This window comes from Ahaetulla prasina, chromosome 4, assembly GCF_028640845.1.
Source record: "Ahaetulla prasina isolate Xishuangbanna chromosome 4, ASM2864084v1, whole genome shotgun sequence".
NCBI lineage: Eukaryota > Metazoa > Chordata > Lepidosauria > Squamata > Colubridae > Ahaetulla > Ahaetulla prasina.
The window spans coordinates 130,998,037-131,222,624 of record NC_080542.1 but is presented as its reverse complement, the minus strand read 5'-3'; the positions used below and the strand labels follow the sequence as shown (position 1 = coordinate 131,222,624).

The following is a 224,588-nucleotide window of genomic DNA, read 5'->3' as shown; positions in this document are numbered from 1 at the left end:
CTATTGTTAACATTTAAAACATCTCTCCTCCCACCCTTGCATTTCAATCCTGTTTTCTCATCCATCTCTTCAGCTGCTAGGTTAAAAACCAACTCTCCTACAAACCAACTCACACATCATTTGTCAGTAAGCATGCTTCATTTTACGATTTAAAAAGTTTCCTTTTCTACATCACTTGATCAAAATAGTTCCTGAAGAAGCTTCTTGGATGAGAAGCGAAAGGTCTTCAAAGAAAAAACAGAAAGTTCAGTTGCCTCTTGAAAAAGCACCTTTGGGACATCTTGAAGTGCACTTTTGCATAGCAAAATCATAGATGGAGATGTTGTGTAAAGGATGCTGGGTGGAAGTCTGAGAGATCTGGTCCAACTTTCTACAGAATCAGAGATAGGGAACTATAAGAAAGGAGGTGGAATGGAAAAATGAAAAAAGATTATGTCACCTACTTTCATTGACATGTATTTGAACCAAACTCATCAATATCATAAGGCTTATAAGTAGTTATATTAAACCACTCTGACTTACTGGCTTCCGGTTCTGAGACATATAGCACTGGCCAGCTTTAGAATAGAACAGAATAGAATAGAATTATTTATTGGCCAAGTGTGATTGGATACACAAGGAATTTGTCTTGATGCATATGCTCTCAGTGTACATAAAAAGACAAGATACGTTCATAAAGAATCCTAAGGTACAACATTGAATGATAGTCATAGGGTACAAATAAGCAATTAGGAAACAATCAATATCAATATAAATCATAAGGATACAAGCAACAAAGTTTTCTGAGTTGGCGCAGAAAGAACATTCTTTGTTGTGCTTTTTTGATGATGTTTTTGATGTTAGCTGTCCATTTTAGATCTTGTAATATGGTAGAACCTAGTAATTTGAAGGTCTCTACTGTTGATACTGTATTGTTTAGTATTGTAAGAGGTGGAAGTATGGAAGGGTTTCTCCTAAAGTCTACCATCATTTCTACGGTTTTGAGTGTGTTCAGTTCCAGATTGTTCCAGTCGCACCACAAGGCTAGTTGTTTAACCTCCCGTCTCTATGCAGATTTATCATTGTTTCGAATAAGACCGATCACTGTTGTGTCTGTCATCTATGAACTTCAATAGTTTAACAGATGGATCGTTAGAGATGCAGTCATCGGTATACAGAGAGAATATAGAAAAATTATGAACAACTCACTCCTCAGTGCACTCAAACCTTCCTCATTTATCAGCCGGAAGACTGAAATCCTGGAAGGCCCCACTGGCACTTAACACAACATCTGCTCAACAACTTTAACACTGATTCCCAATGGAAAGCCAAATGGGTTGCTTAACATCCAGGCATAGGAAGATATATAAATGACCACTCAGAAAGGTGCCAGGCTCTGAACTATCATGTCAGCAATGGACAAAACTGAATAAGATTTGCACCTCACATGGAGTCTTCTGGGATTCAATGTATAAATGGGGCACAGTATCTTCCCCTCAGTGTGACTGCAGGGTCCCATGTCAAACCCATTGTGAGGAGCTGTAAGCTGAGGACATATATCGGTCCAGTATCTAATTTTTTTTTCATATAAACGATACCGTGCATCAATGGCTAGAAGGCCTAAACATTGGTATCTGAATATACTGTATAGAAGCAAAGAATCACGAAGCCGAAAGCACCAGCCAGAAGATGATGAGTGAGACCTCGTCGAAACATCAGCAAGATACTTTCAACCTTACATGGGAGAAGACCTGAATATGCCAAGACCTACATACCTATACCCATGAAAACCTACAAAAACATATATATACATATATATACATATACATATACATATACATATACATATACATGTAGGTCTTTGGTTATTCGGGTTTTCTCCCGCGTAAAATTGGAAGTGTCTTGGTGACATTTCGACGAAGTCTCATTCGTCATCTTCAGGCTTCAGCTTCGTGCTTCTGGGAGCAATGTGTGACTGCAGCTGTTTCTTCCTTTTTAACTGCTAGTGGGGTTTGAACTGATTGGGTGGAAGCTTGGCTGTGCTCTGATTGGATCGGGGGGGGGGATTTTGTGCTCTGATTGGCTGGGGTTGTGTCCTGTTTGGGTGGGGGCTTGGTTGTGCTTAGATTAGTCTGAGTTGCAGGGGGATTTGAGCTGGTGAGCTGCATTGCTGTTGTTTGGCTTCGTGGTCGTGGTCGTGCTACATCTTCATAGTGGGTGTCAGTCTGCTGCATGTATGGATTGGAGGGGTTTGAAATGGCTAATGTTGCAGCTGTAGTCTGGCTTCTGGTCCTTGGTCATGCTTCATGATCAGTGTGGGTTTAGGTCTGCTTTCTGAGTGGATGTGTGGTGGTGACATCCTGTGTGGACCTCGTGAGTGTGGGTCTGGTGTCATTCCTCGTGTTAGGGACTCATTTGTCAACAAGGGCGGGTTTCCAAATGGCTGGTAGGCGGGAGGTATCATCTCGTTTGTTCATGCTGTGTGGCCGTTTTTCTATCTCGATGGCTTCTCTGATTATTCTGTTGTTAAAGTGTTCAGTTTTGGCGATAGTTCTGGTCTTTTTAAAGTCAATATCATGTCCTGTGGCTTTAAGGTGTTGGACCAGGGAAGAAGTTGGTTCCTCTTTTTTGAATGAGTTCTTGTGTTCTTCAATGCGTGCACTTATTCTTCTGTTGGGTTGTCCAATGTATGTGGTAGGGCAGGCGGTGCATGGGATTTCATATACTCCTTGATTTTCTAACTCAATTTTGTCTTTGGGGTTTCTTAGGATGGTGGATATTTTTCGGTTTGTGCAGAATGCTGTCTTGATGTTATGTTTGTGGAGGATCTTGCTGATTCTATTCTGTCTATATATATATGTCTTTGGTTATTCGGGTTTTCTCCCACGTAAAATTGGAAGTGTCTTGGCGATGTTTCGACAAAGTCTCATTCGTCATCTTCAGGCTTCAGCTTCATGCTTTTGGGAGCAAGCTGAAGCACGAAGCTGAAGCCTGAAGATGACGAATGAGACTTCGTCGAAACGTCGCCAAGACACTTCCAATTTTACGTGGGAGAAAACCCGAATAACCAAAGACCTATATACAAACACCCGCGAAAATCTCAGAAAACATATATATATCCGCAGGGCCGCCCTGGAAACAGCAAAGGACTGGCCTGCGATACCTCTGCGCGCGGCCCCTCCAAACTCCGTTTTTGCTGGCAGAGGGCTGCAAGAGGCCGTCGCAGCTGAAAACAGGTGTCGAGCTGGCCATGGCCATGGCTTCCGAAGATCAAACACAACCCTGATTCTGACCTCAATGAAATCGAGTTAAGACATCCCTGAACTAAGTAAATAAATCTCACCTACTTAATTAAATGGCATCGACTCAGATTATGTACAGTAAAGCCTATCGTAGGTCTGTCACACATCCTTAAAATAATCAGGGGGGCACATTTCTGCCACTTCAGCCACTGAGGAAGGTTTAGTTTTGGTCCTTGGAAATTTAATATTAGCAATTAATTCTACGTTTCTCCATAGTAGACCTACATAACAGATTAATTTATTGGGAGCTGAGGTTCTTTGATTCCCATTAAGAATGGGGTTTATAACACAGCTCTTTGAGTCCTCTACCCTTCTAGTGCTAATTCTAACTGAGAGATTGCATTTTATTAATTCATTTCTTGTAAAATAAGTTTTGAGATTGGTACATATGAATGAGGTTTTTTTTAAAAAATGCTATTTAAAATAATGACAAAAAACGAGAGAGAGAGAGAGAGAGAGAGAGAGAGAGAAAGAAAGAAAGAAAGAAAGAAAGAAAGAAAGAAAGAAAGAAAGAGGGAGGAAGGAAGGAAGGAAGGAAGGAAGGAAGGAAGGAAGGAAGGAACTGTCTATATATATGTCTTTGGTTATTCGGGTTTTCTCCCGTAAAATTGAAGTGTCTTGGCGATGTTTGACAAAGTCTCATTCGTCATCTTCAGGCTTCAGCTTCGTGTTTCTGGGAGCAATGTGTGACTGCAGCTGTTTCTTCCTTTTTAACTGCTAGTGGGGTTTGAACTGATTGGGTGGAAGCTTGGCTGTGCTCTGATTGGATGGGGGGGGTTTTGTGCTCTGATTGGCTGGGGTTGTGTCCTGTTTGGGTGGGGGCTTGGTTGTGCTTAGATTAGTCTGAGTTGCAGGGGGATTTGAGCTGGTGAGCTGCATTGCTGTTGTTTGGCTTCGTGTTCGTGGTCGTGCTACATCTTCATAGTGGGTGTCAGTCTGCTGCATGTATGGATTGGAGGGGTTTGAAATGGCTAATGTTGCAGCTGTGGTCTGGCTTCTGGTCCTTGGTCATGCTTCATGATCAGTGTGGGTTTGGGTCTGCTTTCTGGGTGGATGTGTGGTGGTGACATCCTGTGTGGACCTCGTGAGTGTGGGTCTGGTGTCATTCCTCGTGTTAGGGACTCATTTGTCAATAAGGCGGGTTTCAAATGGCTGGTAGGCGGAGGTATCATCTCGTTTGTTCATGCTGTGTGGGCGTTTTTCTATCTCGATGGCTTCTCTGATTATTCTGTTGTTAAAGTGTTCAGTTTTGGCGATAGTTCTGGTCTTTTTAAAGTCAATATCATGTCCTGTGGCTTTAAGGTGTTGGACCAGGGAAGAAGTTGGTTCCTCTTTTTTGAATGAGTTCTTGTGTTCTTCAATGCGTGCACTTATTCTTCTGTTGGTTTGTCCAATGTATGTGATAGGGCAGGCGGTGCATGGGATTTCATATACTCCTTGATTTTCTAACTCAATTTTGTCTTTGGGGTTTCTTAGGATGGTGGATATTTTTCGGTTTGTGCAGAATGCTGTCTTGATGTTAAGTTTGTGGAGGATCTTGCTGATTCTATTCTGTCTATATATATATGTCTTTGGTTATTCGGGTTTTCTCCCACGTAAAATTGGAAGTGTCTTGGCGATGTTTCGACAAAGTCTCATTCGTCATCTTCAGGCTTCAGCTTCATGCTTTTGGGAGCAAGCTGAAGCACGAAGCTGAAGCCTGAAGATGACGAATGAGACTTCGTCGAAACGTCGCCAAGACACTTCCAATTTTACGTGGGAGAAAACCCGAATAACCAAAGACCTATATACAAACACCCGCAAAAATCTCAGAAAACATATATATATCCGCAGGGCCGCCCTGGAAACAGCAAAGGACTGGCCTGCGATACCTCTGCGCGCGGCCCCTCCAAACTCCGTTTGCAAGAGGCCGTCGCAGCTGAAAACAGGTGTTGAGCTGGCCATGGCCATGGCTTTCGAAGATCAAACACAACCCTGATTCTGCCCTCAATGAAATCGAGTTAAGACATCCCTGAACTAAGTAAATAAATCTCACCTACTTAATTAAATGGCATCGACTCAGATTACGTACAGTAAAGCCTATCGTAGGTCTGTCACACATCCTTAAAATAATCAGGGGGGCACATTTCTGCCACTTCAGCCACTGAGGAAGGTTTAGTTTTGGTCCTTGGAAATTTAATATTAGCAATTAATTCTACGTTTCTCCATAGTAGACCTACATAACAGATTAATTTATTGGGAGCTGAGGTTCTTTGATTCCCATTAAGAATGGGGTTTATAACACAGCTCTTTGAGTCCTCTACCCTTCTAGTGCTAATTCTAACTGAGAGATTGCATTTTATTAATTCATTTCTTGTAAAATAAGTTTTGAGATTGGTACATATGAATGAGGTTTTTTTTAAAAAATGCTATTTAAAATAATGACAAAAAACGAGAGAGAGAGAGAGAGAGAGAGAGAGAAAGAAAGAAAGAAAGAAAGAAAGAAAGAAAGAAAGAAAGAAAGAAAGAGGAAGGAAGGAAGGAAGGAAGGAAGGAAGGAAGGAAGGAAGGAAGGAAGGAAGGAAGGAAAAGAAATATAGTCGAAGAAAAAAAGACACAGGAAGTGCTTTAAAAAGAAAAAGTTGTGGGGGGAGGGAGACAACAAAGGAAAAAGATATATAATTTAGCAGTGACAATAGACAGCTGCTTTCCAACACAGTTCAAGGAAAGTAGACTGAGACAGTAGATAAGGAAGCAGCCAAGGATCAAGGAGACTTTTGGACAGTCACTGTCTCAGACCAAACTTCTTAGGTTTTTGATTAAGGTAAAAATTGGAGAAGGTAGTCCTATGTTTGCCACTCTGGAATAATGGTAGGGTACAAATCAGGAGGAGGAGGAAGACCCGGGATAAAGCAGATAAACAGGTAATCCTCAATTTACAAGCATTCATTGTAATTGTCTGAAGTTACAATGGCACTGAAAAAAGTGACTTATGACTATTTTTCACACTTACAACCATTCAGACACTTGGCAACTTGTTCATATTTACGACAATTGCAGTGCCCCGGGGTCATGTGATCACGTTTTGTGATGCTCTGACAAGCAATGAGGAAGGCAGAGTCACTTAACAACCAGGTTATTAACTTAACTGCAATGATTCACTCAACAACTGTGGCAAGACAGAACGTAAACTGGGACAAAACTCACTTAACAAATGTTTCATTTAGCAACATAAATTTTGGGCTCAATTGTGGTCATACTTTGAGGACTACCTGTATATATTTCTAATACGTTTATATAACATTTTAACCTGCTGCACTTTGTATAAACGAATCTCATATTTAGTTACATTTGTCCAATCAAAGTCTACATCTATAGGCAATATGCTTTTGGGTAAAAGGGCAATACAAAAATGTAGAAGTTAAAGCATTATCCTATTGTCTTGGCCAGGAGTGTCCAGTCCTGGAAACTTTTAAGACCTGTGGACTTCAACTGGCCGGGGAATTTTGGGAGTTAAAGGAGTTGGACTGGTCTAAGCAACACAGAAACCTCTAATTCTTTATTCCATTTTAACACGTTCTAAACCAGCAGTCCCCAACAGTTCCAGCTTGGCGGCCTGCCCCAGCATGCGTGCGTGCATGCGTGTTTGTGTGTGTGTGTGTGTGTGTGTGTGTGTGTGAATGGCAGGGTGCTTGCACTCGCACACTCATGCACAAAGTTCCAGCGACATGAGTAGAGGAGGCTAGAGCAGAGGGTGCTTGCACTCATGCGTGAAGCTCCACTCTTGCTTGATTATTCTTAATAACAAATAGAATAGAATAGGGACGCGGTAGTTCAGGGGCTAGGACGTTGAGCTTGTCGATCGAAAGGTCGGCAGCTCAGCGGTTCGAATCCCTAGTGCTGCCGTGTAACGGGGTGAGCTCCCGTTACTTGTCCCAGCTTCTGCCAACCTAGCAGTTTCGAAAGCACGTAAAAATGCAAGTAAAAAAAATAGGGACCACCTTTCATGGGAAGGTAACAGCATTCCGTGCGCCTTTGGCATTGAGTCATGCCAGCCACATGACCACGGAGACATCTTTGGACAGCGCTGGCTCTTCGGCTTTGAAATGGAGATGAGCACCGTCCCCTAGAGTCGGGAACAACTAGCACATATGTGCAAGGGGAACCTTTACCTTTACCTTAGAGTAGAGTAGAGTAGAGTAGAGTAGAGTAGAGTAGAGTAGAGTAGAGTAGAGTAGAGTAGAATAGAATAGAATAGAACAGAACAGAACAGAACAGAACAGAATTCTTTATTGGCTATGTGTGATTGGACACAGAAGGAATTTGTCTTTTGTGCATATGCTCTCAGTGTACATAAAAATACATTCATCAAGAATTGTAAGATACAATATTTAGTGATAGTCATAGGATACTAAATAAGCAATCAAATCATACTAGGATACTAAATAAGCAATCAAATCATACTAGGAAACTAAATAAAACAATATAAATCGTAAAAATACAAGCAACATGGTTATAGTCATAAGTGGGAGGAGATAGGTAATAGGAAGGATGAGAAGAATAATAGTAATACAATCTTAGTAAATAATTTGACAGTGTTGTGGGAATTAGTTGTTTAGGAGACTGATGGCATTTGGGGAAAAACTCTAATTGAGCTAGTTGTTTCTTGTTCTAATCTATTTGCTGAGACTGCTATTCAAATCTTTGTATCAACCTTAACAAAATTGGATGATAACTAACTAGCACGCTTGAATCTAATCTTTTCCTGCTTTCAGTATAACTGTAATATAAGCCTGATTAAATTCCCTTATCAAATATTTCTTAATATACTTGACAATTCTGGCACCAAAAGATCTATACGTGTTTATGCTGCTTGATGGAAAGCCCAACTAGTCCTTGCCAATATAGCAATGGTATAAATGAGTTTAATTAACAAACTTAATACATATTATGAGACAACATGACCCAACAAAATATAGGTAAGAACATAAAGATGAGAAAAATTAGGGAAGGAAAGGACCATGATGTAGGCCAATGTTATGCAACTTGACAACTTTTAAGATGTATGTACTTCAATTCCCAGAATTCTTAAGCAATGGTCTAGAGTAGACACTGGGGAAATGGGACTACAATTACAGCAGGAAACAACCAAATGCAGAGATTTTTAAACCCCATTATTTTCATTGCATTCAGCAAGAGAGTGAAAAGAGTCCACTACATTAAAAAATCACATTTGGAAATCACATAATAATTTTGTTTTGTTCTGCTCAAGAAAGATTAAGTAAAGAAGAACCAGAGTGGTAGTGGTGAAGGCATCAGGCAAGAAACAAGGAGACTGTGAGTTCTAGTCCTGCCTTAGGCAAGAAAGCTGCCTGGGAGACTTTGAGCCAGTCACACACTCTCTCTCTCTCTTTCTCTCTCTCTCAGCCCAACCCACCTCATAAGGTTGTTGTTATTGTGAAGAAAATAGGAGCAGGGACCATTAGATATGTTTCCTGTCTTAAATTATGTACAAAAATAATAAAGGAGAGATCTAAAGAAATCACTTAACTCTGGCATTTAGGAAATACTCTTTTATTTCTTCTTCGCATATAAGAAAACAGGGCACCTAACTCATTTTTTTTTCATCCGTTTTTCTGCAATCGGGCCGGTTTAAGGGGCGTGCATAAGAGCACAAACGTGCCTACCGTTCCTGTCCTATTGTTTTCTTTCATTATATCCAATTAATATAGTTATTGCATGCTTATGCTTATATATATATATATGCTTATATATTATATAGTTTCTTTCATGCTTATGCTTATATATACTGTTGTGACAAAATAAATAAATAAATAAAATAAAATAAATAAATATAAAGTCCTGAATGTGAAGGTAAAATGAAGGGTGAAAACGACGCTTTTAAAAAGGGGGAGAAACCTGCTAGGGTCCCTTATAGTTAGAAGACAACGGAAGAAGACTTAATTATACTGCAGCTTACTCCCGTGCATCTTTACTCAAAAGTTGGGTGGAGGTGCGTCCCTTTGTACTAGCAGGCAGCTTTACAACCAGTCGGTAAAGGAAAACCCGCTAGAAGAACTTAAAATCGGGCGGAGAGAAAGCAAGCGCCGCGAAGAGAAATTGGCGCCACGTTGTTCTTTTAAAGGGCCGAGATTAACAGAAAACTTTTTTTTCCCATTTCTTCCCCGCTTCCTTTCCCCCGCCCCCCGCCCCCCAATACACGCGCGCTCGGGCGCACGAAACCCGCCCAGCCGCCAAAGAAAGGCAGCCTCACCTCCACTTCACCTGCCCTCCCCCGCCCCACCACCCTCCCGGCTCCGCAGCGGAGCGCCAGTTCCCGCGACGGCAATAATTACGGTCCCAGCGTGAGCTCCATGCAAGCGCTAAACGAAACAGCAGATCAATTAAGAAATAAACACTCTATTGAAAAAACCAAGACAACCCCCTGGGACGGCCTAACAGGCGCGAATAGGCTTCCTCGCATTCTTGCCAGACCTTTCTTGCTCTTTCTCCTCCTCCTTCTCTCTTCACCCACCCCTCTCCGCCCGTTTAAGGTAGCTTGAGATGCGCGCCAAGCCGGCAACCCGAGTCGGAGGTTCGCGGAATCGCGAGTCACAAGGTTGGCCAAAGGTTGAGAAACAACCAAAACAATGTTCAGTCCTTGCTAGCCACTTCGCGCGCCCTACGATGGCTAGTTCAGTTTCGGCATTCGCTGATTGTATTATGTAGGAATGTATGATCCGAAGCTATTTTCTCTGTGAATGCCGTACACTGGAGGATAGTGTCCCCGGTGCCATTAAGAGTTTATTTTTCAATATAACATTTAGCAACTATTTGAACTATTAGTACATCCTATCATAGGATGTACTAATCCAAATTTTGATTAAACATCATTTGGCAAAGCCACAATTGGTTAGATTTCCACTACACTCTTAAATCCTAAAACATAAGTTTAAAGGTAAAGGTTCCACTCGCACTTATGTGCTAGTCATTCCCGACTCTAGGGGGCAGTGCTCATCTCCATTTCAAAGCCAAAGAGCCACTGCTGTCCGAAAAGGTTTCCGTGGTCATGTGGCCAGCATGACTAAACGACAAAGGTGCACGGAAGCTGTTACTTTACCACCAAAGGTAGATCCTATTTTTCTACTTGCATTTTTTACGTGCTTTCGAACTGCTAGGTTGGCAGAAGCTGGGACAAGTAACTGGAGCTCGCCCCGTTACATGGCACTAGAGATTCACACCGCTGAACTGCCGACCTTTTGATCAACAAGCTCAGCATCTTAGCCGCTGAGCCACCACATCCCTTTTACCATCAATTCATAAACCATAGTTCATCTGGCTTCATGTTAAACCAGTGTTTATCAACCTCGGCAACTTTTACGAGGTAAGGACCTCAACTCCCAGTTTTGGATGGGAGTTGATGTATACACGCCTTAAAACTTGCCAAGATAGAGAAACATTATGCTAAACCCAAACCAAGCTATGGTCTAGAACAGGGGCCTCCAACCTTGGCAACTTTAAGCTTGGAGGACTTCAACTCCCAAAGCTGGCTGGGGAATTCTGGGAGTTGAAGTCCTCCAAGCTTAAAGTTGCCAAGGTTGGAGAGCCCTGGTCTAGAATATATGAAGCCAGTTTTTATGGTTAGTAGTATTGAAGTTATGCAAAGCGCATGCACGAAGCAAACCGGTGGTAAAACCAGTTAGAACCCACCACAGTGCCAAGGTTGAAAAACACTGCTTTAAATCAGGATTATTATTTTCCATCCATTTCTACCTTTACCAAGCTAAAACATACAGATCTCCTGTGATCGTTCTTCCTAGGACTTGATTTTCAGATCTTTGGTCATAATGGTTGTTGTCTTCCAAACTTGCTCGAGTTTCTTTAGGTCTCTTTTTTTAAAGTGTCCCTCCCGGTACTGCAGACAGTAATCCCTGTGCAAAGTACAATAGGACTGGCCACCATCTGGCCACCACACCATAAGGGGCATGCATAAGCGCACAAACGTGCCTACCATTCCTGTCCTATTGCTTTTCTTTTCTTCTTCCTATATATATATAAAGAAAACCCGAATAACCAAAGACCTACATACAAACACCCGCGAAAACCTCAGAAAACATATATATATATATGTTTTCTGAGGTTTTCGTAGACAATAACCAAAGACCTACATACAAATACCCGCGAAAACCTCAGAAAACATATATATATGTTTTATATATATATATATATACCCGAACAACCAAAGACCTATATATATATATATATATATATATATATATATATATATATATATATATATATATATATATATATATATATATATGTATATATATATATGTATATATATACATATTTGTTTTCTGAGGTTTTCACGGGTGTTTGTATGTAGGTCTTTGGTTATTCGGGTTTTCTCCCGCGTAAAATTGGAAGTGTCTTGGCGACGTTTCGACGAAGTCTCATTCGTCATCTTCAGGCTTCAGCTGAAGACACCCCCAGCCAATCAGAGCACAAAAAAACCCACATCCAATCAGAGCACAGCCAAGCTCCCACCCAATCAGTTCAAACCCCCACTAGCAGTTAAAAAGGAAGAAACAGCTGCAATCACACATTGCTCCCAGAAGCACGAAGCTGAAGCCTGAAGATGACGAATGAGACTTCGTCGAAACGTCGCCAAGACACTTCCAATTTTACGCGGGAGAAAACCCGAATAACCAATTCATGAACAAACGAGATGATACCTCCCGCCTACCAGCCATTTGGAAACCTGCCCTTATTGACAAACGTGTCCCTAACACGAGGAATGACACCAGACCCACACTCACGAGGTCCACACAGGATGTCACCACCACACATCCACCCAGAAAGCACACCCAAACCCACACTGATCAGGAAGCACGACCAAGGACCAGAAGCCAGACCGCAGCTGCAACATTAGCCATTTCAAACCCCTCCAATCCATACATGCAGCAGACTGACACCCACTACGAAGATGTAGCACGACCACGAACACGAAGCCAAACAGCAGCAGTGCAGCTCACCAGCTCAGATCCCCCTGCAACTCAGTCTAATTTGAGCACAACCAAGCCCCCACCCAAACAGGACACACCCCAGCCAATCAGAGCACAAAAACCCCATCCAATCAGAGCACAGCCAAGCTCCCACCCAATCAGTTCAAACCCCACTAGCAGTTAAAAGGAAGAAACAGCTGCAATCACACATTGCTCCCAGAAGCACGGTTGAAGCCTGAAGATGACGAATGAGACTTCAAACGTTGCCAAGACACTTCCAATTTTACGGAGAAAACCCGAATAACCAAAGACCTACATACAAACACCCGCGAAAACCTCAGAAAACAAATATATATATTTATATATATATATATTGTATATATATATATATATATATATATATATATGTATATATGTATATATGTATATATGTATATATGTATATATGTATATATATATGCTTATACCTCCTAATATTCACTCATACATATGTTTATATACTATATAATATTTTTGTATGATACTTACATATATTGTTGTGACAAAATAAATAAATAAAATAAAATAAAATCTGTAAGTTGAATATAATGATTCTATAAATGTATAGCAGTATTTAGCTACAGTATCATACCACTTGCTTACATTTAACATATGGTCCATTAGTTCTCCTTTTAACACTCCATTTTTATATTTATGCATTTGATTTATCCTACTTAGATGCAATAAATTTACATTGTTGCCACTGATCACTGTCTACTAGTTCAATACTCGACTGATTAGAACATTTTGAATTATGATTTGTCCTTCTAAGACATTGATTGGCCAACCTGGGGGGAAAAAATCCATCCTCTTAAGCCATGGGTGTCAAACTCGCATCATCACTTTGTTGTCACGTGATGTATCGTGACTTTTCCCCCCTTTGCTAAAATGGGGGTGGGCGTGGCCAGCACATGACGCATCCAATCTGTAAATCACCAGTTTGACACCTCTACTTTAAGCCATCCATTAAGAAGTTATGGGACGAATATCCTTTCAGCTGTTCATCCAATTGCAATTCCAAGGAACTACCATTCCATCTTGTTTTCCAGAAACCTCTCCAGATGTTTTACCAAATATGAATGTGCATTATGTTCCTTGTGTTTACTAAATTAGACAGCCAATACAGTATAGTGATTAAAGTATTGGATTAAGATCAGAGGGACTCAAATCGAAGAGCATCTTCTAGGTGAATTTGGGCCTTGGTTGCTGTGGGGAAAAACTAGAAGAGGGGACGCTCTAAAGCATCCGTAAAGAAAGACAAGTATAAATCTCAGCAAATAAATGAACAAACAAACAGATTGTAATAAAAAGTAAATAAAATTGGACCAATGCAGCTAGTCTTTTGACTTACCTGGCTCCTAGTAATGAAAGCATTTTCTTTTCAGAGTGCCTTCAGACCTACCGCTTCACATTCTGTTAATTGCTCAATATAAATTAACCTTGTTTGTAGTTTCCTCTATTTTTTTTTATATAGGATTGTGTTCATTTTTCTCCAGATTATGGGCAGTGTACCATTTTTCATAGATAGTACACTCATTTTTCGAAAATTACAGTCAAAAAGTTGTCTGATGGCTTCAGCCAACTTCTTCAAAAGTGGGGGGGGTCCTTGTTTGTGGTAATTTCCCATAGAAATACTAATTAGGTCTGGCCTTGATTAAGCTTTCTGAGAGCAGCTAAGATCAATTACTCTTCATTCCATTCCATTCCATTGTTATATCTGATGTTGGATTTAATGTATGAATCTGACTCAATTTATCAAAATGATCATGGTTCCCAGTGAGAAGAAACTAGATGAGGACACACACACACACACTGAGTTGGAAGGGACCTTGTAGGTCATCTAGTCCAACCCTCTACCCAAGCAGGAGAGGTTGCTTGTTTTCTTGCAGACATTTCATTACCCAAACTAGGTAACTAGTGACCAGCATTGATGATGTTACCTAGTTTGGGTAATGAAACATTTGCAAAAAAACAAGCAAGCTAGCTCAGAGAGCAACAAGGACCCCTCATTTCAACCCTGAGCTACAAATATTTTTCCCTTATTCTTCAAAAGTCTTTTGCTATAATTTGTCCATTCCCAGAAACTTAAACTGATCAAAGATAGCAAAGATGGATTCTTTCTATAGTCTTATTAGTCCTGAACTATATTTCCTACTTTTCCTCAATTATATTAAGACTCTGTATCTGTTCTCAGGGCAAATTTGTTAGTTTGCTTTGTCCAATAGCATATGCAATAATCTTTTAGCCCTGCAAAGTTCAATATAAACATGAACCATATGAATAGAACATACCTCTTAGATTTCATGTCACCTTTAATTCAAAATTTGCACACACACACCCATAAACCAAATTATCTGCCAGACTGGCTAAACTCTCTAATCCACATTAAGGCTCAAAAGTTGGTGTGATCAGTTTTCTTCCTGTGTTGATTGGAAATGACAACCAAGATCCTCATTATTGAGCTTAGCATCTTTAAGAAATGCATTAACAGGCTCCCGTAAAACAAGCAATAGTTTGTCTGGCACAGATGAGAATGGAGATGTTGAATTGCTCCTATGTAGTTGTGAAAAAGGCAATGTTAACTACTCAGATTATATCCAAAGGTGCCTAATATTTTGCTTACCTAGTAGTTTATGCTGTCCAAGCAGAAGGAAAGATGGTTGTACCTCCAGGTGATACAATAGGAAGGCTCTAAAGTTCTCCCAATTTGAGAAGGGAAGACTGAATTCTTACATAGAAAAAAATAAGGGAAAAGTTTAATTCTTTAAAGCTTTAACTTTCATTAAAGTAATGAAGCTCACGATCCACAAGCCAATCTTCCCTTACCATGCAATCCCCTTTTTATTTACTTATTTCCACTTTTATTATTTTTATAAAAATAATTCAAAGTGGCCACTATATCTAATATTCCAACCCTGTGAGGGAAGTTGAGCTGAAAATAAGTGATTGGCCCAAAGTCACTCAGCCTTCCTTCATGGCTACCGTGGGACTAGAATCCATAGTTTCACATCACTCAGCTGACTATCATGGCTAAGGTGTGATTAGAATTCATAGTTTCCTGGGGATTGGCCCAAAATCACTCAGCCTTCCTTCATGGCTACCGTGGGACTAGAATCCATAGTTTCTTGATGATTGGCCTAACATCACTTAGGTAGCTATCATGGCTAAGGTGGGACTAGAATTCATGACCTGGGCATTGGGCCAAAGTCATCCAGCCAGCTTTCAAGCTTATGGGTGATTAGAAAAACTCAAAATCTCCTGACTTCTAGCCTTAGTCCCTTAACCACTAAACCACACTGCCATTTCTTCTATTTTAATTCAAATCCTGTTGGAATTACTTGCCATCCATCTCATGAATGGTTGATTTGATACAGCATTGTGAATAAAAATGTGGGTTGCTTTCCTGCAATGTGGTGGTTGTGTGGCATAGGCATATCTATTTCAATTGAGTAAATTGGGATACAATGTGCTACATAAATAAAGTCAATGTATGCATTGCATAGGACCAATGGGCAGCCATTATTTTTCATCAGTGCATGAATACTTTATCATTTTGAAGAGCCGTTGCACATAGAATTGCGTATTTCTTTAAGTAAACATTGTAAATAGACTTGTAAGCTTTGTGTAAGCCTGTTAGTTCCAACCACAGTTATCATGTGCTTAACTTTAGTTGGCTACTTTAACCAAAATTTCAGGAAAATGGATGTATTAACAATGCAATCTTATGCCTCTTAAGTCCCACTGAGTTTAGCTGGTTTTATAAAGTATATAGAACTACAACAGGTTTTTCTTTTTAAATTACTCCCTGCTTGTCGGCCTTAATTTTTTAACACACAGTCTGTTTTTATCCTTGCTCATGTCTTCTTCTCAACACATGCCCAAACATCCCCCAATTAAATGTGATTAATAACTGATAAATATAATGCATATATTTAAATTTTCATCACCCTTCCAGCTAATATACACTGCCTTATACACTGTAAGCCGCCTATATATATATATATATATAGCACATTTCCAAATGCCAAATCTGAAACCAGATGAAGTTTTGTTTTTGCTTTAATGGATTTCCCAACTTAACTTTCCGGTGGGAAGAATGTTGACTCCTTTTGACCCAGATGAAGTTAAATGCATTGGTACCCAGTTCTCCAACCTTGGCAACTTTTTAAGACTTGTGGACTCCAATTCCCAGATTCCCACCTTGGCATCTCCAGCCTTGGCAACTTTTAAAGACTTGTGACTTGAAGTCCACAAGTTTTATAGCTGTCAAGTTTGGAAACTCCTGCTTTGGGAGAGCAGCAAGTTGGAGAAAATTATTGAAGTGCCCATGTTCTTTCTCCCCCTCTCTTGAGACTAGGAGTAAAACCTTCGACAGCAACAGCTGGAGAAAGGAACATTATAGATCCTGGCCATGAAGTCAGAGCCAAAGCAGACCGGAGGATCCAGTTACAGCCTGACTAGATGAGGCAGCTGTCAGATGCAAAGTTCACTATAGAGCCAGACTGGAAGCAAGACCATGGCATTGGAGCAGGCAAAGCAGAACTTTAATTTCTCATTTTATTAAGCCCTTGTCTCAACCCACAAATTTGTACAAGAAGCAAGCTACATAACCATCTTTGCATGCTCAAACCCCAGCCGGGCAGATGGATGGAGAATTGGCAGCTATGCAGCTTACTTTGTGCATTTACGGTGTGATTTATACAGGTCTTCTCGGGAGTAGAAGAATCATCATAACTGGAGGAACATGCAGCGTGCTTGATCTCAGCTTCTATCATTCTCACTAGCAAAGCCACTGTGGCGATGGGACTTAAATCTTGTATATTGTAGATTTCATGAATTTTTAGGAAGGCTGCTGTGTAAATTGCGGTCTTAAACCAAGTGGAGATAAGTGCTATTCAGATAAATGGGATTGCTACCTTCTTAATGAGCTTAGGGGGGGGGAGAGAGAATGAGATTGATGGCATTATATTATGACAAGTACAATTAGTCCTGTTTATTTTGATCGAGACTTCCACCAGATACCAGAGCTTATTAAAACATACCAATCAACAAGATCTCTCATAACTACCTCAAACCCCACTGATTTCAATGAGCATATTTCAGATATGAAGACCTCTGCACCAAACACCCAAGGTCTTTTGGGGTACCTAAATGTCTATCACACAAGAAATGAGATTTACCTTATTTAATGTAGTTACAGTATCTTAGGCAGATTCTTGCCCAGGTTTCCGAAGCGGCTTCTGAGCAACTTAGTGAAATTATTTATGACTAGAAAAATGGAAGAGCAGCTTTTTGTGAATTATTCTGAACTCCAGTTCTGGAAACGGGGGAATCCCCTGCGGCATTAAAATCATGGTTTATTTGTCCCCCCCCCAAATCTGTTGCCTTACAGATGTTTGGAATTTCCAAAATCAGGTGTGCTGGACTGAAATTTAGGGGAAACTCCCTATTAAGAGAGGCTGTGCAAAAGAGTTTCCAGAAAAGGTGACGCTGAGCAACTTGAAAGGAAATGTGGGGGGGGAGAGGAAATGTTGTCATTAAAACAATATGCCTCACATCTTACATCCAATCATAATTGTTTGGGGCTTTGTGGGAATTGGGGTGGCAGGCATACGTATGTTAACATTTTTAGATTAATATTGTAAGATGGTTTTCTTGGGAATCAGGCAGCCTTAAAAGCCAATTTAATAAATAAATAACTGCTTTCTGGGTTTGTTTGTTTTTTGTTTTTGTTTTTTTTGTTTTTGTTTTGATCCAGCCTATCCCAAAAATCTCAAATATTCAGGAAGAAAATAGAGGAGGGAGGGAAAAGAGAAACGGGAGGGAGAATTGGGGGGGGCGCTTGGTTTAATGATATGCGTAGAAACGTTTATGGAGATTGTCAGTCATCCAGGTAATGGTTGTGAAGTTAAACTTTACAAAAGGTCTTCGCACTCGGGGCAGAATTAACTGATTAAATTAACTCTCGGGAGCCCAGATGTCATACGCCTTTATTCGTTTACTTGAGAATTTACCTGCCCAAGTGTCAAGTAAGCCATTTACACCTGAGGAGTTAAAGAAAAACAAAAAACCCCACGCACGGACACGCATACCACGCCGTCAATCTTTTAAAGGGCCAGAAGCGATCGGCTTGCGGCCAATCCTGAGGCTGGGACCGATCCACCTTAAACTAAAGGGCTTAGTCGAGGTCCAGGATCTCCGCCCGGAGCCCTCGTGATAGGTAGCTGGGACAGGCGGGGCGGGGCCTGACTGCCTCTGCTTTAAATAGCCCGAGAGCGCATCCACCGCTGCTGGAGCCGAAGAGAATCAGAAGTTGGTCGAGTGGGGACTGCGGCGCTGCTGCTGTTGTTGCTGTTTACCGAGCTTCTCAGGTGGCATCGCTTCTCCAGCGCGCCACAAGCGGGTCTTCCGGAACTCGCCTCGAAGGGCAGCTGAGCCTTTCTCGGGGCGCTTTCACCGAACCGGTCTGGCGGGAGCGACCGAGGGGCTGCGTCTTCAGGGGGGTCTCTCAGCCATCTTCGACACCGCGCTGCTGAAGGAAAGTTGAGAAGACCCAGCTAGAGACCGACAAGCCGCGTCTCTCATCCCAGCTCGGCGGCGGGGAGAAAGAGATGAGCTTCAGGAAGCCGGGAGCCTAGCCGCCCAGTGCAATTGGAGCCGACGCCGACGCCACTTCGTTCAGTCACCCTCCCCGGGTCGGAGGGCGGACTTACTTCGCCGAGCATGGAGCCTCGCTCTTACCTGTTGACCGTCGCTTTTCTGCCGCTCTTCCTGTCTGCCTGGTCGCCGCTGCAAAGGCAACCTAGCTGCGCCGCCGCGGCCGCAGCAGCAGCGGCGGCAGCGGCAGCAGCAGCCGGCTCTTCGTCCGCCAAGGAGCTGTCCTGCCAGGACATCACCGTGCCTCTGTGCAAAGGTATCGGCTACAACTACACTTACATGCCCAACCAGTTCAACCACGATACGCAGGACGAGGCGGGCCTGGAAGTCCACCAGTTCTGGCCCCTGGTGGAGATCCAGTGTTCGGCGGACCTGCGCTTTTTTCTGTGCAGCATGTACACGCCCATCTGTCTGGAGAACTACAAGAAGCCGCTGCCGCCCTGCCGCAGCGTGTGCGAGCGGGCCAAGGCCGGTTGCGCGCCCCTCATGCGCCAGTACGGCTTCGCCTGGCCGGACCGCATGCGCTGCGACCGCCTGCCCGAACAAGGCAACCAGGACATGCTTTGTATGGACTACAACCACACCGACCTCGCCACCGCCGCGCCGCAGCCGCAGCCCAAGCCGCCGCACCGAAAGCCGGCGGGAGGCGGGACAGGGAGAGGTTCCGGGGCTGTGGTGCCGCCACCGTCCGCCGCGGACCCCCCACTCCGCAAGAGCCGTCCTCCAACCCCCTGCGAGCCGGGCTGCCAGTGCCGGGCGCCGATGGTGTCGGTGTCCAGCGAACGTCACCCGCTTTACAACCGGGTCAAGACGGGCCAGATCGCCAACTGCGCCCTGCCGTGCCACAACCCTTACTTCAGCCCGGACGAGCGCGCGTTCACCGCCTTCTGGATCGGCCTGTGGTCCATCCTGTGCTTCATCTCCACCTTCGCCACCGTCTCCACCTTCCTGATCGACATGGAGCGCTTCAAGTACCCGGAGCGGCCCATCATCTTCCTGGCCGCCTGCTACCTCTTCGTCTCGCTGGGCTATTTGGTGCGCTTGGTCGCTGGCCACGAAAAAGTGGCTTGCAGCGGCGGAGCGGCGGCGGCTGCAGCTGCAGCGGGAGCAGGACCGGCGGGCCCCGCTGGAGGCGCTGCGGGGGCGGCCGCTGCAGCCGTGGGCGGCCGCGGAGCTGCCGGCGGAGCTGCGGAGCTACAGCCCGACTTGGCGGTGGCTGAGCACGTGCGGTATGAGAGCACGGGCCCGGCTCTGTGCACCATCGTCTTCCTTTTGGTCTACTTCTTTGGCATGGCCAGCTCCATCTGGTGGGTTATCCTGTCCCTCACCTGGTTCCTGGCGGCAGGTATGAAGTGGGGCAACGAGGCCATTGCGAGTTACGCTCAGTACTTCCATCTCGCAGCTTGGTTACTTCCCAGCATCAAGTCCATTGCGGTGCTGGCTCTCAGTTCTGTGGATGGAGATCCTGTGGCTGGAATCTGCTACGTGGGTAACCAGAGCCTGGAGAACCTGCGAGGCTTTGTGCTGGCCCCTTTGCTCATCTACCTGGCCATCGGTTCCATGTTCCTGCTGGCTGGGTTTGTCTCCCTCTTCCGCATCCGGAGTGTCATCAAGCAGCAAGGAGGGCCCACCAAGACACACAAGCTGGAGAAGCTCATGATCCGTCTGGGCCTTTTCACCGTGCTCTACACAGTGCCTGCCGCCAGCGTGGTGGCTTGCCTTTTCTACGAGCAGCATAATCGCCCCCATTGGGAAGCCACTCACAACTGTCCCTGCCTGCGGGACCAAGAGCCTGACCAAGCCCGCCGGCCAGATTACGCGGTTTTTATGCTGAAGTACTTCATGTGCCTGGTGGTTGGCATCACCTCGGGAGTTTGGGTCTGGTCTGGAAAGACGCTGGAGTCCTGGAAGGCACTCTGCACCCGCTGCTGCTGGGCCAGCAAAGGGACCGCAGTTGCTGTGGTGGGGAGTATTGGAGCCAGGGGGGGAGGTACCGGCATAGGGTCTGCTGCCGCTGTGGGAGGACTGGGGGGTGGAGGGGGGTCTATGTACAGTGATGTCAGCACTGGTTTGACTTGGAGGTCTGGCACTGCCAGTTCAGTTTCCTATCCCAAACAAATGCCTTTGTCCCAGGTGTGAAATCTGGCGTTGGAAAGGAGGAATGCTGCCCATCTCTCTTTAAGAAGAAGCTTCTCAAGGAGCGCAGGACAGTTCCAGAGGCCCCTGTTGCCAGCTCATTGTCCTCAGCCTCTTCCTCCATTCCTTGTTAGTCAATCCTTCCATGTCGAAGCTGCATGTTTCTGTGTTGTTGGTATAAGAATTTTCTGAAGACAAGAATTGCCTTATTTGTCTTCAGCCAGCACAAGCCCTTTGACCCAGTAGGACTTCTCTGCTTTCTCTCAGTCCCTCAAAAGTCCTGACACAATGTGAAGGGATGTTGACCTGCAGGGTTGGAGGAGTCCCTCAAGAATTCCCCCTTCCCCCCCCCCTTTTTTTTTAATGCCAACAACCACAAAAACTGGCAGATGCCTTAAAATCATGTGCTCAAATAATGTCTTAACTGTACACCCCCCCAGTAAATACGGGTTTATTATGTTAAAGGATGTATTTATATAATTATTGGTACCTTGTACAAAACATGTAAAATATGTATATATTCCAAATGCTATACAGTCTGTAAATTTCTTTTGTTTAAAGAAAAAAAAATTTAGAGGCTTGCCACCATTGCTCTTGCCTAAGAGCGAAAGTTTGAGTATTCTATTTTGTCAATAAAATCATGTCAAATGATTTGCTTGGGAGGGGCAATGCCCCCTTGTTGCTGTCCTAGTTATTCTTAATTCTTGACTTTTATTTAAAAAAATACTGAGGTACCCTTACAATACTGCTTAAATAAAAGCACTAACATATCTCAGTAGAATCAACAGAAGCATTTTCAGAATTCGATCATCAGTGTCCAGCTATCAACGTTTTTGGCTGTTGGTGATGTTGGCTGAAAAAAGGTGGTTGCTGGAATCTAAAAATACATAGTCAAGAATTCTTGACCCCTTTGAAATTAACTGGACAGAGGGGTCTTTGGTGCTGTCTGGGCTTGGTTGTTTTCTTACAGATGTTCCATTACCCAAACTGGGTTACATCATTAGTGCTCATTTCAACACTGATCTACCAATATTCTCCTTCATTGGTAACTGAACAGAGTCCAGAAGAAGTTATAAAGCAATGGCTTTTGATCACATCATAGAGCAAAGTGGACAGGACTACAGCTCTCAAGGTGTAAATTCTAAGTGGTGGGTTGATTAGTAATTAATCAAGTCAATGTCACCCTTAGCAGCCACATTTTCTCCATGATGGTCTGCCTATAATCTGGACCTGCAACCTAGGCTGGTTTCTCCATACATAGTGGAACGTGCTAGAATTCCCAGTTAGCAACTTGATTGGGAATGAAGCTTATTTGGGGTGAAAGCTTTGGGGTCTTCTTGATCAGGAACTCTTGCTTTATCTTGCAATAATCAGTATAATAGCATTTCTGTCCCACAAGTTTATTGTGATGTCTGCCAGTGTGGGAGAATTGTGTGTTATCCTATCTATGGGTTGCTTGCGCTTGCTGTTGAGCAGGCCAAAGATGAGAAAAGTTGTTTTTATGATGGAAAAATAAGCTGGGAACTATGGGGGCTTTTATTTATGGATTCTGTAGATGTGTTTATAGGGATCACATGGTTTTCCATGGACATCAAATGATCTGGGAAATGAAGGTGTGTCCGTCCCCCCTCATCAAGGCAAGCATTCACTGATTGAAGTGGGAAGTTGTAGAATTAACTGACTGCTTTACAACAACAAATGAACTTTTTACCTGTCTATCCCAATAACTCAGAGCATCTCTTTTAAACAGAACTAAATGAATAAGGTTTACTCTATAGGGATCTTAGCTCCTTTAGAGACAATTTTTTAAAAAAAACCACCAAACTTTGATCTCTTGTCTGTAAATGTCTTGTATAGCGGGTTTGGGGGGGTTTCTTTCTTTAGAAAATTCTTTCTACTGCCCAGTTTCTCTTGTTAGACCAATTTGCCACCATGGAGCTTCAAAAGTTCTTCAATTAAAAGAATGTAAGGCTTTTTTAAAAGAGGATGGGTGGGAGACTTGTAACAGTTAGTGAATCCAGAGGAAAATAACAGCCTTTTAACCAGCTTTTCCTACCTTTGTTAATCAGACTAAAGACATGTAGGGCCAAGGTTAGAGTATTATGGGGAAGGGTGGGATGAGAGAGAAATTTCTAAATGCTCTACAGGTGGCCCATGGTCTACTTAGAATTGCTCCTGTTTAAAGCATTTTTTGCAGACCAATTATATTTCTGAATTCTTCACTCACACTAGCTGGTGCTTCATGGACAAAGCTGCTACCAACCAGGGCTTTTGTTTTGTTTCTGTTTTGCTTTGCTTAAATAAGCTTTTAAGGTTCTGAGGTCCTGCCATTCTTCTCTCTCACTCTCTGTACACATACATTTTAAACCCTAGTTTGATGTGCAGAAAGCTTGCATTTTGGGTTGGTTTGAATGCATAGTGGTTGCTGTGGGGGGGTGGGAAGCAAGCTAGGTGAGCAGTTTACAGATACAGGCAGACTCTTGTTAGCTCTTCAGGACCTGGGCTGCCAGTTTTCTTAGTGGTAGAATCAGAAATTGGATAAAGGGGTACATTGAGCAGTAGAGATTACAGAGAAGGGGAACTTGCCAATCTCAAGATGCCTACTGAACTTCAAAAACTTCTGAAACTGTTTCCCATGACTCTTAGCCATCATGGCAATGATGAGGAGTGTTGGCATTTAAATCTGTAAAGTCTGGAAACCAGCATTTCTCCATCTCTACTCTAAATTAGGCTATCAGTGAAGGGGGTAATTCTAGCGCTCTTAACATCAAGAGGTGGCCAGTTTTACTGTTTAAAGCTAAACAGAGTTGGGCTTGGTATTTCTATATCAAGGATGCAGATTAAAAGCTACCTAGAATTTGAGATAGGTGACCATAAAAATTGAACAAACAAATGGGAAGTAAATAATTATAATTATTGCTAAGAAATGACATATCCATTAATGTATTGAGAGTCGGCAACTTAAGGATGGCCCTTTTCCTCCTCTAGAACTTGGAACGAAATAAACCTAAGAAGCTTTAAAATTGTGAATTATTATTTTTTGTCGCACACGCACCCACATAAATAAACATTTTTAAAAAAACAACCTGCAGTACTGCAGGAGAACTCAAGTGGGAAGTTAACTTCCTCTTTCTCTGCTTTTCAAGATGACTTATTGTGTTTGTTTCCTTTTATCTCTTTTGTGATTTCAGCTGTTGAAGCCGGACAAAACCTGCTCCAATAAAATTCACAGAATCAGCAAAAGACAAGTCAGATGGCGGAGAGACTGTTTTGACTTGTCAAGAGAATAATTAGCCCTAGAGGATATGTTTTACAGCAAATTAGAACTACTTTGCCAAAAAATATTTTCAATATTTTTAGTGCACAATGTAGAATTACATAAGAGGCACAGATCCTAGAAAATAACATTTTTGGACAAATCCTGAAAAGTTCACAAATGTGGTTCTTAGGATGGCTGTTGTGTTTATGTTTGTTTATGTTATGTTTATGTTATATTTATCCTTCTTTCTTCATGTAGACAAATAATGCAAATGAAACAGGAAGAATTATCAAAGTGTAATAAATTAATGATAATAAAGCAATAAAATTAATATCTCAAAAAAAGGTTGCTCAAAAGAAACTGGGCTGGTTCATTAGGAACAGAAGGTTCAAATAACAGTTAAAGCAGATAACTTAAAAATCCAGTATATGGGCAATATGCATACTAATTGTGGGAAAAGGCATTTTGAAATGTTAGGGATGACTGCCACCTACTGGCCAAAAGGTAAATTAACAATTTTAAGCAATCTAGACTTCCTTTCCACCTTGCATTCTAATAAGTTTGATTTTACTAATTAAAAGTATATATTCTTATTTTGATTGGAGTATTAAATACGTTTGGCTTAGAGATTGAGCATTTCAGGGACTACTGTACTTAAACATCTCCATATAGAAACAAGTGTCTGGACTTTTTATTTTTCTGCAAGAGGAATTTTCTGCATTTGTTAGTGAAGGAGGATGACAAGTATCTAGTAGCAGATAATCTCTTGTGATTATCTTGGTGTATTTTGCTATGTCTAGGTGCTAAACCTCACCAGGGATTCTCAACGTCCACATTTGCAAGCTGTATTGGTATTAATTTTATATCAGACTCTCTAGGGAAGGTTTTGTATCTTAATGGGATTAAGCAGTTCTGTGCTTTATACATACAGTAGAGTTTCTATGTAAATTAAAGGATTTGTATCGTACAATCTGCCTCATATTTCTTTGACTTCAACTCCAATATCTCAGTTAAACAGGCCAAGATATTCCGGCAGAAAGGTATATGAATTATGAGCCAATTCATATGGAGGACCTCTATAGAGGACCTTCAGGAGAAGTGTGGGGAGTTTAGTGTTCCAGATGTTGCTGAGTTCACAATGTCCCTCAGTAGTGGCTGGATCTCCTAAGAGATGAAGTTCAGCAGCATCTGGAGGGCTACAGGTTCCCTACTCTTCATTTAAGGCTGCAACTCAAGTAAAATGACTTCTAAAACCATAGGAGAATTTTGACATTGTACTGCTTGATATTAAGATCAGAATGGTGTAGAGTAGTGGCTAAAGTACCAGGGTAGAAACTGGGAGATGGTGAGTTCTAGTCCCATCTTAGGCAAAAAGCTAGTGGGTGACCCTGGATCAGGATTTTTTTTTTCAGTCCTAGGAAGATAAAGGCAATGGCCAACCACTTCCGAAAAATCTTGCAAAGAAAACACTTATCCAGGCCATTGTAGGTGGGAATATACTGATTCAAAAGTGTACACACACACACACACACACACACACACACACACACACACACACACAGTTGAACTAATACCTCACATTCCTCAAATAGCAAATATTGAATAGCTCATTATACTTTTCAGCTTGCTGGGTTTTGTACCTATATATCTTCTCTAAAGATTAAAATAGAGTGCCTACCATCTTTTCATCTTCAAACTTCAAAGGACACTTCTTGATAAAAATGTGCTAGAGAGAGAGAGAGAGAGAGAGAGACAAAAACTGCAGATGTTCTTCCCAAGAGTGTTTTCCCTTCTGCTGAATGAAGAATTTGTTTATTGACAATTTGGCTCAGTTGCCAGCATTTATTGGCCTTGAATGTATGCCTTAAATTCCAATAGGACAGACTTACTAATGAAGACCTTATTTTTAAGTAGGGACAATTGCAAATAGAAACAATGCAGCCATATGCTTGTCTTGAACGTGGGAAATTTCTCCATGTTTATGATTTTTTAAAAATGCAGTGTTTTCCTTTAATTCATTTGTAAAACATCACATCTACACTTGGATATTCCACCGAATGTATAAACATTGGCAGGTCGCAGTTTAAAATTTAAAAATTCATACATACCATGTATATTTAGTAAAAATTACAGATAGCAGCTTTATGAACTAATACCATTCATATATTTCTTTTTATCCTCCCAAATCAATAACATTTTGATTCCAGGATGAATGACACTCAGACAACTTATAATCCAGAAAGTTCTTAATTCCTTGCCAGTGTTTCTCTCTCTCTCTCTCTCTCTCTCTCTCTCTCTCTCTCTCCCCCCCTCCCCCTCCTGCTGTATGTGTGTGTGTGTGTGTGTCTTTCTCTATCTGTGTCTTCTCCAGAAGTTACACTTTGGTTCTCATAAATCAATAGAACAGAACAGAACAGAACAGAACAGAACAGAACAGAACAGAACAGAATAGAATAGAATAGAATAGAATAGAATAGAATTTTTTATTGGCCAAGTGTGATTGGACACACAAGGAATTTGTCAGTACATATGCTCTCAGTGTACACAGAAGAAATGTTACGTTCATCAAGGTACAACACTTACAAAACTTAATGATAGTCATAGGCTACAAATAAGCAATCGGGAAACAATATCAGTATAGATCATAAGGATAAAAGCAAAATTACAATCATATAGTCATAAGTGGAAAGAGATGGGTGATGGGAATGATGAAAAGATTAATAGTAGTGCAGACTTAGTGAATAGTTTGACAGTGTTGAGGGAATTATTTGTTTAGCTGAGTGATGGCTTTCGGGGAAAATATCAGAAGATCTGTACCACAATGGAAGAAAACCAGGTTAGGGAAGACTTCTGTAACAATCTGTAACATCTATAAAGCAAGTGTTTGAAAATGGCATCATATTGCCGCTAGATGGCCTCATCTCCCTACAAGTTAACCATCACTTCAGCATTTTCTCAGTAGACATCACTGTAGGTTTCCAAGATCCCTTTAGACCAGTGATTCTCAACCTTTATAGTGCTGCGACCCCTTTAATACAATTCCCCACGATGTGGCGACCCCCAACCGTAAAATTATTTTTGTTTTGAATTTATCATGCCTGAAGCCATATTGGCTAGCGATCTGAACTGCTTGCGATTGCCTTGAGGACGGAGGCATTAAAGTGGAGACTCCTCCCCTATTAAGTTTATTGCGCCTGAAGCCAGATTAGGCTAGCGATTGGGAGTGATTGCAGCTGGTTTGAGAGGGAGACATCAGAGCAAAGATTTCTCTCTTTTTTAATTGATCACACCTGAAGCCGAATTCAGCTAGCAATTTAAAGAGCCTGCAGCTGGCTTGTGGAGTCAACCATTGGAGCACGATTCTTCAACTCGCAAGTATACTTCCCAAATTTCCGATGGTCTTAGGCGACCCCTGGCAAATCGTCATTTGACCCCCAACGGGGTCCCGACCCACAGGTCTTCTTTAGACCTTCATAAATTGACCACAGTCGCAAATGTGGAGCAGATGGGAATGGAATACCTTAAGCAGAATCTGATCAAACTAGTTTTCAAGATAAGAGTCATCATCTTAGGATAGTGATGGAGAGACAGAGACAGAGACAGAGAGTCCAAACAGCAACCCGAAACCCAACTATTTATGGCAAAGTGCCAACACAGCAGTTTAACTTGAATGCTGAGATTTACCTAAAATATTGATAAACAAGGCAGAGTTCAGCTAATTGTTTTTTTCTGCTTTTGAAATATTACATTTAGCAACAATAAAAAAACTTGTAATATCATTTCTCTCTTTCCCTCCCTCTCTCTTTCATCCTCCTCTTCCCCCTCTCTCTCTCCCTCCCTCCCACTCTCCCTCTTTCTCTCTCTCTCTCTTTTTCCCTCCCTCTCTCTCTTTTCCCTCTCTCTACTTCCCTCTCTCTTCCCTCCCTCTCTCTCTTTCTCTCTGTATCTCTCTTTCCTCCTCTCTTCCCCTCTCCCCTCCATCTCTTTTCTCCCCTCCTCCTCTCTCTCTCTTTCTCTCTTCTCCTTCCTCCCCTCCTCTCTTCCCTCTCTTCCCCTCTCCCTCCCTTCACTCTCTTCCCACTCTCTTCCCCTTTCTCTCCCTCCCTCACTCTATTCCTCTTGAGCTTTCTCTTTGTATCTCTCTTTCCATCCCTCTCTCTTTCTCTCTCTTTTCCTCTGCCTCTCTCTCTTCCACTCTCTTCCCCTTCTCCCCTCCTCCCCACTCTCTTTCTCTTTGTATCTCTCTTTTCCTTCCCACTCTTTCTCTCTGTTTCTCTCTTCCCTCCACCTTTCTCTATTCCTCTCTTCCCCCTCCTCTCCCTCCTCTCTCTTTCTCTCTATATCTCAATTTCCTCCCTCTCTCCACTTTCTTCCCGTCTCCTCCTCCCTCTCTCCCTCTTGCTCTTTCTCTCTGAATCTCTCTTTCCTCTCTCTCTTTCTCTCTGTATTTCCTTTCCTCCCTCTCTCCACTCTCTTCCCTCCCCTCCCACCCTCCCTCTCTCTCCTCTTGCTCTTTCTGAATCTCTCTTTCCTCCCTCTCTCTTTCTCTCTATATCTCCCTTGCCCTCCCCCTCTCTCTCCACTCTCTTCCCCTCTCTCTCTGTCACTCACTCTCTCCATCTCACTCTTTCTCTCTGTATCTCCCCCTCCCTCCCCCTCTCCCTCCCACTCTTCCTCCCCTCCCCCTCCTCTCTCCCTCTTGCTCTTTCTCTCTGAATCTCTCTTCCTCCTCTCTCTTCTCTCTGTATCTCCCTTGCCTCCCTCTCTCCTCTCTTCCCTCTCTCTCTGTCGCTCACTCTCTCCATCTCACTCTTTCTCTCTGTCTCCTTTCCCTCCCCTCTCCCTCCCACTCTCTTCCCCTCTCCTTCCTCTCTCTCTCCTCTCGCTCTTTCTCTTTGTCTCTCTTCCTCCTCTCTCTTTCTCTCTCTGTCTCTCTTTCCTCCGCCTTTCTCTATTCCCACTCTCTTCCCCTTCTCTCCCTCCCTCTCTCTTTCTCTGTATCTCTTCCCTCTGCCTCTCTCTCTTCTCACTCTCTTCTCCTTCTCCCTCCCTCCTCTCTCTTTCTCTCTGTATCTCCATTTCCTCCCCACTCTCCCCACTCTCTTCCCTCTCTCCCTCCCTCTCTCCCTCTCGCTCTTTCTCTTCCTCTCTCTCCCCTCCGTCTCTCTTTCTCTTTGTATCTCTCTTTCCTTCCTCTTTCTTTCTCTATGTCTCTCTTCCTCCGCCTTTCTCTATTCCACTCTCTTCCGCCCTCCTCTCCTTCCTCTCTTTCTCTCTATATCTCAATTTCCTCCCTCTCTCCACTCTCTTCCCGTCTCCTCCTCCCTCTCTCCCTCTTGCTCTTTCTCTCTGAATCTCTCTTTCCTCCTCTCTTTCTCTCTGTATCTCCCTTGCCTCCCTCTCTCCACTCTCTTCCCTCTCTTTCTCTCTGAATCTCTCTTTCCTCCTCTCTCTTTCTCTCTGTATTTCCTTTCCCTCCCCTCCTCTCCACTCTCTTCCCCTCTCTCTCCTTCCTCTCTCTCTCCCTCTCGCTCTTTCTCTTTGTATCTCTCTTTCCCTCCCTCTCTCTTTCTCTCTGTATCTCTCTTTTCCTCCGCCTTTCTCTATTCCCACTCTCTTCCCCCTCCTCTCCCTTCCTCTCTCTTTCTCTCTATATCTCAATTTCCCTCCCCCTCTCTCTCCACTCTCTTCCCGTCTCCCTCCCTCCCTCTCTCCCTCTTGCTCTTTCTCTCTGAATCTCTCTTTCCCTCCCTCTCTCTTTCTCTCTGTATCTCCCTTGCCCTCCCCCTCTCTCTCCACTCTCTTCCCCTCTCTTTCTCTCTGAATCTCTCTTTCCCTCCCTCTCTCTTTCTCTCTGTATTTCCCTTTCCCTCCCTCCTCTCTCCACTCTCTTCCCCTCCCCCTCCCTCTCTTCCTCTCTTCCCTCTCTCCTCCCTCTCCCTCTCTTCCTCTCTTCCCTTTCTCTCCCTCCTCACTCTCTTCCTCTTGAGCTTTCTCTTTGTATCTCTCTTTCCATCCCTCTCTCTTTCTCTCTCTTTTCCTCTGCCTCTCTCTCTTCCACTCTCTTCCCCTTCTCCCTCCCCTCCCCACTCTCTTTCTCTTTGTATCTCTCTTTTCCTTCCCCCTCTTTCTCTCTGTTTCTCTCTTTCCCTCCACCTTTCTCTATTCCTCTCTTCCCCTCCTCTCCCTCCTCTCTCTTTCTCTATATCTCAATTTCCTCCCTCTCTCTCTCACTCTCTTCCGTCTCCTCCCTCCTCTCTCCCTCTTGCTCTTTCTCTCTGAATCTCTCTTTCCTCCTCTCTCTTCTCTCTGTATTTCCTTTCCTCCCCTCTCTCCACTCTCTTCCCTCCCCTCCCACCCTCCCTCTCTCCTCTTGCTCTTTCTGAATCTCTCTTTCCTCCTCTCTCTTTCTCTCTATATCTCCTTGCCTCCCCTCTCTCTCACTCTCTTCCCTCTCTCTGTCGCTCCTCTCTCCATCTCACTCTTTCTCTCTGTATCTCCCTCTCCCTACCCTCTCCTCCCCTCTCTTCCCTCCTCTCCCCTCTCCTCTCTCCCTCTTGCTCTTTCTCTCTGAATCTCTCTTTCCCTCCTCTCTCTTTCTCTCTGTATCTCCCTTGCCCTCCCCCTCTCTCTCCACTCTCTTCCCCTCTCTCTCTGTCGCTCACTCTCTCCATCTCATTCTTTCTCTCTGTATCTCCCTTTCCCTCCCCCTCTCCCTCTCTTCCCCTCTCTCTCCATTCCTCTCCCTCTCGCTCTTTCTCTTTGTATCTCTCTTTCCCTCCCTCTCTCTTTCTCTCTGTATCTCTCTTTTCCTCCGCCTTTCTCTATTCCCACTCTCTTCCCCCTTCTCTCCCTCCCTCTCTCTTTCTCTCTGTATCTCTCTTTCCCTCTGCCTCTCTCTCTTCTCACTCTCTTCCCCCTTCTCCCCCTCCCTCCCTCTCTCTTTCTCTCTGTATCTCCATTTCCCTCCCCCACTCTCTCCCCACTCTCTTCCCCTCTCTCCCTCCCTCTCTCTCTCCCTCTCGCTCTTTCTCTTCCCACTCTCTCCCCCTCCGTCTCTCTTTCTCTTTGTATCTCTCTTTCCCTTCCTCTTTCTTTCTCTCTATGTCTCTCTTTCCCTCCGCCTTTCTCTATTCCCACTCTCTTCCGCCCTCCTCTCCCTTCCTCTCTCTTTCTCTCTATATCTCAATTTCCCTCCCCCTCTCTCTCCACTCTCTTCCCGTCTCCCTCCCTCTCTCCCTCTTGCTCTTTCTCTCTGAATCTCTCTTTCCTCCTCTCTTTCTCTCTGTATCTCCCTTGCCCTCCCCTCTCTCCACTCTCTTCCCTCTCTTTCTCTCTGAATCTCTCTTTCCTCCTCTCTCTTTCTCTCTGTATTTCCTTTCCCTCCCCTCCTCCTCTCTCTTCCCTCTCTCTCCTTCTCTCTCTCTCCCTCTCGCTCTTTCTCTTTGTATCTCTCTTTCCTCCTCTCTCTTTCTCTCTGTATCTCTCTTTCCTCCGCCTTTCTCTATTCCACTCTCTTCCGCCCTCCTCTCCCTTCCTCTCTCTTTCTCTCTATATCTCAATTTCCCTCCCCCTCTCTCTCCACTCTCTTCCCGTCTCCCTCCCTCCCTCTCTCCCTCTTGCTCTTTCTCTCTGAATCTCTCTTTCCCTCCCTCTCTCTTTCTCTCTGTATCTCCCTTGCCCTCCCCCTCTCTCTCCACTCTCTTCCCCTCTCTTTCTCTCTGAATCTCTCTTTCCCTCCCTCTCTCTTTCTCTCTGTATTTCCCTTTCCCTCCCCCCTCTCTCCACTCTCTTCCCCTCCCCCTCCCGCCCTCCCTCTCTCCCTCTTGCTCTTTCTCTCTGAATCTCTCTTTCCCTCCTCTCTCTTTCTCTCTGTATCTCCCTTGCCCTCCCCCTCTCTCTCCACTCTCTTCCCCTCTCTCTCTGTCGCTCACTCTCTCCATCTCACTCTTTCACTCTTTCTCCCTTTCCCTCCCCCTTTCCCTCCCCACTCTCTTCCCCTCTCTCTCCCTTTCTCTCTCTCTCCCTCTCGCTCTTTCTCTTTGTATCTCTCTTTCCTCCTCTCTCTTTCTCTTTCTCTCTTCCTCTCTTCCCCTTCTCTCCTCCTCTCTCTTTCTCTCTGTACCTCTCTTTCCTCTGCCTCTTTCTCTTCTCACTCTCTTCCCCCTTCTCCCCCTCCCTCCCGCTCTCTTTCTCTCTGTATCTCCCTTGCCCTCCCCCACTCTCTCCCCACTCTCTTCCCCTCTCTCCCTCCCTCTCTCTCTCCCTCTCGCTCTTTCTCTTCCCACTCTCTCCCCCTCCATCTCTCTTTCTCTTTGTATCTCTCTTTCCTCCCTCTTTCTCTCTCTCTGTCTCTCTTTCCCTCCGCCTTTCTCTATTCCACTCTCTTCCCCTTCTCTCCTCCTCTCTCTTCTCTCTGTATCTCTCTTTCCTCTGCCTCTCTCTCTTCTCCTCTCTTCCCCTTCTCCCTCCCCTCCCTCTCTCTTTCTCTCTGTATCTCCCTTGCCTCCCCACTCTCCCCACTCTCTTCCCGTCTCCTCCTCCCTCTCTCCCTCTTGCTCTTTCTCTCTGAATCTCTTTCCCTCCCTCTCTCTTTCTCTCTGTATCTCCATTTCCTCCCCACTCTCTCCCACTATCTTCCCTCTCTCCCTCCTCTCTCTCTCCCTCTCGCTCTTTCTCTTCCCACTCTCTCCCCTCCGTCTCTCTTTCTCTGTATCTCTCTTTCCTCCCCTCTTTCTTTCTATGTCTCTCTTTCCTCCGCCTTTCTCTATTCCTCTCTTCCCTCCTCTCCTTCCTCTCTCTTCTCTCTATATCTCAATTTCCCTCCCCTCTCTCCACTCTCTTCCCCTCTCTTCCTCCTCTCTCCCTCTTGCTCTTTCTCTCTGAATCTCTCTTTCCTCCTCTCTCTTTCTCTCTGTATCTCCCTTGCCTCCCCTCTCTCTCTCTCTCTTCCCTCTCTTTCTCTCTGAATCTCTCTTTCCTCCTCTCTCTTTCTCTCTGTATTTCCTTTCCCTCCCCTCTCCACTCTCTTCCCTCCCCTCCGCCCTCCTCTCTCCTCTTGCTCTTTCTCTGAATCTCTCTTTCCCTCCTCTCTTTCTCTCTGTATCTCCTTGCCTCCCCTCTCTCTCCTCTCTTCCCCTCTCTCTCCTTCCTCTCTCTCCTCTCGCTCTTTCTCTTTGTATCTCTCTTTCCTCCTCTCTCTTTCTCTCTGTGTCTCTCTTTCCCTCCTCTCTCTCTTCCCTCTCTTCCCCTCCTCTCCTTCCTCTCTCTTTCTCTCTGTATCTCAATTTCCCTCCCCTCTCTCCACTCTCTTCCCTCTCCTCCTCTCTCCTCCCCTCTCTTCCTCTCTCTCTCTGAATCTCTCTTTCCTCCTCTCTCTTTCTCTCTGTATCTCCCTTGCCTCCCCCTCTCTCTCCACTCTCTTCCCCTCTCTTTCTCTCTGAATCTCTCTTTCCCTCCCTCTCTCTTTCTCTCTGTATTTCCCTTTCCCTCCCCTCTCTCACTCTCTTCCCTCCCCCTCCCTCCTCCCTCTCTCTCCTCTTGCTCTTTCTCTCTGAATCTCTCTTTCCCTCCTCTCTCTTTCTCTCTGTATCTCCCTTGCCTCCCCTCTCTCTCCTCTCTTCCCCTCTCTCTGTCTCCTTTCCTCCCTCTCCTCTTTCTCTCTGTATCTCCCTTTCCCTCCCCCTCTTCCTCCCCACTCTCTTCCCCTCTCTCTCCATTCCTCTCCCTCTCGCTCTTTCTCTTTGTATCTCTCTTTCCCTCCCTCTCTCTTTCTCTCTGTATCTCTCTTTTCCTCCGCCTTTCTCTATTCCCACTCTCTTCCCTCTCTCCCTCCTCTCTCTTTCTCTCTGTCTCTCTTTCCCTCTGCCTCTCTCTTCTCTCTCTCTCCTCTCGCTCTTTCTCTTTGTATCTCTTTCCTCCTCTCTCTTTCTCTCTGTGTCTCTCTTTCCTCCGCCTTTCTCTATTCCTCTCTTCCCCTCCTCTCCTTCCTCTCTCTTTCTCTCTATCTCAATTTCCCTCCCCTCTCTCACTCTCTTCCCGTCTCCTCCTCCTCTCTCCCTCTTGCTCTTTCTCTCTGAATCTCTCTTTCCCTCCTCTCTTTCTCTCTGTATCTCCTTGCCTCCCCTCTCTCTCCACTCTCTTCCCTCTCTCTTTCTCTCTGAATCTCTCTTTCCTCCTCTCTCTTTCTCTCTGTATTTCCTTTCCTCCCCTCTCCACTCTCTTCCCTCCCCTCCGCCCTCCTCTCTCCTCTTGCTCTTCTCTCTGAATCTCTCTTTCCCTCCCTCTCTTTCTCTCTGTATCTCCCTTGCCTCCCCTCTCTTTCTCTCTGTATTTCCTTTCCCTCCCCTCTCTCTCTCTTCCCCTCCCTCCTCTCTCCCTCTCTCTCCTCTTGCTCTTTCTCTCTGAATCTCTCTTTCCTCCTCTCTCTCTCTCTGTATCTCCCTTCCCTCCCCTCTCTCTCCACTCTCTTCCCTCTCTCTCTGTCTCTTTCCTCCTCTCTCTCTGTATCTCCTTTCCCTCCCCTCTCTCTCCCTCTCTTCCCCTCCCTCTCCTCCTCTCTCCTCTTGCTCTTTCTCTCTCTGTATCTCTCTTTCCCTCCCTCTCTTTCTCTGTCTCTCTCTTCCTCCTCCTCCTCTCTTTCCTCTCTCTTCCTCTCTCTCTCCCTCTCTCTGTATCTCTTTCCTCTGCCTCTCTCTCTTCTCCTCTCTCTTCCCCTTCTCCCTCCTCCCTCTCTCTTTCTCTCTGTATCTCCATTTCCCTCCCCACTCTCTCCCACTCTCTTCCCTCTCTCCTCCTCTCTCTCTCCCTCTCGCTCTTTCTCTTTCCACTCTCTCCCCCTCCGTCTCTCTTTCTCTTTGTATCTCTCTTTCCCTTCCTCTTTCTTTTTCTCTATGTCTCTCTTTCCTCCGCCTTTCTCTATTCCTCTCTTCCCCTCCTCTCCTTCCTCTCTCTTTATCTCTATATCTCAATTTCCCTCCCCTCTCTCTCCACTCTCTTCCGTCTCCTCCCTCTCCTCTCTCCCTCTTGCTCTTTCTCTGAATCTCTTTCCTCCTCTCTCTCTGTATCTCCTTGCCTCCCCTCTCTCCACTCTCTTCCCTCTCTTTCTCTCTGAATCTCTCTTTCCCTCCTCTCTCTTTCTCTCTGTGTCTCTCTTTCCTCCCCTCTCCACTCTCTTCCCTCCCCTCCGCCCTCCCTCTCTCCCTCTTGCTCTTTCTCTCTGAATCTCTCTTTCCTCTCTCTCTTTCTCTCTGTCTCCTTTCCTCCCCTCTCTCCACTCTCTTCCCTCTCTCTCTGTCGCTCCTCTCTCCATCTCACTCTTTCTCTCTTTCTCCTTTCCTCCCTCTCTTTCCCTCCCCTCTCTCTCCACTCTCTTCCCTCTCTCTCTGTCGCTCCTCTCTCCATCTCACTCTTTCTCTCTGTATCTCCTTTCCCTCCCCTCTTCCTCCCCACTCTCTTCCCTCTCTCTCCATTCCTCTCCTCTCGCTCTTTCTCTTTGTATCTCTTTCCTCCCTCTCTTTCTCTCTGTATCTCTCTTTCCTCCGCCTTTCTCTATTCCCACTCTCTTCCCCTTCTCTCCTCCTCTCTCTTTCTCTCTGTATCTCTTTCCCTCTGCCTCTCTCTCTTCTCACTCTCTTCCCCTTCTCCCTCCCCTCCTCTCTCTTTCTCTCTGTATCTCAATTTCCCTCCCCACTCTCTCCCCACTCTCTTCCCCTCTCTCCCTCCCTCTCTCTCTCCCTCTCGCTCTTTCTCTTTCCACTCTCTCCCCCTCCGTCTCTCTTTCTCTTTGTATCTCTCTTTCCCTTCCTCTTTCTTTTTCTCTATGTCTCTCTTTCCCTCCGCCTTTCTCTATTCCCACTCTCTTCCGCCCTCCTCTCCCTTCCTCTCTCTTTCTCTCTATATCTCAATTTCCCTCCCCCCCTCTCTCCACTCTCTTCCCCTCTCTCTCTGTCGCTCACTCTCTCCATCTCACTCTTTCTCTCTGTATCTCCCTTTCCCTCCCCCTCTTCCTCCCCACTCTCTTCCCCTCTCTCTCCATTCCTCTCCCTCTCGCTCTTTCTCTTTGTATCTCTCTTTCCCTCTCTTTCTCTCTGTATCTCTCTTTTCCTCCGCCTTTCTCTATTCCCACTCTCTTCCCCTTCTCTCCTCCCTCTCTTTCTCTCTGTGTCTCTCTTTCCTCTGCCTCTTTCTCTCTCACTCTCTTCCCCTTCTCCCTCCTCTCTCTTTCTCTCTGTATCTCCTTGCCCTCCCCACTCTCTCCCCACTCTCTTCCCCTCTCCTCTCTCTCTCCTCTCGCTCTTTCTCTTCCCACTCTCTCCCCCTCCATCTCTCTTTCTCTTTGTATCTCTCTTTCCCTTCCTCTTTCTTTCTCTCTATGTCTCTCTTTCCCTAGCCTTTCTCTATTCCCACTCTCTTCCCCCTTCTCTCCCTCCCTCTCTCTTTCTCTCTGTATCTCTCTTTCCCTCTGCCTCTCTCTCTTCTCACTCTCTTCCCCCTTCTCCCCCTCCCTCCCTCTCTCTTTCTCTCTGTATCTCCCTTGCCCTCCCCCACTCTCTCCCCACTCTCTTCCCGTCTCCCTCCCTCCCTCTCTCCCTCTTGCTCTTTCTCTCTGAATCTCTCTTTCCCTCCCTCTCTCTTTCTCTCTGTATCTCCATTTCCCTCCCCCACTCTCTCCCCACTATCTTCCCCTCTCTCCCTCCCTCTCTCTCTCCCTCTCGCTCTTTCTCTTCCCACTCTCTCCCCCTCCGTCTCTCTTTCTCTTTGTATCTCTCTTTCCCTTGCTCTTTCTTTCTATGTCTCTCTTTCCCTCCGCCTTTCTCTATTCCCTCTCTTCTCTCTCCTCCTCTCCTTCCTCTCTCTTTCTCTCTATATCTCAATTTCCCTCCCTCTCTCCACTCTCTTCCCGTCTCCTCCTCCTCTCTCCCTCTTGCTCTTTCTCTGAATCTCTCTTTCCCTCCCTCTCTCTTTCTCTCTGTATCTCCTTGCCTCCCTCTCTCTCCACTCTCTTCCCTCTCTTTCTCTTTGTATCTCTCTTTCCCTCCCTCTCTCTTTCTCTCTGTATTTCCCTTTCCCTCCCCCCTCTCTCCACTCTCTTCCCCTCCCCCTCCCGCCCTCCCTCTCTCCCTCTTGCTCTTTCTCTCTGAATCTCTCTTTCTCTCCTCTCTCTTTCTCTCTGTATCTCCCTTGCCCTCCCCCTCTCTCTCCACTCTCTTCCCCTCTCTCTCCTTCCTCTCTCTCTCCCTCTCGCTCTTTCTCTTTGTATCTCTCTTTCCCTCCCTCTCTCTTTCTCTCTGTGTCTCTCTTTCCCTCCGCCTTTCTCTATTCCCACTCTCTTCCCCCCCTCCTCTCCCTTCCTCTCTCTTTCTCTCTATATCTCAATTTCCTCCTCTCTCTCCTCTCTTCCGTCTCCTCCTCCTCTCTCCTCTTGCTCTTTCTCTCTGAATCTCTCTTTCCTCCTCTCTCTTTCTCTCTGTATCTCCCTTCCTCTCTCCTCTCTTCCCTCTCTTTCTCTCTGAATCTCTCTTTCCCTCCTCTCTCTTTCTCTCTGTATTTCCTTTCCTCCCCTCTCTCCTCTCTTCCCTCCCCTCCCGCCCTCCTCTCTCCCTCTTGCTCTTTCTCTCTGAATCTCTCTTTCCCTCCTCTCTCTTTCTCTCTGTATCTCCCTTGCCCTCCCCCTCTCTCTCCACTCTCTTCCCCTCTCTCTCTGTCGCTCACTCTCTCCATCTCACTCTTTCTCTCTTTCTCCCTTTCCCTCCCCCTTTCCCTCCCCACTCTCTTCCCCTCTCTCTCCCTTCCTCTCTCTCTCCCTCTCGCTCTTTCTCTTTGTATCTCTCTTTCCCTCCCTCTCTCTTTCTCTCTGTATCTCTCTTTTCCTCCGCCTTTCTCTATTCCCACTCTTCCCCTTCTCTCCCTCCCTCTCTCTTTCTCTCTGTATCTCTCTTTCCCTCTGCCTCTCTCTTCTCACTCTCTTCCCCTTCTCCCTCCCTCCCTCTCTTTCTCTCTTCTCTCTGTATTTCCTTTCCCTCCCCACTCTCTCCCCACTCTCTTCCCTCTCTCCTCCTCTCTCTCTCCTCTCGCTTTCTCTTCCCTCTCTCTCCTCTCTCTCTTTCTCTTTGTATCTCTCTTTTCCTTCCTCTTTCTTTCTCTCTATGTCTCTCTTTCCTCCGCCTCTCTCTTCCTCTCTTCCTCCCTCTCCTCCTCTCTCTTTCTCTCTATATCTCAATTTCCTCCCCCTCTTTCTCCACTCTCTTCCCGTCTCCCTCCCTCCCTCTCTCCTCTTGCTCTTTCTCTCTGAATCTCTCTTTCCTCCTCTCTCTTTCTCTCTGTATCTCCATTGCCCTCCCTCTCTCCACTCTCTTCCCTCTCTTTCTCTCTGAATCTCTCTTTCCCTCCTCTCTCTTTCTCTCTGTATTTCCCTTTCCCTCCCCCCTCTCTCCACTCTCTTCCCCTCCCCCTCCCGCCCTCCCTCTCTCCCTCTTGCTCTTTCTCTCTGAATCTCTCTTTCCCTCCTCTCTTTCTCTCTGTATCTCCCTTGCCTCCTCTCTCTCCACTCTCTTCCCCTCTCTCTCCTTCCTCTCTCTCTCCCTCTCGCTCTTTCTCTTTGTATCTCTCTTTTCCTCCCTCTCTCTCTCTCTCTGTGTCTCTCTCTCCCTCCGCCTCTCTCTATTCCCACTCTCTTCCCCCCCTCCTCTCCCTTCCTCTCTCTTTCTCTCTATATCTCAATTTCCCTCCCCCTCTCTCTCCACTCTCTTCCCGTCTCCCTCCCTCCCTCTCTCCCTCTTGCTCTTTCTCTCTGAATCTCTCTTTCCCTCCCTCTCTCTTTCTCTGTATCTCCCTTGCCTCCCTCTCTCTCCACACTCTTCCCTCTCTTTCTCTCTGAATCTCTTTCCCTCCTCTCTCTTTCTCTGTATTTCCTTTCCCTCCCTCTCTCCTCTCTTCCCTCCTCCTCTCCCTCCCTCTCTCCCTCTTGCTTTTCTCTCTGAATCTCTCTTTCCCTCCTCTCTCTTTCTCTCTGTATCTCCTTGCCCTCCCTCTCTCCACTCTCTTCCCTCTCTCTCTGTCGCTCACTCTCTCCATCTCACTCTTTCTCTCTGTATCTCCTTTCCTCCCCTCTCCTCCCCACTCTCTTTCTCTCTCCTTCCTCTCTCTCCTCTCGCTCTTTCTCTTTGTATCTCTCTTTCCTCCTCTCTCTTTCTCTCTGTATCTCTTTCCTCCCTCTCTCTCTTCCCACTCTCTTCCCCTTCTCTCCCTCCCTCTCTCTTTCTCTCTGTATCTCTCTTTCCTCTGCCTCTCTCTTCTCACTCTCTTCCCCTTCTCCCTCCCTCCTCTCTCTTTCTCTCTGTATCTCCATTTCCCTCCCCACTCTCTCCCACTCTCTTCCCTCTCCCTCCTCTCTCTCTCCTCTCGCTCTTTCTCTTCCCTCTCTCCCCTCCGTCTCTCTTTCTCTTTGTCTCTCTTTCCTTCCTCTCTCTTTCTCTCTGTGTCTCTCTTTCCCTCCGCCTTTCTCTATTCCCACTCTCTTCCCCCCCTCCTCTCCCTTCCTCTCTCTTTCTCTCTATATCTCAATTTCCCTCCCCCTCTCTCTCCACTCTCTTCCCGTCTCCCTCCCTCCCTCTCTCCCTCTTGCTCTTTCTCTCTGAATCTCTCTTCCTCTCTCTTTCTCTGTATCTCCCTTGCCCTCCCTCTCTCTCCCTCTCTCCTCTCTTTCTCTCTGAATCTCTCTTTCCTCCTCTCTCTCTTTCTCTCTGTCTCTCTCTCCTCTCTTCCCTCCCCTCTCCTCCCTCCTCTCTCTCCTCTTGCTCTTCTCTCTGAATCTCTCTTTCCCTCCTCTCTCTTTCTCTCTGTATCTCCCTTGCCCTCGCCCTCTCTCTCCACTCTCTTCCCCTCTCTCTCTGTCACTCACTCTCTCCATCTCACTCTTTCTCTCTGTATCTCCCTTTCCCTCCCCTCTCCTCCCCACTCTCTTCCCTCTCTCTCCTTCCTCTCTCTCCCTCTCGCTCTTTCTCTTTGTATCTCTCTTTCCTCCCTCTCTTTCTCTCTGTATCTCTCTTTCCTCCGCCTTTCTCTATTCCTCTCTTCCCCTTCTCTCCCTCCCTCTCTCTTTCTCTCTGTATCTCTCTTTCCCTCTGCTCTCTCTTCTCACTCTCTTCCCCTTCTCCCTCCCTCCTCTCTCTTTCTCTCTGTATCTCCTTTCCCTCCCCACTCTCTCCCCACTCTCTTCCCCTCTCCTCTCTCTCTCCCTCTCGCTCTTTCTCTTCCCACTCTCTCCCCCTCCGTCTCTCTTTCTCTTTGTATCTCTCTTTCCCTTCCTCTTTCTTTCTCTCTATGTCTCTCTTTCCCTCCGCCTTTCTCTATTCCCACTCTCTTCCGCCCTCCTCTCCCTTCCTCTCTCTCTGTATCTCCATTTCCTCCCTCTCTCTCTCACTCTCTTCCCGTCTCCCTCCTCCTCTCTCCCTCTTGCTCTTTCTCTCTGAATCTCTCTTTCCTCCTCTCTCTTCTCTCTGTATCTCCTTGCCTCCCTCTCTCCTCCTCTCTTCCCTCTCTTTCTCTCTGAATCTCTCTTCCTCCCTCTCTCTTTCTCTGTATTTCCTTTCCTCCCTCTCTCTCCACTCTCTTCCCCTCCCCTCCGCCTCCTCTCTCCCTCTTGCTCTTTCTCTCTGAATCTCTCTTTCCTCCTCTCTTTCTCTCTGTATCTCCCTTGCCCTCCCCCTCTCTCTCCACTCTCTTCCCCTCTCTCTCTGTCGCTCACTCTCTCCATCTCATTCTTTCTCTCTGTATCTCCCTTTCCCTCCCCCTCTCCCTCCCCACTCTCTTCCCTCTCTCTCCTTCCTCTCTCTCCCTCTCGCTCTTTCTCTTTGTATCTCTTTCCTCTGCCTCTCTCTCTTCCCTCTCTTCCCCTCCTCTCCCTCCCTCCCCTCTTTCTCCCTGTATCTCCATTTCCTCCCTCTCTCTCTCTCTTCCCTCTCTCTCCCTCCCTCCTCTCTCCCCTAGCTCTTTCTCTTTGTATCTCTTTCGTCCCTCTTTCTTTCTCTCTGTATCTCCCTTTCCCTCCCCTTCTCTCTCTTCCCACTCTCTCTCCCTCCCTCTCTCTTTTCCTCTTTCTTTCCTTCCCTCTCTCTCTCCCTCTCTTTTTCCCTCCCTCTCTTTCTGTCTTTTTCTCTGTCTCTCTCTTTTCCTCCCACTTCCCCCTCTCTCTCCCTCCCTCGTTCTTCCTCCTCTTTCTCTCTGTATGTCTCTTTCCCTCCGTCCCTCCCTCTCTCCCCACTCTCTTTCCTCCTCCCTCTCCTCTCTTTCCCTCCCTCTCTCTTTTCTTTCCCTTCTCTCTCTCTTCCCTCTCTTCCCTCCTCCTCTCTCTTCCCTCTCTTTCTTTCTCTCTGTATCTGTTTTTCCCTCCCTCTCCCTCTTTCTCTCTGTATCTCTCTCTTTCCCCTCTCTCTTTCTCTCCCTTTCCCTCCCTCTGTCTCTCTGTTTCTCTCTCTCTTTTCCCTCCCTCTCTTTCCCTCCCTCCTTCATTCTTTCTTAGTGACGCTAAAGAGTCCTCCTCGCCTTCTCTCCTTTCTATTGCTGTGCTGAGGGCTGAAAATTTGCCTAATTTTTGCCACAAAAGGCCTAATCCTAATGTGAACCTTGGGGGGGAAGCCTTAAATGCACATGATCCGAGCAATCCTGCCACAGGAAAAGAACACACCAAGGGGACCAAGTACAGAGTGAGGAGGTGGGCATTTCTGCAGAGATAGAGAGCTGTGTGCAAGATCCTTCTAGTCTGGTCTTACACACACACACACACACACACACACACACACACACACACACACTCATTCTTTGCAATTAGGTCTCATCAACGCACAGGTTATTTGCTTGTGTATCTGTGTAATTTTTGAAAGAAGGCAGGTAAATGACAACTACCAGAGGGAATCAGGGGTGGGAAAAGTGAAAGGCCATGGAGGGTTTTTTGAAATAGAAGGAAAGGAGCGCAAATGCCCCCCACACACACACCGGCTGTCTATCAACTGAAACCAGAGTTGCGAAATGAAACCGTATCCACCACTCAGAGCCCTGCTCTGCCTATCATCTGTTTTGGTGTGTGTCCAGCAGCATTTCGTCTGTACCGGGGTGACGGCCCATGTGCCCACAGAGAGAGCTCTGCCTGCTACTTCTGGCATGCGTGCCATAGGTTCTTCACCAGGGATCTAGGATGTTGGTTATTCCTGCCAGCTTAGTTCCCCTTCTATTCCCTCATCTAAGTCATTTGGGCCATATTACTAGCTTTCCAGAACCCCATGCATCCTATGAGCTGCAAGTTGGAAATGCCTGCTCTACATAGTCATCTATATTTTTGTAGTCCAAATCTTGTCATCTATATTTTTTGTAACCCAAATCTATTATTGTACATTTAATCATCCTCTGTCTCTATTGTATTGAAGTTTGTAAACAATAATCTCCAAACTTTAATATAGGTTTGGGATCGGACATATAATCTTAGATAGTCAGATCGTATATCTTTAGTCCACACTGGCCAGTAACTGAGGTCCAATACACCAGGGGTATAGGATGTGGGGCTAAGACCTAGGACCCCCAAGACTATCCTTAACCAGCAAACTTTCTGGATTGTTTTGGGCCAGTTGTTAGCTCTCAGCTCAAGCTATACTGTAGGGTGGTTGATGGGAACATCAGAGGTAGCAATGCTACCTTCAACTCTGGAAAGAAAAGTGGGCTCTGAGTCAAGTAGGAATAAATAACAGGAGTTGATTAGCTTGTGCAATGAACCAAAAGAAAAAGCAATGTAACAAAACAAAAAAAAAGCAAGGTTCAAAAAGTGTTAAAACCGTGACAGTGTAACACCAGCTATGTCCAAAAAGCACCACAAGGGGGAGACATACTCCTGTACAACCATTTTCTTTAACTAAACCTTCTGGATGTAGTCTTCATTCCCACAGAGAAGGGCTGGAGCTCAGAATAATGGGATTTGTGGTCATATGCTATCCGCAGGTTAAAGGAGACCAAATATGGATTAATCCTAAATTTGCCTTAGGGCAGGGATAGTCAACCTTTTTATACCTATCGCCCACTTTTGTGTCTCTGTTAGAAGTAAAATTTTCTAACCACCCACCGGATCCACAGTAATGCGCCGTGTATTGTCATCTGTGCATGCCTCTCGCACATCGTGGATTGGGTTGGGGGGAGAGCGTCAGCTACCAGCTCTGCTTGTCTGTTACAGCTGTGGGGGGGGGAGTGGGGGGAGATGTACAAGCTATTCTGGGACGAGGCTTTTTTGTTTGCGGTCGCACCATTTAGTTTCACTTACGTAACATGAACTAAACTTATGCGCAGGCGATAAAAATAGTATATTTTCAGAAATTTAAATTGTCACGGGGAATTTTATGAAAACCTAATGAAAAATTTTATGAAAACCTAATGAAAATGTTTTTAAATAATGCTATGAATTTTTTTTTTAAAGTCAATTAATTAAAAAAAAAAGGAAAGTGCTTCAGTATCAGACAAAACCTCTACTGCCCACCATGAAAGCTGGAATGCCCACTAGTGGGTGGTAGGGACCAGGTTGACTACCATTGCCTTAGGGGCACATCTGTACATAAGAAGGAAGCATCAAGAGCCCAGGTGGCACAGTGGTTAAAATGCAGGGCAGGTAGTCCTCAACTTACAACAGTTCATTTAGTGACCATTTGAAGTTACAACAGCACAGAAAAAAAGTTACTTCACACTTTTTGTGCTGACCATTGCAGCATCCCCATGGTTACATGATTTGCATTTGGATACTTGACCACTAATTCACTTTTATGACAGTTGCAATGTCCCGGGATCATGTGATCATCTTTTGCAACCTTCTGACAAGTGAAGTCAATGAGGAGACCAGATTCACTTAACAACCATGTTACTAATTTAACAACGGCAGTGATTCACTTAACAAACATGGCAAGAAAAGGCATAAAATGGAGCAAAATTATCACTTAACAAATTTCTTACTTAGCAACATAACTTCTGGGCTCCATTGTGCTCGTACATTGAGGATTACTGCACTGCAGGCTACTTCTGCCGACTGCCGACTGCCAGCAGTTCGATTCTCACCAGTCAAGGTTGACTCAGCCTTCCATCTTAAGGCCAGTAAAATGAGGACCCAAATTGTTGGGGGCAAGAGGCTGGCTCTGTAAACTGCTTAGAGAGGGCTGTAAAGCACTGTGAAGCGGCATGTAAGTCTAAGTGCTAGTGCTATCAATTCTGGTTATGTATATTTTGCTGTTAACTCTTTCAGGGGGAGGGGTATCTTCTTTCCCTTGCTAAATAACTTTCTGTCTTTCCTAGTGTTGCTAAAGAAAAAGATGGAATAGAGGTGATAATGGCATAAAATATCCCATCAATTTGAGCTGGATTGCAAAAGAATGAAGGAAGCTCCATCTCAACCCTAGTATGCCCTCTGCTGGCAAAAAAAATATAACAAGCTACTAGATATTCTACAGTGGTTTTTTTTAGTGTTTATTAAGAATTTCTTCAGATGATGAAACAAAAATTGAAATAAGTAAAAGTAAAGAGAGAGGAGAACTTGCAAGAAATAAAAAAGAGGGAAAGAAAACAACTTCAGGAATATGTGAATGACTTCTGTCCTTCTTTTCAATGGATAATTAAAACCTTATTACTATCTCTTAGGTATTACAGAAACTTCAGCCCAGTGGTGAAATCCAAACTTTTTTACTACCGGTTCTGTGGGCGTGGCTTGGTGGGTGGGGTGTGGCTTTATGGGCATGACAGGGGAAGGATACTGCAAAATCTCCATTCCCACCCCACTCTAGGGGAAGGATATTGCAAAATCCCCATTCCCTCCCCATTCCTGGGGGAAGGATATTGCAAAATCTCCATTCCCACCCCACTCTGGGGCCAGCCAGAGGTGGTATTTGCCAGTTCTCCGACCTGTTCAAAATTTCCGCTACCGGTTCTCCAGAACCTGTCAGAAGCTGCTGAATTTCACCCCTGGTTCAGCCCCTCATTTAATCCACGCTTTTCTTAGTATTTTGGACATCTTTCAACCTCAACATATATAGAAATATTAACAGTAGAAATTTTATACTATATTGTTAATGGTAATAATGGGGACGGGAGTGAGGGAAATCACCCACGGAGGCTAGCATTTGCAGAAGCATATTTATCTTTACCGACTTTGCACTGAAGGCCATTGTCTTTTTTCCAAGGATGTTTAAAATATGCAAACAACCTCTTTAGTAAGTCAGACTCAGCCCGCCCACTGCAAAGAGATAACATTGCACAGGGTGGTCTCAGTCCTTCATGAAATTAGAAAAAGCTAGTTATTTAATAAAGGTTTTCTGAAGGACATAACAAGAGTTCCAAAAAAATTTTTTTCAAAGTCCTCTCAATGTGTGGTTAAGAACAAAATGCAGCACATCCACAACTGATGATGGAGTTCCAGGATCAGCATCAAGATTTTTCTGACTCTCTCATTTTTTATTTCTATTGCCTTCCATTACCACCATCCAGTGTTCAATAGGGCAGTAGAAGTAGGGCTGGAGAAAGAGATGCATTAAATTTGGGCCAGCTTATTGTAAGTCGAATGCCTGCTAAAATTGCCTGGTTTTCAGATCTTCTTTCCTTGGCAAATAAATCTGGATTTCCCCTGGTTTAAGTATCCCCTGGAGGGGTTACTTACATCACAAGCATGGTCCAAAAAGTCAAGATGACATTCACAATAGGGCTAAGATCCTTAAATGTTGCATCCGCGTAATATTCATTCATTTATAAAATTTATAAAATTTATTGGCTGCCCATCTTACCATAGGGTAATTCTGGGTGGCTTACATTCATAAAAACATAACACGTTAACGTACATGTTAACACATAAATAAACTAAAAGCAAACGTTAAAATCTAAGGACCTGTGGAGGATAATATTCTCCAAAGCACTTGAGAACGTGACAAATAGTAACAGCTGGAAGATTATTAGGGGCAGATCCAACCTAGAGTTAAAAAGAAATTTCCTGATAGTGAGAACAATTAATAAATGGAATGGCTTACCACTGGAAGAAATGTATGTATGCTCCTTTACTGGAGCTTGTCAATATAAGAGACTGGACAGCCATTTGTCTAGCATGATATAGGACCATGGTGCTTAGATCTGGCCCCCAAGGCTACCCTGGAAACACCGAAGGACTGGCCCTTGGTGCATCTGCCAGTGAAAACAAAGTTCATGAGAGCTGCAGGTGCCCCTCCCAAGCTCTACTTTTGCTGGGTTGCAATAGCAACATGAAATGAAATTAAGAGGACTCAGATTCACTGAACTGAAGTCAGTTCAGTACAGAGATCCGAAGAAAAATACTGATTCTAGTAACGAAAGAGGTAAATGGTACCGAGATGTCAAAAGAAAAAAAAAGATTTCCATTGATATCTTTTAAATAATTTGAAATATTAAGTACCCCATTTATAAAGCGAACGCTAAATAGCATGCAGACAATTTGAACCTGGCTGAGGATATTGTTAAGATGTTTATTAAGTAAAATTCCAGTGTATTCCAGTGTAGTTTCAACCACACTTTTCACAACTCTTACATGTATCTTTATCTTCCTGGTCATTCTTGAAGAGAATGGGTTACGTGTAAACTTTTAAAGATTTAAAATATGGGGGTGGGGAGTTATTCCTTTCTTTTTCTCAAGGTTAAAGTGTTTTTGAAATGTTTATATTCCCCATTTCATAGGTGCACATATTCTAATGATTTAATGAATGCGAACGAAGGGATATCGGTCCCCTTTTTAAAAATAGCTATTTTGCACACTCACACAACACTTACCAATTTATGGATTTATAATTAATTCTATGTAATTAACCTGACCAATATGTTCGTGAGTTTTAGACCAGTGTTTGTAAATGCTCAGAAACCTCTGTTTAATTTTTACTAGCCCGGACATGCACAAAACCAACTATTGCAAATCTCTCTAGGAATAGACGTCTATATGTCAAAAGACATGTGGACGTGTGTCATTTGTAATGTCCTTGTTACATTTCCCCTCAAATGCTGGTTCTTCCCCCCCCCCCCACCTCCCATTCCGTGATAGAATTGTTTGAAGATACCTGCATGAAAACTTTTGTCTGTTTTAGAGGCCCTAAACTTTTGGAATTCTAAATCACAGCTAAGTGTGATAGATGCAACTTGATTCCTCACCTCAACCTTTCATTTTCATCACCCAAGGGAAGGCAAGACTTCCTTTATTCACCTCCTTACCTTTTGAGCTTTTCCAAAAATCAGATGCCTCTACTAGATAGGCAAATCTTCTTAAACAAAGGATATGAAGGTGTGCTGAGAAATAATAACATAGCTTTTCATTGAGGAAGACTCCTTGATTATTATCCCCACCCAACCCTCTTTTTTGTTTTTCCTTAGAGAGAGAGAGAGAGAGACACTCTGAAAATTTTTGAAAATTTTATTAATTTTTTTGTAAATGGTTATACATTATGTTGACTTGACAATGATATTAGTACAGGACTAATTGATATTAAAGATATTCTATTGATTAAACAGCTTTGAGCATTAGACAGAATAAAAAGAAAGAAATAGTTGTACAGTATGGATTACAATTTATAATATTGATCACAAGAATATAGAGATTAACAATAATGATTTTAAAAAAAAATCCTCCAGAGTTTTTTTTTGAGCAATAAAGATCTTAAACTTGCCCTTCAATGCTTTGCATTGAAATCTCTATTGTAATGTTTTATATGTGATATAGATATGAACACACACACACATACACAAATACATGTGCGTGTGAATCAAAAGAAAAAACACAATAAGCAAAAACAATTTAATCTATATGGAGGTCAAAGTATTATAATAAAAGTTTCAAACTTGAGTATTGAAGTCTGTATTGTAATGTTTTAACTATAGATATACTTTATAGACATGCACATACAAAGATGTGCATGTTAATATAAGGAAAAATATATCATAAGCATGCAATAATTATAAAAAGGGGGAAGGAAAGGAAAAAAGGAAAAGAACTGGTGGGTTTCTAACATTCCCCTTTATCCATATCTGCTAATGTACCAAATTGTTGATTTTAAGCCTCCTTAGATGGCAAACTGTGATTGTATTTGCCATGCAACATACATATATTGCTGCATATTCTCCAAGTTTAAGTTCCTAGTTAGATATGGCCAGAATTTTATTTGTTCCGGTGTTGAGCAAAACGTACTTTTGTTGCTGTAAGCAAATATCTCATTATGTTATAAAGTTTCTAATGTTTTGTCATGTAAATACCATAATTTTTCCCATTATTGTGTGGCAACTGTTTCTTTAAAACGTTGCATTTATTTTGTCAAAAAATTTTTGGGACTATTCTACCTTATTCTTTATCCTATCTAAATAAAAAAATTATATAAGTGCTCCAAGAGAGGGTGTTGGTTTCAAAAGTCAAGTTAGTTCCGTTATTTACCTCTCCACCTTCCTGAGCTTTTCGGGTGGGGGGGATCAATTGCCTATACTGGATGGGACAATCTTCTTTTAAAAAAAAAACTAGTCTGAAGGGAAAGGCTAGCTGGCTGGCTGGAGTAAGGTGAAATTTATACCTCTTTAAGGTGAATAGGTTGAAGAGCACTGTCTAAGAGAGGAAATGTTTATGGTCATCCAGCTCCTTTTTTTTCTATATAGTGAAACTTCGTAAATATGCAAGAGTTAAATACTGAAAAAAGTTATATGGTTTGTAATGCATGCATAGTTTTCTCTCAGCTCAATGCAGACTTAAGAGTAGATTTAAAATTCAAACTCCTTTGGACAATTCCTTTCCTTTCTATATCTTGTCATGGGGATACTTGTAGGATCCTCAGTGTCATCAAAGCTGAACATATCTCTGCTTCCTCCCCCCCTATGGCGAGTGCTGCATATCTTTGTCTGGCTAGTTGCACGCATCTTATCTCTTATCTCTTTTACAACCAAAATCAGATCAAGAACGCCAAGAAATATGGAGAAAGTACTGACAACCCACAGTAAGATCATCACGGCAGATTTTTCAGTGGTTCTAGGGACGAAGCAGGTTATATCGCTTGGACAAATTTCCTCAGTACAGTTAAAGAATTTCTCAACATAGAAACCAAACAAATGGTAGCTACTAATCGCAAAGCCAAATTCTATCATTACTCTCATGAGCAATTGAACGAAATATGCACGGGAAAAATCAGGGATTGCCAATTCATGGGCCCCGCAAGTGACCTTGCTTTTTGTTTGCGCACTGAAAGATGCTTCGGTAACTCTGAGGCCAAGAGATGTTTTGATCTGCTTGCAATAAGTGCAAGAGAGACCATAGACCTCCACAACTTGATTGACCACATTGTGCAAGATGCAGATGACAAACACTGCAAAAGGAAGCAGGACAGACAAAAACTCAAACAACCAGAAACGAACTTGAGAGACTGCTGTAAAAGCATCGAAGCACATGCTTGAACATCCTGGCTGGTTGGTGTTGCAGACAAAAGCGGCCAATTCATCTTGATAGAGAGGGTACGCCCCGAGCGCTATCAGCATCAGTTTCATCAGGATCATGTAGCTTACCCAAATCTTCCCTGAAAAGGAAGAAGAAGGGCGAGATAAGACAAATAAAATCCATCATTAAAACCCCTGCACATTGATTAGCCTGGTTGAGAATAATTTCTAATCAGTAGCCGTATTACGTTTGATAATATTAGATAAAACTTCTCATCAATTGCATTGCTGAGTGGGTCTATGACAATTTACCATGGCCAACTTACCACGGCCAGCTGATCACTTGCCATGGCCAACTTGATGTAGCCAACTCATCACTGCCAAATTCACTGCAAGACAAGGGTTACACTAATATCAAAGAAATGGTGGCATAGAAACATTAAAGAAAGAATGCAAAAGGAGGGACAAAATGAAATGTGAATTAAAATTAAAATAATTTTAAATTTATTTTGAATAATTAAATTGTGCTGTTAAATTGCCCTGCAGTGAGTTGCACAGTAACCTGTGACAGGTTAGCCATGGCAAGTTGTCCCATGGTCAGCTGGCTGCCGTGAATTGCCCATGGTGAGTTGTTCCATTCCGTTGCTGAGCTGAAGAACAGAATAAATAGTTAAAGTAATCAGGGCATACTCATAAAAGCATATTTCACATTGTATAACATCACAAAAGAGGTACAAGAAAATTCTAAGTTTATAGAATAGACGGGGTAGTAAACAGATAAATACCAGAAGAAAGTCATAATAGATTCCTTCTATATTTTTTTCCAACTTCAAAAAGTTTTGTTTTTTCATTCTCAATTATTTCAAGAGCAAATGCAGAGAATAATATAGAACTAATAATGTTTTTTTTTCAAGTTTTGCCATAAAATACAGTACGGGATCCACAGGCTAAAGTGATCGTGAATTTACCAGGGACAAATTGAAGCCAATTGATAGAATAGAGAAATAGGTGAAATAATATAAATCTAGATTGTTGAGTCTGCCAAAAGAGAAGAGAAAGAAGCAGACACCATACAAGGTCACAATACACAAATGTTTCAGTCATATTATGAGCACAGTCTCATTTTTTAAAGACAGCTGGACAATATTTGATATTGAGGCTAGCCCTGCTGTTCAAGGACAAGGACACAAAGGTGGGTGTCCCCTCCTTTTGCCTGATGCCTTATAATTTTTCTCTTCCATTGCTCTTGCTAAACACTAGTTCTGATCATATTTATTTGTAACTAGTTATGTTTAATTATTCCCTAACAGAATAATATTAGTGCCCTGAAATGCCTTCACCAAATTACTCTTGCTACTGTCTTTGCAGGCATTAAATAAAAGTTCTGCTCAAAAAGACAAACACACTTTGCAGCTTCACTTCCACACTATTCATTTATGAGCCTGTTTTGGGGGAAAAATGTGTGTAAATTCTGGTTTTTGTGCCTGAAGATTTCATTTCAGGTTGGTTGTCTGGAGGCCAACTCCCTCCCCACAATATTAAACGAAGTTTCCCAGAATGAAAATAATTAAAACCCAACTCTAAAATGCAAATTTATAAATACTTACCTATAATGGTCACATTAGAATTGATGACTATGAAGGAAAAGCTAAACGCACTCCAGTATTTCATATCTGTAGCCATGTAATCTATTTTTTTTTCTCTACAAGGAGAATGAATTGCAGCAATCTAAGTGAAAAGAGAGAGAAGAAACATGAGAAAGGAGGGGAAAAAATCTAAAGGTGGCTTTTAAGAGGAATAGTGAAAACAAAAGTGGCAGAGAATTGAAATTTCTTTAGGAAATATAATTCTTCCTTACAGAGAGCAGAATTTTTTAAAATCTGGAAATAAAAAAAAATTGCAATAATCTCAGGCCTGTTTTTAAAGAAACTTCTGCAAAAAAAGAAAAAGAAGAAAAAGAAAAAGAACCAAAAAATAGATGAAATTGAAGAAGGAAACAAAAGCTAAACATTTAGCAGATTACTTACTAGGAGAAATTTCTCTTCCTAAATGATGCGAGTCGAAACCTGTAGTCAGTCAGCCAGAGAGGTTTGTCTATCTTCTCCGCTTTTAATTTCAGGATGAGCTGATAGCTGGAAAGGTCTCGCTCCTTCTGAGGCAGAAAATCTCAGCAACAAGTAGAAAAGAGAGAAAGCCAATTGTTCCTCCCACCGTGGAAGGAAACAGATGTCGTAGTTATCTGTTGTTTTCAGAGAGAAAAAAATGCACTATATGTAAACAATTTTTAATAAACCATAGATAGTCATTATTTGGGGATGATCTAATTTGATATAGGAGAGGCAATTCTCCTGGGAAAGGGGATTTTTTTAAAATTTCTTTATTGCAAGCCTTTTTTTTTTTCCTGCTCAAGCGTTCTCCCAAGACCTCCATCGAAGTCTCTGGAGTTATTCTTTCCCTAAAGTTTCGTTACAAAACCTTAAAATGTGCCTTGGCCAAGGCCATTCCATCAACAGCCTAAGAGCAACAGGATGAACAATAGGAAACAAATGAATGCAATGAAGTCAAGTACCATATGGTTAGCACAGATATTTGATGGAAAATTTTATTTGCAAAGTAGATAGTTTGGGTCTCTTCTTGTCCAGGTGCCAATTTGCACAGAGGTCTTGTCCAGAAGAACACCAACATAAGGTTTTCCTCTGCATTCATCTCAATTGCCTCTTTGCCTGTGCATACTTTAAAAAAATCTTTTTCTGAGTTTAATTGACTCACATCTTAGCAAATTCTGCATGTAGAGGTAACAAAGATGGAGTGCTTTCAGACAGAGTGTCTATTCCTAATTTTTTAATTTTTTTTTAGAAATAAGTCTCGCATTTGAATATTCTATAGCCCTAGTAAGACCACACCTAGAGTACCGCATCCAGTTTTGGTCACCATACTATAAAAAGATGTTGAGATTCTAGAAAAAGTGCAGAGAAGAGTAACCAGGATTATTAGGGGACTGGAGGCTAAAACATATGAAAAACGTTTACATGAACTGGGCATGGCTAGTCTAGTGAAGAGAAGGACCGGGGGAGACATGATAGCAGTGTTCTAATACTTGAAGGACTGCCACAGAGAGGAGGGGGTCAAGCTATTTTCCAAAGCACCCGAAGGCCAGACAAAGAATAATGGATGGAAACTGACCAAGGAGAGATTCAATCTAGAAATAAGGACGAATTTTCTTTTCTTTTCTTTTTTTAACTTTTATTTGAACACATTAAAACATAAGACAAACATACAACATTTACATATATATCACTATTTCTTATCAGCTATTCCTTTGGTCCTTTCTTCCTGTATATACATATTTTAATCCTACCTTATTTTACTTTTATGATCTATCTTCCTTTATTTCATCTACATTCTACCCTATTATTCAGTTTTCTTATCTTTCCTATTTTCTAACCATTCATACCATCTGCACCAGACCTTATAATATTCTGTATCTTCTTTTTCTTTGACTTATTTTGTGAGTTTATCCATCTCAGCACATTCTAGAATTTTCTTAATTAAATCTTCCTCTGTTGGTGGGTTCTCTTTTTCCTAATTTTGCGCCTATGCTATATGTGCTACCGTTAATAAGTGTAGTATTAAATATTGTGTATCATTTGTGTAGTTTTATGTTGGGATCCCTAATAAGAATTGTTCTGGTTCTCCCTTTACTGGTTTCTGTATTATCTTTTCTAACCACTTTTTAATTTTAGCCCAAAATTGTTTTGCCACTGGGCATGTCCACCAGAGATGGTAATATGTTCCGTAGTTACTCTTACACGTCCAACACTTTGGTGAGTTACTAGGGAATATCTTTGCTATTCTAGCTGGCGGAAGATGCCATCTATGAAACATTTTCATCTGGTTTTCCTTGTATGCTGTTGATATAGTCAATTTCATATTTGTTCTCCACATCTTTTCCCACTTCTCTAATTCTACTGTGTGGTTGAAGTTTCTTGCCCGTTTAATCATAGTTTCCTTCACTATTTCCTCTTCCATTTTATACTGTAACAGGAAATTATATGTTTTACTGATTAATTTTTGGTCCTTCTCATATATTATTTTATCCAATTCATTTGAGGAGGAATTTTCTGACAGTGAGATCGATCAACCAATGGAACAGCTTGCCTTCGGAAGTTGTGGGAGCTTCATCACTTGAGACTTTTAAGAAAAGATTGGACTGCCATCTGTCAGAAATGGTGTTGGGTCTACTGCTTGAGCAGGGGGTTGGACTAGATGACCTATAAGGTCCTTTCTAATTCTGTTAATCCTTCAGGAATATGTAGGGTCTCAGAGATGGCATTTTCAGAGACAGCATTTCTTCTAGGAAATAATGAGTATCTCACCTGTAGAAAATGCACCCAGGAAGGATTAATTTAGTTGGCCTTTTAGTTAGTTGGCCTTTTATTTAGAAGGCTGATTAATGGGCTTTTTCTAAATATTTATCCTGATATCACTTTTCTTTTTAAGCTTCCAACCAATAGCATCTTGATTTCAGATAAATGAATGATACTGCTTCCTTCTCAGATGAATTTTATGTATTTTGACTATCTTTCTTTTTTAAAAAATATTTATTAAGAATTTTTGCATAGTATGGGAGACAAACTGAAACTAAAGAGAGGGGAAATTGCAAGAAACAAAAAGGAGTGAAAAAAATTAAACTCAAGGAATATGTGAATGACTTGCTTTTCAATAGATAATTACATTCTAGTTATTTTTTGTCCTTTTTAGATATTACACAACTCCCCTCACCTCCTCAATTAACCCAACTCTTTCTTCAGGTGCTATTTTGACCCAACTTTCAACTTTCAATTAATCTATTAAAATTTCCTAAATTATTAATTTACCTTCTGCATATTTTCAGAAAAACAGGGTATAGAACTATTAAAACTAGGAGCAATAATACTGGGGAGGGCGGGACGGAATCGCCCACGAAGGCTAGCATTTGGGGAAGCACGTTTATCTTTATGGACTTTGCACTGAAGGCCACTGTTTTTTTCCAAGGATGTTTAAAATATGAAAACAACCCTTTTGCTCAGTCGGGCCACCCCAAAGAGATAAGATTGCTCAGGGCGGTCTCAACTTGAGTACAAAGCTAAGTATTTAAAAAAAGTTCACTTGCAGAGGTAACCAGTATTCCAAATGAAAAATAAAAGTATTCTCAAGATGAGGGTTGAGTATGCAGCATATCTGCTGATGGATTTTTCCTTGTAATATACAGAAATATTCTGACTCCTTCATTTTGTATGTCTTTAGGCTCCCATTGCCACAAGACAGCCTTCAATAGGACAGTAGAAGTAGGGTTAGGGTTTGTAATAGACACATTAAATTTGGGTCAGCTTCTTGTAGATCAAGTGCCTGTGAAAATTGCATGGTTTTCAGATCTCCTTTCCTTGGCAAATAAATCTGTTTTTCCCTTGTGAATTGGAGAGGTTACAACAGAGGTATAGTCGAAAATTGGCAAGATGGCAGTGACAATAGTGTAATTAAAACTCCAGCCATTTTTTTATGTTAATGATGTGGATATCCCAGAATAATGCATGATTACAGTTTCTTTAATTGGATGAGACTGTCAATTTAAATCAAGAGTTTCACCCAAAATATTTAGAATTGAATAGAGCTGGAAGGGACCTTCCAGACAGACTAGAAATAAAAGTTAAAATAAACAAAAAATAATAATAGTAAGAGAACACCTATCTAATCTTGATGAATACAGATCAATGGGACCTGATGGATTACATCCCAGAGTTTTAAAGAAGCTGGCAGATGTCATCTCAGAACCACTGCCCCACATTTTTCAAAAATCCTGGAGCACCGGGGAACTATCAGAGGACTAGAAAAAACTGATGGAGTTCCCATCTTAATAATAATAATAATTAAAAAAAACCAGGAAACTACAGACCAATCAACCTAAGATCAATACCTGGGAAGATCTGGGAAAATATAATTAAAAAACAGATTGCCAACATCTAGAATAACTAGCAGTCAGCACGGATTTGTTAAAAACAGTTCATGCGAAACCAATCTTATTTCATTGTTCAACATAGTAGACTAAATTAATAGACCAGTGAAATATTGTAGACATAATATACTTAGACTTCAGCAAGGCATTTGACACAGTAGACCACAATCTACTTCTTGATAAGCTAGAAAAAAGTGGAATAGATAGCTTCACCACCAGATGGATTTGAACTGGCTGACAAACCGTACTCAATGAGTAGTCCTTAATGGGTCTAAGTTTACATGGAGAGAAGTAAGCAGTGGGGTGCCACAAGGCTCTGTCTTAGGTCCAGTACTCTTCAATATCTTCCCTAAATGACTTAGATGAGGGAATAGAAGGGGAACTCACCAAATTTGCAGATGATACTAAGCTGGCAGGAATAACTAACACTCTAGAAGATAGGCTCAAGATCCAATTGGATCTTGACAGACTTGAACGTTGGGCCCTATCTAACAAAATGAAATTCAATGTAGAGAAAAGTAAAGTCTTACACTTAGGTGAGAAAAACCAGAACCACAGATATAAACTGGGGGAAACCAAGCTTAATAGCAGTGACTGTGAGAGGGATCTTGGAGTCTTAGTGGACAACCAGCTAAATATGAGCCAGCAGTGTGCAGCGGCAGCTAAAAAAGCCAACGCTATCCTAAATTGTATTAACAGAGGGATACAATTAAGATCAAGTGAGGAACTAATACCACTCTATAAAGCCCTAGTAAGACCACATCTAGAGTACTACATCCAGTTTTGGTCACCACACTATAAAAAATATGTTGAGACTCTAGAAAGAGTGCAGAGAAGAGCAACCAGGATAATTAGGGGGCTGGAGACTAAAACAAACAAAGAATGGTTGCAGGAACTGGGCATGGCTAGTCTAGTGAAGAGAAGGACCAGGGGGCACATGATAGCAGTTTTCCAATATTTGAGGGGCTGCCACAGAGAGGAGAGGGTCAAGCTATTTTCCCAGGCACCTGAAGGCCAAACAAGGAATAATGGATGGAAACTGAACAAGGAGAGACTCAACCAGAAAGAAGGAAAAACTTTCTGACAGTGAGAACAATCAACCAATGGGACAGCTTGCCTTTGGAAGTTGTGGGAGTTTCATCACCTGAGACTTTCAAGAAGAGATTGGACTACCATTTATCAGAAATGGTGTACGGTCTCCTGCTTGGGCGGGGTGGGGGTTGGAATAGATGACCTACAAGGTCTCTTCCAACTCTGTTAATCAGTTAATCTGTTAAATCTTTGGTTATACAGATAGTCCTTACTTACCACTTCTTTCTTTAGTCTTCAAAGTTACTATGGCACAATAGAAGCAGATGTGCACTTGGGCCACTAAATTTGTGGTAATCCGAGCATTTGTTCAGTGATCACATGTCAGCAGTGACTGTGGTTTTGAAGGTGCAGGAAAAGAAGTTTCACCAATTTGGGTTGTGCCAATAGTTGCACATTTATGATGGCCACAGCATCCCACACTCATGATCCCCATTTGTGACCTTCCCAGCTACTTCTGACAAACAAAATCAGTCGGTATACTGGCAGGAAAGTCCTAGTCCAGCCCTCTGCTCAAGCAGGAGAATGTATACTATTTCAGATAAGTGGCTGTCTAGATTCTTCTTAAAAACCTCCAGTGATGGAGCGCCCACAACTTCTGGAGAGAAGCTGTTCCATTGGTTAATTGTCCTCACTGTTAGGAAGTTTCTCCTTAATTCCAGGTTGCCTCTCTCTTTGGTTAATTTCCAACCATTGTTTCTTGTCCAGCCCTCTTGTGCTTTGTAGAATAATTTGATCACCTCTTCTTTGTGGCAGCCCCTCAAATACTAGAATACTGCTATCATGTTGCCCCTAATTCTTCTTTTCTTTAGACTAGCAAACCCAAATCCTGCAGCCATTCTTCATATGTTTTAGTCTCCAGGCCTTTGATCATCTTAGTTGCTCTTCTCTGAACCTTTTCCAAGGTCTCAACACCTTTTTTGTAGTATGGTGACCAAAATTGATTGCAGTATTCCAGGTGTGATCTTACTAGAGTTTTATAAAGTGGTACTAATACTTCATGTGATCTTGATACTATGCCTCTGTTTATACAACCCGGGATTGTATTAGCTTTTTTGGCTGCTGCTGCACACTGCTGGCTCATACTCAAATGATCATCCACTAGGACTCCAAAGTTCTTCTCACAGTTACTGGACAAGAAAGGAGATTGCAGGATTTTGATTCTGCACTATTTGCAAGAGAGACCAACAAGGATTTAAGGATGCAACGTGAATATTTCTACACCATAATGTGAGAACTCAGTCTATCAGAGAGTATGTTCAGTCTATCGGAGAGAAAGATGGAGGATGACACAACAGCAGTCTTTCAGCAGTTGAGGGACCATCATAGAGAAGTGGGGGTCAGCTATTCTCCAAAGCAGGGGTCTCCAACCATGGCAACTTTAAGACTTGTGGACTTTAACCCCCAGAATTCCTCAGCCAGCTTTGCTGAGGAATTCTGGGAGTTGAAGTCCACAAGTCTTAAAGTTGCCAAGGTTGGAGACCCCTGTTCCAAAGCACCTGAGGACAGGACAAGAACAAACAGATGGAAGATTATTAAGGACAGATCCAACTTAGAATTAAGGAGAAATTTCCTGATACTGAGAACAATTAATAAATGGAATGGCTTACCACTGGAAGAAATATATGCTCCTTTACTGGAGCTTGTCAGTCTAAGAGACCGGACAGACATTTGTCCAGAACAATATAGACTCTCCTGCTCGAGCAGGTGGACGGACTAGAAGACCTCCAAGGTCCCTTCCAACTCTCTTATTGTATGATTGTTCTAACTTTAACTTGCCATATTATTGCTGTTGTTCAGCAAAACAGAAAAATGCAAACACTGAACTGAAGGGACAAACATATAAAATGCTGAGCTTCCTTAATATCCTGTGTGTGAGAGAGACGGAGGGAGGGAGGGAAGGAGGGTGGGAGGAAGGGAAGAAAGAAGATAGCTGTGGCCCCTAATCAAAGCCTGAACATTGTTCAGATAGTCCTTGACTTGTGAGCACAGTTAAGTCCAAAATTACTGTTAATAAGTGAGGGGGCAGCTGTTAAATAAATTATGCCCTATTTTGCAGCCTTTCTTGCCTCAGTTGCTAATTGAATCACGGCAGTTGTTCAGCAAAACAGGAAAATACAAACACTGAACTGAAGGGGCAAAAATATAAATTTTTAAATAAATATATAATGCTGAGCTTCCTTAATATCCTGTGGTGTGTGTGTGTGTGTGTGTGTGCGCGCGCGCATGTGTAAAAAGGTCAGCTATGATCACCTAACCAAAAGTCATACGTATGTATGTGCAAATATATGTACAGAACCCATCTCTGCATTGAAAAGGACAGGACTGCAATCACATAGGATCTGTTTTGATTGTTCCCTTCCTCAAATATGCCTCTGTTCTGGTAGATGTGTCAGCATCTAGTAGTATCCAGTATATTGATCAGCTTTCATCGCAATAAAAAATGTAAAGAACTGAAAGCTGAAAACCGAGGCAATGTGAAGTTTCCAGCCCCTATTAAGGAAACAGCCAGGAATGCAGTTGAACTTTTAGTGTTGAAAAGATCCTTGCATACAGGCTGTGAAATTCTGTGAAACACTGAGAGGGCTGTCGTATTCCAATTCATATCGCCACTGAAAGGCTGGTGTTTGACTTTTAGTTAATTCTGACTTTTATTGAATTCTGAGCTACTTCTCGCACTGCAGCTGTCCTGGATCTGCATTTTTTTTCCAACCAGCAAGCTGTTCCAATTCCTCTAAAGAGCAGAATTTCTTTCTGTCGGCTAACACCAGCCTTTCAGTAGTGATAGGAAATGGACCCAGGTTTACTTAACAGAGACTAAGAGTATGGGAGATGGAGACGAGAAGGAAAATATTGCATGGGGTTGACCCCAAAGACAGAAGTAAAGGATATTGATTTGGTTTAAATAAGGTTGAAATATTAAGTACTCCATTTATAGAGCCATACTAAATAGCATGCAGAATATTGGAACATGGTTGAGTAAATCATTACGATGTTCATTATTTAAAACTTCAGTGAGAACTTCATTGAGTTTCTTTTCACATCTCTTATGGTATCCAGCTGCATCACACATTTATTTCCCTGGTCATTCTTGGGGAGACCCAGAAACGACTGCCTTCTAAAGATGAAAAATGGTGGGAAAATCGTGGGGCTTTTTTTGTCCCCGAGATTAAGATATATTTGAAATATTTATATTCCATATTTCATATGTGCCCGTATTTTAATGATTTAATGAATGCAAATGAAGGACTATCGTTTCCCTTTTTAAAAATAGCTATTTTGCCAATGGTAAAACTCTCACACGACGCTTACCAATTTATGGATTTATAATGAATTCTTCGTAATTAACCTTACCAATATTTTTATGAGTTTTAGACCAGTGTTTGTAAATCATGATGCTGAGAAACCTCTGTTTAGTTTTTATTAGCCCAGACAGGCACAAAACCAACTACTGCAAATCTTTCCAGAAATAGCTGTCTCTGTTAAAAATCATTTGTTACATTTCCCTTCAGATGCTGATTCCGGCCCCCCCATGATAGAACTGTTTGAAGATACCTGTGTGAAAGCTTTTGTCTGATTTAGAGGTCTAAACATTTGGACCTACAGTATATCACAACCCCAGGTTAAGCAGGATAGATGCAATTTGGTTCCTCGCCTAAACTTTTTCTTTTCATCGCCCATGGGAAGAAAAGACTTCCTTTATCCACCTCTCTACTTTTGGGAGATTTTCCAAAAATCAGTTGCTTCTACTGGACAGGCAAATCTTCTTAAACAAAGCATCTGAAAGTGCAGAGAAATAATAACATAGGTGTCCTTGAGGAAGACTCCTTGATCGCTGTCCTCACCCAAACCCCTTCTTTGTTTTTCCCTAGAGAAAGAAACACTCCGAAAAATTTTGCAAGTTTTATTGTTTTTTTTTTGTGTGTGTAAATGGTAATACATTATATTGACTTGATGCAATGATATTAGTACAGAATTAAAGAATGAAGTAGTTGTACAGTATGGATTACAATTTATGATATTGATGTTACAAGGAGTACAACAATAACAACAATAAAAAAACACCCAACCAGAGCATTTATTGAATAATAAAAGCTCCTAACCTTGAGCTAGTTGTTTAGTATTGAAGTCATTATTGTAATGTTTTATATGTACTATGGATATAGAGATACATACATGTAGATGTATGTGTACATTAATAAAAACAAAAGTATGATAAGCAAAAGCAATTTAATCTATCTGCAGATTGCAGATTGCATCACAGTATTCGTTCTGCAATTAAGATTTCAAACCTAAATTGAGCATTAAGTCTAAATTGTAATGTTTTATATGTAGATATAAATGTGGATATTAACAAGTGTGCATGTTAATAAAAGAAAAAAAAGTGATAATCAAAAGCAACTTAATCTGCCTTCAGGTTGTATCAAACTATTTGTTGTGTGTTAAAAGTTTCAGACTATATGAACAGATATAGATGCAAGCATTTATATCTGTGCATATTAAAAAAATATGGTAAGCAATTAAAATACCAAAAAGTAATCTTCAAAAGGGGAAATTTAATAGAAAAAGAACTAAAGGGTTTCTAATTTATCTCTTTTGTAGATCTGCTAATTTTGATTTTAGATAGCAGACTATGATGATATTTGCCACACAGCATGTTATATTGTATTCTGGCAACTGTTCTTACTTAAATTTGCTTAAACTTCCTTTATGTTAATCTGCCATTGCTGCATGTTCTCCAAATTGCTCCAAATTGCTCTAAGGGAAGGTTTTGGTTTCAAAGTCAAGACTTTCATTATTTACCACTCCACCCTTATGAGCTTTTTCAAAAATCAGTTGCTGATATCTTCTTTTTTTAAAAAAAATAGTTTGAAGGAGACTAAGGAGGCTGGCTAGAGAAATGTGAAGTGTATACCTCTTTAAGTGCCTAGGTTGAAGAATATTGTCTAAAAGAAGGAAGGGGTTATGATCACCCAGCTCCTTTTCCTCTATTCAGTGAACCTTTGTAAATGCAAGAGTTAAATGCTGCAAGAAGTTATATATGGTTTATAAATGAAAGGATAATGCATGCATGATTTTCTCAGCTCAGTGCAGATTTAGGATTTTAGCAGGTGAGATCTTTTGCAGGGTGCCGTTCCTTTTTGTAGGTTTTCTTGGGAGGATTGCTAAAATTCTCAGTGGCGACGCTTCCCAGCTCAAACACATCTCCTCTTGGTCTTGGTTCTCGGTGCGGGCGGCTCCTGCTTATCTCCACTGTGTTGGCTGCACATCTTTTATTCCTGCAACTTTTTATAGCCACAAACAGGTCAACCAGGCCAAGAATTAAGGAGAAACAACTGACAATCCACAGCAAGATAATCATGGCAGATTTTTCAGATGACCTAGGGATAAAGCAGGTTATTTTACCAGGGCAAGGTTCCTCGAGACAACTGTAAAATTTCTCAACAAAGAAACCAAACAAACAATAACTGCTAATTCTGAAACTAACTTCTATCATTAACCTCACAAAAAGCTGGATCGCATAGGCCCATGAGAAATCGGGAATTGATAATTCGTGGGCAGCGCAAGAGATTCTGCTCTTTTCTGCATCATTGAAGATTGTTTCTGCACCTCTGAAGATAGTGGATATTTTAGTCTGTCTGCAATAAGTGCAAGGGTAAGAATAGATCTTCACCACTTGCTTGACCACACCATGCAAAATAAACATAACGAACACTGCCATAGGGATCATGACAGACACAAACTCAAAGAACCAGAAGCGAACTTGAGAGACTGTAATAATAGCATCATAGCACATGCTTGAGCATCCTGGCTCTTCGGTGTTGCAGACGAGAGCGGTCAGTTCATCATCATAGACAGGGAATGCCCCAAACAAGATCACCATCAGTCTCATCAGGATCATGTAGGTTAACCAAATCTTTCCTGGAAAGAAAGAAAATAGGGCGAGATGAAACCAATTTAAAAAAGTCCAACCAATCACTAATATCCGGCCATTGACTAGTCTGGTTGATTGTAATTTCTAACAGTAATCATACTTTAATCCTATGCATGTAATCCTATACACTGCTTATCAATTGCATTGGTAAGCTGTAGAAATGGTCAAATTTCAGACTCATAAAAATGAGTCTCTTTTTTCGCAGTGCATGCTGCATCATACATTTTGGCCCACTTGGGAATACCCATGTCTATAAAATGGAAGCTACATAAATTATTACAATAAATAACTTGATCTTCAACGCATACATCTAGTCCCTTTTTCAAACCTTTTAAGTAAAATGGCTAGCATGCTGAACAGCTTGTGGACTCTCCACGTGTTACCCGAAGGGTCTAATATGAGAAATAACTGCTTAGCCGCTTCAAATACCACCAAGAAAATAAACCACATTCTTCTGAGGTAACCTGTTCACTTAACTGCTTACATTGTTAGGGAATTTATTTTAATGTTTAGCTGCACTCAATATTCATTACAATTTCCACCCAATGTTCTAGTCCCATTTATCAGAGTAATAGGATGTAAAGTTCTTCTCAGTTAATCTTCAAAGATTGCTATATTATATGTTCACTTACTATTCTGTTTTCTAACTGAACGCATTCAACTGGCTTAGCTATTTTCTTACAAGATTTGGTTTTCAAGTCATTTATAAACCTGGTTGTCCTCATCTATTTATACACCTCATATATCAATATATTTATTTATATATCGCACAGATTTTGGATATATTTTGTATTAGTCAGCTCCATCAGTTGTATGCATTGAGGGAACAAGTATGCCCGTCCATCTTTTCAAAATCTTTCATTAATTAATTTCACTACATGTCCCAGATTCAAATTTTGTATCAAAGAAGGACAAAAAGTATATCCAGAGTCCAATCTGGCAGATCTTCTGGGCTCAGAAGCTAAGCAGGGTTAAACTGGGTTTGTACTTGGATGAGAGACACAAAGGAAATTCTAAATTTATAGACTAGACTGGGTAGTAAACAGATAAATATCGGAAGACTAGATTCCTTCTGTTTTCCATGGATGTGTTTATAAAGCTGCCAGGAATCAAGCTCAATTCAAAAGACGCTACATACTCAATGGCCATTATGCATATTTTATATATTTTCATTGTTTCCCACAGGAACATAAAATCCAAGCTTTTCCCTCTTTTTCTTCAATATCAAATGGTATATTGTAAATATTGTAAGTATATTGTTAGAAAGTTTCTTTATTTCAATCTTAATATTATTCTAGCAAATCTTAGCTTTCGGGAATAAATGCTGAGTATAATATAGTATTGACAAGGTGCTTTTTGAGCTTTGCCATAAATCATATGACTGATGTGATCTATCCGTTACAGTGATCATAGATTAAAAGAGAATCGAATCGGGAAATAAGTTAAATAATATAAATCTAAACTATTGAGTCTGCCAATAGATAAGGGAAATAAAAAAGCAGACAATATATACAGCAGCAATACCTGAACATTTCAATGACTGCTTTTGTGAAAACAGTCTCATTTTTTAAGACTGCCGGACAATGCTTGATTTTAAGGATATCGCTGCTGGACAAGGACACAAAGATGGATGTGTCTTCCTTTTGCCTGAGTCTTCCAATTTTTTTCTTCCATTGCTCTTGCCAAAACTAAATTTATTAATTATATATTATTTTGGGGAAAATTGTTGATAATTAAGTGCCTTAGGAAGCGTTCTGATCATTTTCATTTGTATTTGTGTCTAATTATTACTTAACAGAATAATATTAGTTTTTCTTGCGAGACTAATTCACTCATTTTCTTTTACTATAAAAGTTTGGCTCAAAACTTTTTGGCGCTTTCCTTCCACACCAGTTATTTATGATCCCATTTTTAGGGAAACGTGTCTGGTTCTCAAACCCTTCCCACAATGTTGAATGAAGTTTCCCAAAATGAAACCAATTAAATCTCAAATGCAAATTTCTAAATACTTACCTACAAGGGTTACATTATAATTGAGAACAACGAAGAAAAAGCCAAATGCGTTCCAATATTTCATAATTAAAGTCATTTTTCTCAGCACTATTTTCTATAGGAAGAATGAAGTGCAGCAATCTAAAGGAGAAGAGGGAGAAGAAACATTAAAAATAAAACTCTAAAAACTCTGGCTTTTATGAGGAATAATGACCTAAAGTAAGCAAAACTGGCAGAGAAATGAAACTTCTTTGGGAAATATAACTCTTCCTTATAAGGAGCACAATTTGTTAAAATCTGAAAATCAAGCAAACAACACTGATAAACTTTTGCCAAAACAAAAACAAACAAAAAAATAGATGAAATTGAAGAACAAAATAAAAGCAAGACTTTTAGCAGTTATATTACTTACCAAGAGAAATTTCTTTTCCTAAGTAAAGCAAGTCCAAACTTCTAAACTACCAACCAGAGATGCTTTAAATTTGTCTATCTACTCACCTTTTACTTTTCAGGATGAGTCTCTTTCTGGGAGCTCTTTCTCTTTCTCTCTCTTTCAGAGGAATAAGGTCAGCAACGAATTGTCCAGCCTAAAAAATACTGAAAGCAAATTGTCTCCTCCCACTATTCAAGGAAACATCTGCCACAGTTATCTGTTGTATCTAGACCAAAAAAAAAAAAAATCCACTGTCTATGCACGCATTTTAATAAACCACTGATAGTCATTATTTCGAGGTGATTCAATTTGATATGGAAGAGCTTGACCTTGCCAAGGAAAGAGAATTATCTATTCCCCCCCCCCTCCAGCAAGCCTTTTTTTTTCCTGCTCAAGCTTTTTCCAAGAGCTCCGTTCTAAAGCTCAGTAACAAAACAGTAAGGCTATACCTTTCCATCAATAGCATTAGAGCAACAAGAGAACAAGAGAAAATGAATGGCAATGAAGTCAAGTACCATATGGTTAGATATTTGATGGAAAACTTTATTTCCAATGTAGATAGTTTGGTTGGGTCCCTTCTTGTCCAAGCGCCAATTTGCACATAGCAATGCAATATATAGAAGAGTGCTCCTATGTTACCTATATACCATATACCATATACCATTTATATATGTCACATACATATATAAATACTCAGTGGAGTTTTTGTTTTCCCCATAATATAAAGGGAAACATTATGAGTGGCTTCAGAAGCACTGTTTTGACACAAGCACTGCCTTGTTAATTTTTATATTGTTACAAGGACAGCAACATGACCTCTCTGGGGCAGCCTGCATCTACTTGATGTCCTCCAACAATATTAACCTTCCACTCCTATCGCTTCCATTAATTGACGTCCACAGATATGACTACCTTGTTGGTGAAGGCTACTCTGAAGCACTTAGGGAAATTAAAATGTTCTTTCTCAAGATCACTGGGATCATTGCATAATTCCTATTGATAATTCCTTTTTAACAGGATCTGTCTTTCAATTCAATAACTGGGAATTCCACAACTTCTTTATTACCCCTAGATTTACTTATACAGCAGGATGCCATAGGCAGAAAAAGAGACCTGAGTAACAGCAGGCAGATTTTATAGTGTTCATTATTTAGTCGTTGCCTATGTTAAAAAAGTAAGGATTCATCAGCAAAGTCTCCTCAATTTGCTTTCCTTCCATTGAAGGGGCCCTAGGCAAGCACCATACTTGGTGCCAATTTCACCAAATTTTATTTCTTTACAATTTGGATAGAGATGGGAAAAACAATCTCATGGAAGATCTTCATTTGATTTTTCACAAGGTTGATATTCTCCTGACTAAAGCATACAACAAAGGAGTAAATAGCTTTAGGGGTATCTGCAGAACATAGACCAAGTCAATTAGAAACCAGCAAGTTGCTAACTCTTTGAAGACTTTTCCTCCAAGTCATATGAAATTGGTCTTCTGGGGAAACCTCCAACTTTCACTGGTTCACCATGTTTCTGTTTACCGCATTGGTAGGCCAGCAAAGTGATGGTGGCTCCATTATGAGGAGATCACCTCAAGAACAAGCAGTCTCAAAGAGGAACAAGAAGGCTGTATAGAGGAGACCTAAGAAGCACGAGAAAGATACAGTAGATGTTTAGAAAAGCTGAGCTGCTTTTCACAGTAAAGAAGATGATCATTTTCGGATCATTTTTAATCTGAGTAAAATTGAATTATGTAGAATTCTTAGTATTTTAGCTTATTATGTAATAAAAAATGTAGAAGGCTTTGGAAACAGCTAATTCTGTTTGAGAAGGGACACAGTGGCTCAGTGGCTAAGACACTGAGCTTGTCGATCGAAAGGCGGCAGTTCAGCGGTTCGAATCCCCAGTGCCATGTAACGGGGTGAACTTCCGTTACTTAACCCAGCTTCTGCCAACCTAGCAGTTCGAAAGCACATAAAAAATGCCAGTAGTAAAATAGGAACCACCTTTGGTGGAAAAGTAATAGTATTCCATGTGTCTTTGCCATTTAGTCATACCAGCCACATGACCATGGAGACGTCTTCAGACAGCTTTGGCTTTGAAACGGAGATGAGCACCACCCCCTAGAATTGGGAACGACTAGCACATATGTGTGGGGGGAACTTTTACCTTTACCTTAGTTCTGTTTGAAAATTCTTTATGCACTACAAATGCTATGGCTTTTACTTTTTCTTCTATTAAATTCACCGTAATTCTCTAACATTCTCACTTCCTGTTCTGGCTTGTACTTTAGCCATCAATGGAAGACTCGGACCTGTGGATTTTAAAGAAAAAATGAAATATTAAATACTTTCAATTTGCACATAATTAGCTATGATAATTAAAGAGATCTTAAAATTGAACTGACAATATCATAATGGCATTAGGTGAGCCTAACTTGGAAGGCTGCTCCACAATTCCAATGGGCTTCTGAAAACTGATTTAAAACATATTCAGCAGTGATGGGTTGTTCCCGGTTCAGACCGCTTCTATAGAACCAATAGTAAAACCAGCGGGGGGCTCTGCCCACCAACCTGGATGTCATCATAGGCGATCTGTGCATGCGTGAAACAAGCGCGCACATGCGATCCCGTTGCGAACTGGTAGTAAAGATAAGTAGAACCCACCCCTGATATTCAGATATAAGAATTAGAGTTTTCTTGAGAACTTTGGCCAGTGTTTCATTTCAATTTCTTAATCACTTGTGCAATTGAACACAGAGTCAGAAATTTAGCAAGCACATTCTTCTCAGCAGTCACCAAAGCAGGCTTTGAAAGAACCCTAGAATTATTCAAAGATGATCAACATTAACACTGCATTTAGACCAGTATAAATATAATAGTAAATGTACTAAACAGGAATAAGTATACAATAACATCTTCCCCAAATGCAATGATCTGTAAAGTTATTTCAACAATAAAGAAATCAAAGGTAATTATGATCAAGATAAGAATCATGAATTATTTATTTAGAAAATTTATCCCAACTCACTCACGGAGACTCTGTGAGGCTTACAGAAATAAAACCCCAAATAAACCATTTGACAGGCTCTATATTACCTTGGGGTTCATCGGCCCAGTGGCAAACCATGTCTTCAAATTTTTTAAAAGAGTACCAAGGTGGGAGCTAATCTTATCTTCACAGGGATGGCTCCTTTCCTGGTCCACATATAACATATTCATATGTTACTTACATTGCTTAAATTATGATTTTAATAAAATGTTAGTAGAATGGAATAAGGAATTTGTGATTTCTATTAGATTAGTAAGTAGTACGGGTAAAAGATAAAAAATCCTGTTTCTTCAAATAAACAATAACCAATTTTTAATATTAATTATATGTTCTTTTATCAGAAGTTTTACTATTTTAATGCAGTTAGGGAAACTGACAAAATTTAGGATGCAGTTCCCAGCATTAAACAAACTTCAACTGAAAGTTAAGATACCTATTTCTATAAATTTCCCTAATAATCATGTAGTAGTTTATAATAAAGAATAAAAGCTAAATGAACTCTAGCACCCCATATTCCAATTTAGTTTTTGGAAACCAAGAATACATATATAACTGCTCAAAAAAATAAAGGGAACACTTAAACAACACAATGTAACTCCAAGTCAATCATACTTCTGTGAAATCAAACTGTCCACTTAGGTAGCAATACTGATTGACAATCAATTCCACATGCTTGCGCACATGGAATAGACAACAGGTGGAAAGCATAGGCAGTTAGCAAGACATCCACAGTAAAGGAGTGGTTCTGCAGGTGGTGACTACAGACCACTTCTCAGTTCCTATGCTTTCTGGCTGATGGTTTGGTCACTTTTGAATGCTGGCGGTGCTGTCACTCTAGTGGTAGCATGAGACAGAGTCTACAACCCACACAAGAAGCTCAGGTAGTGCAGTTCATCCAGAATGGCACATCAATGCGAGCTGTGGCAAGAAGGTTTGCTGTGACTGTCAGCGTAGTGTCCAGAGCATGGAGGCACTACCAGGAGACAGGCCAGTACGTCAGGAGACGTGGAGGAGGCCGTAGGAGGGCAACAACCCAGCAGCAGGACCGCTACATCCGCCTTTGTGCAAGAAGAGACAGGAGAAGCACTGCCAGAGCCCTGCAAAATGACCTCCAGTGGGCCACAAATGTGCATGTGGCTGCTCAAACAGTTAGAAACAGACTCCATGAGGGTGGTATGAGGGCCTGATGTCTACAGGTGGGGGTTGTGCTTATAGCCCAAGACCGTGTAGGACATTTGGCATGGGGTGGGTTCTAAATATTTTTACTACTGGTTCTGTGGACATGGCTTATTTTGTGGGCGTGGCTTGATGGTCATGTGACAGTGGTTGTGGCTTGATGGGTAGGCGTGGCCAACTCAATGTCTCTCATGTCAAGGGGTACCTCGACAGGCCCCTCCCCTCCCAGCCATTCCTTGTCACACCCAGCCTCAACTTATCTATAATTCTGCAAAAATGTTGTTCACCTTTTTTCAACTTTATTATCTACATACTATAGATTGGGGTCTCCAAACTTGGCCACTTTAAGACTTACGGACTTCAACTCCCAGAATTCCTCAGCCAGCTTTGCTGTCTTAAAGTCTTAAAGTGGCCAAGGTTGGAGATCTCTGCTATAGATACACTTTCATGGACCACTGAAAGGAGGAAATGGCTCACATGCTTTTCCCAAGAGGGTGATAGGCAACAGTCTTTTAAGGGGCTGCTAGAAAGAAGGGAGGGGGAGTATTTTCCAGAGCACCAGAAGGTAAAACAAGAAGCAATGGATGGAAACTCAACAAAGAGAGAAGCAACCTAAAACTAAGGACAAACTTCCTGAAAGTGTGAACCTATATAGGTTTCAGTCATAATTTCACATATAAAATAGCCATTCATGTAATACAACCTGCACATTGTTCAAAACAATCATTAGTATTATGGCGATGTTTGACAGCAAGCCTAAAATCCCCATTCCCTCTCCACTCCAGAGGAAGGTTACTTCAAAATCCCCATTTCCTCCCCACCCCACTAATCTGTTCTGGGAAGGAATCAAACTCCCCCCTCTTCATTTCCCAAATAAAATATCCCAGATATTTAAGGAATAATCAAGTTGCTAGTAAGGAACCTGCCTGGAATTCCACATTCCTGCCAGCTGCATAAAGGAAACTTTGTAAGCAGAGATCATAGAAAGTTCGACTCCATTTACAAGCAGGCAAAAAATTCATTCAAGACAGGATACTTCACAATGGAAATCGCTCAAACCTTTTTAAAACACAAAGCCCATGTTGCACAAACCCCAAAACTTCAAAAACATTGAATCATATAAGAATTCCTCCTCTTATCCAATTTGTTGTTCAGCTGACCGAGAAAGGAGTTTCTAGCCGCTCTGTCAATTTAAAACGACAGCATTCCCCCCCTTCTCCTTTGCCAAGCGATCTCCTGGCTGAGAAGTGAGCCGATCAGTTGGGAGGCTTCTTGGCTTCTCAATTTAAAGGGACAGTGTCTTGTTTTTTTTTCTCTTCTTTGACAAGTGAGTCTTGATTTTTTCCTTCTAGCCGATCAGCTGGGAGTCGGGAGACAGCAATAGATTGGGGGCGGGGCCAGGCAGAATTTTTACTACCGGTTCTCCGAACTACTCAAAATGTTTACTACTGGTTCTTGCGAACTGGGGAGAACTGGTAGCAACCCACTACTGGTTTGGCATTTGCCAGAGAACACCAAGATTGGCAACTTCGCCACTGGCACCCTGTGCTCTTCACAGATGAAAGCAGGTTCACACTGAGACATGTGACAGACATGACAGGGTCTAGAGACGCCGTGGAGAATGTTCTGCTGCCTGCAACATCCTCCAGCATGATCGGTTTGGCAGGGGGTCAGTAATGGTGTGGGGTGGCATTTCTTTAGGGGGCCACACAGCCCTCCATGTGCTCACCAGAAATAGCCTGACTGCCATTAGGTACCAGGATGAGATCCTCAGACCCCTTGTGAGACCATATGCTGGTGCGATTGGCCCTGGGTTCCTCCTAATGTGAGACAATGCTAGACTTTATGTGGCTGGAGTGTGTCAGCAGTTCCTGCAAGACAAAGGAATTGATGCTATGGACTGGCCCACCTGTTCCCCAGACCTGAATCCAATTGAGCACATCTGGGACATCATGTCTCGCTCCATCACCAACGCCATGTTGTACCACAGACTGTCCAGGAGTTGCTTTAGTCCAGGTGTAGGAGGAGATCCCTCAGGAGACCATCCGCCACCTCATCAGGAGCATGCCCAGGCGTTGTAGGGAGGTCATACAGGCACATGGAGACCACACGTACTACTGAGCCTCATTTTGACTTTTTTTTTAATTTTGTCACAACAGTATATACAATCATCAACATAAACAATAATTCATCATGAGAGAAAAGGTATATATAAGTAAAAGTATAAGTAAAAGTATGCATATAATACTATAATGAAGAGAACAATAGGACAGGAACGGTAGGCACTATTGTGCTTTTATGCACGCCCCTTAGGAATGGGGTGAGGTCAATAGTAGACAGTTTTTGGTTGAAGATTTTGGGGTTTGGAGTAGAGACTATAGAGTCAGGTAGTGAGTTCCAAGCGTTAACAACTCTGTTACAAAAGTCATATTTTCTGCAATCAAGTTTGAAGCGGTTGACATTAAGTTTAAATCTATTGTTTGCTCTTGTATTGTTGCGATTGAAGCTGAAGTAGTCTTTTACAGGAAGGATATTACAATAGATGATTCTGTGTGTAAACACAGATCATGTCGGAGTCGGTGGAGTTTTAAGTTTTTTAAATGCAGGATTTCAAGCCTGGTGGTATAAGGTATTTTGTTGTTTTCGGAGGAGTGAAGAACTCTTCTAGTAAAATATTTCTGGATGCGTTCAATAGTATTAATGTCAGAGATGTGGTAAGGGTTCCAGACGGATGAGCTGTATTCAAGAATAGGTCCGGCAAATGTTTTGTATGCTTTGGTTAGTAGTGTAGAGTTTTTGGAAAAGACTTGTTTTAAGGACATTACATCAAAGTTGGCCTGTAGTATTGTTGTCCACTTTAGTTTTGAGTGTAATTCCAAATCTAGACCTCCATGGGTTGCTCAATTTGATTTCCATTGATAATTTTTGTGTGATTGTGTTGTCAGCACATTCAACTACTGTACATTGTGTTGTTTAAGTGTTCCCTTTATTTTTTTGAGCAGCTTATATATATTAAAAAGCATGTGAAAACAAAACAGGAGTTCTTTAAATCTAGGCCAGGTAAAGAAAATAAAATTATAGAACATATAGAAATGGCTTGGTTTAGGAAATATAAATCTGCATTAGAACTCTAATAGACCAGGAAATTATATAAAACATTTGGAAAGATAAGTGTTTGCATGAACTTCGGTAGAATGATAAGACTGAGAAACTATGAAAGACCGTACTTTAGAATTTGGAGGAGCTGCACGTTAACTTTATCCATTCAATTAAACAAATATTCTGGGTTGGTATCTAAAATATCAGAACTGAAAAATCTCTATGTTCTTCTGCCAGGTAATTTTTATATTTAAGAGAAAAGCTTACTTTTTAGTAGCAATAGTTTTCAATTCTCCGAATAACTGTAGATTTGGCAGCAAATCAGTCCGAGCTACAAAATGGTAAAAGGAATTTTTTCTCCCAGTTAATAGAAGTAAACAAATGTCTTATGTCTTTGGTGAAGCAGCCGAAGAAAAACCAAATATAAGACATCAAGTCATTTCAAAAAACAGACCGTGGCTTTTGTTTAGTAGGAAATGTTTTTAAAGAGGATGGTATAAAGTTAAGAAGCAACAATTTAACAGAAAATACAGTAGCAATTTAGTACTTTTCCCTGTAAGCGAGTTTTCCTGCTTGTTTTCTTTTCATCCCCAGTGAATATATTCTTCTGAAATAGAAAAAAAAGAGAGAAAATAATGTCATTTCACACCTTTCTCCGTTTGACTGATATGAATTAAGAATCACTCAACAGTGAAATGGGTGGCATATAATTTTTCATTCTAGCATATGTTGAAGTTGCTATACAGTATTATCATGATGTTAACAAGGACATGCCATAGCTAACAGGACAGTTTTACTTAAATTTTAAGATGTATGGACATCAACTCCCCAAATTCCACATGTTATACTACAATAAAGAAGGGTTTTCTTTTAGCTTCTTCTCTGGTAATATTGAACTACAAACTAGGGCATACAAAACTTTTGCCAGACTAATTCTTGAATAGAGCTCATTTGTCTGGAACTTGTATTGCATATTGGACATTAATACAATCAAACGAGTCCGGAAATATTTCACGAGAAGTGTCCTCCACTCCTCTACTCACAACAAAATACCTTATGCCACCAGACTCGAAATTTTGGGCTTAGACAACTTAGAACTTCGCCATACTTCGGTCTGACCTAAGCATAGTACATAAAATCATCTGCTACAATGTCCTACCAGCCAATGAATACTTCAGCTTCAACCAAAACAATACAAGAGTAGTGGTGAAATCCAAATTTTTTTACTACCGGTTCTGTGGGCATGGTGTGAAAGTAACCTTTTTTTTTATAATTCTGAAAGATTGTGTATTCATACTTGTGAGAATGTGTGATTGTTTGGTTAAAGTAAAGGTAAAGGTTCCCCTCACACATATGTGCTAGTCGTTTCCGACTCTAGATAGTTTGGTTATGCGACATCAAATCAATGTTAGTTTTTTAGCGACTGTTCTTTAGTGACTTTAGCAGTCTTTCTCCATAATAATCTGTCCTCAGCTTAGCCTTTTAGGATTCAGTGGTGCATTCCTTGACATTGTAATTAAGTGATTCATCCTGCTCCTTGCTGTCCTCTTCTCTTTCCTTCCTTCCTCCCAGATTATGACCCTCCCATGGGAATTGCATCTTCATATAATGCATCAAAAATATTAGACAGCAGAGAATTTTTGTAGCTCAGAGTTGAATTGTAGGTTCCTTGAGCTTGTTTGCTTTCTTACAGATATTTCATTACCAAACTAGGTAATAACACTGCACTGCAGAGGTGGGTTTCAGCAGATTCTGACCAGTTTTGGAGAATCGGTAAGAGAAATTTTGAGTAGTTTGGAGAACCGGTAGTAAAAATTCTGACTGGCCCCGCCCCCATCTATTCTCTGCCTCCCAAATCCCAGCTGATGGGGAGGAAATGTGGATTTTGCAATAACCTTCCCCTGGATTGGGGAGGGAATGGAGATTTTACAGTATCCTTCCCCTGCCACGCCCACCAAGCCATGTCACACCCACCAAGCCACACCCACAGAACCGGTAGTAAAAAAAATTGAAACCCACCACTGCTGCACTGATGAAATTACCTGGTTTGGTAATGAAACGTCTGCAAGTAAACAAACAAGCTCAAGGAGCACTTTGGATCCCAGAAAAAGGTTAGAGTTTGAACCTCTTCATTAGTGCCTTAAGTGAAAAGTATGAATTGGTATGTTCAATAATTCATTTGCTTTTCTCGCTAACCATAATATAGTATTCTCAAGTCTTTTCCAACACCCAAGTTTTTTGTCTTTCTTGGTTGTTTTCTTGCAGACGATTCATTACCCAAATTAGGTAGCATCATCAGTTTCAACACTGAACTACGAATATTCTCCTCTATCAAACTGCAAAATCTGTGACATTATTACGCAAGTTTTTTTTAAAAAAAGGTGATTTCTAACTGATTCATCCCCTCAAATGAATCAGAATTACTGACATGATATATCTCAAAAAAAAAGAAACTATTGCTTGCTGTGTATTTGCCACTCGGACTTTAATGATTATTGAGAGAAGATGAACAGATATAAGCACAAGCTAAACAGTTCTAAAAATGACATTGTTAATGCAATTTTTCGTTCTGAAAATAAATATGCCACTGCTGGGGGGGGAAAAAAAACACACTGGCATGCTTGCAGTGACTTCTCAACCTTTAAGCAAAATCCCACTCGTATAGACCGTGCATATTCCAAAGGAAGAACCAACATATCCTGGGGAAACATTTTCCCAATCTTTCTGCAAATGTGACCAGAGTGGTTTTAAAATCAAGACAAGTGGTTAAAAAGAATAATTCTTTGTCTAAACACTAAACACACTTCCTTTGCACTTTGTGCGTGGTTCTGGCAAAGTAGAATTGAATAATACTTTCCATTTTGCAAGTAGCTTTTTAGGGTTAGGAATTAAATTATACTGTCAAAAAAAAAGGAGCAAATTCCTTTTTCTGGTATATTATAATTCACTTGTACATAATCTTTGCTTGAAAGAGAAAAACAAAATGAAAATATAGAAATCAATTCTGCATTTGGATCCTATTTTCTTGTTTGGGTTGACCCCCCCCTTTTTTTTTTAATAGAGGAGGACACGTTGAGCCTCATTCCTGAGGATCGTAAAATCTGTGTGTATAGATAGTCCTCAACTTACAACAATAATTGAGACCAGAATTTCCATTGCTAAGCAAGCCAATTGTTTAGTGAGTCCTGCCCAATTGTATGACCTTTTCTGCCATAGTCATTAAGCAAATCTGCTTCCCCCATTGATTTTGCTTGCTGGAAGCTATCTGGGAAGTTTGCAAATGGAAATCACATGACAATGGGATGCTACAACCATCATATATACATACTGGTTGACAAGTGCCTGAATCTTAATCATGTGACAATAGAGTTAGCTGTAATGGCCGAAACTGCTAGGAGGTGGTCTAGAGGTGGGTTTCAGCAGGTTCTGACCAGTTCTGGAGAACTGGTAGCGGAAATCTTGAATAGTTCGGATAACAGGTAAGAAAAATTATGACTGGCCCCACCCCCAACTGTTCTCTGCCTCCCGAGTCCCAGCTGATCGGGAGGAAATGGGATTTTGCAGTATCCTTCCCCTGGATTGGGGAGGGAATGGAGATTTTACAGTATCCTTCCCCTGCCACGCCCAAGCCACACCCACCAAGCCATGCCATGCCCACCAAGCCACACCCACAGAACCAGTAGTAACAAAATTTGAAACCCACCACTGGACTGGTTGTAAGTTATTTTTTTCCAGTGCCACTGTAACTTCAAATGGCACTAAATGAATGGATGTAAGTCAAGGACTATCTCTATTCCAATCCAGATATTAATATGTACATACAAGAACTTAATAATGAAAGGAGACTTTCCATTCTCCATGACTTTTGGCTGGTGACCATGAAACAAATGAGGAAACCCATATATAAACCTCAGAAAACACACACATATATATATACAGTATATATATGTGTGTGTGTGTGTGTGTGTGTGTATGTATATATATGTATATCAATGAAATTCAACAAGCAACAAACAAATATTTCTTTATTAAATTGAGATCAGTATTGCCCAAAATTATGTCTCAATAGCAGAACTGAAAAGGGAACAAAAAAAAATTAGATTGTTTCAGTACATTTTGCCATATAATTCAGTCTGCACTTATTTGTTTTTTTTGCAAACTTTCGAATCATTTCTGTTTCAAGGTCGAAGACAGAAGATACTATAAAGCACTAAAGATTTTAAGATGTCTGGTTGAACTTACTTTCGGTTTACGGTATTTCAAGGTTTAAACTAGCTTCCACATCCTGGTGTTCTCCTCATGCTTTATATCTTTTGGCTTGGAGTTGAAGGCCAATATCTCTACATCAATGATTGTCAATCTTGACAACTTTCAGATGTCTGGACTTCAGACTTCTTAAAATTTCCAAGGATGAGAAACACTGATATAGAGAATACCGCAGATAAAACATTTCACGTAAAGTGTAAACTTTGTTAAATGATAAATTAGCTTTCGGAAATCAACAGCTGCAAAAAGCTTTCTTTCAGGTACCAAATAACTTGAACTAAAGATCTTTACAGACCCTTGTGACTCTAGAGAAGAAGGCCAATATCCTCTTCAAATTTTCACCCTCCTATTAGCATAGAGGTTTTCTGGATTCAAAATTGAGACTCTGTATGGAACAAGGCATACTATCCCACGATTACAGTATATATGGAGGAATACAATAGACACACCCTTCCCCCTATTTGTAACTCTAATCAGGTGAGAACACACAGAACAGGATTTTCAGTGGGAACATTTTATTTTCAGTGGGAGTTGCAACTAGGACCTTTTCTTCATGCAAAAGCCATAATGGCAGCACAGTAATATCATAAAAGGAGGAACTATGATTGCAATGGATCATAAGGTAAAGGTTCCCCTTGCACATACATGCTAGTCATTCCCAACTCTAGGGGGCGGTGCTCATTAGTTTCAAAGCTGAAGAGCCAGCGCTGTCCGAAGATGTCTCCGCAGTCATGTGGCAGGCATGACTAAACACCAGAGGTGCACAGAACGCTGTTACCTTCCCACCAAAGGTGGTTCCTATTTTTCTACTTGCATTTTTTATGTGCTTTTGAACTGTTAGGTTGGCAGAAGCTGGGACAAGTAACGGGAGCTCACCCCATTATGCGGCACTAGGGATTCGAACCACTGAACTGCCAACCTTTCGATCGACAAGCTCAGTGTGTTAACCACTGAGCTATAGCATCCCTTGCAATGCAATGGACCATACCATGATACAAAAGTGAACACAAATATTTTACCTTTTAATTTTTTCCCTATTATTTTCCATTTTCTCCTTTAAAACAATGAATTTAAGCAATATTTCATCCAGGAAGGAGCAAATGTACCACTTAAATTCCATAAAACTAAAGGTAAAGGTTCCCCTTGCATATATGTGCTAGTCATTCCCGACTCTAGGAAGCGGTGCTCATCTCCGTTTCAAAGCCAAAAAGCCAGCATTGGCCGAAGACGTCTCCATGGTTATGACTAGATGCTAAAGGCGCACGGAACGCAGTTACCTTCCCATCAGACGTGGTCCCTATTTTTCTATTTGCATTTTTTATGTGCTTTCGAACTGCTAGATTGGCAGAAGCTGGGACAAGTAACAGGAGCTCATCCCATTATGTGGCACTAGGGATTCAAACCAATGAATTGCCGACTTTTCGATCCACAAGATCAACATCTTAGCTACTGAGCCATCGTGTCCCTTAAATTCTATAGCATTTGATAAATAGATACCAAACAACAGAAATAGTGAACCTAGTGTCACAAATAATCTTTACAAGTTTCTGGAGTAGCTGTTTTATCCCATTCCAAAACCTCATTTAATATTGAAGTATACTCTTTTAAAGCTCTTCTTTCAACTAATGAATTCCAGTTAATTGGAATGGTGGCGTAATGATGACACTTTTAATTTTATGGTCCATGAGATTTTTCCCCCCCAATTACTATATTGGTTCCTGGTTTTCTATACCCATTCAGATTTTTTGGATTTTGAGTACTCAGAACTATCACAGATAGATTGAGTATCAGAGGTCTTTCTCTCCAGAGTAGAATAATGAACTGAGGGCTTGTCATAACTTGCAAATGAATGAGAACTATGATGGGATTTGAACTCTTGGGATTTAAAAGCCAAAGGTTCTTTGACAAAGTAGGACTGGTGCTCATGTCTTGATTGCTCAGATGGATTCTCCCGCTGTTTAGCTTCATTGAAGAGCAGATCTTGATTGGAAGATTCATTACATAGCTTATTATGGTTACTGTTGAGATGAGAGCCAATTGTCTGCTGAAGGGTCATTGTAGATGGAAAAGGACAGTCTTCTGTAGCAAGCAAGCATTTCACACCACCGTCAGGGGTGGCCATGCTTCCATGTTGAATGTTGCCTGGATTTATATCCTGCTGCAGGTCAGGGCTATTTTCCTCTTCTGCGTTGAACTTTTGCAACAGAAGCTTATTTCTACGATTTCTTACCCCATTGGTCCGCAAAGCAAAGATTAGGTCAACAAGACTAAGAAGAAAGGAGAAGCCACCAATTCCCCAAATGAAAAGCATCATGATGGTTTTTTCAGTTGGTCTGGAAATGTAGCAATCAACAAAACTCGTGCAAGGAAAGCGGTCACAGGAAAAACGCTTCGGAACAAAAAATCCAAAGAGATAGTAATGACCAGTTCCAAAGCCAGCCTCTAGCAATATTCTCACAATAAGATGAATTATATAAGCCCTGGAAAAATCCAGGGCAGCCATTTCATTTCTCCTGCCAATTTTTCTCTTTTTTGCTAAACTTTTGAAGTTCTTTGAAATTTTGCAGCCAGAGAAAGTCTTAATTTCTTTGTACTGAGAATAAGGGGAGGAAGCAGCCTTTACAATGTGTCTGACGACACCGTGTAATATATAGACACCAAAAATAACATAAGGAAGGAGGACGGACACACTCTGAATCAACCAGAACCGAAAGTGCGATACTGGAGCAAAGAGATCATAACATACATTGGAGCACCCTGGTTGCAGTGTATTGCAGATGAAGCGTTCTTGCTCATCTTGATAGAGAGGATAGGCTGCTAAAAATATCACCATAAATCTCAGGAAGATCACAACTGCTAACCAAATCTTTCCTAGAAAAGAAGAACAAAAAACAGAGGGATTGTCAACAACAGAGTGGCAGATATCCTATATGCTAAAGATATGGTACAAAAATATCAAAGACATGTGAATATCTCCAAGACAAAGTTTGAAAAATTGATAGTTATCAAGCCCATAGAAAGAATATTGGAGAGATATTTAAGGCAGGATTTTGGTACATGCTCTTATCTTAAGCTTCTCTGGTTTCTGAACTACTAACGTTTAATTGCTGGATGGAAGGAACAGACGAAAATGTTTATTGTCATAAACTATGCACGGCATAGCTCATAGTTTCATTCAGCTACGCAAGCCCCTTCATCATGACAAGAAGGGATTATTGGACATACATTTTTAAAAATGAAAAAAATGTGAAGTTTATACAATGTGGAACCAAAGGTACTTTTTTCTAAAAGCAAACTGTTTTATTCTTTGAAAATAGAATTCATAGCTTCTCATCCAAGAAACTTCTTCAGTTCCTGGATGTTCAGTTCTTGAAAGTGAAAGGTTTTCAAAGAAAAAAATCCAAAAAAGCTCAGTTGCCTTTTAGAGAAAAGAAAAAAACCACCTTTGGGACAACCATGACCTGGATGTTTGAGAACCTCCATAGCCATTCAGTGAGGAACATTTATCATTCCCGCTCAATGGTAAAACAAGTTTGTGATTACCTTAGAAACGTCCCATACATGAATAAGAAGAGTCATGTTTAATTGCCATTGAAACTATATCTCACCTTGTACTATACTGCATCTCCTATAAGGGACTCCCAGACTCAATTTATAACACATTAACCTAATAAAATATGTAGGAAATACTGATCATTTTTACATATAGGTACTGTTTTCAGATTAGTATGAAGTAGTTTTTCTCAACATGGCCAGCTTCTGCAACGCAATATGTAAAATTAAGCAAACACTGTTAAACCACTACCATTCGCAGTATGTTTTATTATTATTATTTTAATGCTTTTATTTGCTGGTCTGTGATTGTAATAACAATAGATGATTGACTGATTGATTGTAGATAGAATATTTGGGTTTTAAATGTACTTGTCATTTTTTTTTAAAAATTAAGGCATTAACTACAGTAGTAGATTGCCAGATCTATAAAGAAAATAATGACTATGGTGGAAAAATGGCCACTCATTTATTTAGATAACTTACATATTAAATCATTACTCTGTACCATTCATATTCTGTTAACATAGGTTTAAACAAGCTATCATGCATGACTTAAGACCCTGTCCTTCAGACAACTTCACTGTAACAATGGCTAGTTACTTATCCTTTAAATAGCTAAACACAAATACATACCATACAAATAATGTGGTCTTATGTACTCACCTATAATCGTCTCATTGTAGCTTAGAGCAATGATGAGAAAACTGAATGCATTTGAATACTCCATGCTAAAACTTGATTGCCCAATTATTGAACCTACAACAAAAATCTCTGCATTCTCAAAACCTACAGAAATCTAAATAGAGAGAGCAAAATAAGAAGAACTGAAAAGATGGCCGGAGAATGGAATGAAACACAACTTCACAGAGTGGAGCCAGCCTTCTTTAGAAAACATAGCTAAAGACATTTGTTGCTCTCACCTCTGCCCCAACAACTGCAAAAAGACAAAAGGCAACAGGGATTATCCTGGCTATTGTCAGCTTTCCTTACCCTCTTGGGGGCATTCCAGGTTCCTAAAATTACTGGGATAGTTGAGCGATGAAAGATAAATTGAGAGAAGAAATAATAGAACAAGGCCTTGTTTTGCCCGGGCGATAGAAATGAGTATCACAAGGAAAGAGGATATAGCAACACCAGCTGCCAGGGCTCCTGATGATATTGTCTCTGTAGTGGCCAATGTCTTTGAAACAGATATGAAAGGCAATTCCCTAAAGCCAGTGGGATTAAGCAGTGAGACACAGAATTCATGGGTGTCCCAACATATTTCTTTTTCCATAATGGCTTCTTCTCTTCCCAACAAAAAGCTCTAAACTTGATGATGCTTGACCTATCCAGCATTAGGAACGCACAAAACATTATGGATTTGAAATATTTTGAGCTTGAAACACTCTGCTTCAATTTTTCTGACCCTTCCAGAAGTATTTCAAGCTCAAGTTCTCAGTAAAAAAAGACTTCATGTTGCTTGAAGCACAGAACATCTCCAGTATGATCAGAATGACTGATCGGAATTCAAGCCAAAATATTTTGAAATAAAAAAATTGGATCACCTGACTGAACATTTCAAATGTTGGGTAACCCAAACTTTAGGAACAAAGAGGAGGGTTTTAATTTCTCTAACTTCTGATTGACTGTAGTGATTGACTTATGACCAGTCACTTAGCAGCCATTCAATGTTACAAGGGAACCTCTAAAGGTACTTATGATCTACTTCCAAAGATCAGCACCCTGCTGTAGTTATGTGGCTTCATTTCAGATGCACAACAACTAGCCCACATTTAGTCATCTGCAGAACCCCATATTCATATAAGTACAATTTATGATCTTTTTAATGATTTTTCCCAAAGGTGCTTTTTCAAACTGGACTTTGTTTTTCTTTGGCATTAAGCCTCTCATTCAAGGAAAATCTTCTTCAGAACCGAGGAAGCTTGTTGGTTGAGAAATGAAATGTTTTCATAGAAAAATAAAGAATTCCCAGTTGCCTTTTTTGGGGGTGGAAAAACCCACCTTTAGAACAACCATGACTTGGATGACTGAGAATCTCCATAGATTTTTGCTGATTTGCTGATGCACAATTTATTCACATTGAATAAAGGCAGAAGTAAAGTAAGAGTGTTTTATACATTTGAAACCTTCTGCAATATTAAAATGAGGGAAATTCAATGCATATGGGACTTAACTTTGTGAAGAAACTGTTTGATGTGTTTTTTAGTTCTGGATTTGAGAGATAGAAGGATGGAATTCTGACAGTGGTACCAAGATCCTCAGGGTTTTGGTTTGGTTTCTTTTTTTGCCAGAAAGCCAAACACTGAAAGATGAAGGTAAAGAGTCAGGATACCCAAAACAAATCAGCTTGCCATAAAATTGTTTTTCCTTGAACCGTCTTTCCTACGTATATAGATGAGAACTGTGCCTGCACAGAAACTCTGCTTTTGGCTCAAAGAATTCAAAACAGTATCCACTCATATTAAAGACTGAAAGAAGAGAAAACACAATATAAGATAAGTTTGTTCCAGATATGAGTGTTATGTCTTTCTCATTCAGTGGGAGTAAACCTGAGTATTTAATACTTAGTAAATTTATGTTTTGAAATGACCAACAAGAATGAAAAACTGTGGCTAGCAGTTATCCTTTCCCAGAAAACAAATTGTACTTCTTATCTAAAAATATGCAAGGCAGTAGAATTCTACTTTTTATAAAGTTTAACAGGCCTTTGAAATAAAGTTTGTGTGCATTATTTGGGCATTTTTCTTCTGTTTCCTTATTTCAGTTATTTTTCTTATTCCTTATTTTCATTTTAATAAGAATATTTTCACTTCCTTAATGAAATTGGTACCCTCTAAGTGGCATGACTGAAGCAACACTAGGCTCTTCACAAATATAAGGCTTACTGTATAATTGTCTGTAATGAACATCTGTTAATGGTATGTAGAAATGACCTCGGGAACATAGGCCACGACTGCATAGTGGATGGAGCAAGACGCTCAGGAGCGACCCTCTCTAAATTGTAATAATAATAATAACAGAGTTGGAAGGGACCTTGGAGGTCTTCTAGTCCAACCCCCTACCCACACAGGAAACCCTACACCATTTCAGACAAATGGTTATCCTATATTTTCTTAAAAATTTTCAGTGTTGGAGCATTCACTACTTCTGCAGGCAAGTTGTTCCACTGATTAATTGTTCTGTCAGGAAATTTCTCCTTAACTCTAAGTTGCTTCTCTCCTTGATTAGTTTTCACCCATTGTTTCTTGTCTTGCCTTCAGGTGCTTTGGAGAATAGTTTGACTCCCTCTTCTTTGTGGCAACCCCTGAGATATTGGAACACTGCTATCATGTCTCCCCTAGTCCTTCTTTTCATTAAACATACCCAATTCCTGCAACCATTCTTCATGTTTTAGTCTCCAGTCCCCTAATCATCTTTGTTGCTTTTCTCTGCTCTCTTTCTAGAGTCTCGACATCTTTTTTACATCATGGCGACCAAAACTGAATGCAATATTCCAAGTGTGGCCTTACCAAGGCATTATAAAGTGGAATTAACACTTCATGTGTTCTTGATTCTATCCCTCTGTTTATGCAGCCCAGAACTGTGTTGGCTTTTTCGCAGCTGCTGCACACTGCTGTCTCATATCTAAATGGTTGTCCACTAGGACTCCAAGATCCCTCTCACAGTTACTACTATTGAGTAACTGTTGAGTAATACTATTATTATCAGGTCATAAAGGTAAGAGCAGGAGAATAAATTTTCAGGGTTGTGTTTTCCCCCCCGTTTTTCAAGGTTCTGTTAATGTAGCTTTGCAATAAAGTGGAATTGCTTTACTGGTCTGGTCTGCATCTCACAAAAAAAGTGAAGTTCCTGTACATTGTTTTGAGTCTTAGCTGGCAACTTTTCCTAAGAATTCTTGATTTTAAAATCCAGAGATTCAACCCTTCTCCTACGTCCCACTCCTCAGCCTTTCACCTACCCATCTCTACTCCATCTTGACTGCCGAGGAAGAAATATCTATGGTAGAAAAGAAATGGAGAGAATCTGTGCCTCTCTATGTCTTAGATTACATTGTCATTTATTTGCCCAAAGGTATATTGTTTGCCAAGACTCAGAGCCAGCCTGATATGAACCTGTATGTTTCAACCTATGGGAATTTTATTCTGTTATCCAATGATTTCTACCATTTCTCCTTAGTATCCAGGTACAGTTGTATGATATATTTTTTTGTAGCCATAAAGTTGCTACTGAGCAATACCTTGTGACATGATTTTTTTGCCCACAAGCTCTTAATATGCAGAAAGCTCAACACACACAATTGGTTATGCCATTAGTATCTATTCCACAAAGAACATCTGCAGAATTTTTTTATTAGCCATATGTATAATTAGCCATATGTATAAATCTACCGTAATTCATTAATATTAATGAATTAATTAATATTAATTCATAATAATGAATTAATGAGTTAAAGAATGGTTTAATTTGGGAATGTGGGAAACAGAATTTTATCAGAACAGTGTAATAAGCCTTTTTGGAAAAACATGGGTTTTTTTTGCAATTTTTGGCAATGCAAAAAATAAATACTGCAACTGATTTACAGATCTATTCTTATAAAAGATAAATGTTTCCCCATCCAGTCACAGTGCTCATCTCCTTTTTATTAGCTAAGGGACCCAGCATTGATCAAAATCATTTCTGTGGTCATGTGGCCAGCATGACAATACATCAAAGCGCATGGAACACTGTTCATATCTGAAGGCCCAACAAAAAAGATGGAATTCAGGTTTTCCCAGATGTGCCAATATGTTATCTTTAATAAAATGGAACTTTGAGGAAACCCAAGCCTCGGAATTTTCTTTCGTTGGGGGTGTGACTTGGATACCTGACAATCTTCCAATCTGCATAGTAAATTATTACCGGTTCTGTGGGCATGGCTTGGTGGGGTGTGTGCAATGTGACTAGGTGGGCGTGACCAACTTTGTTTTTTACTCTTAAAAGCATTTTTTCTACAACCTCTTCCGCTGAAAGCATTTTTTAACTTTTAAAAGCATTTTGCCTTTAAAAGAAAAAAAAAGCTTCTGATGATCAGGCAACTCAGCTGGGATTGTCAGAGGAGCCTTTTAAAAGCATTTTTTCTACCACCACTTCAGCCGAAGAAGTTGTTAAAAAAATGCTTTTAAAAGCCTCTGACGATTCCAGCTGAGCCGCATGAGCATCAGAGGCTTTCTTTTTTAAATTTTAAAAGCATCTTTTCAGCCAAAAGTTTTTACTTTTAAAAGTAAAAAACAAAACCTCTGATGATTGTGCAGCTCTGCTGGGCATGGGGGAGGGGCAGGGATTTTTGCTACTGGTTCTCCCAATTACCCGCCGCCATCGCTACCGGATCGGGCAATCTGGTCCAAACTGGGAGCATTTCAACCCTGGCCAAGTAAAACAGAGTTATTATTCTTATAAGAATTATATTTTGAAAGCATTTTTAAAAGTGACGCAGCTTAAAATAACGTAATATTAATAATGAGAAAACACCATATTTAACAGATTTCCTTTTTTTTAATTTGTAGTGCAAGAAACATAACCAAGTTAAATCACAGAATCAGTACTAGTTGAAGAATGTGGAAAATTCTCCTATACAGAGGTAGAATCCAGTGCACAAAGCTAAAACAATATCCAACAGTCTAAACAAGACTGAGCAAGGTTTTATGGAATCCACTTGAAATCTTAAGTATCAGACTGTATGTACATACATACAATAAACAGACTATACAATCTTTAAGGTTGTTTAATAAACTTCACAAAATTAGAATAAATTCATTGAAAACTTTACATAAAACAAACTTTTTCTCTTTCTGTCATGCTTTCTCTAAATCCACCTCAATATTTTTTTTTGCTGAAAAAAAAATGTTCTGCAAAATCTCAATAAAGCAATTGTTTTTAGCCATGTAGATCTAGTCCACTTCAATTTAAAGGTGGAAATTCTTTTCTCTCACTTTGCTATTTTCCTGAAATTAAAAGACACTTTTAAAAAAACCCATTTAAAAAAAAGAGAGCAAAGAGTCCTTAACTTAAAGCTCCTTGATTCCAGGCCTTTAAGGGCAGGAATGTGTTCCTTCGTTCCAAAATTAAGCCACATGAATGTATTCTTTCATGAAAATACGGGTATTATGTTGCCTACAACTACCTGTGATCATGGTTTTAAGGCTTAATGGGATCCATATCAATATGCTTGTCTCCTTGTGCTGCTACCGAAACTAATGGAAATAATTCTGGAATATAGTGATAGATGTTTAGCCTAAACAAGATCCTTTATTAAATGCCTGGAAGCTATGAAGTGCAAGGGAGAGTAAGGAGATGCAGGAAGGAAAATTCTTGGTGAAATATGCTTTCTCTGTTTTGCTGAAGCAATACACAAAAAGCAAAACCAACATCATCAAAACATCCCTTGACAAGTGAATCCCAGAAGTCATGATACTGAAGCTGGTTTTGGCTGATTGCTTGGTTTTCTGTATGGCACCTTTCTCACATGTGCAAACTCAATTATTTGTATAGAGCACAAGTACCGTAGATATACGGTATTTGATTTGCTTATCCCATTAAAAGATAGGAAGGATGAAAAACCAGTTTTAAAAAATAATCAACAAAGCAATACAATTTTCTTCACAGTTTGCATTTCGTTTAAATTCCTATAAGCACCTACACTGAAAAAAAACACCTCATCTTTATTCCAAAATCTAATCTGTGATAAAACACTTGTTTTCATTATACACACACACTCTCATGCCCCCGCATGTATTATGCATGTATGGATGTGCATGTGTAACACATACACATATAATTCTTCTCTTTTCTTTTCTTTTTTCTTCTTCTATGGATCCTCAAACAAAAAACTTTTTTTTAGTTTTTTTTTTCTCTTTTATATATAAACAGATTGATTTCCATTTAAAGTAAACATATAAAAAACTTTCAAGGCTATTGCTTGCAACATTAAACCAGGAAGTGAAGAAAATCAACTATTTGGGCCATACAAAAGAAGATTCTTACTCTCACTCTTTCGTTGCATTTCTCTCCCTTGACTCTATCTAATCTCTAAACGTTTAAAAATTAAAAAAAAAAATCTTGCAAAAGAACTATTCTATCTAAAGCAATGTCTGAATGTTGGCCCAAGCTTCACTGTCACCTGAATCCTTTTAACATCTCTGTCTTTACAGTAAGAAAAAATAAACCCATCTGAAAAAAGGTAGGAAGGAAGGCACATGCAACTACATATAATACAAAGCACCAGTACTGAAAATGCACCTCATGGGCAACATCATGACACCGGTTGCTATAAATTAAAAAAGGAGAGAGAGAAAGAGAGAGGAAAATAAAATTATGATCAATCACCTGATCTTATATACTTTGGGTTCAGCACTGTCAATCAATCAGTTTCCCCAAAAATATAGTAAAAGCACACAAGAAACAACAATATCCATAAGAATTAAGAGGCAAAAGGCTAATTAAACAGCTTATGAACAAAAGCACATCAAAAGTGTAGGGGAAAAAGGAACAGGATCTCTAATCAGAGGCTCATGTTGTGCTACCACAGGCACTGCCTTCTCCATGGTTGTTACAGAAGAGAAAGCAAACTCAATCAAAAAACAAAAAAGAATGTGAAACCACTAGAAGATATTGAAGAGGGTCTCAAAATATGTCCAACGTCTTTCTTACAACCTTCTTTTGTGACATTGGTTTTCATGCCGTTATTTCTGTTAAGGGCCTTTATTCTTCCTCCTCCTCTTTAATGATCTTGTATTGGTTTCTGAGGTTTCATCCTCGCTAAGCAGGATATTTTGCAGAAATATTTTTTCAATATTTGCATTTGCCTTCTCCCCATTAAAAACAGAGGAGTCGTAATAAACAACAAAACAAATTTTCTTTCGAAGTTCTTTTTAACGAGTCCCTATAGTTATTCTTGTGTGCTACACAAAAGGGGAGGCACTGTAAAGGCAGATCTAAAAATAAGAAGAAAAAAACCCAGAAAAAATAAATCACCAAAACCAACCCTCCCACCCAAAGTTGATGATAGAAACAGTACTTCTAGAGTCTTGTATCACAGACTTCACTGTTAGGAGATAACCGCAGGAGACCATCGAACTACAGACAGATTGTCTGAACTGACTGCCCGTTTCTTTGCAGATTTCCTGAATTCCTTATATTTATCTTCACACAAGCGAGAAATGGCCTGTAAGAGAATGGAGAATGAGCATACACAATTACTTGATTTGGCAAAACCTCCAGATTCAGAGTAGGTCCTCCACCATTATGACATATCCCAGCATGTGCCAAGATAGTGGTATTTGATGCAGAATATATTCTTATAACACAAATGCATGGGATCCAGTAGCTAAAATATTGAACCAGGACCTGGATCACATTCCAGTTAAGGCAGATGTTTGGATAACTTTGGGCCATTCATCATTTTCTAGCCCAACTTACTCCCAATTTACTCCACAGGATCAAGAAGAAGCAGAAGATGGAATGCTATGGATGCTCCCATAGAAGTGATAGGACATAAATCTATCAAAGAAATCTATCTTTCCTTTCTCCAGGTCTTGAAAAAGCTGAGAAAACCCCACCCTCTTCACCGTACTGCCGAAACACATAATGGTTGTTTGGTTTAAACAGTGGTGAAATCCAATTTTTTTTTTTACTACCAGTTCTGTGGGCATGGCTTGGTGGGCATGGTGTGGCTTGGTGGGCATGGCAAGGGAAGGATATTGCAAAATCTCCATTCCCACCCCACTCTAGGGCCACCCAGATGTGGTATTTGCCGGTTCTCCAAACTACTCAAAATTTCCGCTACCAGTTCTCCAAACTGCTCAAAATTTCTGCTACCGGTTCTCCAGAACCTGTCAGAACCTACTGGATTTCACCCCTAGTTTAAACTTTATAGAATTTCTTTTAAACAGTCCATTTGGAAACCAAGACATGAATGAATCAATAAATTATTCCCAGTATACTCTGCAGAAATCTCTACATGGTTTGGGAAATGAGTAGAGAATAATGGGTAGTATTTTTAACTCTCAAGGTAGCAAATTGGCATCAATCAATACTTTCTGGTGATAACAAATGAAGTTATAATTTGATGCATTTGGGAATTGGTGTAAAATAAAAGGAGGACTTATTGTATTGTTCAAAAGGCGAGATGATAAACTCTCACCTCGAGTTTATATGCTCTTTCCCTGCCGAGAGGTTCTAGAGGAAAACTCAGGTTGTTTGCTTCTGCTAAGGAGCGCAAATCAAAATAATACTTAGCATAAACACTTGAGGGAACATTGATGTTGAACTGCAACAACTCAAGAAATTGGCGTTCCAATTCATTCCTGAGAAATAAAGAAAAGTACAAAATTTACAGTACAAAAATAAAAGTACAAAATTTTTATTTGCCACAACTCATAAGAGGCTGAACTGAGTGAAGCAAAAACAAATAAAATGTAACAGGTTTTTTTTATAGCAAACTCTTTCAAAGTTAAGCTTTCTTCACTTTGTGCTTATCTTCCTTATATGTTTAAATGAAAAAGATGTTCTTTCCTAATCATTAACTATATAATATGATGGAATATTGCACTCTTCACTAGAAACATACCTATCCTATTCTTACTTATGGTTTGCAGGAATTGACAAGTTTTTGCCTGTTTATTTATCAGAATAGAATAGAATTTTTTATTAGCCAAGTGTGATTGGACACACAAGGAATGTGTCTTGGTGCATATGCTCTCAGTATACATAAAAGAAAAGATACGTTCATCAAGAATCATAAGGTACAAACACTTAATGATAGTCATAGGCTACAAATAAGCAATCAAGAAATAATCAATATCAATATAAATCGTAAGGATACGAGCAACAAAGTTACAGTCATACAGTCGTAAGTGGAAGGAGATGGGTGATGGGAACAAGGAGAAGATTAATAGTAGTGCAGATTTACTAAATAGTAATGCAGATTTACTAAATAGTTTGACAGTGTTGAAGGAATTATTTGTTTAGCAGAGTGATGGCATTCAAACTGTTCTTGTGTCTAGTTGTTCTGGTGTGCAGTGCTCTATAGAGTCGTTTTGAGGGTAGGAGTTGAAACAGTTTATGTCCAGGATGCGAGGGGTCTGTAAATATTTTCACAGCCCTCTTTTTGACTCATGCAGTATACAAGCCCTCAATGGAAGGACCAGTATACTGCAATACATTAGAAATGTTAGACATAGACTAAGTTAGTTAAATTTATTTCATTATGACCTAAACCTTAATTCATTTATCCAACAGAATCTAGGTTCAGCTAATTTGGTTGGATCTAACATTGTTTATCTTATGTATTTATATTTACAAGTTGCCCTCAATTTATGACAATTCAATTAATTACCATTCAAAGTTACCACACTGAAAATAGTGACTTATGTCTAGTCTTCACATTTACAACCAGCGCAGCATCTCCATGGTCACATGATCAAAATTATTGTGCTTGGGAACTGGCATATATTTCATCCTAGGATCATGTGATCATCATTCACAACTTTTCCAGACAGCTTCCAACAAGCAAAGTCAATGGGGAAAGTTTGATTTGCTAAATGACTATGTGATTTACCTAACAACTGATCTGTTCTACTCTATTCTGCTCTGTTCTGTTCTGTTCCGACCCATCTCATTCATATTCCATTCCATTCATATTCTATTCCATTCATTCCATTGAATTCATGAAAATTTTAATCTCTTGTTCCCCAATGTTCTTTGTTCCCAAACTGAATTGCCTTTTATTAGTCATACTGCTCTGTATGTCTAGAGGTTATTTTATTTCTAATATTGTAAGCCACTCAGAGTTATTCCAAAATGACATGGGCGGCAAAGAGATTTAATAAATAAATAAATTTCTCAGCCTCTTCAAAAACTTTCTCATTGTATCTGTTATCAAACAAATAAGCAAAGATGGGACAGAACAATAAACTCACATGTCTTCAACTGTGATATCTTTCAGGATCTGACAGTAGTCCACATTCCACACAGCTTGGTCATCCCAAACTTTGGATGCAAGTAGAATTGCGCCAAGCACAATTCTTTTCCAGTTTGATGGACAAATATCTATCTCTGCATAAGTTAGCAATCTTTCAAGATATACCTGAAAAGACATATGAAAGTAAGAGTTCATACATTTCTCTAGCTGAATAGAAATAAAAGGGGGAGGAAATCCAATTATACCCTCTTACCTGAGTGATCTTTAAATGGTAAATTGTTTCCAATTGTACAACCAGTTCATAATATGCCACAGTTCATTAACAACATACACTTAGATTCAACTGTAACCTATAGTTTTCACTGCAGATTTCTGTAAATATTTCAGACTTGGTGTAATAAACAATATTTAAAAATAACCAGCATGATAACTACTTTAAAAGCTTTTCTAGTACAAGTTTACCATGGATGATGTACTGAAGTAGCCTTGATTATTCACTGATCTGCAAACTCCTACATAGAAAACATCTGAAAATCAGCAAAGATGTTAATGCAATCAACATTTAAGAGTAGAAGGCAATATGGGGTGGGGTGGAGAAATCTAACAATGCAATTTTAAAAAGCAGCTGAATTGCATCACAAGGATAGTGATTCTGTAATGTACAAAATGGGCAAGGTTTTATGCCATGATGCTGTAACTCTGCTTTCATCAATCTTCTTCTCTTTGCCTCTCCACAGATTATGTTGTTTCACCACTGCCATTCCCTACAGCTGAAGGCTTTCATTCTGCCATGCCAATGCCCAAGAAGTAATTGTACTGCATAAGCTGACAGCAACAAGAATTGTATATGCACAAAAGTGGAAAGACGTACTGATTCCCACAATGGAAGAGTGGATGAAAAAGTGATGGAGTTTTCCAAGCTGGTGAAATTGACTTATTTTAATTAAAGAAAAGAATTTATCTAGTTTTGTTTCTACCTGGAAATCACTGCTGGATTTTTTTGCTCAAAACTGGGGGGGGTATTCTCAGGTTTGATTAGTCATTGGGTCTTCAGATGATCTAGATCAGGTGCCTCCAATCTTAAGACCTGTAGACTTCAACTCCCAGAATTTCTCAGTAAGTCAGGCTGGCTGAGGAATTCCGGGAGTTGAATTCCACAAATCTTAAAGTTGCCAAGGTTGGCGAATCTTGATCTAGATCAGACCTGTCAAAATGGCAGCCCACTGGCCGGATACGGCCCAGGCAAGCCATACCCACCTTGATTCACAAAGGCAAAAAACATCGCAATAGAGCCCGCGATGCTTTTACGTTTGACACCCCTGATCTAGATGTATGGCTAATAGTGTGCAATATGCCTATGAACTGAATTTACTTGAAACTTGAATTTACTCGTTGAAAATACCTAGACAGCATGAAATCTGAAGGAGGGCAGGAAATACTTAAGCGAAGGTACAATATTGCTGCAAGATGTGAAACAGACCAATTTTTGGTAGTGTCTGGAGCAGAGGTGTCAAACTCGCAACGACATGTCATTGTCACATTACATAATGCAACTTTTCTTCCCTTTGTTAAACTGGGTGTGGGTGTGGCCAGTGAGTGACACATCTGGGCCATGGGTTGTGACTTTGACACCTTTGGTCTAGAGCAGATCTAGGGGGAATATGATTATTGAAGAAAAGAAAATTAGCAAAAAAGAGGGTAAAAGTAGAATGACTACTAGAAGAGAATGTACAAGCCTACATGAAAAGTATAATAGAGCACAGACTTATCTCCCAATATAATGGATAGAAAGTGGCAGTTTTGAATAGCTTTAGAAAATTTACATAGATTATGCAGGGGTGAAATCTAAATTTTTTTGCTACCAGTTCTGTGGGCGTAGCTTGGGGTGCCTGGCTTGGTGGGGGGGTCATGTGACTGGCTGGGCGTGGCTATGTGACTGGGGGATCAAAAGACAGAAACTCACTAACAATGTCCTGCTGGAGCAAGGGTTGGACTAGATGACAGGTCTCCAACCTTGGCCACTGTGGACTTCAACTCCCAGAGTTGAAGTCCACAAGTCTTAAAGTGACCAAGGTTGGAGACTAGATGACCTCCAGGTCCCTTCCAGCCCTGGATTACACTCTGAACCTGCATCTAGTGCCAGGTTTGTATCCCTTCCTTCCTCTCCTCCTTCCTTCCTTCCTTGCCTTCCTCCCTCCTTTCTCTCTCTCTCAAAAATGACCCCCCCACACCCCATTTTTCCTCCCAGCCTACCTGAAGCCTGCTAGCCACACCCAAAAATGGGGGGGGAGTCCATTTTTCCTCCCAGCAGGCTTCAGGTTTCAGGCAGCCTGCTGGGAGGAAAAACGGACTCCCCTCGTTTTTTGGCTAGCACCCAGCTGAGCCGCGCGATCATCAGAGGTGTTTTTTTTTTAACTTTTAAAAGCTTTTTTTTTGGCAGAAGAAAATGTGCTTTTAAAAGTAAAAAACAACAACAACCCTCTGATGATTGCGTGGCTCAGCTGGGGCGGGGGGGGGAGGGCAGAGATGTTTGCTACCGGTTCTCCAAACTACCTGCCGCCATTGCTACTGGATTGGGTGATTCGGTGAGAACTGGGAGCATTTCACCCCAGAGATTATGCTTATTTATGAGCCGCGGCGGTGCAGTGGTTAGAGTGCAGTACTGCAGGCTACTTCAACTGACTGCCGGCTGACTGCAATTTGGCAGTTCAAATCTCACCAGGCTCAAGGTTGACTCAGCCTTCCATCCTTCCGAGGTGGGTAAAACGGGGACCCAAATTGTTGGGGGCAAGAGGCTGATTCTGTTAACTGCTTAGCGAGGGCTGTAAAAGCACTGTGAAGCGGTAGATAAGTTTAAGGACTATTGCGATTGCTATGACTGTCTTTTTCTCATAATATTAAAACCAAATTTAATTGTAAGAATTTAATGAAAATCATAGATAGTCACTCATCATGCTGTCCTTTCTCTGATCTTTTTTTGCTATCTTTTCAAGCAAATTATAAGCTCACTGACCATTTCAGCTATAAAAAATTCTGCTGGATTTAACAGAGGGTTATGCAAAGGCAGTTCTGAATTGCAGAAATACCATTTTAACTTCATTAGCTAGAAAGGGATTAACATCTAATTCATTTTAATAATTAAATTATAAATTTCCATCAGTTTCTACTACTTACCATGAATTTAAAGCAAGTCAGAACAATCCTCATTGGAATAAATGAGGAAAAATGCATGAGAAACTTGATGCCTTAGTCTAGAAAACCACCTTTTGAAAATACTCTAATTTAATGCTAACTTTGTAATAGGTAGAGGGCTATTATGTGTATGCTAAACAATTCCAATAATTTACAAACACAGCCACAGATAGCAGGATTTAAATATACAATAAAGGTAAAGGTTCCCCTCACACATACGTGCTAGTTGTTCCCGACTCTAGCGGGCGGTGCTCATCTCCGTTTTAAAGCCAAAGAGCCAGCGCTCTCCGAAGACGTCTCCGTGTGTCATGTGTCCAGCATGACTCAATGCCAAAGGAGCATGGAATGCTGTTACCTTCCCACCAAAGGTGGTCCCTATTTTTCTACTTGCATTTTGTTACATGTTTTCAAAGTGCTAGGTTGGCAGAAGCTGGGACAAGTAACGGGAGCTCACCCCGTTACGCGGCACTAGGGATTCGAACCACTGAACTGCTGACCTTTCGACCGACAAGCTCAGCGTCTTACCCACTGAACCACCACATCCCATTCAAATATACAATAGTGGGAATTTATTCTGAAGTGAGAAGAGCCATCTCTGGTTTGGCTCTTCTTGGATTACCTACATGCAATCAGATACACTTTTTCTGTTCATTTAAAGTTTGAGATGGAAGGGAATAGCCTGAAGAGGAATGGAAAATAGCCTTACTTCTGCAAATTCAGTTCTTTCATAAACATTATCCCCAAAGACGGTGCTCTTTTCTGCAATAAGTTGCCAAATGTTTCAAAACTATTTCAGTCGCAATGGAATATAACAGGAAACTCCTATCCTAGATTCAACCTTTTAAACCTCAGACTCCTACATGGGCCAGTTATTCCAGCAGTCCTTCAAATAAATATCAGTTGTTGTTAATGTCCTTGAAAGTTGTCCAATACTGTTTGCTGGAAGCCATGCTGATGTATACGCAAGTTCAGAAATATAGAGTTTCAACCTATAACATCTTTTGGATCCTGCGTATTGAAAACCCACTCCCATTTGTATAATATCAATCAAAAGGCAGTAACAATACCACTTTGCAGAATCAAGAGATAATCTAAACCAGGGTGGTTTTAAGCAGACTGCTTTACTATATACAATGGTGGTTACAATTCTCTTTCGGAGAGAAATGGGATTTTTTTACAGCCTCTGCCAAACAGGGAGTTGTTATCTTTTAAGGCCAGTATTTCACCACTGAATTATGGTTCTCAACAAAAATCAAGGCTGAAGGGAAAATAATGAAGTAAAATATTTTTTTAATGGTAACATCTGTTGTGTGTGGAAGTTCCCTAACTCACTGAAAAATAAATCTATGACCTTTCTAACTATTCCTCCTATGGTTTATGTATCTATTTTGTTTTATTTATTTTAAATTTCGGTCAAATAGAAGATGGCAAAAACAGTATTTTTCATCCCCCATTCAGGGGTGAAATCCAGTAGGTTCTGACAGGTTCTGGAGAACTGGTAGCAGAAATTTTGAGTAGTTCGGAGAACCAGTAGAGGAAATTTTGAGTAGTTGGGAGAACCGGAAAATACAGCTTCTGGCTGGTCCCAGAGTGGGTGGGAATGGAGATTTTGCATCCCCTGCCACGCCCACCAAGCCACACCACACCCACAGAACCAGTAGTAAAAAAAATTGAATTTCACTACTGCCCCCCATTCCTTTATTCTTCAAACACCCCTGTAATAAGATTAGGGTTAGAATTTGAGTTGTTTAAGTAATTTCTGTATGATGCATCTATATGCAATATTCTATATTCCATTTTGAGATTACAATATTTAGTACATCAAGTCAATGACGTGAATTAATATCGTAAAAACAATTAAACTTCAAAAACAAAATGAAAATCAAAATAAAATAGTACATAAAATTGTGACCTGCCCAGAATCCCTCTATGAGGGAAATGGGCGGATTCTAAATTAGATAAATAGTTAATAAATAAAAATATATAAAACATGGCATCAAGATAAAATCTAGATAGCTGTCTAAAACAGCTTCTGTGAAAAGAAGACTAAAAGTTAAAAAACATATAATCCAAATATGTACTAAAGAGTACATGGACCAGTGTGGTCAGATTAGACTTCCCCAAGAAGAGGCACCATTGACAAATCGGGAATATACAGTATCACAGAAGTGAGTATACCCCCTCACATTTTGTAAATATTTAAATATAGCTTTTCATGTGACAACAGTGAAGAAATGACACTTGGCTACAACGTTAAGTAGTGAATATACAACTTGTATTACAGTGTAAATGTACTGTGCCCTCAAAATAATGCAACACACAGCCACTAATGTCTAAACTGGTGGCAACAAAAGTGAGTACGCCCCTAAGTGATAATGTCCAAATGGGACCCAAGTAGCTGTTTCCCTACCCTGGTATCATGTGACTCATTAGTAATACAAGTTCTCAGGTGTATTTAAGATATACTTAAATATTTACAAAAGGTGAGGGGGTGTACTCACTTCTGTGATATACTGTATGATTTAAAGCTTACTATTGTACAGTTCTCAAGACATAGTAGGGTCAAAAAGCATCCACAAAATATGCACTTGTTCGTTCATGGGAAGAAATCAGGAGTGAAATGCTAATGGTTCGGACTGGATCATGTGATCTGGTAGTGATCGTAGCTGCTGGTTCAGCGATCCGGTAGCGATGGCGGAGCAAAGTTCCGCCCACACACCCGGTGTCACTACTTCCTGGTTCTAACCAGGAAGTAATGTGTTTTTTACCTTCTGTGCATGCGCAGAAAGTTTTGCGCATGCGCAGGTCTGTGAACACATGTGACACGCATGTGGGTGCATGCACTTCCAAACCAGTAAGGAAGGTAAGTAGATTTCAACTCTGGAAGAAATGTACCACTCTGAAGGCAGCAACAGCCCCTACTGGTTGGCCACATATCTTCCCAGGCCATCAACCTCTCTGAATTCTCTGAATTAAACTGTCACTTAATCTGCAATCTAGTCCAAGCAAGAACCAATTACAAAGCTTGGCAACTTTGATGATGATGGAAAAGAGAAGTAGAATGGAGGTGACATCTAGTTTCATAGCTTCTGAGAAACATTTCTCGTGATTTGTAAAACTGTTGATTCAACATCTTTACAAACCAAAGGGAACTCTTAACATAGGAACAGAACCAAGGCAAGATATCATCTCTAACTTTAATTCTCTAATGTGATCCACAAGAATGGTATGGTTGCTTTTATCCAAAATTGCTATGATATCACCAAGAAAAAGGAAGCATTCCCTATTCCCTCTTCTTGAGAATTTATCTATCCAGAACAATAAATGTGGTCTTCATGTTATGATCCAGACCCAGATCCAGATCAAAATAGATCTAGAAAATCAAGTGTTTGGATTTGTTATTTTAATTAAAGGGGAGGGGGCACTCTGTTAAAGGTTAGCAAAAGCCCAAAGGAGACATGATGCTTGTCACACAGTTTGAAAGAGCAGCTGTTTTTCTTTTTTAATAGAAGACATGAAGATAGAGAATGTAAGCTAGATTGGAGCCATTGATTTAACCTTTTGCGACCCCAGTTATCTCAACAAAAATGAAATCTCCTCATAAATAGTAACTGCAAATGTGGAATGGGGATCTAGTTTCAACGATTTCACGTTCCTTTTTCTTATGTGCCATCGTTCCAATCTGCTCTCTTTTTCCTAGCTACTTTATTTAAAGAAGTGCTATAACGATGAAATACACCTCCAAATGCTCCAAAGCTTACCAGTTATTGAGCTTGCCTGTTAGAAAAAGTATTTTGGAAATAACTTGTGTAAATCATATAACATGTTTCCCAAACTTCCTTAAAAATAAAATTATTATTTAACTTGAGAACCTTCAAAACCAATTATTTCTCCAGAAAGGAGGAAAGGAAAGGTTTGTTTAAATGCTACAGGGAAAAATATGAAATTTAAGAATTGAACTACAATGCTATATTGCAAAAATCAAATAAACTCAGATATCATTATTACAGTCTTTGACAAGTCTTTATAATAAAAAAAAACCAGAAACAGTTTAATGCAACAATTAATTATCAGGAGAAAAACAATAAAGTCAGTAAAATAAAATAACATATATACTTAAAAGCTTTGTACAACTGTATGACTTAATATTAAGATATTTGGCCATCTGGTATATGAGAATAAAGTCAGAATCCCTTAAAATTAATAAACAAAATTTATCAGTATGGCCCACAGATTATTGGGGAGATCAGGGCAAATATTGCACTTAATATAGATAGCAAAATAAAACAGGGTTAAAAAGATTTTGGACTGTGAATCTCAGAAAGAAAGATAGCTGAAAATATTTAGTCTGCAGTTGATAGGTGAATATTTAGGAAAAGTAAGAACTGTTGAATCTACCCACCAAAACCCCTCTGTGGGGTAGTTTGGCTGTTTTAAAAATTTGATAAATAAATAAAAAGACAAGGAAAATAGTGAGCAAATGTTAAGTATATTCACAGTACTGTATATGAAAGCTAAAAGTATCTGTAAGTATTTATATGTATCTTGCCTCACCTGCAACATCTATTTTATACATGAAGTCATGGGTAGGTGAATCTGATATGTGATCTTAACTCCAAATATAAATCTTAAACTGAGGATCTAAAATTAGTTGTGTTTTAAGGATTTCAACTATGATCTTTTGTATACTCACCAGGGTGACAATAGCACATTCGGCAGTTAGCTGAGCAGCACTGAACAACGTCCGAACAAAGCGATAAATCTGCTTTTGTTCAGGTTCATGTTTGTCATAATCGGGTGGCACTTCGGATTTCTGGGGAAATAATATTATTTTAAAAAATGAGAATATGTTACACATAATTTGGAAAGAAGTGGCAGATGTAAAGGGCAGAGAAGTAGCAGAACCCATATTGTAAATTCCAAATTTTTGTTACTGTCCTTATGTCAGTGAGTTTTACCGAAAGGGGGTGGAGATTTTCATCAAAAATATCTAGGAGCATTGTTCCATCTACGTCCCTAGAAGAGGGGAAAGAAAAGAAAAGAATCAATGGTAATTTTACTGAACAAACAGAAATGGAAAGAAACACTTCTTGAAGTCCTATAAAAATAGCTGATCTAGAATACTATATTGAAAAGTAGACTTTCTACATTTGTCCATGGAAAACTACTGGGGGTATGCCAGGACTGGAAAAGAATGAATCAGTCCTCACTTATGTACCAAGCTATTTAGACGTGAAGGACATTTGCAAAAACAAAAATATAGATAGAGTTAAGCTCTCCAGATGCTACAGCCTGTCAAGCAAAGAAATATGGCACTTAGTTAAACTCACTCTACAACAGAATACAAGAAAGGGTAAAATCTCTTTATTCAAAAAATGAAAGTTGTTTTGAAATTTTAAAATAAAATTTAATAAAATAAAATGAAAGAGTGAGTCTCAAGGACATCTTACTGACCAGACAGGGGAAAAACAGTACAGCTTTTCCTTTCTTTCTTTCAATTCAATGGTGGGTTTTTTAAATAGATTGGTATATACCCTTTTTTGGAATCCAAAGCTATTTCCAACCCAATCCTATGACCCTAAAGAAGCTTGGAACCATCACTGAATGCATCGTTTTGCTTTACTTACATATTGTCTCCCCTATCAAACCAAGGGATGGGAGGGATGGAGGATAGGAACAAGAATGCACTTTAAAGAATAATTTATCAAAAAAGCACTAAAGCACTTTAAACTTTCTGCCATCCATTGCTTTCATTATATGCCAATGTAAGTAGAAATACTAAAATATAATTATGGGGTCAGTTGCCACACAGGAGCGCTTTATTCTATCCGACAGAATAATTGCTTAGCAGGAGTGGTTGCCTTTATAAACTGCTGGTGAGCTTTGTTCAATCAGCATGTAGCTGATGATCACAGCAGGAAGAATGGAAGGTAAATTAGACTTTTGGTTGACCATAGATGATCTCTCTTACATGGGTAGATCGTTACTGATTAGGGAATGTTACAATACTTGCAAGGTAACAGTAGAGGGCACATTTACATCAGTCTGCGACAAGGATAATCAGATTCAGAAAACTTCTGCTCGTTTTTTTGAAAATACTAGTCTTCTCTGTTGACTACTCATGTTCAATTTTTCTCCCAAGTCCTCAAAATTACGGTCACAGCACCCGTCTTTAGGTCGTATTTTGTACCCTACGTAAGTACCCTACGTAAGTACAAAAGGTACTGTAGGGTACAAAATACCCTACAGTAAATGGGGGCAGAAGAATCTTGAAAGGAGAGGAAGATTATAGGGAGTGTAAGTGTATCTTCTGTCCACCCTCCACGGATGCTAGTTCAGTAACATTTATGTTTGCAGAGGTACAAATGTTGGACAAAACTTCCACTTGGAAGATGGGATTCAAGTGAATTTAAAAAGGTACTCCTTTGAAATGAGATCAGTGGGAAGTCCATATAATTTCATGGCAGAAGGACAGAAGCGACTTGGAGAACTAAAGGATTTTAGAGGTCTATGTTTTCCCACAGCTGCCAGTTACGGTATGTCTGCCATCAACTATGAGCATCAATGTCTACAAACAATACCTAAGCTGCCTAGTAGGCGCCACAATCTACTTGATATCTTTTAACAAATTAAATGGATAAGTGTAATCTAAGGTGGTTAAAAAAGTGGTCAAGACAAACAACAAAAGAAACAGGAAGTCTTCCAGCAGGATCCATCCTAACGGTCTGTCGGTCTGTCTGTCTGTCTGTCTGTCTGTCTGTCTGTCTGTCTGTCTGTCTATCTATCTATCTATCTATCTATCTATCTATCTATCATCTATCATCTATCTATTTTATTTATTTATTTTGTCAATCATATATAAGATAACAGGTAAAAGTATAAATGTAATTTGGATACATGAAAAGAGTAAGTAAAAGGGAGTATTAGGACAGGGACGGTAGGCACGCCGGTGCACTTAGACACGCCCCTTATAGACCTCTTAGGAATGGGGTGAGGTCAACAGTAGACAGTTTAAGCTTAAAGTTTTGGGGGTTTGGGGAAGAAACAACAGAGTCAGGTAGTGCATTCCAGGCATTGACCACTCTGTTACTGAAGTCACATTTTCTGCAATCGAGTTTGGAGCGGTTTACCTTGAGTTTGTATCTATTATTTGCTTGTGGTTGAAGCTGAAGTAGTCATTGACAGGTAGGACATTGTGGTAGATAATTTTATGTATTATGCTTAGGTCAGACTGAAGTTGGCGTAGTTTAAAATTTGGAGTCTGGTGGCATAAGGTTTTTTATTGTGGGTAGAGGAGTAGAGGACTAGAAGAGGTAACCTCAAGCAATTTGTTTTTTGCTCAGTTGATGTTTGGTGACTCTGTCCACCAATCCCACAATTAATTATCGGGGGAGGGGGGGAGGGAAATAGCAAAGGCAATAAAATAAAATGGCACATCTAATTAAAATTATATTAGAGGGAGCTATATATTAGAGGGAGCTCCTTGTGGCTCCCATATAACACCCCTCCTGCGTAATCTGCACTGGCTCCCAGTGGTCTTCCGGTTCACTTCAAGGTACTTGTTATCACCTTTAAAGCGCTCCATGGCTTAGGGCCAGGATATTTACGGGACCGCCTACTGCCACCATTAGCCTCTCACCGACCAGTGCGCTCTCACAGAGAGGGCCTCCTTCGGATACCGTCAGCTAAACAATGTCGGCTGGCGACCTCCAGGGGGAGAGCCTTCTCTGTGGGGGCTCCTACCCTCTGGAACGAGCTCCCTCTGGGGCTTCGTCAACTCCCCGACCTCAGGTCCTTCCGCCGCGAGCTGAAGACGTTGCTGTTTCGAAGAGCAGGACTAGCGTGAACGTAGTTTTAAATTGGGTTTTAAATCAGGGATTTTAAACGGGGTTTTAAATTTGTATTTAAAAGTTTTAGGCCATCAATTGAATTAATTTTCTATTCTTTTTGCTGTTTTATATGTATTATATATTTTCTGTTGTTTTATTGGTTGTGAACCACCCTGAGTCCTTCGGGAGATGGGCGGTATACAAATATAATAAATAAATAAATAAATAAATAAATAAATAAATAAATAAATAAATAAATAAATAAATAAATAAATAATAAATAAATAAATAAATAAAAGCTTTGCACAACTGTATGTGCATGTGTCAATATTCCAAATCTGATCACCAGTACTCATCAACATCAGAGAGATCTATGCATCTTAAGACTTACTATACAAATGGCAAAATGTGAATAAGAACGTTGGTTTTGAAGGATATCCATATAATTTACTGTTAGAGTCTTGTCTATGTCTCCTTTGCACTTCTGTATTCTATCTACTGATTTTGTCAAGATTCTTTAAAATAAAATAAAAGTTACAATAAAAAACTATACAAGGAAGCATGAAGGTTCCTTATTTTGGGATTTGGGATTATGGAACTAAATGGACATGATCCATTATGTGGGTGTTTCCTCAACACTGACCATCACTGGTCACCCAGAACAGGGGTCTCCAACCTTAGCAACTTTAAGACTTGTGGACTTCAACTCCCAGAATTGAAGTTGAAGTTGAAGTCCACAAGTCTTAAAGTTGCCAAGGTTGGAGACCCTGACCCAAAACACCCCTGTGTGGGAAGAATGTGTGTTTCAGTTCTGATTACAACACATCCAAGGCTACATATGCAATAGCACTGAATATTCACATAAAGTGTCCCTGCTTTGCAAACTTTCTTATAAGGCAGTGAAATTTTTAAAAAAAGGAAAAAACAATGAATTGAACTATTTTCCAATTCAAATTTACCTGTTTTTGATATGGTAGTATATTGCAAGAGCTACACTGTAAAAGAAAATGCAGAGTTAGTGTCTTAATACATATTGAATATCTTGCATCTTAACATTATGTTTTATAACTAAGTCAAATTTCTAATGGGCCCTTCAACCATTTTTAAAAAAATCAAAAGAGAGAATGTAGATCAATAAAAGCAACAAAAAAGGATAAGCTGTCGCAAACTGTACTGAATGCATCAACTATGCAGGCCAAGATAAAGGCGTTTTATTGCCTGAAAACCCAGTAATTTTTGTTAGCATAGGTGACTATATAAATTTGATTAAATAAACAAACAAAAATTGTTTTAAATGGATATTTTCTTCCCTCACTCCAAGTATAGATGACTGGATTGACAACTGCATTTTAGTTTAATGTTGATAATATTACAAGATACGGCAACAAGCATAGGGAGCAAGGAAGTTAGGTACAGGTAGCCCTCAACTTACGACCACAATTGACCTCCAAATTTATGTTGCTAAGTAAGAAACAAAACTCACTTAAGTGAGTTTTGCCCCATTTTACAACTCTTCTTGCCACAGTTGTTAAGTGAATGACTGCAATTGTTACATTGGTAACACTGTTGTTAAGTGAATCTGGCCTTTCCACTGACTTTGCTTGATCGCAAAAGGAAAATCATATAACCCCGGGACACTGCAACCGTCATAAATATGAGACAGTTGTCAAGCATTCCAACTGTAAATCACATGACTATGGGGATGCGGTCATAAGTATGAAAAACGGTCATCAGTCACTTTTTCCAGTGTCGTCGTTACTTTGAACAGTCACTAAGTGAACTGTTGTAAGTTGAGGACAACCTGTAGCTGACTTTATGAGTTGTTGTGCTGATAAAACAGGTAGTATTCAGGCTATTATTATATCTATAAAAAATTAGGCCAATTGTACCTATAAAATAAAGAGTTTTAAAGGAAGAATTTAAAGGAGAGATGGACATTGAGAGCACATAAAAATGTAAGAATTTTTAAGAAGCATATTTGGCAAAAGAGTTGCCACAATTATCTGTAGCTCTGCAGCTTAAACGCAGGTGAATAGATTATAAAAACGAATAGAGTAAGCTTTGAGGATGCAAAAAGGACCCAAAAATGAAAACAAGAAATGAAACAAAGTGAAGCAATAGTAGATTGTTTTGCAGAAAACTAAACAATTTCAGGAGAGAAATAGAAATGACAAAACAACAAGATCTGAAAGTGGGGAAGCTCTAAAAATAAAGGAATTAATAGATAAAGGAAAAACATTTTATCAGAAGAGCTTTACAAAATAATCATAATTCTATGATGTATAAATTAAGGCAGGGGTGAAATCTACAAATTTTCTCTACTGGTTCTGTGGGCGTGGCTTGGTGGCCAGATGACTGGGTGAGTGTGGCCAATAACAATAAATAATAAAAATAATAAACCAAGTATACAAAACAATAAGAGGTACCAAAAATCAACTTTCACACTTTACACGCACACAACACAACGTAACACCAACACAACTGACTCACACCCAATGTAAAAGCAACTGCACTTCACCCAAAATGGCCCCTGCAACAAACAGGAACCTCAGCCACAAAAAGCTCAAAAACCAACTTTCACACTTTACACACACACACACAACACAACTGACTCACACACACACACAAAATGCCACATACAGCTTTGTGAGATTTTGTGTGTTTGTGTAGTTAAGGGTGAAACACTACAGAAACACACCAAATCTCAGAAAGCTGCACAAATATTTTATTTTATTATTTTATTTTATTTATATTTTTTAGATCTCTAAGGTCTCCAACCTTAGTATCTTTAAGGTTTGTGGACTTCAATTTATTTATTTATTTATTTATTTTATTTATTTATTTTGTCACACAGTATATATAAGCATAAGTATGAAATATTCCCAAAGTTCCTCAGCCAGCAAAGCAGGCAGATTCAGTTGCTCACTGAGGAGATGGATTTTAGGCAGGCAGATTCAGTTGCTAGCTGATGCAACTGATGTAAAGCATGGCTTTGCCAGCCCGAAAGGAATAGCAGTAAGGTAAGTGGGGAGGGGGCAATTAGGTGGGCATGGGCTGTTGTAAGAGGTTGTTAAAAATGATTTTAAAAGCCTGATCAGGCAACTCATCTGGGATCGCCAGAGGAAAAAAAGATTTTAAAAGCTCCTCTGACGATCCCAGCTGAAGTTTCCTTATTGCAGCCCAGGACCTCTTAAAATAATTGTTTTAACAAGCTCTTCGGCTGAAGAGCTTGTAGCAAACATGTTTTTTAAGGTTCTAGTGATGAGGAACTCAGCTGGGATCGCCAGAGGAGCCTTTGAAAATCTTTTTTTTAAAAAAAAGAGTTTAAAGGATTCTGACAATCCCAGCTGAGCCGTGGGATCATCAAAGGCTTTTTTTTTTACTTTTAAAGGCATTTTTTCAGCTGAAGAAAAACTGCTTTTAAAAGAAAAGAAAAAAACCCTCTGATGGTGGTGCGGCTCAGCAGGGGCAGGGGGCGGGGCCAGGGATTTTTGCTACAGGTTCTCTGAACCATCAGCTGCCATCGCTACCGGATCGGGCGAGCCGGTCTGAACCGGAAGCATTTCACCCCTGAATTAAGGCAATAGAATGTTTCAGTTATATTATAATTTGTCTTTCATGGGGTTTCAAAAATCATTGGAAGAAATATCTGAAAATTCATACCATTTTTTAGAAAAGCAATATATTTAAAATCTGAATGCTAAAAAGCTGTGAGACACAACTGTGCAAAATAAAAAAATATAGAGAACGCTACTCTGATTTTGCGGTTTTTGGCTTGGTGTTTGGTATTTGCAACCACATAAAGATTAAAACTTTGAGCCAATTATCAAAGCTTTGACTGCTATTGGTGATATCTGTGCCACACACAAGCACAACTAAAAATGATGGGAACTATTCCTTGATGGTACATCTGTATCCATCAAGGCACTCTTAACGACCTTCAACCCTGCAATAAAAAAAGGAAGCGGTTATCAAAACAACCAGGCAGTTCCAAAAGTATCTCAGCATTTGAAAATTAAAAAAAAAAGACCAAAAAAATGCATCAGAAGAAACTACAGTAAGTAGAACCTTAGATCCATCCAAGGACACAAAAATTGTTTTGTATATTGTTAATTAAAAGAAAAAATATATTGCAGCTGTGGCAGTAACAAACAGGAAGGAAGTCAAGAAGAAAATATGTCTGAACTTATTTAACAGACATCCAAATGCTGTCTTCCCTAAAACAGTTGCCAATTTTAAAATTATATATTTTAAAACTTCAGCTGCAACTTTACCACAATAGGCAAACTTTCAAGAAGAAAACTTCTCTAATTTAAGCTATAAGGATGTGTAGCAACATATTTAGGGCCCTCTATATCCTTAATTACATTTGAAACTGAAGGAGAAGTGAGGAAAAATGTATTTTTCCCAAGTCTCAATCCTAACCATTTCACTCATTTCCAGTGCATGAAATCTGCAGCTATACCCCAGAATATTTCTGCAACCACTTACACATAACCTTAAAAATTCTAATTTGGACCAGAATTTCCGTTATTAAGCAATGTGGTTACAAAGGATGGTATCATGTGACAGTATCGCTACACGATGGTGCACTGGCAATCCCCACTTTGGTCCTTAAATGAATCCGGTCATTAGGTGAGGATCCACTTCAATCCAAGCCATTCCTGGCTTGGATTGTCCTAGTTCCAAGTTTTAGTAAGGTAAGGAAATTCTTCCTCTTCAATTCCCCCATTTAATTACATTCCTGCTATTTCTGCCCTTTTGGTGGGTCTGCATTCCACCACTTCTGCCACCCTGCACTCTGCTGCCCTCCACTTGGGTGGCTATGCTGGGTCCATCTTACCTTCACCATTTTCTTCCCTCCACTGTTGACAATGTCCCTGGCTTTTCAGAAGGCAGCTGCTGGTCATTCCAGAAGCCATGCCTATCTTTGTCTAAGGCAGATGGAAAAGTCATGGAGTTTAGGGTAGCCAAAAAGGCAGAGAGGATAATGGTAAAGGCAGGAAGAAGAATTGAAGTGTCCATGTGGATGTAAATGCGGGTGGACTGCCAAGTACCCAAATTTTGATTATGTGACTGTGGGCATGCCTCAATGCCATAACTCCATGGACTCTGTCATGAGTACTATTCATTTGGCATTGTCATAATTTTATGTATGACAATCCATATTAGGTGTTCCATTTTCTAGAATGCTATTGCTGGAAACAATATTCAGAAACAATGCAAAGTTCTCTCTCTCTCTCTCTCTGTGTAATTTTTTTTTCCAGCAATGGAATGCTGTTGTACCTACCATTTAATTGTATACTTGAGGTTGGGCTGACTGACTGTACTGTCATCCAGAAAAATAGTAGAACAGGAACTGTATTTCCTTCTCAATTGACCAGGAGGATGCTAGGAAAAAAAAAGAAAGAATATTAAAATAAAAAAAACCAGTACCATTAATGTAATGCCAACGTCATTTCTTCCTAGAAAACAATAATTCAATAAATAGCTTCTCTCGGTCTCCAGCAGATGCCTGGATATATTCAAGTCAATATAACCTGGCAAAAATCAAGAGAGAATAACACAGTAGTTACACTTTCTTTGCTCTTTGTACAGATCAAAAGATTATTTGCAATATTATCAGTCTGTGCTCCAAAGTTGTCACGTGCTGTATCGCAGCTTTCCCCCCCTTTGCTAAAATGGGGTTTGGCGTGACACATCTGGCCCACTGGCCGCAAGTTTGACACCCCTGCAATAAGGCATGTTTAAGCCAATTTTAATGTAATGTGCCATCTTAACCATTACATGAAATTTGGCCCATTACATTTTTTAGGACACAGCTTTCTACTTTGCCAATTACAGAATCATAAGGAACATGTTTTACTTCAACCCTGCCTAAGGCCGTATTCTCTAATCATAGCACATAATCAGCTGCTGAACAACATTTGCTTGGAAACCTCCAGTGATGGAACTTCCATGACTTTTAAGAGATAGGATTAATACTGGTAATTTTCAGATCCAATATTTCATGTTTAGATCTTTCTCTTTTGGCAGCTGGAGCACATTGCTGGCTCATGCTTAATTGAACAATATACCTAGGGGCTATGAGATTGGGGGAAGATGGCATAGATTTGCTATTCACTTGATTCCATGAGACACTACGCAATGTCAGCACCCTTCAGCTTGCTTTTCCCCTTTCTAAAAATTGCTAAAAGTTAAAGAAATCTGGAATATTGACACAAGTAATCTACAACTTGCAAACAGTTCATTTAGTGACTGTTCAAAGTTACAGGGGCTCTGAAAAAGTGACTTATGACCGTTGCCGTTATAAGGGTCACATGATCAAAATCTGACTGCTTGGCAACCGACTCACATTTATGACGGTTGCAGTGTCTTGGGGTTAAGTGATCACCTTTTGCGATCAAGCAAAGTCAATGGAGAAGCCGGATTCACTTAACATCTGGGTTACTAACTTAATAACTTCAATGATTCACTTATCAAATGTGGCAAGAAAAGTTGTAAAATGGAGCAAAACTCACTTAACATATTTCTCACTTAGCAACAGGAATTTTGGGCTCAATTTGTGGTCCTATATTGAGGACTACCTGTACAATCATAGAATAGTGTGAAAATATTGTAATCCCCCTACTGCTAAAGATGGAAATGACTTCTGTTTCTCCATGTATTACTTATGAACATATCGCAAAGATATTCCTCCACAAAAGAATCTGACCCTAAATTTCATCAAAATAATAGTAATAAAACACACAAAAGTTGAGACCATATGCAGTTCATCTTATACTTAATTGAGCCAATATTCTATTCAAATAGTCATCATTTTAGATAGTTAAGAACTTTCCCCACTAATCCAGATTCTAGTCTATTCTCTTTCAGGGAAATTCACTGGGAAGATTTGGGTCAGCCTTTCCCTTTTGCTTAATCTATCTCACAAGGTTTTTGTGATGCAGATAAATAAAAGGAGATTCTTTAAGCTCTTGGAGAAAAGGTGGGAACCAATTGAATAAAAGATAAATAATAATAGTGTAATAATCAGTCTCATATCCTAATATAAAAGCACTTGAAATAGTCTGATATGTAAACAGTAACACTCAGTCAATCAGTGGTGAGGAAATCTTTTTTTTTTTATTTGTCAAGCATATATAAGATTACAGATATAAGTATAAACATGATTATGAATACATGAAATGGGTACGAATAAATGGGGACATTAGGACAGGGATGGTAGGCACGTTGATGTGCTTAAGCACGCCCCTTACAGACCTCTTAGGAATGGGGTGAGGTCAACAGTAGACAGTCTAAGGCTAAAGTTGTGGGGGTTTGGGGATGAAACCACAGAGTCAGGTAGTGCATTCCAGGCCTTGGCCACTCTGTTACTGAAGTCGCATTTTCTGCAATCGAGTTAGGAGCAGTTTATCTTAAGTTTGTAGCTATTGTATATTGTTGTGGTTGAAGCTGAAGTAGTCATTGATAGATAGGACATTATAGCAGATAATTTTATATACTACACTTAGGTCAGACTGAAGGCTGTTCTAAATTGCCTAAGCCCAAAATTTCAAGTCTGGTGACATAAGGTATTCTGTTGCAAGCCAAGGAGTGGAGGACTCTTCTCGTGAAATATCTCTGGACTCGCTCAATTGTATTAATGTCCGATATGCAATGCGGTTTCCAGACAGATGAGTTGTATTCAGAATTGGTCTAGCAAACGTTTTGTATGCTCTAGTTAGCAGTACAGTATTACCAGAGAAGAAGCTACACAAGATTAGGTTAAGAACTCTTAGTGCCTTTTTGGCAATGTTGTTACAGTGGGCTCTGGCACTTAGATCATTAGATATGAGTACTCCAAGGTCCTTGAGAGAGTAGGGATCATCCATAAGGTCGTATCCACCCAGCTTGTATTTTGTGTTCTGATTTTTTTTGCCATTGTGTAAAACAGAGCATTTGTTGGTTGAGATTTGGAGTTGCCAATTGCTTGGAATATAGTGTTTATATATATTTGTTTGAAATATAGTGGAATATAGGAGTTTTCTATGGATTCAATAATACTTTTCTGATAGCTAGGCATTTATTTATTTTATTTATTTTATTTGCATTTATATCCCGCCCTTCTCCGAAGACTCAGGGCGGCTTACACTATGTCAGGCAATAGTCTTCATCCAATTGTATCTATATACAAAGTCAACTTATTGCCCCCCAACAATCTGGGTCCTCATTTTACCTACCTTATAAAGGATGGAAGGCTGAGTCAACCTTGGCATAGGATTCCAGTCTCAATCAATTTCAGTTCTTGCCAAAAGTTATGACTAACTTCATAGGATTTAGTACCAAAATGTTAATCTAACCCTAAGGTTAGAAGAATAGCACAATACCTAATCTCACGCCAAAACCAAAACTGGTTCTAAAATGGAACCAATAAAAAGCTGTTTTTCATTGGTTCTTGTAAATAAGGTTTCATAGGACAGAGAATACACAATCAGTTTTTTAAATTTTCTGTGTGTGATGATCAGATCCTGACTAATAAAGATTTAGAACAGGGGTGTCAAACTCGCATCGTTACATGACGTCTCGTGACTTTTTTCCCTTCGCTAAACCAGGCGTGGGTGTGACCAGAGTGTGATGTATCCTGCCTGCAGGCTGTGAGTTTGATAACCCTGATTTAGAAGATGGTTATGGATACTCCTTCCTCAAGACACATTATACCTAGTTGTCTAGAGAAGGCTCTGAGCTTTGGAAAGAAGGTAGGAAAAAGAAGGAGAGGAAGAACAGCAGCAAGCCGGCACAAACTTTGTGGCATATAATTTATCCATCAATCAGCAAGAATTGGGTATGTCTAGTTTAATGAAAAGAAGGACTAGGGGTGATATGACAGCAGTCTTCCAATATCTAAGGATCTGCCACAAAAAAGAGTGGGTCAAGCTATTCTCCAAAGCATCCAAAGGCAGAACAAGAAGCAATGGATGGGAACTAATCAAGATGGAACTAACTTAGAACTAAGGAGAAATTTCCTGACAGTTAGAACAATTAATCGATGGAATGACAGAAGTTGTGGGTGCTCCAACCCTGGAGGTTTTTAAGCAGAGATTGGACAACGATTTGTCTGAAATGGTATAGGGTTTCCTGTTTGATCAGGGGTTGGACTAGAAGTCCTCCAATGTCCCTTCCAACTCTGTTATTCTGTTCAATTCACCCAGAATCTATGGAGATTCTCAATCATCCAGGTCATGGTAGTCCAATGGTGTTATTTCCAAAAGGCAACTGGACTTCCTTGGGTTTTTTTCCACTTTGCTTCTTATTCAAAAAACTTCTTTAGTTCTCTTGGATGAGAAGCAAAAATTTTTCAAAGAAAAATAAAATCCAGTTGCCTTTTGGAAAAAGAACCTTCGGGACTACCATGACCTGGATGATTGAGAATCTCCATAGAGACCCAGCTGCAAGCTCTTCTGTTATCAGTGAAAAAAACTCCTTCTGACTGGATTTCAGGAAGTCTCCTAGAAAAAAACAAAGTCTCTTGTGTAATGAATCAGAGGATAAATTCATTTCACATGGGAAATAGTTCATCTGTTAAAATGCTGGTAACCTCTTCCCTTGGATCTCAATAAATCTTTCTTAAAAATGTGAGAATGTTACTTGAAAAGATTTTGGTTAAAATAAGCTGCCAAAAGACCTACAGCTATGAATGAATCAAAATTTGGGAAATGAAATCAAAGGAAATGATTTCTTGCGGTCTTCAGGAGGAATGTTATATTTGTCTTAGAATAGTACTTTCTTCTCCCAAACTTTATATTTTTAACACAGTTTAGGAAAAACACAGGTTTAACGTAAAATTAAGGCCTGTATAAAACATTTTTTTTAAAAAAAGACATAGTATTTCATCCCTTGCACAATAGGACTTCACCCACCTAATACATCTAAATGGTGCCAAAATTTGAGCACCGGTTATGCTTTTCACATTTCCTTCTAAAAGTTGCATTTGAAAGAACAAGAAAAAGCAGGATTGGAATAGTAACAGCAGAACCAGCTTGCTTTGCCTGCAGCAAACTGCTGAAGGAATGCATCATCTGAAGCTCTTAAGCCATATGTGTGGTAGCCCTTGACTATGTAGAAACCAAAAAGGAGTTGATACTTTCTTGTTATTTTCAGCTGAAACTGAAGAGCTACACTATAACAAGCTACACTATAAACCTTAACACAAGCAACCCTAAAATCCAAAAATAATACCGATTCTCTCCATGTACACGGACCCTGTCTCATTCATTTTGCATCATGTCCTGTGGACTGCCCTTGTTTTCTGGAAGATGGTACTTGCAACCCCTATTGTGTCAATCCTGCCTAAACTTTGTTGGGAAATTATGGATATTAAATTGACTGCAATTTGATTTGATTTCTATCCTGCCTTTTTCTACCGTAGCAGGCTGAAGTCTCATGCTTAGCACACCCCGTAGCAGTTTTCCTCAGAACAGCCACCTGGGAAGTCACTGAAAGAGAGTGGGTGACCCCCCAAATCATCTAATAGTCTTCCACAGCTGAAGTTGGAATTGAACCTGAATCTCCCAATTCTGATCCAAAAACTGAGAAAGGATAGGGAAATAATATAAGAAGAAAATCATGCAATGCTTATTTAAAATCAAATTATTTCAGACTCCAAACCCCAGCGTTTTATTACCTTGATCACTTTCGCCAGCTGTTATGTGTTACTGAAGTTCAATGGTATCAGCAAATCAAATCTCCCTATCAATTTTCCTGAGATTGTTTCGGGGAAAATCACGCCAGCTGTTAATTTGGAAGGTCAACATGCAACTGCTCCATATTAGAAAAGGATTGAGATGATTATCTCCCATGGCAATGAAGGCCTTACTCAGGGACAACCCAAGAAGATCCGAAATTCAAGATTTTATTACCTTGACTATGAGCACACTGACCGTTGAGCAGCTGTTGTGTGCTATTGAAATTCAATGGCATGTTCAGCGAAACAAATCTTCCTATCCGATTTTCCCGAGATAGCTTTGGGGATGATCACGCAAGCCGTTAATGTCAACCCTGAAGCCATTTTGGAGAGTCTTCAGGGCCGCCGCAGCAAGGCCAGTTGGAGCTGTGGGAGTTGGAGTGGGGAAATAGGGATAGCCAGGGACTCTTAGATAAAATAAATTTCTTTCTGCTGGGAACCAAGAATGTTCTTACCAGGTGCTCTAGAGGCTTGGACTGAAACCAACTGGAGTTGGGACTGGGAACTGCTTGGACCATGTGAGGGACGTGTGGACTGGGAAGAAAGAATTTTGATTTTTAATTTGGGTGGGGAAAACCTCGGGCCCCTATGACATGCCTAATAAATTTGGGTTTTGAGGAGCACCTTGGTCTCTGAGTTTTGATGGCATTGGGTCTGTTACTTGAAACCCTGACAGTTAATTTGGAAGGTCAACATCCAATGGTTCCATAGAAGAAAGATCGAGAATGGTTAGCCGTTACGGGAATGAAGGCCTTACTCAGGGTCATTTCAAGGAGATTCAAACTTCAGGATGTCGTTACCTTGACCTTACAGCATAACTAGCTTTGGCCAGCTGTTGTCGATTATTGAAGTTCAGTAGTATCAGCAAAACATATCTCCCTATCTGGTTTTCCTCCCATCCGGTTTTGGGGACGATGCATCATGCAAGCTGTTATTTTGGAAGTCAATATGCAACATTTCCATATTAGGAGAGGATCTTAAATGGCTATGAAGTCCTTACTGAGGCCAACCCAAGATGATCCAAATTTCATTACCTTGACCAAATGGGGGAGACCAGCTTTGGCCAGCTGTTGTGTATTATTGAAATGCAATAGTGTTAGCAAAACAAATCTCTCTTATCCAGATTTTCTGAGATTGTTTTGGGGTTGATGTTAGCATTACATAAGCTGATTATTTTGCAAGGTCAACATGCATTTTTTCCATATTAGGAAAAGACCAGGAATGGTTAACTCCCATGGAAATGAAGGCTATACTCAAGGCCAATCCAAGAAAATATACTAACTATACAAAGGAAAAGACTCGATGTCTCATCTGGAAAGATCTTCGGGATTGACACAATTCTGTTACCATGTTGGGATTTTAACTGACATTTGGAATGGGGAAATAGCCTATCTATGGACATCATAGATCCTGAATATTCTCATACTGGATATGGACCTACATTTGTTCCTTCATGGTCTGATAACCAACAGGCAAAAACAAATACAAAAATCCTCACCAGTAACAGAATACTTATTAAGTATTATAGTGAAGGCCATCCAACAAACACTGACTTATACGGGGGTGTCAGGCCTGGAAGCCATCTTTTTCGTTGGATCTTCAGGCCTGCCACATTTACTACTGTGGAAAACTAGGAGAAGGGATTGTATGGAGCCAGGGTGATACATATATATAGTCATAATAACATTCCTTTCTCAGAAAGTCAAGGACATCTTGCCCTGCATCTGGATGGCTGGAATTAGGAGGCATCTCCAGTTGGGACGGCGCATGGATTGGACCATGTGATGGACAAGTGGGTATTAGGCAGGGACTTGAACTTCCTTTTGGGTGGAAAAACCTGGAAGCTCTCAGATTCGAGTTTTCCCAGATGTGCCAAAATGACATCTCTAAAAAAAATGGAACTTTGAGGAAATTCAAACTAACTTTCATTGAGGGTGGTACTTGGAACCCTGACCAGGGTGTGTGTGCATGGGACAGAACCCTGTAATTTTTGAAAGTATTTAAAACACAGTGTGAAATTTACAGAGCATTATAACTGTAATGTATTACTGTAAGTTTTGGCGGGAGTTTTAGGCGGGAAATATCTCGTTTCTGATTGGATGCAGCCTCAGGCTGAAGTGTATATAAGGAGAGGTTTTTCTCCAGAGTTTTGCTGGGTCACACTATATTAAAGAGCTGTTGTCACTAACCTGGTCTCCTGCCTCGTCAATACCCAAACTTAACATTGGCGACGAAGGTGGGATCTTGAGGCAGAGCACCAGAACAGAGCTGAACTCACTACGAGAATCAAACCCAGCAAGGTGACGGCGAATGCAGCGATGACCGGCTACACGCCACCCACTCCGTTTGACCCTGCCCAGGAGACATGGGGAATATATATGACCCGTTTCGAAAGTTTCCTGGAGGCAAACGAGCTACAGGGAGTCTCCGACAACCGCAAACGGGCTTACTTCATAAGCCACTGTGGGTCCGCAGTCATCGCCGTCGCAGAAGCTCTAGCGGAGCCAACACCGCTACACTCCGTATCGTGGCAGACCCTTCAGACCCTCCTGAAGAATCACTACGCACCAGCCCCGTCCAAATACGCTCGACGGTACGAGTTTGGGGAGCGAGGCAACAAGAAGGCGAGTCTATCAGCGACTACATGGCAGCCCTGAGACAAGCCTCCAAGCATTGCGAGTACCGCGATCTGGACGAAGAGCTGCTGGAACAACTTATACGGGGGGTCAGAGACATCCGTTTGAGGAGACGGTTGCTAGCCAAGAGCAACCTGACATTGGCAAACGCCTGGACGGCCAGAGCCCATGAGATGTCCAACCATGCAGCAGACACCTTACAAAGCGACTCACGCCGATGGCGGGCGCAAAGCCGAGCACAGTCCACCACGAAGAAACCTATCGTGAGTCAACCAGCGAAGAGGAGGAAGAAGTCCACTACACCGGAAAATCGACAAGGAAGACCCGGAGGAATGCGGAAGTTGCGGGGCGACATCAGCGCCAAAGATGTAAGTTCAGGGACGCCATTTGCCGGCGGTGTGAAAGGAAGGGCACCTGGCTCAAGTCTGCCGAGCACCCCAACCTTCCGCCGAAAATTCAAATCGGCCAATCAGAGCGGCTCTGAGTCAGAGATGCAAACCCCACATTCCCGCCGAATTTCAAACCAGCCAATCAGAGCGAGATCGGCGAGGCGACCAGCGATTGGCCAGGAAAGAAAGAGCGCAAGTCAAACCGAATGACTGTTACCATAGACCACGCAGCTACCCGCATCGAAGAAAAGATCTTCACAAACCCGACAATTGAAGGCGCATCGTGCCGACTGGAAGTAGACACAGGATCAGCTATCACAATCATGTCCTGGGACACTTTTGTGAAAGCCTTGCCGACATCGCAAAGCGCAAGCTACAGAAACAACGGCTCCGGGTGCAGGATTACCAGGGCAACCGCATCCCTGTTCGAGGGACAACGACCGTCGAGGTCAAGTACGGGACATACGAAAAGACCCTGCCCATCACGTTAGTCGAGGAACCTTGCCAAGCTTGCTGGGGCTAGACTGGTTCAGGCGTTGGGAATGGGGTGACTGGCGTCCACCGGAGCGGATGCAACCTGCAAACGCCCTAATGGAGGAATTCGCAGACGATTCGAGGACCGTTTAGGCAAGTACAAGGGGACCCCTATCTCCTTCAATTTAGACCCCAAATAGCTCCCATTAGGTTAAAGGCAAGGAGGGTTCCTTTGCACTCAAACCTAAAATCGACAAAGAGTTAGATAAATTAGTCAGCCAGGGATACTAGTGCCAGTTGACCATGCCAAATGGGAGACGCCAATCGTCACCCTATAAAACCAGACGGGTCCATAAGAATTTGCGCTGATTACAAGGCTACCTTGAACAAAGCATTGCAAAAGAGCGCCTACCCAGTTCCAGTAGTGCAACACTTATTGCACTCACTAGGCACGGACAAGTTTTCGCCAAATTAGACTTGGCACAAGCGTACCAACAGCTACCCGTAGATGCTAGCACAGCTGAAGCCCAGACCATTGTAACGCACCGGGTGCCTTTAAGTGCACCCGTTACAGTTCGGGTGAGTGTGGCCCGGGCTATTCCAAAATTTGATGGAGCGGCTCCTACAAGGGTTACCGGAGTCGTACCCTATTTCGATGATGTGTTGGTATCAGGGAAGATTTAAGAGAACTGGGAAGCGATTAAGGAAAGTTTTGGCCATTTTAGGTCGGCAGGATTAAAAGTCAAAGCAAGCAAGTGTCAGATAGGGGTCGAATCTGTTGAATTTTGGGCTATAGAATAGACAAAAAGGATTCACCCCACTGAGAGCAAAGTCAAGGCGATAAAGAGAGCCCCAGCACCCAAAAACAAGACAGAACTCCAGGCTTTCCTGGGTCTGGTAAACTTTACGCCGTGTTTTTAAAAGACAAGGCAACCGTTGCTGAACCGCTGCATAAATTGCTTGGAAAAACACTGCTTGGTCGTGGGGAAGTCAGAGAATAGGGCATTTGAGGCAGTAAAAGTTTGCTATCAAGCGATAGCCTGTTAATACAATACAACAACAGACTGCCGTTAGTATTGGTTTGTGATGCGTCCCCTATGGAGTAGGAGCTGTACTTAGCCACAGACTCCCAAACGGCACTGAAGCCCCTATAGCGTTCTATTCACGAACGATGTCCCGGCTGAGAGGAATTACAGCCAGCTAGATAGGGAGGCTCTAATAGTGTCAGGGTGAAAAATTTCACGAATACGTTTTTGGGAGAGACTTTGAAATTGTCACTGATCACAGACCGCTATTGGGGTTACTGGCTGGCGACCGCCCAACGCCAGTAGCACTCTCACCTAGACTGACCAGATGGACTATTTTTTTGACCGCATACTCCTACAAGCTGCAGCATCGGCCTGGAAAGGAGCTGGGGCATGCGGGCGCATTGAGCAGATGCCCATTGCCAGGGGAAATCGGGGACCCCACCCCGGGCACACCCGTTCTACTAATTGACTCTTTGGACTCTGGCCAGTCACATCGCAGGAAGTGGCTCGGCCTCCTACCGGGACGTTGTTTTAAGGACTGTAATCAGTTGGGTTCAAAGGGATGGCCGCTGCCCGGGCGACGTTTCAAGGAATTTGTAAAGAAAAAGGGAATTGTCTGTACAAGGGGTGCCTGCTCTGGGGGATAGGGTGGTAGTCCAGAGAAACTGAGAAATAGTTCTGGAACTCCGGCATGAGGGTCACCCAGGAATTGTGAGGATGAAGGGTTTGGCTAGGAGCTATGTCTGGTGGCCCCTAATGGACAGGGAAATCAGTGACAGGGTTGGCCGATGCCAAGTATGTCAGGAATCCAGACCACTACCACCTACGGCCCCAGTTTTGGAGTGGGAGAAACCCCAAGGCCCTTGGTCCCGCATACACATTGATTTTGCCGGCCCCTTCCACGGCCAAACATTTCTAATTGTGGTGGATGCATTCTCCAAATGGCTGGAGATCATCCTAATGAAATCCACAACCGCGGGAGCTGTCATCTCAGCACTAAAACACCTTTTCGCCACGCACGGGCTACCGGACACCCTCGTGTCCGATAACGGCCCACAGTTCACCGCAGCATTATTTGAAGGGTACCTGGCTGAAGAGGGCATCCGACATGCCCTCTCAGCGCCGTTCCACCCTGCGTCGAACGGCCTTGCTGAACGTTTTGTCCGGAGTGCGAAAGAAGCGCTATCACGAAGCGGCCCCGGCGATTGGCAGGCACAAATCGACGCATTCCTAACCGTCCAACACAGGACCCCCTGTGTGGCCACCGGCCGCAGCCCAGCCGAGCTATTAATGGGGCGGAAGCTACGGTGCCCGCTAGACCGGCTACACCCGAACTACGTACAGGACGGGTTCAAAACAAAACCAGATAGAATCCGAGAGTTAAACATAGGAGACTCGGTGTGGGCACATAATTACAGCGACGGCCCTAACTGGAAGAGGGGGATAGTCATAGACAAAACGGGCCCCAAATCTTATCTAGTGGAACTAGACGATGGCAGAATCTGGAGGCGCCACATAGATCAATTAAGAAACAGATTGAGCGATAAGGCAGAATTAGGCGAGAACAGCCCTGACTATGATTTAATTAACCCCACAGCTGACCGGAGCCAAGAACAAACAGAAAGCGTAAGCAAAGAACCAAACAGAGACTTATCTGAGTCAGGCGAGGTCCAGCGACACCCTCCGGTCCCTCTAGAGGACAGCAGGTCCGAGCCGGCGAATAATCCAGGGCCGGATGGCCGGGAGGAGGAGCTCAGAGGAACGAAAAGTCCCTCCGCAAGCTCGACTCAACTCCAGAAAGTGAACTGCGAGGTCCGGGAGAGTCAGGAGACGCCCACGTACCTGCAGGACTACGAGAGAAGTAATATGCAAATATTGGCAAAGTGCCTTCTGGGAGGGAAGGAGTGTAATGTATTACTGTAATGCAATAGTGTTAGCAAAACAAATCTCTCTTATCCAGATTTTCTGAGATTGTTTTGGGGTTGATGTTAGCATTACATAAGCTGATTATTTTGCAAGGTCAACATGCATTTTTTCCATATTAGGAAAAGACCAGGAATGGTTAACTCCCATGGAAATGAAGGCTATACTCAAGGCCAATCCAAGAAAATATACTAACTATACAAAGGAAAAGACTCGATGTCTCATCTGGAAAGATCTTCGGGATTGACACAATTCTGTTACCATGTTGGGATTTTAACTGACATTTGGAATGGGGAAATAGCCTATCTATGGACATCATAGATCCTGAATATTCTCATACTGGATATGGACCTACATTTGTTCCTTCATGGTCTGATAACCAACAGGCAAAAACAAATACAAAAATCCTCACCAGTAACAGAATACTTATTAAGTATTATAGTGAAGGCCATCCAACAAACACTGACTTATACGGGGGTGTCAGGCCTGGAAGCCATCTTTTTCGTTGGATCTTCAGGCCTGCCACATTTACTACTGTGGAAAACTAGGAGAAGGGATTGTATGGAGCCAGGGTGATACATATATATAGTCATAATAACATTCCTTTCTCAGAAAGTCAAGGACATCTTGCCCTGCATCTGGATGGCTGGAATTAGGAGGCATCTCCAGTTGGGACGGCGCATGGATTGGACCATGTGATGGACAAGTGGGTATTAGGCAGGGACTTGAACTTCCTTTTGGGTGGAAAAACCTGGAAGCTCTCAGATTCGAGTTTTCCCAGATGTGCCAAAATGACATCTCTAAAAAAAATGGAACTTTGAGGAAATTCAAACTAACTTTCATTGAGGGTGGTACTTGGAACCCTGACCAGGGTGTGTGTGCATGGGACAGAACCCTGTAATTTTTGAAAGTATTTAAAACACAGTGTGAAATTTACAGAGCATTATAACAAACTTATATCTATCGTGTTTCCCCGAAAATAAGATCCTGTCTTATATTTTTTTGAACCCCGAAATAAGAGCTTGGCCTTATTTTCAAAGAGATCTTATTATTTTGGGGCACGTGGAGCAAGATGAGGCTCCTTTTGCCATCTTATCTGATTTCCAGTTCTGTCTCCCTAACCCTAACCAGAGGAAATGGCAAAGACCAGCTGTGCATGTGTTTAAATATATTCAGGGAAGGCTTATTTTCAGGGGCTGGGCTTATTTCAGTGCATGCGCTCAAAAGCCTGATTGATCTTATTATCCAGGGAGGTCTTATTTTCAAGGAAACAAGGTATTAGCCCCCAAATTTTGATTACCTTTGGAATGCATTAATGTCTCTTTTTCAGGCACCGAAGATCATACAAATTCTGCTACACTGCATTCTTGGTTGATTTTCTGACAAGTAAGGGTTTAAAGTCCATATTATATAACTGACCTAATCTACGTAATTGCTTCATATGTCATTTGAATAATTATATAAATGATTTATATAACTTTGATGATGTAAAAAACCAATTATATAATGACACAAATAACATTAAATTTCAAATCACTTTGGAAGGAGCAAGCTTTGTCCACTGTTTACATATGAAGTCTTAAATATAATTTAGTTCCTCTTATTCAAAGTCTACATAATGAAGGTTTGGAGATCAACATGTTTTACTGTATATTTTAAACATGCTACTTAGCTAAACATTTTTTTCACTTACATGGTTTATGTAGAGACTCTTCCGTTTTTCTCTCACTGTAAAAACAGAAAATGTATGAAAGTTATATAATCTGAGGTAAATTAATTTTTGTACCAACTATTGTTTAAAAAGTTATAACCTTTGTAAAAATGGATAACCAAAGAAGCCTTTTCTAACTTTGAGCTCATATTTACTCTTACAGAATGAATACACAATCGAGATGTGTAAATTTTTTAAAAAGTTATATTAATATGCTGAAATGATTCTGATTTCATGTTTCGGTTATTTAATTTCATTGAAACATTCAAGGACAAAAATATTTTGATACACTCAAATAGCACAAATGCATAAATCATGTTTTAAAATATTTTTTAAATGCTTAAAATATTTATAGTATATATAGAACTTCCTTTCGATTTTATGTTTCCCATCAGCTTAGTTTAAAACATTTACTGTCTATAGAACTTGATCTTGATTTTAAACAACACTGTCTTATTTCAGATACAAAATTTCAGAATCAAAACTTTTTAGATGCAGGGCTTTTGATATCAAAATCAAAGCATAAATTCCATCCATGTTACTTTAGGCACCAAGCTACAATAATATTTCATTCCTTCATGCTCTTTGTCTTTCAACTGATTCTCGTAGTTTTGGAATGCTGCCAGAACATTCAATAGCTAATGGAAGAGGTGTCACATATTTTCTGAGTTTTTGCATATGCATGAGTTTTCTTTGCACCAAAATCTTCAGACAAATCTCACTTCTCATTGCTCACTGCCTTTAGAAAACTAACAAACCAACTGTCCTTTCCTGAAAGTTTGGGTAATACCTCTACATGTGACCAGGTTACAATGAACTGCATATTGAAGAAGCATCCAAAGGTGAATTCAAACAAGAATAATTCTGGGAATTAGAAGTTTCAAGTTAAGGAAATATTTCTATTCTTTGTGAAGTTCTACATTACTTTGTGTTGAAACATCTCCATTATCTGCTAGTAAATTTCCAACTCTAAATTAAGTTGTTAACTATGGAGCATAAAGCTACTAAAGGAGTTTGCAGGAACCAGGACTTATGCATGCATGTTGGTGAGACTCCAACCCAATCATTCTTAACTTCTGAATGCTCCAAATGGATTATGTATATGTGAAATCACAGATCACTATTCAAAATGCTACTATTCCAGATAAGAACAAGCAGTCCTCATTTAGCGACCATAGTTGGGACCACTAGCTATGTCATTAAGCAAAGCAGTCACTAAGTGGGAAATCATGTGACTGCAACCATGCTTTCCTTTTCTCCAGTCCTGCACTTTTTGGAACATTCATCCTGACACTGGAACAGCTGCTAGACTAATCGGTTTCACACCTTCAGCTTCTTTCCCTCCTAATCATTTTCCTGCTGTTTGAATGCTCCCTCTGGTGCTGGAATAATTAGCAAAAAGGAAATTAATTCATTGAAGGGGAAGGGATTACAGGCACACAATAGGGAAAACATATCTGGAATACAGTGGCACCAGCAGCCCCCAGCATGAGTCATATGCAAATAGCCCAGTGTATTCTCCATTGCGTGGCTGATTACTCTTTTATAATCCCTTTCTCTCCAATCTGTTCACTCTGCAGGGAGGGAGGAATGGGTTAGCACAGGAGAGATTGCCTATAGCGATTTTTTTTCTTCCCAACCCCACTTGTGTAAGCAATCTCTCTGTTTAGGGCATATTCCTTTCAATGTGTATTTCCTATTGCATGCCTGCTTACTGTCTTGTAATGCTTCCTCTCCAATCTCTCCACTCTGCAAGGGAGGGGGTAAGTAAACAAAAACAAATGGGTACTTACTCTAATGGCAAACATATGATTTAGGTTTCAATGGGGACATGAAAGGAGCCACCAACTGGGCTTTCACTGGGCAGTGGTGATGTGGCCGATTAATCTTTTCAACCTGGAAGGTCTTTGTACTTCCAACATGACAACGACAACAGTACCAACTGTACAGGATAGTGGGTACCAATTGTAATGGCACTGTGACTAAGAGTGCTACAAATGTCATAATGTGTACATTGGTCATAAATTTTTTTAGCACTGTTGCAACTTCAACAGTTGCTGAACAAGGCAGTCACTAAGCAAGGACTACCTGTAACAACTTATTTCATTCAGATGCTACCAAATTTTCTTAGTCTCCATTTCTTTTAGTGTCACTGAACCTATTCACATCTCTTTCATTTAGATAATCATTTTTCCAATAGTTCTTCAAGGTTTTGAACCAAAAGTTTTTTTCTGCAATGTCCCTTAATTCTTCAAATATAAAAATATTGATTTACCACTTATTATACACACAGAACATGCTACTTCCCTGTTCAAACACATGTAATGATTTCCTAATATTTAAAAAAAATGCTTACATGCCTTCAATAAATCCTAGAATACAAGAACAGCAGACTATAGCAAGCTCTTTGTTGAAATGAACGTTGGACTTAACTGAACATTCATTCAAAGTGCGCTACGTAAGAGTCCAAGCAATGGGCATTAACCTTGTCTTATTGGCCAGAGACTGAGTTGAATTTGTTTAACCGCACCTCTTCTTCCTAGCTGGGCTCCAGTTTATTAATGAAGACAAGTCCCTGAGAGGCAAAATCTGTAAGGAACAATCACCCGCAACTGTGCCCTGGGCCCCAAGTGAACTAGGGAGGAGTTGGACTCTCACACAGCACACATAGAACAAACGTTCAGGTAATTCCAATGTTCATTCTCCTGTGTGCTGCTTAGAAAGTCCAAGCAATGGGATATTCCCAAGCTAACTAACTCTTGGGTGGGGAACTGATGGGTCCAGGGCACCCTCCAGTGGAAGAACCTGTTGCAGAACCTGTCTGCCGAATGCTGCCTTCACTGAGGCAAACTTATCAAGCTTGTAGTTCCTGACGAAGGGTGAGAGTGAAGCCCAGGTCGCTGCCCTGCAGATTTCTAAGATAGAGGCCTGTGTGGCCCAAGCCGCTGTGGTGGCAGCACTCCGGGTCGAATGTGCTGTAATGCAGCCTGGCTATGGCCTGGCCTGATGATCATAGGCCAAAGCGATGCCGGCCTTGATCCAGCAGCATTGTGGAAGAAGAGACTTTCGAGCCCATGGACTCCTAAGTTGGAGCAGTCACTTAGTCCAACAGTAGGTTCAGTAGCTGGCCCCTCGAAGGGACGTTTGACTTGTGTCTTGTGGTGCAATCACGAAAGGACTGTCTGTCCAGTGATCAATCTGTACCTTGGGCATACGTCCTTTAGTAGGCTGAAGCCTGGAATCTGGTGTCTGGAAGCCTGGAAAGGTAGACCATCTGTATGAGTGCTTGAAGACATGGGGAAGAGATTTCCATTTGTCTCTGCCTTCCATTAAAATAGGGTCTAATACCTCACGGAAGAGGTTGTCTCCCTTAAAGGTGGCCGACACTAGCCGCCATTTAGTTTTCATATCGGCTTGCCAATGTCTCAGCCACAAAAGGCATCTGGTATTGACACTGGACGCTAGGGCTCTTGAGGCAAATTTTGCCAAATTGAGAGTTGCATTGGCAGTGTATTCAGCTGCAACTATCAGCTATAATGTCTTGCTGCAGCTGAGTGTCCTAGGTGAAACAGGAACTACATTTGATGAAGCCAAATTAATGACATCCGTGTGAAGAAGGATGCTGCCATGGCTGATCGAATTGCCCAGACTGCCACCTGGTGGGTCTTACAAACAGAAAGATCTGCCCTTCCGCTGAATCTGATGGAAGGATGGCGGAAATGGCAAGGGTAGCCAGAAGAGCGTCCACAGTTGGAATTTGTAAGAGCTCCTCAAGAGTCTGCTCCATTGTATACAGTTTCTTATCCATCCTGCTAGGGGTAGAAATTGGTCCAGGCTGAATCCACTGTCTTTGGATATCAGTAAAGAAATTGGGGGATGGAATAACTTCTTGCTCCGAGACAGGGTCGGTGAAAAGAAGGATGTTGGGATCTGGAGGGTCCGTGAATCCTTCCAAGTGCCCACTAAGTGCCCCCATGTTGGCTGTTGTTTTTGCCTTAAACAACAGGGTTTTAAATAAGTCATGGCAGAACTGCCCAGTGGTAGCTGGTTTATTGGGTGTGAAGCCCTCATCTTCAGAGAGATTGTAGTCTGCCATGTCCTCCTTGTCCATAGCTGACAAATCACTGTTGTGAGGGTAGAGGAGAATGAGACTCCTAGAGATATTCTCTATCGATTGGACTTGAAGGATGAAGAGCCTGTTGACAGGGCTCAGACAACTATGATTGGCCCAATAGACCTCTTTTATAGAGGGCTGCATCAATTCCCTTTGAAATGGTGTGTGTGATCATATCATAGATTTCCTGTGTCATGAGAGGCTTCTGGCCCTCCTCTGGGTGGAACTCTGCCGCAATAGAAGTGAAGGTGGCTGAAGGGTGGGAAGACCTATGGAGGGAGTCTGATCCCGTTCCTAAGGTGATGGTACCGGATTGAAATTCACTGGATCGTGAGTGGGGATGAGGCCTCCCTTTGCCCATCGCCATGTTAGGGGATAATAAAACTGATCTGATTGATGATCTTGGAGCAAAACCTCTCCTTGTAATGTAGAACCAGGCCCTGCACTGCTGCCTGGAGTGGGAGACTGCCTGTTGACATCTGCCCACCTTTGGGCCTTGGCAAAATGTTTTTCCAAGGCCCGTTGTCGCCTCCTGGCCTCCTTCTCTGAGGCCGATGAAATAGACCTGAAAGCAGAGGCTTTGGATCAGGTGACAGGGCCTTTGGAAGCTGACCTCCCTCTCTTGGTGGCTGGAGCCTCAGAGCTCAATTGCCCAAGGGAGGATGACATAGATTCGCTAGAATGAGAGCATCTGCGCTCTGCCATTTTGAAGGTCCGAGACCTGTATGCAGATCTAGTATAGGCTTTAGAATGGCACACCACCCACTTGTGTCTTTCTGCTGCTATAATAAAGCCTCCCTGACAACAAATAGAAAGGCTCCAATGAATCAGCTATAGTTTTCCTCGCTGTGCCAAGCTGACAAAATAGCTTGAAAGTGCAATTAATTGCAGCGACAGGGTGAGGCAATATGGCGCGAAGCCGACATCACAGCCCCAAAGCACTTTTACGCTGTTTCAGCTAAGAGAAACATGAACCGGCACCATGGTCACAATGCTCTATCCCTGCATGCACAGAGCGGACACCACAGCTCTATAGCGCTCTCCTGGCTGCCAACTCACATAGACCGAAGCCTTGGTCAGACTCCACATGGCATGCCAACTTGCTGGGGAAAAGAGCCGTTGCAATCTTGATAAGCGGCTCAGCTGAGCAGCGCTCAGCTGGGACACCGCTGAAACGCTGCCACTTTACAATAAGTCCAAAAGGTAAAGAAATCTATCTGTGCTGATGATTAGCAAATTCCAAGCAATGAAGAATCGAAAAGTAAGGCTTTCAATTGACTCCTATTTGTGACCGTTGCAATGTCCTGTGATCCTGGGAGCCCCTTTTGTGACTTTCTGACAAGCAAAGTCAATGGGGAAGCCAGATTCACTTAAAAACCGTGTCACTAACTTATCAACTGCAATGATTCATTTAACAAGTCTTGCAAAAAAGGTTGTAAAATGGGACAAAATTCCCTTAGCAAGTGACTCAACTGACAGCAGAAATTTTGGGTTCAATTGTAGTCATAAGTAAGGATTAGGACTATCTGTATTAGCATAATTTTTAAGTTTCAAAGAAAAAAATTTGGAAAAGGGCTCTGAATTTTCTCCTCAGTGGCATGCAAGTGATTCAATATATCATTTACTATCTCAAAGGTGCTTTTTGCAAGCGGCAACTGGACTTTGTGGTTTTTCTTTGATGATGCTTCGCTTCTCATCCAAGAAGCTTCTCCAGCTCTGACTGGATGATGGGGAATGGAAGGATTTATACGCCTGGCAGACAGCTGGTCATTTGCATTCTTGCAGTCCAGCTGTCTGCAAGGAGTATAAATCCTTCCATTCCCCACCATCCAGTCAGAGTTGAAGAAGCTTCTTGGACGAGAAGTGAAATGTCTCCAAAGAAAAGTTTAACAAAAAGAAGGACTAGGGGAGACATGATAGCTGTGTTCCAATATCTTAGGGGCTGCCACAAAGAAGAGGGAGTCAGGCTGTTCACCAAAGCACCTGAGGGTAGAACAAGAAGCAATGGGTGGAAACTGGTCAAAGAAAGAAGCAACTTAGAACTAAGGAGAAATTTCCTGACAGTTAGAACAATTAATAAGTGGAACGACTTGCCTTCAGAAGTTGTGAATGCTCCAACACAGCATTTTAAGAAAATGTTGGATAACCATCTGACTGAGATGGTATAGGGTTTCCTGCCTGGGCAGGGGGTTGGACTAGAAGGCCTCCAAGGTCCCTTCCAACTCTGATGTTATGTTATGTTATGTTATGTTAAAAACCAGAAAGCCCAGTTGAAAAAAAGCACCTTTGGAACAACCATGATCTGGATGGCTGAGAATATCCATAGATAGATCATTTACTACTTAGCAATGCATTATACATCATGGCTATGCTGGAACACATTAAGAGACGAGTTTCACAATTTAAAATTATTTTGAATTGTGTAGCATAGGAATTTAGCAGCCTGAAAGAAACAAGGATCAAGATTGTACTCCACAGTGTAATTCATTTCAATAAAAAGTGAGAAATTACTTTCTTTGCTGACATGGAAATAAACTACATGACAATACGACTGATCAAAATGTAAATTTCTTTCATATCTATCTCTGTTACTATAACTATTACTATGTCATCTTCCATCAAATTAGGCTATGTGTTTTTACTATGTCTCACTACTGTTGATAGTTATAATCTTCTGGAGTTTCATGAACAATTTAATATTTTCACAGTATACAAACTAATCCTGGCTAATCAGAAGTCATGTTGAGAATATAACAATATTATGACACTAGAATAAAGGGCAAAAACACTCAACACAATAATCTTTAAAGAGTCATTGGAATACTCTGTTATCGTAACTTCTAAACTATGCTAATTTATTTGCTCGGACTGATATGAGCTTTATTTTGTCTCCACCTAGAGTGAGAATAATTTTATAAACACAGAGCTCTATCTAACTGGCTACATAAAGCTAAACAAAGCTGTGATGCTCTAGCCCTTTTCTTCAAATAGAAATTTTCTGACCCCAAGTGGTGCAACTAAATATATAAACCACACCACAGAAATTCATAATGCAATAGTTCTTGCATTAGCACAGGAGATGTTGAGGGAAATGGTGAGCCTGTGGATCCCAGCAGACCTCAGCATTTGGCCATGGGAGCTGAAATCACCACTGCCAATTTTATTTCTTGACGTTTATTGGACTTCTGCTGTCCAAATCACAGCGATGCTGAGCAGCATATGCAATTAATGTAGTATTGATAGTAAAATATATATTTTATACAGGTAGCCCTCGACTTACAACAGTTCATTTAGCGACTGTTCAAAGTTACAATAGCCCTGAAAAAAGTGACTTTTGACCATTTTTTACACTTATGATCATTGCAGCATCCCTGTGATCATGTGAACTGATTCATATTTATGATGGTTGCAGTGTCCTGGGGTCATGTGATCACCTTTGCAAACTTCTGACAAGAAACCTCAATGGGGAAAACCAGATTTACTGAACATCCATGCTACTAACTTAATAACTGCAATGATTCACTTAACAATTGTGGCAAGAAAGTTCATAAAACGGGGCATAACTCTCTTCATCACAAAAATGTTGGGCTCAGCTGCAGTCGTAAGTCAAGTCAAAACCTGTATGTTTTCCAACTTTTCTGTCCCAACATTTGAAACTTTGAGATGAGAAAGTTGATACAGCAGACTTAACAGCTTTGCACTGAATATCACTACTACTCTTCACCATCGTCTTATCTCCATATGAAGGAGTTAAAAGTAATGAGGAGTCTAGAGATCTGCATGGGACGTGGTGGCTCAGTGGGTAAGAGATGCTGAGTTTGTCGATCGAAAGGTCGGCAGTTCAGCGGTTCGAATCCCTAGTGCTGCGTAATGGGGTGAGCTCCTGTTACTTGTCCCAGCTTCTGCCAACCTAGCAATTTCGAAAGCACATAAAAAATGCAAGTAGAAAAACAGGGACCACCTTTGGTGAGAAGGTAACAGCGTTCCGTGCACCTTTGGCATTGAGTCATGCCGACCACATGATCATGGAGACGTCTTCAGAGAGCGCTGGCTCTTTGGCTTTGAAACGGAGATGAACACCACCCCCTAGAGTTGGGAACGACTAGCACATATGTGTGAGGGTAACCTTTACCTTTACCTAGAGATCTGCAGCCCCTTGGAAAAGTATCTGCAACCAATGTGTTATGACCCAGGGTTGGCGCTCAAGCAACATGTGCTAGGCGGAAGCTTGACAACTTTTATTCAACCATCATCCCCCACCATTCCCCACAATCCAGCAATTCCCAGTCCATTCTTCAAGACCTCTGCCCCCAGGTTACCCTTACAGTCCAAGAGCAAGGCTTGAACACCCACGCCCGCACAAGCTTCATGCAACTTCCCTGTAATGAAAGTCTACAGGAGCAGCACTGCTCCGGGGGCAAGACAGGCTTCCAAACTTGGCAAAGTTCACAACAAATGTCAAAGCAAAGGATCAAACCTCACTCTACACAAGCAAGGATTCTGGAGCAAAGTTCTTCTTGGAGCTGTGGAGGGTGTTGCCGCAAAATACACCCTCCCCATGGCTTCTCCTTCAATGCTAGGTGATCCTTGGAAGGGCTCCCTCTTCCTGAGTAGTCAGGTTGCCCTGCGCTGACTGCCTCCCTGCCTACTCTTCGGAAGCCCAAGGGAGCCGGAACTGCCTCATCCTCACCCCTGGGTCATTCCTCATGCATCCTCCCCCTCCATCAGCCCCAGCTCCATCTCCTCCTCCACCGGGGACTCCAGTGGGGCCATGATACAATGTTTCTATTCTTTGGATTTCCTATGAAGTCCACCTTAATGGTTGTTGTTTTTTTGTTTTTGTTTTTGTACAGACTGAAGAGAGCAGCTTGCTCTTCACTTCATATGCAGTGTTAGACATTCAGGAAAGAGAAAGACTGCTTTTTGCTAGAAGACGAACATAATTTTCACCTAAGTTTTTTCTGAGAGCCTAGGACACGGTGTCCAGGCAAGGCAATCTAAGCAGGAACAAGATCTCCTGCTTTTCCCTCAAAGATTTTCTTTCAAGGAGGATGGTTTTGAACATCTTTTCTTTATTTAGCTAAGTCTCTTTCAGCCTTAATTTGGGAGTGCTTCCTACCTAAGAATGGCAGGAAGCAAAAAAGCTGCCAAATTTCAGCCATTGTCATTGGCGTGGAGATTACGGTAGTAAGAAAACAAAGCTTAGAACCTACATGTTAAACCTCAAATAATTGATTCCTCTGTTAAACCATGACAGTCTGGAAGAGGAAAGGGCAACTCAGCACATAACTATCAATATTTCTTGCACATTTTTCAAAGAAAACATGGTTGCAATTTGTTGCCTACAACCATTTGTGGGAGGAAAAAATATTGCATCAACTTAGGAGTAAGTGAATCCTCTTCTTCTGATTACATCAAGTTGCACTCTAAAGCGAACACTATTAATTTCCTGGTAAGGCAAAAGCGCAGACTAATAAATGATTACGTTCAACTCTGCTGATCAATTAATCTGGAAGTGTGTCTGTATTTTCCTTTTAAAGAGTGCAGCACTCAAGAGAAATGACAGCAGTCTTCGACCTCAGCCTAAATTTATTTTGGCGAGACACTCAACTAACACAAGGATTAAACATCCTTGCTGCAGAAATGCTTTCCAAAATTCTTGGAATTGAGTAATTCTTGCCTGTTCTTAGAATAAAATATTTGTAATAGGAAAGACAGGGCTCCAGGTTTATTTCCTCACTCTTCTGAAGGAAATAGGAAGGAATATATGTAAAAATAGATGTATTAAATTGTGGAAAGCTTTAACATGCCTATCTTTGTAAAAAAAAAAAAAAAAACAATAACAAGAAGAAGCTGAACATTGTGCTATTGAATTCTCTTGGAAAGAATTTTACAGTATTTGGAAATTAAATGAAAACAAAGGATGGGAGCCCATGCACCTCCCAAACCTGGGTTACCCATTATTAATTTAGAACAATTAACTCAAGGCACAAATGACCAGGCTCAAATTATCCTTCTTATGAGAAAACCTAAGTCTCTGGAGAAGGCCCCAGTGTTAGGAAGGGTAGAAGTAAAGAGAATAAGAGGATAACTAACTCAAGATGGATAGACTCAGTTTCAATGAAGTTGGGTACAGCATTGGAAGACCATGCTAGGAAAGAATTACCACGGAGAAAATTTATCCATAGGGTTGCCAACAGCTAACAATGACTTGATGGCGCATAATCATCAGTCCAGAACAGGAATTGTGTTGTATCTAGATTTTTTTTTTTTAAAAAAAAATCATTGATTAGTCAGTTTCAGTCTTCTCTCATTAGCGACTTGTAGGAGATAGGTTGAGGGACGAACTATTCATAAAATGAAATATATGCCTCCATTCAACATTTACGGATTTTGTTGTTACTGTTTTTAAGTAATAGCTGTGTGATATAAGGTTGAAGCACACCCAAGGATTTCATGTTTCAAGCAGTTTTGGAAAAAATCCTTCCATCTCCAAGTATTTGCTGCTTGACATGGGACAGAAGCCGATATTGTTGTCGCTAGCAACTTTTCTTCCATGCCAAAAAGCAGTGAGAACCTGGGGAGAAGATTCATCTTGCTGATATTCTTAACAGCACAGGATGAAACCTTTTCAAAAATACTGTCTGTTCTTGTTTCTGGCTTTGCATCCATTCCACCTCACAGATAACTAACTAAACAAGATTTCTTTTTCGATAAAAAGATATTTAGTTTATATAGTGCACAGTATGGTATTGACAAATATATACAAAACTTTTTTTAAAAAATAAGTGACTAACGATACACAGACAAAATACTGCTAAACTCTTAATTGCATAGATAATTTATACACAATGATTTGTAATTCACTTAGTACAGCAGACTATCATATTTTTGGATTTTGGTTCTAATAAAATTTATTACAGATTTGAATTAAGTATATGTAACAACATAATATTTTAAGAAATGTAATGGCTCTTATCTCACAATAGAATGTGATTCTGGGTTAATCAGTTTTTATTTATTTTATTTATTTATTTGTTGAGTACGTATTAGATAATATATATAAGCATGAATTGAATACATAAAATGAATACAATTAAAGGGAACATTAGGACAGGGTCGATAGGCATGGTGGTGGTCTTATGCATGCCCCTTAGAGACCTCTTAATAATGGAGTGAGGTCAGGGGTGAAATGTAAAATTTGTTACTACCGGTTCTGTGGGCATGGCTTGGTGGGGGGTGTTAATATGACTGGGTGGGCGTGGCCAACTTTTTAAAAAAACTTTTAAAAGCATTTTTTCTACAACCTCTTCGGCCGAAAAAAAAATGCTTTTAAAAGCCTGTGCTGATCAGGCAACTCAGCTGAAATTGCCAGAGGAGCCTTTTAAAAGCTTTTTTTTTTTACAATCTCTTCGGCTGAAGAGGCTGTTAAAAAAATGCTTTTAAAGAGTTCTGATGATCCCAGCCGAGCCGCGCAATCATCAGAGGCTTTTTACTTTTAAAAGCATTTTTTCGGCCGAAGAAAAAATGCTTTTAAAAGTTTTAAAAAAAACCCTCTGATAATTGCGCGGGTCAGCTGGGGCAGGGATTTTTGCTACCGTTCTCCGAACCACCTGCCACCATCGCTACCGGATCAGGCAATCCGGTCTGAACTGGGAGCATTTCACACCTGATTGAAGTCAACAGTAGCCAGTCTAAGGTTAAAATTTGGGGGGTTTTGGGATGAAACCACAGAGTCAGGTAGTGCATTCCAGGCATTGACCACTCTGTTGCTGAAGTCATATTTTCTGCAATCGAGTTTCGTGTAGTTTACCCTAAAGTAAGTAACTTAAAGTACTTAAAAGTACCTTTTACTTTTGTGTTGTTGTTTTTTTGTGCTTTCAAGCCATTGTTGACTCATGGCAACTGCCTAGACTAGTTCCTGCAGTTTTATTGGCAAGATTTCAGAAGTGGTTTGCCATTGTAAGGCACAGGTCTATAAAACACTATGAAACCGTATATTAGTCTGCTAAGAATGATTGGCCAAAGGTCATCCAGCTGGCTTTATGCCAAAGACAGCACTAATATTCACAGGGTGATGCCTTAACCACTATACCTAACTGGCTTTCTGTGTTAATCAGTTACAAAACAGTAATAGATAAACTGGGGACTTGCCTATTTAAGTATATCAACTATTCTAATCAACAGCCCTTTTCTCCATTCTGATATAGCAGTCAAAAATTTTGAACGACAGCAGATGCGTGAGGAATATTCACTTTCCAATTCAATTAAATGACAATAATTCATGCAAAGTCTCTCACCATAAACATGTGTAAGATGTACAAAATAGTAGACATATTCATATCTCAGTCAAAATGAGAAATATGTTAAGTTAATTTAAATATGTTAAGTCAATTCTAAATGCATTGTTGAGCTTAAATGGACTCCAGAGGATGGTAGAGGACAGGAAGGCCTGGAGTAACATTGTCCATGGGGTCGCAATGGGTTGGACACGACTTCACAACTAACAACAACAAATAATGCATTGTGCCTTAAGCTTTGGAAAATTTAGCCCCTACTTCAGCAGATACTTAAAATGATTACCTTGACATGTCAACAATGAAATTAGAGGAAAATGAAGTACTGTATACAAAACACAAATAGCAAATAGCTGTCCTATTTATGAAACAATGATTTAAATAATACTACCGATAGTCTTACATTGGGAAGTAAGTCAATATAGCATAACTTTACAATACTCTTTCTTTTCTTCACAGAATTTTATAGCTCAGGTATTTCAGATATTTAAAAAGGGCAACAACGATGTTGAAGTATTTCCCCATTAAGATTTGAATATTATAATTTCTAAAATTAGACCAATATTATTATTTTAGACCTTGAACAATTTGTTAATGCTGGAAACACAATATGAGCCAACAGCACCTTGGTTTAAAAAAACAAAACATCATCATCATTAATGAGACTTATATGACCACCAAAGTGAAAATACTAATATTAAAAACTCAGTAAAAATGAGCCATCAAAAAGCAAAAAAATAGGAAAAGATATAGATACTCCTCTATAGGAGAATACCTATAATGTAATTTCAGTAACACTTCATCAATCAACATGATTTACAAAGCATAAAATTTGGGTTTTCAGTAACATTCTAAAACAGAAAAGGAATAGAATAGGGTTGGGATTTCAAGTGGCTTTGTCCTCTCTAAAAATACAGACTTAAAATTATTTTTTGTTAAAGAAGAATGGGTATCCTTGGCTCCTAATTTCTACATAATCTTAAAATGGCTCAGAGGAGTATAAACTATGAACAACATTACAGTTCAGTTATTCAGTTCTAGGCTTTCGTCCAATTGTAGTTTATAGATGGTTACTTACCATCAGTTTGAGATTTACTGAGGAATATTGTGCTGGCTCGTGGATGGTCCGATGGGTTGAATTCCATGTTTTGATCTTAAAAAAAATGTGAGAAAAAATGAAACATTAGGAGTGACTTATCAGGAGTAAATGTAGTGTTTCATTGTACAACTAATGCTAATCCATTGTAAAGCAACCTTCCTAGACCCCAAATTATTGCTTTGTACCATCAATTCTCCAATTTATTCCCTTTAAAGCAGAGACTGTTAACCAATCGGTTCCACGGACTCCTTTTAGAGTCTGCTGAAAACTACAGACCCCTTCATGGAAAAAATGTGTCTAACTGCATAAAATAAAATACACAGATATAGATTATATTATAAAAGAAATCTAACATAGTATAATGAAATGCAGTTATCAAAATACTAAAGAATACCAGCTATGCAATATAGTAGTATATGTGGTTCTTTATTAATCCCTTATTTCAATTACAAGAAATTTTAATTAAGTTCTAAATTTCAATTAAGGGCTCACTGGAGAAGTGCCTAATGCTGGGAAAGATTGAGGGCAAAAGAAGAAGGGGACGACAGAGAATGAGGTGGCTGGAGCTTAAATGGACTCCAGAGGATGGTAGAGGACAGGAAGAGCTGGAGAAACATTGTCCATGGGGTCGCGATGGGTCAGACACGACTTCGTAACTAACAACAACAACAAATTTCAATTGAAGAGTAGAAAAAATAAAAGGTATTTTTCCTGTCAAAGTTCATAGACCTCCTGAAGACTATTCCTGGAGCAGAAGTGGGTTTTAGCAGGTTCTGACCAGTTCTGCAGAACCGGTAGCAGAAAATTTGAGTAATTCGGAGAACTGGTAAATACCACCTCTGACTGGCCCCATCCCATCTATTCTCTGCTTCCCGAGTCCCAGCTGATCGGGAGGAAATGGGGATTTTGCAGTATTTTTCCTCTGGGATGGGGTGGGAATGTAGGTTTTACAGCATCCTTCCCCTGCCATGCTCATCAAGCCATGTCCACCAATTCATGCCACGCCCACCAAGCTACACTCACAGAACTGGTAGTAAAAAAAATTTGAAACCCACCACTGCCCTGGATCCCACAATGGATTCCTAGCTAAAGGCCTCTGATTTATAGCAAGACTCTATTTCAGATATAATTGTTCCCTGCAATAATAATTACAGTGGCTCTGCTTACACAGATTTATCCTAATGTGGAAACTATTGATATAACGACATCATCCTCTGCCAGCTTTTACAGATTTAATTTTAGGAGATAGAATTAATGGTTGGCAAGCTCTGTTAAAAGGAGCCGACATAACACAATTAAGGATGCTGGATAAATAAAACCTGAAATCACATCACAAATGAAATACATAGCTGGTTGGATCACATTAATGTTTGTAAAAAAAGGTAGAGTGGGGATATCCTTTACACCAAACTTCTTGAAGAAAAGACAAACATACTAGAATAAACTTGCAAAAGGATCTTCCCCTAGTTGTCTGTAGTGTGTAAAAATAGCCTCCAGCAAACTCTAATGCTTTTTCAAGGCATACAAACAAGGCTTTTAAAAAAATCAAATAAATGGGCCCTCAAAGTCTGTGGTCTTTATGCAAGACAGTTCCATTGCTGCTACTAACAGAAGAGGGGGTGGCGTCAGGACAAAAACTGATTATCCCTTATTTTTCTCTCATTTTCCACCCTTCACGCTCCTTATTCCTGCCCCTTCCTAAATTCTAGAATTCTTGAGAGTCTTTGGTTTGAGTCAGGAAGCAACTTGCACAAGGAGAAGATCTGCCACAAGGGGGCCAATGGCTTCGGTGAAAATTGAAAACGAAAGCTGAGGATACTTTTCTGCTTAGCTTAAGCATCCAATTACAACAGGATGAAGCCAGAAGGCTGCGATAGTCATCTTTAGCGTTGGCCCATCCCATGGTCGGATGTGAAGAGTAGACAGAAAACAAGAAGGGGAGGAAAAATAGAGGAACAAAATCCTCTAAACTTCTCATTTTCATTTCAAGTTGAAAAGGTTTCTCGAGATACTGAAATTTGACTCTCTCCAATCTAGGTTTTGCTGCCAACTGGCAGAAAGCATTATGATGGGATTGCTTACCCCTATTAATCTCAGCTCTGACTTCCCTAGAAAATGCCACTGATAACACTCTTTGCTGCCAAATGTCAAGAAACATCCACAGTTTTTAGTCCCCTTATTTGAATATGAGACAGACATCTGCCCACTAATAATAATAACAACAACAACAACAACAACAACAACAATAATAATAATAATAATAATAATAATAATAATAATAATAATAATAATAATAATAATAATAATAATAATAATGTTTTAATTTGTATACCGCCCTTCTCCCGAAGGACTCAGGGCGGTGAACAGGCAAATAAAATACAGACAGAAACATACACCATAATTAAAATAACTCTTAAAAAACTGATTCAAATATGCCGAAAATTTAAAATAACATTACACTCCATACAAATTACAAAAGTTAAAACCCACAATTAAAATTTAAAATTTAAAATCAGGCCAGTCCAGCCATATGAAACAAATAGGTTTTAAGTTCGTGGCGAAAGGTCCTAAGGTCAGGTAGTTGTCAGAGCCCGAGTGGAAGCTCGTTCCACAGGGTAGGAGCCCCCACAGAGAAGACCCTCCCCCTGGGGGCCGCCAGTCGACATTGTTTGGCTGACGGCACCCTGAGGAGTCCCTCTCTGTGGGAACGCACCGGACGCTGGGAGATAGAGGCCGGCAGTAGGCGGTCCCGTAAGTAATCCGGTCCTAAGCCATGGAGCGCTTTAAAGGTGGTAACCAATACCTTGAAGCGTACCCGGAAAACAACAGGTAGCCAGTGCAGTCTGTGCAGGATAAGTGTTACGTGGGAGCTCCGAACCGCTCCCTCAATAACCCGCGCAGCCGCATTCTGGACTAGCTGAAGTCTCCGGGTGCTCTTCAAGGGGAGCCCCATGTAGAGAGCATTGCAGTAGTCCAGACAAGAGGTAACAAGAGCATGAGTGACCGTGCATAGGGCATCCCGGTCCAGGAAGGGGCGCAACTGGCGAATCAGGCGAACCTGATAAAAAGCTCTCCTGGAGACGGTCGCCAAATGATCTTCAAAGCACAACCGATCATCCAGGAGCACGCCCAAGTTGCGAACCTTCTCCATCGGGGCCAACAACTTGCCCCCGATGGACAGCCGCATCTGCAGCTGACTGTACCGAGGTGCCGGCATCCACAGCCACTCCGTCTTGGAGGGATTAAGTTTGAGCCTGTTTCTCCCCATCCAGACCCGTACAGCTTCCAAACACCGGGACAGTACTTCGACAGCTTCGCTGGGGTGGCCCGGGGTGGAAAAGTACAGCTGAGTATCATCAGCGTACAGTTGGTATCTCACCCCAAAGCCACTGATGATCTCACCCAGCAGCTTCATATAGATGTTGAACAGGAGGGGTGAGAGAATCGACCCTGCGGCACCCCACACATGAGGCACCTCGGAGTCGATCTCTGCCCCCCTGTCAACACCGTCTGCGTCCGGTCAGCGAGGTAGGAGGAGAACCACCGATAAACGGTGCCTCCCACTCCCAACCCCTCCAACCGGCGCAGCAGGATACCATGGTCGATGGTATCGAAAGCCGCTGAGAGATCTAATAGGACCAGGGCAGAGGAATAACCCCTATCCCTGGCCCTCCAGAGATCATCCACCAGCGCGACCAAAGCTGTCTCCGTACTGTATCCGGGCCGAAAGCCGGACTGGAACGGGTCTAGATAGACAGATTCCTCCAGGTACTGGGGTAGCTGACATGCCACCACACTCTCTACAACCTTCGCCGTAAAGCGAAGATTGGAGACTGGCCGGTAATTCCCTAAAACAGCTGGGTCCAGGGAAGGCTTCTTGAGGAGGGGTCTCACCACCGCCTCTTTCAAGGCAGCGGGAAAGACCCCCTCCCACAAAGAAGCATTTGCAATCCCCTGGAGCCAGCCTCGTGTCACCTCCTGTGTAGCCAGTACTAACCAGGAGGGGCACGGATCCAGTAAACATTGGTGGCGTTCAGCCTACCCAGCAACCTGTCCATGTCCTCGGGAGTCACAGGGTCAAAGTTATCCCAAACCACCTCAACAAGACGGGTCTCGGAACTCTCGTCTGTATCTACCCAATTTTGATCCAACCCGTCCTGAAGCTGAACGATTTTATCGTATAGATAACCGTTAAACTCCTCGGCACGCCCTTGTAGGGGGTCCTCCCGCCCCTCCTGTTGAAGGAGAGAACGGGTCACCCGAAACAGGGCGGCCGGGCGGTTATCCGCCGACGCAATGAGGGAGGAAACGTAGGAATGTTTCGCATCCCTCAGTGCCACTAGGTAGGTCCTGCTATAGGACCTAACTAGTGTCCGGTCAGCCTCAGAACGGCTGGATCTCCAGACACTCTCTAGGCGTCTTCTCCGGCGTTTCATCTCCCTCAGCTCCTTGGAGAACCAAGGAGCTGGTTGAGACCGACGCCGGGTCAGAGGCCGCAAAGGCACGACACGGTCCAAAGCTCCAGCTGCGGCCTGTTCCCAGGCCGTGACCAGCTCTTCAGTCGTGCCGTGGGCCAGATTCTCGGGAAGCTGCCCAAGCTCCGTCAGGAACCTCTCAGGGTCCATCAGGCGCCTGGGACGGAACCAATGCATTGGTTCCATCTCCCTGCGGCAGTGGGTAGCGGTCTGAAAGTCCAGACGAAGGAGAAAATGATCTGACCATGACAAAGGATCGATAACTAAATCTTTTAAAATCAGATCATTCAACCACTGGCCAGAGATAAAAACCAAGTCCAGGGTGCCTTCCCCAATGTGAGTAGGGCCATCAATTAACTGAGTCAGGTCCATGGTCATCATGGAAGCCATGAACTCCCGAGCGGTCGAGGATGCCGTGCCAGTTGATGGCAAGTTGAAATCCCCCATGACCAATAGTCTAGGGGTCTCAACTGCCAACCCAGCTAGCAACTCCAACAGCTCGGGCAGGGTTGTTGTCACGCAGCAAGGAGCCTAACATACAAGATTTCCCTATAACAACTTTATCATTAAGATGTGTGGACTGCCACAATTTTTCTGGCTGGAGAGTTCTGGGAGTTGAGGTCCAAACATCTTAATGTGGTTGAGGAACACTGTTGTAGACATTCATACATGCATAATCACACTCTCATAAGCAGCAACAAAATCTAACACAGTCACATATGATACAGAGGTAGGTTTCAGCAGGTTCTGACCAGTTCTGGAGAACCAGTAATGGAAATTTTGAGTAGTTTAGAGAACCGGTACTAAAAATTCTGCATGGCCCTGCCCCCATCTGTTCTCTGCCTCCCAAGTCTAAGCTGATCGGGAGGAAATGAGGATTTTGCAATAATCTTCCACTGGATTGGGGAGGGAATGGAGATTTTACAGTATCCTTCCCCTGGAGTGGGGTGGGAATGGAGATTTTACAGTATCCTTCACCTGCCATGCCCACTATTATTTATTTATTTATTTATTTATTTATTTATTTATTTATTTATTTATTATTTATTTATTTATTTATTTATTCAAATTTTTATACCGCCCTATCTCCCAAAGGACTCAGGGCGGTGTACAGCCATATAAAAACATAAGAATAATACAAATAAAAACAACAATTAAAAAACTTATTAATTAGGCCGAAATTAAAATATCACTAAAATAGTATAAAACCCCATTAAAACTAAATTTAAAACTAAAAACCCTAGGCTAGCCCTGCGCAAATAAATAGATGTGACTTAAGCTCGCGGCAGAAGGTTCGGAGGTCGGGAAGTTGGCGCAACCCTGGGGGAAGCTCGTTCCAGAGGGTGGGAGCCGCCACAGAGAAAGCCCTTCCTCTGGGTGTCGCCAGTCGGCACTGCCTGGCGGACGGCACCCTAAGGAGTCCCTCTCTGTGAGAGCGTACGGGTCGTACGCTCACCAAGCCACGCCCACCAAGCCATGCCCACCAAGCCACACTCACACAATCGGTAGTAAAAAATTTTTGAAACCCACCATTGATATGATAACATAAGAGAAGAAAATTATTATTATTATTAAGGTTGGTTGCATAGGCAGCCAGATGTTTAGACCGGATTAGGCATTTTTTTCCACCTATCCTATTATTACAAAAGTTACGAGTGGCACAAAGAGTCATGGAAAGACTACATGCTTGGCATTACAAGACAAGAAAGAAAAAAAGACCTGCACATGGATTAGAGAACAAACAAAACTATACAATATCATGAAGACAGGAAAAGAATTGCAATGGAAATGGGCTTATCACATAGAAAGAACTGATGGCAGGTGGACCATGGCAGTCATAGCATGGATCCCACTTGATAAAAAGCATCCATGAAAGAAACCTAAAACAAGATGGATCAACAATATCAGCAAATATTGCGGGCCCTATTGGCAAAAGAAAGCTCAGGACCATATTGGATGTAAACATGCAGAAGAGGCCTTCATCCTGCAGTGCATAGACAATGGCTAAAATGGCGAAGAGGATGAGGATAATGATAATGATGATGATCTTATTATTATATGTTTACAATAACATGAAGTCACAGCTGCCAGTTCTTTAACTGATAGTGAACTTTGTACGCATTAAGTTCTTCCCAAGAACCTAGGATGTCATCTATCAGTGTAGAAAATGTGAGGATCCAAGCAGTGTGGTCTTCTGCAATTGTCAGATGGAAATTTTGCCAATGCACAGATTGTCCTGGTTGCAAACAGGTTTACAGGAGCAAGTGGTGGTTTTATCCCAAAGACCTATAAGGCTGCCTTCTCCAATCAGAATCAATCTGTCCAACTGTCTAGGACATGAGTGTCCAAACTTGTCAACTTTAAGACTTGTGGACTTTAACTCCCAGAATTCTGGGAGTTGAAGTCCACAAGTCTTAAAGTTGACAAGTTTGGACACCCCTGGTCTAGGAGAAACTGTGAAGTCCAGTTTTCATGAGATTACAATGTACAGGAATCATTTGGGGAAGGAAAATGCCTTCTAGAAGTTAATTTAATGGAAAATTGTTCCTGAGGGCATTTGAAGGCCCTTCTAGCCATTCCGGTCAGAGGGTTGGTTGAACCTTTGACGTATTGTTAATATATTGTTGATAGACCGCTCCTAAATTGTTCTTCTCTGCCTTTCTGTTCTTGCTATGTATGTACATCTATTTTTTAAAATTTATTGTTATATTACTTTAATAGTGTTTGCCATCCAGAATCAGCTTGACAAGATGGATAGCAGTGTAAATAGATAAATAAACCAAATAGAATCAACCCATCAAGTGGCTTACGTGCTGCTATGTTGTTTTAATTGTTGTTCTGTGTTTTATCTTTCTACTAGTGGTGTTTTAATGTTTATATTATATGGTTTTATTGCTGTAAATCTTGGGAGACTTGGAGTAGTTGGCAAAATACAAATGGAACAAATAAATTAAAAAACTAAATAAATAAGAAATTATTTTAGCTCATTAATACATAGGAAAACTCACAAAAACAATGGAGGCCAGGTATCCTAGCAACTAGTGGCTTCTGAGGAATTCTCTAGGCTTTCCTAGCTATGCAATCAGAAATTTAATATTAGTTTCATTAAAAAAAAAGAATAAACCATCTGTCCATCTATCTATCCGTCTACTTGTCTCACAAAATATATGGAAACAGCTTTGAAAAATGACAAGAATACATATACTCATTTTTAGGAGAAATTTGCATTCAGATCCTGTAACCAATGCTACATTCTAAATTTGGGGAACAGCATGAGTATGTGGTAGCAGGAAAGTTCTTAGGCTCCCCAGTACAGATGAAAGTCAGTTACACTGACATTTTAAGTTTCTTTACATAAAGGGGTACATACGAGGGGTGATTTTCTTATATCTGAGTTGAGATCATGTTCTTGCTCCATCTACCATATGCTACACAATCTTGCTATGTCTACCATATTCCATAGCTCTTGTGCCCCGATTCAACTTCTTGCTTCTATAGTCTTGGCGTTATCCATGTCAGCAACTTTGGACTGATGGAATTCAGGGGTGGGTTTCAAATTTTTTTACTACCGGTTCTGTGGGTGTGGCTTGGTGGGCATGGCACAGGAAGGATACTGTAAAATCTCCATTACCTCCCCACTCCAGGGGAAGGTTACTGTAAAATCCCCATTAATTGGGAGGCAGAAAATAGATGGGGGCAGGGCCAGTCAGAATTTTTACTACCGGTTCTCTGAACAACTCATAATTTCTGCTACCAGTTCTCCAGAACTGGTCAGAACCTGCTGAAACCCACTCTGATGTAGTTGCCTTAACAGACAATAATAAAGGGATCAAGGTGGTGTTCCACTATGTCATTCTGGGCAAAAGGAGGTACCTGTAGAAAGACAAGAATCTTTTTTTGCTAGGAGATTTAGAGACCAAACGTGAAGGTCAGATAATAATTCTACTAACTATAAATACTTTTATGATTAGCTTGACAGTTCATTTTATCAGTGAAACAACTCAGCATCCCTAGCCTCAACTTAATATGCATGGCACGAAAAACCTGTTCCTATTATGCTTTACACTAGAAAGAATCCATATCATTTTTTCCAGGTACAATACAGTATCCTGGATTTCTACAGTCCAACCAATATTAGCTATAAATATATAATCTGCTGCTCAGTCTTCTTTGTGGCAATCAACAATCTATTCTTAAACCATATTTCCCAGGAGAAGTAAACAAAGTACTTCAACAACGGTAGCTGTTAAACCTTTATTATGTATCTTGTTACAGAACATTCCTGACTAAATAGAGCTGTCAAGAGTTCCATTTGGGAGTTCTTTATAAAATATTCCTTCCCTGAGTTGTCCTTCCTTAATGCCATTGTCACAGTCACAACTGTTTGTCTCTCTCTGCACCATCACCCATTCCACGAGTCTTTACCCAGCAGGAGAGGACAATGCAAACAGTCTTGTTTCTATCATACATATAATAAGGACACAGCTCTTTAACCGGCATAAATACATGAGTCTTAGCAGAAGCAAGATAGCTATACTGTATAGAATTCCTTAGTCCTTAATCCTAACATTGCAGTATTGATCTAAATAGGGCTTCCCATTAAACCTGATAGAAATTCAGTAGAATAACACTGCCCCATGAAAGGGTGACTTCTATTTTGCTGAAAATCTTCAAACAGGTTAGATCAGGAGTCTCCAATGTTGCCAACTTTAAATATGGAGGACTCCAACTCCCAGAATTGAAGTTGAAGTCCGCCAGGCTTAAAGTTGCCAAGGTTGGAGACCCCTGGGTTAGATGGTCTTCTATCAGAAATGATCAAATGGACTACATACTCTGCAGGGGTTTAGAGTAGGTGATTATGAAGGTCACTTCCAACTCTATGCTTAATTATATAGGAAATGATATTTCATGAATCCATCCACAATGGAATTCTGATGGAACATGTTGAAAATCTAGTGATTTCATATAATCCTAAATAAGCCATGGATACATGGTACCGTTTCTTTCCAGCACTGATTGGCTAAATGTTGCCTCCTAATTTCCTTTCTTTCTGAAAAAAAAGGAAAGGAGGAGAAAAATAAAAATACACCGTAAGGAGCTTAACAATAGACAAAAGTGTAAAAGAAATTAGCTTCTTTCCCAAGCTCTAGAAAAATAATTTCATTGGGTTAGATCTTCATGGGTCAGATCCAGCTTTCATCCATTCCTACTCATAATCTTCCTTCTGGCTTGCAACAATTCACTCTGAACTTGAACTGGCCATTGAATAATTTAATTGGGTAATTATTTAACTGCTGGCCATCTCTACAGGTATACTCAACTTGTAACCATTCATTTAGTGATTGTTTGGAGTTACGACAACACTGAAAAAGGTGACTTTTGACTGTTTTTCACACTTAGGACTACTGTGGCATCCCCATGGTCATGTGATCAAAATTCGGATGTTTGGCAACTGGTTCATATTTATGATGGCTGCAGTCTCCCAGGACGATTTGTTTTGTTGTTTTTTTGCAACCTTCTGACAAGCAAGTCATTAGGGAAGGCGGATTCACTTAACAACCATGTTACTAAATGTCTCTGAAGATTCTCAATCATCCAGGTTATGGTTGTCCCAAAGGTGTTCAAAAAGCAACTGCACTTTCTTGGTTTTTTTCCTTGAATTTCCCACCATTCAGCTAGAACTGAACAAGCTTCTTAGATGAGAAGCAAAATGTTGTGAAGAAAAAAACCAAGAACCAAAAAAACAAGAAAGTCCAGTTGCCTTTTGAACATCACCTTTAGGACAACTATGTTACTAATTTAACAACTGCAGTGGTTCACATAACAATTATGGCAAGAAAGGTCGTAAAATAAGCAAAGCTCAGTTAACAACTGTCTCATTTAGCAACAGATATTTTGGAATCAAATTGTGGTCATAAGTCAAGGATCACGTGTACAGATCATGGTTCCTTGTCTTCTTTTTAATGTTTCCCATCAAAATGTTTACTGTTGAAGGAAGCAATTGATTAACATTATTCTCCACATCAAAGCAACAAGGGAATGAAGCTACTTAAGAAAGCAAACAACTTCAGAACTGGTTTTCTTGAAAAAGAGTGAAAAGATCCGATCCTTTAAAAAAAAAATCCTTACTTACCCTTGATTGATTACCTTTCTAACCTTGTATACCAACATTTTGGGCTTTTTCTCCAAAGATTTCCTAACCATGGAGAGAACAGACCAAACTGTATTTTGAATAGTATTGTATAGTAGTTTTCAAAACTGTATTGAATATTATAGTATCCTGTTTCCCAGAAGTGCTAATCAAATGCTCTGGGGGCAATACCAAGCACAAAAGAAAAACAATAGATCTTTTTTCTATTATTTCTCAACAATTCCCAGGAGTTTTCCCTCTGATCCCTTAGTAATTCACACAATTTGTTTTATCATTCATGTAAAAACACTATTCCCTGCTCTGACTTTTGAATAAAGCATATTTCTTACAAATATACAAAATGTATGCATCTGATGGAAATGGCCACTGTGGGGCCAACTTTATTTATTTATGCTCATGTGCATATATAGATAGATAAATCATTTAAATTACTTTCAACAAAAACAATGAGAAAAAGAGAAATACAAGTGGTGCTCGACGTACGACCACAGTTGAGCCCAAAATTTATATTGCTAAGTGAAACATTTGTTAAGTGAGTTTTAAGCAATGGTGAAATCTGAATTTTTTTATTATCGGTTGGTTCTGTGGGTGTGGCTTGGGGGGCGTGGCAGGGGAAGGATATTGCGAAATCTCTTTTCCAACCCCATTCCAGGGGAAGGATATTGCAAAATCTCCATTCCCAGCCCACTCTGGGGCCAGCCAGAGGTAGAATTTGCCAGTTCTCCAAACTCCTCAAAATTTCCGTTACCGGTTCTCCAGAACCTATCAGAGCCTGCTGGATTTCATTCCTGGTTTTACCCATTTTATGACCTTTCTTGTCACAGTTGTTAAGTGAATTACTAGACTCAAGTTGTTAAGTGAATCTGGCTTCTCCATTGACTTTGCTCGTCAGAAAGTCACAAAAGGGGATCACATGAGCCCAGGACACTGTAATTGTCAGTTGCCAAGCATCTGAAGTTTGATCACTTCGGAGTATAAGATGTACCTTTTTCCCACCTAAAAGGGGGTGAAAATTTGGGTGCATCTTATACACCGAATGTAGCCCTGCCCACTCACTGACCCTTACCCTTTAGCCTCTGCCTCCCAGCAGTTTACCTCCTTGCAGCAAGCAGCAAAAAGAAACCGCCCATTTCAGCTTCAGTACAGCCTTATTAGCACAAGTGGATTGTCCCTTGGATCAAGCTGTTTCCGGCTGCAGGGATTGCCATTGCCTATTGCTGCACGGGCCTCTGCTGCTTGCTGCAAGGAGGTAAATTGCTGGGAGCAGATTTTTTTTTCTTATGCTAATCAAGCTATGCTGAAAATGAAAATGAAAGTAAAGCAGGTTTGCTGTTTGCTACAAGGAGGCAAAATTGCTGGGAGGCAGAGGCAGATTTCTTTTTCTTGTTTTCCTCACCAAAAAAGATAGGTGCGTCTTGTCGTCCAGAGCGTCTTATACTCCAAAAAATACAGTATATGTTTTCTCATATTTTTCCTCTAAAAGAAAGGGGATATTAATTTCCCACAGAACCAAGAACACCATGACAACCATTCTAAGCGAACTGGAAATGCCACCTTTTCAAGAATATACTCTTTAAAACAGCAGTCACCAACTGGTCATCCATAGACCACTGGCAGTCCATGATAAAATTTTGGTGATCCACAGAAAAATTATTTGCATTTTTTTATATTGCACTAAATCAGGGTCCTCCAACTATGGCCCCTGGGCTGGATACATGCAATGAACATTTGTGTTGCTGCAGAGAGTCTCCCCCTTCAGGGTCTTTTTGTGCAGGAGGGAGGGAGGCAGAAATTCCAACTTGGGGTCTGCTCCAGCCTTCTGGTATGGGGCTTTAGGCGAAAGCTGGAAAGAAGTGTCACTGGTGGAAAGGAGCCGGAGGGTCTTGTTCCAGTGGGACTGCATGATGGCCTGGAACTGACTGACCATCTCAGCCCACTGTACCTGGCCTTGCACTCCTGCAGGTCTTCCCTCTGCTTGGAAAGCCTATGTTCATAGTCCTCAGTGAGGTGCTTCTGCTGAGCCTCTTTCTCGGTCAGATCCAATTTGAATTGAGCCAGCTGTTTTGCCAACTCTTTCTCATGGTGGCTGCTTAGCTCCAACAACTGCTTCCTGTTGGGGCCCTAAGGAGCCCAGGTGGGGAGGCAAGGAGTGGCTGGCACAGGAGGGGCGAGTAGAAGCCAGCAAGGCGCTCCTCGATGTGAGTGACATCGAGTTGGCCATGCCCATCCAGTCACATCTCCACCTAGCCACGCCCACCCAGCCAGTCATTAGGCAGATCGTATTAGTGGTCTGTGGGATTTAAAATTATGAATTTAGTGGTCCCTGAGGTCCGAAAGGTTGGGGACCCCTGCTTTAAAACATTCATGTGAAAATGAAAAACAAAACAAAACCAACAACCAATATTTCCTTATTAAGTTGAAATTTTACAGCACCCCCAATATCCATCCAATAGAAAAAGCTTAGTATTCAGTTAACTTTTCAAAATAGGAAGGAATTAGCTTTATGGGCGCTGAACAGTCCAAAGATGACAAAGGCAAGTGAAAATCACATCATGTCATTCCTGAAGAACACACAACTTTAACTGAATGACATTAAATTACCGGATATAAATCATGCTGCCCTCAGTTATTATCCTCGTAATTTCAATTTTTTAAAAAACATACATTAAAAGAGCAAATTAAACAGGCAGAATTATACAGGGGACTAAAAAAAAAAAAAAAGCCAAAGGAAAGGGTTTTGTTTTTTTAAATTATTGGAATAGCAATGAGTATTACAAGTACCCATATGTGTTTACAATATAAAGAAGATATTAAGCTACTAATACACACACATAGAGAAGTCTATGGAGATTCTCTGTCATCCCGGTCATGGTTGTCCCAAAGGTGCTTTTTCAAGAGACAACTGGACTTTCTATTATTGTATTTCTTTCAGTGTTATTTCTTTAGTTGTTTCTTGACAAAGAATCTTTGTGACATAGACAGATAGATACCCCAAAATACACTAAATATGAATCATTTATGTCTTTGATGTCCTGATACCATACAACAGGAGAAAGTGTTATTTGGGGGAAGAATGCTACATGTTAATTTTGTTTAGCTTTTAAAAAAAGGTCAATCCTAGCTCTGAAAATAATTACATTTGTCCCTTCTCATGAGTAGCAGTAGCAGAAGCAGGATAAAGAGGCAAAAATCTATTTAGAATCAGCCAGTCTGTCACATAGCCATTTCTTTTATTATAAACCAACTAACCTAGGTCTGTCATAAAAATATGTAGCTCACAAAAATGGTGAAACCAGCCTTACCTTTCTATTGGTCTCAAACATTATTTTTCTTCAACTACACAAACTTTAATTCCTGAAAGTTTAAGTCTATTTTTTGTGTATATTTTTGAGTCAACCAAGAAAGGAAATATTTGATTAGGAATATGATCCATGTATTAGCCATAGCTAAGGATATCTAATAAGGGCTTTGTTCAGATCATTTTGAATCCTGTCAACCCCTTCTTGACCCCTCCTCAAGAAGCCTTCCCTGGACCCAGCTATTTTGGGAAATTATTGTCCAGTCTCCAACCTTCGCTTTGTGGCGAAGGTTGTAGAGAGTGTGGTTGCATGGCAGCTTCCCCAGTACCTGGATGAAGCTGTCTATCTATACCCGTTCCAGTCCGGCTTCCGGTCCGGACATAGTACGGAGACAGCTTTGGTCGCATTGGTAGATGACCTCTGGAGGGCCAGGGATAGGGGTTGCTCCTCTGCCCTGGTCCTATTAGATCTCTCAGCGGCCTTTGATACCATCGACTATGGTATCTTGCTGCACCGGTTGGAGAGCTTGGGAGTGGGAGGCACCGTTTATCGGTGGTTCTCCTCCTATCTCTCCGACCGGTCACAGACGGTGTTGACAGGGGGGCAGAGGTCGACCGCGAGGCGCCTTACTTGTGGGGTGCCTCAGGGGTCGATTCTCTCGCCCCTCCTGTTCAAAATCTACATGAAGCCGCTGGGTGAGGTCATTAGTGGTTTCGGGGTGAGTTACCATCTGTACGCTGACGATACGCAGCTGTACTTCTCCACCCCGGACCACCCCAACGAAGCTGTCGAAGTGCTATCCCGGTGTCTGGAAGTTGTACGGGTCTGGATGGGGAGAAACAGACTCAAGCTCAATCCCTCCAAGACGGAGTGGCTGTGGATGCCAGCACCCCGGTACAGTCAGCTGCAGCCGCGGCTGACTGTGGGGGGCGAGTTGTTGGCCCCAATGGAAAGGGTGCGCAACTTGGGCATCCTCTTGGATGGGCGGCTGTCGTTTGACGATCACTTGGCGGCCATCTCCAAGAGGGCTTTTTACCAAGTACGCTTGGTTCGCCAGTTGCGCCCCTCCTTGACCGGGATGCCTTATGCACGGTCACTCATACTCTTGTCACTTCCCGTTTGGATTATTGCAATGCTCTCTATATGGGGCTGCCCTTGAAGTGCACCCGGAGGCTGCAGCTAGTCCAGAATGCAGCTGTGCAGGTAATAGTGGGAGCAACCCGTTGCTCCCATGTAACACCAATCCTGCGCAGTTTGCACTGGCTTCCTGTGGTCTTTTGGGTGCGCTTTAAGATTTTGGTTACCACCTTTAAAGCGCTCCATGGCTTAGGGCCCGGGTACTTACGGGACCGCCTGCTGTTACCCTATGCCTCCCACCGACCCGTATGCTCTCACAGAGAGGGCCTTCTCAGGGTGCTGTCCGCCAGACAATGTCGGCTGGCGGCCCCCAGGGGCAGGGCCTTCTCTGTGGGAGCTCCTACGCTTTGGAACGAACTTCCCCCTGGTTTACGTCAAGTGCCTGATCTTCGGACTTTTCGCCGTGAGCTGAAAACACATCTATTTATTCAAGCGGGACTGGCCTAATTAAATTTTAATCTGGGGTTATTTATATTTTTAGGGTTTTTTAAACTATTTTAAATGTTTTAAGTTTTTTAAATTTTTGGCCATTTTGTAATATGTTTGTTTTAGTCTTGTTTTAATTTATATATTGCGCTTTTTATTTGGCTGTACACCGCCCTGAGTCCTTCAGGAGAAGGGCGGTATAAAAATCGAATAAATAAATAAATAAATAAATAAACAGAAAACAATTAAGATTTAATCCAAGATTTCAAGTGCAAACCAACTGTTTTGTTTATATGAAGCATATTTTACTATTTTTTTCTGGAGAATCTAAAAAATGTGCTTAGTAAATAACTTTAATAAAGAACTAGACAACCTGTGATCCCTTGGGACATCATTTCAGAGATTAATTCTTTACCAGATTCCTCAATGTCTTCAACAATAGCAGAACTTCTAAGGTACTCGAAAAGTTCTTAAAAATTCAGGGAGATATTTAGAGTTGCCTTGAAAGTAGCCCATATTTAACTGGATAGCACAGTGAAATATCAGGTGTTGACCACAGGAAATGTTTTATGTTTTATGATAATTTTATATTATTGATTTTAAACCATAGCGCAGGGGTGTCAAACTCACGTCACACGTTTCAGATAAGCCACGCACTGGCCACCCCACCCCCAATTTAACAAAGGGAGGAAAGTTGCGATATGTCACAGGATGACAATATGTCATTGCGAGTTTGACACCCCTGCCATAGCATGTTTTATAAAATTTGCCAAACACAGGAATCATGGGTTCTATGTTTTGGATACATTCTGTAAATTAGCCTATAACTCAGTGGTAGTCAACCTGGTCCTTACCGCCCACTAGTGGGCGTTCCAGCTTTCATGGTGGGCAGTAGGGGTTTTGTCCAATACTGAAGCACTTTCCTTTTTTTTTTATTTAATTGACTTTTTAAAAAAATTTCATAGCATTATTTAAAAACATTTTCATTAGGTTTTCATAAAATTCCCCATGACAATTTAAATTTCTGAAAATATACTATTTGTATTGCCCACACGTAAGTTTAGTTCACGTTACCTAAGTGAGACTAAATGGCGCTATAGTGCTACCGCAGACAAAAGAGCCTCGTCCCAGAATAGCTTGCGCATCTCCTCCCACACCACCCAGCTGTAACAGACAAGCAGAGCTGGTAGTTGGCACCCTCCCCCCCAAAACCCAATCCACGATGCGCAAGAGGCGTAGTCAGACAATACACAGTACATTACTGTGGAACCAGTGGGTGGTTAGAAAATTTTACTACTAACAGAGATACAAAAGTGGGCGATAGGTATAAAAAGGTTGACTAACCCTGCTATAACTAGTCAACCTAGTACCTTGGTTGAAAACAGTTTTTTTGCACTTTTTGACCCAGTTATGGATGGAGAGTTTTAGTAGTATATATGTAATTTACTATTGTTCCAAATATATTATCATTTATTTATTTTTTTTTATTTATTTTATTTGTCATAACAGCATACATAAGCATAAGCATGAAGTAACTATACAACATAAAAGCATATATATGAGTATAAGCATGTAATAACTATATAAATTGGATATAATGAAAGGAAACAGTAGGACAGGAATGGTAGGCATGTTTGTACCCTTATAGACCTCTTAGGAAAGGGGTGAGGTCAATAGTAGACAGTTTTTGGTTAAAGCTTTGGGGACTTTGAGAAGAGACCACAGAGTCTGGTAGTGTGTTCCAAGCATTAATAACTCTGTTACAGAAGTCATATTTTCTGCAATCAAGATTGAAGCGGTTGACATTAAGTTTAAATCTATTGCTTGCTCTTATATTGTTGTGATTGAAGCTGAAGTAATCCTCAACAGCAGCGATTCTCAACCTGTGGGTCGGGACTCCTTTGGGGGTCGAATGACGATTTGCCAGGGGTCGCCTAAGACCATCAGAAATATGGGAAGTATACTTGTAAGTTGAAGAATCACACTCCAATGGTTGACTTCACAAGCCAGCTGCAGGCTCTTCAAATTGCTAGCCGAATTCAGCTTCAGGCGTGATCAATTAAAAAAGAGAGAAATCTTTGTTCTGATGTCTCCCTCTCAAGCCAGTTTCAATCACTCCCAATCGCTAGCCTGGCTTCAGGCGCAATAAACTTAATAGGGGAGGAGTCTCCGCTTTAATGCCTCCGTCCTCAAGGCAATCGCAAGCAGTTCAGATCGCTAGCCAATATGGCTTCAGGCGTGATAAATTCAAAACGAAAATAATTTTACGGTTGGGGGTCGCCACATCGTGGGGAATTGTATTAAAGGGGTCACCACATCATGGGGAATTGTATTAAAGGGGTTGCAGCACTATAAAGGTTGAAAACCACTGCTCAACAGGAAGGACATTGCAACAGATGATTCTATGAGTTAAACATAGGTCCTGTCAAAGGTGGCAGAGTTCTAAGATTTCTAAACCCAGGATTTCAAGTTTGGTGGCATAAGGTATTTTGTTGTATTCAGAGGAATGGAGAACTCTTCTTGTAAAATATTTCTGGACACGTTCAATTGTATTTATGTTTGAAATGTGGTATGGGTTCCAGACAGGCGAGCTGAATTCAAGAATTGGTCTAGCAAATGTTTTGTATGCTCTGGTTAGTAGTGTAGTGTTTCTGGAGAAGAAGCTACATAAGATTAGGTTTACAACTCTTAATGCCTTTTTTGTGATGTAGTTGCAGTGGGCTTTGGCACTTAGGTCATTGGATATGAAGACTCCAAGGTCTTTGACAGGGTGGGGGTCATCTGTAAGATAATGTCCGTTGAGTTTGTATTTAGTGTTTAGATTCTTTTTTCCAATGTGTAAGACTGAGCATTTGCTGGTTGAGATTTGGAGTTGCCAAATCATGATACTTATTAGGCTGCCATATAATAAAAAGACTTTCTCCAAAACATTACCATCAACTTTCTACAGCAGCTGAACAATTGCATGGAATTTCTACTTAAGAGAACTCTTCTCTTCATAAACATACCTAAATAATTTATTACATGCATTTTTATGTAAAGCAGATAATACAATAATCTCCAGCAAGAAAGAAAAGAGAGCAAAGTCTTTTCAGGATTCTTCCTGTACAAATCTTTAGGAATCATTAAACAGATTTTGCAGGCACATAGTTCATTCACACACACACTGAAGGCCTTTTCCTACATTTCTTTTGAAGTATTCTTCTAAATATATACCCTACAAATATGACAAACATATATTTATGAGCATATAGTGCCTATGGGAACATTTATCAAATAGCAAACAAGAGCCTTGTTTGGATTTTCTGCTTCCTGTCTAAACCATCCCAGAAGGGCAGACCGGTCATAAGAATACTGCCCTACCCTGTCCATTTACACCTTATTACAGTGATGTCAAACTCAATTTCATTGAGGGCCGCATCAGGACTGTGTTTGACGTTGGGGAGGAGGAAGTGGGCATGGCCAGTTCGACATCACTCATGTCAGGGGCACCTGTGGTGGCCCACGCAGGACTGTGTGGGGAGGGATCCATTTTTGCTAGTAGTTTGATTTGTTAGCACTCTGCCAGGAAAAACAGAGCTTGGGAGGGGGCTGCATATGGCCCTCCCTGAGCTCTGTTTTCACTGGCAGTGTTATGTATCTTTAAATATTTAGGCGGGAAACAAGCACGTTGCTGATTGGTTGAAGCCGTCGGTTAAACAGTATATAAAGGGTTGTTTTTCCCCAGCCAGGTTGCTGGGTTCACCATATATTAAAGAGCTGTTGTCACTACCCTGGTCTCCAGCCTCGTTACTTCCCGAATTTAACACTGGCGACGAAGGTGGGATCTCGAGGCTAAGGAGCACCAGAACCGAGCTGAAGCACGAAAGAACCGAACCCAGCAAACACAGGGCAGAAAAGCGGAGATGGCCAGTTACACTCCGCCCGCACCGTTTGACCCGGCTAGAGAGAAATGGGGAACGTATATGACCCGTTTCGAAAGCTTTCTAGAAGCCAACGAACTGCAAGGAGTTCCAGACAACCGCAAAAGGGCATACTTCTTGAGCCACTGCGGTCCCGAGGTCATCGACATCGCGGAAGCCCTGGCGGAGCCAACGCCGATACAATCGGTATCGTGGCAAACTCTGCAAACCCTGCTAAAAAACCATTTCGCGCCAACGCCGTCCAAATACGTGCGGCGTTTTGAATTTGGAGAGCGCCGACAGCTAGAAGGCGAATCCATCGGCGACTACATGGCTGCCCTGCGGAAAGCCTCCAAAGACTGTGGGTACCGAGACCTGGACGAGGTGCTGCTGGAGCAACTCATCAGGGGGGTCCGAGACATGCGTTTGCGGAGGCGACTGCTATCGAAAAGCAATCTGACGCTGGCAAATGCCCTGGACGAAGCCCGAGCGCATGAAATGTCCACCCAAGCGGCGGAGACACTGCAAAAGCCTCTCACACCAAAGGCGAGCACAAAGTCAACCCCGGTGCACCAAGAAGAGATCCAGACCGAATCCGACGGTGAGGATGAGGAAGGGTCTGCCGAACCGAGACGCGGCAAAGAGGACCGGGACGAATGCGGAAGTTGCGGAGGTCAACACCAGCGCCAACGCTGCAAGTTTAAGGACGCAACATGGGAGCGGTGCGAGAAGAAAGGGCACCTAGCTCAAGTCTGTCGAGCTCCCCAACCTTCCCGCCGAAAATTCAAATCGGCCAATCAGAGCGCGGGATCGGCAAGGCGACCCGCGATTGGCTCAAACAAAAAAGGCGCGGATTCGAACCAGACGACTGTGGTCATAGGCCGCGCCTCAACCCGAGTGGAGAAGAAGATCTTCACCAAACCCAAAATAGAAGGAGTACGATGCCGACTGGTGGACACCGGGTCAGCGCTCACAAACATGTCCTGGGACACTTTGGCGAAGTCACTGCCATCAGTCGCGGCGCCACCTGCAAACACAACGCTACGAATCCACGACTACCAGGGAATCGAATCCCTGTTCGAGGACCACCTCCGTCCGAGTCAGTACAGACCACACAAGAAGACCCTGCCCATCACGATCGTCGAAGGGACCCTGCCTAGTTTGTTGGGACTAGACTGGTTTCGTGCACTGGGCATGGGGTGACTGGCATCTACAGAAGTGACTGTAACCTGAAAGACATACTCATGAACGAGTTCAAGATGTCTTCAAGGACTGCCTGGGCAAGTACAAGGGGACCCCTATTTCCTTCAACTTAGACCCCAGGTAGCTCCCATTAGGTTAAAGGCAAGGAGAGTCCTTTGCCCTTAAACCTAAAATTGACAAGGAGCTAGATAAGCTCATAAATCAGGGGATTTTGGTGCCAGTCGATCACGCAAAGTGGGAGACGTCAATCGTCACCCCAGTAAAACCAGATGGGTCAATTAGAATCTGCGCTGACTACAAGGCGACGCTAAACAAAGCCTTACAGAAAAGCGCTTACCCAGTTCCGTGGTGCAACACTTGCTGCACTCTTTGGGGCAAGGGCAAGTCTTTGCAAAGTTAGACTTGGCTCAAGCCTACCAACAACTGCCCGTGAGCGCCAACACAGCCAAGCCCAAACGATTGTAACTCACAGGGGCCTTCAAGTGTACCCGATTACAATTTGGGGTGAGTGTGGCACCGGGCTGTTCCAAAATTTGATGGAACGTCTTCTCCAAGGGCTCCCAGGGTAGTTCCTACTTGATGATGTACTGATATCAGCGAAACGTAGAGGAATTGGGGGAGCGTTTGAGAAAAGTTCTGGGCATTTTCCGGTCAGCCGGACTAAAGGTTAAAGTGAACAAATGCCAGATAGGGGTAGAATCCGTCGAATTCTTGGGCTACTGAATAGACAAGAAAGGAATTCACCCCACTGAGAGCAAGGTCAAGGCAATCAGAAAGGCTCCAGCGCCCAAAAACAAAACAGAGCTACAGGCATTCCTAGGGCTAGTGAATTTTTACACGGTCTTTTTAAAAAACAAAGCGACCGTTGCTGAACCGCTGCATAAGCTTCTAGGGAAAAATACTGCTTGGTCTTGGGGGAAGTCGGAAAGTAGGGCTTCAAGCAGTAAAAACCTGCTCTCGAGCGACAGCCTGCTCATCCAGTACCATAGCTCATTGCCACTAGTGCTGGTTTATATGCCTCCTTACGGGTGGGAGCTGTACTCAGCCACAGACTGCCAAACGGCACAGAAGCCCCTATAGCCTTCTACTCCAGAACGATGTCCTCCCCAGAGAGGAACTATAGCCAGTTAGATAAGGAAGCGCTAGCAATTGTGTCGGGGTGAAAAAATTTCATGAATATGTTTTTGGGCGAGACTTTGAAATTGTGACTGACCACAGACCGCTGTTAGGAATACTGGCTGGCGACCGCCCAACGCCTGTGGCACTTTCGCCACGATTGACTCGATGGACTATTTTCTTAGCCGCTTATTCTTACAAGCTGCAGCATCGACCAGGAAAAGAAGTGGGGCATGCGGACGCTGCTAAGCAGATGCCCACTACCAGGGGCGATCAAGATCCCACTCGGGACGCCCATCCTGCTGATTGACTCTTGACTCTGGCCCAGTCACATCTAAGGAAGTGGCTCGGGCATCATACCGGGACATTATGTTAAGGACTGTACTCGGTTGGGTACAAAGAGGGTGGCCCGCTGCGCCGGGCGAACGGTTTAAGGAATTTGTAAAAAAACGTAATGAGCTCTCGGCTCAAGGGGGGTGCCTGTTATGGGGTGATCGTGTGGTAATCCCGGATAAATTAAGGGGAAAGGTATTGGACCTCCTCCACGAGGGTCACCCAGGGATCGTAAGGATGAAGGGGCTAGCAAGAAGCTATGTGTGGTGGCCACTCATGGACTCAGAGATTGCTGAGAGGGTAGGGAAATGCCAGGCTTGCCAAGAGTCCAGACTCTACCCCCAACGGCCCCAGTCAGGGAATGGGAAAAACCCCAAGGGCCCTGGTCAAGAATCCACATTGATTTTGCTGGCCCTTTCCACGGCCAAACCTTCCTTGTGGTTGTTGATGCATTCTCTAAATGGTTGGAGATCATACTCATGAAATCCACCACGGCCGAGGCAGTAATCGCAGCCCTGCGCCACCTATTCGCAACCCACGGGTTGCCGGACACTCTGGTGTCCGACAACGGCCCACAATTCACGGCAGCCCAGTTTGAGGAATACTTGGCAGAGGAGGGCATCCGACATGCCCTCTCTGCGCCTTTCCACCCTGCGTCGAATGGCCTTGCAGAGCGTTCCGTCCGGAGCGCTAAGGAGGCATTGTCCAGGCTCAAGCCAGGTGACTGGCAAACAAAGATAGATTTCTTTCTGGCCGTTCAGCACAGAACCCCAAGCACTGCTACAGGCAGAAGCCCAGCCGAATTATTGATGGGACGGAAACTCCGTGCCCACTTGACGCTTGAATCCCATTACACACCAGAGGGTTACAAGGGGAACTAGAAAAACGAGAGAAATGGGCATAGGCGACCGAGTGTGGGCCCGCAACTATGGGGACGGCCCAAGTTGGCTCGCAGGGCAAATCATAAAAGCAACCGGTCCAAAGTCATACTTAGTCGAGTTACAAGACAACCGAGTATGGAGGCGCCACATAGACCAGATAAGGAAACGAATAGCTGAACAACCCGAGCTAGCTGAGACAGACAATGACCACTCCTTATTTGAATCCACAGCTGACCATAACCCGGGGGAGGCGCAAGACTTAGCTGAGGTCCCGGAGGTCCAGCGACGCCATCAGGTTCCCGATGGAAACAGCAGGAAAACTCAAAAAGTAATCCAAGGCCGGAGGCCAAGAAAAAGAGACTGCCAGTAATCCAGGGCCCGATGGCCTAGAGAAAGAGCTGGGAGGAGAAAGAAGCCCCTCCGACCAGCTCAAAACACCACCCAGGACTGAACCGCGCAGGTCCGAAAGAATTAGGAGACGCCCAGGTTATTTGCGTGACTACGTCGAAAAATAACATGTAAATAATATGTAAATAGTGGTAAAGTGTTTCTGGGAGGGGAGGAGTGTTATGTATCTTTAAATATTTAGGCGGGAAACAAGCACGTTGCTGATTGGTTGAAGCCGCCGGTTAAACAGTATATAAAGGGTTGTTTTTCCCCAGCCAGGTTGCTGGGTTCACCATATATTAAAGAGCTGTTGTCACTACCCTGGTCTCCAGCCTCGTTACTTCCCGAATTTAACAGGCAGAATGCTGCAGGAGGCCATCATTGCTGAAAAAGGAGCCCACAGGGTGGCGCACTGAGTTCCGTTTTCACTAGCAGAGGCATTACGAGCCGATCGTTCACTATTTCCAGGACAGCCCCATGAGCCAGATCTAAGCATCCCACAGGCCGGCCCCGGCCCACAGCCCTTGAGTTTGAGACCCCTGCCTAATTACTTGTTTCAATCGCTTCCCAGTATTAAGAAGACAAACACCTGCAGAACAGAAGCTTGTTTATTCCTATATTCATACACGATACAGAATCCTGCAAGATCAGGGATCTAAATTAAACTGATTGTAAAGCACTGAATAGTTACAGGGTTTCTGAAGGAGTAATTCAGACTCCCAACATGTGATGGGCATGTGATAAAGAAGTGATACCAGGGGATGGAGCACGATTGCTTATCTTTATTGTCCCAGCATTCTTTGGCCACTTTAATGTCCAAAGAGAGCTTGTGTTTCATAGACACTACAGCAGTGTTTTTCAAACTTGGCAACTTTTAAGATGTGTGGACTTCAACCCCCAATTCAGACTTGAAGTCCATAAACCTTAAAGTTGTCAAGATTGAAAAACTAGGGTTTGCTGTTGTATAATCAACATAGGGCAAACTGTATCGCCTGTTAAAAATGTAAACAAAAGCCAACGGATACATTGCAGTAGAATTATAGGCCTAAGAAATGTGAAACGATCCCAAATTTCACACAGGAAAGTGGAGTAAAATAGGATCACAAAAGAAAAAGCATGCTATGTTAAAATAATGACTCAGTTAAACTATTTAATAAAATTGTTGAATATGCAAGTAGGAGTGAGTCTTACATCAGCCTTCACTCATTGGTCATTTTCCCACTGGCAGAAAAATGAACAAGCATCAGTGACTGACAGGTTGGACAGCTCCCAGTAAAAGGAGCTGCAGCTTTGGGAAGTAGTTATTTTTGTTGTTGTTCCCTGTTGTCTGGAATAAACGATTTGTACTTCACTACGATCGTCCTGCCTCTCTTTTTGTGTCCGGACTTAATAAAAATAATCCAAAGTATTTAATGAGACTCATGGTTTTGTGGAAAGCCCCCCCTCCCCCGAAGAATGAAATATTTTGGGAAATATTTTAAAAAGGCAGAATAAAATATTTTCCCTAAAAGAGAAATGAAAAAATCTTAAGGGAAGCAGAAACCTGTTGTGACCCAGGTCCCCGGACTCGGACTTCTGGAGGAGGATGATTCAGAGAGTGAGGAGGAGGAGCTGGCAAGGCCTGCTTCCCCTGGGCCCTCTTCCTCCCTGGCACCAACCCAGGAGGAGGAGGAGGGGCTGGCTGATTCCTCCGGGCCTTCTTCTGATTTGGCAACACCCCAAGACCAATCTTGGCTTGATGCGAGACTGCGAAGACATGACCGACGCGCGCAGCATAGAAAACATTGGGGCAGGGCCAGGGAATGATGAGTCACGGAGCGACACCCACAGAGGATAAAAGCAGGAGGAGGAGCTTCTTAGCTTTTTGTGTTGGACAAAGCTGCAAATTTGCACGGGCAAACTGTTTCATGGATGAAAGAATCTATTTGTGAGTGACTCTTGCTTCACCTGTAATTTTCTAGTTATCTCGATAACAGACCGTTTCAGAGATTTTGGCAGGCGCGTGGGGAGACGTGTCCAAAACATCTCTTTGCCAAAAGGAATCCAGCCAAGTGTAAATAAACTGTTGGCAGAAGGCCTTTGACTGACTTTTTGTTGGGAGTGTTGTGGGTGGGTGGGGAACAGAACAAAACCAGCCCGTTTCCCTGCCCAAAGCAGAAACTGAAGAGTCCAGCTTTTAGATAAAAATTTGATTAAATAAATAAATAAATAAATAAATTTTAGAAATGCAGAGTTGGCAATCCATTCAGAAAGACTGGGTCAAGACAGAAAGTCAGTTAAGCATCAAACAAAAGGTTGACAAAATTATCTCAGGCAAACACCTAGGATTTGTATTTCCTCTTTTGCCTATAGAACCAGCTATAGGCATAACTCTACATGACCCCCATAGGAATCTAAAAGGTATAAAAACCCACCCGTTGTAAACTCGGTTTGCTCAGCTAACTCAGAACCACAACCTCCAGCGTTTCTCCCAGCTTGGAACTGAACCAGATGGATTTTTCTTCCAACAATTTGAACCTACATACCAAATTTAAACCTATGTATACAAGTACTGTTATGCACATTCAAACCATGTACTTAATTAAATTATATTCATACGGACACCTGCCCAATGTCTTCCAGCAGCACTGAAAAGGCCATAAGAATACAATATTCCTAACCTTTGTAGTGAGAATATTTGCAAAAACCTGAGATTCCTTCAACAGCACAAGATTATTGCACAAGATCTGGTATTAAGTACTTAATTCTCTTCCTGACAGATTGTTAACAGTCTAACACTATCACACACTATCTCTCACCATCATGCAATTAGTTTTCACTACAGGATTCATATCATTGTTTGTCAGTTGTTGTATTGACACTCCCTTCCCCCATTTTCCTATGCTAAAATCTATTTGGTATATTTATGAGATGAAGAGTTGGCAGCCTTTCTTTTCTGTGAAATATAAGGTATACTGACATCTCAATGTGATGAAAATCACTCATGCCTGGCCACGAAAAGATGACAAACATATAGATAACATGGATAATGTATTCAAATGAGATTCATAATATAAGAAAAATCGCACTCACCCATGTCAATTTCTATTAATTGGCCTGAATTATTTTTTTCTTCAAAAAGATCTGACAACCCAACACTCCTTTCCAAAACACACGAAGAAAAAAAAAACCTACCATATAAGCAATGGACTCTGATGGGAATGGCAGATTTAGGTCATGGGCTCACTCTTATGGAATTTAATATCGCTTATTCTAAATCTTAGTATTATGCCAGATATTTCTACAGCACTTTTTCAAATAAACCAACTGTCATTAGAAAAACCTGGGAAAAAAAGGACTTTTATAACTTGATAGCAGTTTTTCAAATTAGTCTCCTGGGATTTTTTTTTTAAAGATTACTTCAGAAGTTTAACTACAACTGAATACAAAAATTGGTCAGCAATCTCATCAGCAATATAATCATCCCAACTTCCTTATTTATTCCCAGGTATAATTTACATATAAGGGGTCTCTGAGTTTGGTCCTTTTCTTGCAGATGTTTCGTTACCCGAACTAGGTAGCGTTCTCAGTGCTAGTAGACTGGTAGACTTTATTGATAAGTTACATATTTTTACTATTGTGAATTAGTACAATAGCTAGAGGGTTTTCAAAGGTTTATATATGTGAATTTGCTAAAACTTAGTGTCTGTAATACAGTATTCCTTTGAATTTTGGTGTGGGGGCTACAAGGGGCAGGTTTCAAAACCCATCGCTACCAGTACACCTATGGGTGAGCACATGTTCGCTCGCATGACAATTCTGTGCATGCGCAGAAGAATCCAGGTGGGTGGGCGGAGCCTCCTGCTGCCGCCGCTACTAGTTCGCCTGATCCGGGGGGAACTGGTAGCAACCCATCACTGAGGGCTACCTCAGAGTGCTAAGAAACCAAACAATGATCACAGACCAAATCATTCTTTAATTGTCAATCAAGGCAAAATTAACCAAGTTCCCATTGTTATACTTTGGATGCATTATACAAAGACCTTGCTTTATGGGAAAAGTGATAGAACACAGAAAAACAGGACAATAGCTGCAAAGTGGATAGCAGAGCTACACCACTAGAAAACCTGAGGGTCTGATTAGAGAATGATTGTCCTGGGGAAGGTATATCTATATGGTTGATAACAGTCAACATTAATTTTAGGACACATAATTATCAATCCCAGTATTTGGAGATGAAGAGAGCAAAAGAATGGACTTAAAAAAAAAAGCTATCAGAGTTGAGATCAGTGCATGGTGATTTAAGAAACTGATATGTCCATGCGTTTTGATTACAAGGAACCATCATCAACTGTTTTCATCTAAGAGATTCTTTTCTTTAGGCTAGTGTATATATAGCTTAGTATTCACTAATAATCACACATCACAGTAGCATTAAGGATCAATCCTTGTTTTCTTGCACGACCAGTTCTGCCAGATGCTGAGACAAGTTAAGGGGACTTTTTTTAAAATTAAGACATCTCATTATTTTATCATAACAAGAACAACTATTAGAATAGAATAGAATTTTTATTGGCCAAGTGTGATTGGACACACAAGGAATTTGTTTTGGTGCATATGCTCTCAGTGTAGATAAAAGAAAAAGAAAAAAGAAAAGAAAAGAAATGCATCAAAGGTACAACATTAACAACACAAATGATGGTCATAGGTTGCAATTTAACCTTTAATGATAGCAACAAAAAGTTAGTCATACAGTCGTAAGTGGAAAGAGATTGGTGATGAAAACAATGAGAAGATTAATAGTTAGTGTAGATTTAATAAATAGTTTGACAGTGTTGAGGGAATTATTTGTTTAGCAGAGTGATGGCCTTCAGGAAAAAACTGTTCTTGTGTCTAGTTGTTCTGGTGTCCAATGCTCTGTAGCGTCGTTTTGATGGAAGGAGTTGAAATATTTTATGTCCAGGATGTGAGGGATCTGTAAATATTTTCACGGCCCTCTTCTTGATTCGTGCAGTATACAGGTCCTCAATGGAAGGCAGGTTGGTAGCAATTATTTTTTCTGCAGTTCTAATTCTCCTCTGAAGTCTGTGTCTTTCTTGTTGGGTTGCAGAACCGAACCGGACCATTATAGAGGTGCAAATGACAGACTCAATAATTCTTCTGTAGAACTGGATCAGTAGCTCCTTGGGCAGTTTGAGCTTTTTGAGTTGGCACAGAAAGAACAGTCTTTGTTGTCCTTTTTTGATGATGTTTTTGATGTTAACTGTCCATTTTAGATCTTGTGATATGATAGAACCTAGAAATTTGAAGATTTCTACTGTTGATACTGTGTTGTCAAGTATTGTGAGAGGTGGAAGTATGGAAGCGTTTCTCCTAAAGTCTTACTATTTATTTACTTACTATTTTTTATTTTACTTGCTATCACTATGTCCCTTTACTAAAGTCTGGGATAAAACAAACAAAAACTCAGAAGAATCAAAAAAATCAACCCCAATGAAATTATTCCAGAACCTACCAAACAAATATTAATACTTGAACAACCAAATGACAATGATATACTGAAAAGAATTCTTTCCCAGTATCTGACACTATCATTATTAAATGGCATGAATCTGGTTAGGACATTATTTACATAATCATTTTTCAATTATTTTTATCAACTGTTCTAACCAAGATCTTCCTCTCACTGATATACAGGTATACTGGTATGTGTGCCACAACTGGGCTCAAAATTACTGTTGCTGAGCGAGACAGTTGTTAAGTGAGTTTTGCCCCATTTTATGACTTTTTTTGCCTCAGTTGTTAAGTAAATCACTGCAGCTGATAACTTAGTAACACAGTTGTTAAGTGAATCTGGCTTCCTTAGATTGATTTTGCTTTTTTTAAAATTTATTTTATTTTGTCAAAACAGTATATATAGGTATAAGCATGTAATAACTATACGAATTGGATACAATCAAAGGGAACATGAGGACAGGAATGGTAGGCACGCTGATGCTCTTATGCACGCCCCTTATAGATCTCTTAGGAATGGGGTGAGGTCAATAGTAGATAGTCTTTGGTTAAAGATTTGGGGATTTTGGGAAGAGACACGGACTCAGGTAGTGCATTCCAGGTATTAACAACTCTGTTACTGAAGTCATATTTTTTGCAATTAAGTTTGGAGCGGTTCACATTAAGCTTAAATCTATTGTGTGCTCGTGTATTGTTGCGATTGAAGCTGAAGTAGTCTTCAGCGGGAAGGACATTGTAGCAGATGATTCTCTGAGTTAAACTCAGGTCATGCCGAAGGCGATGGAGTTCTAAGTTTTCTAAACCCAGGATTTCAAGTCTGGTGGCATAAGGTATTTTGCTTGTCAGAAGATCACAAAAGGTCATGTAAATCAGGGGTCTCCAACTTTGGCAACTTTAAGACTTGTGGACTTCAACTCCCAGAATTCCTCAGCCAGCAAAGCTGAGGAGTTGAAGACCACAAGTCTTAAAGTTGCCAAAGTTGGAGACCCCTGATTTACACGACACCAGGAAACTGCAACCATCATAAATAGTAGTCAGTTGCTAAGTATGATCATAAAGTGTGAAAAATGGTCATGAGTCACTTTTTCAGTGCTATTTTAACGTCGAACGGACACTATAGGAACTGATGTAAGTCGAGGAGTATGTGTGTTCTGTTTTGATAGCTTTCCATAGCCCTCTAAATATTCCTGAAACTGCCCAAATTCCTCAGTTTAGCCTGGCTGGTAGTTGTATTAAGGGTTCACACTTTATGTTGTTTCAGGTTTTGGAGTGATTTCTGTTTGAAAGGTCGTTATAGAAATTAGAAAACAAATTATCAATTATTATTGAGCTGTGGTGGCAAAGTGGTTAGTTCTGCAGGCTTATTCTGCCCACAGCCAGGAGTTTGATCCTGAATGACTAAAGGAAGACTCAGCCTTCCATCCTTCCGAGGTTGTTAAAATGAGGACTCAGATTGTTGGGGGCAATATGCTGACTCTGTAAACAGCTTAGAGAGGGCTATAAAGCACTGTAAAGTGGTATATAAATCTAAGTGCTGTTGCTATTATAAATTATAGGCTTCCCAAGCCAAGGTCTTCCTGGTGGTCAAGACAGTCCTTCCTATCTAAAAATAAACCTATTGGGATGCCATTTATCTAATTAATTAAATTTACATGACCACCCATCTCTTCGCAGTGATTTTGAGCAGCTAGCAACGATTAAAACTCAACATAATATACAGTAAAAAATGAATAATAGAGAGCTAAGATAATACCACAAACAGCCCTCAACACAAGCAAACTTGCATGCTCTGCCAAATATTCCAATCCCCATACTCATAACATAGCTTTATGAAAAGCCAACACAGTCAGGACTAATCTAATCAGGGAAGACACTGCCAAGGGCAAAAAGAAAAAAGAAAAAAAGAGACTATTCTAAGTCCCACCAGATGGCACTCTCTAATAGACAGGACCTGTAGCATTCATCTCCTGCCACAACTGGTTAAATGGGAAGAAGATGCAGTCTGAGAAAGTATTTATTTATTTTATTTTTATTTATTTATTTTGTCACAACAGTATATATAAGCATAAGCATGAAGTAACTATATAATATATAAGCATATATATGAGTATAAGTATGTAATAACTATATAAATTGGATATAATGAAAGGAAACAGTAGGACAGGAACGGTAGACACGTTTGTGCTCTTATGCATGCCCCTTAAACTCTTAGGAATGGGGTGAGGTCAATAGTAGACAGTTTTTGGTTAAAGTTTTGGGGATTTTGAGTAGATACCACAGAGTCTGGTAATGTGTTCCAAGCATTAATAACTCTGTTACTGAAGTCATATTTTCTGCAATCAAGATTGAAGCGGTTAACATTAAGTTTAAATCTATTGTTTGCTCTTGTATTGTTGTGATTGAAGCTGAAGTAATCCTCAACAGGAAGGACATTGCAACAGATGATTCTATGAGTTAAACATAGGTCCTGTCGAAGGCGGCGGAGTTCTAAGTTTTCTAAACCCAAGATTTCAAGTCTGGTGGCATAAGGTATTTTGTTATATTCAGAGGAGTGGAGAACTCTTCTTGTAAAATATTTCTGGACACGTTCAATTGTATTGATGTCTGAAATGTGGTATGGGTTCCAGACAGGTGAGTTGTATTCAAGAATTGGTCTAGCAAATGTTTTATAAGCTCTGGTTAGTAGTGTAGTGTTTCTGGAGAAGCTGCTACGTAAGATTAGGTTAACAACTCTTGATGCCTTTTTTGTGATGTAGTTGCAGTGGGCTTTGGCACTTAGGTCATTGGATATGAAGACTCCAAGGTCTTTGACTGGGTGGGGGTTATCTGTAAGGTAATGTCCGTCGAATTTGTATTAGTGTTTGGATTCTTTTTTCCAATGTGTAAGACAGAGCATTTGCTGGTTGAGATTTGGAGTTGCCAGGTTTTAGACCATTCTGACACAAAGTCAAGGTCTTTTTGAAGAGTAGCTGTATTGTTGGTAGTGTTAAATAGTTTGACATCGTCAGTGAAGAGAACACAATTACTTTGAATATGGTCACAGATATCATTAATGTATAATATAAAGAGTGTTGGTCCACGAACACTGCCTTGGGGAACACCGCTATTGACAGGAACAGGATTTGATAGGGCACTGCCTATTTTGACCACTTGTTGTCTGTTTTACAGGAACGCTGTTATCCAATTGTGGAGGGGTCTGGAGATGCCGTAGGATTTTAGTTTTAGGAGAAGTTTGTTGTGTACCACTGAGTCAAAAGCTTTACAGAAGTCTATGTATATTGCATTTATTGTTTTGCATTGATCAAGATTTGTAGTCCATATGTTTTTGCAGTGAAGAAATTACATGATAATTTTTTTCTGAAACCAAATTGTTTATTAGAGAGTAGATTGTTTGTTTCTAGGTGGAGGGTAATGGATTGGTTGATGATAGATTCCATAACTTTACAGGTGACACAGCATAGAGAGATAGGTCTGTAATTTTCAACTAAGCTGGGGTTTCCTTTTTTGAAGACAGAAATGACTGTGGCTAGTGACCAAAGTTTGGGAAGGAAACTGGTCGTAAAGGCTTTTCCAAAGATTATGCTTAGGGGTTCTGCTATATTAGTGGAAAGCTTTTTTAAGAAGTATGCACATAGTCAGTCAGGTCCTATAGATAGGGATGGTTTCAGTTTGCAAAGAGCTTTTTCAAAATTTTCTTCAGTGAAATCTATATGTGTTAGATCATTTTTGGCGCAGTTGGGAAATTTCAGGTATGAGCCATTGCTGTTGACAAAGACTGAGCCAAAGACTGTATTAAAGAGGTTTGCTTTAATTGTTTCATCATTATTTTCTTTGCTGTTAAGTTCTTTTAGTGGTGGGATGGATCTCGACTCATTAAGTTTGTTACTCGGAAAATTATAAAAAGCACGATTAGAATTTGTGCACAGAAGGTCTTCTTCTTGCTTGGTGTGGTAATTTGTGCATTTAATTTTTATTTCGTTGCATATATCTCTGTAGCGGTTTTTGAAATTAGCTACATACCCCATTTTGTTTTTTCTCCAAAGGGATTTTTTTTTTTTGGATTGAAGCTTTTTTATTGATATGGGTAATTTGTTTTCCTGATTTTGGTGTGGTTTGTGGTACGTAGAGTTTAATGACTCTATTGACTTCAAGTAGGAAAATTTTGTAGTGTTCTTCATCAGTGATACAGGTTGAGAATAGATTTCGCCAGTCAAGAAATGAGAGGTAGGTGTTTATAAGGTCATAGTTGGCTTTTTTGAAATTGTAGATTGGAATACTATTATTATGACGATTTTTGTAAGGGCGTATATTGAGGCAAAAGTCTATCATGCTGTGGTCACTGTTGGAAAAGGGTTCTTTTATTTGTAGCCCACAAATTGAGTTTGTGTTATTGCAGAAGATGAGGTCAAGGCAGTTGTTGAGTCTTGTATTGTTAGTTACTAACTGATCAAGACCTAGATTTGTAACAGCATTGTATAGGGTAGCATGGATAGGCTCAGTTGTACATTCGTTTGTTATCCAGTTAATAAGAAGTAGATTGAGGTCACCCAGAAGGTCCTTCAAATACCCTCCCTATCAGAGATGGTATTCAACCAGTTCGTACCGATTCAGGCGAACTGGTAGCGGAGATCACAGGTGGGCCCGGCCACCCACTCTGGTTCTATGCCACCCTAATTAGGCATGGTTTTTAGGCCGGTCACATGCAAGGAAGACATACACATGAGCAAAGCGCATGCACAGGCGCATCTGTGGAAGGTGCATGCCTGGTGAAGCAGTAGCAATAATATGTGAAACCCACCACTGCTCCCTATGCCACACCAAGTTGACATCCAAGGTTTGATGCAAAATTAGTCAAACAACTGTTGCTTTAATGATGCTGTCTGGTAAGACGTAAGACTGTTTTGAGCTCCTAAAATAAATCACGAGGACACACACACACACACACACACACACACACACACACACTCATCATAATAACTAATTTTAGTCGGTAATTTTTCTGTTGTTATGTAACAAATTCACTCCTTCTGCCTATACTCTATGCTTAAGAATTACTAAATAAAAAATGTACAGTGTTTTGCTCCTTCCAAACTACAGCTCAGATAATAAATAGCACTGGTATTATTCTACCAAGTTTAAAATAGAATAACATTGCTTCCCCCCCCAAAAAAAGAGAGGGGCAAACTCAGTGAAGCTGCTATATTATCAAAATTCCTAAGAATTCATCACTTCAAACCTTAATTATTCTTTCTGGAAATAAATTCAAAAATTATATTCTAGAAACATGCATGATGGTACAATTCCAAGAATTGGAATGTATTTATTTATTGCATCCAGACAATTATTCATGGTGACAGAACTAGTGAAACCAACCTTAAAGAGTGGCAATTGACAAGAGTTATATGTCCTGCTAAAAACTGTTTATGCCTCTGTTGTAAAACGTTTTTGAACAATTAAAATTTCATACAAATACTAATAATTGGGTCCAACTCTACTCATTTTTCAAATTCAGCTGGGTCAGATACATCGGCATAAATGGAAATTATGATCCTGTTTAATACATAAGAATATCATTAATTCCCTCACTATATTATCTATCATGCATCATAAAAGGATGCATGAATTAATAAAACCCTAACCACAACTATATTTTCACTATTTAATTATGAATATCTGTGCAATCTAATGCACAGTGAAAAAAGTAAGGTTCTACATTTAGGCCAAAAAAACAAAATGCACCGGTACCGTATATGTGGTACCTTGCTCAATAGTAGTACCTATGAGAGGGATCTTGGAGTCCTAGTGGATAACCATTTAGATATGAGCCAGCAGTGTGCAGCAGCTGCGAAAAAAGCCAACACGGTTCTGGGCTGCATAAACAGAGGGATAGAATCAAGATCACGTGAATTGTTAGTACCACTTTATAATGCCTTGGTAAGGCCACACTTGGAATATTGCATCCAGTTTTGGTCGCCACGATGTAAAAAAGATGTTGAGACTCTAGAAAGAGCGCAGAGAAGAGCAACAAAGATGATTAGGGGACTGGAGGCTAAAACATATGAAGAACGGTTGTAGGAACTAGGTATGTCTAGTTTAATAAAAAGAAGGACTAGGGGAGACATGATAGCTGTGTTCCAATATCTCAGGGGTTGCCACAAAGAAAAGGGAGTCGGGCTGTTCTCCAAAGCACCTGAGGTTAGAACAAGAAGCAATGGGTGGAAACTGATCAAAGAAAGAAGCAACTTAGAACTAAGGAGAAATTTCCTGACAGTTAGAACAATTAATAAGTGGAACGACTTGCCTGCAGAAGTTGTGAATGCTCCAACACTGGAAATTTTTAAGAAAATGTTGGATAACCATCTGACTGAGATGGTGTAGGCCTTCCTGCCTGGGCAGGGGGTTGGACTAGAAGGCCTTCCAACTCTGATGTTATGTTATGTTATGTTATGTTATGTTATGTTATGTTATGTTATGTTATGTTATGTTATGTTATGTTATGTTATGTTAATGCAACAATTCTCAGAAAGTGAGATCTTCCTATCTTATACCCTCACATGATATGAATATGTGAACTCCACAAATGCCTTATACACTGTAGATTATAGAGTAAATAAAGTTCACCTGAATAATGTCATTAATTTACATAATATTTGAGTAGTCTATTTGAGGCAATTAAAAAAAAAACATTCTTTTTCAAGGATCATTACAAACAGAACACACATATGAAACCACTAATACATAATTCCTTAAAGTAACCGTATAGCACAATTATCTCATGTATAGTAATAATTATCATACAAATTATTAAGTATGTTTTGGAACTGAAATAGATACAGAAAAGCAACATTCAAGTGATCAAGGGCCGAAGCAGGCCACTTCTGAAGTAAGGTCACAACAACTCTTCAGCATAAAAAAGGCAAGTACTTGACACAAGAGGCAATTATAAAAATAAATATTATTTGAGAAAAGTAGCTAAGAAGATAGTTTTCTCTCTATCTCAAAATAGTAAAAAATGGAATCAAACAATGAACCTAAATGATAGAGATTCAAGCAAGTAACAGAGTTATTAATACTTGGAACACACTACTAGACTCTGTGGTCTCTTCTCAAAGTCCCCAAAGCTTTAACCAAAAACTGTCTACTATTGACATCACCCCATTCCTAAGAGGTCCGTAAGGGGCGTGCATAAGAGCACAAGCGTGCCTACCGTTCCTGTCCTATTGTTTCCTTTCACTATATCCAATTAATATAATTATTACATAGTTATGCTAATATATATGCTTATATATTATATAGTTATTTTCATGCTTATGTCTATATATACTGTTATGACAAAATAAATAAATAAATAAATAAATTTAAAATATTGCAATCCTTTTAGTAACACTCAATAGTATCATGATTATATTTGCCATGATTTTTTAAAAAAAAGGCTACCAATGGATACTATCCAGCTCTATCAGTCAGGAACGACCTCTGCATAATCCATCCAGACAGGGTCATCCTACGACTGGATCCGTCATTTGTGCCCAAGATTAACTCCTACTTCCACAGGGCTCAGGAGGTTATCCTACCCAACTTCTGTCCGAGGCCTTCCCATGCCTTGGAATGGAAGTGGCATACCTTAGATGTCCGGCGAGCCCGAGGCCTTCTTCATGTCTTTCCAGCCGACCATGTTGGGCACCAAGGTGTCTTTACACACGATTGGTCGCTGAATCAGGGCATGCATTGCCTGTGCCTATGACCTTCACGCACTACCTATCCCGAAGTGCATTACTGCGCATTCAACTCCTAGCGCAGCAACCACCACTTCATGGGCCACGCAAGCCTCCCTCGAGGACATTTGTAGGGCAGCTACCTAGAACACTCCTTCGCTGTTTATTAAACACTATAAATTGGATGTATACGCTTCCACGGAGGCATCCTTCGGCAGGAGGGTCTTACAACAGGTACATTTGGCCTCGGGGGCTCCAGGACCGTCGGCTTCCCACCCTTAGGACTGCCAAGCTTTGGTATGTCCCATCTCTGGCACACTCTGCAGCTCATTGAGAGATCGGGCGTTGGTCTTACTGTGAATGCCATTTCTCTGGTAGAGCTGCAGAGTGTGCCAGACTCCACCCTTTGGACGGTCAGGAGCGACACTTGTCTTCTTACTAATGTTATGGCTGAGATTCTCTTTCAGACTGACTTCACCAAAAAACTGGAGTCAATGGAGGCATATGGAGGCATGGCCATAAAAATTACATCTCAGTCTCCAGGCAGATCCATGTAACAACCCATCTCTAGCACACTGCAGCTCTACCAGAGAAACGGCGTTCACGGTAAGACCAACGCCCGTTATCACCTGCAAAGTCTTATATAACACAGCACTGGGTTGCATCAGAAACATTGTCAACAATGTTTCTACCCAATTCAGTTCAAGAAAAGAAGGCCTGCTGAGCATTCCTGCACGCAGAAATGAGAATTATACTAAACTTGGGTCAGATAGCAGCCTTTTCTCTAGTAACTCTGTGGTATGTAGATACTGGAGAATATGGTTTCCTTGGAATGTGCACTAGGGTGCATGAGGTATCCTTTCCTCTTGCATTTGAAAAACCATGAAAGTATCTATTTTCGCATGCCTTTGTCCCTGACTGCCTGTCAGCATGCTACCTTTGTATTATGCTATGTCGTATTTCTTTCTCTTATGGGCTTTGATGTACATTGCTTAGAGTCTTACAGTTAGGCAGTCTACAAATGTTGTAAATAAATACTGGATAGGCAGGGCTGTGATGAATAGAGTCAGTTTACAGAAAGACAGCCATTTACACAGACACACACGATCTACTTAGCTAACACAATTTTTCAAAAAAAACCCAACAAAACTCCTTGCAGACTGACTCTAGAGCTGTAAAACTCACAGCTGCGGGCTGGATGTGTCACGTGCTGGCCATGCCCACTTTAGGAAAGGGGAGAAAAGTCACGAAGTTACGTGGTGCCCTGACAACACGAACTTGACACCCCTGCTCTAGACTAATGCAATTTTTCAGGCCATATCTTAAGAATCACCATATGTGCCATGGGTTATTCTACAATTTTCCTATCATTATTTAGATTGTTAAAATTTATGCAGATACAGTACTAAAAACTAAATCCAAGTTGCCAGTTGAAATGCTATGAAACTGGCCCAAATTCTATATAAATTCCCTTTGATACATTTAATTATGGGAAGATCAAAAGAGACATGGGAATTAAATGACTGACAAGAAGTAATAAATTTCTCCTCTATTCAGAGGCCCCCAAGAGACCTGAATTCCTGTTCATGCCAATCATCTTTTGTGAGTTTTGGGGAGATTTTAAAGTAAACAGTCATTTTAAATTCAGAAACTGTACCATGACAGATATTGGCAAATCGTATTTAGTTGAAAAGAAAAGTCACACTGTTAAGTTGTTTCTAAGGAACGCCTGGGCCAAAAAGAAGTCTACTATGATGCATGATTTCTCTACAAAGCTATAGGGAAAAATCCTCATTTTTAATGCATCTTCATTTGTAATTCTAAGCACTCTAGGTATCATCAGATCTAAGATCAATTATGAGTAACTGAGGTATAGTGTTATTTACATGTCATATAAGCAATGATTGATTGGAAACCCCAGAAAGACTGGTCAATTTCTAGTTATCGATAGTAATCATCCAAACCTCTTCAAAAATTACACAAAATATTAGAGCAACAGGCATCTTCTGGGATTAGATTCCCCAATCCGAAATTCAGGTTAATAGTCTGTCTCCAGAAATGCATAAAAAATGCAAGGAGGCAGCAACTTGAATTTAATAACTAAGGAGAGTAGATTTCAGCACAAAACTGGAGGTAAATGTTACTTTTACCAAGCCACACTTAATTAGGTCTGGTTGCCATTCTATAAATTAGCAGTAATCATTATAACTTGAAGATATCAACAAAGCAATATTTTCAAATACAAATCAGGTATCAAAATGAAAACAACAACAAATAGAAACAAGAAATCCAGAATTCAAACAGCTTTGACTGCAAATGGGGATGGGCAATGCCCGACTGGTTAAAGATGCTTGGCTTGTTGGATGGAAAGCCGACAGTCCAGGTTCCAGACTCAAGCTCCATGCAACACAGTGAGCTCCCATTCTGACTGCAGCTCCTGTCAACCTAGCTGTTTGAAAGCATGCAAATGTGAGTAGATAAATAGCAAGGGTGAAAACTAAAAATTTTCCCTACCAGTTCTGTGGCGTGGCTTAATTTGTGGGTGTGGCTTGGTGGCCAGATGACTGGGTGGGCGTGGCCAATAACAATAAATAATAAAAATAATAAAGTATACAAAACAATAAGAGGTACCAAAAACCAACTTTCACACTTTACACACACATAACACAACACAACACGACACAACTGACTTACACACAATGTAAAAGCAGCTGCACCTCACCCATTCTGGCTTCCAACCCATTTCCGTTTGATTCTTTCAGAGTCACTGTGAGTTTTTTGACCAAAAAATATCTTTTTTCTAATCAGGAAACATACCAGTCTATACCTGCCTTGCTTCAGTCTAGCAGAGCCATTCTGGTCTACTTGCCTTTTTTGGGAGTGCACCTGTCTATCTTCTTTAAAAATAGAGGCACTGGTCTACTAATTGTCTTTTATTGGGAGCGCACCGGTCTACCTTCTTTAAAAATAGAGGCACCGGTCTACTAGCCGCCTACAGCACTAATCAGCTGTAGTGTGGCCCTTTGAAGTACCACGGCAGTCATTTAAGGCTGTTTGCAGCTATATCACCACCGAGAGCTTCAGGGACAGAGAAGAGGAACAGCAAGGTGTGGGCAGTGGGCGGAGGCAGAGATTTTTGCTACCGGTTCTCCGAAGTACCTGCCCCCATCGCTACCAGATCGCGTGATCTGATCCAAACTGGGAGCATTTTACCCCTGATAAATAGGTACCACTTTGGTGGGTAACAGTGCTCCATAATTTCATGCTCACCACATGACCATGGAAATGTCTTCGGACAACAATAACTCAATGACCCTTGAAATGGAGATGAACACCGCCCCCTATAATCAGCAATGACTAGTAAAGTAAAATCCACAGAGACTCCTTTGGACCTGCAAATGACCATAAAAATGATCATTATAAGTCTTAATTTCTAAATACCACATCTCTTCTGGTATTTCACCTCATGGCTGATTAAAAGGGGTGCAGTAGATGCCACTGCAACGGGAAAGGCCTTAAACAAGAATCCTTTCCATACATGCCCTCTCCCTCATTCCTTCCTCTGATGTCCCCAATCCCCACTCACTCCAAAATCTGTGGGTGCTTCTGCTTCTGTTCCACGCTGCTCTACTATTGCCCTAATTATTCAGGTAAGCTGATACAGGTTCTCGACACAATATGACCATCATTATTTCTGGAGCCTTTACAGATTAACAGAGTTGGAAGGGACCTTGTAGGTCACTTTTATATGAAGCTTGGAAACATCCCTTTGATTGCACCGAAAAAGACATACCAAAATTCATACCTGACAGAAGATGGCATGCTGATTTGTTTTTACCAACAGAAAGTAGTACAGTGCACCAAGAACTCCAGAATTTGTCTTTTTCAGGAATATATTCAAGCTATATCCCCTGCTAGAGAAGCTTAGGGCCCATCTCTCCAGTTGTGGGGGGTGGGACCCACAAAAAACACTGTTTACATAATCCGTAGATCATGTGAAAGCTCTGTGGTGAGTAGCCTTTTGTATGTTTTCATGATAGCTCTGCTCTCTCATGATCACATGGAAACAAGAGAATCAATATCTATGATGACGTCAATCAATTTTCATGGGTTTCTCAGTTGAAAAGTTATGTTACAGTGACTGATAAGGCACTGCATTTATTTTTCTCCGTAGATTGTCTGAACATAAATAAGGGAGACTGGACTGTGCTTCTATCATGCCTTAATAACATAACCTCTTTTAGAAAGCTCTCTTCTATACAAAGCAACAGTTTTATCTAATAAAATCAGGAAAATCACACAGGAGCACTTTGTTTTTGATTGCCTTTTATAATACTTTTGACTGTTCTGCTTTCAAGACTAGGAAGGAAAACATTTTAGATTTCTACTTCAGCATCCCCCACAGTCCTCAACAGTTTCCAGGAGAATAGCAGGATTGTAACTCAAGTAGAGTTAATAACTCTCCTTTTCTTCAGAGTTTTTTTTTTTCCTTCTTCTTCTTTTCTCTTGTATGTCTTAAATAAAAGCTAGCATTCTCGTGATGTTAAATGTACTTGCTGCATGTGGAGCTACTATACAAAATTCATACAGTTCATTTAAGAAAAACCTTTTCCCTTGTCAGGGAAGGCATAAACCTAGCTTAATATTCCGCAGAGTGCGATGCCAGATTTTAGCATAAACTAGGCAGTTTGGACAAGCATTGTGCCAAGGGATACTTAATACAGCCTTTAAAAAAAAAATCTTTAAGTGTTCAAGAGCATCGCAAACTAAGATACCACTGAGCAAATACAGCAGGGCGGTTAAGTATTGATATACTGAGAGCTGTTCAGTTGTTATAGCCTACAGAACCAAGAATGGCAATCTGCCACTTAGCTAGGTTCACTGAGAGATCTGTGAAAAAGAAAAGTTCAGAATAAAATATTTTTTTAAAAAAATGACTTTCAAAGCGAAACAGGGAAGAAGAAACACAATTATTTATGTGGAATCTATCCTCTATATTTCGAAGAGAAGAGAAGAGAAGAGAAGAGAAGAGAAGAGAAGAGAAGAGAAGAGAAGAGAAGAGAAGAGAAGAGAATTCTTTATTGGCCAAGTAGTAATTGAACACACAAAGAATTTGTCTTTGGTGCAGATGCTCTTAGTGTACATTTATTTATAGGTAAATAATATTTACTTATGGAAAATATTTTGATTCAGTCCTCCTCTTTTTAAGTTTATCCAACTTAAGGATAATATGAAGCTCTTATGTGTGCCTCTTTGTGCACCAGGGGAGGGCACAATTAGGCGTACCTGAAGCCTTCTATGTTTTTGGCAGTCTTAAAGACATACCAATGAATTTCAGCAAGGCTGTTTCCCCAAAATCAGCAGTATGGTGTCCTGTTATTTTTAGCTAAGAAATGCAATGAAATTGTTCAGTGAACCCTGGAACAGATTTAACTCGCCCACATAATTTTCCTGCCTGCTGTGTCAGACATCACCCAGGTATGGCTTCATTCAGAACTCTTCAGATCCCAATGCTTCACTTAGTAACGTTGTAATTTTCAAAGAGTCGCCATTAACGGTTAACAGTAACAGAGTTCAATGGGACCTTGGAGATCATCTATTCCAACCCTCTGCTCACACAGGAGACCTATACTAGGGATTCAAGCCACCAAACTGCCGACCTTTCTGATCGATAAGCTCAGTGTCTTAACCACTGAGCCACCTAGCCAGGCTAACCATAGTTAGACAAAACATTTATAGCACACAAAAAGTCTCAACTGCTACATAATCCAGCCACATACTCGATACACACACATACATATATATACAGGTAGTCCTCAACTTACAGCCATTTATTTAATGGTTTTTCAAACGCATTTTAAAAAATGACTTATGACTGGTTCTCTGTTGCAGCATCCCCATGGTTACAGGATCACAACTGGGTGGTTGGCAATCCTCATATATTTACGGTGGTTGCAGCATCCTGTGGTCATGTGATTGCATTTGCAAACTTCCCACCTAGCTTCTGACAAAGTCAAGGGGAAAAGCTGGATTCATTTAATGACCATGCAATTCCCTAACCAAGTACAGCGATTTGCTTAACAACCAAACATTATTAAAAGTTTGCAAAATTGAGCGCTAAAGGAAGAGCTTGACACTACTGCAAAATGCTGTCACCTCAATCTAATGTGTGTGGTTGGGGAAGGGCATATTATCAGGGCAACCAGAAAAGAGGAGTAAGGTGGACATTACTGTATAGTACTGGACATTTGGCCTAACTCAGTGATGGCTAACCTTTTTGCCATCGTGTGCCAGGATGGGGGGGGGGAAGTTCATGTGCGCATGCCCACACCCATAATTCTATGCACCTCATCTCGCGCATGCACGTGCATCCCCCCTCCCTCCCTGCTCCTGGCACACGATGGCGCGGTAGGCCGATTTTTCTCTCTCGCCTGGCTCCAGATCCCCTCTTATGCATCTGAGGAGGGTGAAAACAGCCTTCCCCACCCTTCGGAGGCCCTCCGGAGGCCCAAAACAACTCGTTTCCCAACTTCTCTAGGAGTTTCTGGGGACAGCAAAAACATCACTTCCTGTCCAACCAGAAGTTGGGAAACGGGCCATTTCAGGCCTCCAGAGGGCCTGGGGAAGGCTATTTTCGCCCTCCTTAGATGCATAGAGAGAATCTGGAGCTAGGTGAGAAAGAAAAACGGGCCTCCCCCCGATCCCCGAGGCCCTCCGTTGGCAGGAAACAGCCTGTTTCCCTATTTCTGGAGGGCGAAGAAGGCCTGAAAATCAGCTGGCTGGCATGCGCATTCACGCCGGAGCTGAGCTGGAATGCCCACTGATATGGGTACGCGTGCCACCTGGGCCATAGGTTCACCATCAGAGGCCTAACTCTTCCTGTCAATTTGTCAAAACTCATACACTTGGGCAAGATCCAGAAAGAAAGAAAAAAATCACACGAATTTCATCCTGTGAAGACACTAGTCTGGGGATAAATATGGAATCTTGAAAACTGTAAATGAGATTTCTCAGGCCAATTTATAATGAATTAATTAAGGTGGAGTCTTTTCAAAAGATATGGAATGTTTCTCCCTGGGTTTCTTGCTAATTGGGATGAGTTGCAATTTAAGAGAGAAGATGTCAAATAACAGATCTATATTACTTCTTGACTGTTCATCTGTTTTCCATTTCTTTCTCAGGAACTCACAACCTCTTACATGACTGGCTGTATGGAAACAGAAGGCGGTAGAAAGGAGTTTCTGAACTCTGGTAACTTTAAGATATGCAGTCTTCAACTTCCAGAACTTCCCAGCCAGAAGTCCGCACATGTTAAAGTGACCATAGTTGAAGAAGGCTAGAAAAGAATAGCAATCCCATAACCAAAGCAAAGATCAAATTTACAGGCTGACAGGTGAACACTAACAATCATGAGCTTCACTGCCGTTCTGTGAGATGAGTTTAAAAATAAGAGGACAAAATGTGATTTGCTTGCTAATGAAAGCCTGCTTCTTTTTAATCTTAGTTCTCTGGCAATTCCTAATATATCCCTCATGCCCAGAAAAGCATCACATTGTTGAAAATATCACGTACATCATTTCCATGGCCTCATAAAAAAGAATCTGGCATCTGCTACGGGTTCTGCTTGTTATCCTTTCATATTTTAAGACCAGGACTTGTGGCTACATCTGTTTAGAAAAGCAGATTTTGTTTTTTGTTGTAGGATAACCAAAAAAACAAAAAACAAAAACCAGTTAAGGCATCACCCTTGCAAGAAGATTGCAGCACTGGAGTATTATGGTCAAAAAGGAGACCATGAAAGGCTTCCAAAATACATGGAAGTTTTGATAGAATTGTTGCATTAGAAATGGCAAGGTTTCTGTTAAGTTTCTTCTAGCAATTCAAACAATTATGTATTATGTAAAATGCAAAATGCATTACAGGTACTCCTCAATTTACAATATTAAGTGACCATTTGAAGTTACAACGGTACTGAAAAAATGACATCGTTTTTCACATTTCCTCATAGTCAGATGGTAACGAAATTCAGACACATAACAATTGGCTCATACGCACAACAGCTGTAGTGTCCTGGGGGTGTGTCATGTGATCACCTTTTGTAACCTTCTGACAAACAAAGTCAATGGGAAAGCCAGGTTCACTAAACAACTGGGTTACTAAAACACCTGCAGTGATTCACTTAACAACTATGGCAAGAAAGCAATAGCACTTAGACTTATATACCACTTCACAGTGCTTTACAGCCCTCTCTAAGCAGTTTACAGAGTCAACATACTGCCCCCAACTATCTGGGTCCTCATTTTACCAACCCCGGAAGAATGGAAGGCTGAGTCAACCTTGAGCGGGTGAAACTCGAACTGCAGGCAGCAAGCATTCAGCAGAAGTAGCCTGCAATGCATTCTATGCATTCTAACCATTGCACCACCATGCTTGTCAAATGGTTGCAAAAACAACGTTGTAAAATGGGGCAAAATTCACTTAACAAATGTCTTACTTAGTAACAGAAATTTTAGGCTCAATTGTGGTTGTAAATTGAGGATTATCTGCATTAAGAAAGGCAATGCTTTGGGAAAACTTCTGAATACTGTATTTCTTCTCAACAGTTTATAGCAGTTTTTCCGCACAAGGCTTTGGTTGTTTTTCCCGTAAACAAAAGAAAAGATAATTTCTCTTTCAGATCAAGCTGGATTTGTAATGATTATATAGACTCTTCTATACCCTCAGATACTGAACCAAGCAGATCAATGGTCTAACTCTGTATAAAGCCAGTTTCTCAAGTCTTCCTTTTTCAAACATTTACTTTTTTTATAAAGACAGAAGAAGTAACTGACCATAACACAGTTCGGTTTAGACAAAAAACACCATGTATTTCATTAAAAGAAACAGCAAAGAGCACCTTAAAGATGAACATATTTATTATCGTAGAAGGGAGAATATATTATTGCAAAGCGGCTTACTTTTATCCAAAGTAGGGAGAGGTATCATTTGATTAGGAAAAAATTCCTCCTCCTCCTCCTCCTATTTCCACAGAACAAACTGGAAGGAACCCACACATTCAAGCTGCCACTTGGTTCAGCAGCCAAGTAAGCTTAAAAAAAAAAGGAGAGTAATGGAGTATGTTGTCTCCAAAAGGAGACAACATACTGTTTTGCCCTACTCCCATCATGAATCTACATTTCCTGTGCACAAAATTTAACAAAGCCATACAATTTTTTTCCCAGTCGATCATTTTCTAGCTTCCTAACAGCGAGAACAATTAACCAGTGGAACAGCTTGCTTTCAGAAATTGTGAGTGCTTTATCAATTAAGAAGAGACTGGACAGCCACTTGTCTGAAATGATAAAGGGCCGTGGCACATGTGCCAGAGGTGGCACACAGCGCCCTTTCTGATGGGACTCGAGCCGTCGCTCCAGTTAAGCTCCACTGCGCATGTCCGCGCACCTCCTGCCAGCCAGCTGGTCTTTGAGTCTCTGCTGTGCATGCATGCAGGGCGGGGTCTTTGCACTTGTGCATGCACCAGGGGCTGTGCATGCATGTGTGTGGGCAGCAGGGTGTATGCGGGGGTGCGTGTGCCTGCGGGGGGGCGAAGCACATGCAGGGGGTGCGCCTGCATGCAGGGGGGTTGGGGGGTATGAGCGGGGCCTGCGTGGACATTGCATTTGGGGGGCATTCAGGCGCGCATATGCACATTGTTGTGCGTGCACCCACTCTTTGGGCACTCAGTCCAGAAAAGATTAGCCATCGCTGATAAAGGATCTTCTGCTTGAGCAGGGAGCTGGACTAGAAGGCCTCCAAAGTCCCTTCAAGCTATTCTCCTGTTTATTCTATTCTTATTCTTATTCCATTCCATTCCTATTCCTGTTACATCAAATTTCTACTTATTTTCCAAGTTCTTTATTCATTAAGCTCAAAAGAAAGAAAAGAAGACCAACCTTTTCTCCAAAGCATCTGAGAGCAGAACTAGAAGCAATGGGTGGAAGCAACCTAGAACTACGGAGAAATTTCCTGACAGTTAGAATAATTAATCAGTGGAACAACTTGCCTCCAGAAGTTGTGAGTGCACCAACACTGGAAGTTTTAATGAAAAGATTGGACAGCCATTTGCTTGGGATAATATAAGTTTTCCTGATTGAGTAGGGGGTTAGATTTGAAGACCTCCAAGGTTCCTTCCAACTCTGTTATTCTGTTATTTTGACCTAGCCAAAATCGAGTTCCATTTATTTTAACAATTGCCATTCTATTCCCCCTTGTGCTGCCATTCCTTTTAATTCTTGCTAAGAACTAAATATTTAAGATATGGCAGAAGAGAAAAAAACCAAGGAATGTGCTGCATACTAAATGTGGAACATTTTTCAACTGATATTATTTCTATTAATATTGATGTGGTGTAATTGAATCTCATCAATTGTTCCTCTACATCAGGAATAGTCAACCTTTTTATACCTACTGCCCACTTTTGTATCTCTGTTAGTAGTAAAATTTTCTAACCACCCACCGGTTCCACAGTAATGCGCCGTGTATTGTCGTCTGTGCATGCCTCTCATGCATCGTGGATTGGGTTTGGGGGGAGAGCGCCGGCTACCAGCTCTGCTTGTCTGTTACAGCTGTGTGGGGGGAGTGTGGGGAGATGCACAAGCTATTCTGTTTGCGGTCGCACTATAGTGCCATTTAGTTTCACTATGTAATGTGAACTAAACTTATGCGTGGGCAATACAAATAGTATATTTTCAGAAATTTATGAAAACCTAATAAAAATGTTTTTAAATAATACTATGAAATTTTTTTAAAAAGTCAATTAAATTAAAAAAAAGGAAAGTGCTTCAGTATCGGACAAAACCCCTATCGCCCACCATGAAAGCTGGAACACCCACTAGTGGGCAGTAGGGATCAAGTTGACTACCACTGCTCTACATGATATAATACTTTTTCATCTTTACCCTGTATGAAGCACCAAAAACTTGACTCAGTACATAAAATTAGTAAGCATCAGATCCCTTATCTTGCACTAAACTTGAGGGGGAAAAAATGTGTATTTCTAAGATTTGAGGAGGACTTCACTTAAAACAAATCATAAACATCAGAAGTGAACACCATCAAAAACAAGTTTATATTCCATAGTTTTATAAGCTAATAATATAAAAGCAGGTTCATTTTTAATTGTATTGATTGATTGTCCACCCAGTGGTGGGATTCATTGGTTGTAACAACTGGTTCTCTTAGCGCGCCCTCCGGAGGCTGGAAATGGGCCCATTTCCGGACTTCTGGTAGGCCCGTTTTTCTGCCTCCCCAGGCTCCAGAGGCTTTTCTGGAACCTTCAGGAAGGTAAAAATGGCCTCCATCAGGTTCCGGATTTAATCCAACCAGATTAAAATTAACATCTGGTTGTCCCGAACTGGTCCGAATCAGTTGAATGGGCCCATTTCTGGACTTCCGGGAAGCCCATTTTTTGCCCTCCCCAGGCTCTGGAGGCTTTCCTGGAGCCTCCAGGAGAGCAAAAATGGCCTCTCCCGGATACCGGAGGCCCTCCGGAGGCCAGAAACAGGCCCATTTCTGGACTTCTGGTAGGCCCATTTTTTTGCCCTCTCAAAGCCTCCGCACACGCCGTGCACTTACCTGGCATCCAAAACGGGCTGTGTGGAGAATCCTGGGAAGGGAGGAGGTGGGGTCAACCAGTCCTTGGAATAACTGGTTTGCCGAACCAGATTAAAATTAACATCTGGTTGTCCCGAACTGGTCCGAATCAGTTGAATCTCACCCCTGTATCCATCTCACTAAAGTGTCATTCCCCTGTATGGAGCTCCACTTAAGGCCCAATAGAAACGCAAAATGAATTTGTCAGAGTTTTCCACATGTATAAATATTTTAAGAGCCTTTTGAGATCATATTATGTGGAATATTTTCACAGAATGTTTTTATGGGAATGTTGTGAAGTGTGTTTAATATTACATTTTAAACAAAAATAACAGTATGTCTAGACAGTAGTTGTTAAGATTATTAAATGATCAGTATGTTATATCTCCTTTGGAAATCAACTAGAGAGTTGCTTATATAGCTATTAAATGTTTCTATCTAATATCTACCTCAGTTTGAAAATAGATATATGAGAATTTCCTATGGAATGTTGCAATTACATTCTCAATATGTAATAACCCAGCATGAAAAAGATATAGAGAAGAAATCAATAATATGGTAATAAGAAAAAAAAAATCCTTTGCTGGCAATTTTAGTGTTACCAAACGCAAAATGAAAAATATTTTCTGCGGTACCATCAACACAATTTTTTAATACAAAAATGAAAGTGTATATCTCAGAGGACAGACTATTACCAGTAAGTAGAAAGAAAAAAAATTTGAGGTGATCATGGAATTGTGTGTATTGTACTGAATATTATATAAAAAAATAAAAGTAATCAGAAACTGTAATGATTGTATTTCTGTGTAGCAGTGTTAAGCTTTGGGATATATCTACAGTAAAATCTGAAAACAATTTCTAGATTAAGAGAACATAAATGCTGGTTTTATACATTAGGTCAGGAGTAGTTAACCTTTTTATACCTACCTCCCACTTTTGTATCTCTGTTAGTAGTAAAATTTTCTAACCGCCCACCAGTTCCACAGTAATGTGCCGTGTATCATCGTCTGTGCATGCCTCTCACGCATCGTGGATTGGGTTTGTGGGGGACGTTGGCTACCAGCTCTGCTTGTCTGTTATAACTGGGTGGTATAAGGGGAGATGCGCAAGCTATTCTGGGACTAGGCTCTTTTGCTTGCGGTTGCACTATAGCCCCATTTAGTTTCACTTATGTAACGTGAACTAAACTTATGCGTGGGCAATACAAATAGTATATTTTCAGAAATTTAAATTATCACGGGGAATTTTATGAAAACCTAATGAAAATGTTTTTAAATAATGCTATGAATTTTTTTTTTAAAGTCAATTAAATTAAAAAAAAGGAAAGTGCTTCAGTATCGGACAAAACCCCTACTGCCCACCATGAAAGCTGGAACTCCCACTAGTGGGCGGTAGGGACCAGGTTGACTACCACTGCATTAGGCTTTCTTAATTACAGTTTGTTGAATAAACCACAATACTTAGATTTACTAATTAAACCAGTTTTTTTCTTTTTAAATTTTATGAACTCATTTTTATGAATTAGACATTTCCAACTATTTACCCATTAAACAATTATAAATTAGCTATTGAGCCTCAGGTCTTCTGTTCTATATCTCAATTATGTCTTACTATCCTAGTGCCTTTATGATCCTTCCCCAGAGTTTCAAATAGTACAATACTACCGTAACATTAACCAGATCATTACTAACAATGCCAATATAACTGTTAAAGTAATGAAAAAGTGGGAAGTGAGTGATTTTATGTAATATATAATATCTAATACACTCCATGGCTTAACCATAATGAAACATTACATGTTCTTCAGCACTGCAATAACTTCAGCAATCCTTAGATCATCAATTCTTAATTCCCTTATTATTAAAAGCATATAACTGTAATTTAGGGAATCCAAATTGCATTTATTATCTCTGTCCTTTTCCCATCCTCTAGAATTATTATTTTATTCTAAAGATAATTTTAAAAATAATTTAATATTTCAAAGGTGTACATATATATACATATACATTCATACACATACACACACACACACACATATATACATACATAAAAAGCTGTTTTTAAACTTTTTAAAAAATCCAATTTTGGGACTGAAACAGGATAAAAGGGGAAAATACAGTCTGTACCATTGATTCTCTGGGACCTTTGACCAACGTTCAATGTCATCTATGCAATCAATGCCATTCATGGAATTGCAATTCAATGCAATCTATGCATTTTCTGAATCCAGCTATGCATTTGCCAATCCGAAGCCTGGATAAATAAGGAGAATTAAAACCTGACGACTCACCTTGTAAAAACCTTGCCAAGAAAATGTCATGGAAAGGCTCTCAGATACAGTGTCCAAAGGTAGGACTCATCAGGTCTACCCAACAAGCTACTGTAGAAGAGCCAAGACCTGCAGTGAATAGTCAAGGAATTAATGTTGCACCTGGAGCAAATCCAGCAGGAATCCTTGCTGCTGATCCATGAAGACACATAGGATAGCAATGTGGAATGTCTGAGAAATGAGCCAGGGTGAACTGCGTATCATCAAACAAGAGATACTAGGTTGAAAAATTGACCTCCTTGGTGTAAGTGAGCTACAATGGATAGATAGAAGCTATTTCCACAATTCACTATTAATGAGGACATGACGTCAGGAAAATAAGTGGAGTGGATTTTTTCAGAAGTGAAAAACTCACCCAACAAAAAGAAAGATTCTCTATGGTTAATGGTCTCATTAGGACTATCTGTATCAGTGCCAAGGCCTGGAAAATTAGTGTTGTCCAACTCCATACCCCAACGACTGATGCAATGGAGCTTGAAATAGAAGGTTTCTATGCCAGCATTTAAAAAAAACCCTCTGAAGCAAGTGCCCCCCCCCCAAAAAAAAGATATTGTTTACATACTGGTGATTGTAATGTAAATGTTGGCAGCCAAGCAGAAACAGGCATCACTGAAAGATTTGGACTAGAGATGATGAATGATGCAACCATTTGGTTCAATTCTGCCATGAAAGTTCATTTTCATTCATGAATATCTGGTTGGAACAGCACAAGTGTCACTTATACATTTGGAACTCACCCAACAAACTGCACTGTAATCAAACTGAGTATGTCCTATGCATAGATCATAGACAATCAAGTTCAGTCGTCACTGTCAAGACATAGCCAGGTGCTGACTGCAATTCAGTCATGAATTGTTGGTAGCTAAGATCAGAGTCAAATTATGCAAGATCAAAAAGACAGCATCACCCAAAAATTTTGACATTACCGAAGTTCCACGTATGCAACTGATGTGAAAAATAAGTCTGAACTGCTACCATAGATGCTGTCAGAAGATGTCCAACAAACAATGCAAGAAATTTAATCAACCATCCCTGAAACAGCAGTTAAATATATAACATACAAAAAGCCAGAGAAAAATTGCAAGTCGCTCTCTGATGAAACTATCTGAATAGCCAAACAAAAAAAGCAGCCGAAGCAGAAGGAGGAAAAAAGGATATTGACATTGATTTTCCAGAGAGAAGAAGGAAAGATATGGGACTAGAATTGCATGAAGGACTATACCAGAAATATGTTTGTGCAACATCAAAGGCCTTTGAACAATATTTATTGTTTTTTTTATTTATTTATTTATTTTGTCACAACATCATACAAAAAGATTATATAGTATATACACATATAAACATATATAGGAAGAAGAAAAGAAAAACAATAGGACATAAAATCATCACCAAAAACAAGTAAGGGAAAGACTATCTGGTCAAGAAAGTGTTAAGAACAGATATCAAGAACATACAGAAGAGCTCTATGCCAATCATAAAGGCCCGTTGTCCCAAGGAGCACAAATAGAGCCAGCCATCCTACAGGAAGAAATTTGTATGGGAAGAAGGCAGCAGGTGTTGCTGATACTATCGTAACAGAATAGCTGAGGTTTGTACTGTTCACAACTATCACAACCCTGTGGCCAGAAATCTGGGAAAGAAACACATGGCCACAAGATTAGATGATTAGTGTTCAGTCCATTGCCAAAAGGAAGACTCCAGAGATTGTTCCAATTACTGCACTATTAACCTCATCTCTCTGCAAGATTTGCCTTAAGATCACACATGATTTAGTGTCTACCACTGAAAGGGAATTACCAGATGTTCAAGCTGATTTTAGAAGAGTTTGTAGCAATTATGACCATATTGCAAATCTATGTTGGGTCAGGGAAAAATCTCAAAAATTTGACCATAACAAGCTGTGAAGACCTGTACAAGTCTTACAACACATTAGGTCATGTTGGTGCAGTCATTGTGCACAAATCAGGAAGCCGCTGTGTGGACACCATGTGGAGATATTGATTGGTGTAAAATACAGAAAGGAGTACAAGCAAAGTTGTATTTTTTCCTATTCACTCTGTGCGCCAAAATGATCATGAGGAAGCTGAAACCTGAACAATCAAAAATGAGAGTAAAAATTGGAGGAAGGAACATTAACAATCTTCAATACTCTGAAAACACAACTCTCCTCTCAAAAATCAGAGAAGGCCTGAAACGTCTGATCAAAACAATTTAAAAAGAAAGCAAGAAAGCTGACCTCTTTCTAAACATCAAAAAGACCACACTCATGATCACTGTGAAGAATGGAAATGTCAAATAATAATTGGGGATGAAGAGATTGAATGCGTGCAAGAATTCACTTTCTCATGACCAAGGGCCTGATCAAAGCAATGAATGCTCTTCAGAAATAAAGCATTAAATTGATGAACATGAATCAAGTATAGAAAAATAAGAACATCAGTCTGGCAACTAAATGCAGATTAATCTGCATCATCGTGTTTCCCATAGCTGCCTATGGCTGCAAAAGTTAGACTATGAAAAAAATAGACCAAGGGTGGGGGCGGAAATCAACTTCTCAAGCTGTGGTGTTGGAGGAGTTTCCTGCACATTCCTTGGACAATAAAGATGACGAACAAAGTACTAAAGGGAGCGATAAAACCAGATAGATCACAAAATCTCACCTTATTTTTGGCCATGTTATGCGATCAAATTCACTGGGAAAGGCAGTTATATTTGGAATGATCAGCAGTAAAAAGGAAACAAGGCCACCCAAAAACATGGTGGCTAGACACCAGTGGTGGGCTGCTACTGATTCGCCCCAGTTCGGGCAAACCATTAGCAGCGGTGGCGGGAGACTCTGCCCACCCGCCCGGATGCTTCTGTGCACTCGCAAAAGCTTCTGCACACGCGCAGAAGTGTCACGCACACGTGCCCATGAGCAAACCGGTAGCGATGGGTTTTGAAACCCACCCCTGCTAGACATCCTTAAAACTGACACTGGACAGAAGATAAAATAACTGAAAGAAGTTGTATAAGATTGGAAAATGTGGTCCATAGAATTGCCAAGAATCAGAAACGATTGAATGGCTATCGTCATTATTATCGTATTACAATAGGTCTTGTATTGGCTGAAAAGTAGGGCTACAAAAATCTACCTCATTTCCAGCAAGGATATAGATCAGGGGTATCAAAACTGGCGGCCCGGAGGCCAGATACATCATGCGCAGCCCACGCCAAACCAGCTCCGCAAAGGGGAAAAAATATCACGATATATCACATGATGGCAATGTGACACCACGGGTTTGACACCTATGATATAGTCCTCGAGTTACAAGGGCAATTAGGACCGGAATTTTCATCACTAACTGATGCAGTCTTAAAACACAGCCACAATACTTATGTATTGGCAAGCCTTACAATCCTGGCTGCCATAATTAACCGAATCCCATAGATGTAAGAAGAGGCAGCTTCCTGCCAGCTCCCCACAACCAAGTCAAAAGGAAAGCAGGTAGGAAATTGCAAGTCCCAGGTGGTTTGTAACCAGGCAGACAGGTTAAATGTCTGATGCTGGATGGAGGCAGGCAAAAGGGATGCACAAGGATATGAAGGAAGTGTCATGAAGCTTAGGGAGAGTGCACAGGCATGTGAGGGAGTGTGTCAGGGCTCAAGGAGAGCATGCAGGGTCGGCAAGGAAGGTTTGGGGAGGGCATGCAATGCAATAGAAGTACAGAACGGCTGGGGGAAGGTTCACAGGAAAGAGAGACTTACCTCAACAACTCGCAACCTTCCCTGCCAACTTCCTGAGTGTCCTTCTGGAGAAGCTGACAGGAAGGATTGCATATCGCAGTCATAAGCGTAAAGTAGTTGCCCTGCACCCAGATTGCGATCACTTAACCAGGGAAGGTGATGGAATGGCCAGAACTCTGAGGACTGGTTGTAACTACCATTCATTTCACATTGTCATATCTTTGAATGATTGCTGAATAAATGTTTGTAAATCAAGGATTAACTGCATGCTAAATTGAAGGATCCAAAGTAAGAATGAGCACACAATATTTAAAAATATGGGTGTTTAAAAATGTGATAGATAGATAGATTTTTTTATTTTTTTATTTTGTCATACAGTATATATAAGCATAAGCATGAAATAACTATGCAATATATAAGCATATATATAAATATGTAATAACTATATTAATTGGATATAACAAAAGGAAACAATAGGACAGGAACAGTAGGCACGCTTGTGCTCTTATGCACGTCTCTTACAGACCTCTTAGGAATGGGGTGAGGTCAATAGTAGACAGTTTTTGGTTGAAGGGAAGAGACCACAGAGTCAGGTAGTTTATTCCAAGCATTAACAACTCTGTTACTGAAGTCATATTTTCTGCAATCACGATTGGAGCGGTTAACATTAAGCTTAAATCTATTGTGTGCTTGTGTATGGTAGATAGATAGATAGATAGATAGATAGATAGATAGATAGATAGATAGATAGATAGATAGATAGATAGATAGATAGATAGATAGATAAGAGAGAGAGAGAGGGAAAGAGAGAGAGAGGGAAAGAGAAAGAGAGAGAGAGAGAGAGAGAGAGAGAGAGACAGAGACAGAGAAAGGGAGAGAGAGAGAGAGAAAGAAAGAAAGAAAGAAAGAAAGAAAGAAAGAAAGAAAGAAAGAAAGAAAGAAAGAGAAAGAAAGAAAGAAAAAATGAATGAATCTAGCAAATAAACAAAATTAAATGTACCGGTAATTTTGGCATGTAGTTTTATAAATATAAATTAATTCAACAAAAAACATTTGTTGAACTAATGAACGTCTTTCAGTCTTTTTGGAAAATGTTGTTTTGTGCTATACTTCTGGTCAGACTATTTTATATATTGATTTTGCTCTGGCTTTTAAAGATGCTTGTATAGTTTTTTTAAAAAAATATACCTGTATATATAACAGTCTGGAAACTAGCAGAAAAACAAGCAGAATATTTATCATATGCTTTTATGTCTGCACAAATACAGTATTATTATGGCAAAGTAGGGAGCAGATCCATTAGCCATTAATTGTACTCTTTAAAAATCCTCTTCTTAATTTAAAAAAACATTTTACTGCTAGGAGTCCTAAAGTCCTAAATTAGTTGGAAATATTGGCTGAGTACATTATTATACAAATGAATTTTCCATTTTCTAAGTTAAGTAAAATGACTTAACAGATTAACAGAGTTGGAAGGGACCTTAAGGTCATCTAGTCCAACCCCCTGCTCAAGCAGGAGACCCTGCACCATTTGTGACAAATGGTAGTCCAATCTTTTCTTTGAAGTCTCAAGTGATGAAGCTCCCACAACTTCTGAAGGCAAGCTGTTTCATGGACTTAACCATTAATATTTTAACTGTATGGCATGAAAATAGATGCAAGATTAGTTTTTTCTTAATACATAAGAGCTATATGTTTTTTTGCCCTTTGTGGATATAGCACTTTAGAAAGTTTAAAAGTAATTTCATAAAAAGCAATCGCAGAACTCTTAGTTTTCAACCAATTACAATATATGCAACATAATTTTTAGTTCCAGAATTTTACAACTCTCCCATACCTGCTGACCTTCCCTAAGGTCTCTGCAGGTAGTCCTCGACTTACAACAATTCATTTAGTGACCATTTAAAGTTACAACAGTTCTGAAAAAGTGACTTATGACCGTTTTTCACACTTATGACAGTTGCAGCATCCCAATGGTCACCTGATCAAAATTCAGATGGTGGTTCGTATTTATAACTGTTGCAGTGTCCTGGGGCCATGTGACTAGCTTTTGCGTCCTTCTAATAAGCGAAGTCAATGGGGAATCCAGATTCACTTAACAACCATTTTATTAACTTAATCAATGGAATGATTCACTTAACAACTATGTCAAGAAAAGTTGTAAAGTGGGGCACAACTTACTTAACAAATGTTTCACTTAGCAACTTAAATTTTGGGCTCAATTGTGGTTGTAACTCGAGGATTACCTGTACTGCCTCATTTGCAGTATTACTGCAAATTCTGCATGAGAGAAGTATGTCATCAGAAAATATATATACTAGTTAGAAGAAGATTGTTCTGCAATTCTAAAGTCGGACGCAAGAGATATGCGCTACACACAATGACTTCCCTGAAAGTTTCTTCAAGCTTTCTGGCTTTCACTTTAAAAGATTTTATTAGATTATAAAATAAAAAAGTGAGGAGGAGAGGGAGAAAAAAAAAGCATTGGCTTCCAACTCCCTCTGTTGCAGTAGAATAAAGCATTCACATCGAACCTCAATTTTTTATTTTTCCATAATAATATACAATCACAATTTCTATAACAAATCAATCTAATCAGTAAAACCCAAAATCAAAGTTTCATTTTTTTCTACTTCAAGTCTAGAAACGGTCTCCAGGTAAAAGCAAAAGTACTTACAGTAGTGGCCAAAATTGTGGAAACCTTTTGGGGAAAGTGTATTTTCTAAAACTAGTTAATAACACCACTTTTTTTGGAGTAGTACCATAAAATTATATATCAATGGAAAGATAATTTAATCAAGAATGTAATGCAATAATTACATGGATTATGAAGGATTTGCTATTAGAATAACAGTTACAGTATAAAGAAGAAAAGTGAAACACATAGAAAAAACGAGATATATAAAAATTATCACCATGTCAATTAATACTTAGTTGGGTAACCTTTAGCATGAATTACGCCTTACAACGTCTTCCCATGGAGTGAACCAAGGCTTTTAGTTCTACAGTTGTTATAATCATTCAAGATTGAATGATTACTTCTATTAACTGGGTTTTATTGCTGGGTTGCTTCTGACTAACAAGTTTCTTTTGTCGGCTCCATAGATTTTCAATTGGGTTAAGGTCTCGGTTATTCCCAGGCCATTCCAGCAGTGGAATTTTTTTTTTTATCTATGACATTTGTTTGTGTATACTGTTGTGACCAAAAAAAAAAATGATTATCTTGAAGTTCCAAAAAAAAGTGGTGTTATTAGCCAGCAAACCTCAAAAATACACTTTTCCTAAAAGGTTTCCAAAATTTCGGCCACTACTTTATGTTCTTTTCTTTGATCAAAATGGTCAATTTAGCCATCTCTGCCAACTCCATAACTTTCTGTAGCCATTCATTCATGGTGGGAATCAAAATATCCTTCCATTTTTGTGCATCCTGCTGCTGTCAATGTATTTTTTTCCCCAAGTCTTTTCCCATTAAACCCAAAAGAAAAGTTTCCGGTTTCATCTTTATCCTCTTTTTTAATAATTTAATAATTTTCTGTATTAAAATATGAATCTTCCTCCAAAATTTCTTTGCAAGCTCTCTGGCTTTAAGACATTTTGGCTCCAAGGATGCGAACTATTCTGGGGATAAGAAAAGCTAAAAGTAAACTGCTGTCTTACACTATACTGGATGTCAGGCCGTAGACAAGATTGGCTTCCTAATGTTGCGCTCTTGCAGGAGAAAATCCCAATGATTCTTGAGACATGACATTTACCCTGGGGTGTTGTAGCTGAGCATCCAAGAATGCATCTAAAGGGCAGCCTATTTTCTTCTGAGCACACTGCCTTATCTATAGGTAGCAAGAAGAAAATGCAAGTGGGGGAAAAGTCCCTTTCAAAATATTTTCATACTGCTGCTGTGTTTATCCTTAAAACGTTATCTTGTCCAACAGTCAGTTTAAAAGAAAGGGAAGAAAAACTCTATTCCAATGTCACCCTCATTGCCAACGATCATTTCACTTGAAATAGTTCCAACAGTTCCAACAGTTCATGTAGTGACCGTTCCAAGTTACGACATCATTGAAAAAAGTGAGTTATGACCATTTTTCACATTTACAACTGTTGCAATATTCACATAGTGAATCAACATAGTCATGTGGTCAAAACGTTAAGATGCTTGGCAATTGACTCACACACTTATGATGGTTGCAATGTCCTGGGGTCACATGATCCCCTTTTTCTATCTTCTGACCAGCAAAGTCAATGGGGAAGGCCAATTCACTTAATGACAGTTTGACTAATTTAAAAACCACAGTGATTCAACTTAACAACTGTTGCAAGAAAGATTGTATAATAGCAATAGCGCTTAGACAGATATACTGCTTCACAGTGTTTAACAGCCCTCTCTAAGCAGTTTACAGAGTCAGCCTATTGCCCCCAACAATCTGGGTCCTCATTTTACCCATCTTGGAAGGATGAGTCACCCTTGATCCAGTGAGAATCAAACTGCCGAACTGCATTCAGCAGAAGGAGCCAGCAGTACTGCACTCTAACCACTGCGCCCCCGTGGCTCATAGGGCAAACTCACTTAACAAATGTTTCATGTAGCAACAGAAATTTTGGGCTCAACTGTGGTCATAAGTGAAGGACTATCGGTAGTTTCCAGTTTTAAATAAAGGCTATTAAAACTGAATTAACAGACAAGAGTAGGAGAAACTCCCTGATCTTCGGACCTTTCGACGCGAGCTGAAAACATTTTTGTTTCACCATGCAGGACTGGCCTAGTGGGGTTTTAATAAGGAGTTTTACTGATTTTAAGTTCTTCAACCAACTCTAAATTTTCCTTTTAAACTGGTCCTAAAAATTGTACTAACTGTCTTTACTTTGGCTGTGAACCGCCCTGAGTCCTTTGGGAGAAGGGCAGTATAGAAATTGAAATAATAAATAAATAAATAAATAAATAAATAAATAAATAAATAAATAAATAAATAAATAAATAAATAAATAAATAAATAAATATTGCCTCATTCAAATACAGTTTCCAAATTTTAGACAGGATAGGAAGATAAAGGAAGAAGTTATGGTTTTTCTTTATGGGGAAAATCACACAACCACAAGCATAAACATACCTCTCTTTTGTTGGGTATATCTTAATCTTCAATCTGTGCCATTCTTCACTTTCTTCTGGTAATGAATTCCAGAAACCATGCAGTTATCTAATAATCGCATGAAACTTTTTCTACTTTTATGACTAGTATCATATGCAGATTTTTGAACATGAAGTTTTTAATAGTTATTAAAGTCCATTTGAAGAGGAATTTGGGAGTTTTCCTAGTCAATAACCTGAACTAGTTTCTAGGTAATGATTAGTACTATTAGTGAAACTGGCACTAAATGGTTTTGGAATCCATCTGCTCTTAATCCATCAAAAGAAGCAGATCCTTTATAAATCTTAAACAATGAGTGATGGAGAGATGGAAGGAAGATCCCAATTAGGAAGGCAATCTGGCGCCAGGCCCTCCAAGACACAGTCATAATGCACAGTTCCCAGGAATTTAGTTTTATTTTCTTTCTGTCTCAATCATCCTTCTTTGTCTATGCTGAAAAGTCTCGATTCACTTTTAATTTTAAGTCACCAACTTTCCAGATTTTAAAAAAACATACCTACCATATACTTTGCTAACAATAATTCAGTTTTTGCTTCTATCATTTTTTCTCCCTTTTCAATTGTTGTTTATTTATCTGCTTTTTGTGCACTTCTTCAAAACGCTATTCCATTTCTCCACCTACCCACCCAACCTTCAACCTGCATTGCACAACAGACTCCTAAGCAGGGGCACCAAGGCAACGGTCTTATTAGTATTCATTTTCTATAAAGGTCCACAACTTGTGCTTGGAATGACTCCCGGGCAAACGTTTAAGAAGCTGACGATCTTATTGAGGATTAAAGCAGCTGTACTTCAGTTGATATCTTTATTAAATCCAGAAACAAAAAAAACAACAACACCAGGTGTACCTTTCCTGCTCTCAAAAGCAGAAGACTGGACATGAAGGGATTGCAAGAGAGTAAATGGGGAATATACCCAGGCTGTTTGCATAATACATTCGTGCTGCCAATGCCTGCTTACTCTCTTGTAATCCCTTCCTCTCCAATGCATGTAAATTACAAACATTAATTCATTTCTTGCTATTTATCTCAGCACTAAGGTGAGCATTCTCAAAGGTGGAGGAGTGATTAGGAGGCAATCAAAAGACAAAGGTGTTAATCTTCCCAGTTTCAAGCCAGCTAACCCAGCATTGACAAGGTGAGCATTCTAAATATTGGATAGGAGAGTGGGGAAAATATTAGCACAGTTGCAGTCAAATAATATTATAACTAGCAACTGCTTCGCTTAGTGACAGAGTTGCCAGTCCCAGTTGTGATTGCTAAATGAGGATTAACTGTACATTGTTTATAATTTGCATTTACTTATATTATTTTTCCTATTATTTACTTTTGCTGAGGCTCCAGTTAGCCACAAGGAAATGCAGCTCATGTTTTACTTATTATCTCACCTTTACAAATAAGCCCTATAAGACCAATCACCATTTTATTATCTGTGCAATCTAAATATGTTAGTCAAAGAATTTTGCCTCCTACCAAGTTAATCACAGAAATCAAATATTAAATAAACCAGGCCTTTAACCAATTCCGTTGTATATATGATGTACAATGACAATAAAGGCTATACTATATACTTCTTTGTTCATGAACTACTTAGTACTCAACATTTATTTATTTATTAAGCTTCTATGCTGCCCATCTCACCAAGGTGATGCTAGGCAACTTTCAGTCATTCACTAAACCACGGGTGTCAAACTCGATTTCATTAAGGGCCGCATCAAGGTTGAGTTTGACCTTGGAGGGCTGGGGTGGCAATGGCCAGGATGGGCGTGGCCAGCTCAATGTCACTTGTGTTGGAGGCGCCTGTGGTGGCTTCAGTGCTCTGCCAGCGAAAGTGGGTTCCTGAGCTCTGTTTTTGGCTGCAACGGCCTCCTACAATCCTCTTCCAGTGAAAACGGAGCTCGCAGCCCTCCTGAGCCGTTTTTGCTGGCAGAGGCACTGCAGGCCAGTCCTTCACTGTTTCCAGGGCGGCCCCGCAGGCCAGATCTAAGCACCCCATGGGCCGTATCCGGCCCACAGGCCCTGAATTTGACACCCCTGCTATAAACTACCATGTAAAAAATTTAAAAAAAATTGAGGAAAAGAGTCAAGTTTCCTCACCAATTGGGCTCAGCTGTTGTTTAGGGTCATATCCTTCTGACACTATAAAGCAAAAGGAAATTAAAGTAAAATCGTAAGCCAAGTTGTGGTCACATGGTTTTCATTTAGTGACCACTTAATGACCAAGTTGCTAGTCCCTATTGCTGTCACTAAATGTGGACTACTTACACATCATTGCTGGACTTCTGGTCAGATGATATTCAGGAGGATAAGAGTTGAGAAGAAACCATTCAGAACTACACAACTTTTCTGTAAATCCAAAGATACAAATCCATTCTTCCCCACCCTGGGTTACAAAACATAGAGATGTCAAGATAAGGAAGACTATGTGATAAGATAGCACTACTTGTGCTATGTTATAAACAATAATTCAATCAAAGATCTGAATTTAAAACCCAATAATGCCACTCACCTAACAGAAAAATACAATACCATTGATTTCCTGAACCTTGCCCTAGTGAGTTTTTTCATGTTTTATTATCACCTTTGCAAAGTGGAAGGAAAAACATTCTTCCTGTTATTGATGAAAGACCATTCTCTAGGAGCCAAAGAGTAAGAAATAAAAAGGACAGGATTTTTTTTTAACTAAAAAGAAAAAGAGTTCAGCAGAAATTGGCTCTGCTGCCATAATTTTAAAGACTTTGTGTTCACTCCCTTGTTTCCTGTCATGTAATGCATTCCTTACCCATTCAGGATTTACCACAGAGAGTTAGAAATATTTAAAACTCATTGTCTTCAGTTGGTTTATAAGCCAAAAGCAGAACTGATTATAATATCTTCTACTGCAGCCATAATTGGGAAGTAGCTAGCATAAAAATAAAAGTCTGAATTAACACTTCACTCCGTTTTTTTTAACTTATGATGCAACAGTACAATCCACTTACCTTCGCTACTGGTTCGAGAATGGGGGTGTGCGGTAGCACACACGCTACACGCACACATGCCTCTTCTGTCCACCTGCCGGGACATAATGATATCCCGGCAGGTGGACAGAGCCTCCTGCCGCCGGCGCTACTGGTTCAGCGAGCTGGATAGAACCAGGGGGATTTCACCGCTGCTATGATGTGTTTGTAGTAATATGTTTAATTGTTTCATCAGGCTATATTTTCAGAGCAGAATGAAAATCTATTTTTCAGGTTTCTAATTCTGCATGTTTCAGGATTTGTGTTTCAGACAGAAGTTAAACTTCTGAATGTTCTTCCAAGTAGGCAGGGAAAAGTACACTACTCCATATAGGAAATCAGCAATACACACAAGGGAAAGACAATAAATAGTTCCAAAATTCCCTACTAAGAGTTACAAAAAAATGCAACGCCCTTCCAGTAAGCTGTGGCTATAACTTAAGACTTTCATACTTGAGTGTTATTAATGTGTAAAAACACTGTTATTAGTCAAGGTTACTTCTCATCAAAGATTTCTTGAGGTTCCAGAGGTCTCACCCACTTTCTCTGACGGGAGTTAAAACCTGTTGATGAGACATTATCTCAATGCAGGAGCAAAGTTCAACAAATAAACAAAAGTACAACACGTTGCCATTAAGTAATTTTATTAATATAGACAGTTCTCACGACTCCACTTTCACTTTCTGTCAAGTGGCAAATTAAAGGCAAGAATGTTACAGATTTTGTTAAATTGAAATTAACTTGTTTAAAAGAGAATTGAATGGCCAACTTTCAAGTACAGTATGCATGAAATTAGTGCAAATTAAAGAAGGTGGAAACAATGCAACCCCTTTGGTAATCGCTTCAAAGCTGGCCTTCTTGAAAGGTGAACATAAAGAAGTCAACAAGAGATTTTCACTAGCTTGCTATAGCAGCACCAGAGTTAAAATTAATTTCTGAACATTTATGAGTTCAATAGCCCTCTTCAGAAAATGCTGACATGCCTTGTTGGCCATGGCATATTTTTCTTTTTTCAAAAGGACATCAGCTTTCCTAAGTGACTTTTGCACATCAGCAATCACATACAAAATTTCCAGTGACCAAAGAAAAACGCAAAACACATTGCAAGAAGAGGCAGTAGCATCTTTAGCTATCTTGACTTCCATCTTAAACAAATATTTTAAAATAAACATTCATATTCTGCGACAAGGAAAGCAGTTGGAATTTCAAAGAAATCTGATCATGAGTGGATTTTTTTTTACATTTATATCCTACTTTTTGCCTAAATTAAAGCAATATTCAGCTTTATTTCACTTTATTGTCCCTATGCAATTTTTTAAGCAGAAAATTATCACATAACCATTTTAAGTTTGTGTGACAGAAAACTGAACAATCCTTAGTTCTAGTCCAACTTCCAGAACTGATTCATTATATTTTCCTCTCTTTTTTTACGATTTAGATCTTTGACTTATGAGTTAACAACTGTTAAGTCAGTGAAAGTATTAAATATGGCTTTTCACAAAGGCTGATAAGACCTAGCCACATCTGGTTGATTTCAGAAAGGGCCAAAGGTCAGACCTGATTAGTACTGGTAATCCTGAACTTAAAAACCACAATTGAGCCCAAAATGTATGTTGCTAAGTAAAACATTTGTTAAGTGAGTTTTGCCTCAATTTACGACCTTTCTTGCCACAGTGAAGTGAATCATTGCAGTTATTAAATTAGTAACGTGGTTGTTAAGTGAATCTGCCTTCCCCATTGACTTTGCTTGTCGCAAAAGGGGGCACTGCAAGTGTCAAAAATTTGAGTCAGTTGCCAAGTGTCAGATTTTTGATCATATGACCATGAGGATCAGTAGAAGCTTCTGCGCATGCCACCACTGCTACTAGTTCACCTGATCCGGGGAAAACCACTAGCAACCCACCACTTGAGGATGCTGTAACAGTTGTAAGTGTGAAAAATGGTTATGTCACTTTTTTCAATGCTGTTGTAATTTTGAAAGGTCACTAAATGAACTGTTGTTAGTCAAGGATTACCTGTATTTTTTTTTTAGGGCAACATTTTTTTTTATTTTCCATAATAATTCCCACAATTTGACCAATGTACAATACAATCACTTATACAACAATCGATCCTATACTCAAATTATGCTCAATCCGGGCTACTCGACCGCCACTCCCTCCCTTAATCCTTTCTACCCTTCTCATCCTTCTTCGACTTTCCCCACCATCCTTCTCCTCGCTTTCCTATTTCCCCTCCTCTTTCCCACTTCTCACTACCATCCTTTCTAACCCTCTATCTTCTCCTCCTTCTCCTCCTCCTATCCTTTCTTCTCCCTCCCTTCTTTCCTACCTACCTACCTACCTACCTACTTTCTTCCTTCTTTACTCCTCTTTCCTTACCCTTTCCCTTCGGGAGTGGTTACCGAAGGGAGTGAGTAAGGCATTACAAGGAAATCTCAGGATGCAAACTAGATGAAAAAAAAATAGGAACAAGAAGATTAAGACCTAAATCTATTTTTTTTATTCAATAAAGAAACAGATTAATTTCACACTTAACTAGGGTTTAGAATCACCCCCAAATCAGAATAATACCTTCTATAAACTTTTAATAAAATATAAGTCTAGAATTCTATGTGTCAAAAGACTCCCCTAAAATTGTCTTTTGCTTCTCTGTGGATATTCCTATCTACTAGTATATACAGTAATATGTTTAAGTACCCAGATTTCCCATAAATATTCATGTATAAATCCATCTGCAGAGAAGCAGGCCCTTTAATTTCTTAATTTAATTTCATGTATCAAAATACGATGAGAAATGTGGGCTGGCTTAATCACAGATGGCACATTTTTCATCGTATTTTGGTTAAAAATGCAGGGTAGGCTTATCCATGGATGGGCTTATACACAAATATATATGGTAGTCTTTTTTTAAAAAAAATATTAAGGAATTAGATGGATCTGAGTTACATTCTCCTGCATTGACATTTCAATATTTGCATTTGCTGAATAAATTTCAAGTGCTCAAAAAAAATATCAAGAATAAAACCACATTACATTCCCATGCAGTCACTTGGAGTTCAGCTTCACTCAAGGGAGTTTTTACTTTTGCTGTTACATATTTAAACTGTAATAAAGTTCACACAAGTAACAACAATCTATCACAACTGCTTTACTAAGCCACTCTGTATCCCAATTATAACGGGTGCTCCTGCTTCATTTCATCATTACAACTTAAAACAATAAAATGCTCTACAGATTTATTCCTAGATGTCTTGGATCTAATCCTTTAAATGTTATAAGCTTCACCATATATTTACAGATTTACCTTAACTCTGGTTTCAACCCAGGTCTCCAACACAGCTGACAATAGAACTTTTTTTCCCTAAAGTAATAAAAAAATAATCCTTAACAGAGTACATTTTACAACTAGTTCCACAGTTTCATTAGAGAAGGTGGATATGATGGGAGGGGAAACAAATGAAATATACCAAACTTTTGACTATTCAGCTTAGTCGTAATGTGGTCTAAGTTTATCTCAGTATGACAAGCCCAATAATCATGTTTTGTAAATCATGAGTGTTTGGTAAATTTGGTATATAAAAACACCCAATTAGGGCCTATTTAATAAACCATGGTTAAAACTATGCCTTCGTGTACACCCAGTGCCGAAATGGGAGCACGCACGGCACACAGAGGAGCTTTGGGAACTGGAAGAGCAGCTCCCCAACGCACACAGGCGGGACACCGGAAACCAGAAAAACATTTTTCCGGCACGTATGCACACACCGGAAAGCTGAGCTTCCAGTTTCTGGCATGCACATGCACGCTGGTTACCTGGTCTTTTGGTTTCTGGCACACATGCATGCACAAAGACCAGCTGGTTGGCACGCATGCACACATCGGAAACCAGAAGAGCAGAGATTAGCGTGGAAGAGCAGAGACCAATTGGAACCTGGAAGAGCAATTGGTGATGGCTGGCATGCCTGGAGAGATGGCTCTGTATGCCACTTCCGGCATGCGTGCCATAGGTTTGGCATCACAGAACTAGACCATTACATGAAAAATCTATCTGACAATCGTCTTACAGTCATTTTTCTCATCTGTATTGCTTAATATTATATTTCACCCAACCTTTAAATGATATTGGGCTGCTCATATTCAACCGGTCTTCAGAAACAAAACGACATAATTTCCTTCCCTCTTTTTTAGATAAAATTTTATTCTTTAGGAATGGAGCATTTGGACTAATTTTCATAACATATTCATTTACACACAATTGTAAGTCTGCAAGAGAGAATTAGGTACCTAGTTTAGATTTGTATCAGACTTAAGAAAGGTGTATTCACTCTGATAAGAAATATCTTCAAGCACCACAAACTTTCAGATGCCAAGAGGTCGCTGAAAGATGTTTCCCTTTACTGAAGATAAGCTTTTAAATAATAGTAACAACATCAGTAGTAATATACTGCTACTGAAAAACCAAGAAATTCTATAAAGATCACTATTATACGGAGTACAGAATGAGTACAGAGTACATGGACAAACTGTGGTTTGTGCTTATCAATATCATCATCAATGTGTGAAGATTAATACATGGTTCACTGGATTTAACATAAACTCAGGGATTAAACACAATAGCGCCTATTAGAAAATTAAGCCATTACCAACATGAAACAAGCTGTACCAATTGTTGAAATTGTCCATAAAAACTAGAATGTTTGAAGTTCTGAAAACTGAACTATGATATATAATGTGAAGCAGTTTTATTATGCAAACACTTATATTTTTGGATAATCTGGATCTGCAACAGATCCAGATAAGCAAACAATAATCCAGAAAGATTTGTTTATATTAGTCATTTTAGATTATATACAGGTAGTCCTTGCTTAACCACAATTGGGCTAGAATCTCAAATTGTTGAGAGAAGAGGTCATTAAACAAGACACTGCCAACTGGTTGCTTTGCTCAGTGATCACAATCCCAACACTCGTCCTGTGGTCATTAAGCAGACAGAGTGAAAGAGCTGTCTGCTGAAGAATTTCAGCTCCATGTGGAGATGAAATCATCCTGGCAGGCAGCTCTTTAAGAGCGAAAGGGTTGCTGCCAGAGAATTCAGTTCTCCAAAGAGCTGACATCCTTCTGGCAAGTAGCCCTTTGACTCTCAAATGTTCCTGCAGCCAGCCAACCGATTTCAGCTCCCTCTATTGCCTCTCTGCTTGCAACCTTCCCTGTTAACTTTCTAGAGAAGCTGGCAGAGAAGATTGTAAATGACAGTCACATGATCATGTGGCGCTTGGCCTAATGTGACTCTGTTGCCAAGCACCCAAAGATGACATGGTCATGGCAGGGGAACAGCTGTATAACATTTTATGATTAATGGAAATGTTTCAAAGCTATAAAGCATCCTTCCCAAGGCTGTTTAATTTTGAATGGTCTTTAAATGACCGATCATAAGTCAAGGACTACCCGTACTCTTGTAACAAAAATTTTTTTTTTAAATACTCTGCAGGTTTGCAAATACTCAATCGAGAGTCTTCATGCACTAAAAAGCCTTTAAAACCATATGCAGACCAGGAATCATCTTGTTTCAGATGGTTGGGGCCACATTTTACTCTTGCAACCCCAGGCCTCAATTGTTTTACAGGTAGTCCTTGAGTTACAACCACAACGGATTGTATTAATTATAACCACAACTGATTACAACCAAAATTTATGTTGCAAAGCAAGACAGTTAAGTGACTTTTGCTCATTTTATGATTTTGTCACAGTTGTTAAGTTAATCACTGTAGTTATTAACTGAGTAGAAGAGGAGAGGGGAGGGGGAGGAGGAGGGGGAGGGGAGGAGAAGAGAAGAGAAGAGAAGAGAAGAGAAGAGAAGAGAAGAGAAGAGACCTTAGAGGTCTTCTAGGCCAACCCCCTGCTTAGGTAGGAAACCCTATACCATTTCAGACAAATGGCTATCCAATCTCTTCTTAAAAACTTCCAGTGTTAGGAATATTCACCACTTCTGAAGGCAAGTTGTTCCACAGATTAATTGTTCTAACTGTCAGGAAATTTATCCTTAGTTCGCTAAACCTAGTAACATGGTTGTACTTGTACAGTGAATCTGGCTTCCCTATTGACTTTGCTTGTCACTCAAATCATTGTACAACACTGTCCATTGTAAAAGATGACCATAAGATACCAGAATGCTGCAACTATCATAAATCCATGCCAGTTGCCAAGCATCTGAATTTTGATCACATGACCATGGAGATGCTGTTAACAGTTATAAGTGTGAAAAAGAATCATGTGATTTTTTGCAGTGCTGTTGCACTTTGAACGGTCACTAAATGAACAGTTGTAAATCAATGAGTACCTGTATAGGTATACTTGGCTTAGCATGAAACCAGCCACTATCTTCCCATCCTTCCACAGCCTGACATATTTACAACCTTGCATATTTATTCAGACTCAAGTCCAACTAATTTGGACTTTTGGAGACTACCTGGACAGGTGCCTGCAGTTTTCCTGGCAAGAGATTTGCAATTGCTTCCTTCCTAGGGCTGAGAGAAAATAACTGGCCCATGGTCACCCAATTGGCATCGTGCCCAAGGCAGGACTAAAACTCATGATCTCCCAACTTTTAGCATTGCGTTAACCACCACACCAAACTAGCTCTCATTTTAACTTTATTTTAAGTTAAATGTAACATATGGACAAGAATATTTTAAATGATCTGCAGGATAGATAGGCTACAAAAAAACAAACAAAAGGACAATTATAAATTCTCAATCAAATTGCCCCAAAGTTTTGTCATTCGACCCTTCTTGTTCCTGCAGAGGCCCATAATACTTATATAGTCCCACAGATGAGAATAAACCTTCCCCAAATAGTAAGTGCAACTCCCATAATTCCCTAGCTTGTGTGATCACTGTTAAGGATTCTGCAAATTAAAGAATCTACAAGCCAATCAGACTGGAGCAGGCTGGCCATGCTTACCACTCTTCTGACAGATTGACAAACTCCAATCTATGGTTTTCTGCAAAAGAATTACACAATCTACCTTCTGAGAGAAGTTTAAAATTAAAAAAAAAAAGTCAAATGCTCTCACACAAGATAGAGCAAAGCACATATTGTCTCTTTAGATAAGGAGGGGATAACTTTACACAACTTACTCACTCTGTGAGAAAAACCACCCAACGTGACCTTTCATGCCACACGTGCTACACTCCCAACTATCTCCCACAGTGGATGAGAAATTGCAACGTAACTTCCCTTTTATTTTCAATCTAAATATTATTTACCCTTTTGCTTTGCTTTCCTCCAACTATCAGTCAAACACTGCCACATTTATCTATCAGCAACCTTAATGCCTAGGATATTTTTCTTAATGTACGCTTTCATCCAGTGACAGTTTTATATGCCAAAGGAGTTGATTCATAATGACATTCCCATCCACAAGAAGTTCCCAGCCTTGAAAGGGCTTGTAGGTCAACATCCTCTAGGTTAGATTTACACCCTGCCTTTCATTAAGGAGCTCAAGGCAATGGAATATATATGAACATGCAACATGTGTCAGGTGTCCTGCAGAAAGAACACTATAAACCACTTCCTTAGGAACACAATCCTGATGGTGTGTGTGGGTGTGTAAAAGAAAGCACACTTCCCCCTCTTATTTTCTCCACAACAACCTTCTGAGTTGGGCTGAGAGTGAATGATTGGTCCAATGTTGTGGCTGACATTTTCTTCTAAAGGTTTGTAAATGCACTTCTAGATTATTGTTTTAGTACAAGAGTCAGCAAAACTCTGGGAACTTGGGAATTGAAGTCCACAAGTCTTAAAGTTGCCAAGGTTGGAGATTCCTGTTTTAGTACCTTGCCCATCACCAAATTTAACTAACAAATAGACGAAATACTTTTAAATAACACTGTTTTCTAAAGTATGGGACCATGATTACAGCCAATAGTTCAATAACCACAGTAATGAAATAACAACAGTCACAGACCAGATTTGTGAAAATTTTCTCAAAATAAACATCATTTTTGTTCAAAGCAATTTACATACTTAGAAGGATGTACTGCACACACTGGAATGCAAAATTGAATGTCCTTATGACCTGATTTATCTTCCTCAGCTGCCTCACTTAAGATTAAAAACATTTTTTCTTTCTAGAATGCACCTGATACAAAGCTGGCTCACCTTTTCTTTCCATCTTGTTAATTATTATGGTTTTATTTGCAGCAGGCCCATTTTTCCTTGTTCTTGCCAGTCGAAAGCAAGTTATTCAGGTACCCATAATACCTTTAAACAGACAGTCCAATCTAATAAACACACTAAGTTCCAACAGAGGCATAATTAGCCCAAAATGATATAAACAAGCCAAGTTGGTTGTCAGAATCGCTGCTATTCCTGGCAGCAGAACTGGCAGCTACAAACTTAAACTGAACAATTTCCCAAAAGAACCTTATTTTGAAAATCCCGTGAATTTATTACCTCTTTTTGTATAAAATTAAAAAAAAGAAAAGAAAATAGGAAATTAAGGGAAGGAAAGGGAAAAGGGGGTGTGAAATACAAAGGAGAAGAGAAAAAGAAAGAAAAGAGGACATTGACTTCCAACTCTTTCTAGCACAGTACAAGATAAATACACTACAACCTCCACTTTACTACCTTTGATATAGATGAGAGGGGGAAAGTAAGAGAAAAGGAGAGGCATTTCTCCTTGTCATTCTCTCCATGCTACACATTTCTTTTTTTCTTCAGCATCTAAAGATGTTTAAATCTGAAAAGTATACAAACCATCAATAGATATGACACTGCCTTCTTCTGTTTACCCTTAAATGTCCAGAATATTTGATTATCCTTAGTAGCTAAATCAACACTTTTGGTTCCCTGCTCCTTCCTCTTTTGGGGCCTTTAGCAGAAGGGAAAGGCAGCAGCCAAATTCCTGCCAATCTTGGGGGTGGAATAGGGCCAGAATCATGACGTGTATTTAGGAAGGACAGTAGAATTTAACATACCTATCATCAGGCTGTAATGACACATTTACTGCACCAGTCTAAAGTGTAAAAAAAACTTAGCATGGCTGATACTACAGAATACCACTCTTACAATTGACTGTCTCCCAATCAGGAAGTACTGGTGCTGCATCTTTTACAGCTGTTAACCAAACAACAGTATAATGAACGTCTCACCGTTTCCGCCACAGTCCAGAAATCATCTGGGGAGGATAATCAGTAACACTGACAAGCTGATCGTGTCCCACTGAACGCTATAGAGTTCACATACTGCATTTGCAGTGATCCCTCAATCTGAGCAACAAATCCTTTTTCTGTTTCTAAAGGTGAATTCTTGTCTTTTGCCATTTGAAATGCGTATGGTCTTGGTAACAGAACCTACTGACAGGAAAATGATCTACGGAGGGTAGAGATAAGAAGAAATTTCAGTCTTCGGATTCAAATTTGATTTGATTCTGAGAAGGTGATTGTGCAATGAATTGTGAAGAGTTTAAGATCTAACCTGGCATAAATTCACTCAAGAAACTGTCAAATATCTATTATGGATACTGTTTTCTGGAACACAATAAAGATAGAGTTTCCAGCTATGTTCACCCTTCTCATCTCTGTGGGTATCTGATCCTTGGGGTGGAATATGTCATACATATTTGCTCGCCAAAAAGCAGGCCATCTTTTATCAGTGTGGGAAATGTATGAAATAATTACAAAACTGAGCTCAACACAGGTATATTCCCGTGTGATATAACTGTTATCAATTTCAGATGTGTTTGCAGAGAGAATGACCTTGTAAATTCTACCACAATTATATTCAAATACCTGGAATGCAAAATCAAAGCAACTGTAAGATAAATTTTTTTAGCTAATTAAATCTCAGGATTACAGTCTTAAATCTAAGTTTGAGAAAAGATTATTTAGCACACTTGACCAACAAATGTCCCTCTTGTCAGTTACTTTCTGTTTAGTAAAAATCACACATATTATTCAAAATCTGAGCCAAGCATTCTTATTAAAAGTCTTATAACTATATTTCAAATACTTCTAACAAAAAATTATACTTGATTTACTAATTGTAGGCGATAAGAGGAGATAAACAATCATCTACTGCTGGATTTGGAAGTTCTGCTACCTTAGTTAAATTAAAGGTACAACTCCTCACACAAATTTAATTTAAAAGAATATGCATTTGAAACTAATGGAGTTTTCAAATATATTTCTTACCTGTTACGAGTACCATACCATTTTCAAAATAAAAAACTAAGCAATGCACAATCTAGGTTTGCAAAAAAAGAATTAGTTATCTTTATAAGTACTTACTATGCATTACAGGTAATCCCTGAATTACAGCCATTCATTTAGTGACTGTTCAAAGTTACAATAACATTGAAAAAAGTGACTTATGACTGTTTTTCCATATTTATGACCACTGGCAGCACACCCATCTGATCAAAATTCAGAATCTTGGCAACTGGCTCATATTTATAACGGTTGCAATGTTCTGGGATTTTGTGATTCCCCTTTTGTGACCTCCTAACAAGCAAAGTCAATGAAGAAGCCAGATTCACTTAACAACAGGGTTACTAACTTAAATATCTGCAGTGATTCACTTAAGAATTGTGGCAAGAAAGGTCGTAAAGTGAGACAAAAATTCATTTAACAACTGTCTCACTAAGCAACAGAAATTTAGGGCTCAATTGTGGTCATAAATCAAGGACCACCTGGATTAAAAACCTAGGGAGAGGAAATAATGAAAATGAAAAGCCTTAGTAGTTCTCCCTTGAACAGAAGAGAGAGCAAAAGTATTAATTGATATGAATTCCTGGAAAATCTAATGTACAAATTTCTTTGAGAGTGAACTTGTTCTATTAGAGAGAAACAATTCTTTTGTTGCTAAAAATGACCTACCAAGTCATGTTTCTCCGTAATACTCGTTTATTAGAGTATTGCTAATACTATTTCCTCTCAAAATAAATGGCAAAGAATGATACTTTAAGGCAGAGATCAAAGGGCAGAAGAGTAGGAATGTTGAGAATGGGGAAAACATCAAGTTCCCCAACATGGAGCAGGATGTAATTTTTAAGAAATTCCTAGGGAATTCTAGGAATTGCAGTCCTGAAACATCTAAAGCAGTTGAAGTCCACAAATCTTAAAATTGCCAAGTTTGGAGACCCCTCATCGAAAGGTTACTTGATTTGAGGAGGTACGTAATTATTGCATCTACAATAGAATAGAATAGAGATCTGGAGTATAATGTATAGCAGCTGCAGAGAGTACAAAAATGGTGAGATTGGGTGAAATCAGGGACTGAATAAATTCCTTCAACATTTTAATCTAGATTTAACACTAGACACATTGTAGAAATTTATTCCCCACTATCTGTCACAACAAAAATAAGTTTTCTTAAAATGCTAAAAGCCTGTCCTTCCTTTGACCAAATTCACTATCCCATCCAGACACATCCATCCAGTCTGAAGGACTGAGTCAAAAGCTGTTAAGCGGGGACGTAACAACTTTGACAGACTCAGTCCTTCAAACTTAACAAACGAGTACAACCCATGCCTGGCTGCTGTCTCTACCAATACGGAGAAGGACCCAATTCTAGGTCTAGAATATGGCATATTCTAAAGTAAAGATAGAAAAAAGGGGAATTAACAAAAAAGGCAGATATCAAAAACATGACATGTATTTAATCAAAAAACGTAACTAATAAGTGATGGTTCCTACAAGAGTGGCCAAAATTGTGGAAACCTTTTGGGAAAAGTGTATTTTCTAAAACTAGTTAATAACACTACTTTTTTTGTAGTAGTAGTACCATAAAATTATATATCAATGGAAAGATAATTTAATCAAGAATGTAATGCAATAACTTTTATGAAGGATTTGCTATTAGAATAGTAGTTACAGTATAAAGAAGAAAAGTGAAACACATAGAAAAAATGAGATATACAAAAATTATCACCATAGAAAATTGAGATATACAAAAATTATCACCATGTCAGTTAATACTTAGTTGGGTAACCTTTAGCATGAATTACGGCCTTACAATGTCTTCTCACGGAGTGAATCAAGTCTTTTAGTTCTGCAGCTGTTATAATGTGAAACCAAAATTGAATGATTGCTTCTATTAACTGGGTTTTATTGCTGGGTCGCTTCTGACTAACAAGTTTCTTTCATTGGCTCCATAGATTTTCAACTGGGTTAAGGTCTTGGCTATTCCCAGGCCCTTCCAGCAGTGGAATATGATTATCTTGAAACTCAAAAAAAAAGCGGTGTTATTAGCCATCAAACCTCAAAAATACACTGTTCCTAAAAGGTTTCCACAATTTTGGCCATTACTGTATATTGGTTTCATAAGGAAAATATGTGAGCAGCCTTCACTGTTTAGCCTTTGGAAAGGTTAATAAAATATAGCAAGCAACAGCTGGAAAACCAAGTTCCAGTGCTCATCACTTGTTAATTCACTGTCTTCGCTATGTAATCCTAGGAAGATGAAAGAACATTTCTTGGGTTGGTGCCATCATATCATAATTTTCATACACTTTTAACCCCAGAGGAGTTATTCACATTCACAACTAAAAGGGCATTCTAAAAATTTGACTGGTGACATGCTATACATATCTTACTGTACATGTATATATTTAGAATGTTATATCACCTCATGGAAGTTTATTAATCCAATCACAGTTAGAAATGAATAGTGCTATATTACAAAGAAACATTTTGGCTACTATATCATACATTATTTCACTTCACTTCTTCTATTTCAAATTTCAATAAAGGTTTAAAACACTTTAGCGATCACATGCTTATTTGTACACAATCCATGTTTAAATCATTTTACAATGCTCAATACATGCTCAATCATTGACTTACAACCATTTGTTTAATGAGCTACACTGGCACGGAAAAAAGTGATTTATGACAATTTTTCAAACTTACGACCATTGCAGAATTCCTATTGTCATAGGAACAAAATTTGGAAATGTGGCAACTGGCCCCCATTTATGACGGTTGCAGTATCCCAGGCTCATGTGATCACCTTTTGTGACCTTTTGACAAGCAAAGTCAATGGGAAAACCAGATTGACTTAACAACCGTGTGTTACTATATTTACAACTACAGTGATTCACTTAACAACCATGGCAAACAACATCATAAAATGGAGCAAAACTCACTAAATAAATGTTTCACTTAGCAACATAGTTTTTAGGTTCAGTTGTGGCCATGGTACAGGACCTGTACTATAAACTCCTTTGCCTATTTTAAATCTTTCTGATAATGGTAAATAATAAAATCATTAACAGCTATATTCTTATGCCACAACTTATCCTCTTGATTTTATTTAGCATTTCCCCTTGGCAAAAATTCTAGTATCTTATGACACATTAGCCATTTATGATTGCCTATTGTTTAGAAACTACAAGATAACTATTTTTAGATAAAAATCCACATTGATCCACATGAATAAATTATCGCAAAATTATTTTCAACTTACCAGCCAATATTGTGGTAAAACAACTTGTATTCATTATTTAATAATGGTATCAGTTTATAGTTTCTTTTTAAAGTGAAATCTTGCACGTCTTTAGATATTAATACTATTTTGGCCTTTTTCCAATTCTCTGGGATCTTTCCTCCTTGTAAAATAAAATCCAGTGTATTTTGTAGAGGTTGCAAAAGTTCATTCTCAGAACATTTATAATAAGAACCTGGTCATTTATCTGATCCAAACACCTTTCCTGTTTTAATCTTTTTTATAGCTTCACAAATGTCCTTATTGTTATATGTTTCTGTTCTTCTATAATCCTTGGCAAATTTTGTTCCTTTAAGTATTTAAGTAGCATCTGTTTCTCCAGAGAAATGTCTAATATACATATACTCTCTTGAACTGCCATCTTACTGACTCCATATATCAACAAGCCCTAATTTGCCCATCAAATAAAATAAAAACTTTTGATGATTTGCCTTGTGTTTATTTTAATATTTTTGCCAGAAGCTCCATCTATAGTTGAAGGGAGGCCATTTCATTCCAATCTCCTAACAAAGGCCAATTTTCTTAGGAAAAAATCTTTTAGTCTTTGTATAAGTCTTTATACAACAGTACTTTGAACCTCCGGTAAGGTTCCACAAAGGAAAAAGTTCTACTACATGTCCTCATCAAGTGAGAGACTATGTTGAAGTTAAGAAGGAAGGAGAACCTCTAGAACACGGGTGTCAAACTCAAGGCCCGCAGGCTTCATCTGGCCCGTAGGGTGCTTAGATTTGGCCAGTGGGGCCGCCCTGGAAACAGCAAATGACTGTCCCCCAGTGTCTCTGCCAGCAAAAATGCAGCGACCCTCCCAAGCTCAGTTTTCACTGGCAGAGGGTTGCAGGAAGCTGTCGCAGCCAAAAACGGAGCTCGGGAGCCTGTTTTGTTGGTAGAGCTCTCGGGTCACCACAAGTGCCCCAGACACGAGTGACGTCTAGTTGGCCATGCCTACCCTGGCTAGGCTCACCACCACCCCACCACCCCAAGGTCAAACACAACCCTGATGCGGCCCTCAATGAAATCGAGTTTGACACCCCTGGTCTAGAACCAACAACCCATAGATGGTCATTACATTCTTAGCCCTTCAACTTGGAAAAAAAATGCAAAGCCTTTTAATGAATTCAACTAATAAACTATCTCCATTCCAAAGATTCTGAATTCTAACCCCTAGTTCTTGGCATTAAAGTAAACTGTAAGGTTTTGTTCATATATCACATTAAGCCACAATTCTTCCTAGCACAATGGGTGATGATGAACAAACTCAGTCAACTCTGGCTAATTCACAAACTATAGGTAAAGAACCATGGCTTAGTATGATATATGAGCTAGACCGGGGGGTCGAACTCGATTTCATAGAGGGCTGCATTAGGGTTATGGCTGACCTCGGGGAGCCGGTGGGGGTGGCTAGGTGGTCGCAGCCAATTGGGTGGGCTTGGCCAGGATGGGGATGGCCAGCTTGATGTTGCTTATGTCGGGGCACCTGTGGTGGCCCAGGTGGGACTGGGGGATCCATTGTCTCTAACATGTGCCCAGGGGCGGGGAGGCCCCTTGCTGGCTCTAGGGTGGCCCCGCAGATCTAAGACTCGCTGCTTTTCCAACCCAGATGTCTGCCTCCAAGTTGTAGATTAGAGCCTGTCAGGCTTGGGCTGGGACCGAGGTGCCAGGGGCCAGTCCTTTGTTGTTTCCAGGGCAACCCTGCAACCCTGCAGGCCAGCTATAACCACATCATGGGCTGGAGATGGCCCACGGGCCTTGAGTTTGACACCCTGAGCTAGACAGTAGCTCTGACTTTAAGGAGCATCATCATTTCACTTAGTATTTTTATTTTTATTTATTTTATTTATCAAACTTCTATACCGCCCTTCTCCCGAAGGACTCAGGGCGGTGTACAGCCTTCATTTAAAACAATTAATATACATATTAAAATAACAATTAAAAAACTTATTCAATAAAAGGCCAAATTAAAACCGTCGATTGACCATAAAAATACCCAATAAAATTACCATTAAAAGTTTAAAATTTAAATTTAAAATTTAAAAATCAGGCCAGTCCCGCTTGTATAAATAAATAAGTTTTCAGTTCCCGGCGGAAGGTCCGAAGGTCAGGCAATTGGCGTAAACCGGGGGGAAGTTCGTTCCAGAGAGTAGGTGCTCCCACAGAGAAGGACCTTCCCCTGGGGGCCGCCAGCCGACACTGCTTGGCGGACGGCACCCTGAGAAGACCCTCTCTGTGAGAGCGTACGGGTCGGTGGGAGGCATGTGGAAACAGCAGGCGGTCCCGTAAGTACCCGGGCCCTAAGCCATGGAGCGCTTTGAAGGTGGTAACCAAAACCTTGAAGCGCACCCGGAAGACCACAGGTAGCCAGTGCAGACTGCGCAGGAGTGGTGTTACCCGGGAGCAACGCGGTGCTCCCTCAATCACCCGCGCAGCTGCATTCTGGACTAACTGCAGTCTCCGGGTACACTTCAGGGGTAGCCCCATGTAGAGAGCATTGCAATAATCCAGTCGAGAAGTGACGAGAGCGTGAGTGACCGTGCATAAGGCATCCCGGTCAAGAAATAGTACAAAGCTGTCTCGTGTATTAGAGGGGCCAAGAAAATACACATTTTCATGGAATCTGGTCATTGAAATCACAGTGACCCTAGAAATAATAGTGACACTATTTTTCTAATCTGATCGTTCATATTCTACATAAAGTACATTATCCATTAAATATTCCATCATCCCCAGCTAAGAATAAAATGCTGAACCAACCTTATAAACATTCTGTGTAAAAGATGAAGGCAGAAACTGTCTCATATTAACCTTAACAACTGAATTAAGGTACTTTTCCTCTAAATGTAATTTTGACTGGATCTGGAAAGGCATACAGTACTAACAATAAACCTATTTAATGAAATCAATACAATTTTAACCAATTCATTTAGGAAGTTTAATTTAGCAGGAAACATTTACGGAACTTGGACATGTTTAGCAAGGAAATGATAGGCAAGGGAAAAAAAAGACTTTTAGATGACATAAATTCACAGAAGCTAAAAGGACAGGAGCTGGGGAATAGAAAAAGGCAAGAAATTGAGCGGAAATAAAATTTCAGCATTAGAATTAGCAATTTGCCTACAGAAGAGGGAAGAGGATAAAAATTATAACTGGAATTTCCAACATCATTCATCTTTTCAAACAGACATTCTTTCCTCATGAAGGAAAATAGAAATGGCTTAACGAAGCGCTTAGGCATGGTGTCTGCAATTTGGCATACTATTTTACCAAACATATTGAAAAATAGTTGCAAATACTGTGCTTGGTCATTTGCCATAAAATAAATGTAGCAAGAAATGCTATAGAGCAGGGGTGTCAAACTTGCGGTGTCACGTTATTGTCCCGTGACATATCATGACTTTTCTTCCCTTCACTAAACGAGGTGGGTGTGGCCAGCACATGACACATCTGGCCTGCGGGCCGCAAGTTTGACACTCCTGCTATAGAAAGCCACTTTGCTCTACTGTTTAAGGTCCCAGGGTAGAAAAGAGGAGGAGACTCTGGATTCTAGTTCTGCTGTTGATAGCAAAGCTGGCTGGGGAATTCTGGGAATTGAAGTCCGCCAGGCTTAAAGTTGCCAAGGTTGGAGACCCCTGAGCTAGATGACTTGGGACCAGTTAGTCTTTGTCAGCCCAACGCATCTCATGAGGTTGTTATTGAGGGAAAAGAGAAGGAGAAAGGAGTACAGGTAGTTCTGTATGACCACCATTGAGCCCAAAATTTCTGTTCCTAAGCGAGACAGTTTTAAGTGAGTTTTGCTCCACTTTACGACCTTTTTTGCCAGAGTTTTTAAATCAATTGCTGTAGCTGTTAATTTAATAATGCAGTTGTTAAGTGAATCTGGCTTCTCCATTGGTTTTATAATATAATATAATATAACAACAGAGTTGGAAGGGACCTTGGAGGCCTTCTAGTCCAACCCCCTGCCCAGGCAGGAAACCCTACACCATCTCAGTCAGATGGTTATCCAACATTTTCTTAAAAATTTCCAGTGTTGGAGCATTCACAACTTCTGCAGGCAAGTCGCTCCACTTATTAATTGTTCTAACTGTCAGGAAATTTCTCCTTACTTCTAAGTTGCTTCTTTCTTTGATCAGTTTCCACCCATTGCTTCTTGTTCTACCCTTAGGTGCTTTGGAGAACAGCCCGACTCCCTCTTCTTTGTGGCAACCCCTGAGATATTGGAACACTGCTATCATGTCTCCCCTAGTCCTTCTTTTGCTTATCAGAAGGTTGCAAAAGATGAATACATGACCACAGGACATTGCAACAATCAGAAATATGAGTCAGTTGCTAAGTGTCTGAATTTTGATCACTTGATTGTGGGGATGCTGCAATGGTTGTGTGAAAAATGATACGTCACTTTTTTCACTGCCGTTGTAACTTCGAGTGGTCACCAAATGAACGGCTTCATTTTTTTTTTAAAAAAAAATCTAAAATAAATAAATGTAGCAAGGACTGGAAATAGATTCCAAATTTAAAAGCCAAATTAGGTTTTTCAGAGGTGTTTCTCCACCATCAAATCCATTGTTTTAAATTTGGTTATAGTAGCAACAAAGTTTAACACAAAACAGGAGAATTGTGTCTGTCTCTATACTGGCAATAAACTTTACCAGGATTCACACAACGGGGACAAAAGGAGACAAGGCATATTCTGTTACTGATTATCTGGAAATTGTGAAAAGGTCTCAGAAATGCAAAAAGAACGTCATAACAGACACCAGACCCATAAATTGCTGAATCAGTGATGCACATGGGAAACTTCATAGGAAAACTAAATAAACTTTGGTTTGGTATTGATTTGCTATCCCCATTCTTCCTTAACTTCCCTGTTCTCTTCACATGGCATACACCAAAATCTGACAGATGTAATTACACACCGTCATATATCACATTTTTATACCAGCTGCTTTACAAAAAAAACCACACGCTATTGTATGCTAAATAATTATTTTTCTATAGCTGCCCATTTCTTTGGAAACGTAATACGTAGATTCATTCAAAAAGCAGTGAAAGGTTTTGTCACAGTTGCTTTGTTGCTGCTCTGTATATAAATGACAGTGGATATTTTAAGTAGCTAAAGCAATTCAACTCTCAGAACAATTGTGTGACAACTGGTGTTCGTATGTGAATGTGCAACTCCATCAACCATGCATTGGTTGACATTTCAATGGCAATACATGCTAATAATCTTTCAAATTATGAACATTTGCTTTTTGCGTAGCAATATAAACTTTTTTGCATAGCAATATGTCATATCTACTGAATGAATAGCCCACATAATTGTATTTTAGTAGAAATATCAGTATTTTCTACACTTTATCAGGAGAAAAAACCACAGTGATATCTGTGGTTTGTTCTCTAAACAACAGCAAATACTGTAGATAAAAACTCAAAGGTCTAGCTTTTTGTTTGCATACAACTGGCTGATATTTCTCTATAAAATTATGCTCAAGAATAAAATTTATTTATATTGGATTCCAATAATTGGAATCCATTGATTTGTTAATTGAGTATTGAGAAAAGGCTCACATTTTAATAAGAAATCATATGTATAAATACTCTGACATTTCCCTCTTCTGTATAAGCTAAAAGTATTATACTTTTAGCTTATACAGAAGTGGGAAATGTCAGAGTATTTATACATAAGAAGGCTATAAAATGATTTACTAACCAAAAATATATTCTCTCCAATTTATACATTTAACATTTCATTCAAATTACACATAAAATATATCCCAACACATTTTAACTGCATGATTGCATTGTAATGTGTTTTGAAGAAAACCATTTTAAGCAACCACTGAAAAAAAAGTATTTTTAAAATGAATGTTTTGTGGCTAATTCAATCTTTTCATGTTGTTGGGCAATTAAAAAATCTTGAGCAATTTTGTCCTGGATTGAAGCTGTTCTCACATTCTAGGTTAAAGGAAATAAACATCCCTGTTCTAGCAAATAAATCACTTGGAGAACAATCCCTTGAAGAGTTTATCAATCATGCAAAACAAATTTAGCATACAATCAACATTTTATTAGGGACAGGATTACATAGGATTCCATTTTCTTGCCTAGATTTGATAGTGAAAAATGTGAATCAAACATGAGGGCTTTATTACAAGAATAAAAGAAACTAGAGCTATCAATGATTTTCACAAGACCCACAAGTACAATAATACCCTTGATTGAATTGTGGCATTAAGACAACCCTTTCCAGTGGTGGGATTCAAATAATTTAACAAACGGTTCTCTGCCCTAATGATTTCTTCCAACAACCAGTTCACCAAACTGCTCAGAAAGTTAACAACCGATTCTCCCAAAGTGGTGTGAACTGGCTGAATCCTACCACTGACCCTGTCTATGAAATAGAGTGAAATTGTTGCCTCTGAACTTAACATGGTCATTTCTCAGCTAAGGAATGAAATAGGCAAATAACCTTCCTTCCACACCAAGCAAGTTCGATCAGTTTTTCAACATTTTCATGTCTGTAACCTCTACACTAGAGAAATGTACATTTGATGTACTTGAATTAAACCATTTTAATAGGAACTTGGATGGTTTTAACTAAGGGGAAATCCATTCTGTCTCCAGAGCCCACTTACCCAACTCACACGTTATCAGGGATGCTTAGAGTTTTCTGCACTTTGCCAATTTTTACCATAAATGCCTTTGTAATTTACCCAATATTAAGAAAAGAGTCATCTTTATGTGAACAGGTCTTTCTATTCTTCAGTCATTCTCTTCTCAGATCAATACCTATCATGTCAGCTGCCCCTATATTGTGCAAACTGATGTTTTTGATTTCATCTTGAGAGTCAGATATTTACAATGGTTCTTGAGATATCCTTTCCAGGTATTTCTTTCCAGCCAAAAGAAACTATTCTGTTTTTGATCAGGAAATTGAAAAGGAGTAAGAAAATAAAAAGTATCTTAGAACAGCACCTTCATTGCTATACAAACTAAGATTAACTGGTTTAGTGTTCTACAGGTAGCCCTTGATTTAGAATCACAGTTCGCACCAGAGCTTCTATTGCTAAGGGAAGCAGTTGTTAGGTGAGTTATGCCTAATTTTAAGACCCTTTTTGTTATGGTTGTTAAGTGAAACATATGATCATTAAGCAAATAGCAATCACATGATCCCAGCACATTGCAACCATCATAAAACATGCCGGTGGTCAGGGCTATAATTTTGATCCTTTAACTGAAGGGATACGGCAATGGTCATGTGAAGACCAGTTATAAGTCATTTTTAGACCATTGTAACTTTGAGTGGTCACTAACAAATGGTTGTAAATCAAGGACCAACTATACTAATGACTGAGTTTGTTTAGTTCATGACTCCACTGTGGTGTCACTAATTCAGGCCACCTATGGTTCCATTCACACCTGCTGTCACACACTTTCTGGTTTTTTCTTTCTTGTTCCAAAAATACTTCAAGCCACTTGGTGCTTCTTTAAGCTGATCATCTTCACAGCAGAGGGCTGAGTAAGCTATTTCTTGAATATGAGGTTAAATGTCTGGATAGCCAGGATTTAAGAGCTATGCTTATGGAATGCCCTCCAGCTGTAAGTAACTAAACATATTTATTTGTCCATTATGCTGTTCTCTTTCAACTTTCTCTTTCTACTTCATAAAGTATGCAACTTTATGCCAGGTGTAGGAAAGAAACAAGAAGATAAAAAAATTAAAGGAATAATATTTCTTTTTTAAAAAGGAAAAAGTAGCTAAATCTACTTTACATCAACACCTTTCATTATAGTATCCATGCCTTCCTAGTGTTCCAAACTGTCCTTGTTTCTACTATATCCATGCACTGCTTCATGTTACATCTTGAGTTCTTTAACCTTTTTGCTTCCTTCTAACAATTTCTCGGTCTTCTCGGTCCATTCAGTCTTCCTTCATGTTTGCATGCCTACTGTCCCTGTCCTAATGTTTTCTTTTATTCATACCCTTTACATGTTTATAATTATGTTTATACTCGTATCTGTCATAAAATACAGATTTAAAATAAAATGCTTGGTGAAAATAAATAAATAAAATAAAAAATAAATTCATTATTTATGTAACGCCAACCACCTCAACAGCTTTTTTTACAGTGTACAGCATGTTTGAACTCAGTCCATTCAAACATTAGAACAGAATAGAGCTGGAAGGGACCTTGGAGATCTTCTAGTCCAGCCCCGCTGCTCAAACAGGAGGAACTATACCATTTCAAATAAGTGACTGTCTAGTTTCTCACCTTCAATATCTACAGTATTTCATCTCTTATTTTACTGTGCATACTTCTTAAGCTTTCCAACTGTATTGCATTCAACTTCCATTTCTCTTGACATACCCACATTTCATTTCCTTATGGCAAAGTGGGCAGAAATGTTTATATAGAAAGTCATTTTTGTTTCTTACGGCAAACATTCATCACCTACAATAGGAGTCTCCAAAAATGCCAACTGGGGAGTTGCAAGAGTTGAAGTCCCCAAGTTTAACATTGCCAAGTTTGGAGGCTCCTGACCTACAACAATCCATTGCAAAGGTGTCCACAGCTAGCCATAAAGATTCAAAATGACAAAATGTGCATCATGACATTAGTATGAAAGGAGTCAATATAGAGTTTTCATATATTTCTTCACTTGCTCCGTTATCCACCTTCAGGATGTTCATGGACAGGAGAAGCTCCTTACCAGCATTTACACATCTTAAAATTTCTACACCCAGTTTTACTTACTTTCCATCAGGCAACACCAATTAAGAAGTATACCTTTTTTTTAGCAGCATTAAGAACCTAACAAATAAAGTTCATACAACAGTTGCTGTTTGCAAAAACTTGAAATATAGTTAGCATAAGTAGTTTATTTAGTCTATGGCATCTATAGAAGTCATGCAATCACTGATATACAAGTTTAGTTTAAATAAAGTGTCAGAGTATGTATGTATGTATGTATGTATGCATGCATGCATGTATGAGTGGACGGCTAGGGAGAGAGGGAGGTACATTGATAGAGATAGACAGACAGACAGACAGACAGACACTCTCTTTCCCCCAAAATAAGACATCCCCTGATAATAAGCCCAATTGGGCTTTTGAGCGCATGACAATAAAGCCAAGCACTTATTTCAGGGTTCAAAAAAATATATAAGACAGGGTCTTAAGTTTGGGAAAACATGGTAGATATAGATAGATTGTATGTCTGTGTGTATGTATGTATGTATGTATGTATGTAAAGAGAAAAATTATTAAATTAAGATGAAATAAAATCACCCTACTATGGAGCCACAGCATAACCCTTTAGTAAAGTCAACATAACAGTTGTTAATAGTGGAAAACATCACTCATATAGAGAAAAAAAATGCCATAATTGGCCATGGATTTCCATGTCAACTGTCCCTAGAATATTACATTCTGTACCAAAGCTTTCATCTCTGACTCAGTTATTTAATGTTCTGACTAAAGTACTGTGCACCACTGTGCCTCTTTGAGAAACAAAAGTGCCCTTTAGCTGATTTAATAAACACCAAAAATCAAGTTTCCATTTGAAAAGGAAAAAAAAAAACTTATCATGATCAGCAACAGACAGATTAGTGTCTGTTAGGGTTAGTGACATCTTAAAAGTCTTCTTACATATCACAGGATATTCCTTAATATTACGGTGCCATTACAGCAGCATTAGTCTACTAATAATTTTACATGTAAAGCAACTACAATAATTAATGCACTGGTAAAGAGATTAGGTCAAATCTTTCTTTTGCTGTAGCTTTTAGAATATAGACTAAATAGTGTTGGAAGGAATCTTAGAGGACTTCTAGTCTTAACCCCCTTATACCATTCTGGACAAATGGCTGTCCAATCTCTTCTTAAAAACATCCAGTGATGGAACAAGGTATCAAATCCAAGTTTACGAAATTACCAAAATAACAAATCCAAAAAAAATTGGATTATTTTACATGCCCACACAAACAAATACCTATACAGTATTTATTTCTGGAGTAAAGTGATTATACTCCAAAAATAAATACTGTATAGGTAGTCTTAAATTTACTATCACATTTTAACCCAAATTGTCTGCTGCTAAGCAAGTTAAGTGAATTTTATGACCATTCTTGACATAATTGTTAAATGAATCACTGCGATCGTTATGTTAATAACACAATTTTTAAATGACTCTGGCATCCCCACTGACATTGCTTGTCAGAAGGTATCAAAAGCTGATCATATCCTGGCCCCAGGATACTGCAACTGTCATAAATATGAACCAGTTGTCTTTTAATCACAATGACAAGGAGATACCGCAATGGTTATAAGTGTAAAAAATGGTCATGTCACTTTTTTCAGTGCCACTCAATGGTGGGTTGCTACCGGTTTGCCCCGGATCAGCTAGAGGCTCCGTCCACCCACCCACCTGCATGCGCAGAAGCGTCACGCACATACACAAGCATGCACGCACCCACGAGCAAACTGGTAGCGACAGGTTTTGAAACCCACCCTGGTGCCATTGTAACGTCAAACAATCTCTAAACAAATGATTATAAGTCAAGGACTGCCTGTATAGGCAACAATCCCTTTTTCTATATTAATAATCATAAAAAAGTAAGAATTACTGTTATCTAAGTTTAACCACTGAAGCTAAAACACTGGATCTTTAGTATATAATCCTAACATAAACATCTAGAAATAAATACTACTAAATACTGTGGGATGCTGAAGGGAATATAAGTAAGACTGCAACTGGATCAAATTCCACACATTATTTAAGGAAAAAATTAAGCTATACTCATTTAAATATTTGGTTATAATATGGAGCAGCAATCAATGTTTATTTAAAGGCAGACATAAAAAAGAGACCAAGAATTGCATTTCAGTTAACCAATGCATTCATTTGATTTGACAAGTAAATGAGATTTCCCTCTGTTTTCAAGTAACATTCAAGGATAAGGCGTCTTGCTCTATATATCATGTTAAGGAGTGCTGTAAGTGGTATCAAGTGATCCCAATTTGTTCCCAAACTAAAAATTAAATAGGATTAGCAGGAACTGCAGTGCTGAGGGGAGTGAAAGGCAAATAAGTCAAGATGGCCATCACAACTAAAACCATGCCCTTTCTGACATGCTCCTCACATGGCATCTATAAAAAAGGGTACCATTTTCAGCCACTATCTTGACTTTTTTGAGCCCTTGCAAATACCTCCATACCTCCTCCAGAAGAAATCTGTTACTCCATGTCAAAAGGAATCTCAGTGTTATAACACCAAATGCCCAGACAACAAAAGGGAAAAATAATTTTCCTTGTTAAAAATCACCCGGGGAAGATGTTATCTTATACTTATTTTTGACTGACTCGTTTCTGAGGTTGGAAACAATAGTAGAGGCCCTCTTTGTAGTGCCCCACTAACAGCCCAAAACTGTTCTCTCCAAAAACTGTTTCCTCTACAGGGCTCCATTGAGAAGTTATCCTATGGGATTAAGAATTTCCTGTGGAATACTTTTCACATCTAGAAGAAATACGATTTGATGGACGTATGGAGGGATATTATGGTCCAATCCTTTCCTCCAGAGGAACACAGTGAAAAACCACCTGTGGCTGTGAGGTTACTTCACCCATCATTTCCCACATCCCTCTTTTAGAATGCAAATGGAGCTAAAGGAACATGTATGGATTATTTTGTGTATGCTGTAAAATAATTGTCATGGCTTCCCTTTTAAAGACTGAGAGGCTTGGGACAGATTCTTTATTTCAGCCTGCCATTTAGTTAAAGCATTTATATTTATTTATTTATTTATATGTATTATTTTCACTAATTAGCTCAAGGCAGCAAACATACCCATCTCACCTTCCTCCTCCTATTTTCCCACAACAACCTTGCAAGGTTGGCTGGTTGGCTGACACTGACTCCAAGCTGGCTTTCATGGATAAGGTAGGACTTGAACTCGGAGCCTCTTGCTTTCCAGTGCCTTAACCACTAGACCAAACTGGCTTTTTTCATATAGGGTTAAACAGATAGAGGCAGAATCTTCATGCCAACTCCCAATCATTTATTTATTTATTTATTTAGAACATTTGAATCTTCATTTCAGCCAGATGTTTTCAGTTTTCCTGTAAAGAAAATACTCTTTTGCGTCATAGATGGGGAACTTCTATGAATCCTTTTGGAGAAATGACCTGCCTTTCTTGGGACAACCAGCAAAATGGGAAAGACCTCCAAGTTCAGCCTCTGAAGGCTAAGGGATTAAAGTTTTGAGTTGCTCCCACACAGTCTTTCAAGGTTTTCCAACCTACTCACCCACTTTTTGGGCGCCTGAGTCTGAGTCTGGGACCGGGGAGGGAACCCCACTACTACTACTTCCCAAGTGGAAACCATTCATGTCACCACTGCCCGAGAGCTGCAAAATCCCCAAATGTGCCTCTCAGGCCCGCTTTCTCACAATGCAAATGCAGACTGCATATGCCCAGAGGCACTACCGCCTTGCTACCACACCCATTGTCCCACAGCTGATGCTTAGTTTTCAATTGTGTGTGTGTGTGGGGGGGGGGAGAAACAGATGGGGGAAAAAAAAAACTACAGCAACACCAGCGCGAGGGGATCAAACTAGTGTTTCTTCACCCTCTTTCCCACCCACTCACCCACCCCAACTATTTCTTCCTATATTGCCTTGCGTAAGCCGCCGGCGGTTTTCTCCCACCCGCGTCAGCGTGTTCGTACGTTCTCCCGACTCGCGTCTTACCGTCGATATTCTCCCGGTCGCTGATATGCTGCAGATTGCAACCCGTGTCTTCGCGGCTCAGCTCGGTGTCGGGCCGGTAGGACTCCAGCCGCGAATGGGCATTCCTCCGCAGTTTGGGGCTGGACGAGACGCAGCAAGAGGTCACGTTCCCCATGTTCTCTGCCGCCGCGACCGGGCAGGCAGGCGAGAGAAGCTGGACCCAGGCGGGGTAGAAGAACAGGACCGGAGGAGGCGGGACGGGGAGGAGAAGCCAGACGGGAACGAAGGCGGTGGCGGTGGCGGTGACAGGAGCAGCGGCGGGAGTTACCAGCGGCTGGTATGGTGTGAAACCATAAACGGGTTGGAGAACCAGCACCACCGCTGGGGGGAGAGGAGGAGGAGGAGGGGGCGGGGGCGGCGTGTACAGTGGCTCTGGTTCCCACTGGCCCCGCTGCTCTGCCTGCGCCGTGTCCGGAGGCTCATGCAACCTCCTGCACTGGCAGTGACATGCACTGCTGCAAAACTGGGTTAAATCGGCCGTCGTGCGAGCTGTTCTTGCTGCTGTTGAGGAAGAGGAAGAAGGAGAGGAGGAGGGTGCAGTCTTAGCGCCATGGCCGGCTGCTTGTAATCTTCTCAGCTGGCCGGGACCGGTGACTTCCAGCCAGTGGCCTGCAGGAAAGGGGGAAGAAGAGGAGCAGCAGCAGACCCAGAGACGTTCTTCCTTCCCCGCCAGCAGCAGCAGCAGCAGCAGCAGCAGAAAAAGCAAGAGCAGCAGCAGAAACCTCCGGGCTGCCTTTTGCAAAAAACGGTTCCGGTTCAAGTGGGTGGGAAGGTCGGTGCCTTGCTTGCTGCCAAGCGGGCGGGAAGACCGGACGAAGCGAGACGGGGAAAACGGGCTGCCCTGGGTAGATGGGCCAGGATCGCCTTATTCCGCTCCATTGACGGCTCCGGAACGGCAGATGTGTCAATGTCACTTCGTGGGAAGCTCTGGGACGCGTGGGGCAGGTCCTGCCTTGGCATCCCCTTGCCTAGACGGGTTAAATAGGTGGTAATTGATCGGGGAGTGGGTGGATTAAAAGGAAGGAAGGAAGGAAGGAAGAAAGAAGAAAGAAAGAAAGAAAGAAAGAAAGAGAAAGAAAGAAGCAATTGCTGGTTTTTCAGGTATGAAATGAATCTGTCATCCAGATTCAGTCGTCTGAACTTCTGCCCCCTTCCCTGCCCACCCACCCCACTTCCTACCGCTGAACTCTGGGCTGGATTAGGAATTGGGTA

At 40.6% G+C, this 224,588-nt stretch overlaps 5 protein-coding genes across 6 annotated transcripts; 1 reads left to right on the top strand and 4 right to left on the bottom strand.

Moving 5' to 3' along the window:
- The first annotated feature begins 18,273 nt into the window (after nucleotides 1–18,273).
- On the top strand, nucleotides 18,274–21,751 carry FZD8 (frizzled class receptor 8). The gene has a single exon (XM_058182247.1). It carries the CDS (start codon nucleotides 19,031–19,033, stop codon nucleotides 21,101–21,103), a length of 2,073 nt encoding a protein of 690 aa, XP_058038230.1. The 5' UTR covers nucleotides 18,274–19,030; the 3' UTR covers nucleotides 21,104–21,751.
- Nucleotides 21,752–49,124: 27,373 nt separating this feature from the next.
- LOC131198273 (gap junction delta-4 protein-like) lies at nucleotides 49,125–51,473 on the bottom strand. The gene is made up of 2 exons (XM_058182761.1): nucleotides 51,398–51,473; nucleotides 49,125–49,930 (listed from the first exon to the last, which is right to left on the bottom strand). Exons 1-2 carry the CDS (start codon nucleotides 51,471–51,473, stop codon nucleotides 49,125–49,127), a joined length of 882 nt encoding a protein of 293 aa, XP_058038744.1.
- A 9,375-nt stretch (nucleotides 51,474–60,848) lies between these two features.
- Nucleotides 60,849–68,423, bottom strand: LOC131198795 (gap junction delta-4 protein-like). Its single transcript, XM_058183849.1, has 5 exons — nucleotides 68,318–68,423; nucleotides 67,395–67,533; nucleotides 65,297–65,457; nucleotides 64,820–64,939; nucleotides 60,849–62,793 (listed from the first exon to the last, which is right to left on the bottom strand). The coding sequence occupies exons 4-5, from the start codon at nucleotides 64,893–64,895 to the stop codon at nucleotides 61,976–61,978; spliced, it is 894 nt and encodes a 297-aa protein (XP_058039832.1). The 5' UTR covers nucleotides 64,896–64,939; nucleotides 65,297–65,457; nucleotides 67,395–67,533; nucleotides 68,318–68,423; the 3' UTR covers nucleotides 60,849–61,975.
- Nucleotides 68,424–77,588: 9,165 nt separating this feature from the next.
- On the bottom strand, nucleotides 77,589–81,292 carry LOC131197215 (gap junction delta-4 protein-like). The gene is made up of 2 exons (XM_058180988.1): nucleotides 81,030–81,292; nucleotides 77,589–79,682 (listed from the first exon to the last, which is right to left on the bottom strand). The coding sequence occupies exons 1-2, from the start codon at nucleotides 81,091–81,093 to the stop codon at nucleotides 78,538–78,540; spliced, it is 1,209 nt and encodes a 402-aa protein (XP_058036971.1). The 5' UTR covers nucleotides 81,094–81,292; the 3' UTR covers nucleotides 77,589–78,537.
- Nucleotides 81,293–85,887: 4,595 nt separating this feature from the next.
- On the bottom strand, nucleotides 85,888–224,029 carry CCNY (cyclin Y). Of its 2 annotated transcripts, none has more exons than XM_058180989.1 (10): nucleotides 223,338–224,029; nucleotides 134,721–134,795; nucleotides 121,214–121,248; nucleotides 107,638–107,738; nucleotides 103,307–103,342; nucleotides 99,477–99,534; nucleotides 99,212–99,331; nucleotides 91,325–91,491; nucleotides 89,548–89,710; nucleotides 85,888–88,569 (listed from the first exon to the last, which is right to left on the bottom strand). In XM_058180989.1, the coding sequence occupies exons 1-10, from the start codon at nucleotides 223,489–223,491 to the stop codon at nucleotides 88,453–88,455; spliced, it is 1,026 nt and encodes a 341-aa protein (XP_058036972.1). In that variant the 5' UTR covers nucleotides 223,492–224,029; the 3' UTR covers nucleotides 85,888–88,452. The 2 variants fall into 2 exon arrangements, with proteins under 2 accessions (XP_058036972.1, XP_058036973.1); XM_058180990.1 differs by lacking the exon at nucleotides 223,338–224,029 and adding an exon at nucleotides 175,065–175,083.
- Nucleotides 224,030–224,588: the final 559 nt, after the last annotated feature.

Coding starts and splice junctions, on each gene's coding strand:
- LOC131198273 (XM_058182761.1), bottom strand. CDS start 51,473: ATGGCTACAGATATGAAATACTGGAGTGCGTTTAGCTTTTCCTTCATA. Junction 49,931..51,397: donor TTCTAATGTGACCATTATAG/GTAAGTATTTAT, acceptor CTTCCTTTTCAG/GGAAGATTTGGGTAAGCTAC.
- LOC131197215 (XM_058180988.1), bottom strand. CDS start 81,093: ATGGAGTATTCAAATGCATTCAGTTTTCTCATCATTGCTCTAAGCTAC. Junction 79,683..81,029: donor CTACAATGAGACGATTATAG/GTGAGTACATAA, acceptor CTTCTTTTCTAG/GAAAGATTTGGTTAGCAGTT.
- CCNY (XM_058180989.1), bottom strand. CDS start 223,491: ATGGGGAACGTGACCTCTTGCTGCGTCTCGTCCAGCCCCAAACTGCGG. Junction 134,796..223,337: donor CGACCGGGAGAATATCGACG/GTAAGACGCGAG, acceptor ATTTTTTTTAAG/ATCAAAACATGGAATTCAAC. Junction 89,711..91,324: donor GATATCACAGTTGAAGACAT/GTGAGTTTATTG, acceptor TTTATTTCTCAG/GAATGAATTGGAACGCCAAT.
- LOC131198795 (XM_058183849.1), bottom strand. CDS start 64,895: ATGACTTTAATTATGAAATATTGGAACGCATTTGGCTTTTTCTTCGTT. Junction 62,794..64,819: donor TTATAATGTAACCCTTGTAG/GTAAGTATTTAG, acceptor CTTTCTTTCCAG/GAAAGATTTGGTTAACCTAC.
- FZD8 (XM_058182247.1), top strand. CDS start 19,031: ATGGAGCCTCGCTCTTACCTGTTGACCGTCGCTTTTCTGCCGCTCTTC.